The sequence below is a fragment of the Candoia aspera genome, chromosome 5 (assembly GCF_035149785.1).
Source record: "Candoia aspera isolate rCanAsp1 chromosome 5, rCanAsp1.hap2, whole genome shotgun sequence".
Lineage (NCBI taxonomy): Eukaryota > Metazoa > Chordata > Lepidosauria > Squamata > Boidae > Candoia > Candoia aspera.
The window spans coordinates 71367831-71656188 of NC_086157.1; positions in this window are offsets into that span (position 1 = coordinate 71367831).

A 288358-nucleotide genomic window follows, 5' to 3' on the forward strand; every position below is an offset into this window, starting at 1 on the left:
AGATTTGCCAAGTACATGGGCAGAATGGTGGAGCTTGTATGATTATATAACAAAGGCATTAATAAACATTATTAAAAATTGTATAAGGACCTGAGGTGCATTAGTCTGATACTGCACATCATTACATTAGACTGTCTTAAGACTGAGACAAAAACTATCTATTTTATGCTTTCCATAAAATCCCATTTTTTAAAAAAATCATCAACAGTGAGTCCGTGTCCAAAAGTGCGGTAGGACTGGGGAAAGGGAAATGATCCTTCTAGACTGGAATCATGGCATTGGGTAGAACTTGGTTTTGATTATCATTCCCATGTTGATAATTTTCATTACAGGAAAAACTCCTGTGCTCTATTTTTTACTGTAATATCACAATGGAGAAAAGTAGAGTTCTTACCTATAGTAAAGATTTATGACCTCCAGATGACTTCTGTGATGCAGATTTATCTGTTCTATTTTCACTTCACCATATTTGATAAATAGGAGTGAACCAACTTTTATTTATGAAGAATTAGATGAATTATTATGTAAGAGATAGGCTGCTTCTGTGATAGTGCAGCTTACACGTTAAAAATAAAGTTTTATTTTTCAAAGAAAGATTGATTGGCTTTATAACAATATACAAAATGCTATGGCAACAATAACTAAAAGTAGTAATATTACAAGAGAGAAATTTAAAAAGGATCCAAAATGAGATAACGGAGCTACTAAAATGTCAGTTCACTCATACTTGCAACATCAATTTAGAATAGTGTGAAGAAAATTCTAAGAATGTTTGTCTTAATAAAGACAAAGGGGACTGTTGTCACCATCATTTTTAATATTCCACTTCTGGTAAGTTTTCTGTCATTGATTAATTGATTATAGAATTTCACATTACATTAAAAATGTCTCAAGTGATAGCTTCAGGCAATGAGGTTTGCAGAAATTGGAAAAAAAAACTTTCTCAGATTTTGTTAATGTCTTACTGAGAAAAGTGTAGTAGTGGACCATATATAGAACTGGGGTATATTTATGGCTGCCATCTGGATTATAAAAATCCAGATGATAGCAAAGGGCATCATATCTCTCTGTGTGTGTTTTCTTTTATCTAGTGGTCATTTGGATTTCTGTGACCCTGATCTAGCAGCACTAACTATAATGAAGCATTTATGTCTACAATCCTATACTTACTTATCAGAATTCATTTTTCTGTAAACTCAGGGGACTTACTTTTCAGTAGATACACACAAGGTTGTGCTGTCATTCAAACTTTTTATAAAAGGAGATTTAATGAAGATAAGCTTCGGTAATAGCTCTGAAATAAGCAGAAAGTCCCATGAACAAACTTACTTATCTGTTCTATTTTATAGCAGCCCATCTCACAACAGTGTTTTGTTTGTTTGTTTATTTAATAAATTTATTCACTGCCCATCTCTCCTGTGCAGGGGGATTCTGGGTGGCTTACAATAAAACAGGATTAAGATATAAAATCATAACATTACAAAATAAAGTAAAAATACAAATATAATAAAATCTACATGGAGAAAAGATCTTAATCAGTCCTTGAGTGTAATAGGCCCCTCAGAATCACTTTACGGCACTAGCCATCCCCAGGTGTAATTATTCCCCCTGCAGGCAAAACCAGGTCTTTAATCTTTTGCGAAAGTCTAGGAACGAGGGGGCTTGTCTCACCCCTGGGGGAAGGATGTTCCAAAGAGCGGGAGCTACAGCAGAGAAGGCACGCTTCCAAGACCCCGCTAGATGGAATTCTCTTACAGACAGGGTCCGTAACATGCCCTCCCTGCATGACTGGATGGTGTGGGTCGATGTAATAGGGATGAGACGGTCCCTCAGATATCGTGGTCCCATGCCATGTAGGGCTTTAAAATGATGACCGACACCTTGAATTGGACCCAGAAGCAAACTGGGACCCAGTGCATCTCATGCAGCAAAGGTGTTATGTGTGCAAATCTTGGGGCACCCAAGATTGTCCATGCAGCTGCATTCTGGACCAGCTGTAGCTTCCGGATATTCTTCAAGGGTAGCCCCATGTAGAGCACATTACAGTAGTCTATATGGGAGATGACCAGGGCATGAGTGACCATTCATCTCCCATATAGGGCATAACTGGCGCACAACATGAAGTTGTGCAAAGGCCCTCCTGGCCACGACTTCAGGCAGGAGTCTTGAGTCCAAGAGGATCCCCAAGTTACGCACGGGTTCTGAATGGGGCAGTGCAACCCCATCCAGCACTAAAGATGACAAGTTCCTGGCACACAACGTGCCATTAATCCACAGCCACTCCATCTTACTAGGGTTCAGTCGAAGCCTGTTGTTCCCCATCCAGGCCCCCACAGTGCCCAGACATTCAGAAACAGTGGTCACAGCATCACTTACTTCACCCGGGATGGAGATATACAATTGAGTATCATCAGCATACTGATGATACCTCATCCCATGGTGATGGATGATCTCACCCTGTCATGAGCACTGATGGTGAGCAGGAGGGGGGCCCTATCCAGGGGGGAAAACGCATGCGTAGTAGTGAGGAGTTGAGCAGCCATTCAAGGAGACACAGAACAGACCCGCCTTGACTTTTGGGGTTTATCTATCTGGATTTTCCCACGCTTCTTCAGTTTGTTAGGATTTTCTGTCTAATGTAGCAGTAATAAACACTGGAGACCTATTCCTCGTCTCAGTGTGGTTCCTGACTGTTAGGACACACCCAGTGGTTTCATGTAGATGTTTCAAGGAGAGGGGAGAGTACTGATCCCTGCAGCACCCCACAAAGAAGGGACCATGGGGCCGATCTCTCCTCCCCTATCAACACCGATTGGGACCAGCCCTGGAGGAAGGAGGTGAACCAGCGCAAGACTACGCCACCCATCCCCAACTCCCTGAGCTGACCCAAAAGGATACCATGGTTGATGGTATCGAAAGCTGCTGAGAGGTCAGGAAGAGCCAGGATGGATGCACTCCCTCCATCCCACTCCCACCAGAGATCATCCATAAGTGCAACCAGTGCTGTTTCCATCCCATAGCCGGGCCTGAAACCTGACTGAAAGGGGTCTAGGTAATCCATTTCATCCAGGATCCTCTGAAGCTGCAGCACCATCACTTTCTCAACCACTTTTCCCAAAAAGGGGAGGTGGGAGACTGGGTGAAAATTGTCCAGTATGCTGGGATCCAGCAATGGTTTCTTGAGGAGGGGGTGCACCAGCGCCTCTTTGAAGGCTGCCGGAAATACCCCCTCTCTCAAGGATGCATTTACCATTCCCTGGACCCAACCACATGTCCCCTCCCGAGCTGCCTTTACCAGCATGGATCTAATTGGCAAGTGGTGGTGTTTACAATCCAGAGGATCCTGTCCACTTCCTCAGGCTCAACAGGATCAAACTGTTCCCAAATAACAGAGTAAGAACATTTACTGGGCATCTCCACAGATACTGCCTCATGCTCAGAGTCTACATGGGAGTGAATCTGAGCGATTTAGGTGGTAAATTGTAAACACAATTTACAAATAACAACAACAACAATAACATATGCCTGAAATGTAAAAATAATTCCATTTCCAACCAATAATAAAAAAGACATAAACAGATCAACCAACAAGGTTTGTTTATCCTTCTAGCCCAAATGTTTGAAGGAATATCCAGGTCTTCAATGCCTTGTGAAAGGCCAACAAGGTTGGGGCCATTCGGATCTCTGGGGAGATGCTGTTCCATAGGACTGGTGCTGCCACAGATAAGACATGGGTCCTAGGTCCCATAAAAAAAACAACTGCCTAATGGATGATAGCTGGAACACTGCAACCCTACTGATTCTGGTAGATACAATCAGGGACAGGTGGTTCTCCTTATTAGATACCATGAAGAAGATTAAAATATATTTATTTGCCCATGGTATTTTAATGGTATTATTTTTAATTTTGGTTTTATAGTTAAGTTTTAAGTACTGTTTTTATGGATATTAAGAACCATTAAGAGAGTATTAGCTTAACAAATAAATAAAAATTAAGCTTAAGTGTTACTTTGGAGGGAGCTCATTGCAAGACAGGAAATATCTAACTAATAGTTGGTTCCCAGATTCAGGAGATTATTAGGTAAACAGACAGCTGCAAGTTTATTTGTTATCAGGAAAGAGGCCTACCTAACCATTGTTGTTTATTTGTTTAGTCGCTTCCGACTCTACATGACTTCATGGACCAGCCCACGCCAGAGCTTCCTGTCGGTCGTCAACACCCCCAGCTCCCCCAGGGACGAGTCCATCACCTCTAGAATATAATCCATCCACCTTGCCCTTGGTCGTCCCCTCTTCCTTTTGCCCGCCACTCTCCCTAGCATCAGCATCTTCTCCAGGGTGTCCTGGCTTCTCATTATGTGGCCAAAGTATTTCAGTTTTGCCTTTAATATCATTCCCTCAAGTGAGCAGTCTGGCTTAATTTCCTGGAATATGGACTGGTTTGATCTTCTTGCAGTCCAAGGCACTCTCAGAATTTTCCTCCAACACCACAGTTCAAAAGCATCAATCTTCCTTCTCTCAGCCTTCCTTATGGTCCAGCTCTCGCAGCCATATGTTACTACAGGAAACACCATTGCTTTAACTATGCAGACCTTTGTTGTCAGTGTGATGTCTTTGCTCTTAACTATTTTATCGAGATTTGTCATTGCTCTTCTCCCAAGGATTAAATGTCTTCTGATTTCCTGACTGCAGTCAGCATCTGCCATAATCTTCGCACCTAGAAATACAAAGTCTTTCACTGCTTCACCTAACCATTGGATTATAGGAAATAAAGAAGATCATAAACTTAACGTACCCAGCAATAAACTGATTCTAAATGGAAAGTTACATTTTCTTGTAACTCCATCCCATTCATCTCATTAAATGTTGTTAAGGAGAACTCAAGAATTGTGCTTGTAAAAGATTCAATTTTAGGTAGCTTTCAAAGAGCTTGGCATTAATTCCAGCAACTCTTCATTCCCTCTAGGAGGCAGGCAACCTTACTTTCAGTTCTTAGAACTGGTCCTCTGACTTCCCTTGAATACCTTGACCTCTGAACAAATTACTAATGCTGGTAAAGACAGTTCGGGAGGTGACGTGTGGTTGAACCCAGTCAATGGTAAATGCATCCTTGTGGGAAGGAGTGTTTCCAGTGGCCTTTAAGGAGGTGCTGCCCTCCTCAAGAAACCATCACTTTACCCTACTGTACTGGATAATTTTTGTCCAGTCTTCCACCTTCCCTTTATGTGAAGGTGGTTGAGAAGGTAGTGGAACTGCAACTCCAGAGGATCCTGGATGAAGCGGATTATCTAGACCCCTTTCAGTCAGGTTTCAGGCCCAGATATGGAACAGAAACAGCATTGGTTGCACTTATCGATGATCTCTGGTGGGAGCAGGATGGTGGCAGTGCATCCATCTTAGCTTTCCTTGACCTCTCAGCAGCTTTCGATACCATTGACCTTTTGGGTTGGCTCAGGGAGTTGGGGGTGGGCAGCATAGTTTTGCGCTGGTTCACCGCCTTTCTCCAGGGCCGATCCCAGTTGGTGTTAATAGGGGAGTAGAGATTGGGCTCACGGCCCCTCCTTTGTGGGGTGCCGCAGGGTTTAGTACTCTCTCCTCTCCTTTTTAATATCTACATGAAACCACTGGGTGAAATCATCCCTCTCCATGGAATGAGGTATCATCAATATGCTGATGATACTCAGCTATACATCTCCATTGCGGGGGAAGTATGTGATGCTGTGGCTGCCCTTTCCAGGCTCCTGGAGGCTTTTGTGGTCTGGATGGGGAACAATAGGCTTCAGCTCAACCCTGGTAAAACAGAGTGGCTGTGGGTTACTGGCCCCTTGGCTCCCAGGAATTTGCCATCTCTAATTCTGGATGGGGTTGCACTGCCCCAGACAGACCTGGTGCATAACTTGGGGGTCCTCTTGGACTCATGACTCCTGCTCGAAGAGCAGGTGGCACTTGTGGCCAGAAGGGCCTTTCTGCGACTTTATGTTGTGTGCCAGTTACTCCCCTTCCTGGAGCAAGAGGCCCTTTGAATGGTCACTTATGCCCTGGTCATCTTCCATATAGATTACTGCAATGCACTCTACATGGGCCTACCCTTGAATAGTATCTGGAAGCTACAGCTGGTCCAAAATGCTGCTGGGGGGATGATTTTAGGTGCTTCATGATCAGCATATATAACTCCTCTGCTCCACGAGCTGCATTGGGTGCCAGTTTGCTTCCAGGTCCAATTCAAGGTGTTGGCTATAACCTTTAAAGTCCTACATGGCATGGAGTCAGGTCGCCTAAGGGACCATCTCATCCCCGTTACATCAATCTATCCCACCCGGTCATGCAGAGAGAGATTGCTACAAACCCTGTCTGTAAGATAATTCCATCTGGTGGTGTCCAGGAAGTGGGTCATCTCTGCAGCAGCTCCTGCCCCTTGGAACATCCTTCCCACAGAAGTGAGGTTAGCCTCCTCCCTCCTGGACTTCAGAAAACAGTTGAAGACCTGGTTGTACAACCTGGCTTGGAGTGGGAAGAGGAAGAGCCATTCCTGGGTCTGGTTGGTTCCCTAGCCCTGCTGGGACCAGTCTTACCCCTTTATGGGCTGAATTTGATCTGCCCTTACTTGGATTTTATTTTATTTTATATTTATTGATTATTGGTATTATTTATAATTTTATTGAATTTTAAATTGTTTTTATTGTGAACCTTCCAGGGTCCCCCACTTGGGGGAGATGGGCAGTGAAAAAAATATGATTGATAAATAAATAAATAAACAAATAAACAAATAAATAAAGCCTTGTCCCAATACAAGACCCAGGTGGACCTGCATCTGAACCACACCGGTACACAGATAAATCAATTGGCCCAAACAACTACCAGGGAATGCAGCAGTTAGGACAGGTAGAGAAACCAGTTATTGCCACTGTTGCAGTCATTCCTGCTCCTCTGATATAGAAAAAACAATCTATTTCCTTGTGACTTGATTTAGACTTCTATAAAAGAAACTATGATTTTTTAAATGAGAAGCTCTTGGCAATAAAAATACTTTTAATGTTAAAATGCTTTTCTATAATCATTGTTTTCTTATTTTAATCTTTAAACAACTGCACATAAATAGTAAGTGTGCACTCAAATTTGGAGAAATATATTGTTTTTAACTTTGTTCACTGTAGAGTTTGGGTCAGCTTCTGTCCATTTAAAGTTCATTGAAACATACATTTTGTCTAGGAATGTCTTAACTGTTATATGCCATTGTATAATTAGTAGGACAAATGGTCAGACATGTATCATCAGCAATAGATTTAATGTGATTTTACAGTACCATCTATATATCTGTCTGTCTGTCTGTCTGTCTTCTTCTATCTGGAAGTTTATATGAACTCCATTTAATAAAGTTAGTTAAATTGTTTTATGTTTCAGTAGCAGTACCAGAAATGTCTAATTCTTTTGTATGGCAAAGAAACTTCACTGAGAATTATTTTGAAAAACCTATTGGAAAAGGACGAAGCTTCTGCATTTTTTAAGTGTATGAAGTGGCTAAGAGAACTTGTTCTCTTATTCAGAGATAGCAGGAATTTATTGTAGGAGTACAAATATGTATCTAATGAGATTCACGTAGCTGTCAGCACACCTGCAACTTCTAAGAACATCTTATACTTGCATGATTTCTTCCCAATTTCAGTACAGATTCTGTTAATTTTTGTTTACTTCCCATCTAGTTTACTGACCATTTCATTTAAATTGTTTTAAACTGTTCTGCTAGCCTTGTTTTATTGTCACTTCTTTTCAGCTGTGTCACGTTTTTTATTGATTCTTTAGAACATTCAAGTTCCTTTGGAAGGGAAAAAAAGTATATAAATAAAAAAAAAAATGCAAGAATTGCTAAAAATGGAAAGAAGTGTTCAGTCTAGTATTGTTCCCTAAGCTCTTTTCTAGGATTAATTACATAGCAAGTTTTTTTTTTCCCATTCATAATTTTGTACTAGCAGCAACAGACAGCAGTGGTAAAAGCCAAGCAAGCAGGGAAGTCTACCCTACCCTTCCCTTCCCTTCCCTTCCCTTCCCTTCCCTTCCCTTCCCTTCCCTTCCCTTCCCTTCCCTTCCCATGCTCCGTTCTATAAAGACACTTATTAAGGACAAAACAGAGCAAGATCTAGCTTGTCCAATGTCACATAAACCAAATGAATAATGCAATCTGATTTACCAAGTCAGCAGATGTCATACTCAGGGATTATTTATGGAGCCAAGAAAATTCAAGAAGATATCAACTTGTTTACAGTGGATGTGCCTCCAAAGCACTGATGGCTTGTAGAATAATTTCAAATTCTGCCAAGCTTCTATTTAATTGAGCATTATGCCTCATATCCAGAACTTATAAGAACCTTCATTCTCTAGGACCTAAAAAAAAATCAGAAGATCATCATTTGTTATTCACGAGAAAGCAATCTATTAAGTCACAATTCCAATAAAAAAGAACAGTAATTCTGCTTTGAATTTATTAGAATTCCCTTAGCAGCAACTTGGATGGAAATACTACTGCTTGGAGATCTGCTTCCAGACCAAGTTACTTCATATATGGAATGGATTTATTTGCTGTTTTATTCAATTTTAATACTGCCCAATTTCTACTAGCCTTGATCTACCATTCTTCTTCCCCTTCAGATGAGTGTCCTCCAGGAAAGGAATGACAAATTTTATTTTTTCTGTGGTACCTTATGAATAAACAACAACTAACATCTGATAAAGGGATCTAAAGAAAAACACAAGCTTTTAAATATTTGAGGTAAGCAATAACCTGAATCAAAAATGTGAATGAGGCCATAGTGGTGTGATTTGGTTCATCAATGGTTTCACTAACCTAACCTGTTTTTCAGTAACCTGTTTTCCTCTTAAAAGACTTTGAAGAGATCTGACATAGGGTAAGAATTCTGTCTGGACTTCTTCATATATTCTTCTAGCATTATCTTAGAATGTTTAAATAAGTTCAACTAGGAGATGGTGTCATGTTCCCCGTTGCAAGGCATATGTGCATCACAACGGGGAACATGCACATTAGGTAAGAGGAAGGGATAAGCATAATCCCTAAATCACTCAAGCACCCATAATCCAGAAGGGAACCCCCAACACAATAGATAAGCCCTTCAGACCAAACTTAGCACCCATCAAAAGGCAAGGGGAACGCCTTCCCATTTCCCCCGGGGATGCATTCACACCTCCATCAGGCACGCATATCCACAGAGTAATGCCCAACATAATGGGGGCACCCATCAGGCAGTAATTAACGCCTATCAGAAGATTGGGGAAACACCTTCAGGGGATGCACCCGGTCCAGACGAAGACAGGGAGACAAAGGAGATCGCCGGGATCGCCCATCAGCTGACGCATCGAGGTCTCAAGCACCCATCCGGTCCTGGCCCAAGGGTGGAGAAGCACAACGTCTGCCAGCAAAGTATAAACAGGGCACCCTGTCACCACATAAGGATTCCCGTCTTTCTCTTTGCACTCACACCATTCAAATAAAACCAGAAATCCTTAGACCTTCTAAGTGAGTCTGAGTCTTATTCTGAGCGTGGCTGCCCTGACAGATGGCAATAAAAATAATAATTTAAACAAGTTTAAAGAATATTCCATTATTATGAACAAAACAGACATGATTTTTTTTGTGTGTGTGATTTTTATTATATAGCCAAAAACCTTGTCCATACTAATTTCCTAAGACAAGTTTAAAGGTTAGTCTTACCAATATATATCACTTGTATTATATAATAAGCTAGTGGTACATGCTAACTAAAACTTAATGCCATATACTACCTTCTGTCACTTGGCACTGTCTACAAATGTGATTTAAATTCCCAGTTCAAACCATTTCCAGGGGTGATAACAGCAACTTTCTCTAACCAGGGTGCCCTCCAAATGTGTAGACTTCAACTAGTAGTAATTGTTATGCAGGCTAAAAAATCTGGGTATTGAAGGCTACATATATGGAAGGATGTTAGGTTAAGGAAGGCTGCATTACAAAACCATAGTCATAAATATTAATAAATGTGAACAATAATTAATGAAATAACAAGGTTCAGCAGACATGAGGTTCAGTTGGAAATGGTTGAATTGTTTGCTTAGAACTTTAATGGCCATTATCTAGTATCACATAGTTTTATCTACCCTATGACCCAGTCTTCTTTAGTTTCAGCAAGATTCTATTGTTCTGTGCACAGTAGATACTGTTTTATATAGCTTGATTTCTTGTTGCTAGGACACCAAACTGCACCTGGAGGAATGATATATTCCAAGGAAGCAACTCTAAGCACATGGGAGTGAATCTTTTTTAGCAAAAATGTCCAAAATTAAAGCTTGTTTTATTCAGTTGCAGAAGAAAAATATACACGGTCCTATAGTTATTGTAAGTCACAAGAAATGACCTCAAAAGTGCAATAGTTTAGTGGGCCAAATAAGGCATTATGAAAAAAATGTTTCCTAAATATTCAGTATATATTTTAGTTATTTAAAGGATTGCATGTATTACATAAACATTCTTCTTTCATGCTTCTTGTGTTTACATATTCATAGATGTTACAACTCAGTGGGAAATAAAAAAAGAGAGAGAGAGAAATTGGTAAGACCCTAATATCAAAATAGTTAAAAATAAAATGAACACTTTGATAGATGTTTGCTTAGTCACTCACACACACACACCCTTCTTATTGTGCCTTCCTCAACCCTGGACTTCTACCAGAGGCCTGGGAGTTTGAGGGTTCTGCACAGTACCTTAGCTGTTCCTAGCACAGAGGACCTCTAATGTTGTTCCTGGGATCTATTAAAGCCATTCTCCCAGCTTAGGAGTCATGGCCCTGTGTGCTCTTACCACCACTGGGACCACTTTGGCCTCCACTTTTCACATCCTCTCCAGTTTCTCTTTCAGGCCCTGGTACTTCACCAACTTTTCATACTCCTTCTTTCTGATGTTGCTGTCACTTGGCACCACTACACCTATCACTACTGCTGTCTTCTGGTCCTTGTCTAGTACCACAACATCTAGTTAATTGGCCAGTATCTGCCTGTCTGTCTGGATCTGGAAGTCCCACAGGATCTTAGCTTGTTACTCTCCATGACCTTCTGTGGAATTTCCCATCTGGACTTAGGAGGGTCTAGCGCATACACTGTGCAGTTGTTACTGTACACAGTGCCAGCTACTTTGTTCTACTATTGTAGTAGCATTCTATCAATTCCAGGTTCTCTTGTCTTGTCCATGTATGGTTTGTTCCAGTAGCCCACTTATTATCAGACTGTCCTAGTTCCCCAACATCTGACACAGACCTTGTTAATCCAGGTGATGTCTGAGCCAACATGACTCTCTTAGTTTGTGTCACTCTCATATACGAGATAGGGAGGTGAGGTGTTAGGGGGTCTTAGCCCAAGGACCCCTACTGGTAAGGTACCAGCTGGGATTGAGACCCCAGTCTCCTATGTCAAAGGGCCATGCTCTAACCACTACACTATCCAGCTGAGATAGATAGATAGATAGATAGATAGATAGATAGATAGATAGATAGATAGATAGATAGATAGATAGATACTGTAGATACATATGCAATTTGAATTATAAAGAGAGAGAGAGAATACTTTTCAAGTCAAGCATTTGCTATGTTAATATTTAAGATATGCTGAGAAATCCATTTCTTTCCTTAAGTTGCATGTTTGTTAGAAAGCTATGGCAGGCCATGGATTCAGAAAAAAATATCTTATAGGTAATTTTATTTATATTCAGCCTAAGATCCATTACTTTGTGGTGCTCATAGAAATCTTCAGAGAAAGAAGTAATTTAAAATTATGAGATATTAGGACAATACAGACATTTAAACAAGAAAAATAATGATCATCAGGCTCGATTTGAACTTGATTGATTGATTGATTGATTGATTGCCTGAATCAATCCACTACAGGATTGTAGCTTCTTCATTGAAATTTGACCATAATTGGCCATGCTGATCCCTTGTGCGTTGGTGGATATATTTTCAACTTCCTAATCTAGGTCTAAGAAAGATTGACTGTGTTTTGGGCTAAAGTTGGCTAAGGGAGGACTAGAATGTGGCCTGTACCTTCATTGTCCAGCATCTTAACCAGTACATCATAATGGCCAACTATCATTTATTTACAAATATTTAATCATTCTGATTCTAAAAATCCAAAAGCAGTTACAAGCACCAATATAGCATGGAAATTAAGGTATTGAACTTAGACTATGGAGACTGAGATTCTGGTATCAGCTCCACTGTGGACCTCATTGTATGATTTGGAGATAGTTTCTCTCTGTTGATCTAACCTTTCCTATGGAATTCTTGTAGTGGATATCAAATGAGGGATGACCCCAAATAAACTTTCTTGAGGTCCCAAGACGAAGGCAGCATATAAATATAATAAATTATATATTATAAAACATAAAACTGTCCATTAGAAAGATAAATATTTGTTGCTGGAGTAGGGCTGCTAAACAGGGAATGCCATCATAAATGTCCTAACAGTCAGGAACCACGCTGAGACAAGGAATAGGTCTCTAGTGTTTTATTACTGCTACATTAGACAGAAAATCCTAACAAACTGAAGAAGTGTGGGAAAAACCCAGACAGATAAACCCCAAAAGTCAAGGCAGATCTGATCTGTGTCTCTTTGAATGACTGCTTAACTCCTCAGTACTACACATGCGTTTTCCCCCCTGGATAGGGGTCCCCTCCTGCTCACCTTCAGTACTCATGACAATAAAAAGATATATATGTATATTCAAAATTTGCCTCAAACATGCTAACATGATTTCTTACATATCACAAAGGGGAGTTTTAAACACTCAGATTTCCAGACAATATCCCTTTCTTAGCAGAAAGTAAAATGATAGAATATTTCATTTTGAAAGTAAAAATGGAAAGTGAAAAATCCAGTTTAATCTAAAACATTAAGAAAACGAAGGTAATAGCCTACATGCTTTTTGAACTCACAGTGAAGAAGTAACAATAAAAATAATTTTACTTTCTTGGTCTCAAGAAAATAAAGATGGACTATATGCTAGAGAAGTAAAAAGGGAACTAATTTAAGGGACAGAGAGAATAAAAATTAAGACAAGATCATGGAGAATAAAGACATGTCAATGATAACAAGGATAAGAATAGTTAACACATTGGCCTTTCCAGGGATTATGTATAGTATAGTTCATACCAGTGCAGACAATCAGTCAAAGTCAGACTCCATAAAACCTGATGGTTTTCTTAATGCAAAAATCACCTAGCAGGAACTCATATGTTTTGGGTATGTGATATAAGTGAATAATGAACAACAACAACAAAAAAATGATAATGATTGGCAGGGTTAGGAGAAAGAAGAAAAAGCAGGATAATGTGGATCAAATGATTTAAAACATTACTGGAATGTTCTTTAAAGAGCTATGAGTTATTACTGAAGAAGGGCAAAATGGTGAGCCTTTATTCAAATAGTAGTTTTGATGGCATCTGCCAAAAAATAAATACACACTGTTATTAAGGTACTTTAACTGCCAGGTTTCTTGTTGTTGTTGTTGCTTCCATCTTACACCAAGCTTAGTTTATTTAAATTCCACAGAACCAGAGTGTATAAGATCATGGTCACAAATTTACAGCTTTTATTTACAAAACTGAATATGCTTTATTACACAGGTTTGATTCTCAAGGCTTTTGGCTTGTAGTAAAAAGGTGTAACATTTTGATGTAACTAAGAAAATCAGGATTTATTGTTTAAGACAATATATGCATCACTGATACCAAAGCTATGTCCTTCAGCAATTTACCTTTCTGAAGAAACATAACAGTGTAGATTCATTAAGACTTTTCTTATGTGAGTGGTTTGATGTGCTTATGAAAGTATGTGCTGTGCATATTAAAAGCCTAGATTAAAAGGAATTGCTTGCAGGCTAAGACCTTATTTGCCAAAACCCAGACTGCCACTGTTTTATAGCCAAGATATATATCTCTGGGTATGCATAGCTATAATTTGTTATGACATTTTGCAATCAGTGAATCGTAGGCTACAGATTAGAGTTTAGTGTCTCCAATCAGTAGAATCACACTGCATTGGCTAAAACGTCAGCTGAAAACCAGGGAAACTGACCTTTATTTCCAAATTCTCTTGACTGATAATGGAACTTTTGAATGTGTATGGAATGAATAATCATGATAAATTCTAGAAATAATGGCAACAATAATAATAACTTAAGACCATTCTGTAGTTTGATATATTTTCATATTTTTGAATATTGTGAGGTAAAGAAGTGTTTGCTTGCAAGGGATTAGAGAAAAAAAATAAACCTATCAAGATTTACCAAGTTGGAGCAAGCTAATACAATCAGCAGTATAAAAGCTAAAAATACTGGGTATATTTTTCACTATTGAATATTTATGCTTTTGTAATTTCCATATGATAGTTTCCTATATTTCCTAAACCCAGAATATCCTTAATAAATCTCTGTCACAGTGTACAAATTCCAAAGCATGTTACTCTAATGTCAGATCAATCATTTAATGTTCTGTCATCATAGCCTGGTGCTCTTGACTTTTAAAAAAAAGAATCAACATGTGTAAGGGAATGTATTGTTGTTTATGATATACTTTGGCAGTAATATACACATACATTATACATAATCTTAATTAAACTAGCAGAACAATGTCATTTTCTTATCATAATCTGAATTTTAATAATATTCTGACACTTTGACTGCAATAATAAAATGACAATGAATACATTCCTAGAGATAGGCAAAAGATTCATGGGACTGTGCCCTGGAGGCCTGTGTTATCTTACCATAACACAGACCGTTTATCTGTCTTAATATTTAACAGCAGCACTATACCTTTGAAATATACCATATACTATATATTTGTAAGTAAGATTGGCAAGATTTTTAATTTTAAGAGCAGAATGATTCTATAAATAAATTATTTGGATATACATAATTAAATACATGTATATACATTTATTTACTGGGTCTTCATAAAACAAATGCATGCTGTGGGTGGCCTCAGATTGTAATATTGGTGTAATTATGACTATGATTGATTATTATTCCAGTGTTGGGCTTATTATAGTGGCTGGACAGCATAGTGGTTAGAATACTGCTGTTTGACATGGGAGATCTGGGTTTGAATCCTGGCTGGTACCTACCTCACCAGTAGGGGTCCTTGGGAAATACCCCCTAACAGTTCACCTGCCTACTCTGGATATGAAAGTGACACAAAATAAGAGAGTCATGCCAGGTCAGACGCCCAGATTAACAAGATCTGTGCCAGATGTTGGGGAACCAGGACAATCTGACGATAAGTGTTACTGGAACAAACCATACATGGACAAGACAAGAGAATCTGGAATTAATGGGATTCTACTACAACAGTAGACCTAATGAAAGGGGATATATGAAATGTATGAGGGAACTATGGATGCACAGAAGACCTACATCCGCACTAACTGAGAAACAGCTGGTTACCCAACATGTCAACATATTGAAGAGAAAGCTGTTGTCACAACTTGAGATAGACCAACTACATGTTACATCCCAGACCCAAGAAGACCCAGAAGAACAACTGGATATGCAGCCAACACCTGAAACTAGAACTTCACTGCCACCTACTCCATTAAAGAGCACAGCAACAGATATGAAGTATAAGATCATGGATAAACTAGCTACAGCCAACCCTTGGTTTATAAAAGCTCAGTCAATCCTTGGATTATAAAAGCTCAGTGGAGAAGTACCATCAGATAGTATGCTAGTAGAAGATGCCAATAGAACCCTCACAACAATCCCTACTACCACCATAACTCAAACCAATGAACTGGTAAACGCTACAGCCACTGTAATCCTGGAGATACTTGGCTACACAATCAAGAAGAACAGCAATACATCCCCTCTCTCCAAGAAAATGAGGTTGGAGACCACGATCAAGGCAACTTGGAGAGATGTTAGTCAGCTGATGGAACTACAGAAGGGTGTGGAGATTAAGGATAAGACGTGGTTACTGAAAAAATACAAGGGCCTGACCCCATCTGAAGGCCTAGAGACTGCTAAACAAATGCTTGCAACACTTGCTACCAAGCTCAGGAGATACACTAGAGAAGTGGAGGCCAAACAGATAAATGCCTTGTTCTCCAAAGAACCATCCAAGGTATACTCCCAACTGCAGTGCAACAACACAGGAACAGCAGAGCCACCAACAGCAGAAACTGAACAGTACTGGAAAAACATATGTGAGAAAGAGAAGACACATAACACCAGTGCAAAGAGGCTGCAGGAGAGCAGACCACAATAATCTTCCAGAACAGGAGCCGGTCACCATCACAGTAGCAGACATTCAACAGCGGGTAAAGAACATAAAGAGCTGGACAGCATTTGGCCTAGATATGATCCACACCTATTGACTGAAGAAACTAATAGCAGTGCATGAACTCCTAGCAGCACATGTGAATCAGCTGCTAGCAGCAGGCTCCCACCCAAACTGGCTAACACAAGGAAGGACATGCTGATTATGAAAGAGCCCCACAATAACTTGCTTCCCACAACATGGAAAATCCCCTCAGGCATCACAGCCACCAAGTTACAGGACCCCCACAAGAGAAGAGCACTGGCCAACTACCGGCCATAACCTGCCTCCCCACAAGATGGAAAGTTGTATCAAGCATCATAGCTGCCAAGCTACAGGACCATATGGACCAGTACCTGAGCCCAGCTCAGAAGGGCATTGGAAACAAAACTAGAGTTGAAACATGTATTAATTAAACAGTATAGCCCAGATGCACTAGCAGTCTCTGAAGTACTACAATTTTAGGATCCTTAAGAGATGCAAAACCAACAATTTAATTTTATAAGGTAAAATAGGGTAATTTGGGCTTTATACACACATACATACATAAATACAGTCAAATTAAGAATTGGAATAGTAACTTTGGAGAATTAATAGGTCCATGTGTTAAGAACTGTGAAATATATTTCTTATGATTTAAAAATGAAAGTAATTTATTTAAAAAATAATAATACTTTATTGATTAGCCATGAGGCCATATCAGAATATAAAACACAAGACATCATATATAACAAAATAGAATAAAAGGCAGAACTAAAAGAAAGTACAGTTCACATTTCTATATCATTTCTATAATTTACCCGCAGATCCACATACTGTATGCAGTTTTCAATTATACTGTACTGTTTTATTCAGGATATTTTTATATTTTGACCATACATAAAATACATTGTTTTAATGTATGGATCCCAATGGGCCATTTGTCTAATGTGTGCACTAAGATATTGACCTCTTTCTTTACTATACAGCTGGCATTGACATGCTACATGTTCTGTGCCCGATATCTCTTGAGGTTCACTAATATGTGTACAATCATGGTAAGAAATTTGATTAAACCTTCCATATTTAACCATTGTGTGTGGTTGCTCAAATCAAAGTCAAGTAAATACTATTTTGTATTTAGGCATGTTCCAATTTTATAGTGGCTTACCCATTTCAATGTGCAAACTTTATTGAAAGTAGAAATATCTCTATGACCTTCTATATCCAGAATTCTTTGTGCAGCAGTCTTTTTAACTTTTTGTCCAAGGATAGTTGGGCAAGAAACAGTGAGGCCACAATTCCTAATATACTTTGTAATCTGTACAATCCAAGAGATCTCTAAGTCAGACTTGTGTGTTCTATCACACACAATTTTGGAAGTCTGTCAGTTTCTACAGACATTCTCCACTAGTAATTATACACTCTTAATTTTGCCAGAGTGTATATTTTCCCAGTTTGGCTGTAACTGCTGAAGCCGGGGTCACATCCAAAATATACCTCAGATGCTGTGGTTTTCAGCTCCAAACTTCAGTTTCATGTAAGATCATAGGGTAACTTGGACTTTATACACCTTAATAATTCGGGCTAATGAACCCTGATAATAGTGATTTACTAATTTTAACTATGAATTCGTATAGTACATATCCTTGCTCTGAGCAAGCTGCTTTGATTATGAAAGAGCCAAGACCCATTCTCAGAGGAAACTATTCCTAAATAAGGAAAGGTCTCTTGCTCTGTTAACTCACCATGTAATAACCATCTGTGGCTGTGATGTTTTTTCCGCAAACTACAACCTTTGATTTGATTTATTAATAATCAGACAATTATCATGGCAGTAGGTGCCAAGTATTCTTAACAACCTACGCAATCCAACATGCTAATACGATAAGAGAATCATATTGTCAGCATATAGAAAATTGTTTCAGTGAGTGTTGAGTACCTTTGCCATATGTACTTCAGGATCTTTCATCAGTCCTAGTGAGTCATTGATATATAGATGAAACAGTAGTGGTACAAGTGTGCACCTTTGTCTTATTCCTTTCTAAGTATGGATCCTACTTGTCTTGGCTCCACTGAGTCTGAACCACACTTCCAAGCAGGTATTTGTGTAAAGAGCTTTGATCAGTGCAAGCAGTCTGGGTTCCATACTGAGGATAGTCAATTTTCTCCATAATATTTCTGTGTGAACTATGTCAAACACTGCACTAAGGTCTATAAAGGCAGCAACAAATTGGCATCCTTTCTGACAGTGTGCCACTTTCATTTGTCTTTAGCTCTGAAGGATATATGCAGTCAGTAATAGAGCACATACTATGCATTCAAAAACTCTCAGTCCTATAATATTTGTCTAGAAGATCTACCAATATTCAGTGTACACAACACTGAGCTGTTGTAAATGGATCCAATATTTGATACAATATAAAACAGGATTCCTAATATTCTCCAATTATGGGTATTATGAATTGCTGTTTAAGAATAGAACAAGGCAAATTCAAGAGATGGCCACATAGTATGTATTTGTTTTTTTGCACTGGGGCATGCAGTGGATGTAAAGCAGGATTGTGCTAGCACTAATTCTTTCTATGTATTGTTTCTTCCCTGACTTCCAATATTGTACTAAAAGGAATGTCTCAGGAAATGATAGAACTAAATATAAGGATTTGAGTTAAACTAGAATTTGAAAAAAAAAAGAAAACATACTTAAGGCAATGACAAGTCATATCTATACTACAAGGATCTGTTCATATAGTTACAAGATAGAGTTCAGCTCAACCACATCTTTCCTTTTACATTTACATTTTACCAAAGGGAATAATGAGATTTACAGTAGTACTACTATAGACTGTTTCACAGTGTCAGGATCTTTGTAAAAGGGCTTGTGTGCATGCTTGCGTGCACGTGTGTGTGTATGTAACCACTATATAAAAGTATAAATTCAGAGATAATTCTGAGTTTCTAAACCATGATACACAACAATAGGAGATAGTTGCCCTGTTTAATCATATACTATATTTTGCCTACAAATTTAAAATCAGTATCATTAAATAATTTAGATAGAATAGTAAGCCTCTTTTTATCCCAGAGATATTTCTTTCATTTGGTCCTAAATATTTATGATTTAAAGTAAGCAGGGCTGTGGACTGCAGATACACTTGATAATATTCAACTCATATTACAGTCAACACTTCTCAAAGTGCACTTCAGAAATATTTATAATTCTAAATTAACTTAAGTTCAGATCCTTTTTTTAAGTTCCTCCTGAAAGTTTGATAAATGGTTCAATTCACAGAGCTATTTTACACACCAGTTATCCAGCCTTATTTGCTCTTTAGAAGAATAATTACCATTAATATTAGCCTAACCTTCATTGTTCATGACACAAGCTTTTAAAAAAGTGGTAGTATTTGCTGTATTTTGCTTTAGCCATAAAAAACACATAATTTTCTCCTCTAATGCTCTCATATATCCATCTAAGATTTTGTTTTCCTTGTTGACTTTTTGCACTTCTTTTTATTTATAGAGCTGGAGAGATTAATATTTTATCCATTTCCTCTACGTACTCTAATACATATATGCATCTCATCCAGGTCTTCTTCTGGTATTATGCTATTAAACAGTGACAAATAGCTGAAGCTGGCTGGCATCTGATGTTTTCATGAGATCTATTGTGAAACAAGAAACAATCAGTGGCTTGCTACATTATTCATCTAGTTGGAGTTAATTAAATGTATTCTTCTGAATATGAAATGCATTTCCTACTGTACTATAAAATCTTACACCATTAAAGGGACTCCACTTGATATTAGATGAGTATTTTAATTTAAGAATGAAAAGGCAAATAATATACTTGCTTGTGCAAACATTTAAAAAATGTAGAATGCTATAAATCTGGAATATTTCCCTCTGGAGATTTTTAGTTGTAAACATTAAATCAAATGCATGTCTAAATCCTATTCATTGTATACTTAGCAGTTGCTCCAATATTTCATATATTTACATATTTTGTTCTCCTGGATGATCTATATTTAAAGAGCAGAACCACAATTTTTATGTTGCAACGTTCTGAATATATATTCATATTAACTTTATGTTTTATTCTTTCTTGTACCTTGCATAGTTTATGAACATATGTCTTTTTGGTGACCATAGTAGGAATGTTTTGTGGGTGTAATTTCCTGGAGAAAATATCTGTACTTCTCTGTCATGGCACCCGCCTTCTGGGATGACATTCTCCCAAAGATCATATGGCTCCCACCCTAATGATATTCCATAAGGTATGAAAAAACTATTTTTTATAGGTCTTGGGACAGTGTGGTAGGTGGTGGCTTGTTCTGGTTCTGTTTTATATGATCTTTATGGAAGTGCATTGTTTGTTCCTTTCCTTTTCAGTGTTCCATTTTTTTGTGAATACTATAATATATTCAGAGAAGGTACGAAAATCAGTATAATCCCTTTCCTCAAACAATATAAAAAGTCATATTGTTGATATTTCATTTAGCTAGTCAGGAATAAGCAGTTTAAGTACTGTTATCAAATACCTTTCTCTGTGCCTGAGTGCAGAATATTATTCTGAAAACTTAGCATTCATGATTACACAGGAAAAACTGTATTTAACTATATATACTAAAATAAAAATAATTGGTATTGCCAAATGTCTACTCAGAAATAACATATTGATAAAAAAAATATGTATGTTGATAGGATTGAATCTTTGGAACCATATAAACTGAATGTCCTGTAGATAATACATTATTCATATATATGACATTGTATAGGATATCAGAAATGTCAGGATAATTTGCACTCCTTCAATTCTTCTAAATCCCCATTGTGAAAAAGCTAAACTGAGGCAGAAGGATATTAATTTACTAAAGGACTTCTGTGAATCCTTTTTTGAAAGGAAATGTAAAATATAGAAATTACTGCGCCTAGTACTGTGAAACTAGAATTGAAACTATCCAACCACCTGAAAGTTTGGAAGCATGTTGAAATACTGAAATGCATTGTTCTAGTTTGGATTAAGGGGAATGGAGCTCTCCACAAACAAATCAAATAAAAATGCATAGAGATGGGTCCTGTTACAGTAATTTCATATTTAGTAAACTTTATATTGTTTTACTTTTTATAATCATAACTGTTTGCCCTCCATAGCCAAGCTCTGCTTTTTAGTCAATAATGTTGGCAGAATGCTGGGAAAGCCTTTAGCCCAGGAGAGATCAGAAAAGTCACACACACCAGGCATATCTATAAAAATAATTTATTTACAGAAAGCAAAACATATTTAAAGGACTTAGCTCTCATTGAGAGCTACCTGGCTTACTACATATCGGCAGAGAGAAAAAAGAGGAAGTAAGAAACAAGTCTGGGCAGGATCCTCCCCCCAGGTGATTTGCATGAAGCACGTGAAAGGAGACAATCAAATACAACCTCTTCACCCGGCCAAAATGATTAGGTACAATAGCAGTCTTAATCGTTAGTAGGAAAACCTCAACAAATAAATCTCCCTCAGTTTTCTTGTCATTCTTCAGCCTGAATTATATATACCATTGTTCTACCTTATCCCCATTGCAGTGGGCACGCCAACCTATGGACCAATTTTGCCCATTATTACTATGGAAGTAATTAATGCAGTAGATAGCATGAAAAACATGAATGCCCTAGGACTTGATGATCTACCTGCAGATTTCTGGAAATTGGCTGACCAAGTTCTTTAATGCCATAACGAGTAATGGCTATGTACTGACTGATTGGTCAATGAGTATTACAGTCCCCATATTTAAAAACAAGGGTGACCCAGCCAACTGTGCCAATTACTTCCCAATTTGCCTTTTGTCTCATACTATGAAGATCCAGGAAAAAAAATTGGATCAGCGCATTCACAACATCAACCAACTCACAACCAATCAATGTGGCTTCGTCAAAGGATTTGGGACTACCAATGCCATTTTTGCAACTCGCCAGCTTATAGAGAAACACTGAGAAAAGACCCAACCATTGCACATGGCATTCCTAGACTTGGAAAAGACTTTTGACCGTGTTCCACACCAAATGATTTGGTATACCCTTCGTGATCACGGGATGCCTGAATTATTCATCAGCTGGGTCAAAATGCTATACAAGAACACTAGTAGCTGTGTGCGATGCTCAGCTAGCCTGACAGTTTTCCGGAGATGGTTGGAGAACACCAAGGCTCCGCGCTGTCACTGCTCCTATTTATATTAGTCATGGATATGATCACATGAGACCTGCAGTGAAATGCACCCTAGACCATACTGTACACTGATGATGTCATGCTTGCTTCTATTACTAGGAATGAACTGCAGTGGCAAGTACAGGCATGTAATGACTGCCTCAGTTATTTTGGACTCCACCTGAACATAAAGAAAACTGAATACCTAGAGACTGTAACCACCCATGGGACACTCCAAATAAATGGAGAAAACTTAAAGAAGGTGGATATCTTTAAGTACCTTGGCTCCCATCTCCAAGGCGACAGTTCCATCAGTGATTATGTGCAAGCGAGGGTGAATGCAGCCTGGTTACGCTGGTGAAAACTCTCCAGTGTGCTTTGTGACAAACAAATACCAACCCATCTCAAATCTAAGATCTATAAGATGACTGTTTGCCCTGTGGCATTATATGGAACCGAGTGTTGGGCAGCAACAAAGAGTATAGAAGCCGCCTCCATGTTATGGAAATGCATATGCTCCATTGGATATCAGGCATCTCCCTGCTTGATCACGTTAGAAATGATGCCCTCTGACAAGAACTAGGTGTGTCATTAATTACAGAGAAGATGAGAGAAAGCTGCCTTCGTTGGTATGGACGTGTCCTTAGAGAGGAAGCTTCCACTGTCACCAAAATAGTTTACCATATTAAAATTGATGGCCGGCAGCCACTGGGGAAGTAAAACAGAGATGGCAAGACACCATCAATAAGGGCATGCAAATTGAAGAACAGTGTTATTTATTTATTTAATTAATTAATTAATTAATTAATTTTTACTATTATGATTCATTTTGATATTATGTTACATTATTACTGTATTAGTGTACTATTTTTGTTAATTAGTTTGGTACAATAAAATAAAACACAAAGTGTGAATAGGGGATATGCCATATTAGTATGTCTGTATCCCAGAGTTGTGTACTGGATACAGTTGTTGAGTGTGGAAGAGAGTGGAAGAGACTTTACTGAAATCCTTTGTCAACATTTAATTCAGTTCTCTTTTGGAAGAATAGTATTGTGTGGCTTTCTATATAGATTGAGCAACCCTGTGATTAGGGCTTTCCTGGCTGTGGCAGCTTTAGACAGAGGCAATCAGTAAAAGATTTGGGCCTTCCCATTATATAATTTTCAACTATTCTTGCAATAACTATCAGTTTGTTTTTTGGTCAATTGTCATAGATTTTCACTGTCATTTTTGAAGTAGTTTTTTTAATATCTTTATCATAGTAGGGTGTTGTAGAAAATACAGTTGGTATATGTTCAATAATCCTGAAGTACTGCTCTCATTTAAAGACACAAAATTTTACAAAATCATAAGACTTCCTAGGTCTTTCTGTCTAAGGGAAATAAAAAAAAAAGGGGGGGGGGCTGGGAGTGGAGAGCTAAATCACCCCTGTCTTACAAGAATCCATTCCCTACCAGAGAACTGTCAGAATGAGGTAAGGAAGCAGTACCATATAGCTGCTTACTTTTTGTGTGTCATGATATAGAATTTGACTGATTTATTTAATGTGGTGGTTCTGTTAGTTCTGATTTGTTATTAGTGATTTTAAAAGTTATTTCTTCATTTGTTCTAGTTCACAGAATTCTTAATTATCTTTAATTAGCAGCATTTGCCTAAAACCAGTGAATTATTTATTTTTCCTCACAATTTTGGCATAAGGAAAAAATCTTCCAAGAATAACACCGATAAATGGAAGCATGGAAGCCCAAGTCAGCTGATATGTGAGAGAATAGTGCACTTATAATATGAAAATGGCTTTTGGAGCCATATTGCTATCTGAAGTAATAAAGATACACCCAGAATTGGTGTTTATGACTACTATCTGTAGTTACTTTTCACCTTAACCCATCAGGTCATATCTTTTAAGTTGACACTACTTGTATGTTGGAGATGTATACAAGACATGTGTTTTTGCTGCAGCCTCTGAATACCATTTTTTTTTTTTTTTGGTCTCAGCTTTTTATTATTCTTTTTTGGGACAAGATTCTTCATTATATCCTTTTCTCTGATCTTAATATGGCTTAAAAGAGTGTTGGTAAAGTCTAACTATACAAACTCATTCTTTCACTCTTTTAGCAAAGGTTTAAAATTCACAAATGCCTGCAGCTTTCAACCTATCCAGAACCTGCTACTGAAACATTCCTGTCTCGCTTTGTTCGCTGATCACAAAACTACATATTTAGGTTTAATTAAAAGGCTTACCCACCACTACTCTCTTAATGCCTCCAAATGCTTTGCATCCATAAAACCAATATTAAAATGTGATAATTGTAAAAAAATAAAAAACAAAGCTCTAGTGTATGCTGGCTATTATAGGAAAAACAAAAACCAAATTATTCATGTCAATTGTAGCCATGTTGGATGTATTAGAAATTGATGATCAACAACAATATATAACACTGATTTTCCTTACTTCTCAGCCTTATGGAAGTTGGTAATTATCCTTTTTTGAATGCATCTTTTTCAAACTTCTTCAATCAGTCTTAGGTAGCTGTAATTTTAAAAGATGATAAAGACTATGCTGTTTGTGCAAACTGTCACCCAATCTCTCATTGATGCCAATATCTAAATATCCACCTGGCACATACTGTAGACCACAGATATTATCTCTGATTACCCATCATGCCAGTCCAATTTTATAAAAGGCGAACAAACCTCAGACAATGTTAGATTTTTTTTTTTGGGGGGGGTGTCTTCTACTCTGTTTTTGACTTCTGGTGACTGCCTGGACAACTCCCTGCAGTTTTGACATGATTTCAAATGAGGTTTGCCATTGCCTGCTTCCTAGGGCTGAGAGAGATTGACTGGCCCAAGGTTGGCTTTGTGCCACAGTCTCCTGGTTTCTAGCCTGATGCCTTAACCACTACATCAAACTGGCTCTCTTAATGTTAGATTACTATTTTTTTTAAAAAAAAATATTGAAAATTAAAAAATAAAACAATAAAAGACATACAAACTAACTAAGAAAGGAAAAATAAAAATAAAGGAAGAGAGAATAGAAAGTGCAAGAGAAAAGGGAAAACAATGAGAAAGGAAAAAATGAGAAATAGAGAAAATAAATGTTTAAAGAAGTGACTTCAATCTTCATCACAACAAACAAACTTAGTAGTTCTTCACCCCCTATAAAGTTACATGCAAGTATCTCTTCTTCCCATATCCCCCCCTTCCCCATCCAGGCACAAATCCATAAATCATTAAAATTTCAGTCCTGGGGTCAGCAGAATTCCATAAAGTTTCCCAGAATTTTATGGAAACGTGTATTAGTTTAATCTTGGTCAAACAAAGCAACCTTGTACTCCTTCCTTTTGCTTATAACAATCTTGATCTTTAATTCATTCAGCTGGTGTTGTAGGATTTGATCTCTCTTCAGTTTTTCTTTTTCCTATCTCAAAAGTTTCTTTGAGGCTTTAGCAAATCTCTTTTGTAAATTCAGTAAGTGGTCATTATTCAGGTCCTTATCTTGGATTGCCATTTGTATTTCCACTTTAACTGTCATATCTGTCTTATAATCCACATTTATTTTTTTTTCCAGTAATTCAACAAACTTTTTATATTCTAATGTTTCTGCATCAGATGAGGTTTGTTTCAGCAGAGAAAGATGGGGATTCATATTTCAGATGTTGCAGGACATGCTGCTGGAGAGGACATCACCTGGTTAACATGGAGTAGAGAGGAGTAATGATCTAGGCTACCAAGTCCAGAGATTCAGCCTTAGGACATGGTGGAAAACCAGAAGAAAAAGCCTGGAGCCGCTTGTGAGAGTGTAAAAAGATCAGGTGGATGGACTATATTGTAGGCATTAGCTAGTGGAACTTTGGGAATTAAAGGTTTTGTTTGGCCACAAGACAGCCAGAAGAAAACTGACATACATTCCAGTATCAGTAACTGAAACATGGAAAGCTCAAAGAAGTCCTAATAAATTACATGTGGAAAGTGAAGGAAAAGAGTCTTGATAGGGAGGAAATTAAGCAGGTTAACTTTATTTTTTTTAACTTAAAAGAATATTTCTTTATTATATTTATTATTTATCATTATAATTTTATATTTGTTATATAATCTTATATTTCTTACCTTATTCTGTACATACAGAAAAAAAAACATATTGGTTTTGTAAATAATACTTTTATATATTGTATATTTAGATCACACTTCTTCATTAGTATAGGTATACTCTCCAGAATAAAATCCTCAATTCTTTAACTAATCTCTGTGTGGGTGTGCGTGTGCGTGCATTTGTCTGTAACAGCTCATATACTGATCCACCCTCCAACATATTATATGTTTTTTCATCATTTCATTTCATTTCATTTCGATCTGAGATTTTCTGCTTATTTCAGGGTGACTACTGAAGTTTATCCACACTCATTCACACTATACAAAATGTTTGAATAGTTTGTACATTTCCACTAAAAAAAGGAAGAAACAATGAGTTTCTGATAAATAAGTAGAGGACTGTAGCCATTAAGATTTCACTACCTTCTGGTCTGCCTTTAGATCTAATTACCTTTAGATCTAGGCTGCAAAAAATTGGAATAACTTCAGTTGCTATCTAGTGGTAATCTGGATTTTTGCAGTCCATACCTGTAGTACCATTTTTTTTTTGATGGAGAGATCATTAATATGGTTTTATAAGATATACAGTACCTAATTTTCTGAACTTAGAGGAAAAAAAATAATTATAATAACCATTAGCTTGATAAAACTTTATTCACTAAATTGAATCTGTATTTTAGTATCCTTATTACTAAATGCTTTGCAATGCTATTCTTTCTGAGAAAGAATCTTTCTTCTTGTATATTTAACATTAGTAAATGCATAAATAGATTTTAAAATATGAGAGCTATGTAAATATCAATATTCCATAATTCTCAAATGGAATGATTAGCATAACTTGGAATGGGTCCCTATCTCTTTAATCAATTATGCATTTATCTCCATGTTGCATTATTTAATATTCTGTAACAAGCACTCCCATAATCACATTTTGCTCAGTTGCATTTACTGCCTCTTTGTGCATTAACTTACCTTTCCAATATAACAGACATCAAAAGCAAAAACTGTACCTATTAATTCACTTAATTAATGAACTCTAGCCAATTTTATGATTTTTTTAAGAGCCTGTTCTGGAGACTGATTCTGTCTGCTGCAGTTCATTGCAGTGATGTAACTTCGCCCTGTTTCTAATTCTGATTCTAATTACAACCTCCTAATCATGTCACTGTCAATGAGTGGAAGAACAGAAGACTGAACAGTGAAAGAGGGCTAGGTTGCAAAGCTAGGTTCTCTAGGAATAGAATGCAGATAAACTTTGGGAGTCAGATTCACTCAGGAAAGTCAGAGCAGCATCTATGTATGGGAATGGTTTCCTACTGGGATCTTCTAAACATTATCAGAGGCTAAAGCAGTTGCTGAAAGCAATATTTATTTCCTTCTCATGTTGAACTCTCAGAACCTTGCTTTCTTGTACACCTAGATTCCTGTCTGTATGCCTTTAGCTAAACCACTTTTAGTTATGGTCCCTATTTCTTGGCTTTTGACTTATGAATAGAAATTAGACTATTGTTGTGAGACTGTGTGCGAAGTATTAAATTTGAATGTCCTTACGCTCTCTTACTCTATCTTTAGGCTGGAAAGAACATTTTAAAACCCACAAATACTTCCATTGCACCATAACAACATATAAATGATAGTAATATACATATCTGATTAGTCTACAAATTAGATGTCTGATGCAGTATTCTCAATTGTTTGTTCACTGTTGTCACAATATTCATTTATGCAAGTACTGCCATTCAGTTACTTTTCTAGAATTCATCATGTGTATATTTATATGTACACATGTAAACAATGCAATATTTTTGCCTAATAATATTGTATATGTTTTCCAGAATTAAACTTTGCATTTTACCCTAAAGTTGTATTAAATGGCAAATGCAGCTATATAATTGATCTACATCTTAAAAGTTGAAATAATCTGTATTTCAGTTTATCCTGAAATTAAAATTGGATTAGGCTAAAAGGAAGATTGACTAAATGTGAAGCCTCATGAACAAAAAGGAAGAAGAAGAGAGTACAAGTGGTTAAACTAAGGAATATTGGATTGATTATTTATTTAGAGAAGCAATCTAGATGATCATAATGATATGTTTTTTTTCAATATAGTTTTTTGATAAAAGATCATGATGGGAGGGAAGATGTGTATATTTCAAAAATGAATAAGAACAGTGCTTCGGAGTTTAAGCAACTGCAGCACATGCATGTATCCTTTAAAGCAGTGTTGGAATTTGGGACAAAATTTATTCCTGTGTAAGGCTTACCAAATATAATTTGAACAGTTACACTTTAACAAAATGAATAATTGCTTATTGAGTCTTACTAGAAAATTTAAGTCTTACTAAAATAAGGAAATCAACATGTAATTTAGGATGCTGAGATTAATTTTAGATTTAGAATGTTATGTTTGTACAACTAAGAGTTTGATTAATGTAATGTTTGAATTACAGGCTTTCAAAAGGTCTTTCAGGTACAATTATTAATAGTTTAATATTTTGTATATTTTTTGCAGGTTTTGCCCCCTCCTAAGGAACAAACAAACTGCGGCAAGTTCTTAGTGGTATGGGGATACCAAGTCATCTTGTCTGCCTCCTGAAGAATCTGTATAACGACCAAGTAGCAACAGTAAGAACAGACCATGGAACAACGGACTGGTTTAAGATTGGGAAAGGAGTACGGCAGGGCTGTATACTCTCACCCTACCTATTCAACTTGTATGCAGAACACATCATGCAACATGCTGGGCTTGAGGAATCCAAGGCTGGAGTTAAAATCGCTGGAAGAAACATTAACAATCTCAGATATGCAGATGATGCCACTTTGATGGCTGAAAGCAAAGAGGAACTGAGGAGCCTTATGATGAAGGTGAAAGAAGAAAGTGCAAAAGCTGGCTTAAAGCTAAACCTCAAAAAAACCAAGATTATGGCAACCAGCTTGATTGATAACTGGCAAATAGAGGGAGAAAATGTAGAAGCAGTGAAAGACTTTGTATTTCTAGGTGCAAAGATTACTGCAGATGCTGACTGCAGTCAGGAAATCAGAAGACGCTTAATCCTTGCGAGAAGAGCAATGACAAATCTTGATAAGATAGTTAAGAGCAGAGACATCACACTGACAACAAAGGTCCGCATAGTTAAAGCAATGGTGTTCCCCGTAGTAACATATGTCTGCGACAGCTGGACCATAAGGAAGGCTGAGAGAAGGAAGATCGATGCTTTGGAACTGTGGTGTTGGAGGAAAATTCTGAGAGTGCCTTGGACTGCAAGAAGATCAAACCAGTCCATCCTACAGGAAATAAAGCCAGACTGCTCACTTGAGGAAATGATATTAAAGGCAAAACTGAAATACTTTGGCCACATAATGAGCAGACAGGACACCCTGGAGAAGATGCTGATGCTAGGGAGAGTGGAGGGCAAAAGGAAGAGGGGCCGACCAAGGGCAAGGTGGATGGATGATATTCTAGAGGTGATGGACTCGTCCCTGGGGGAGCTGGGGGTGTTGACGACCGACAGGAAGCTCTGGCGTGGGCTGGTCCATGAAGTCATGAAGAGTCGGAAGTGACTAAATGAATAAACAACAAGGAAAATGTATGAATTGCTATTGAATTGTATGACCCCTCATTATTGATTGTAATTCCTGGTTTATGGTTTATCACTATTAATGCACTCATTAATCATTATTGAATAGTCTGTGGTTAAATAAACCAAATGCGTCTGATGTGAGAATCTCAGAACTGCATTAAAATTTGGAGAAAAACCCTTTGGACTGGACAGGGGGAAAATAAGGAAAAACAAGTATTTTCTTTAAAATCTCCCTCTCTCACACAGTTATTTCCATGTGTAGGTCCTTATTTCCCATAAAAATTACTCAAAAAATGTTGATGTGTTTTTCTGCCTTTAGTCTCATCCTCCTATCACTATTTTTCAGGGGTGAAGCATTCCCGAGGCTGCCTACATACCTTTATGAAGATGATAAAACAGCAGGTCAGTAAAACATTTTAAAACCAATACAGCAACAGTTTAACTAGTGTTTCTCAACTTTGGTGACTTTAAGAGGGGTGGACTTCAATTCCCAGCATTCCCCAGCTGGGGAATGCTGGGAGTTGAAGTCCACCCCTCTTAAAGTCACCAAAGTTAAGAAACACTGGTACAGTATAAGCAACAATTTTCTCAGGAAACTTTTTCACAGTCTAGAAATTGTGGCATCTCTATACACAGAGCCACACATGACACACACACATATAGGAGTCAAATGCTTTCTTTCATTAATCCTTGAAATGTACTGTAAGAGTGTCTTTTGTCCCAGCTTGGTACCAGATAAGTTGATACATTCATATGTTGTATATTAGTTCTAAATTTCAGTCGTCAGCAGTGAATTGCATTGAAAAATGTTTCAAAAAACATATTTCTCTTCAATTAAAGCTCAACTCTTCTGCCTCTTTACCCCTTTCTAAGGAAGTTAAAGTTAGTAATTTATAATAATTTAGATAATTAGTTTAAAGAAAGAAAGAAAGAATTAAACTATTTTTCTTGGATGCTTTTCAAAAGCATCTCATCTCAAATCTCAGAGATAAATTGTTTCAAAAGAACATATCAGACATGGAATATAAATCTATGGTATCTTCTTTGAATAAAATATTTCTTGTAAAATGCCATCAATAAGATACACAAAAAAGCTTAATAAATACAGCTTGTGCAGAATGACTTAATGACCACTGTGTTGTAGATATAATTATTCTTGAACTGATATTTACAAATTATCCCTACTTCCCCACTCTTTATCTATATCAGAGTGATATCTTTCTTATAATGCTATTTTCCTCCTTATGATTAGATTAGCAGCATTTTTCAATCACTTTTTAACTTTCTCTTGGATCAGTCACAGTCTTGAGCCTAAAAGCAGAATTCTGGCTTGAGTAGACTATTGCAATATATGAACCTTGTATCATCGACCCCAAAGATATTTCATTAATTCCTGATATACAGCTGGAAATATGTTAGCATTTGGTTGGCTGGATAGAGCTCTTGAAGTCCCTTCAATGAGAAAACCAATGGAAAAGTAGAAAAATGCAGTCAGATACTTAATGACTTTAAGATGCTTTTTCCTGTTACTCTGATCTTGAACAGAAGTATATTTGGCTTCCTGTGAAGCAGGATATTGATTTTTAAACCTAGCATCTGCAAACTAAGCACTGTGTGGCTCAGGTCCAAGCTTTTAGAAAGACTTTTCTAAAAAAGGAAAATTCCTACACAATCTATTTATTTTTCAGAAAATCCTCTACTCCCCTAATCTTTATGGTTACTTCCTGGGTTGATGTTCTCTTTTTTATCTTCACATCTCTTTCCTTTTTCAGATGGACTCCAAGTAAGAACTGTTATGTTCCCATTTATGCTGAAGTAGATATATTAGGGAATAAAGCCATTCCCATTTGGGGTGATAAACATTCATGAACATGAATAGATGATTCATCATTTTAATTTTCATGCCATTAAGCAACTACTTCTCTGGGAAGATTGGCTGCACTAATGGATTTGTTAGGAAACATGGGACATCCATTTGTTTAGAGGCACACAAGAAAGCTTCCAACATTTGAAGTGTGCAAAAATTTCAAATGTATGGGTAATGTACTGTATTCTTGAAGTATTGCTAACCTTGAGGATGAATTGATTTTCAAGCAAACATAATTAATAGATGATGATATTGCCCTAATATTGAGAATAACAGATTTGCTTTGCAAAATTGCATCTACAAAGATTAGTAGTTCTTGCCCCTTTTCTCATCCCTCTTTTAGTAGGGCAGACAGCAGTGGTAGGGCTTCCTGCTTATTTTTTTCTTTATACAATGATCTCTCAATTTTCCAACTGTATTTCTAGTTTTTATCTGGCTGCCCTCAATCTTTTATTTCCCAGTTCAGTTAGATCTTATCTATACTTGCCAACCCACTAGCAACCCATGAATCTGGTAGGAAATATAATCTATTATAGATTTGCTAGTTCTTTAGATGACAGAAAATTCTTGTAGGTTTTGTTTGTTTGTTTGTTTTGCAACTATCATGGATGGAACTTTTCATAACATATTAAATCTTTATATCATAAACATCTTCATTTTATTGCTAGGTTAAAATGGCTATTGCTTATTTTGTCATTTGCTGTTGTTACTAAAAGGCAACTAACCATTTTTATAACCAGAATTTTTCAAGATTGAATCTACTGTTGCTCTGACAGAAGCTTCTGAGTTAAAAACATAATGCTTGACCAGTCTTTGAAAGTTTTCTTGAGCAAGTTATTCAAATTACTAATTACTACAATATTTAATTAAGAAACAGCAATGTAGAGGATTGGTATAGAAGAAGGGGAAGTGGAAAAACCTTAATAATCACTTATCAGTCTGCTTTCAATATCTTGAATATTTTTAGCATAGGAATCCCTCTAAAATGTCTTTAAGATTAACAATAGAACATGAGATGGCTAGGGCGTGGTCTTACATGTTTATATGGAGTTTGATCCTGTGATGCCTGAGGAAGTGGCAAGTCCCCTGAAACTGGGAGTTCTATCACCTATTTATTAAGTCCATGTCCTTCCTGGGTTGTGAAGAAGGCTTAGGATGTGACCTGTAGTTGCATCCATGCAATGACATCAGCCTCTCTAAGGCCTGAAGGAGCTGGTGGTATGCTCTTTCCTCAAGAGACAGTCACTGGACCCAACCCCTCTGGACAGTTATTGTCCAATATTCAATCTTCCATTTGGGTTTCAGGCCAGGGTATAGTACAGAGATAGCATTGATGACATCTGGTAGGGCTGGAATGGGATTAGTGCATTCCTTACATCTTAGCAGCTTTTGATACCATTGACCACAGTTCCTTCTGGTTCAACATGCAGGGACTGAGAATGGGAGGTACCATATTACAGTGGTTCTCCTCCTTCCTCTGTAGTCAATTCCAATCAGTGTTAATGAGGATGGAGAGGTCATGTTCAATTGTGAGATGCCCCAGATATCCATACTCTTGTCTCTTCTGTTTAACATCTACATGAAACTATTGGGTGAGGTCATTTGTCAGTTTGTGGTCTGGTATCATTGGTATACTGATAATGTCCAGTTAATGCTCCCTAGATGCCCAGCTGATGCTGTCAGTGTCTTGATCCAGTGGACCCTGTTCAGGTCTGGATGAGGAGGAACAGACTCAGGCTTAATCCTGCCAAGACCAAGTATCTCTGGCTGTTCAGAGCCCCGGGATCTGGAATTTTTTTCATATTTGGTCTTAGATGGGATGGAACTTCCCCATTTGAGACTAGTCCACAACTTGGGGGTCCTCTTGGACTCACAGCTACTGGTGGAAGAGCAAGTGGCAGCTGTTGCTAGAGGGAGTCTTGCACAGGTCCATCTTGTGTGCCAGTTGTGCCCATTCCTAGAACAGGAAGCCTTTGAGAAGATTCCCCATGATCTACTCACCTCACAACTGGACTATTGCAATTTGCTCTACATGGGATGAAGACCATGCAGAAGCTATAGTTCATCCTAAATACAGTGACACTGTGGTGGAATGTCTCCCTGAGAAGGGGGATGATGAAATGGAGATTGGAATGGAGGGAGAAGAGAGCACATTCCAGGCTAGCAAACATTCTCACAGTTTGCTTTCCTTGGAGAAGGGGGAAGGACTGAGGAAGAAAGTTAGACTTGTTGGCAGATTGCTGGGAAAGCCTTTGGCACAGGAGAGATCAGAAAAGTCACACACCAGGCATTTCTATAAAAATAATTTCATTTACAGAAAGCAAAACATCTTTAAAGGCTTCTGCATTCATTACAGGCTCTGAGTGAGAGCTGCTACATGCCTGCACAGAAAAGAAACAGAAACTAAAAAACAAGTCCAGGCACATTCTTCTCCCCCCAGGTGCAAAAATTAACATTCGAAAAGGGGGCAGTTGAATTCAACCTCTGCACCCGGCCAAAATGATTAGTTACCATACTAACCCCAATCTGTAGTAGAAAACAATATATTAACACTCCCCTTTTTATACTACAGAACAAGATGCAAACCAATTTGCTTTGACAACTCTGCCTTTCCATTTACATTATTTTAACATTATCTCCCCTTTGGTTTAACAGAAAGCTACCATCCTTCTTCCTGTGTATTTCTAAACCTAGGTTGTTATAATTCCAAGGCTTTTTAATGTGAAATGGCTTTTCATGCAGGCTTCAAAATCAAGCCTTTGTTTTTCTGTTGGTGTGAACAGCAGCAAATCATCAACATAAATGCACAGATACATACAGCCTTGTTTGTCTTTCTTCATATATACACATGGATCTGCTTTTCCTTTTTCAAAACCAAAATTCTGCAGTTTTGCATCTAATTTTTGGTTTCAGGATCTAGCAGCTTGTTTTAACCCATAGATTGACTTCTGCAGTTCACAGACTAGATTCAGCCCTTTTTCAGAACCAGGGGGTTGCTGCATATATAATTTGTGGTCTAAATCACCATAGAGAAATGCAGTTTCAATGTCATAGTGGTGAACTGACATTCCTTTGAGTGCAGCAATTTTTAACAGTAATCTAATTGATTCACCTTTAGTAATTGGGGCAAAAGTCTTGTCAAAGTCTAAATCTTTCCTTTGAGTGAACCCTTTTGCAACTAACCTTGCTTTATATTTTTCGATTTTGCCATCAGCATCACTTTTCAGTTTGAAAAAACCCACCTGCAACCTAGACAGTGTTCATTGGGAGGTAGATTTACCAGTTTCCATGTTTTATTTTCTTTCAAGGATGCTAACTCCTGTTGCATGGCAGAATGCCAATTTTGTGCAATCTCAGGTGGTAAAGCATTCACTTGTTCTAAAGACTCAGGTTCTGTGAATATGTGAAATGCCTTTACTGTTTCAGCCTGAAAACATGATGGAGGAACACCTTTATTACTTCTCTGAGATCTGCGAGGTAATACAGGGCTTAAATTTTGACTCCTATCACTTTCCTGAGAAGCATCTGTCTCATCAGACAGATCTTCAGTTTGCTTTTCTGGTTTAATGTCCTCATCAGGCAAAAGATCACCATCAGCAAGTCCTTGCTGTTTTCTTGTGGTGGTCAGATCAACTGGAGAGCTAGAGTTCAGTCTTGTTCAGCAAAAGAAGCACTTTTGCTAATTATCAATTTCTCTCCCATTATGAACCTGTAGCTCCTTTGGCTTTGTTCATAGCCAACAAAGATGGCTTTCTTTGTTGTGGGGCCACCTTTCCTTCTCTGTTGTTTTGGAATATGAACCCAAGCAGTGCTACCAAACAATATATTAACAAGAGTCGCCCCACCTTAGATTCACAAGAGGATTTTTCCCTGCAACTCAGTTAAGGGACCTTTAGTATGGCAAGATTCTGTGCATGGTAGAGAATAATAAAGAAACTAGAGTCTGAATCTGACTCAGCATGGTTCTCTTTGCCATTTTTCCTGACAGACACAGGCAGTGATGGATGTTGATACACCTTGATACACTTTGTGTTATTGATGCTCCATAAGCTGCATTGGTTGCCAGTTTGTTTCCTGATGCAATTCAAGGTACTGGTCATCACCTAAAAAGCTCTTCATGGCATAGGGACTGATTATTTGAGGCACAACTTGTCTACAATGGTTTCTGTCCATCCAGTAAGCAGAGTGGGAGCACTCTTGGTCCATTCTATGAAGCCATGTCATCTAGTGGGACCCTGGAAGGGCACCTTTTCTGTCAAAGTGCCTGCTGTCTTGAGTAGAATTCCCCCAAAGATTTACACAGTTCCACAAGTCTTTGAAAACATGGCTGTGGTCCCAGGCCCAGGACTAGCTTGATTATTGAGCCCCTGGTCGTTTTTTTGTCATCTAATAAGTCTTTTGTTTCTTTTTAATTGCTTTCATTTCATTTAATTATGTAAGCTATCCAGAGTTATCTGGGAGTTTAGAGGGTGGTCCTCTAAATCTAAATAAAGCAAACAAACCTCATTACCATTCATTGATCTAGTGGACATTAAATGAATGGAATGTATCGTTATGGCAGAGATACATACAGTTCTATGGGGTGGGAAAAGTGAATAAAAAACACGAAGGGAGTGGTGAGAATGATTATGTGTAAGGTCAGACTAATCTCAGAACAATCTTGGGGAGCTGTCTGGTTGCAGCATTTACAGCAGATCAGTTAGTCTCTGCCCTTTCCTAGTAATAATGGATTTGTTTATGCTAAATAATGTTATTTTTCCTCTCATTGCAATTCCCCTCTTCTTCCTCAGCTTTCAGTTGATTCTGAACACATAGAAAGATGTTTGGACCCTTTTTATGACTGTTCATATGCTTGTCATATGATTTGCCTTCTCCCCTTTTCAACAGCATGCAATTCTTGTCTTTTTCTTTTTTTTTCCTTTGGCTTCCCTTAGGAGGACAGCTGTATTGCTTGACTTTTCAACTCACCATTAGCTGGTAGCTGTATATCAGCTACAAAGCTCACTTCATACCCTGGAACACATTATTTCATGTACATCCATCAACCAAAAAAACCTTAAGGGAACATCTGTTGTTTAATGAAACTTTGACAACAACTGAAAAGCCTTAAATGGTACATTATTTTATATTACTTGAAGTCTAGAAAATACATGTCTTAATGAATTTTCAACATTTAAATATACTGTATCCAATTCAGATTTAGACATATAGAGAGTAAACTAAGAAGTCCCATTGATCTCACTGTGTCTACTCTAAAAATAAATGTATATGTAGCATAGGTTTTTGTTTTTAAATCTGCATGCTTTTTAATAGCCTATTAGTTGCTATTACTTTACTTATTTTGTTGTTATTTGTTCAGTCCCTTCCAACTCTTCATTACTTCATGGACCAGCCCACGCCAGAGCTTCCTGTTGGTTGTCAACACCCCCAGCTCCCCCAGGGACGAGTCCGTCACCTCTAGAATATCATCCATCCACCTTGCCCTTGGTCGGCCCCTCTTCCTTTTGCCTTCCACTCTCCCTAGCATCAGCATCTTCTCCAGGGTGTCCTGTCTGCTCATTATGTGGCCAAAGTATTTCAGTTTTGCCTTTAATATCATTCCCTCAAGTGAGCAGTCTGGCTTAATTTCCTGGAATATGGACTGGTTTGATCTTCTTGCAGTCCAAGGCACTCTCAGAATTTTCCTCCAACACCACAGTTCAAAAGCATTGATCTTCCTTTGCTCAGCCTTCCTTATGGTCCAGCTCTCGCAGCCATATGTTACTACGGGGAACACCATTGCTTTAACTATGCGGGCCTTTGTTGTCAGTGTGATGTCTCTGCTCTTAACTATTTTATCGAGATTTGTCATTGCTCTTCTCCCAAGGATTAAGCGTCTTGTGATTTCCTGACTGCAGTCAGCATCGGCAGTAATCTTCGCACCTAGAAATACAAAGTCTTTCACTGCTTCTACATTTTCTCCCTCTATTTGCCAGTTATCAATCAAGCTGGTTGCCATAATCTTGGTTTTTCTGAGGTTTAGCTGCAAGCCAGCTTTTGCACTTTCTTCTTTCACCTTCATCATAAGGCTCCTCAGTTCCTCTTCGCTTTCAGCCATCAAAGTGGTATCATCTGCATATCTGAGATTGTTAATGTTTCTTCCAGTGATTTTAACTCCAGCCTTGGATTCCTCAAGCCCAGCATGTTGCATGATGAAATTTGCCAGTCTCAGAAACAAGAATTCTAACATAAAGCCTTCAGTGGAGTAGGATGACCAGGTGAAAAAGAAGACTGGCTTCTGAATTTTAAATGAAATAATGCCAACAATTATATTCAATTTTGTGCACTTTCTATCTTCTACAATTTGTTTATACCACTTTTAGTATATGACCCATTTGCTTCACTGCTTTAGTATGAGAGTGGTTCTGGGTAAGAGACAGAATTAAGTTTTGTTGACTTTTTAATTTAAAATCAATCAATCAATCAATCTCTCTTTCTTTTCTCTTCTTTTTGTTTCTTTTCTTTCTACAATTTGTAAGACTGTCATCTCCCAAACTACAGCTTAACAAACACCAAACACCTCAGGCCATAACACAATCCAGCTCATAAAGAATAACATTAACCAACATTAACCAGAAGACCTCACCTAACTACACAGGCCAAATGCCTAGGGGAACAGCCAGGTCTTTAATACATTATGAAAGGCTAACAGAGTCAGGCCCATCCTGATCTCCAAGGGATGCTATTCTATAGGGCGGTGCTACCACAGAAAAGACATGACTCTTGGATCCAACCAAATGATATTGTTTGATGGAAAGGATTCAGAGCCCTCCCTACTAGAACCGGTGGGGTGAGCAAAGACAATTGGAGATAGGCAATCCCACAAATAGCTTGGCACTATGGCCTGTAGAGCTTTATAGGTGACAACCACAAACTTGGATCACACCTGGAAGCCCACTGGGGTTCAGTGCGGCTGCCCCTTCTCAAAGTTCTTCAAGAGAAGCCCTATGTAGAGTAATCCAAATAGAGGTGAATAAGGCATGAGTCATCATGCACAAGGTCCCTGGTCCAGAAAGGTGCACAAGAAGAACCTGTGTGAAGATCTCTCTTGCCACGTCTATTCCAACAGGAGTAATGAGTCCAGGAGGATCCCCAAGTTGAACACCAACTGTGATTGGGGAAGTATACCCCGGGCAGAGTTAAAGATACAAAATCTCTGGATGCTTAAAACCCACAACCACTCAGCTGAGCTGATGCCTTTTCCCCCATCCAGTGCTAGTTCACTGAAATCACTACAGAGTTTACAACTGATATTGAAATAGCTGGATTAATTCCTTAGCTTTCTAATAAAGCATAATGTTTGCATAGACATATTAAGAAAAAATATTACACTGGCTATCCTTTTTAATATTCTGTACAAGAAGAGATCTTAGAACTATATTAGCCAATGGCCAAGGATGATGGGAACTATAGCCCAACAATATCAGGAGACATAGCAATCAACCATCCTTGAACTATGTGATTAATGACAAACCTTTCTTCTTCTTAAAAATAATTTTTAAAACAATGTTTCTATTTTCTGTGTTTCATCACTGCATTTTCTCTATTTTCCTAAAATTCCTTGTTATGTACCCAAAATCTCATTTCATTTTATTCCAGCCTCATTTTTGCCTGTTTGCAAACTGCTTCCAGAATTTATTAACCTAATGACTAGTTTTTTTTTCTTTTTTTTTTCATGCATTTGTATTTCAGACATCACTCATCACCTGATCTGATTCTCTGTCACATTTTGTACTATCTTTCAAAACAAGCTACAGTATATCCTGCTAGACAACATGGATAGCAACATTGAAGCAATCCTAGCATAATTTTAGATGCAATCCCAGCATGCCATTTTCTCATGCATAGTTATGTGTCACAACATTCTAGATACACTGATGATTATATGACTCTCTCTGTGGTGCCGTTCCATTTCTATGGCAACATTGCCTCTGTACCATTTTAGCCTGATGAAACTCATTGCACACTAGTGGTAACTGAATAGCTTCATTATATCAAAGAAATAGTAACATACAGTATACTCAAAAGAAATTATATAGCAGAACTTAGATATTGGTATTACTGCAAATGTTGTATTTTTTGTTTACTGTGCTTATTACTAGGTAAAGGTAAAGGTTTCCCTTGACATTAAGTCCAGTCATGTCCGACTCTAGGGGGCAGTGCTCATCTCCGTTTCAAAGCCGAAGAGCCGGCATTTGTCCGTAGACACTTCCGTGGTCATGTGGCCGGCAAGACTACATGGAAGTGTAGTACCTATTAATCTACTCACATTTGCATGTTTTCGAACTGCTAGGTTGGCAGGAGCTGGGTCTAGCAACGGGAACTCACCCCGTCACACGGATTCGAACCGCCGACCTTCTGAACGGCAAGCTCAGCAGCTCAGAGGTTTAACCTGCAGCACCACTGCGTTTTTACTAGCCATATTAAAATATAGCCATAAGATTTTTATTCATAGCAGTGTGTAACCAAACCAATAATGCTAGTGGAATACCCTAATCACCAATGATAATAAATAATTCTTTCTGCTTAAGAGTATGGCCACCATCACCATAGAACATCTCACTTATATGATCATGGGTGATTAGACTACTATACTCGCATTACTGTGTGAGTGGATAGGATTGAAAGACTTTGGATGTTAACCTTTATATCATAAGAGTTTAGTTGTTTTATTTCCTTTTCATATCAGTAAAGCAAGTTTTATTTTTTTCCCCAGTGAAATTTACCTTAAATTTTAGTTTATTTGAAACCTTGTTTATATTTCTTCAAAAATACCCTTTTTAGGCAGGGAAATTAACATGAGGCACACAATGCACAGTTAGATTAGAGAGAGAGAATTCTTCTAATAGACAGTAACACAAAACTGCTGTACAGTCAAGCTTATATAGTAATGCATTTTACTTTGACAAAATAGAAGCTTTCTGATATTAAGCTACTTTACCTGCAGAGATGCAATGAAAATATGAAAAAAAGATCAAACTATTAGTAGTAATTGATGGGAATAGAAGCCCAACTTCCAGTGAATTCACAGCATGGTTATTTTGATGTATGTCCTATTGAAATTAGTATTATTTATTTCTAATAGATTTTTAGAGTCTCAGTCACATTCTTCAGGGGAAACAATTCAGTTTTTTGAAGCATTTCATACACAAATATACATACACTGTAGCTAAGTACTTGGAATCAAAGTTTTCTTGCTATTTGTTCTTTATTTGTTCAGTTGCTTCTGACTCTTCATGACTTCATGGACCAGCCCACACCAGAGCTTCCCGTCAGTTGTCAACACCCCCAGCTCCGTCACCTCTAGAATATCATCCATCCACCTTGCCCTTGGTCAGCCCCTCTTCCTTTTGCCTTCCACTCTCCCTAGCATCAGCATCTTCTCCAGGGTGTCCTGTCTTCTCATTATGTGGCCAAAGTATTTCAGTTTTGCCTTTAATATCATTCCCTCAAGTGAGCAGTCTGGCTTTATTTCTTGGAGTATAGACTGGTTTGATCTTCTTGCAGTCCAAGGCACTCTCAGAATTTTCCTCCAACACCACAGTTCCAAAGCATCGATCTTCCTTCTCTCAGCCTTTCTTATGGTCCAGCTCTCACAGCCATATGTTACTATGGGTAATACCATTGCTTTAACTATTTCTTGCTATACAGTATGGAAAATAGGCATGGAAAAAGTAATAAATTACCATAACTGGAGACAAGGGAAAAGTACAGCTTCCTGTAGAGCTCTTCTTCACATGTTGCAGTGATGGAAATCTGGACTGAGAATCGGAAGTCAGCTACAATTGCATTGCCAAAGTCCTTAACTAGCCAGCAAGTGAGTTCTCATACGAACAGTTGGATAATGCATAATGCACAAGTCAAATGTGTATAGAAGTGTTGTTCAAAACTCAAAAACAAAAAAGGAACACCAAAAACAACCATGTTCCCTAATGTTTGTGAAAGAGAAGATGATTTATGTGTTCTTATTTATTGGGATATGAATGAAGGCTAAATAGCTGCCATGGAGATACAGTCTTTGTGAGTTTTAAAATGGTTTTTTCCACATTTGTGCAATGAACATTTGTTTTCTGCCTCTCTGATTATTCTGTCACAGCTAAATCACATTTTTAAGGTCTTTAGGTTTTTGTTTTAAAAAAATAATTGGTCACAATTCCCTTACTTAATGTTTTATCCTTTCCTTGCCAACAGTTTAGTGTCCTACAAGGCTTCTAAGGACTGAGAACATAATCCAAATATTTAGGAAAATTTAGGAAAACTGTTGGGCATTAGCACAGCACAGAACTGTAACCAATAAACAAACAAACAAATAAAATCTCTACATTAGGGGTTGGTATTCTTGACTCTGTATGGTCACTAAGATGGCATAATCAATCAACTTGATGGCATATAATCAATCAATCAATCAATCAATTCCTGACTAGGTTTTTAAAAAGAAAATTCTATTAAACCAATGTAAGAGTTGCTTAGATTTTGACATTTACAATATGGCTTAAATATCCTTTTTTTACCTATATGTAGTGCAGCGTTCTTGCATGACAGGCTCATTTGATCATGCAAAGCTTTAAACTACCTGAATATTTCAGACTATACTTATGAAGCAGAAATCTCTGTGAACTTGAAGACCTTTTAGCCACCTCATGAACAGCTTAAGTATAAAGTACATGCACCTGCCTTCAGTGGCTTTTTTTTTTTTTACTGGAAAAATGGCAAATACTAGCCAGACTCACTTGATGCTAGTGTCTATCCTACTTCATAACCTAGTACAAAGAGAAAATCTAAATTTTCCTCTACCAAGAGCTTGCAATTAAATTGTTTTATTTATCTTCCCTCACATATTTGTTTGCTAGTAGAATGTAACCATACTAAATATTTAAAAACTCTTAAAATTATCCTTCTCCTCCTCTTTATTTTCTCCTCTTTGTCCTCCTTCTCCTGGCTGTGGTTGTGAAACAGCCCTTCATTACATATCTAAAGTGGTACCTTCAAAGTAATTTGCTCAGGAAATAAAGGTTTTAAAATACTGACTCAGCTACAAACAAGAGGTTTTGGCTTGGCCATGAATTTCATGCCCATTAAAACAACCAGCCTTCCAAAGCCGGAACATTGCTGAGCTATAATTTTCTGGCTGTCTTGTTCATAGTACAACTTTCTAAAGATTAACAGCCCTTTCCAACACTGGGTTAAGTGAAGCTATGCTTTTCACAGAAACCTTAACTAATTTACAAATAATAGATACTGAGCTAGTGATGTATAGTTCAGTCAGACATTACCCCAATAAAGTACATGAGGGTGAAAATCAGAACACTCAAGCTTGTTTCTAATGGAATTCCTGAGAAGCTATATGAAACTCTATATAAATATGCCAATTTTAGTGATGACCATAATAATCACAGTAGGAATAAATATAAAGCATATAGCTGAGGGAAAAAAAAAAAATAATGTTACTAGTGTTATTCTTCCCCTTGACAATGGAAAAAAAATAAACTGAAATTCTTTTAGAGGTATAGATTGTATTCTAAATTTATAATTAATTTATATTAAACTCATTAATGTACCTTTCTTGGCACAAGAATGCAGTACAATGCTCTTGGTATGTAAGCCTTTTTATAGTGACCAAGGGTAAACCAGGATATATGTTTTCTTAAAGTAATTAAGAAACAGCATTAGAGAACTTGCCAAATTCTCTTTCTGCTGCACAAGTTAAACTGATCTTCAGTGTTCTTCACTTCACACTTGAATGCTTGAGTTTTTCCTTTTTAAGAAAAAGGAAATCTGAAAAAAAAAGATTTTGTTTCTGACAAATATGGAAATATTTTGTTTCCACCTTCCTAAGTGTTACGAAGTCTGAGAAGAGTCTAAAAGTAACCTTAGGTATTTTTGACTACTGTTTTGAAACCTAATTTTGAGGAATATTATAAACCCAATTTAGAGTTAGAAATGGCATCAAGTCTAACCACCTTCTCAGTGAAAGAATCTAAGTTAAAGCATTACTGACAAACGGTTGTCTAGCATCCACTTGACTATGAAAGAGAGAACGATACTTCTCTGGGTAATTGGTTCCAGTCAAACTTACCTTGAGTAGAGATTTTTTTTTGTTGACCATTCAGTTAAATTCTGCCTTCTTATAATTGTAATCTATTATTTTATGCTTTAGAAAACACTGCAACAGTGAAAACTTTAGGATACCTTCCATTTTCTGGTAGAAGTTCATCAAATGAACTTGAAACAAGATAAGTCAATTTGAAACATTATGTTGCAATATTATGAGTTGTCTGTATTCTGACAGAGCAAAACTGAAAACATTTTCAACATTCTGGCCATAGAAAACAGTGGAAACCTTCACTGGTACAAGCCCAGCAAAAAACAATACTTATGTCTATATTTTGTGGCTGCAAAAGAGAAAAAAGAAAAGAAAACATCTATTCTACAAAAAGAAGAAGAAAATTAACACTTGCATGAATATTAACATAACTTTTTTCAATATTCAATATTAACATTACAGTCACAGTCCTAAGTTCCACAAAGCTTCCAAACCTTCACTGGAATGTTCTCTGAACCAAAGCGTAAGAGCTTGCAGAAATGCACAAACCTCAAAAATCCAACCCACTCTACCTCTTCATAGTTCTAGTGGTAGTCATGGTATTTAGTTAGTTTTTCATTAGTGTTTTTGTTTTAATATAATTCTGTTTTTGTTTCTTTAGTTTTTTTTTCCTTTTCCTTCTTTGAACAGACAAACATTAAACTCTTTGGCTGTGAATGTACATAACACTGTATATATTCCCTTCATTTTGGCATATTGTTCATTTTCTTTTCTTTTCTTTTAGCATATGACAATGATCCTGTGATATTTAAATTGGGAATTGACTACATGTACTCCATACTAGAGTTCAAAAGGAAATCAGCATGTGATATTACTGCATTATTGGGAGATAAGGCAAACCTTCCTAAAACCTTGTGATAAACAAGAATAGCTTTCTTTAATGTTGAGAAAACTTGAATTAAGATCTCTGGGGATGTAATGTAAGAAGCAGCAATATCAACCTTGGTTAGTAAAGCTTATTAGGCAGGTAGTATCATGCATGAAAAACAGTGATCAAGCTTAGAGAAAGAAGGCCCAATCTTCTTATTGTGATAATTAGAAAGGAAAGAGCCTCAGAGGAACAGAAAGGTTGTAAAATACATCATCACAGCTAGGGAGCCAGTGAACATGATAATATGAATCCAAGAGAGGTCAGAGTACCACAGCATAAACAAAGGACTATGAAATGAAAAGTCAGAACTTTAAAAATATTTGATGTCACTCTTCAGGAGTTAATTTTGCCTTCTGTATGTTTGATCAATAAGATGCTGGTTTAGTTGGCTTTTTATTTTAAATATAAACTGATATCCAAACATATTTTAGTGGAATACTACAACCATTAAAATAAATATAATAAATAATAAATAAATAACTATATCATCCTAAAATACATCATTAGTGGCAAAGAAAAAAAAAGTGAATAAAATGATGTACTACCAATGCAAGTAAATAACACGAGAAAACCCTGCTGAAGTATGGAATTAAATGTAGTCATCTTTAGATGTGGGTAGTCGAGATACCCCCTTTCCCTCTGATAAGTTTCTCTTGCAGAGAGTGATGTCTACCAACGTAGGTGTCTCCAGAATAGAAACCTTCACATTGTATGTACATCGGCTTTCACATAATTCAGGACTCAGTTAATTTGGCTCTTGGTTCATATGGAACCCTTCATATATCCATTCACAAAAAGGCTTTCCTCCTAGAAGCATTTATGCATGTTGAATGAGCAGCTGATCGTATGATACTAACATAATTTAATGCTATTATCAAGAAATAGAGCTTATTGTTATCCTTAATTCTACTATATATAGTAGAAAGAATGGCTAAAAATGGCTTATGTTATTGGCACATTCAACTATTGGTCTGTCTGTCTGTCTGTCTGTTTTTCTAGGGGCAAATAAAATCTGTTTTAAGTCAAAACTAAAAATAATAATAATAATAATAATAATAATAATAATAATAATAATATCCCACCTTTTAAAATATAGAACTCAAGATGGCAAAATACCTAACAGTCCTGCCTCCTATTTTCTCCACAAAAACCCTGTGAAGTAGGTTGAGCTGAAGGAATGACTGGCCCAAAGTTACCCAGCTGACTTTCATGCCTAAGGGAGGCCTAGAATTCACAGTCTCCTGGTTCTAGGCCAGCACCTTAACCACTACATCAAACTGGCTTTCTAGATTTATGATTGGATATAATTGGATAATATTTATAAATTTTAATTATAATAAATTTAGATATAAATATATAGAGGTATGTAGATATAAATATAATTTATAATTGTCTAAATTTTATAATTATTTCTTACTATTCATAAACAATTGTTAGATTAAAATTGTAAAAAACAACAACAACTAAGATTATGATTCAACCAATGTTACATAATTTCCTGTCCCATTACAGCAGAAATTTAATCATGTATTTTATTATTCCAGTGAGGAAAAAAGTCTCTTCTAAAATGGCTGGAATAAATTCTGTATCATTGGGGATCCCCAGTGTTAATGTCCTTATTAAAAGAAATAGTTGTATTACATAATTTAATACTTACAAGAAAGCGCTGAATAGTTTTGAAAGAATCAAATGTAAACTTTTGGAAACAATCCAGTTTCAAACCAGGATATTAATTTGTTTCTGATATGAACACATCAATTTAGCTTACTGCTTTGATTTTAAATCTGCTCAAAGATTTTATAGGACATACAGCTGCTGATCTTGTGAAATATTCCTGGGTAGTTTGAAAATACTTATATCTAATTTTTTACCTTAAGTATTAAAATCCCAACTTTGACTCAAGTGCAGCTTGAATAGCCTGTAATTGGTGTATAATATGCCACTGCATTTATTAAGTATGTCTTGTACTTAATAGATTCAGTGAAATTCATTAGTTTAACACTGTAAATACTCTGTATTATTAATCACCTGAAATAATGCATATTGTTCCATTGCTAAGTGGTACTATCATTTCATAATGAAGCTATAAAGCATAAAACAATGATAAAACTGGCTAATAGAACATTTGATTTGTTTCAGAATTATTGCTATTTGCTGTATGAATGCAAGAGAAAGTCAATAATTTAGCATCATCTCTAAACAACATGAATGTAACTACAGAAAGACCAGTGAGAAACTATGCAAGTACCTTTACTGTCTTCTGTATAAGCATACTCCTGAAAGTGTTGGGAAACTGTTCCCAAGTTTTCTTAATAGTCTCAAAATCTACAACTTGTTATTTCCCCAATGTTAGGATATACATGTGAAGAATGAGTTACCAGGAGCCAGGAGCTAAATTCTTTCACTTTTCTACTGTGCATTCCCCAATGCTTCCATGTTTTCATCTTGCAATTCAAGGAAACCACAATATACATACATACATACTGTTTTCCCAAAGTTATTACAATGAAAAGTTGCTGATGTAGGCAGAATCACCTAAAGTTGAGATTATCACCAATACTGAACAACACAGATGTTTTAAAATAATTGAACCAATTCAAAATATGCTTCTCAGTAATAGTTGCTAAGAAGCACAAATGGGAGAATCCTAATGAGGGTATCCAAAATGCTTCACAAAGTGTGTTGGTGTACTTATGTACTTGCTTCACATTGAAAGAAAAAGACAGTTGTGTCTTCACAAAGATTGTATGGCTGCTTTGAGGGCCTTTCTTGGTTATCTTCTTGGGTATGTCAGTGCTCAGCTGCTTCACTTAAGTGGAAAGCCTACGTATATAGGTATGTATGCACCCACCAGATTAATTTGATTAGAACCATGCATATGTTGCATATACGTGGAAAACCTTAAATGTCCCTTGAAGAAGCTGCACAAAGAAATCTAACCCATTTGAACAAATGACTTCCTTAACTTTTCAAGGAATGGTGGTTAAAATGCTCTTTTAAATGCTTTACATATTCTAGATGTTATTGCACCTAAGTCATACTGATGGGTTTTGAAAAGCATCTGGTTTGCCATTCTGGAAAAATAACACTGGATTTGATCTGATGCATCACTGCTCTCTTTATGTTCTCAGATGCAACAGACTTGAGTTTTCTAGAACTCCACTTGGAGCTGTCCTGGGTCCTGTAGACACTAAATTTGAACTAGACTGTTGCTCATACTTGGTTGTAGGTTTAAGCTGATATCCAGCTCTGCTTTGGATATTACTAGGCAAGAATGCAGCCATTCTTGTCCTACAATTCTCCTAATGTGTCTGTATTTTCAGTGTTAATGTATGAAGTTTATTTTACTGGGTTAAATTTTATTTCAAATTAGCACTGTATTTTGTCTAGTCGATGTGTGAACTTTGCAGTGCTTTCTGCTACTTAAACTTTGACTTCTAATAACCAGTAATCCATGGCAGAAACATTAAATCCCCCTTTAACCCTCTATGATCTACCTTTTATCCTTTTAGTTCCTTTGGCTAATGGCCTCAAATATTTTGCCTGTTTATTATTATTTTTTATTTACATTCAAATATTTAATTAAATATTGTTATTATTTAAAATATTACCTTACCTTACCTAACTTATACTCAAAGCAGATTGATGTAAATAAACAAGTAAAAGCAAATGATTTATAAAATAATGTCAAACAGTTATTAATATTTTTAAATTTATCATAAAGAGTAATAAGTAAAGCTAGACATGTATAATAGCAACCTGACTATGCCAGCTTGTTCACTAAAAAAGTGTAGTCTGAAAATATATCAAGCACAGATTAACCTTGAATCTTAATGGAAATAATCATGTCTATCATGTAGTTCCTTGATTTGCATAAATCACTATCATTTGGACTCTATTTTAGAATTTTCTCCATTATTTTTAATTGAAACTTTCATCAGCCACTGCACAATTAATTAGTAGTCTATAATGTCTCCTTCCTCTGGCTCTCCTATGAAATAATTAGAATTCATTTTCATTCCAGTACATGTCAATGTATTTGTACAGTGTAGATTTTTCTTGTTTCATATACCTGATATGACTCCTACATTTCATTTCAGAAACTACTAAAATTTTAAATTTATGATTCTTGTCCCTTTGACTATGACTACTTTTATTCTTTGTACTAATATATTATTGCAGTCATAGGTCTGCCAATTAAAAATTTATCAAAGTTCAGATATTTGCCTTTTCCATTCTCTTTGTTCAGAACCATCCTCTGGCTAGCATATACAAACTTGCCCGTAAATTTAAATTCCTATACATTACAACCCCAACCCCCAACTTTTCAAATCCATCATGCTGTTTTTGTATTTAGTTGTCTTTGCCATCTGTTCACTCTGAGGAGATAGATTTTCAAAGTGTTTCTCAACAGATTTGCTCTTTCATATCATTATTTGTTCCTATGATTTATACTAGTGCTCTAGAGAATTCTCTTGCTGTGCTCTGAAAATTTCCCTTCCATTTTCTGTAAGTTTGCAGGTACACTTATTAATTCATTTACTGAAATCTGACATGATACTACTGAAGCCTTCATGATTAGTGATTATACTTTACTCTATGAACTGAACATTTGCCATTTGCATTGCCTACTACTAAATAACCCATAATTTGTCAGCATACCACTTGTTTCCTATTATTAGGATCTATATATAAAGAAAAGGGATTCAACACACTTATTATTCTAAGATGCAAGTTACCTACCTGATATAATTAGTTACAAGAATATGGTAGTTCAACATATACAAATTATGAAATTAGTCATTCCTTAGGTTGCAAAAGTTGTTTATGTGGTAGACAGGTCTGAAATAATGGAACAAAACTGACAACTTCAACAACTGTGGGATATAAGCTCTATTTTAATAGACAGTGTTAAATAAAAGTAATTCTTAGACATAAACATCATGTTTTTATTTGCTTGATCTACATATGACATTTGCATGGATTAGGATTAGGCAAGATCAGGTTCTAGTCCATCTTTAGCTAGGGGTACTCAGTGGGTGATTTTTGACCAGTTACTCTCTTTCAGCCCAGCCTATCACACAGGTTTAAAATGGAGGGAGAATCTCATGTAAGTTGCTTGAGTTCATAGAGAAAAGGCAAGATGTAAATATTGTAAACAATAGTGGCAATAATTCCTTAAGTGTAGTATCCCTGCCCCTCCCCCCTTTTTTTGCATTGTTACTGGTTAAGTAGTTAAAATAACCTGCACATGATTTTTACTAATGTTTATTACACATATGGAATGGGCAATCAGACTGCATCTTTTGACTCCACTCCCAACATCATTCACTGCATAATCCTCATTTATGATGATATCAGAGTATTTGAACATAATGTGTATAAAGTTCATATGGTTATATAAACCTGTATTTGTATAAGTATTCTATATGTGATTACCTTACTGTTTGATACATTGTACTGGGACAAGCAACATAGTACCACTCTATCCCTTCTGCCTATGCTTATTTGATGCATTAGGAAAAAAAAAAGTGAAGAGTGAAGTGGCTGTGCATACATGTGCATGTGGAGACAGCTGGGAGTATAATTTTGAAAGCAGGGACAGACAGAATGCAGTTTAAGAAAAACTACACACAACAGCCTCCTCTAAGTCTATATGTTAAGAATGTTGGGAATCAGCAACACATAAAGTAAAAAAAATAAGTAACAAAAGAGTGGTTTTTATCCCAGTGACAAAAACATTGAAACAGAAGATCAGTAATGCCTTAGAAATTTCAAACAATTGAGGAAGAGTGAACTTCTAGTAGTCACTAACTCTAAACCTTTGTAACAAAAGATTTATCTGCATTTGTTGTATGTTGCTCAGACAACAGTATATTTGAATAGGATATGGAAAAATAGATATTTTCAACCTTGGGGGCATACTGTTTAGTCCAATTGTACCATATTGATTTTGCTTTTCTTTTTTTTTTCCCCTTGTGGCCTTTAATACATATAACAATTAAATGTTGCAGTTACAACAGGGGCACCTGGCATAAAATAATTAGATTGGTTACTAATATCATAAAACACATTTGGACTGATTAGCAGATATTTCTCCTGTAAGATGCACATTCTTTAAGATATTATAATACAGAAAAATGATGTGCTTATGAATTTTATTGCTTATGTATTTTTGAAATTCTGAATTGCATTGATTAAGAACCATAGGAACTATGGAATGGACCTAAAGAAGTTATTGTGGCAGAGTGCTGGAAAGCATTTGGCCTGAGAGATCAGGAAAAAAAAAAAAAAAACATACCAGGCATTTCTATAAAAATAAATGTATTTACAGAAAGCATAAAACATATTTACAAGTTCTCATATCCATAAATCATGGATAGGCACAAAAGCTTTACAAGCTCATACATGCACATGTGCAGAGCTGGGAGAATGAGCTGCTGCTGGGCTAAAATGAAACTAAAAAACTTTTCTGGTGGCAAGCTTCCCCTTAGGCAATGAGCAGCTTTAGCTTATTTGGTCATTCTTTTCACACCCAAACCTGAGGATACTGAAGTTTGACCTTCTTACCCTGCCAGAGTGATTTGATAGTAACTTAGTGGCTTGCTTCTTGCAAACAACCAAATACCAACAGTTATTATGGATGAAAACAGACTGCCAAAGATGAAGAAACAGAATCAAACTGGATGGCAGAACAAACCATGGAAATTGCCAAGAATAGAAGAAAGCCAAAACTAAGAAAGATAAAAAAAAAAAAAAAAAATTCAGAAAGGAACTTAACAAAGAGTTGAGAGAGTTGATAGAAGGGACAAGAAGTAGTATTGCAATATCTGTAAAGACACTGAAAATGGAAGCAGACATGGAAAAATAAGGAAATTTTCCCCCAAGTCCTCTGAATACAGAAGGAGGTTCCAACTAAAGGACTACCAAAGGAGAAATAATAACTGATTCAAAGAAGATCAAGGAAATATGAAAGTAGTACACTGAAATACTGTACAGAAGCATCAATCTTGTAAGATAGTTCACACAAGAAGCACACCCAAAAATACTAGCTATATTTTTATTGTAAAGTTATATTAACAGAATCTTGCAAGTCTGGAAGTGCATCTCTGGCTTTTTGCCTTTACAATCCAAGAAACTAGGGAGGGTCCCTTCTGTTGCATTTCCTATATCCCCATTTCTTTTGTGGGCTCAGCTGCCTCTTATATGAATTTTGCCTAGCCTGAAGTTCTTCCTCCTGTCCCCCAAGGTCATCCTCACATGCCATTACATCAAGACATGCAGTATCAATATCCAAGGCACCTAAGAAAATGTTCTGTATTTACAAGAACCTCTAGTACTAGAAGATGAAGTTATATCAGCCCTTACAAGTACATGGTTGCTAAGAATTAATACCAACTTGGTGGCACCTAATCAAATCTATGAATGAATATATCAGTATAAAATAGAAGTGTCTTTCACACATGCATAATAATATCAGCACTAGCAAAATGTATGACAAATAAATATACACTTTGAAGTAACATGCATATTATGATGAATTCTCATGAGTGTTCTTATTAAATGAAGTCATTTATTATTAATGAATACATAAATTTGAGAAGATCATAGTATATGAAGCATCTGTTAAAAGTCCAGACTAAATACAGTGTATTTTAATCTGTTCTGGTTTGTTTGTATAACTGTGTGTGCACATGTGCATGTGTCTGTACTTGTGTTGCTGTATATGTTTATGTGTATATATGTGTATATGTTTATGTGTATATATGTGTATATGTTTATGTGTATATATGTGCTTGAGCAGTGAGCCAAAATGGATAGTATGGAATTTAATGGGAAATGTACAAAGTTCTCCATCTGAGTAGAAAACTACTGAGTAGACCACTTCCAACTCCATGATTCTATAACTCTCAGGAAGATCCAATAATAAAAACCTCCAAATTTTTGTGTGAAAATGGTCCTGCCTAAAATGAGCATAATGTATTGTGAGGAAGGTAGCATGGTTTTCATAACAAATGCAAGTCCCAGATGTCGTATGTTTCTCATGTATAGAAGACAGTATTCTCAAAACAAACATCTATCTTAATTAATGCCAGGTTTTTGAAAATACAATTACCAGCTCATGGACCAGCAAAGATAGTCAATCAGAAGCCCAAGAGTTAGAATGGATAAAGAGGGATCTTCTTACCAATAAGCTGAAGGATGAATCACATCCTTCTTAGCTGAAAATTATAAATGAGATAGCTGAAGATATCCATACTGGAGAGCTGAATAATCCAAGGAGAAGAAGACTGTATGACAATTTGTGTCTAATCCTATCTTCTTCATGCTGGTCACCTTCAGTTTTCAATCAATCAAACTTTATTTATAGTCCAAGAACAAATATATCTTTAGTTTTAGCTAATTATTCAAAGTGTAGTGATGTAAGAAACAAATGAATTAATTAATGTGGACTTGTTACCATTTAAGATTTTCCATACAGTATTTTCTGTCATCCACTTTGTAATAAAATTATTCTGCATCAAATTGGGTGTTGCTTTAATATTTGGATTTGTTCAATATCCCTCTCTTATCAGTTCTTAGAAAAGATTTGATTTTCTTGCTAATAAAATCAGTTAAATTGTGTATATTTCTTACTGTATCTATAATATTATTTGTCCAATTCTCAACATACATAGAAGTGTATATGTCTTATATAGAATCGATTTGGGAAGCAAAATGAGATGCGACCTATTCATAGCGTAACACTCAGTTTGTAGAATAAAAAAGAAGAAAGTTCTATTTACTTTGCTATTACACTGTATCTCTTAATGATGTGCTGCTCTCAATGTCATGCATCTTCCCTGTGGTGAGAATCCAATAACAGCCCTCAAAGGCTTGAAGAAGATGACCTTATTGTTTGAATAGTGATTAGAAAAGACTTTGAGGAATTAACCTACAAAGCAAACACATGCTTTATATGTTTAAAATGATAATATATGTATTACTTAATACATGTTTTTTCTCTCTGATTTATGTGTACACAGAATATTCTTTTTTGTTATTGGGTTACTGAATATCTTTTTGTACTGCTGCATTAATACTTGATTTTTGACTCAAATGTCATGAAATATTAATAGGCAGATAGGGAGAGATTAGTTCATTAACTATAAATTAAAACAAAACATCCATTATTTAGTAAGGTAGTTCAGGCTTCCAGTTGATACCATTTATATTGCTTTAATTATTACTCTGCTTTGCTAGTTGTATGATAGAGGTCAACTGAGAAGAAATGCAATTGGGGAAAGTTTAATATCTTAGTTTATTTTATAAGGGATGAACAATTACATGATGGTTGATCATTTGGGGAAGGGAGGGAGGGAAGAAAAATTGTGAGCATGGCCAGATTTACTTTGCCATGGAATGGCACACCAGTCAAAACTCCTACAAACCAATTTGAGTTATAGCTATAGCTACCCTACAAACATTCAATAACACAACCTAATTAAAAGGCTGCCCCAGTCTGCCAGTTTCCATGGTACAAATAAATGTACAGTGCATCTTTGTAACACATCTCGACTGTTTATGGGATTACTATACAAAGTATTGCAATTAGCAGTACTAAGGTGCAAAAAATTGCAGAGAAAGATATGATCTGAAGGTAACTGCCATCCAGTGGAGACTAGATATAGAAAGGCAGACTTGGTATAGAATTAATACATGCCTGTTGTCACAATGACTATAGCAACAGTTAGGTAAAATTATAACTGACCTTTTAAAGAATTTCTGTTTGTTAGTAATGCATGACATACGTCAGTTTGGAATTAATAGAAAATGTAGCTGTTCTGATTTCTTCAGAAAGTCCCAGAGAAGCCTTTTTCACCAGAAATAATTTATTCTATTGCTGGGACTGCCAAGGTAAAATTTAGATTTTGGAATGTAAAACATTCTGCAAATATATGTAGAAATGGTTATGGACACTAAAATGTTCATCCATCTTTTTCTTTCAATATTCCAAGGAACTCAGTTTTTCTCTAGAGAAAAGAGAAGGATCTCTTATAAGACCTTCAGTCCTTGGAAGGTGAACAGATATCATCTTACACTATGTTTCTAGGTGGAAGGGGTTTTCAAATGTATGATTCACTCTGAACAAGCCTACCAGGCAGGAAATTACAGATGCAATGAGGACAGAGAAGAACAGACATTAATAGCTCAGTGGCAACAACCCTGTAGTACCTGATATACTAAGCATATTAAACAGTGCTTTTCATTGGATTTACACCATCATTACTTCAGACATTTTTTAAAGATTTGCTTGAACTCTCAGAGCTCCTTGGTAAACCAGGGAACTGGCTGAGATTGGAAACTGGCAGAGGCTTGATAAGAACAGTCTTGTCCAACATTTTGTTCATCTCCATATTTCAGTGACTGAGCAGATGCAAGCCAGAACTCTCCTCCACCTTTTTTTTCCTCTTTCAGGAAAATCTCTAATCGCCTACAGGAAATTAAGCCATTCTATCAGGTGCCTTAAGTAGACTATGTTAATAGGTTCTCCACCATAGCAGAAGTTTGATTTGCCAATAATTCAGTTTAATTAGAAAGTGATCAAAGCATGAAAATGGCAAATACCAATGCTGTCCACATGCTGAAGTGAAAACCAGATTAAGTATGTGCCCTAATAGATGAGTCAGGACTATCACTACTTGCAACAAGCCCATGACCACCACGGAGAAAATAAACTCACAAGCCAACTCAAACTACCAGGCACAGACTCTTGGAAATGCCAACACAGCCTTGAGATGGCCTCTAGCAGTTCATGAAGGCCTACTACTGGGCAGCTCTGTGGTTGGGATGCCAGCAGAACCTCTAGTTTGTCTCTGAAGGCCAACTTCACAGACAAACACCTACAATTGATTATCTCAAGGGCAGTGCTACTGGTCACTGCAATTCTATCTTATATGATTGTGCCTACCCAACCATGGCACTACAGCTGTTGTAGTACCTGAAACATAGACGGGCAGATTTTCAACAGGATCAGAATCCTATTACCACTCAACCAGGCCTCACTAAAGTGTGACATGTTTGCACATTTATCCACCATAATATCATGGATGAATGTGGTTTTCTTACACATAGATGGCCCTTACCTACAGCATCCTGAGTCCAGGGTGCTTGACAGTTTGGCTAACTGAGCCAAGTTATTAAGCCAAAACAGGAATCTCTGTGTGGGGTGTGGGGGTGTATATGTGAAAGTAAAAGGACAGATAATGTCATGAGTGAGGATGGCGAGCAGGGGGCTCCCATCCAGGCTGTAAAGTGCACGCGTAGTACTGAGGAATTAGGTGGCCATTCAAAGAGACACAGATCGGGCCCTCCTTAGTCTTTGGGGTTTATATGTCTGGGTTTTTCCCTCACTTCTTCAGTTTGTTAGGATTCTCTGTTATGTAGCAGTAATAAAACACTAGAGACCTATTCCTTGTCTCAGCGTGGTTCCTGGCTGTTAGGACATCAATCCTAACAAACTCCTACTCCCATCGAAAGAGGGAGGAACAAAGAATTTAAAGGGGAGACATTTGGAAATGTCTTCAGAAAACCAAGAAATGCGGCTCGCCATCCAACAATTGGCAGCAGCCCTGCAACAACACCAACAACAGGTGGATCTACAGGTCAACACATTACAAGCTGCCATGCTACAGCAGTTACAACAACCAGCTCCGATTAACCCACAACCGGTGCCAGCAGCAGCAGCAGCAGCTCTGCCAGTAGTCTTGAGATCCCAGGGCAGCCTACCAGAGAAGTTTGGAGGAGAAGCAGGACAGTTGAGAACCTTCCTCACACAGTGCATTATGTTTTTCGACAGCAGACCAGCAGAGTTTCCCACAGACAGAACCAGAGTCACCTTCATCCTAAGTCTGCTAAAGGGACCAGCAGCCAAATGGGCTATTCCCATGGTGGAGAACAACGACCCGATTCTCAACGACTACCAGAACTTTTTGGCAAGTTTCCAAGCACACTTTGACGACCCGATCAGAGAGGTCACTGCCAGCCGGGAAATTTGGAAGCTCAAGCAAGGTAACAAGAGGGTGGGAATCTACATTGCTGATTTCAAGTTGTTAGCAGAAGATCTGGACTGGAATGAGAGTGCATTAAAAGACCAATTCAAACAGGGGCTGGATGAAGAAATTAAGAATGAATTAATGCACCAGGGAACACCAGCTAACCTAGAAGCCTTATATCAGTTGTCTGTGGTCATAGATGCCAGGCTAGAAGAGCTCAGACAGATGCAGCTGGGGAGAAACAGGGCCCACAGAGCGCTTCCAGGGTTTCCAGCTCTCTCCGTGGCATCCACTCACTCAGGACCAGAGGAGCCAATGCAGATCGGAGGCTTATTTCTGAGGCTGAGAGGCAGAGAAGGAGAGAGAGAGCCCTCTGTTTCTACTGTGGAGCCCAGGGGCACATGGTGAGAGCTTGCCCAGTGAGAAGCGAAGCAACTTCAGTAAGACCCCCAGGGCAAGCAGCTGAAACAAGAGCCATCTCCGCCTCTGCTTCCAACCAGGGAAACTCCATCGGTCTCCCTCCACAGAGCTCACCAGGGAGACCATCAATCAATTAAGGAGGGCTCATTCCGAGGATTCCAGGCAATCCTTTTACTACTTACCAGTAATAATGCACGTCAACCCAGAGCACCAGGTCAAGCTAGAGGCCCTCATGGATTCCGGAGCTTCAACCAATTTTATTGATGTGCAGACCGTACAAGACTTCAACATCCCGACCAGAGAATTGCCATGTCCCATAGAAGTGGAGACCATTGATGGCCAGGCCCTCAAGGCAGGGCCGATTAGAAGGCTCACAGAACTGGTGCAACTGACAACGGGAGACCAACAAACAAAAAAAGAAACGTATCCATTGCCTTTAATCTCTGACCTGCTGGATTGTTTACAGAAAGCACACATTTTTACCAGGTTGGATCTCAGGAATGTGTACAATCTGATCCGGATGAAAGAGGGGCATGAATATCTAACTGGCTTCGACACCAGGTTTGGTAAATTTGAGTACCTTGTTTTGCCCTTTGGCTTGTCTAATGCAGGAGCCATATTTTCCAGATTTATGAATCAAATTTTCTCTGATTTACTAGATAAGTATCTGGTCATTTATCTAGATGACATATTAATTTTCTCTGAGGATGCTACAACTCATGTAACCTATGTACGTAATGTCTTACAATGACTGAGAGAGAACAAGCTGTTCGCCAAGCTAGAGAAGTGTGCCTTTGATTTAACTGAATTACATTTCCTGGGCTATAAAGTATCGACAGAAGGCATATCCATGGATCCTTCTAAGGTCCAGGCAATTCTCTCTTGGCCACCTCCCCGAAATGTTAAAGAAGTACAAAGATATCTAGGATTTTGCAATTTCTACAGGCGGTTCATTAAAAACTTTAGTGACAGGGCTAGACACCTCACACAGCTTTTGAAGAAAGGATCAAAATTCATTTGGGGGGAGAGAGAGCAAGCAGCCTTCCAAGAATTTAAGCAACGCTTTGCATCCCAGCCGCTGTTAAGACACCCTGATCCCACGAAGCAATTCATAATGCATTCAGATGCTTCTGATATTTTGGGGCAGTGTTATTGCAATATACAAACAAAACCGAGAATACATTGCTTCCGTGTGCCTTTTTTTCACGCATGCTATCACCAGCAGAGAGAAACTATGATGTTTTTAACAAGGAGTTGCTGGCAATTAAAGCAGCATTCCAAGAGTACTGGCTAGAAGGTGCAGCCTTTCCTGTGAAAGTTTGCACCGATCACAAGAATTTACAGCTTCTACAAAACACCAGATCCCTCACCCCATGCCAAATCAGATGGAGCCAGTTTTTCTCCCATTTCAATTTTGTTATTTCTTATGTGGCCGGGGCACAAAACTGCTTGGCAGATGTCCTGTCTCGATCCTTTCAGGCAACCCCCGCCACTCACCAGGAGGTACAGGCTACTATATTACAACCTCACAACTTTGATCAGTCTATGAGGGGGAACCAAACAGAGATTTTAGCAGCAGGCAGACAAGCAGAGGACCTATTTAGAAGAGTCAGAGCTCAGCAGCAACAGGACCCATATGCCAGGGCCAGGATGGATGACCTCCAGAGGGCCCCACAAGACACTGCCCCCCCATTCAATGCGGAGGCAGGAATCCTCTGGCATAGTGGGCGATTATATATTCCCCCTTCATTGAGGGAAGAAGTACTGAGACTTTGCCATGACCATCAAACAGCAGGCCACGGAGGTGTTTTCAAAACTCTCCATAGAGCTCTGAGAGACTACTGGTGGCCTAAGATGACTGCAGACATAAAGGGTTACGTTGCTTCTTGTCACACCTGCAGATGAGCCAAGCCTCTACCAGGGAAGCCCACAGGACTCTTGCAACCCCTACCCAACCCCAGTAGGCCTTGGATACAATCTCCATGGATTTCATCACTGATTTACCCCCGGTCCAGGGGCTGACTTCCATACCAGTGGTGGTGAACCTTTTCACAAAAATGGCACATTTTATTCCTTGCAAGGGACTCCCATCTGCACCAGCCACAGCGCAGTTGTTCATGGACCACGTTTTTAGGTATAGAGGCATGGTGAATCACTTGGTGAGTGACAGAGGCCCACAGTTCACTTCCATGTTCTGGAGGGCCCTTTTCCAGTCATTAGGGGTCCAGATCCACCTGTCATCATCACATCATCCTGCTAGTAACGGGCAAGCCGAGAAAATTAACCAATGGTTACAGCAGTATCTCAGGTGTTACACCACTTATCAGCAAGACAATTGGCCAGCCCTTCTCCCCATGGTAGAATTTACTTATAACAACTCTGTGCAATCCTCGACCAAGATGTCCCCTTTCCAGGCACTCTACGGGGTTAACCCTCGGGTGTTGCCCACCTCCTCCCAGCAGGGAACTGTTCCAGCTGCAGCTGATTTTCTTAAAGAGCAACAAGCCGCACAGGAGTTGTTAAAGGAGCAGCTGAACAGGGCAAAGAGTGCTTACAAGAGAGCTGCAGATGCTCACAGACAAGAGGGGCCAGCGATTGCAGTAGGAGACAGAGTGTGGCTCTCTACCAAGTTTTTGAACTCTACCAGACCCTCCAAAAAATTGGACTCTAAGTTTGTCGGCCCTTTCACTGTGGTACAGCAGATAAATCCAGTGGCTTATCGTTTACAGCTACCAGCATCCATGAAAGTCCATCCAGTGTTTCACAGATCATTGCTAGCCAAAGACCCTCCCCCAAGTGCCTTACGATCGCAACTGCCCCCCCACCTCCAGTAATTGTGGAGGGGGAGGAGGAATATGAAGTTGAGGAAATTCTGGACTCTATGAGGAGGGGAAGGGGCATCCAATATTTCATACACTGGAAAAGGTACCCTGAGGAAGAGCGCACGTGGGAAAATGCCAGAGATGTGCATGCTCCAGCACTGGTTCATTGATTCCATCAGCTTTTCCCTCACAAACCCAAGCCTCGCACTCTACCAGAGATTCCTCACTTGGATGAACAGGCAGAGGAATTCGTAAGTTTGCACCTTCTACCCCCGCCTGAAGCCTTGACTCACAGTTACAGAGGAGGGGGGGTGCAGCCCTCCACCTCAGGCGTGCATTTCCCAGGGGGGAGGGGGGACGACTCTTCTAATTATCTAGCTATTTTCCAGCAGCGGCCACCTGGGCCAGAAACGTTATCAGACCTGGAGAGCAGCACTGATTCGTCCTTGGAGGAGTTTTCCTTTGAAGACTTTCCATCATTGCCCAGTTCCCATGGGACCTTAGAAGGAGACGTCGAATCTTATCCAGCCTCTGGAAGGGAGGGGGCTGAAATGGAATGTGAGTCGGGAGGGGAGGGTAATGTCATGAGTGAGGATGGCGAGCAGGGGGCTCCCATCCAGGCTGTAAAGCGCATGCGTAGTACTGAGGAATTAGGTGGCCATTCAAAGAGACACAGATCGGGTCCGCCTTAGTCTTTGGGGTTTATATGTCTGGGTTTTTCCCACGCTTCTTCAGTTTGTTAGGATTCTCTGTTATGTAGCAGTAATAAAACACTAGAGACCTATTCCTTGTCTCAGCGTGGTTCCTGGCTGTCAGGACAGATACATTTTTAAGACAATGTTTCAAAAATATTTCAGTGTTTCTGTTTCTTAAACATTTTCAAAAAACAAATTATTAATTTATTTAAAAAAATTAAAAAAAATAAAAATGAGACAATCAGTAATTTTAGTGTTTATATTAGTCATGTCCCACTGGTTTTGCTAAATCCAATCACTTCTATGAAACCCTTTCTTTAGGATTATCATTGACAGTGTCTTATCTGTCAGCAATGATTATGGTAAAGCATCTCATCTTCTTTTTCCTATTTCCTGGCCTAGAAAGGAGGAGGAGAAAAAAAACTTCCTTCTGTTTATCCCTTTTGTTTTCATCAAGAGGAAAGAGTGGAATTACTGTCCCCACGATAAACTCTTTTCTCCTACCGTTTTTATCTCTGTCCCCTTTGTTTTATTCAACAGGCCTAAGACAGTTTTATCACATATAAGCCAGCAGGCAAGAACAGGTAACTGTTTTTCTATTTGATCTAGAAACTAAGTAGGTATTTCTCTGTACGTTTTTAAATTTTAAAAATTGTCATTAATTTAACTTCTGCAAAAACCCTTTCCTTCTCTTAAGCTTGATTTACCCACTTCTTGTTCTGTTTTTCAGTCTATGGAAAAACAGTCTCTTCAGTCATTCAGTCTATGGCACTGAACACTGTAGCTGAAGATTTCTGTGTTGACCTTCATGCTGCTTAGCTGATTACAAACTTTGAGTTAGCTTGGAGATTGTTAAAGATCTCTGTGTTTGGCTATGTTAGCCTAAAAACATAGCATTAGCCTCAAATATCATTTAATTGTACTTATTGATTATTAATTGTAGTTTATTTTTTGACTTCCTGAATAGATGGTTCGTAACCTACAGTCTCAGTCCTGACAGAATTGGCATTGTGGGAGCTCCAGTTCATCATACCCCATTGGGAGTATTATGTGGTCACTTCAACTTGAAAAGGATATTGTAGAGGTGCAAAAAAAAGGGGGGTAATTAAATTATTAGAGAGCTGGAGCAGCTACCCATGACTATTGGTTTAGCGTAGAATAAAGGAGGGCAGGAAAACATGATAGAGGTTTATAAAATCATGCATGACATAAATAGAGTGGAGAGGATAGAAAACATTTTTTTTTCTCTTTCACAATGTTAGCAGTTGAGATTATTGCTAAATCTATGTTCTGATATCTGGGAAACAACAATTGAAGGTTGCTACAAGTCCAGGCTTGTGAGGTTCTCAAATGTATCCAAGTACCCTCTGTGTGACATAGAATGCAGCACCAGGTGAGCTGCAGCAGCCTTTTCTTATGTTCTTACTTTAGGGTGAGGGCCCTAAATGTGCTCATCCTGAAGCAATCAAACACAATTATCACATTAAATAAAAAGAAGATAAATAAAACATACCTATTCTTTTCTTCAAATTAGAAGGATTCTCATAGGAGCTGGAGCATAATATGTACTGGAATATGCTAGTGCAGCAGTGGCTCTAAATATCAACATTTCTCTTTTATTTTATGCTAATTACATTTTATCCAGCTTTATTTAAAAAAAAAAAAAAGCCCTATCAGCAGAGGCAGCATTGCTCATCCATGACCACCTAATTTTTCCTGCATCAGCAGGTAGACTTTGAAATATCCTAGACCACAAAAGGTTAGAATCACTGTTGTTGTATTTGCTGGTAGAAGTACATGTCATATATTTGGGTCATGCTACTTGTTCTGGATATAATTATCCGTCTAATCTGTTAATGTGGATTTGTAAATAACAGCATATTAGATTTCAGTTGCTGCTACTTTCATAACAAAAAACATTTCTAAAACCCAGTGCATAGATTATCAATACAGTATTCTCTCATTAATTTTTATTTATTAATGTATTTATCAAATTTGTCACCGCCCATCTCCTCCAACCAGAGGGACTGTGGGTGGTTGACAACACAGAATAAATGTCATGAGTAAGGATGGCGAGCAGGGGGCTCCCATCCAGACTGTCAAGTGCATGTGTAGCACTGAGGAATTGGTCAGCCATTCAAAGAGACACAGATCGGGACCGCCTTAACCTTTGGGGTTTATATATCTGGGTTTTCCCACGCTTCTTCAGTTTGTTAGGATTCCTATTAAGTACTAGCAATACATATTAGAGACCAGTTCCTTGTCTCAGCGTGTTTCCTGGCTGTTAGGACAATAAATATACAATAAAAACTCAAATAAAAACACAGTAAAATTCCAATAAAATCCCATTAAAAACCAAAACAATTTCTTAACTTAATTAATGTTTTAGTAGCTTTGTCTACCTTTTCTATAAATCATAAACTTTCAATTACTAGTTCGTTATTGGTTACTGACTAATGAAGCTAATTAGATAACACACATATAAGGTATAGCCCTTTCACCTTAATTTATGAAAATAAAATACATATCTCTATCTATTTTTATAATACTTGATGGGAAAATGATGTTTCCTAGTTAGCTTTTAGAACCAGCCTCAAGTAGCTGTATAACTTAAATAAACAATTAACTTGTTTGCTGGTATTTAAAAAACAGATCTTTAGCTGCAAGTAGGTTTTCTAATGTGATCACAGTAGAACTTAGAAGCTGTCATGGAGGAATCTGTTTAAAACTATTTCTCATTGTTGGTTTCAAGGTCAGTTTCTTCTCAAAAGTCTGTCTGACTGATTCCACTGCAATTAAATTAGATAATTATGAGAGCAGTGATGATCTATATTTAATTTACATTAAATATGCTGAGGGTGTCAATAGTTCCGCCCCACCCCACACCTGGGTAGGATATGGGCAACAGCATGTGGTTTGTAAAGTAATTTCTAGATTAGAGATTCTAGCTTGCACTGTAGAGTGTGAGCATACTTGGGGTAAAACTAGGGTTTTGTTGCACTTATGGCATGCTGGCTAAACTGTGCCCAAACTGATCAGCATTTTGTCTATACATGCATTTGCTGGGAATGCATGTATAGGGAATGCATATATAGATATTACCATGCTGTGTGAAGGAGATTTAACAAAATTATAAATCTTAGTGAGTGATGTGGAGGTAATTTCATGAACCCACACGAAAATAATGGACAGTGAAAAAAAGTAACTTGGCCAGAAGATAATGATAATAATTTAATTCATCTTTTTTTTAAAAAGTACCTTACTGCTGCAGCTACATTCAGAGTTAGCCATGCTTGATTTCGCAATATGTTGACAAGTATTAACATGAGTCTCAAGGTGATTCTTATGGATGTTTTGACTGAGTTTATGTAGCTAAAGACTCATTCATAATGGCATGTGTGAAGGCACTCTCAGTAAAAGGAAAGAAAGCTTTTCCACCTTTCTAACCATTCTTCTTCCTTGATTTAAACAGGAGACATGAAGAATTGATGATGTCACAACCACAACAGTCTGAGATGAAAAGTGCTCTGACTACACCATCTTCACAGTTTAAAATATATTGCATGACAAACATTTCTGAGTCAATATACTTTTTACATGTTCTTCAAAGTTCTTGAACTTCTTGAAGTGGGCATTTTTGGTAGTAGGTTTCTAAATAAGTCTTTTTCAGAAAACTGACTTTGAAGGCCTTTTCAACTCTGTTTGCATATTCAGTGAATGTTACTTTCACTTGAGCAACCTCCAGCTCTGCCAATAATAATGTCCTTCCTTAATTCCCTAAGCATCTCTATGATTTTGGCACTCAAGACAGACAATTGGTTGGAAATACAAAGTTTGAAGTGAAAAATCTTAATTTAAAAATCTCTTCAAAAGATTTTAAAATGACCTTGCAATATGGGCTGTGAAGATCACAGTTCACTGCGCAAATTCATTCCTGTGAGAAGTAGCAAAATCTAAGTCATGCAACGAGTCTCTCCCACAGTTGGAAATGACTAATTTAGCATCTGCAGCCATTAAGGCTTGGTGATGGCTCATTCAATGCTGAATGAATAAATTATCATAGTGATATTTAAATCTCTCTGAAACATTTTCATGGGCAGCTTCCATTACAGGCTCCTGGTGTGATATGAATCTCACAATTTTCTCCACTGGGTATTCGTTTGTTTGCTTGTTTTTCAGAAATAACTATGGCAGCCACCATATTTTTTGGCATTACAACTTTTAAATTTAAAAACTCCATTGAATTTCACCAGTATCAATATTCACAAAACAAAGACAAAAATAGCCTTGACACTATGGTTAGAACTCCAACTGCACATTAATTTAACAAACTGAGCATTTCCTACTGCTTTAATTATGTGTCTATTCTAAAGTTGCTACTTACATTTTATTATTTGTCATGTTTCTAGCACTAAAAAGCATTATTTCAAAGATAAGTTATTTTTTAATAAAAATTCTTTAAAGATGACATCTACTATACATTGAAATTTGGCTTTTGCTGAATGGTAAGCAAGGCAAAGTTCATTCTAGGAATCTTGACATCCCACTCATGTCAATTAAACACAAGGGCATCAATAGCAAACCATGCTATTTCCAGTATATTGACATGGCAGTGATGTCATCACACAAATGCTGTGATTATGTACTTGCATTTGATGCAAATACATGTCACAACATTTGTGTAATGGTGCCATCATGCATGTGCCATAACTTGCTTTCCTCAGCCTTTGACTCTGAATTTATGTAGTTTACTCTGTTTGCTTCGGTCTCAATAAATTTCTATGTAAGCCATGTTTAAAGTCTTGGACATATTTTGCATGACCTCTCAGAATGGTTGTGAGATGTAGTTGGTTTTAACTATTTGATTACTTGATCATATGTTGCACATTTCAGAGAACCATCAACGTGTCTTTCAGACACAAAGTATTCCCTTTTCCAAGCAATATGGAATTCAGTATTTTCTATGAATCATTCAGTGCCATATTGTTTGCATTTTTCAAAAATTATGAACTCTCTGTGTCACACACTAGGACAATGACTAAAATACCTTCCATGTGTCTTCCTATCACTTGTTAGGGCCCAGTTTATTTATTTATTTATCATATTTTTATCACCACCCATCTCCCCCACATGGGGACCCTGGGTGGTTCACAATAAAAACAATTTAAAATTCCATAAAATCGTAAATAATACCAATAATGAATAAATATAAAATGTAATGAAATCCAAGTAACAGCAAATCTAATTCAACCATAAGGCAATAAAACCAAGAATGCCTCTTCCTCTCGCCACTCCAGGCAAGGTGGCAAAACCAGGTCTTCAGCTGTTTTCTGAAGTTCAGGAGGGACGGGGCTAACCTCACTTCTGGAAGCAGGATGTTTCAAAGGGCACGAGCTGCTGCAGAGAAAGCCCACCTCCTGGACCCCACCAGATGGAATTCTTTTATGGATGGGGTCCTTAGCATGCACTCTCTGCATGATCGGGTGGGGCGGGTTTAAGGAGAAGAAGAAAGCCGAGCTTCATCCTGCCTCTCTCTGCTGCAGTAGTCTGGTCACTTCCTTCCACTTATGGATAATAAATAACAAGCAACCAAACATATCCCCTCTGGTCCCAACAGGCTGACATTTCCCCTATTAAAGACTACATGAGCTCTGCTAGCTTGGCAAGGAAGCATCTTTTAAAATTGTTAATGTTATCTTTCTATTTTTAGTAGAGGAAGGCCAACACCTATTCTTACTTAAAGTTCATCTTTACCACAAGATGGTGTTTCTCTGTCTATTTTTCTTTTATCATCCTTTTGGGAAATGAACATACTTTTATTGTTTGTTGTGTTTACTATAATAAAAAAAATATGTAAAAATAATTCCAATAAATAATAATTTACAATTCCCCTTGTGACATGGTACATCAAAATTCACTGTTCCTATATAGTTTCTCTCCCATCCTACAGCCTAATTATAATTATAACCATTGGGGACTTTATGGTGGGGGGTTAGATTATTTTTATTGCATACACATTGAGATACCTGATGGATGTTTTTCTTTCAATGTTTGATTTTGAAATTGTATTCCATATTTGCTTTTACTCCATCCTGCCCAGAGTCATCATAGAGTTGGACAGCCTTATGCATTTCTAAAATAAATAAATAAATAAGTAGTGTAAAAAAGAAAAACTTTGAACTTAAACTAAGAGATAAGGCATAATGAAATAAGTTCAAAATATGTCCAAGACTTTAAACATGGCTAACATAGAAATTTATTGAGGCCAAAGCAAACAGAGTAAACTATATAAATTCAGAGTCAAAGGCTGAGGAAGGTGATTGCTGTTTGTTTACCTTACCTTTCTATTTAAAAATAGAAATCTCCCCTTTCTTTTCTAAGCTTCTGCAGCATTCATCTTCAATCTCCTTTTCTTTCTCTTATCAGATCCACAGATTTCTCCAGCCCTGCACTTAATATCTCTAGGAAGGTATTAAAGAGTTTGTAAGTTCTTTTCCCGCTGAAAAACACTTATGTCTTTCAGTCTTCAAGAAGGCTCTTTGGTGCTGCTATTTAAAATGCAGCTGCTGTGTGATGAAGTTCAACTTCAAACACATTGCCTTTCAACCTTTGGTGAGAATCCAGGCAAGCCTTAGCAAGCTTCCAATGAATTTTCCTGCATTAAGAGTTATAGGCGAGGAGTTGTGGAGCACAGATAGTCCCACTCTGGTATGCAAAGGGGGACAAACTGAATTGTGACCCCTACAGGAATGGTGAATGTGACATGCTAGGCTGCTAACACTATCTATGTTTTTTTTATCTACTAACATGGTTAATATAAATTCTGTGTTTGATTAAGAACAATATTTATTGACATATCTCTTGAAAACCTTGCATGTGAAAGATTATAGATGGTGAGAGGTAAGGAGGTAAAAGAAGCACATGGTAATAAGTATAAATTGAATGTTTAATAAATTGTTGAATACTGAACAGAGACTAAAACAAGGTTGGTTAATATATTTATGGATTAATATATAGCCAATGATGTTGGATGTTGTTAAAGGTGTGCTGCTCAGGGACATGTATGTATGTATGTATTACAACTTCCCCTGTAATAAATGCAAAGCAAACTCAACTCTTGTCCCAGATCTATACCACTAAACAACACAGCAATTCCTCTCAGCTCACACACACAGACTGCCTGATTTGCCTTGAAGGAGATGGTCTTGTAGGTTACAAGAACCCAATCCATGCAGGGGTTTATAGCTTGTAAGTTTATAAGACCTTGACCTGATTTTTTTTAAAAAAATAAACTAAAATCTGACCGAACCCATGAATATTGTTGCATAACACTTGCATGAAAAAAATGAATAACTGTCTTTAAAAAAATCATTATCCCTAAATAGAACTGCAATGTAAAATATATTATGGTTTTCATTTATGCTGCAGTATATGCTGTATTCTCAGTTTCTGCTATTGCAGATTAATTTCAAAATATTTATTATCATTTCTCCTTTCTCCTTTGAATACTATTTTGAAATGCTAGCACATTAAAATAACAATTATGATGAATATTAATAAAAACTTGTGGATGAACACTAATGTAACTTATTCTGGAACAAAATTAATAATAAAGCTATTATTTCCATAATCATTACATCATAATGTTTAGGTTTTCAGATGTTTGTAATTAATGAATAGATTATTATTATTTTATCATTATTTTTTTTCTCTTTTTTATCCTATTTTCTCTATTTGAAATTATTTATCATTGTACAGTATTATGATGATTCTAGGGAATAACAACAATTACTGTTATAATGTTTATAACCCAAGTAGGTCTGTCAGAATGCCTTAAAGGTCTATCACTTCACTGCTCCACAAAATAGCTTGAAAAAATTATATCAATTACCTACTATTTTTTTAGAATCACACTGATTTTATGTAAATCTTCCCTGATCTGGATGCTCAATAGTTGGAAGAACAGTCTTCAAGATATACATCAACATGGCTATTAATTTCTTTGCATTCACTTGTATATATCCATTCCTTGCCTAAGGCAAAGTATATTTGTCTCATTTAAATCAAATTGCAGGAATTTATGCCATGAGCTAAACTGAGAAGGGCCACCCAAGATGGGAAGGTCATGAAAGAAAGGTCAGACTAAATGTGATCCCTGGGGAAGGTAATGGCAACCCACCCCAGTATTCTTGCTATGAAAACTAAATGGATCAGTACAACCAGAGATATGTTGGTATACCATCAGAAGATGAGACTCCCAGGTTGGAAGATGGTCAAAATGCTACTGGGGAGGAACAGAGGATGAGTTCAACTAGCCCCAGACGTGATGAGGCAGCTAGCTCAAAGCCGAAAGGATGGCTAGCAGCCGACAGTGCTGGTGGTGAACGGTGAATCCTCTATTCTAAGGATCAACACACCATTGGAACCTGGACCGTAAGATCTATGAGCCAGGGCAAATTGGATGTGGTTATTGGTGAGATGTAAGGTTAAAGATAGACATTTTGGGTGTCAGTGAACTGAAATGGACTGGAATGGGCCACTTCACATCATATGACCACCAGATCTACTACTGTGGACAAGAGGACCACAGAAGAAATGGAGTAGCCTTCATAATGAATAGTAAAGTGGCTAAAGCAGTGCTTGGATACAATCCAAAAAATGATAGAATGATCTCAGTTCAAATTCAGGGCAAGCCATCTAACATCACAGTGATCCAAATATATGCCCCAACCACAGATGATGAAGAAGCTGAAGTGGATCAGTTCTATGAGGATCTGCAGCATCTACAGGACAATAAGCCGAAAAGAGACATTGTTCTCATCACAGGAGACTGGATTGCTAAAGTGGGCAGTCAGATGACACCTGGAATTACAGGTAAGCATGGCCTGGGAGAACAAAACCGGACATAGGCTGATAGAATTTTGCCATGACAACTCGCACTGCATAACAAACACTCTCTTCCAACAACCTAAGAGATGGCTTTATACATGGACTTCACCAGATGGACAACACTGAAATCAGATTGACTACATCCTTAGCAGCCAAAGGTGGTGGACATCTACACAGTCAGAAAAAACAAGACCTGGAGCTGACTGTAGTTCAGATCACGAACTCCTTCTTGCACAATTTAGGATCAGACTAAAGAGATTAGGGAAGACCTACAGATCAGCTAGATATGAGCTCACTAATATTCCTAAGGAATATGCAGTGGAGGTGAAGAATAGATTTAAGAGACTGGACTTAGTAGATAGAGTGCCAGAAGAACTATGGACAGAAGTTCGCAACATTGTTCAGGAGGTGGCAACAAAATGCATCCCAAAGAAAGAGAAAACAAAGAAGGCAAAATGGCTGTCTGCTGAGACTCTAGAACTAGCCCAAGAAAGAAGGAAAGCAAAAGGCAACAGCGATAGGGAGAGATATGCCCAATTAAATGCAAAATTCCAGAGGTTAGCCAGAAGAGAGAATTATTTTTAAACAAGCAATGCATGGAAGTGGAAGAAGACAATAGAATAGGAAGGACAAGAGACCTCTTCCAGAAAATTAGAAACATTGGAGGTAAATTCCAGGCAAAAATGGGTATGATCAAAAACAAAGATGGCAAGAACCTAACAGAAGAAGAAGAGATCAAGAAAAGGTGGCAAGAATATATGGAAGACCTGTATTGGAAGGATAACAATATCGGGGATAGCTTTGACAGTGTGGTCGGTGAGCTAGAGCCAGATATCCTGAAGACTAAGGTTGAATGGGCCTTAAGAATCATTGCTAATAACAAGGTAGCAGGAGATGATGGTATCCCAGCTGAATTGTTCAAAATCTTGTGAGGTGATGCTGTCAAGGTAATGCATGCTATATGGCAGCAAATTTGGAAAACACAAGAATGGCCATCAGATTGGAAAAAATCAAGTTCTACCCCATACAAAAAAAGGGAAACACTAAAGAATGTTCAAACTATTGAACAGTGGCACTGATTTCACATGCCAGTAAGGTAATGCTCAAGATCCTGCAAGGTAGACTTCAGCAATTAATGGAGTGAGAATTGCCAGATGGACAAGCTGGATTTAGAAAAGACAGAGAAACTATGGACCAAATTGCCAATATCCGCTGGATAATGGAAAAAGCCAGGGAGTTTCAGGAAAACATCTATTTTATTGACTATTCTAAAGCCTTTGACTGTGTGGACCATAACAAATTGTGGCAAGTTCTTAGTGGTATGGGGATACCAAGTCATCTTGTATGCCTCCTGATGAATCTGTATAACCATCACGTAGCAACAGTCCATGGAACAACTGACTGGTTTAAGATTGGGAAAGGAGTATGGCAGGGTTGTATGCTCTCATCCTACCTATTCAACCTGTATGCAGAACACATCATGCAATGTGCTGGGCTTGAGCGATCCAAGGCTGGAGTTAAAATTGCTGGAGGAAACATTAGCAATCTCAGATATGCAGATCATACCACTTTGATGGCTGAATGTGAAGAGGAACTGAGGAACCTTATGATGAAGGTGAAAGAAGAAAGTGCAAAAGCTGGCTTGCAGTTAAACCTCAAAAAAACTAAGATTATGGCAACCAGCTTGATTGATAACTGGCAAACAGAGGGAGAAAATGTAGAAGCAGTGAAAGACTTTGTATTTCTAGGTGCGAAGATTACTGCAGATGCTGACTGCAGTCAGGAAATCAGAAGACGCTTAATCCTTGGGAGAAGAGCAATGACAAATCTCGATAAAATAGTTAAGAGCCGAGACATCACACTGACAACAGAGGTCCGCATAGTTAAAGCTGTAGTAACATATGGCTGTGAGCGCTGGACCATAAGGAAGGCTGAGAGAAGGAAGATCGATGCTTTTGAACTGTGGTGTTGGAGGAAAATTCTGAGAGTGCCTTGGACTGCAAGAAGATCAAACCAGTCCATATTCCAGGAAATAAATCCAGACTGCTCACTTGAGGGAATGATATTAAAGGCAAAACTGAAATACTTTGGCCACATAATGAGAAGCCAGGACACCCTGGAGAAGATGCTGATGCTAGGGAGAGTGGAAGGCAAAAGGAAGAGGGGCTGACCAAGGGCAAGATGGATAGATGATATTCTAGAGGTGATGGACTCGTCCCTGGGGCAGCTGGGGGTGCTGACAACCAACAGGAACCAGCTCTGGCGTGGGCTGGTCCATGAAGTCACGAAGAGTCGGAAGTGACTGAATGAATAAACAACAACCTGAAAAAACCTTGGCATACACTTTCAATAGAATAGGATATAAGAACCTAATAGATTATTGGTTGTTAGAGGAACTAGAAGAAGGGGCAGGCCAAGAATATGCTGGTTTCACATCATCAAAACAGATACCAAGATGAACATCCAGCAATTAAAAGAAGCCATGATTGATAGGGCTGCATGGAGAGCTCTTGTCCATAAAGTCACCAAGAGCCAGACATGACTGAATGGTTAAGATGAATGAAGATTATTGGTACCAATCCACCAGAAATCCTTCAGACTCTGGAGCCTTTTATACACAAACACACACACACACACACTGTATACTGTAATCTTTTATAATCTCCCAAACAGAAATAAGTAAAGTTAGTAACTTGGTCCTGTGATAGCTATAGAAAGTCATATTCTGTTTAAAGTATACAGATCATTTTTGATGATTGGAGTTATACATTTTGGAGTAAAATTTAAATTAAAAAAAACTGTTAATTCATTGCTCTAGAATCAGTATAGTTTCCAAATACAGTATACCATACAAAGAAGGTGCACTCTTATATTGCTTAATTTCCTGACTTCTAAAAATCAGTGGGTTATTAGACTTCTATTCTGCTTCTCAGTACTGCTGAGTGGTACAATGTACCAACAAATCTGTTTCAGCAGCACACAACATGTTAAAATTCATATTTAGCAAAGACCAAACATCTATTATTCAGTATAGGAATGAGATGCAAGAAATAACAATAATCTTTACCTGTTTCCTTGTAGACTTTGTTTTAATTATGATTTCTTCTTTTTAAAAGATGTATATGCAAAAGCCTAGTGTGGTGCAGAGTAGTAGGCAGCAGTATTGCAAATGAAACTCTCCCCACAACCTGAGTTTGATCCCAGCAGAAGGTGGATTCTCGGCCATCTGGCTCAGGTGGACTCAGCCTTCCATCCTTCCAAGGTCGGTAAAATGAGTATCCAGCTTGCTGGGGAAGGTGACAACTGGGGACGGCAATGGCAAACCACCCCGCTATAGTCTGCCAAGAAAACATCATGAAAGCGGTGTCTCCAAAGGGTCAGACATGACTCGGTGCTTGCACAGGGGACCTTTCACTTTTACATATGCAATGTACTTTTAATACATGTTTTTCCTATATCCCATTCCAGAAATAGTGATCCCATTCCACAAATTGAATTCCTATTGATATGGGGAAAAAAATCTACCATCTTATTTTCCCTCTGTTTAAAAAACCATTACTATTCAACTTGAGAGCTACCAGTATTAAGATGGCCATATATGCTGAAAGAGTATAGAGTGAAGATACTTCAGATAATGTGGTTTCATTTTCTGATGAAAAATAAAATTTCATAGAGTATATTTTTCAAGGATTGTCAGATAAAGTTATATTAATTCTGTTACTTCTTTTTCTTCTTTATATTTCTTTCTGATTGACAAATTAATTACTAACAATACACAGCCACTGGCTTAAATCTCAAATTAGCATTTATGCTGTTAACTAGCAGTTATGATTAAATTCAATAGAATGAAGTTATGTTAATAAAATATTATTTGAAGTATAAACTAAATCAGCTTTCTGACTTTTTGTTGTCTGCCAGCTTGTCTTCTATCAAATTTGAATAAAAGCTGACTATGTTGAAATGGTCCATTATGTGCTTTAATCTGCAACAAAGTCTTTAATCAGCAAAATACCTTAAATGATTGTGCCTTAGAAAGAAAGTTGCTCCTAAAAGTGATCAGAGGAGAGATAATTTTAATGTTAATTCTAAGTAATGTTATCTGATGCAAGATATAATCCTACAACATACAATATAGACATATTTGATTAGAGAAGAGGACACTTCTAAAAAAAATAAGTGGACTGGAAAAAAGAGTCAAGAGGACTAAATTACATCATAATGCCTGAACAGTATTTAAAATTATAATCACTGTCTCAGATAAAATAAATTCCAGATTATAAGATAGAGTCTGCCAAGTATAAGAACAGGTTAGCATGGCATTCTGAAGAAAAGTACTGGAATATTATTTCTTTATGTACCAAAATATGTAATTTGTCCATCAGATTGGGATTTATTTATTTATTTATTTATTTGTTTATTTATTATTTAAATTTATATCACTGCCCATCTCCCCCAATGGGGGACTCTAGATGAATGAAGGTAGCTTCGTTTTATCCAGCATGGCTATTGTTATGTTCTTATGTTCATGACTTATGTTCATACCACTGAAATAATGAAATTGTATTCTCTTAAAACAAAGTGGCAGTTCTGTTTCATTATTTATTTATTTATTTATAAATTTATTCACCGCCCATCTCTCCCCAACAGGGGGACTCTGGGCAGCTTACAATAAAACAAGATTAAAATATAAAACCAGCACAATTAAAATACAATTAAAATATAAATATAATAATCATTACCTGATTAAAGTTACTGAACACATCATATTCTTTGGCTGTTGTGAAAAAAGCAAGCTTTAATTGCTTCTTTAATGTACTTTGCCAGTTTTCTAGCAGAATAAATGGTCAGGTTTTATTTGATCTGTGTTTTGAAGTAATTTACTGAATTTTGTATTAAAAATGATTAGATCACAAAATATGGTTGTCCATGGATATTTCTGCCATTATTTTAAACAACATTGTATAATAGAAGAATTAAAATGCTTACATTTTTAGTAGATAATAGTATAAGCTACTGTTGGAGATGAAAAAAGAAGAAAGGAATATGAAATTATATTAACATTGCATCAAAACTGTGTTACTTCTACAACTGAAAAAAAAAATATGAATCTGATAATACAAATTCTACCAAACTAAAAATGTATTAAATCTACCTCAGGTTTGACTTCAATTTTTGTGTAGCTCAAAGCAAACATTTGCCTGCTTATATTGGATTTTCAGTTCATATAAATCTCAATGGTGTAGGGAAGGCCTGGATGGGACGATTTCCCTTTTACTCAACATTTTTTCTCATAGCTGATTAAATCAGCCTGGGTGAGACTCACCGTAAGGTTAAAGGAGTTCATCAGTGTCTCTTTGCTGGAGAATGGGTTCCTCTGTGCCTGAACTATCAAATTATAAGACCCCTGTTGAAGAAATCCTCCTTTAAGCTGTAGAATGTATGCACTTAAAAGGCAGTTTCAATTGTTCCATTCTAGCGAAAAGTAACGGAGAAGACAGTGGTATTACAATTCCAGATATATTTGAATGATTCTAATTTATCAGACTGCTTTAAATTAAACTTTATTTGAGATATGGTACTGCATTTGGTTTAGTCACCTGTGTGACTAGTGCTAAAAGCTGAATAGTGTTATCCTGCTAATCCTCTTCAACCTCTCAGAGGCTTTTGATGCATGAACCATGGGGTGGGAGCAGGAGGTTGGGTATGGGTTTTTTTGCAATGGTGCTAGGCCATGTCCAAAAAAAGGTCCGGAGAATTTCTGTTTGACATCTGGGCCATTGTCCTTTGATCTCCCAAAGGGATTGATCTTGTCTTTCATTTATCTAGTATATACTACCAGAAGAGATCATTCAGAGTTTTGGAATGGGATGCTATCATTTTTGCTCCTTACTACTTAACTCCTTGTAAGGAACTGAAACTCTTGAATGCTATCCAAGTTAGAAAATGGTTCTTTGAGGGAAGACAATCCAAATTTAAATCCAGACAAAATGAAAGAGCTATTGATCAATAGGAAAGTAGAATTTAGGAATGAAGTTTTACCTGTTTTGAATGGGCTTGCACCCCCCTTGAAAGAGTAGGTCCATCATCTAACTGTGTTCCATGGCTGAAATCTTAAGCCCTTCTTCAAGAACTGCCTTACTTAGAAGAAGGTTTGCAGGTACAACAAAAGATTTGTTTCTTTATTACAGACAAGAATTTTTTTAAAAATATATGCAAAGTATGTCTGCCTATTTTCCTCACCTTCATTCACCCACTTTTATCTTGAGTGAGGCGATCTTGTGAAGTTAAGGCCATACATTCAGACAATCCATCTTCTTCCATTCATGAGCCATTCGGGATAATAAAATGCCTCTGAGCTGCTAATGGCTTCACTCATTATTCCAAGTTTCATTTCACAGTAAGGTGTCAACCTCTGCAAAGTAAAAGAGTCACATGATACCTCCACTGCAAATTCAGTACTATTTGAAAACTGCCAACTGGGCACAATTTAAACCCACAATGGCTTAGAACCAATCATCTAGTGGGCTGGATGAACCTGTGTAATTATTAAGCTCTGTAGGAGTGTCCATTCTGAAGTCCTCCACAGTCCAAGTCTCATTTTTCTGCATGATGGGAACGGGCCTTCTACATTGCTCCCATGGTATGGCATGCATTATTTCTCTGGAGTTCATTTGCCACAACTCTCTTGATCTTTAGAAAATAGAGTAAAGATGTATTTCATTCAGAGGATTTTGTTAACTTAGTTTTACTTCTATTTTTTTAAAAAACACTTATTTTATCATATTATATCTTGTTAGCTGCCTTAAGCAGTTGTGAAAGTAAAAAGGATGAGAAAAATTGACATTAAAATAATCAAATAAGTGATTTTAAAATTCAAGAGTACACAGTATATGATTTCAATTTGAATATTATCAAATGGACTCTTCCCCAAACAGTATATAGACATTTATATAAAGTAAATATACAGTATATAACAATGGCACATTAATATTTTAATTGGAACATCTGTGGGAATTAGTCCTATACCTAGTGACTAACATGTAAAATGTTATCCTGTTTCTAGCATTTCAGGCAGTCCTGCTCATTGCCAGCAATGCACCTGGATATCTTTTGGAGAAAATCTAATGTTACACTCATTTTAAATTTGGCCCGAATGTTTTTTTAATGTAATGAGTGGCAAGCAGATATGCTTAAAAATGCCATCTAACATTGTTGCACAATATAAGAAGATAAATTATATGATTGTATGTGTGCATTTTATTGATTGATTGATTTATCTATCAAATTTTTATCACCACCCATCTTCCCCACACAGGGGACCCTGGGTGGTTCACAATAAAAACATTTTATTGTGTACAATTACACTGTGAAGATAGTAAAAATTACAAGTCAATTACATATTAAGGTCATGATTATAAAACTTTTGAATATTAATTTACCTAAGACATCTGTGGGACTGAAGGATTATCTTTAGCTTTCACTGCAGTTTTGTCTCCAGTTAGACCAATTTTTATGTGAATTGCTGAGTTCCGTACTGATACTCAATTACATGTTTATTGTGTTTGCTTCATGCATGAGCATATTTTTTTTTATGATTTCAACATCAACATAGAATCACAACAGTGGGAAATTAAGAATTGACTCTTCTAGCAGAGCTTGGAGTACGGTTTTTAAAAGAACCAAGTATACTATTCAGAAGGTTGACAAATTGGTTTCATGGTTTAAGATTGCAAGCTAATTTTATACAGCAAAAGGCACCCTGGTTGTCTGGCTGAACCCCAGTTCCCCAATCTACTTGAAGTTTTGACTGGGTACAGTGATTTAAATTCCTTTGCCAAAAATGCTCGTTGAATTTTCCATTATATAATATCATGCAGTCTGGAACAAGATAGAGCAAATCTTGACTTTCCATCTGACATGCTTTCAGGTATTAAAAGGGTGCTATCATATTCTCCTTTAGTCTTCCTAAGCATTCATAGTTCATTAATCTTATCTTCATAGAATTGAATTCCTACTTCTCTTATAGTCCTCAGTGACCTTTAAATCAGATCTTCTCTAAATGTATTATGACTACTGTTAAATGCACAAGCATCCATAGATGGGAAAGGATAGCACTTGATGTATCATGCCATCATACAGTATTTATATGCTTGTATCAGATGTTATGATGCAAGTGCAGTAGGTAAGAACAGAATTTGCATCATGATGCCAACATGCACGTGTTGTCATTGAGTTTTTTTGTGAAAACTCAGTTGTCTGTGAACACCTAGGAATAAATGTATCAAGTTATTTTGTGGGAAGCAATTAAGTTTGGATAGATGACTAATCTTAGCAGGGTAAAGCATTTTAAACAGCAATATTTACGTTGCCAGACTCTGTGTTCTATATGCAGCCAAAGCAATGGTTCATCAAGATTGTTTTGCTGCTCAGTGTCATGTTCACTGTTTCAATGTGCACTTACATCGTAACCTTTCACATGCCATGGTGCTGACGCGCGTTTATGGTGGGAGGGAGCTGCTGTTAAACATTGTGCCAACATCTGTGGAATGTGTTTGGCTTATTTGGTCTACTCAAGGACTTTTCCCGCGGACCATCAGGAGCCGTTAGGAGCACCTGGGATTGTGAGCCTGGGAAGATTCTACGGGGGGAGGGATCTCGTTTGTACCGAGGGTTTTTTTAGTTTGCATTTGGCACACTTTTTCCATTCTCAGCTTTCTTTGTGATCCTGCATACTATTCTTTAATAAATCAGATATATTTATGAACCTGTTCATGAGTCTGATGGTGTTTTAGGACAGGCAATCATTACACTCAGTTCTTCCCATTTAGTTTAAGAATTCTGACTTGTCTGTTGTTGTTTTTTTCTCTACAGTTATTATCTTTCCTTTTTTAACCTACTGTGAAATCAGAATCTAATCCAATTTTGCAAGCATTTCTGAGGTACTTGCAAGGTACAAGATGACTTGTTTGTTCATGCAATATTGAAAACAGTGCTTTTTGTACTAATCAACAACTCAGGATTGATTTTTGCAGTTAGAGTTTAAATGTTTCTGTTCAGAAATTTTAGAAGTATAATTTTAAAAAAATGATAGGCTTAATATAATATAAACATTCCAAATGAACCATGGAAAATCAATAAATAGAGCCTGGGCTGGTTGTGAGTGACTATTAGAGTGAGTGACCATTACACAAAGACGTTAACAGAACCCAGGCCCTGGCAAGCAGTGTGACTTCTAAAGGACTCGGGAGAACCTGAAGAAAGGGCACAATAGGTTCATAGAAGAAATCTCTGTAGGTTACCAATAATATTACCTGATTATGGAGTTAGATCCATTCAGTTTGTATGTTCAAGCCTGTCATGTTCACTGATTCAATGTAGTTTATACATTGTAACGTTTCACATGCCATGGCGCTGACACGCATTTCTGTTTGGGAGGGAGCTGCTGTGAGACCTTGTACCAAGCTCTGTATGTGAAATCAGTACAATGGAATGTGTTTGGGTTATGTTATCTGTTTCCCGCAGACCATCAGAAACCATTAGGAGCACCTGGGATTGTGGACTTGAGAAGATTCTACAGGGGGAGGGATTTCATTTGCACCGAGGGTTTTTAGTTTGAATTTGGCGCACTTTCATCATTCTCAGCTTTCTCTGTGATCCTGCATACTATTCTTTAATAAATCAGATATCTTTGAATTCATACTCATGAGTCTGATGGTGTTTTAGAATAGGCAACCATTACAAAGCCATTCAGTCAAGAACCTCTTATGGAAAGGTGGGATATAACACAAAGCACAGATTACGATCATTCATACAATTAATATTGCATTTTGTATAATCATTACTCTCTTTAGTATATATGAGAAACAATTTAAAAGCAATGAACTGATACTCTTATTCTATTATCCTCAAATGCCAATCAATCAATCAATCAATCAATCAAATGAATGCAATCCATGGGGACCAGTGGAGACCACCATACTCTTTTAGTTGTATGCTTTGGATGTCTGGATGCATACATAGTATATTGTTTTCTTTGATTTTAGAATTGAAGCCAAAATCTGGGCAATATGCCATTCCAAAGGTTTTTGTTTGATTTACATTAACAGTACTGCGACAAAATTATCTATAACATTAATAAAAATTAAAGTGAAAATAAACCACCAATCGGTCTCAGAAACTATTACATTTATTTATTTATGTTCTGTTTCACACTGATATTTTTGAACAAAATTATTGATGTTTAAATGTTTGAAAAATGCTTAATTAATAATCAGAGGGAATTTATTTTATTTTTAAGGATATTACAGAGGTTGTACAGGAAGGATTGAAACAAAATAACAGTGTAGAGAGTTATGTAGAAAAGATTCCAGAGGGAGCAAAAACTGCTGCAAGCAATATTTAGCATGATCATTCAAGGAAGACTTACAAAAGGATATTTTAACTACCTGGGAGACCACTGCCTAGGGCCATTTTGGCAGGCAAAGGAGGAAAGAAAGACTGTAATACAATAATACTTTAGTATGAGGACTTGATCATAGAGAAATATTTAGAAAGAAGGAAATGGGAGGAAATAGCTGAAATTCAATGAATCAGTGACGATACCTTCCCATAAGTGTCTCTTGCTTGCACAATTTCTGTGTTTCATTAAATGTGGAGATGGATTTATAGATGCAATCTAAATAAGTTTAACTCTTATAATCATTATTCACTTGCCAGTTTATATCTTTTCTTCTTCTATATTTATCTATCTATCTATCTATCTATCTATCTATCTATCATCTATCTATCAAATTTGTCACCACCCATATCCTCCAACCAGAGGGACTCTAGGCGGTTTACAATATAAAACAATAAATATATAATAAAATTCCAATAAAATCCCTCTAAAACTATTTCTCAACTACCCCATCTAATAAAATCCAGATGGCTGTGATCTCCTTCAATCATTATGTAGGAGGGGCACTTCAGGGCACTAGCCAACCCCAAGTATGGCAAATCTCCTCCCTACCCCAAGCTTGGTGGCAGAGCCAGGTCTTCAACTTCCTCCAGAAGGCTAGAAGCAATGGGACTAATCTCACATCTGGGGGCAAGATGTTCCAAAAGGCGGGCACTACTGCAGAGAAGGCCCGTCTCCTGGACCCTGCCAAATGGAATTCTCTTATTGACAGGATCCATAGCATGCCCTCTCTGCATGATTGGGTGGGACAGTGATCTGATGATGTGGGGAAGAGGCAGTCCGTCAGGTAACCTGGCACCATGCCATGTAGGGCTTTAAAGGTGATAACCAAAACCTTGAATTGGACCCAGAAGCAAACTCGTATCCAATGCAGCTCACGTAGCAAAGCTTTGTGCACCCTTCTAGGGGCACCATAAATAGCCCACATGGCCACATTCTGGACCAGCTGAAGCTTCCGGATACCCTTCAAGGGTAGCCCCATGTAAAGCACATTGCAGTAGTCTGTATGGGAGATAACAAGGGCATGAGTGACTGTCTGAAGGGCTTCCCGATCTAGGAAAGGGTGCAACTGGTGCACAACATGAAGCTGTGCAAAGGCCCTTCCAGCCACGGCTGCCACCTGCTCTTTGAGCAGGAGCCATGAGTCCATGAGGACCCCCAGGTTACACACCAGGTCTGTCTGGGGCAGTGCAACACCATCCAGAACTAAAGATGACAAAGTCCCAGATACAGAGGAACCCTGGGGGTTCCTTTAACCCACAGCCACTCCATCTTACCAAGGTTCAACCAAAGCCTGTTGTTCCCCATCCAGACCCCTACAGCCCCCAGGCACCAGGAGATGGCAGTCACAGCATCACTTACATCACCTGGGATGGAGTCGCATCAGCATATTGATGATACCTCACCCTGTGGTTACAGATGATCTCACCCAGCAGTTTCATGTAGATGTTGAAAAGGAGAGGAGAGAGAACCAAAGCTTGCGGCACCCCACAAAGGAGGGGTCAAGGGTCAGATCTCTCACTCCCTATCACCACTGATTGTGACCTACCCTGGAGGAAGGAGGTGAACCAGCACAGAACTATGCCTCCCACCCCCAACTCCCTGAGCTGATGCAAAAGGATACCATGGTTGATGGTATCGAAAGCTGCTGAGAGGTCAAGAAGAGCAAGGATAGATGCACTACCCCCATCCCGCTCCCACCAGAGATCATCTATAAGTGTGACCAATGCCATTTCTGTCCCATATCTGGGCCTGAAACCTGACTGAAAGGGGTCTAGATAATCCATTCCCTCCAGAATCCTCTGGAGTTGTAATGCCACCACTTTCTCAACCACTTTCCCCAAAAGGGTAGGTGGGAGACTGGACAAAAATTATCCAGTACAGTAGGGTCCAGTGATGGTTTCTTGAGGAGGGATTGTACCAGCACCTCCTTAAAGGCAGTGGGAAACACCCCCTCCCTCAAATATCTATTAACCATCACCTGGACCCATCCACACGTCACCTCCCGAGCTACTTTCACTGTCCAGGAGGGACATGGGTCTAGATGACAAGTGGTGGCATTTACTGTCCAGAGGATCCTGTCCACTTCCTCGGATCCAACAGGATCAAACTGTTCCCAGATAACATGGTAAGTATGCTCCCTTGGTATCTCCACAGACCTTGCCTCATGCTTGGAATCGAACGTGGAGCAGATCCAAGCGATTTTGTCTTGCAGATGCTCCGAAAACTCCTCTGCACAGCCTTGTAGGTGGGTCACTGTACCCACCTTCCCCAAAAGGAACTGAGTGATTTTAAACGGGGTCGTTGGGCAGCATTTTGCAGATGCAATAAGAGAGGAGAAGTATTGATGTTTCACCACTCTTATCGCCACCAAGTAGGCCTTAATAGAGGGTCTAACTAGTGTTCAGTCGGATTCGGTCTTTTTCTTCCTCTAGTGGCACTCTAGATGTCTCTTAATACTGTTCATGGTGCTCAGCTCCTCTGTAAACCACAGGGAGCATCGAGTATGATGAGGCAAGATGGGTCGCACAGGTACGATCCTGTCCATGGCCCCAGCTGCATCCCTATTCCACGTGGAGGCCAGGGCCTCCACTGGACCATGCAGCAGATCCCCGGGTATAACCCCCAGCTCCCTCTGAAACCCTGCCAGGTCCATCAGTCTCCAGGGGCAGACCAATCAAATGGATCCTGCCTCCCTGCAGAGGGGGGTGCCATAAGAGAATCTCAGTGCCACCAGGGCATGTTCTGACCATGTCATTGGGGATAGCTGTAACTCTCCCCGCAGGTCACATTGCCACTGCTCTGACAAGAAAACTAAGTCCAAGGTGAGGCCACTGTCTCGAGTTGGGTCCCAAATAACCTGAATCAGGCCCATGGCTGCCATGGTAGCCATGAACTCCCAAGCTGCCTCAGAGACCCACTCCAGGGATGGCAAGTTGAAGTCCCCCAGAACCATAAGTCTGGGGAACTCTACTGCCAACCCTGAGATGGCCTTCAGCAGCTCAGGCAGGGAGGTAGCCATGCAGCAGGGAGGCTGGTATAGTAGCAACACTCCCAACTGCTCTCGGGCACCCAACCTGAAAAACAGGGTCTCACAGCCAACCACTTGTGGGGCAGGGCCCCTGAAGGCCACCAGAGACTCCTGGATGACAACTGCCATCCCTCCCCCCCTGTCCTGGTGTCTCAGCTGGTGCCATACCGTAAACCCGGCCGGGCACATTTCTGAAAGGGGCAGCCCCCCTTCAGGGCCCAGCCAGGTTGCAGTAATACATGCCAGGTCTGCCCCCTTCTCAGTGATCGAGTCACTTGTGATGGGGGCTTTGTTGTTAACAGACCTGGCATTGAGTAGTAGCAGCTGCAGACCAGGGCCCCTATGGATCTGCTGACCAGGGCCTGGGTCTGAGCACAGAGGGCCGGAACATGCCACTGGTAACAAACACTGGGGGTGTCTTCCCGGAAGATGGCCCACCCTCCAGCTCCTGCCATAATGTCCCCTACCCATCATCACCTCAATAGTATGACCTGCACTGCAGCCCCCAGAGACTCCAAATCTAGCCCCACTCCAGCAGTTCCGGAGTCTCCTTCTTGGAGTAGAGGTCCCTCCATCCACTCACACACCCTCACACATACATAGTTATCCACAGGGCAATGGCAAGTGCTCTGGCGCACCAGCTCACAGTCTCAGCACCATCTGGGCCCAGCCATCACCCACCCATTCACTCTTCAGTCCCAATGCTCCCTGTTTGGCCTCTCTCACTGGTAGGCCAGGGGCATCTCATTCATTCCCCCTCACCTTCTGCCTCTCACTCAGGAGGTGAGTACTCTCCCACACTGTCAGACATTCCCTGACTCCCCCCTCATCTCTCACCCCAGGAGGGAGTCCGCATTCACACTGGAGGAGCCCCAATAGCTCTCTACTGCTTCCAGGCAGGTAGGGAGGGGATGACCCAGATCCCCATGCCCAGCTTCCTCCCCATCCCCAGGCCTGCCACACCAAGGCCTATAGCCCTGGGTCTATCCCGCGCTCTATCTGGTCGGTCTGTCAGTTCGCTGTCTCGCTGGTAGTTGACCTGCTCCACCAAACTGGGCCTCCAAGTTCATTCCGCTGGCTCACTGTGCTGCTGGTCTACTACGCCACTCACCTGCTCTGCCAGGCTGGACCTCCAAGGAGGGTCAGCAGGTCTGTCTTGCCGCTGGTCTGCTGCACTGCCAAACCACTCCACTAGACTGGCCCTCCAAAGTCGGGCCATCATGCTGCCAAGCCATCTGTCTGCCATGCCACTAAACTGCCCCACCAGGCTTGTCCACTGAGGCTGGTCCTCCGGTCTGCCAGACTGCTCCTCTGTGCCTCCAAGCCACCAGGCTGCTGCAGGCCACCATCCAGCATCCCCAGGGGTTACACCACCAATGCTCCCCTTGCCACTCGAATCCCCCCGAGTCCAATGCACCGCCAATCTGCTGTGCTGCCAAGCCTTTGGGACTCGCCGTGCTGCACCACACTGCTGGGGCTCACCCAAGTCCGTCGCCCCTTGCCACTCCATTCAGGGGGCTCTGTCCAACCCCGACCCATCCGGTATGAGTGCCAGGGATCCCAGAAGTCCCCCTCCAAACCCCAATCAAATATGAGAGTTGGGGGGGAGGGAAGAAGTGAGACCCAGGAGTCTCCCCTCAGAGCAGCGGTCAGTGTCGGCATCTGCTCCCGGTCACCATCCTATTTCTGATTTCTGATTAAACTTGCCTTTGTTGTTGTTTATTCGTTTAGTCGCTTCCGACTCTTCGTGACTTCATGGACCAGCCCACGCCAGAGCTTCCTGTCGGTCGTCAACACCCCCAGCTCCCCCAGGGACGAGTCCGTCACCTCTAGAATATCATCCATCCATCTTGCCCTTGGTCGGCCCCTCTTCCTTTTGCCTTCCATTCTCCCTAGCATCAGCATCTTCTCCAGGGTGTCCTGTCTTCTCATTATGTGGCCAAAGTATTTCAGTTTTGCCTTTAATATCATTCCCTCAAGTGAGCAGTCTGGCTTTATTTCCTGGAGGATGGACTGGTTGGATCTTCTTGCAGTCCAAGGCACTCTCAGAATTTTCCTCCAACACCACAGTTGTTGCCTAGGATTGCATATAAATGAAGTGAAATAATTTATTCTTTCTTTTTTTTTTTTAAATCCTAAACTGTTGTGTTCAAGCTATACTGTGAAGATCCATTCTTTGGATCCTACAGGCTATAGTATAGAAATATATCTTATTTGATTATTATTGTTAGCAGAAATACTTTCTTTGCTCCAGATGATATGTACCATTTTATGCAGAGATTATTAGGCCTTGTCATTAAAAAAAAAAAAAAAACCTTCCCTTTACAGTTATTCTCCCTCTTTTTCCTTGTACCTATTCACAGTGTTCTTTCCTGCGTGTGTGTGTGTGTGTGCGCACACACACATGCATACACACACAGAGTGTACTTTTAAATGAAATCTACTTGACAAAAATTTATCAGAGAGTGCCTGCATTGTTACCATGCTATAAATCACCAGAAGCCACCGAAAGCTAAATAGCACACACAGAAATCCAATGTGAGCATTTTTTTAAAAAAATCCATTTCTATTTCAGAGAAGTAGGGGGAAATACAGGCCCTTCTTCATTATCTCTAAATGGACAGGTCACACATAAAGAAACCAAGGTAATAAATAAGTATGCATGTCAGGATATTCTAGGTTGAAGAAGTGACCAGTCAGCACTTCAAAAGACCATCTAGGGAACAAAGTGCCCTTGTATGTGCAAAAAATGTATAGTGTAACCATATGATGCAAAAACATGCACCAACCCAATGAGAAATGGTCACATTGTATCATGCGTATTCATAAGTATTATAACTATCCCAAAGCTTGTATCTGCTGCCGCCGAGCAGATCCAACAATCGTTGTTGAATAAACTTTTTTATTTACATGCTTGCCTTTCTACTTATTCGGCACAGAATCATTATTCCACAACAGGTTCAATTACCACTGACAAGTGTGTGAAAATATAGCTGTTATACTGGAGCTTATTCCTTTTGGCTTCGGCCTTCTTCAAACAAACAAACAAACAAAAAACCACACCCACACAAAACACAGCCATTATATAAGGAGCTTTTTCCATAATTACAGACATATGTTAGTGTTTAGAACTGCACATTAAGTTGAATGGATACTTTGATTAAAGTGAATGCAGATTTCACAGAAAAGTAGTCAACATACACAATACAGTGATGAAATAAATCAGGCACCCAGTGCAAGAGCTAAGCAAACAGGACAGTTTTTACCTGCTGAAGTGCAATGTGAGGGCAGACATTACACATTTAGGATGTCACAAAAGAAATAGTCTGTCCCTTAGTGTGTCACATAATGCTTTGAAATAGTTGGAAATGAGCATTCTCTGCATAAAATGGCACTTATTTAAATATTGGCTTTCAAGCCAGTTAGGGCTTGATAGATAAGCACTTGAGCTTGGGAAATTTGTTGATTTCAGACCTTTGTTGATTTATTGAAAATTTGTTGATTTCACCCTTTCAGACCCAGTGTGATATGGTTCCATCGGGGTCCACTGGTTAAAATTTAGAAAAAAGAATTCTATGCTACCAGATGCTTCAGGTTATTTTGAAGGGTTGCCCCATATATAGTGCAGTAGAGTAGCCTGATTTGTTTAACACATAATTCCTGCCCAGGAATTGTAAGAACTGTTAAACTTAGGTGGACGTGTGATTAATACCGCTTTGGGTTTAAGTGACAAAGGAGTACCTCCAAGTACAAATCTATTATTTCACTGGGAATACATTGCACACACAATTCTAAGATATGTATCATCTATTCCTAGTGTTCTTGTATAGTTGGGCTCCAGTTTATTGAACTTTGTGCAGCCTCTTACCAAATTCAAACCCTAACTCAGCACGTGCACAGCTTTACCTTAACTCCATAGATATACATCTGTCCAAAACCTCTGATGATTTCACCTATCAGGTTCTTTTTTTATAAGAATTTTATTGTATTATATCTCAAAATACACTTAAAAATACAAAGAGTATATAAACAAAGAGTACCGTAAAGATAGAAGATAGAACAAAAAGAACAAAAACTATAAAAGTGAAAATAGATATAAAACAGAAGGTGGCTTCCAACTACTTCCAATACAGATATAGGCACAATTAAAACGGATATTCTCTTACCATTAATTAATCCATATTAACATTATTTCTATCAAAACAAACCATCTAATCATCAAAACCCGCAATCAAAACTTATTCTTTTTCTGACACAAGCACGTAATATAAAAAAGGTTGCCATAAAGAGACAAATCTAAAAACAGTATCATCTCTTATTAAAGCTGTTAACTTCATCATTTGAGCCAAGTCCATTAATTTAATAATCCATTCTTCCACTGTAGGTATTTGTGGATCTTTCCATCATTGTGCATATAATAATCTAGCAGCAGTGATCACATACAAAAACAATGTTCCATGTTGTTTCTCCAATTCTTTTTCCATCAAACCCAATAAGAACAGTTCTGGCTTGTTTGTTTGTTTGTTTGTTTGTTATATTCAGTTTAAGAATCTTTTGAATGGTAATACATATCTGATCCCAAATTTTTTTAGCCTTTTCACAGGTCCACCAAAGATGATAAAAAGTTCCTTCACCCTGTAAACATTTCCAACAAACATTCATTATACCATTAAACATTTCTGACAACTTATCAGGAGTTAGATACCAATGATACATCATTTTATAAAAAAATCCCTTTAAGTTATAATTCAACATAAATGTCAAACCTTTAGTTAACATATTTTCCCATTGCTCCAATGTAATATTGTATCCAAAGTTTCTAACCCATTTAATCATACATTCCTTGACTTGTTCATCTTCCAAATTCATCTGTAACAACATCTTCTACATCTTAGTAATAACAGGTTCATCATTTGTACAAAGTTGAATCTCAAAATAAGTTGTTTCATTAACAAATCTATAATTCTTTTTATCCAACTTAAAACGTTCTAACAATTGCATATAGATAAACCAATGACATGTAAATTCTTCCAACTCGAACTTTTCTCTTGTTTTAAAGTTTGGTTCACTCTCCTCAAAATTTAACAAATCTTTATACTTTAACCACTTTATTTCTCCCACATTTTCTCTTCTAAAATATGCTTGCTGAGGAGATAGCCACAAGGTACTTTAGGAGACAATCTTACCTTTTATTTATTCCAGATCCACAATATGGCATTCCCGATATAATGGTCTTTAAAATCCTTATTAACTTTAACTTTGTCATACCACAAGTAGGCATGCCACCCAAATCTTAATTCATGACCTTCAAGTTGTAATAATGTTTTTATTCTCCAAAGTTATCAATTCCTTCATCCAAAGCAAACAACAGGCATCAAAATACAATTTTAAATTAGCCAGATGCAGACCCTCCTTGTTCCTTGACATCTTGTAACAATTTATATTTAATTCTTGTTTTTTTGCCTTGCCAAATGAAATTTGAAATATGTCTCTGCCATTGTTTAAATGGCAAATCTGTTGACAAAATCAGTATATTCTGAAAAAGAAACAGCGTACTAGGCAAAACATTCATGTTAATCACAGAAATTCTCCCCATAAGAAACAATTGTAATTTTTCCCATCTTACCAAATCTTTTTTTACCTCATTCCAGATTTTACCATAGTTTTTCTGAAACATCATACTATTTTTAGCTGATAAAATCACCCCCAGATATCTATCAGATTCTTACTGTCTTTACTTTCTGTCAGCATAATCTGATAACATAATGTATTACTGAGCATACTTTGTCCCACCCCAATGGATTTTCCCCCAAATATGTTCTATTGCATTTAACAGAGTTATTTACTCTGCTAAATTTATCAAATGTGGTTTCTGATAATTTATCAAGGTGCTTTGTTGTGATGCCACTAAAGTCATTTGGGCTGTTATTAAAATAGTATCGATCTTTGACAGAAAAAGTGTTATATTGTTATGGTTATGCAGCAGAATTGAAAGTGGGTAACTGCAACTTTTCTTTTGTCAACCAAGGAAATGAAGACAGGAATTTGCATTCTTTTTTTTTTCTTTTTGGTTCTTTTAAAATTGAAAAAAAATAGTCTTCTTGTATATATAATTGGGCTGTACAGAACTCTGGATTCAAAGGTAAAATTGTGCTTTGTAGGATGTATGTTGAACTTATTTGGAAATGCACATTTCCCTGGATTCATATTGCAGTTAAAGAGAGCAACCATGTGATTCCAGGAAAAGATGCAGCTGCTTTAAGGAGTCACTTTCAAAGGTACTCTACGAAAGCCCTTTTCTTTTTCAAACCCAAAGTGCTTCAAAGCCCTAATATGTCATATGTGTGTACATATATATGTATGTATATGTTTTGTGTATGTACACACATACAAACACACATGCACACACAAAATATGAAATAATATTTATTACAGAACCAAGCAGTAGTTGGTAGAATCCACTCTTTTCATCTTTCTTTCATTTTTGAGGTACTTCTTGACTTTAATTCTAAAATGTCCTTGGTTTATTGTTTGAACTGCATATTTATTCAGGTAAATAGTGCTGATATCTTATCATTCTGATTTAAAGTTAAGAAAGGTAGGTTTTTTTTTCCCTCTAAATTACCACAAAACAATGGGTCCTTCATTTTTTTCTCTGAACTTTTTCTCTGAACTTTTTATCAATTATAATTCTTGAGCTGAGTTACTTTACTCAGTGTTTTAAGTGTCTACACTAATTAGGTTTCTAGCTTAGCTTTTACCATAGATTGCTCAAAGATTTATAACTCTGAGGATCAGAAGGTTGAATCAAGGATTTAATAAACTCTGTTGGACACAGAAGTTGTGTAGCTGTTCAGAATAATAAGGATTCATTTAAGCTTTGCTGATGTAGACATAATAATTGCTACTCATCTACTAAATTGATTTGTTTAGCTTACTTAAACATCTGCTTAACTAAACAGACTTAAAGTATTGATGGCAAATATCTTCAATACAGATACAGTATTAATAAATATTTAAAGAATAATCTTACTAAAAGATAATCATTACATGGAAGCCACCTCTAAAAAAACATTGTGTTTCTTTCTCAACAGAAGATTAGGGACACTTTTTTCTCCCTTAGTATTAATTTAGCATCTTGCAGTCCATTGATGTGAAAGAATTACGGGACCTTGGTTAAAATTGGACTAGGAAAGATGATAAGAAAGACAGGACCTTAAAATAACTGACTGTATTCAGTGCTAGGCTGAACTAGGGCCCTAACATTTGTGAAAGTCATTTAATATTACCATTTTTCCCCCTTCTGATAAAATAAATACTGTGTGCTTTGAAGTGGAATGAACACTCCCCCCCTTTTTTTTTCCTTTGTAAAAAAAAATGACTAGGTTGTTTTAAACAGAGATGTGCTAGGTGGACAATTCTTGACCTACACATACGGGGGGTTATAATAAAGAAAAAGGAAGAAGATAATTGACTCACCATCATCCCTGCCCACCTGTGCTGCCCTCCCCCCCCTCCATTCTTCTGTTTGGAATTACATGTCTATGCTCTTTCTGTTTGTTCCACTTCAAAGTCATCCCTTCCATCTTCATGAACTGGATTAATTTAAAGTAGACTGCATGTCAGCTCACCAATAATTGTATTTCCAGTCTACAAAAATCCATGTTTCCTGAAGTGATGTAGAGGAAAATGTGAGCAGTTTAATGGACTAGGAAATGACTATTCACTTAAAAAAGAAAGAGGGAAAAGAAAGGAAGCAAAGAAAGAGGGAAGAAAAAACATAGATAAATATACTTATGAAAATAAAAATACATAGAGAGAGTGGAATCCATCATAATAGTTATCAACATATGACTGATGAGTCTATCCCAGATGCCTCTGTCTATATAGTCCTGGGATGAGATCTCAGTGTCTATCATCCCTGGCTGTGAAGTTACTGGTAATCAAATGCTACATGAAGCTGAAGGTTGCTCTTCTCTTTTCAGTTGTTTTCTCAAGTTTGTTCATTTTATTTACAATGTTGTCCTTCCAAACTCCAGGATCTTAACATACATACATACATACATACATATTTTACCCAGAATAATTTCATGGAGACATTTCAATAACTATGTTTTTATTGGAAAGAAATGTTCTCAGTGATGATTTTGAATGATACTAAAATGATATTACAATATATCTTCTTTGATCTATTCTAATTGCATCTATGGGATATGTGATTATTAATATGTAAGAAGCTTGGAAAAAGTAATAAACATGGGTAAAAGTAATATACATGGGTATTATCATGGGTAAAGACATATTATCATGGGTAAAGACCATAGGTTCTAAAACACTGTGCCTCTGAATATTAATTCTTGCTGAAGATTTCCAGGATAAACTCTGGTTGGATATTATAGGCAACATAATATTCAATCTTCCTCTTATTTTATTATTTTATTATTTTATTTTATTATTTTATTGTCTGATAATCATTTTACTATTTTTATATTCTAGTGGAGATTTCTCTCTCTCTCAAGAAAAATGAGATAGTTTTAGATCATAGTTGGACTATCATTGGAATATCATTCAGACAAAACCAGTTTGGAAGAATGTAATCAAAACAGGCTTCAGCAAAGGATCATTACCTTGTCGTGGGGCTGGAGCTTGAGCACCTCAATGATGCCATGAGCTAAACCGTGAAGGGCCACCCAAGACGGGAAGGTCATGACAGAGAGGTCAGACTAAATGCGATCCCTGGGGAAGGTAATGGTAACCCACCCCAGTATTCTTGCCGTGGAAACTAAATGGATGAGTACAACCAGAGATATGGCGGGATACCATTGGAAGATGATACCCCCAAGTTGGAAGATAGTCAAAATGCTACTGGGGAGGAACAGAGGATGAGTTCAACTAGCCCCAGACGTGATGACGCAGCTAGCTCAAAGCCGAAAGGATGGCTAGCAGCTGACGGTGCTGGTGGTGAACGGCAAATCCGATGTTCTAAGGAACAACACACTATTGGAACCTGGAATGTAATATCTATGAGCCAGGGCAAATTGGATGTGGTTATTGGTGAGATGTCAAGATTAAAGATAGACATTTTGGGCGTCAGTGAACTGAGATGGACTGGAATGGGCCACTTCACATCAAATGACCACCAGATCTACTACTGTGGACAAGAGGACCACAGAAGAAATGGAGTAGCCTTCATAATTAATAGTAAATTGGCTAAAGCAGTGCTTGGATACAATCCAAAAAAATGATAGAATGATCTCAATTCGAATTCAGGGCAAGCCATCTAACATCACAGTGATTCAAATATACGCCCCAACCACAGATGCTGAAGAAGCTGAAGTAGAGCAGTTCTGTGAGGATCTGCAGCACCTACTGGACAACACACCTAAAAGAGATTGCATTTTCATCACAGGAGACTGGAATGCTAAGGTGGGCAGTCAAATGACACCTGGAATTATAGGTAAGCATGGCCTGGGAGAACAAAATGAAGCAGGACACAGGCTGATAGAATTTTGCCAAGACAAGTCAATGTGCATAACAAACACCCTCTGCCAGCAACCTAAGAGACAACTTTATACATGGACTTCACCAGATGGACAACACCAAAATCAGATTGACTACATCCTTTGCAGCCAAAGGTGGCAGACATCTATACAGTCAGTAAAAACAAGACCTGGAGCTGACTGTAGTTCTGATCACGAACGTCTTCTTGCACAATTTAGGATCAGACTAAAGAGATTAGGGAAGACCCACAGATCAGCTAGATATGAGCTCACTAATATTCCTAAGGAATATGCAGTGGAGGTGAAGAATAGATTTAAGGGATTGGATTTAGTAGATATGGTCCCGGAAGAACTATGGACAGAAGTCCGCAACATTGTTCAGGAGGCGGCAACAAAATACATCCCAAAGAAAGAAAACCAAGAAGGCAAAATGGCTGTCTGCTGAGACACTAGAAGTAGCCCAAGAAAGAAGGAAAGCAAAAGGCAACAGTGATAGAGGGAGATATGCCCAATTAAATGCACAGAAGGTTAGCCAGAAGAGATAAGGAATTATTTTTAAACAAGCAATGTGCAGAAGTGGAAGAAGACAATAGAATAGGAAGGACAAGAGACCTCTTCCAGAAAATTAGAAACATTGGAGGTAAATTCCAGGCAAAAATGGGTATGATCAAAAACAATGATGGCAAGGACCTAACAGAAGAAGAAGAGATCAAGAAAAGGTGGCAAGAATATACGGAAGACCTCTATAGGAAGGATAACAATATCGGGGATAGCTTTGACGGTGTGGTCAGTGAGCTAGAGCCAGACATCATGAAGAGTGAGGTTGAGTGGGCCTTAAGAAGCATTGCTAATAACAAGGCAGCAGGAGACGAGGGCATCCCAGCTGAACTGTTCAAAATCTTGCAAGATAATGCTGTCAAGGTAATGTATGCTCTATGCCAGCAAATTTGGAAAACACAAGAATGGCCATCAGACTGGAAAACATCAACTTCTATCCCCATAACAAAAAAGGGAAAGACGAAAGAATGTTCAAACTATCAAACAGTGGCACTCATTTCACATGCCAGTAAGATAATGCTCAAGATCCTACAAGGTAGACTTCAGCAATTAATGGAACGAGAATTGCCAGATGGACAAGCTGGGTTTAGAAAAGACAGAGGAACTATGGATCAAATTGCCAATATCCGCTGGATAATGGAAAAAGCCAGGGAGTTTCAGGAAAACATCTATTTCTGTTTTATTGACTATTCTAAAGCCTTTGACTGTGTGGACCATAACAAATTGTGGCAAGTTCTTAGTGGTATGGGGATACCAAGTTATCTTGTATGCCTCCTGAAGAATCTGTATAACGACCAAGCAGCAACAGTAAGAACAGACCATGGAACAACGGACTGGTTTAACATTGGGAAAGGAGTATGGCAGGGCTGTATACTCTCACCCTACCTATTCAACTTGTAGGCAGAACACATCATGCAACATGCTGGGCTGGAGGAATCCAAGGCTGGAGTTAAAATCGCTGGAAGAAACATTAACAATCTCAGATATGCAGATGATACCACTTTGATGGCTGAAAGCGAAGAGGAACTGAGGAGCCTTATGATGAAGGTGAAAGAAGAAAGTGCAAAAGCTGGCTTGCAGCTAAACCTCAGAAAAACCAAGATTATGGCAACCAGCTTGATTGATAACTGGCAAATAGAGGGAGAAAATGTAGAAGCAGTGAAAGACTTTGTATTTCTAGGTGTGAAGATTACTGCCGATGCTGACTGCAGTCAGGAAATCACAAGACGCTTAATCCTTGGGAGAAGAGCAATGACAAATCTCGATAAAATAGTTAAGAGCAGAGACATCACACTGACAACAAAGGTCCGCATAGTTAAAGCAATGGTGTTCCCCGTAGTAACCTATGGCTGTGAGAGCTGGACCATAAGGAAGGCTGAGCGAAGGAAGATCAATGCTTTTGAACTGTGGTGTTGGAGGAAAATTCTGAGAGTGCCTTGGACTGCAAGAAGATCAAACCAGTCCATCCTCCAGGAAATTAAGCCAGACTGCTCACTTGAGGGAATGATATTAAAGGCCAAACTGAAATACTTTGGCCACATAATGAGAAGACAGGACACCCTGGAGAAGATGCTGATGCTAGGGAGAGTGGAGGGCAAAAGGAAGAGGGGCCGACCAAGGGCAAGGTGGATGGATGATATTCTAGAGGTGACGGACACGTCCCTGGAGGAGCTGGGGGTGTTGACAACTGACAGGAAGCTCTGTTGTGAGCTGGTCCATGAAGTCACGAAGAGTCGGAAGTGACTGAACGAATAAAGAAAAAAAATCAAAACAGGAGTTGGGATATGTGAAGATTATAAAAAAACTGTTGTCAAGTAGACAAGTAGAGGACCATTTGTTATTCACCTTTATATTGTAAATATAAGTATTATATTAAAATATGTTAATATACCTCTTCTTTCCAAAGGACTTTTCCTATATATAGCACTTGTCTTATTGATTGCTATGTTCATGTCTGTTGTTCCATTGTTTAATTGCTTCTGATTATTCATTACCTGGTAGGTATTTTACCACAATTGCCACCATTAATAGCTTGCTTTGGTTCTTGTATACTTCTGCTTGTGTTTGGTTAGCCTTTTTTATTCGGTTGCCATCAATTTTCCCCAGCATCCAATGACTCTTGTCTTGCATTATATTTCCAAATATTTAAGCTTTACCTCCATTATTAGTTCTTCTAGTAAGTAGTCTATTTTTAGTTCATTTTGTATTGATTGGTTTGTTTTTCTTGTGATCCAAATAAATTTTCTCTGGCACCAGACTTCAAAGGCATCAATTTTACTTAGTTTAGCTTTTTCAAATAGTCCAGCTTTCACAGTCAAATGGTACAACTGGGAAAACTATGGCTTTAACGATTTGTCCACAATATCTTCTAATATCTTATCTGCATCTAAATATAAAAGTCAAATATTAATAAACCCCACTGAAGACAAGCCCTTCTGTTTAGATCCAAATAATGAATAATGCTACTTTTTTTAAGAAAAAAAATATGAGTAATTCTAAAGAAAATTATTTAGTTTGAAACAGTGTAAATAAAGAACACATTTTAAAACATTGGAAAAGGCAATGGGAGAATCATAAGTAAATTCAATAAATGTATATTATAGTCATCTGGCTTCTGCAGGATGGGACAATAATTACCTGAAATATTGCTGTCTGTACACTTAAATGTAATATTGATTTGTTTTTCTTTTTTATAATGCTTGTACTCAAAACAATGGTATGATAGTAGCAATGGCTCGATAAATTTCTATTATCAGAAAGAAGAAAATCTTTTCATATTGTGAAAGGCTAGTAGAAATGTGGCTTTCATGGCTCACTGCAGCCTGTAGCTGAGGTCAATAGAGTCATGCTAACAGGGTGTCTGCTATGTGGAATACTTCAGCTGCTCTATTTAGATTCTATTTAGATAGAAAGTCAGTCAAGATGATAGTGATAACTGCCACAGCATATGTAGAGACAAATCAGTTCATTTTTTTCCTATTTGTAGTAGACAAACTAATCATAGCCAGGCTCTCTATGTCTTGTTAAAGCTGAGTCTAACCTAGAGATAGACAAAAGAGTTTATCTCTTATCCATTTCACTTTCCTATCTCTTTATTAAACCTTTCCCACCTATTTCTTTATTGGCAATTTAAAAAATATCATTTATATTACTAAATAGGTTTTGCTAATATAGTTCATTTCAAAATACGTTTGTTTGCTTGCTTGCTTAATGCCAGTTCTTTTTCTGAAAGGTCCAAGGCAGTTACTCTGTATTTTGTATCCTCTTGAAGATTGAGGTCTAAGCCACTTAGGGATTTATAGACCCTCGGGTGAGCACCTTGAATTTGGTGCAGCTGATGCAACACTCTAAGGATAGGTGTTATGATCACATTAACCATCACTTACCATTATGGGAGTTGCATAGTGTATGAACTGCAGCTTTAAGACTATCCTATAGTAGCCTTATGTACAGCATAAGTTCATGAGTACATCACATTAATCCAATTGTGATGTTACTAACATCTGAACAATTGAAACTGGGTTACCATAATCAAGGAAGAGCCATAGCAGTTGCACCAACTGAAGCTGGTCATAGATCCTCATTTATACATGTGTGTGTTTATATGTGTATGCACAAACACACACACTTGCACACACATGCACACCCATACTTACATACACAACACACATATATAGTCACGCATATAAATAAAAGACAATTGAAAATTTATCACTAAAATACTAATTAATATTCAAGTCATCAAGCATACTATTTGTGAACTTTTTCCCCCAAATAAAGTTTTTTTTCATATAGAAACAGAAAAGGACAATATGGTGCTTCTAATAGCCTTGTAACAAGTAAAAGAAGACTTTTCAACAGATCCTTGTCAATAGTCTGAACACAGCATTCTGGACAAACTGCAAAAATATAGTATCTGAATTTATATTTCTAAATATAATGTTTATGTTTTGGGTTTTTTTAAAAGAAATAGTCATAGAAGAGCAAAAGCTGATGCTCATTAGCCTGATAGCAATGAGTCACCAATTTATATAGCAATATTCAAAAAAATCTGATTTTTAAAGTATCTCTAAACTAACCTCCCAAAAGAAGAAAACAAAAATCAAAAACAAAATATTTTCAGTTTTCCAAATACAAAGTAAAAAAGACTGCTGAGCACTGCTTAAGAATTAGTCTCTTTGTAAATCATTCTCTATCCCTTTTGTTCTGTATAATAAACCCTGAATCTATCAAAGAGGGGGGGAGGAAGAAGCAGACACTTCAACCTTTTTTTCCCTCAGTTAGCTAACTTGGCAGCCTGCCCACTTTCTTAACAAACAAGCAGAAGTACTAATGGAACTTCTATGTCAGTGCCTGAAGATAAGGATATTTAGGGGCATGATTTTTAAACCAGTAGGTATCTCTCTACAAGATATCTACTAAATGCAGAAAAGCAGTTTTAAATAAAGCAGATGCAGAATCCATGATGTGATCCTACATGTATAACTGTTTACTTCCCCAGCCAATCTTTACTAGATAAGAAAAGTATGCATGCCCACATTTTGCTATGTTAATAATACGGCTATTTTATAAAGTTGAAAGACTGATGCTTTGTTTTATCCCTACAGAAGGTTAACTCAAAAAATGAAACATGTGAATCATTCTGTTGCCTGGGTTATTCTTCACATGCTGTTGCACATCAATACTGTATCTCTGTATCAGAGTAGTATTTTCAATACTGAAAGTATTTCACTAAGATAGTTTTACTGTCACAAGTATATCATATCTTCTGATAGTAGACTTTGGCACTTGGACATTACAAAAAGAGGGGTCTATAGGAGTTGTCCCTCCTATCCCAAAAACTAGATAGCCACAATTTGTACAAATGAGCCAGAGAAGATTAACTAAGGTAATAGAAGTTGGTCAACGAGATGTCTTTCCTTAAAAAAAACTTTAATAAAACCACAATGACCTGTTTGGAACATCAGGAACCTACTATTAAACAAATATTGGATTATACTCTGATTATAAACCTCAGGCATGCTGCAATTTTGTCAGTTATTCACATATCAGAACTCTAGAGGATTGTATGTTAGGATAACAGGAAAATATGCCTTGAAGCATATAAACATGACAGTCCTGTATTTTTAGTGATGCTTTTATATTCTATTTATTTGAAGCCACTATAGTTTCATCTAAAATATTTCATTTTAAATAGTCTTTTAGGAGGTAATTTCTACTGTACATACATTTCTACTGTATGACAAAGTTTATATTTTGTTCTTTTTTGTTTCTGTTCTCATATGGAATACAGATAGTTTTAGAAACTTGAAAAGCTAAATTATAAACAATAAAGCTTGAAATTATACCACCTGAATTAGTGATATATCATAATAAAAGTGTATTTTCTTTGAGACACATATAGACACACAGAGACACCAAGACACGCACTGGCACAAGTGCAGGTGCAGGTGCACACACACACACACATATTGTATTACAAACTCTAGAAAACTGCACATTTTGAATTTTGAATTATAATTATGTCTTGTAATTTAAAATAAGGTCAGCATTCAGAGAAAAGACAAACTAAATAAATTTATCCATACTTTAATTTTATATTGGAATATTTAATTGATTACTGAAACATATGTAAAATATAAATCAGTGAAAAGTAAATACAGGTATTTACCAGTTGTTTTAAATCAGTGCAAAACCAGACTTTAGGGCATGCCAATACCAGAATATAGACATTAAAAATAAACAATAGACAGTTGCAAGTTATATTTTGCTGTTAATTAAGGGGGGAAAAAAGTAATGTTGGGCAGAAATAAAAGAGAAGTGAGAAAGGAGGTAGATATCTGTCTTTTTTTACAAAAACCCTCAAGCAAAACAGTAATTCATTGATGGTAAAGGCCATTAAAAGCATTGGGCCTACAATTTTCTTAGGCTGACAAGGTTAAGGAGATGGTTCCAGGCTTGCTGCATCCTATAATTACATTCCAGTATTGAATTATAAAGCCCCACAGGAAACTATAAGATCAAAACCATTCAATGCCTGCTTAAATGTTTTGACACATAGAAGCTGTGGAAATATATGATATAAAAAATATTTTGAAAGAATAGGGTTCAATTAAAATATTCAGGTTGTTGTTTATGATGCCATTCTTATAAACATGACTGTAGACTACATTGAAGACTGCTTTTAACCAAAGAAACAAGAGTGCATCTACCGTAAAATGGTAAAAATTTTAGATATATTCATCATTCAGAAGTAGAATAAATTACAGAGAACAATAATCATTCTGATAAATGGTCATTTATCTGATACCTAATACATAAATAGCCTCAGGTCTTATATGCTGTCACTGAAAAATCTTACTTTTTTCCATTCATCTATATCATAAATCAGACTTTGTACAAATTCCTTGGCAAACATTTTCACAGCAAAATAGTTAAGAAAATAACATGGACCTCAATGATATTTGTACCAACATAACACTAAAACCATTGCCAAGCAGGCAATACAGTCAAGGAAACAAGGTCTTGATGAGAATGGATGACCTTCACTTACCTATAACCTCATTTTTATTCCAAAGGCAACAAGACCTGTAGTATTTTTGAAGCACAAGTTAACGTTTCCATTCACAATCTAAGTTGTAGGATTTAAGAGAACATAGAAAGAACTCTTCAATTTAGTGGACTAGAAAAATGCCAGTGGTCTCTTTAAACAAAGCTTCTTCAAAAAACTAAAATAAATAGAGACATACTAGATTTACTTCAGTCATATACAGAATTCCCAGTAATAATCTAGCCACAGCTTCAAAAGTTATCTCTTTTCCAAGGCACAATTTCATTCATCCCAATAAACATTTGTGTGTATATGTCTGTGTGTGTGTGTGTGTGTATAATGTCCAGATAGGCTGTCATCTGTACAAAAACAGATGCTCAGTACTATCTGTTGTTTTAAAAGCAAAAGGTAAATGTCTTACTGTTGTGTATAACATCTAAATTTTTCACACTGGAATGTACAGATCTGCATGTACTGAACTATTTCAGTGCCCAGATCAATTTATCACACTTCTTTTGCAGCATGCTTTGCAACACATAATATGCACATGTAATAATGAGGGTACTTCAAAAGTTTCTCTGTAGAACAAATACAGTGGGTATAGACATCGTGAAATTGCATAATTCTCTTGCCTGCTGATAAACTGCTGGTTATTTATCATGGGCCAATGTATACTACTTCTGTCAAGGATACAGTACCCACCAGTGTTTTCTTCATTTTGAGGCAGCTGTAGTGTGTGGGCATTGGGAACCTACAACTGTTTATGCATTCTCATATAGAATGAATGCAAGCTGTTATCCATTGGGAACATATGAAGATGAATTACATTGAGATCCTATTTTCCATGAACTATAAGTAAAGGTTGTTTTGAGAAGGACTACTTCCATTAGAATTCCTAGGTAAGAGCACCTAGCTAACTTTGGCAAATCTTGATAAACCTGAGCTAGGCTGAACTTGATTAGTACTTGAATGGAAAACAGCCAGGAAATTCCAAGGCTGTAGAGTAGGTTGTAAAGTTGAAAATATATCCAAGAAAAGGCATTACCAAGAGAACTACACAATTTTTCTCAAATATACTTGGATGTGACCTGAGAACTTGGCCTGTTTAACCCAAGAAAGTCTTTATCTCTACAATTACATCAGTAGAAGGCAAATGCTTCCCTTATGCAATTGAGAAAGTAACTGTTCTTCAAGTGCACCTTCCAGCATTGTTTTCAGGCAGCAGGCTCTGATTTTAGAAAGATCCTATTGTGATTTGATTTCAGAATACAGTCTTTAATCAATCAAGAATGGGTCTCTTACACACAATATATTATACAACAAGGCAAGCTATGGCATTTAGATTACGGCTTTTGAAGAAAATAAATTGATTAAAAACAACTGAACAAAATGATTTGAATAGATATAAGCAATAATCATTAAAGTTTAAAGTAAAGTATAAGTATCTAAGTGGTACTTAGTGGTTGGGAAAAGAAAATGAAAAGAAGGGGAAAGTGCACTACAGTACTGAACACTTCTTTTTCCAATTTATTATTGTACTATACTATATTTTACTTCCTTGCTTTCTCTATATGCATCACTATTTTTGATCTTTTACTTTTGTACAATGCAATAATATTTTTTTTAAAAAAAAAGAAGACTGAGAAAGTTTTGATAATTAGCCTCAAATTAAAAAAAAAATATTTTATAACTTCACTTAAATTTTGGTATAAGTAATAGGAAAACCTGCAACACAGAGAGAAATACTCATTAATATTTCTGTTGAAACCCTAATATTCTGAGCTGCAGAAGGAACATAGCTCAGGATATAGCTCTTTTCCTTGGTCTTTTCCCTTGCTAGTTTTTAAATTATTATTTTTGTTATTTTTGTGACCAATATCCTACTACAGAACAATGGGGGCTGTGGGACAGGCTATCTGATCGAGGTGGTGATGGGCCAGGGATGTTATGACAGGACCTGGAGGACAGGCTATCTTCGGGGAGCTTTTGATACCATAGACCATGGTATCCTTTTGGGGCAGCTCAGGGGGTTAGGGGTGGACAGTTTAGTTTTGCACTGGTTCACCTCCTTCCTCCAGGGCAGTTCCCAATCAGTGGTGATAGGAGAGGAGATGACCCTTGTCATCTCCCACATAGACTATTGCAATGTGCTCCACAAGGGCCTACCCTTGAAGAGTATCTGGAAGCTTCAGCTAGTCCAGAATGCGGTGGCATGGACAATTATTGATGCTGTAAAATCGGCACACGTGACACCACTGTTATGCGAACTGCATTGGGTACCAGTTTGCTTCCGGGTCCCATTCAAGGTGTTGGTTATCACCTTTAAAGCCTTACATGGCATGGGACCAGGCTACCTGAGGGACCGTCTCATCCCATAACATCAACCCACCCCACCCGGTCAGGCAGGTAGGGCATCTACAGACCGCATAAGCAAAGGAATTTCATCTACCAGGGTCCAGGAGGTGGGCCTTCTCTGCAGTGGTGCCCGCCCTTTGGAATATCTTGCTTCCGGAGTTGAGATGAGTTTCTTCACTCCTGGCCTTCTGGAAGAAATTGAAGATCTGGTTCTGCCGCCTTGCTTGGGATGGGGAGGGTAACAGTTCCACCTGGGGGTGGTGGCCGCATAGCACCCCCTATTGATTGTGATTCCATCTCCTCTTGGATTTTATATTTATTATCTTATTTATGTTTTTAGACTATGACTGAGGTTTATGTTTTTATTATTGTTTTTATTGTAAACTGCCCAGAGTCCCCCATTGGGGGAGATGGGTGGTGATATTTATTTAAATAATAAATAAATAATAAATAAAAGTTCCAAATATCTGTGGTAAGAATTGCAACTTGTTACATTATATATAATTAAGTTAAGATAGTTGGACCCTATCTAAAGCACTAGAAAGCAATTTTCTGCAGAACAGCTAAAAAAAATCCATAATGATCAGTACTAAGCAGTAAAAATTTATTGTAGTGTTGTCAGTTGCTTTATTCCAAATCAATACAAGCATTACCCAAAGCTTCTTAAATGCAGTAAGAGACTAGAAAGATGTTTTTGTCACAGATTAGTGTTAAAACAAAGGCTCCAAAGAAAAACTGTATTCAGGCCAGAATGTGTATTGTTGGTTCTGACCATGAGTTCCTCAGTACGGAAAACATCTTTATTCAGTGACGTAGAGTCTACATTGCATCTCATATGTAATGCAAATGACTCTGGACTTTGGTGCTAAGGATGAGTCATTTTTGCTAGGTTTCTGTAGACAGAAGATAAAAGAAAAAGCAGCAATTAAAGGGAAAAATTATATGTATAATTATAGATATACACACCGAAACATTTTCAGTTCCAATCTAATGTCCTAGTGAATAAGAATATAATCACAGATTAAATCTTGTGAGTATAATTTCAGTCACAGAATCTACTATAGTAAATTTGAGGCATTTGCTTCACACCAGTATGAAAAATAATTGTTCATTCTGTGCTCTTTTTAGAATTATTTCACTTAGCTGCAATCTAATGTATATTGTACAATATGAGGCAAGTACCTAAAGTAGGAAAATCTAATCTGAAGCTACAACATAAACCAAACAGAAGTTTTTAGATCTTTGACATCAGTGATATTTTATGAATCCTGATTCTGCTAGAATTCAATAAACTTGGTAGCTTTTATACGTTAATTTATATAAATGTGTTCATGGATATTTCATGTTCTGATGGTCACTTTAATAGCTTTCTAATTACTAGGAGGTCATATAAACACATAAACCTTCATAAATATCAAATAAATTTGGTATGACAAGCATTCAGAAAATTTATGTTCCCACCAAAGCTTAAGAAAATGAATCTTTGAAAATAATGACATTATATTGTCAGTGAAATCTTGAAATAAGTACATTTAATTATCCACTCCTTTTTATGTATAATGAACTCAGAACATCTAAACATCCATGTAAATTAGTAAACTTCTAACAGAATAATGGTTATAGAAACCTTTTCATAAATTATCTTCAGCTTTCTGAAAATGTCCTATGTTGTTGTTCAGTCATTAAGTTGCGTCTGACTCTTCGTGGCCTCATGGACCATAGCATGCCAGGCCTTCCTGCATTTTACTTTTAACCTTTATTTAATTTACTGCATTTAAAATGTCCTATGCCTGTGGTGAAAAAAAAAAAAATTGTGGAGATCACCAGCTATGTAATATTCAAGTATGAACACATTGTGAAATAGACGGGAAAGAGGAGATACTTTTGACTAGGTTCTTTTGTATATATAATTTAAATATCACCTTTCAAGGAGCCAAAGTTTACCATATGTGCTTCTCTAATTTTGTTCTAACTGTGTATTCATGGATATACAGAGGAGGGGGTCAGAAGGAAGAGATATTATCTTATCATGATGCAAATGATATGAACTATACATCAACATTATTTGCATACTGATATCATGATGTATGTGATGTTAGTTTAAAATAAAATGTATTGTGACATCTTGATTTGGTCTGTTTGTAATTCTATATCAAGAATCCTTTGTCAGAGAACTAAATTGCCTTGTCCCAGGGACATCAGCATATTTCATAGACAAATGGACAAACATATATGATTGCTAATCTCATAATTAAATAACAAATGAAATGTGTTAAGTAATTATTAAATAATTTCATTTGAATGTTTCTATCTATACCACAAAATTCATAACAATTGCCTTTTCTTTCAATAGTACCACTTGATTAGTCTGGATATTAATAATTAATTTTCACTTAAGGAATATCAAAACTTTAGATTAATGTTTTTGAGTTGGATTGCATTTTGAGTGAGTGAGTTAATGCCATCAATTTGATGTTGGCTGTTAACGACCACATGGATAGATGTGGAATCTAGAATGATCTGTCTTTAACTTGACCAACATTCATTGATGTTGTAATGAAATCCATCTACTTTGTTGCTGGTGTCCCTTAATCCTTTCCCTTCAACTTTTCCAAGCAGTATGGACTTCTTAAGGCAACTGGGTCTCCATGTCATGGCCAAAAGATGATAGTTGGAACCAGGTCATTAATTCTTTCAGTAATAATTCCAGCATCATGTATTCCATGATCCCTTTGTTTGTTTTCCTGGCTGTTCATGGTATCTAAAAATGTTTTCTCCAACATCAGCATTCAAATGTGTTTACAGTTTCTCTATCCTGCTTTGTCTGGGTAAAAATTTCACATCCACAGGGTGGCACAGGAAAAACATTGCCTGAATAATTCCAGTACCTTTTGTTATAGACATACCACGGCAATTGAATATCCTTTCCTAGGCTTTCACTGCAGCTCCACTGAGCCTGCAGAGTATTTTTCAACTGCTAGGTATTTTGCTGATTGAGTCTAAAAGGCAGAAGCTATCTACCACTCCAGTGTCTGTATTATCAGTTACATGGCTGATTTCTATATCTGTGGTCATTAGTTTAGCTTTCTTTATGTTCAGTTGTAGTCCCATTTTTTTCAATGAGCTTTTTTTTTACTTTGCATAGACATTCATATTTGTTTTAAATTGAATGAATAAATAAATGCACTGTTGAAATTAGTGTCCATAAAAATCTTTGAATGTGAATTATTGAATATGAGTTTGCTTATCCAATCACATCAAAACAATTGGCCCTTGCTTGAAGAATGATTGATCATTTTTAATGGTTTTCTCCCACTGCCTCATGGATTTCAATAGTTCTTCTTGGGTGATTGGGAGAATTTCCCAATTCTCTTATATTTCATTATAAAGGGCAAATTACTTCTGCCTTTGACACAATCACTTCCACGTACCCTTGGAGTAGTTATAGTAGTTATCAGTGGTGCTTTGTTATTCCAAGGAGATATATTTCATAAAATAGCTTATACCCCAAAGAAGGAAAGTGGTATAAATAAATCATGAGGAGCATGATGAAAGAGAAAATGACAGGCTGAGTATGCACTGTGATCTCAAAAAATACAGTAGGTTTTACTTCTCTGCTACTACTGCATATAGATTTTTTTTTCAACTAGTGAAAAAAAAATTCTCTACTGGATTAGGGAATTATATAGAACTTTCTAATTTTCTTCGTGGTTTGCAGACAAAATTGCTCATATTCATTCCAGCATGGATGATATCATTTTGACAAACTTTGAAGCAGATATTGCCACTATTCCACCCAAATTCAGAATCTAAAGTAATTCAGTATGGTACTGAAAGAAGTTTGGGATAAAAATGGTTACTTGAATTACTTGAATCCATTATACTCTAGATTTTAGCTTCACTCTGGGACAGAAACTGTCTTGCTCACTCTGAAAAATGATTAATGCTGAGGAGTGGAAGTTGGGAGTACAGCCTGTTTGTTTTCTTGAGTCTGTAGCTTCATATAGTGTTGCCCATCTATCTTTCTGGGTCACTCAGTCATGTCAGTAATTTGATGCTTCGTAATATAGGAGGGCAAGCTAAGAAAGTGATGCTACAGTGTTCCTGTTCTACTTCATGTTCACTGTCCTTGGCAATGCTCATGAGTTTAAAAATGTTATGAAGTCACTGGAAGAAAATGTCTGGGCCTGTGTTCATCAACATGCAAATTACCTGCAATTCAATCTTCATCAGCAGATAACTGCTAGAATTCTAAATAGCTGTATGGGAGCTTTTGAGAATCTGTTAGGCCAAAAATATTTATTTATTTATTTGTCTGTCTGTCTGTCTATCAGATTTATAACCTTCCACAATCATAAATACATTCTTGGAAGCTCACATAAGAGAAAAATAACATAATAATAGAAGATAAAAAATGTAGTACTTACAAACCCAAAGCCAGTAACTGGCTTCAATCCCCAAATGCTCTCTGGAAAATCTCTGCTTTCAGCGGTTTCTGGAAGGCAGACAACATCGGACCCAATAAAACCTCCCACAGGAGACCATTCCAAAGCTGGTCCTATTAAGGAAAAACAACTTCTCCAGGCTTCAGCTTCTCTAACTACCAGAAAATGGGGGATCATCAGCTGCTTCTCTCAACACAATTGAAGTGGTTGGGACAACTCCAGTAGAGTGATGCAGTCTGCAGGTAACCTGTTACCAAGCCAATGCAGGCCCCACAGAATAATTGTAACATGTCCCCAGCAAACAAGCACCTGTGAACACCCGGGTTGCTGCAATTTGTACCAACCAAAACTTCCAGGTGGTCATTAAGGGCAGCCACACATAGAGAGTAATGCAATAGCATAGATGAGTGGTGATGAAAGCACCAGACACCAAAATCAGGTTTCCCTACCCCAAGTAAGGCAGGAACTGATGCTCAGCCAAAGCTGGGCAAAGGCCCCCTCAATCACAGCCTCTACCTGCTTATATATCAAGAACTTGCTGAAGGAATCACGAGTCACAGACCTGTTCCTGGTCAGTGCCCATCCAGAAACAACACAAGAGGTATAGAGGAACCCCAATGAACAAATAATAGTTATGTTTTACAAGGTTCAGTTTTACTGCCTTCTATCTCATCCAGACCCTAGTGATCTCCAGGTACTGGGAGAAGACACCATCTCCAGTACAATCCAAGGTTGTAATATATACTTAATACAGTATTTATTAGCATACTGATGGTATTAAACTCAAACCTCTGGAAGACGTTCCTCAGTGGCTTCATATAGATGTTAAATAACATGAGGGAGAAAACTGACATTCTGCAACATTCTATAAAGAAGCAACCACCATCATGATCTCTCCTCCCTCATCATCACTGACTGGGACTCTTGTATTAATAATACAAGAGATGTAAGAATACTATGAAATGAAGAAACATGTTCATCTGAATAAAAGCGTGAAACTATTGGTGTACAGAGATACATGTCATTAAAAAAAAAGATCAATAGCTTTCTCTTATAGTCAGTGCAAAAACACACATGGTATCAATTGCCAAAAATGTTTTTTATCTTAAGTTTATTCACTATTTATGTTCCTTAAGATGACTGGAAAAAAATGACTTAATTGAAGTCCATCATGCCCTGGATAGATCCAGACTCAGTTACTGCGATGTGTTCAAGCTGTGTTTTCTTTTAAAGATGTTTTATAACATCATCCAGTGCAGATTGGTGGCTTTCTCATTTTTTTTCATTACTGAAAAAAAATTGAAAACTATTTCCTCCCTCCCTCCCTCCCTCCCTCCCTCCCTCCCTCCCTCCCTCCCTCCCTCCCTCCCTCCCTCCCTCCCTTCCTCCTTCCTTCCTTCCTTCCTTCCTTCCTTCCTTCCTTCCTTCCTTCCTTCCTTCCTTCCTTCCTTCCTTCCTTCCTTCCTTCCTTCCTTCCTTCCTAAAACTTGATTAAAATAATTCAGAATATTCAAAACAACGCTACTCTAGACCTGGCATTTGAATATAAATCACTAAGTTTAAAAAATATTGTTGCCTGGAGATGTGCAACAAAATATGCTGTTAGCTATCAATACATCAATTTGTATAGCTGTAAGATGATACAATTTATGTAAACACTTATTTAAACTCCACACAATTGGCATTTATAATCCTCTTTCACTTTTTGTTGCCTATTTAAAATACTACAACTGTAGATGTATTTTTCCCCCTACAGGTGTCATATATACACAATTATGTTGTTTGGTTATTTCGGTTTGTTTAAGATGGAATTTTTGCAAAAGGCATGCAAATTACATTTACAATGGTTTGACAGTGTAGAAACTGTTCTAGCAAAATTAATTCTACCTTTCTATTTTAAATCAGACCTATGTTATAATTCAAACAAACACAAGAACATATTCCAGCAATAAACAACAATAAACTTTCACCACTGACACAGCACCAACTCTGTTCCTGTTATAATGCTAACATTACCAAGAACCTTTTCCAAATAGATGAAGTCTCCCTTTATTAGCTTTCTGATCTCACAGACAAAGTGTAGCCAGTAAAGGTGTCATTCTTGTTCTTTAAAAAGAAGCAGATTAGTCAATTTCCTCATTGGGACTTACAAAGTCCTTCAATAGACGTGACTAGAAGAAGAAGAGACTGAAGATAGAGGCCTTAGGGAATAAACTGCTGACTTGATAAATCTTTAGGTCTTAAGAGGTCATCTCTTGATGCCGGGAAGAAAGATTGACTTACTAGCAAACATGAACAAGAGCTTCTGCTACTGTATGCATTTAAAAGTGAAAGATAAAAGTTAGTAACAGCAAACCAAAAAGAACAAAGAACCTCTCCTATCCATCATAATCAACATAATAGTGAAATAAAGAAGCACTGTTTGCTTGCCATCATGTTAAGTCACATAATGCACTCAGCATTCTGAATTCATTTTTAAGGAGGTGTGCACTGGAAAATTTTCTGTAGATTGTTCCTAAAACTTTTAAAATCACTTGCTCATAATTCTGTGGAAATGTATTCTAACTTGAGGTTTAATATGGAGTCAGAATAATTCTACAGCACACATTTTGAAAAAAAAAAAATCTGATATTCAGTATACTGAAAATATTGCTGCATTATTTTTTCATGCCTTTATGGATTCTTTTTCAATTAAATTGCATTAAGTTCCTTTACCTGGAGTGGAAAATTAAATAAGAAACTTGGATCTAAAAAGCATTAAATTACATGCTTGATCCTTATGGGAAAGCAGAGTGTCAAGCACATCCTTGGTGTGATATACTATAACCAGTAACATCTATAGTATGTCTTGTCTGGAATGTGCTCTAGGTTGATAGTGATATATTCCTAGCAACTATTTCCTATTTTCTGTCTTGAAACAAGCACTGTTCATAGCATTCAACCATCCATTCCCCAGCATGAATAGTCTGACAAAGGGGGCATCACAGTCCATCCTTATTCATAGAAAAAAACATACGTTGTTATTGGGACTACAGGGATTAGGCAAACACATATTAAAATTATAGCTGCAGGGCAAGTTTCATGAGGCAGATGATGGCGAGACACAAATGTTAATCCAAATAGGTCAGACATTTACAACAAACTTTCTGGGAAATGAGACTCTTATTTATCCTTCCAGAAGACCTGATCTTGCATAAGCCCAGATATATTAAGAATTCCCCAGCTGTAAGAGGTTGAACATTCAAATAAGTTGAATTCGCCTGCTCAGCATACTACAGAACCACACAATGGTTCTTAGGGTACAACTCCAAACTTGCTTCTGAAAATGTACTCATTTGGGATCCTTCTGCTCTTGAGTCTTGAGGGTGGATTGTTGCTTTTGTTTTTTGGATATATGTTTTAATTTTTTGGCTCCATGCTCTGTCCTGGGTGCCACCTCTGAAGAAGGCATAGAGTTTCCCAAAGATGCTTGTCATTGTTTTGCTGATGGACAATGCAACTGTTTTTATCTTGACAGATGTGCTATTTCATTGCCATTTATACAATAAAACAATATTTAAGAGAAGAGAAAAACACATTTCATCCTATTTCATTCACTTTATCAAATTAACTTACTTATGTTGGCTCTTGTGCTTTTACAGATTTTAACAAACCTGTTCCTGGAGCTGTCTGCTGACCTTCTGACCTTAGGCATAGGAAACTACTGCAAGTTTAAATGGTGGATTACAAAATCAAAGACACTGTGTTTTTGGCATGATGATTACTAGCTGCTTGAAGATCATCCAGAAACTACAACTTCTGGACTTGAATGCAGCAGTGTGGTAGTTAGGAGCACACAGAGGTTACCCATCTAACTTCATTACTTTGCTAGTTGCACTGATTCCTATAGGCTTTTGTGTTGAATTCAAGAAACTGGTAATCGCCTATAATGTCCTTCATCATGCAGATACATTCAGTCAGTCAATCAATTTATCAGTATAAACATATCTTGGAGAGTGGCTGATCACAGAAGCTAAGCAGGACTGGCTCTGGATAGTTCTTGGATGTGATAATCATCTGGAAATTCCAGAGCTGTTGGTTAGGCTGGAAAAAAATGTTTTCCAGAAGAAAGCAATGGCAAATAACTTCCATTACACTGTCAGAAAAACTGCACAGCTGTAATCACCAAGAATAGAACTTGATAATTGTCTTTAGTGTTGTAAAGCAATGAAGAATTATACTATGTATTTTATATTATTCCTAAATTGGTTGTTCTGTTATCATAGAGAAAATCTATCTATGTGATTGCTAAGAGTTAACACTGACTTGATGGCACATAATCGATCAATCAGTTAACAAGTTCGTTTTCTATAGATCATAAACCCCACAAGTCTCAGAAGCCAGATAGTTCAGACTAGCCAGGGCAAGTGATATCAGGAGTACCTTCTCAGGAGTTCAGGAGCACCAACATCAAATGTCAGGAATAAAACCTGAGGAAAATCAGAAGGTTGTGCAATGACAGACTATTTAAGTATAGCTGATTTAATCTGAAGAAGACTTGCTCATGAGCAGCCATTTCTCCAGTGAACTACCAACAGAGACTAACATCTGAGTGGAGCCATACTGTTTTTCTAGTATATGCTAAAATGACATTACTTAATCAGCATAGTTTGAGTGGGTGACATCTCTGGCTTGGCATTTTGGATTACTAATACACAATGTCTCTGGATTTTGCCTTATATTTTGACCTAATTAGTTTTCTTTGTATTTTACTAGGTTTACTGTTCTCTGATCCTTGGACAGTCTTTTTTTCTTATTGCATTAGACTATCACAACAACCCGTGGTCATGTGATCACAATTTGTGTGCTTTGCAACTGGCTTACAACAAGCAGAGTTAATAGAGAAGGTGGAAGTAAAATTCAAAGTCACAGTATCTGGTGTTTCACTTAGCGGCCATGGCACTTAGTGACAGAGTTGCCTGTTCCAATTGTGATCACTAAGCGAGGACTACCTGTATCACAATTATAACAAAAATGTATATTCAGTTTATTAGACCCCTAAATAAGTAAAATGGAAGGAGCAACTATTGACCTTTCTCCAAGTAAAAAGTTAATAAATTTACATTTTCACTAGTAGATAGGAAATTACTTCCATAATGTATATTATCATTAAAATACAATTTCATAAAATTAAAAAGAATAAGCATGTATAGGTTCAAATGGTGACTAAGGTAAGTCCACATTGAGACATTTTTGAATAAAAATTAATTATAAATGAATTTTGCTTTCTACAAATAAATAGCATTTTTCTTTTTATAAATTCCCCAATCCAATTTGCATCTGAATATCTTTAGTTTAAAGTTAATTGTCTATTATTTCAACATGCAGGAGAAATAAACATGTAAGATGGCAGTTGCATACTGATTTGCAGAAATAACAGCTGTAAAGATTGGAGTCAGTGAGCGGAAGCCTGACAACTAATCAATGTGCACATTTTCAAGCAGAAAAGATGAAATGGACTCAGAAAGAAGCTGTGCTAAAGCCATGAATTTGCACACTTATGTACAATCTTTTATTTTATCAGGTCTTCTAACTGATATCCATTTAATGTTTATTGATACCTAATAGACCTTATACAAATATCTCAGTTAAAGGATTATGCATAAGCCACAATAGCTGTGAAAATTATTTAATGCTAGTATTATTGCTATAATAATTGGTAGCAGTCGCTATATACATCTAACTTCCCAACTTCTTTTGTCCACAATTTTTATTTTGTATCCTGCTTCTTTAATTATTCTTTATTACTGACTGTCATTTATATGGGTGTTCAAAATTATTATGTCCAAATGTCATTTAATTAATAAGTTCATATAGTATTTATTGTTTTCAGCTTCCTGCCACAATATCACTTGTGGGAAATAGGTAAGAAGAAATTCTGCCTCAGTTGCCATTTTGCTCTAGTGCTTAAGACAACGGGCTAGAAACCTGGAGTCTGAATTCTAGTCCCACCTTAGTCATGAAAGCCGGCTGGGTGACCTTGGGGCAGTCAGCCCAACTCTCTCTCAGCCCAACTCAGCTCACAGGGTTGTTGTTGCGGGGAAAATAGGGGGAGCAGTATTAGGTATGTTCACCGCCTTGAGTTGTTTATAAAATAATAATAATAATAATAATAATAATAATAATAATAATAATAATGGTGGGATAGAAAATAAAATAAATAAATTTTGAGAACAAGCATGCAATTATCCTTTGATTTTTACAGTTCTCCAAACTTTGGAGGGCAGCTACTGCCTGTTAAAAAATTACATTTAAAGATGATTTTATTTAGGAAAAATACAAAATAACATTCTAAAGAAGACACTGTGAAAATTACATATAAAAATACATATATTAGAGGAAATTTTGAACAAATATGGGTATCATAGGAAAAATGAGTAATCATAAATAGATAACAAAAGTATTTTCCCAAATACTTTTTAAAAAATGACATGAAAACAGAATGGAGTGAACTTATGGATGACAAAAATGGAATAGCTAAGATTATACAACTCTATTCATAAATGTTGATTTTTATATTTTATTTTGAAACAATATAATTAAAAAATGTAGCTATAGTTGTCTGAAGGGTAAGTGAGAAAGTTTCAAGAATTGTGTTAAAGGTGAAAGGTCCCCTGTGCAAGCACCGAGTCATGTCTGACCCTTGGGAGGATGCCGCTTTTGCGATGTTTTCTTGGCAGACTATGTTGGGGTGGTTTGCCATTGCCTTCCCCAGTTGTCACCTTCCCCAGCAAGCTGGTACTCGTTTACTGACCTCAGAAGGATGGAAGGCTGAGTTGACCTGAGCTGGCTACCCAAGAATCCAGCTTCCGCTGGGATTGAATTCCGGTTCTGGGGAGAGTTTCAGCTACAATATTGCTGCCTACCACTCTGCACCACACAAGGCTCTTCAAGAATTGTACATACAGTATATTTGAAAGAAAGAGACCTCTGAGATATGGCAAAGGTAGTGTGGGTAGTACACTGTATGCAATAGTTAGACATAGCCAATTCTACTGGTACTAAATTATGACATAAGAGAACACTAAATAATATATTATTTCTAAATGACTGAACAGGTTCTCTTTTTCAGAAACTGGAAGACTTGGAAGAACTACCCATCAAGATGGAAAATGGAAATGAAGCAGTACTGTTTCAATGAATACCTCTTTAGTTCTGGGAATTATATCCTTTCCCCTCATATCCCATTGTGATTAATTTAGATTATAGACACTTCGACAATAAAAGCAAAGCATGGGGGAGTAAAATGCTTCATTTCAGTTATATCCTACAGTCAGTTTAATGGTCTCTCTTTACAACAAGATGATGTCTGCATTTACTATCCATGTTGATAAAGACATTATTGGCTGTGTGTAGAGAAAGAAAGGATTTTTTTCCCCTTTAATTATAATACATATAATTCCTACACCAAAAAAAGACTGGCCCAATGATCTGAAACAATTGTCTTAACAAGATGAATAAAACACTGTTTTGTTATAATGCAGAATAGGGTCACCTATTCAGGATCACTAGCATCTTTATGAAAATGTGATATTAAGTGACTTCTGGTGGGGACATATCAGTCTGAACAGCTGTGCCCATGGGTTCTGCAGGCAGAACTCACAATGCAGCAGTTTTTTTAGGCCCAGGCAGATTTTTCCTGAAGCCCAGGAGCATTTTCTCAGACAAAGAAAACACTCAGAATGATCCCATCTGTACTCTGGAATGGTGACTTACAGCCAGAGGATCACAAGCAGTGTTCACATTGATCTGGTAAGAGCCTCTGGAAGGCTGGGATGTCACCATTTCCAAGCTGTGCTGTAGCCTTAAAGGGACATTAAGACCAGCCATCCCATTTCTAAATCACCCAATTTATATATATATATTAAGTGTATGTACCTTTTTACAACAAGATGAAGCAGAGTCTCTTGATGCTTATCATTATTTTTGCGGTTAACTTTTAAAAATTCTTTTTAAGTCTTGGCTTATTTCCCATTTAAATATTAAGGAGGATTGTGAGTAAATAATTGTCCCCTGTTAATACTTTTGTACTGGATTTGAAGAAATTACTATTCTCCTACATGTTGAATTGGCTGATCAGAACCTTCAGTTTCCTGTTCACTTTCTCTTGGGAACTGACTGCATATCTCACTTTTGCTTGTGTAAACACATTACAGAATTCTTTTAGATCTTCGACTTTTGCTGCTTAAGCTCCTAGGGGGCGCCATAATCTACTGTGTGAGACATGGAGGAGTTTTAGCAGACCTACTCTGACTTCCACCAAAATTTTAAACAGATTTTTCTGATTCCTACCAAGTTTTTATGAAAGGCATTCAGGACATTGTGGAAAATATGTGTCCTGACTTAAGCAAAAGACGATGCTAAGATGAGGAGATTTTCTCTAGTGTTTATTAACTGTTATAGTAGACAGAAAATCTTACCAAACTGAAGGAGTGTGGGAAACCCAGACATATAAACCCCAAAACTCAAGGTGGGTCTGCTCTGAGTTTCTTTGAATGACAGTTCAAAGCCTCTAAACTACACATGTGTTTTCCCCTCTGGATAGGGCCCCCCTCCTGCTCACTATCCATACTCATAACAATATGAGGTCTAAAATATGTCATCTGGTTGGGGAATGCCATGGATGAAACTGAGGAATTTAACAGTGACAGGAATGTTTCTTTGACTTCTGTTGTGATACTGGATGAAGATTGGATAATTGAATGGAAGATATTAAAGGGAGGGATCAATCTGCAAGCCATAAGTGAAATAGATTTATTGATGGAGTACCTTGGAAAAGAAGGGGTTAATATGTATGTGAGTTCTCTTGAAGAGAGGTCAGAGTTTTTGAGGGGGCAGTTGGACTGTTTTATTTTTTTAAGAAAAAAGCTCTATGTGTAATGTAAATGCTATGGTTTATTTTGAAGTGAGAGGAGGGTTTAAGAGTTTTTATCTGGATTGCTTTGGCTGACTTCATTTATCTTTAATGATTTGGATTAAGATTATTAAGGTATAATAACAAAAGAAAAAAAAAGAAAAAAATGATGTTTGCTTTGGGGTCTGACATGATTGAGATTGTTAAAACTGCTGTATTATCAAGTATAATGGTAGACAATTCATAAGTTTTCTAGTTTGATCCTTATTATAGTAGACAGGAATGTATAGAATAGTAGTAGGAAGGAAATAATTAAATAAATGTACTCTTTGGGGTGGAAGTTGATTAGAAGGTAAATAAGAGGAAGGAGCAAAAGTATTTAGTGATTTTTATAATGTACCAATGTAATGATTTATAGAAATAATGTGATTTGGTTTAATATAGAGTAAGGGATTGATTCTTCAGCAAAGGATCATTACCTTGTCATTGTGCTGGAGCTTGAGCACCTCAGTGATGCCATGAGCTAATCCGTGAAGGGCCACCCAAGACGGGAAGGTCATGACAGAGAGGTCATACTAAATGCGATCCCTGGGGAAGGTAATGACAATGCACCCCAGTATTCTTGCCGTGAAAACTAAATGGATCAGTACAACCAGAGATATGTTGGTATACCATCGGAAGATGAGACCCCCAGGTCGGAAGATGGTCAAAATGCTACTGGGGAGGAACAGAGGATGAGCTCAACTAGCCCCAGACGTGATGACGCAGCTAGCTCAAAACCAAAAGGACGGCTAGCAGCCGACGGTGCTGGTGGTGAACGGCGAATGCGATGTTCTAAGGATCAACACACCATTGGAACCTGGAATGTAAGATCTATGAGCCAGGGCAAATTGGATGTGGTTATTGGTGAGATGTCAAGATTAAAGATAGACATTTTGGGTTTCAGTGAACTGAAATAGACTGGAATGGGCCACTTCACATCAAATGACCAACAGATATACTACTGTGGACAAGAGGACCACAGAAGAAATGGAGTAGCCTTCATAATTAATAGCAAAGTGGCTAAAGCAGTGCTTGGATACAATCCAAAAAACAATAGAATGATCTCAATTCAAATTCAGGGCAAGCCATCTAACATCACAGTGATCCAAATATACGCCCCAACCACAGATGCTGAAGAAGCTGAAGTAGAGCAGTTCTATGAGGAACTGCAGCATCTACTGGACAACACGCCTAAAAGAGATGTTATTTTCATCACAGGAGACTGGAATGCTAAGGTGGGCAGTCAAATGACACCTGGAATTACAGGTAAGCATGGCCTGGGAGAACAAAACGAAGCAGGACATAGGCTGATAGAATTTTGCCAAGACAACTCAATGTGCATAACAAACACTCTCTTCCAACAACCTAAGAGACGGCTTTATACATGGACTTCACCAGATGGACAACACCAAAATCAGATTGACTACATCCTTTGCAGCCAAAGGTGGCAGATATCTATACAGTCGGTAAAAACAAGACCTGGAGCTGACTGTAGTTCTGATCATGAACTTCTTCTTGCACAATTTAGGATCAGACAAAAGAGATTAGGGAAGACCCACAGATCAGCTAGATATGAGCTCACTAATATTCCTAAGGAATATGCAGTGGAGGTGAAGAATAGATTTAAGGGATTGGATTTAGTAGATAGGGTCCCAGAAGAACTATGGACAGAAGTCCGCAACATTGTTCAGGAGGTGGCAACAAAATACATCCCAAAGAAAGAGAAAACCAAGAAGGCAAAATGGCTGTCTGCTGAGACGCTAGAAGTAGCCCAAGAAAGAAGGAAAGCAAAAGGCAACAGTGATAGGGGGAGATATGCCCAATTAAATGCACAGTTCCAGAGGTTAGCTAGAAGAGATAAGGAATTATTTTTAGCCAGAAGAGATAAGGAATTATTTTTAAACAAGCAATGCATGGAAGTGGAAGAAGACAATAAGATTGGAAGGACAAGAGACCTCTTCCAGAAAATTAGAAACATTGGAGGTAAATTCCAGGCCAAAATGGGTATGATCAAAAACAAAGATGGCAAGGACCTAACAGAAGAAGAAGAGATTAAGAAAAGGTGGCAAGAATATATGGAAGACCTGTATAGGAAGGATAACAATATCGGGAATAGCTTTGATGGTGTGGTCAGTGAGCTAGAGCCAGACATCCTGAAGAGTGAGGTTGAATGGGCCTTAAGAAGCATTGCTAATAACAAGGCAGCAGGAGATGACGGCATCCCAGCTGAACTGTTCAAAATCTTGCGAGATGATGCTGTCAAGGTAATGCATGCTATATGCCAGCAAATTTGGAAAACACAAGAATGGCCATCAGATTGGAAAAATTCAACTTATATCCCCATAACAAAAAAGGGAAACACGAAAGAATGTTCAAACTTTTGAACAGTGGCACTCATTTCACAAGATCCTGCAAGGTAGACTTCAGCAATTCATGGAGCGAGAATTGCCAGATGTACAAGCTGGGTTTAGAAAAGGCAGAGGAACTAGGGACCAAATTGCCAATATCCGCTGGATAATGGAAAAAGCCAGGGAGTTTCAGAAAAACATCTATTTCTGTTTTATTGCTATTCTAAAGCCTTTGACTATGTGGACCATAACAAATTGTGGCAAGTTCTTAGTGGTATGGGGTTAACAAAGTCATCTTGTCTGCCTCTTGAAGAATCTGTATAACGACCGGGTAGCAACATTAAGAACAGACCACGGAACAATGGACTGGTTTAAGATTGGGAAAGGAGTCCGGCAGGGCTGTATAGTCTCACCCTACCTATTCAACTTGTACGCAGAACACATCATGCAACATGCTGGGCTTGAGGAATCCAAGGCTCGAGTTAAAATCGCTGGAAGAAACAATAACAATCTCAGATATGCAGATGATACCACTTTGATGGCTGAAAGTGAAGAGGAACTGAGGAGCCTTATGATGAAGGTGAAAGAAGAAAGTGCAAAAGCTGGCTTGCAGCTAAACCTCAAAAAAAACCAAGATTATGGCAACCAGCTTGATTGATAACTGGCAAATAGAGGGAGAAAATGTAGAAGCAGTGAAAGACTTTGTATTTCTAGGTGCGAAGATTACTGCTGATGCTGACTGCAGTCAGGAAATCAGAAGACGCTTAATCCTTGGGAGAAGAGCAATGACAAATCTTGATAAAATATTTAAGAGCAGAGACATCACACTGACAACAAAGGTCCGCATAGTTAAAGCAATGGTGTTTCCCATAGTAAGATATGGCTGCGAGAGCTGGACCATAAGGAAGGCTGAGGGAAGGAAGATCAATGCTTTTGAACTGTGGTGTTGGAGGAAAATTCTGAGAGTGCCTTGGACTGCAAGATCAAACCAGTCCATCCTCCAGGAAATTAAGCCAGACGCTCACTTGAGGGAATGATATTAAAGGCAAAACTGAAATACTTTGGCCACATAATGAGAAGCCAGGACACCCTGGAGAAGATGCTGATGCTAGGGAGAGTGGAAGGCAAAAGGAAGAGAGGCCAACCAAGGGCAAGGTGGATGGATGATATTCTAGAGGTGACGGACTCATCCCTGGGGGAGCTGGGGGTGTTGATGACCGACAGGAAGCTCTGGCGTGGGCTGGTCCATGAAGTCACGAAGAGTCGGAAGCAACTAAACGAATAAACAACAACAAAGGGATTGATTATGGAAAATGGTTGTATATCCTTGCTGTTAAAAGTAGGAAGTCACCTTTCTTTGCAACTTAAAAACAAAAACAAAAAACTCTTCTGTGTTTTCACACTTTTTTTGGTTTTTTTGATAGTTTTTTTTTTCTGTAGCTTTTATCTTTGAACTTTAATAGAATTCTTATTAAAAAAAAGAAAATGTGATATTAAATAACACTTATTTCAATTTAAATGACTAATGGAAAATATATCTTTCTTCTCCCTATATTAATACCAAAAGGCAGCTACCTTAGTCCTGAAAGTGCAGCTCTAACCACTGATAATGCAACTATTCAGTTGTTGCAGAAATTGCACTGCCTAAATTTAATTACATTTACACAGTCAGTACACCAGACTGCACATACATCCATTGACCAAAAGCAGCTTAACAAATACATGTCCTTTTCTTACTGCCCTGTTCTTTCTAAAGTCTTTTAGAGCTATACTTGCAGTGAATTTGGAAGAGCACAGTTGATACATATTTACCTTTACAAGGTTTGCCGGTTTAAAACCCAACAGGAATGTGCTTGTTTATTTATTCATTTTGTAAATTGTTGTTTTTCTTTTTCTGTCTTTCTGACAAGCCCAGTTCTCCAAGCTATGATCCTAAGAATCCTAAAGACTTCAATAATTTTAATGTAAAAATTAGGGGAAAGGTACAAAATCTTGGAAACTGTAATACAAACTTCTAACACTCTTTTATTAGTGAAATAATTAAGATATTAATAAACATTCAATAATTTTTGAATGTTTTAAATCTCTTATCCATGGGTTTTTTGCAGCTCAGACTGAACTGCCATTTGAAATAGCTACAAAGAATTCTTCCATCTGTTGATAGTTTATTTCTAGCAATATCCCCAGAACGTTTTTCTCCTGTATTCTGTAAGTTTAAGTTGGTGCACAATTGGGACTTCAAGGGTTAGAGTGAGTTCCTTAGAACAAGGGGTGGAGTAGGGGATTGGATTAAATGGTACAGATAATGCAGTATTTATATCTTGTTCTAGAGTAGGATTTCATATATTGGTCTGGCTCCCAATAATAGTGTATGTCAGAACAAAAACTCTATGACATAAATTATTTTGAATCTTGTCCTAAACCATATATCTTCTTAAAATATTTGGTTAAAAAAATAAATAAGGCTGCAAAAACTGTGAATGATATAGAAAGCTGAAACCATTCACCTATCCATAAATACACATATTCTTGATCAAAGATGGTAAAACAAATCTAGTAAACCTTTTTATTGAGTTTCCTCATTTATTTTTCCAGGACGATCCATTTCGAAACAGTCTTCTGTACATTGGTCTAGGTGGCCATTTTAATATGCATTGGTTCTAAATTCTGTGAGGTAGTTTGTTCTATGCAAGCATTTATTCTAAATGCAGTTTGATGTTGGGACTGCAATAACTGACTAAATGAAATAAAGAGGTTATTATATACATTGTTGGGCACTCTGTAACTGTGACACCCTTGCCCACCCACCCACCCACCCCCCAAAAAAGTTAAGGCAGGTTACTTACTTCTATTTGGCTTCGTTCCTACAGGAACCTCAAATTTCTGCAAATTAGCATAATGTTACCAGAGATTGTGTGTGTGTGTGTGTTTAAATCTGATTGCCAAAACTTAGTATCTTGGACCAAGTTTTGGAAAGTGGTTATACTGAGGTTGTGGGTGCATACAATTCTAAATTTGGTCATGTGGAATGACGACATAAATATTTCATGTGAAATCATCTAGTACACAAATAACCCACTACAAAAACTTGGAGGAGGTTGGTTTTAGCCTCAAATAATCTCTCTTGCTACCAGAGATCCAGTTTGGTGTAGTGGCTAAGACATCAGGCTACAAACCAGGAGTGAGTTCTAGTCCCACCTTAGGCATGAAGCTAGCTACTTTAGGTGATCTTTGGCCAGTCACTCTCTCTCAGCCTTAGGAAAGAAATAATGGCAAACCACTTCTGAAATTTTGCCAAGAAAACTGCAGGGACTGATCAAGGCAGTTGCCAGGAGTCAACATTGACTTGAAGGAACCTCCACCCCCAAAAGTGTCTTGATTCTCTTCAATCCAGAAATTGAAACAACATCCAGAGATTGAAGGCCCCATGAAAACAGAACCTCTCTTGAAACTTCTATCATTTTCTCATCAGTAATTTTCAGCCCTACAAACAAACCAAAGAATAAAAAAAGGAGCATAAAATTGTGGGGGTATGTAGGGTACCCATGGTATTTTTGATCCAAGTTGATGACTGAATTTGTCATCTTTCTGGTGCAAAAATAAATGTAAAAAGAAGGCAGTAAAGAGAGTGATATATACCTTTAACCTCTTTTGTAGCAGAAAAAGGCTATTGCACACAAAAATTAGTTCTGACATGCAAAGGTGACTGGGGAAGAGACAGTGAATTATTTGTGTCATAGACACAAGGCCTAATATATTTCTAGAGATCAGATGAAAGCTACTTTGAAGGACAGACTTATACTTATATACACATACATACTCTACATACATACATACATACACACACACACATAGAAGTGCAAAAAATGCCAGTTGGTTTGGGACATAAGATATCAGCAGAACATCTTGTCACTGATATAAAATATTATTAATAATGAATGAATATTTGGTATTGTTCTCAATTATTTGATCATTTTCATTTTAAATATTTATTTATTTATTAAATTTAGCCACCACCCATCTCCCCCCAAAAGGGGGACTCTGGACAGTTTACAACAAAGAAAAAACAAACATTTAAATACCATAAATAAATATACATACAAATACAATATTGAATGTAAATACAATATAAAATCCAGATGACAATAAGAGCTGGAATATCACTCACATGTATCTAAAGGGGCCATTTTAGGGTGCTAACCATCTCCAGGGGAGATTACCTCCTTTCCCACCACAAGCGAGGTGGCAAAACCAGCTCTTTAGTTGTTTTTGGAAGGCCTCAAGAGATGAAATCTGTCTTATCTCTGGAGGAAGGATGTTCCAGAGAGTGGGAGCCATTGTAGAGAAGGCCCACCTACTGGACCCCACAAGATGGAATTCTCTTACAGACGGGGTCCATAACATGCCCTCTCTGCATGATCGGATGGGATGGGTCAATGTAATGGGGATGAGACGGGCCTCCCGGTCCAGGAAAGTGTGTAACTGGCACACAACATGAAGTTGTGCAAAATATTAAATTCACTTTGCATAAATACATCCCCATTGTTTTCAGATACAGATCATGGAATAAAATTAGCAGATACTGATTCCCATTAATTTTGTTAAAGCTGAAGTTAATTATAACTGAATTAATTCAGTATAGAATTTTGACATTAAAAGCATTTTTTAAAAAAAAAACCCTGATCCATAATCTATTTTAGCTCTCAATTAGACTTCTTTTTAGCAATTAAGTGCTAAATTATAATGTCATTACAGAAATGTGGCCATCTTTTATTACACAACTTTAAGTAGTTAAATTTTACTAATGGTACAATTTTCTTCCAATTCATCTTTTGATAGCACATCATTGTTTAAATAATGTTTTAGTTTGTATATGAAAAGAGGCATTGTTTGCTCCCCTTCCCTCCCACAAAAATAATTCAGGTTGCAAGATGATTTAGAACACATGCATACAACAAGTAGTGATAAACATATATTATATAACATTTTAATATGTGCATTTCAATTCTTATTGGCTTTTTTGTTGATAATTAATAAATAAAATTAAAATAAGCATAACTGTGTTGATTGGACATTATGGAGTACTCTCGAAAATAAGCGTCCTTTAAATACATGACGTTTGTAGAAATTTTTCTAAGGTAGAGCAGAAAGTGTGGGAATTGTCAGCTGACATTTGAAGGTCCCATCCCCCACTGAGGTGTTTGTGCTCATGACAATTTATCACACTTTGTGTGCCTGAGGGGCAGAAAACAGAGGTAAAATAATAATAATAATAATAATTATTATTATTATTAAAACAATAATAATACCAAAAAACTAACAGGTTCTTTGGCCTGATAAAGTTTGAAAAGCCCTGCTCTTGTGTCTGCAGTCAGATTATCTCCTTTTAGTAACAAGACCTTTCCAAAAATAAATTAACAGCAACTGCAGTATTGTTTCCCTGAAAGGGGCAAGCAAGTTGGAAAAAAAGTCAGGGCAGGTTGAAGAATCTATGTCAGCTGCATCAGGGGTCTTAAAGAACTCCATATGTTTCAAAGAAATGTCAGGAAATGCACACAACAGAGAGAGAGAGAGAGAGAGAGAGATTTTACATATATAGGACCCAAATGGGAAGCTGGAATGAAGGCAATTTCTTATACATTATATCAGTAGTGTATTAATCTTCAGTTTAGTTTTGTTTTTGTTATACAGTGTAATAATTGAAGTCCTAACTATGTATATATGTGAATATAATATAATATAATATAATATAATATAATATAATATAATATAATATAGCATAATATAGCATAATATAGCATAATATAATATAATGGAAATTAAAAGAAACATCCAAATGGATGTCCATGTCCATCTCCACTGCTGTCCACTATCATACCAAATTGACAAAACATCTGTTATGATGTGACAACACAAACGCTTTCATACTTGCACCTCAGTGTCACACAAAAATATGTAACACAGAGAGTTTGTGTTCTGATAGTCTCAAAATACTTTTCATCATTTGTCCTCCCATCTACCCCAATGGACACCAGTGGGTATCAACTTCATTCTGCTGTGAGAAAGCAATAAATCTTACAGTACATTAAACCGCAGCATGTTTATTATCCCTACATTTGGATGACTTACAGTGTCAGGTTCTGTGATGAGCCACCTGATAAACAAACTCTTTGTCACATCATGGATTGATAGCTTTGCTGTAAGAAATAGATAAACACAGTATGAAAGCAAAGCAGAAACAACAACAACAATAACAACAAATTGGGTCATTTTTTTTTTTAAATGTATCCCTACAGTTACGTAGCAATACAATACAATGAAATAAACACTGCCTAACAAAACAACAAGAAATTATTAGCCTTCCACTCTACCAATTTATCAGACATGCAACATAGATATAAGAGGTATGAGATCATAACATCATTAGGTCCATTGTTAGAATTCAATTTAATGTTTCACTGCATGGTTACTTCACAGCTGCAGCTCAAAGATTTATTTGTTAGAGTAATTTTTAGAATTACTAAATATCAGAAAGAACTTTATTTGTCCCTATGTTAGACTTTCGCATTCTGAGTTATTAATGTGTAAGCTCCAATGAATTAGAGCACCTGTGTGTGCACACACACAAACACAGATTCTGTCATTCAGTTCTTAAACAGATCTATGCATCACTGAGTAATACAGTCTGTTGGGATCTTGATGTTCCCATATCATGATGTCAGTCAAAATCAATGTAGCAGAATCTAAATTAGCTTTGAATACCACAGTGGGAGTAGTGTCTGCTACTTCACAGGCTTTGTTCCTGAAAGGCAGTATGGATAGCAGATTATTCTAAGTTCATGCTGCATTTTCTGTCAATAATAGCAGGAATAAAAGTTACTTTATCAAGATAACATTAAAAATGGTTAAGTCGATATGTAGAAGACCCCTCGGGCATACTTGAATACATTTGTTAATCAGTGTTGCAAGTGTCAATGTATGTCATACTGACAAAATGTTCCTTTACTTTTATTTTCTTGTAAGAGAAATTATGTGTGCAATTGGAAGTATCTCTTTTATTATTAAAATAAACTCCAAGATGGCTAGAAGACTTCAATTGATTTATTTTTATATAGAATTTCTTAAATACCAGTTTGGTACAATTTTGAAAAATAAGGAATCTGCTGAGTTGGTGTCCATGGGATCAAACATGTTCTTTAAAATACTGAAAGCAGCATCATGACACAAGCTCTGTCCCTTTCATGTGTATGAGTGACATCACAACGTATAAAAGTTGCAGAGCTTGCACTGTGTCACCATGATGTTGCTTTCCTCATTCCCATTACCACCACCCTATGGATACCTCTGTGCTAATATTTATTTTATTTTGATACCTTTGAGTCAGTTTTGACTCCTGGAAACTGCATGGAGAAACCCCTGCATTTTCTTGGCATCGTTTTTGTAAGTGTTTGCTGTTGCCTTCTTCCTAGGGCTGAGAGAGAAAGTGACAGGCCCAACATCACCCACCTGACTTCTGCCTAAGACAGGACTAGAACTAAGAGTCTAACAGTTTCTAGCCTGGTACTTTAAACACTACATCAAACTGGCTGTCCTGTATTTACTTTATTTAATCACATTTTAGACTTTTGTGATCATGGCTTCCAATGACTGGCAGCAGCTGTTAATGAGTCCAGTCCAAAGTCTTCCCTAACTCCTTTGCAAAGCATTCTATCATTCAGCCTGGCTCTTCCTCAATTTTACTGTGACAGTCATGAAGTCTACTGAAGTACTGGACCTTTTTGAACTTCACAATAGAAGTATCTGCAGAACTGACATTTTCATCAAATTGAGTGTCGGGATGTTGTGATTCAAGCTCCATCCCATAGGTACATGCATGTGATACCATGATGTATGTATCAAAGGGATGGAGTTTGCATCCCCATGCTAATTTCAATTTTTTTCACTTGTCCCACATGCTTCACTAACATATTCACTTCTACAGTTGCTCCAGAGACCATAGATACATTTCTATAAATCATACCAGTGCAGATCTGGTACATGCACAAATACTTCCAATAGAAGCCAAATCCAACTATTGTTTGGTCAATGTCAGTTGACTAGCAATATCTAATAACTGTTTGTCACAAGAACAGTAAGTATCGGTTATTATACCCCACAGAAATGAGAATTTTTTTCCCCATTTCAACCATGTAGAAATCCCAATCCATAAAATACACAATATTTCATCAGTTAGAACAGTCTGCAGAACCTTTTTTATTTTATTTATTTATTATTCAAATTTAATTACCGCCCATCTTCCCCAAGGGAGAATCTTAAGATTTCTGTTGACTGGTTAGAAGTCCAAAAGGGTCCAGGAACTAGATGTATTTCTATATAAATGTCTGCCCTGAAGTGTAAAAGGACAGTTTTGGAAGTGTAAAAAGCCAGTTCTAGCACTGCTCTTGTTTCTGTTGCTCTATGAGAACTCTTGCACTCACAAGCTGGTCCAGCCACCTCTTGACAAAAGAAAAAAGAAAAAGATATTGTGAGCAATATATATATATATATATATATATATATATATATATATATATACATATATATATATATATATATATATATATATATATATATATAAATTAAATTTCAAAATAATATTTTGCAGCATAAATATTAATTTTAGTAGTTCATACAACCCTCAACAAAAAAGGGCCAAGTAGAAACCTAATATATATGCTTGAAATCTGAGTATAATATGTCAGACAATTAAAAAAATCTGTCCCTCCCCAGCCCCTGTAATGCCATAAGGCATTGAAAATAGGAACTATATTGCAGACCAAACAAATATACTAAGAGGTAAAGAAGGATAAGGGGAAAGGGTTATGGATTTGGGGAAAGGCAGTGGACAACATAAGAAAGACCAAACCAGGTCAAAATATTATTTTTCTCTGACTTCAACCAAACATACCTAACACATTATCACAGAAGAGTCCTACACAAACTGCAGAACAGCGATTATCAGACATTGTGATAAGCAGGCTTTGTGAATATGGTAAAACTTATTCATTAGTAATAATCTCCTTTTCCCTTTCCTTCCATCTCCCTGTCCCTCTCTCTCTCACTCAAATCAAACCGTACTCATCACATTTTCAGAGTTCACTGAAAAGTTTACATTGGAGATAGATCTTAGAGGGTTCCTGCTTGGATGTTTTAGGTAGTTCCTGCTTGTTGCTTGTCCAGATTCTTGTACATTGTTTTTGTGCCTTTGAATCAGCTTTGGTAATAGTCTGGACAAGTCCCTGCAGGTTTCTTGACAACATTTTCAGATGTAGTTTTCCATTGCTTTCTTTCTAGGACTAAGAAAGAATGAGTGGCCCAATGCCTCCCAGCTGGCTTTGTGCCTAAGGGAGGACTAGAACTCATGGTCTCCCAGTTTCTTTAACCCTTACACCAATCTGAGTCTCTTCTTGAACATTACTCTGGATTTTAGAATTTAGAGGGTAAGTGAAGGCCAGTCTCTGTGTGTAGAGACTGACTACTGCTTTGCCTATCAAAGAAAGTGCTCCATCTGTAATGTTCTGGCTTTAGCTATCAGATCAGAAATTATTTAGTCACTTAATCCAATCTCCTAATGATCCACCTATGGAATTGTAAAGGCACAGCACAATTTTCACTAGTTCACTTAGTTACATGCATACTGTAATGTATACATGGGACTATATGGAAAAAGATTCTTAAAGAAGTTCAATTCCATTTATTCAGGCCTATTAGCATGGACTCAGCTCACTCTTTGCTATATCACAATTAGGTAATTGTCACACCCTGCCAACCTGCCACTAATTTAGCATATTCTGTGTTAAAAATCCCAGTGCTGTCTAAAGGTAACAATCTGCTTTCCATTTACATGAGAAATGTTAAAGTAGCTATATTTCAGTTTTATGCAATGATTGGAGAATTTGATATATTGACTAACTTTTTGAGATTTTACTGAATTCAGCAAAGAAAGGACGGTGTGTATCACTATGGAAAACAGTGTGTTAATCAAGGAGCCATAATGGTTCATTTCATAGTTAGGCTAAACTAGCTCCCTGTCATCATTTTTTGTATTGTAGCTCTGCTGTTGCCTTCCTCAGTTAAACTAGTACCTTTTCAGCTCTGTTTCTTTTTTAAATCATTTTTCTTGTAGAGGTGATAAATCATAAAGGAAAGACACCTTCTTTGGTTTCTTAAGCCGATCATAAGATGAAATTGTGGCTTGAGGTGCTGCTACTTGAACATTCACTTGTTATTTCAAACTTTTAAAAGACTTATGCCCTTATGTGCATGAAAAGTCAATGTAATAACCTCCTTCATTTATCACTCATGGCTTGCCACTTTGTCTTTGCCATTTTTTAAAAATATTCTACTCTATTCAGTCACCCTGTTGAATAAATGCTATGCTTAGGATAGAAAGGCACTTGAAATGACCTCCAACAATAAAACAAATGAGCAAAAAAAAAGCAAAAAAAAAACTGAATTCAAATTACCACTTACCTAAGGAGACAGCTCAATGACCATTATTTAAACATTTTAGTTATCTTATGTTCCTTACTGCGGATGTATACTTTCATAGGAATGGCAATCTTAATAATAAGATAAAAATAAAATAAAAATACCAATAGTCATGTTGGTATCTATTTATGTATTGGCTCTTCCTTGAAGACTCAAGTACTTTTTAACAGCACTTTAGACCATCCTAATAAATACAAAGTGACTAGATATTACAATACAGGTTAACATTTTTTTACTTCCTGATTGCTGATTCAGCCCAGAAGTAGCTAGATTAAAAAAAAAAAATCTAAATTAGGCCTGAAAAACAGAATTAACCTTTCCAATCACATTTGAGGTGAAATTGCTTAACTACAATACACAGTGTCATGCTGCAGATAATCTATGTCCTTGATTAATGCTTTTATAATCAATTGCTGTCTCCAAGTGACTCTTTCCCATCACCGTCTTTGCAAAAAGAGCAGATGGTATTTAAAAGGTTATGGCAAGAGGGCATTCCAGAGGTCAAATAGAACATCAATCAAGTGGGCAGAAAAATTGCTTTTTTCTTTCCTTTTCCTCTTATCCTCAGAATCCATAGGGGAACATGGCATATGAATTATAGCTTGATCTATATACTTCAAGCTCTAAAATGTTTTCTTGTTTCAAATTTCTGGGTTGTTTTGGCTAATCAACCTGGAAATTGGATCCCTTTTTTTGCCAGTAAAAATTGTGTCAATACCACCATCTCTGCAGAATAATTTTTAGATCCTAAGAGGTTTTCTTGTCTTGCTTGCCTTATCCTCTACAGTGGATACTGCAACTTTATACTATATTAAAAACTAGACTTTAAGTTAATTTTAACAATACTAATTGCTATATTATTATTTTTTTTAAAAAAATGGAATGCTGTTGATCTTTCTTGCATGTAAATAAAAATGACACTAGAAGATATATTTGTCTGCCTTGCCCATAAGTAGTATTCTTTAAAAAATGAAATAAATATTCATCTCAGCCCTGGGAAGGAGCCAATGGCAAACCACTTCCAAAAAACCTTGCCAAGAAAACAGCAGGGACTTATCCAGGCAGTCACCAGGAGTCAAAAACTGACTCAAACACACACACACACACTTGGTTCATATGCTGAAAAATGAGTTATCATTATTAGGGTTTAGTTCAGGTTTCAACCAAAGACTTGCTGTCTTGAAAGTAATCGGAACTTATTCCTATCTAGAAACTTCTGTTCATATATAGAAATAAGTTAGGCTGCATGAGTAAAAAATGAGCTGTCCATTAATACATAATAATTATAATTAATAATCTCACTGTTACTAGTACAATTTATCATTCATCCATGATTTAGAAATGAATATGTTAGAAAGATCCCTAAGATGGTACACTGTAAATATTATGGATTATGAATCCAGTAAAGCTGGATGACATGCAAGTAAGCCATTAAAGGGATGTAACTTAATGATATGGGATAAAATTAGATTATTTTACTGTCCTATAAATTATGTAAGGAAAGAAACAGACAAACCTTTTCTGAAACTTTTTTTTTGCATAGTCCCCAGGCCAGATGTGTCCAATTTTCAAAGTCACTAGTTCTTTTATGGGTTTCTCCCACACCAAATTGGTCCTGTTCTGTAAATGTTTGGAGAGTTTTCCTTCTGATGGATAGGCAGATACACAAAATCTTGACCCCTCCCTCATATAATTGTTTTCTAACATTCTTTTTGGATGGATGGAAAGAATAGAACATTTAATGGGGGAGAAAGTAAAATGGACAGTTCATCTTCCTTTGCAACCATTATAAAACTGTTCACATCCTGTTGTACTCCTGAATATGTAAAATTTAGGTATAATTTATCTTTTGGAAGCTGAAATTTGACATTAACAATTTTAGACAGCAACGGCACAGTCAGGAGAAAAGCTTACACTGGCCTGATGTATACTTTTCTTCTCAGTATAGAAGGCATTTATGTAGAAAACACCTAGCCTAGTTGTTTCACTGCAGCTTTCAATAATTTCCTTTCAAAACACCTTCTTTCTATCACTGTTGTTGAATAGAATTGTAGCTGAGATATTTAATTCACTGCAGTTCAAGCTGTTCAGTGTATGATTATTCATAAATTCTGCTATGCTCTTATTGATTATTATTTTGTGCTGCTTTAGATAGGATAGAGAAAACTATCTTCAACAAAACCCAGGGAAAAATCAGGTTTCCATTCTATTTTATTATTGTATGCACTTTATTTATGTGTTGTTCTGCAGTAATATAAAAACCCCAAATGCAGGTGGTTAAGATGAAATAAATTGTGAAAGACACTCAAAGACAAGCATTTTACATTCAGCTTTAAGCATCTTTAGGTACCACATAGAAAAAAGATTTTAAAAAATCATTTTCAGATTTGTTTTTAAAAAATAAAAGATTCTCTCTTTCCCTTCATAATGCATTAAATACCATTCTGAGCTAAATAATGTTCTGAACCTCTTTTTTCCCCATGAAATATATTTTAGATTTTCAAAGGACAGTGAAAATAGCTTCTAGAAGTGGAGGGAGTCAGGGCAAAATAAGAGTGCCATTTACCATCAATCAACATATGAGAGCAGAAAACACCGAGAACATTAAAGAAGTCTTCCAACTATCAGTCTGCAGCTGAACCTATTACAATCCAGCACTCTCCCTTCCATCATTTTATCTCCACTCTTGTCACTTGCTTAGCCATATTTCATTGTTATCTTTCATTACCTTTCATAACCGTTCACAATCACCCCCACTCTTATTTCTGCCTCACTGCATAGTGCAGGCAGACTTCTCAGTCTTGACAGCTTAGGTTCCTGTTGTTCTTAGACACTGTATCAATCATAAGCTCTATTTGCCAGGTGATCATTCTTCTACACCCTGAGAGTATTTCCTTAGCCCAATTATATTCTTGGTTTAGCTGTCTGTCTGTTTCTCAGAAATCTGTGACAGCCAGTATCCATTGGGGAAAAGAGCGCCCGAGGCTGCTTGGTTGTGTTGTATTACAAAGTTTACATTGATACTAACCTCATAAATGTAACACTAAAATGAATCTATAGCAACAATGTATACATGACTATTAACAGGTGCAACATTCTTCAATCAATAACTCATATGAAAACAGCACATTATGTTCAACACTAAACAAATGTTGTTATTTGCAACATAGCTAGTTACTTTTGTTCAGGGATCCTAATACACAGCTAGCAAGCACTGTATATGTATACAGCCACTGCTGCTAACAGTAGTAATTGCAGAAAGCCAATGGAATTATCTCCAAATACATTCATAGACATTTTCCAGAACTAGAAGTTCTATTTTCATTTATATAACATAATTAACAAATATTAAAATAATCTGATTTTTATTAGGGTGAAAAGAAATGGTCATAATCAAACAGAGTTAGAAACTGCAATCCAGAAATGCAACAGAGAAGCAAATTAAATAAACCCATAGAATATATAAATAAATGGCAATTACTTACACAGCATTAGCAGATCAAACAAGTTAAAAATCTAGCAGAGTAAAATATGTGATCTGAAAAAAATCTAAGAAAAAACCCCAGTAAACACAAAAGTATTTTCATCTCAGAAACATGTGAAGGAGCCTTGCCCAACCTAGTTTCCCTGGCTGGTATTACAACTCTTTTCCAAACAACATAGTTCTGGTCATTCTGCTGAGGAATTCCAAGTGTTCTAGACTAAATATATTCTGATACCCATAGCACTGTAGCATGAGACAATGGACACATTAAAGGTTTACTTTTTATACTTTAAAAACTTATTTAAGACAAATTGTTATGTTGGGTTACCCAAACTGAATAAATGTATCTGAAGTAGAAAATGATGGGAAAATGATGGGCCAATTTTATTCATTCATTCATTCATTCATTTGAAAAAGATCATAGATAAAAAATTAGGTAAGTATACCATATACTTCTCATTGAAGGAAAGCAACAAATACTTCTGATTCTAGCTGGATTGAGGTCAATATGCTCTTGAAATACAGATTCTTCTCTATGTGATTTAGCAAGTAAAAGTTGTCAAGGCAACTTGGAATTCTCTGCTCTTTCTGCTAAGTAATACCCTAGATTTCTGCTCCATAAATGGCATCACTTATTTTAACTGTATTAAAAGGGAGAATTCCCATTTTTGCAAGTCCAGAGTGTTCTTTTTTGAGTTACTGAGTTACAGTTACCACTTAGACAACTACCACATAATGTTGACAAATTAAGATAATTGCCTTTCAATAAATAAGTCTAGGTATCTGTACACTTTTACTGAATGGATGTATTTAAACATACAAAACCATGTTCTGACTATGGTTTGTGGAATAAATATGAACATAGTGGATTAGTCTGTACTGAATACTAAAACTGTAGTAGTTGGAGTCATGAATCATGCTAAGTCAAAACCAAGCAAACCACCATTTTACTTATCATTAGATGTTAGTTTACACAACATGCTTAGCTGTGTTATGGTTTGTTTTACTGTAATATTGAAATTGAGATCATAGAAATAAACTGTAATTAAAATAGAATGCCTTAGCCACTGTTTCAGTGCTAATGGATTGTTGTAATAATAACAATAAGAATAATAATAAACAGGAAGTGCTAGATGCCCAAGTTTCTGTCTTTAGTTTTCTGTGTTGTTGAGAAGCAATCACTGAACGAGATTCAATGGCAGCTTCGGTGTCCATTCCTAAACACAATGATGTACAATTGGCACCTTGTTTGTGGCTGTGTTTCAATTATCTAATGGCCAGAGTTTGCATTGCAAGATCATAATGTATGTTTCATCACTTGCCCCATGCCTAAGGATGCCTTTGAATGGCAGCTTGTCTTAGCATGTCATAAAAACTAATTCTGGATGTAACCCAGCCATTGTTTCCTGAATACATGTTTGTGCAATGAAGAATATCCAGATCCTCTGAGGAGACTAGAGTTTAGTAACTTTTAATATGGTACTACTGTATATGTCCTCTGTCAATAGCTGTTTATCACCCTAAATCTCAGAGCCCATAGATTCATCTATATCATATAAAATCTTGATCTTGACTTTCTTTCTTTTTTTAAGTCCATGAGTTGATTTTATACTTTTTACTAGTCAAGATTGCCCAGACATGTGGCTTTGACTATGCTTGAACAGAAAGCTTTCTTAGTCTATTTCTGTTGTTTTAGACAAAACATTTTTTTCACTACTGCTTCTACATTTTTTCCCCAAATAAACCTTTCAGCAATGACATCTGATTTTTATCCTATTTAAATGAAGGCGGGGGGGAGGCAATAACTGCCATGTCAGCTAATAGAGTATTGGCTGTTCTCACCACTGGAGTCACATGTAATGCATATAAGAGTTTGGCAATATTCTTTCAAGAAGAGCTTTTGATGTTACTGGTTTATGTTATCTATGCAGCATGTTGCTATTCTGCAATCCTCTTTGCAATTGTTTGTCAACACATTAAAAGGCAGCCAAGGGATATTAAAATACAGCACAGGTGAACCTTCATTTAGCCTTATTAATACTTTAATGAAGTGAGACTACAAAAATATAGGGATTCCAGTGGCTTGTGGCTACTAACACTGAATATTTTGTGTAAAGATTAGTGAATATAATATTTTATATCTTACAACTAATCAGACTCTTAGAAGTTCTTGTACGGAAGTTTCATTTAAGTGACTGACTAGCCTTCAGACAAATATATAAAATTGTGAAGTGTAAAGATAAGAACTTTTTCAATTTCCACTCATCTTGTTGGATCTTATAACTTCCTTGGTGTCATATGGTGAAATCTCTCAACCCGTTGTCATATCACTAAAACTCATTATCTTATCACACCTAAGTTTCCACAAGGAATAAAAAAACACATCTGTGACTAACTTCCCTTTGATTAACACTCTATCATTCCTAAGATAAAAATATGTTTCTTCTGAGCTTAGTGGTCTGCCGTACATTAACATTGTAGATGCATTTTGTAATATGGTTTGCAATGTTCTAAAGCTGCCACAGATTTTTATTTTTTTTTAATTTGGATTGTATTTGCTTGAATTGGTCTCAGGTGTTGCAATAAGTATTGACCCCTGGGGGTAGTAACATCTTCCTGCTTCACCTTTATTGCTATTTCCATCACAGCATTCTATCAATGCCCATATTGACTGGGCAGTTATATCCCCTAAGGTGTAAAGCTCTTAGCCTACCAACCAATAGTGTGTAGTTTACTGAGCTCTTAATTAGGCCTCCAAATCTTATTGCCCCAAACCAAATTTAAACCAGAGGTTTTAAATGCATCTCAGATCCTATCATAAATTGCTATTGGATATTCTTGACATGAAAACATTATTGTAACGAGAGAGGTCATTTTGGATCTATATGTCTTACAATGACATTGCTTTATTCATTTGTTATTAAACTTTTTAAAGGCCTTTTGGTGAGATTATTTCATTTGTTTCATAAATCATGGGTGAAAAAAACCCCAGAGGCTCATAAATATTTTGAGGACATCTATCTTATGTTCTAATTTTATAACAAATTAGATATATTGTTTGGGGCATAAAGGTATACTTTTACTGTACATTAGATAAGTATGTAAGAATGTGATTTTCATGCTTACCTAAAGGTAATCAGGATTGAAATCAGCAAATATTTTTGCCAATAAATAAGTTTAATCTTGACCACATTCAAATCCTGTTGAGGTGTTAAGTGCAAAATCCTTATTTTCCTTGTCAGTGCCTAGTTCCATTTTTCTTCAAGGACTGTCAGAAGTAACACAGACTGAACATCTTCAGCATGCTGCCTTTCTCCCATATTTTCTTCATATTTTCATGGAAACCTGAAATAAACAAACCACACATACACACACACAACAAACAAAACTTTGGCGTGAGGGATATTATTCCTAAAAGGGACTCCAGTCTTCTACCAGGAATCTAAATGCAGCTTATTACCTGCATTTAGGTGACTGGCATAATGAATTTCAAATTCTCTATTAGCAGATATATGAAATGATCTTATTAACAATGTAACATAGATGGATTTTTTTCCCAATTAATTTTCTGGTTGTTTTTAATAAACTGCCAAGACATCGGCATATACAGTATGTGCTGATTGTTTTTGATACTGCCAAGACAGCGAGAATTTAAATTTATTTTTTTAAAGGAAAAATCAGATAATGTAATTATATATCCCTTTGACAATAGAACAATAGAGATTGCAACTGTATTGTCTCTTAAATACTAGCTCAACAAATATCCAATTACAGGAATTTCAATAGAGGAAGTGAATGAAGTTGCTTTGCAAAGATAGCTTCAAGTAAAGTCTTAATTGTAAAATGAATTGATAGAAACTATAATTTCATAATATAAAGTTATATCATATTATATGTTACTTGATAATGTGAAGTACCTGATAGTATTTTACCTCATATTGCACACATGTGGTTATGGAATGCTGCCTCTTGACATTTTCCAAGAACAACCATCAACCTGTGCTTTTCTTTTGTGCATCAGCACATAATAGCAGGTCATAAATTGTGATTAAAATTCACAAGATGTTCCTATGAATAAAATGGATGGCAGCATATGCTACCAAAGTGATCATTTGGACATGATATATAGCAGAAGATCCCATGAGAGCAATGGTTGCAGAGCATAATCTCATGCATGCTGATCGGAAATGCAAGGCTGGTTGATGTCATTGGACTGAATGATACAGAAGTTTGGTTAAACCAGTAAATTACGATAGAGATGTTCTTTTGTTTTTCTGCTAAAGTATGTCTGTAATTTGGATTATTTTGAATTCTTAATCTTAGTTAGGTTAAGAAATTAAGAAAAATAGCAAGCCAACCTTTCGGTGAGAAAATGATGAGTCCATTAGGATTCACCCATAATTACAATCTCAAAAAGGAAAATGTATATTTACTTCAGGTGTGGGCAAGGTTTGCAAAATATGGAATTTTAGAATATTTCAATCATATATACAGTGTGTGTGTGTGTGGGTGGGTGGGTGTTGGTGTGTGGGTGTGTGGGTGTGTGGGTGTGTGTGTGTGCGCATATATGTGTGTGTGTGTGTATTCTTATGCCTGTTTATCTAATAGTGATACCCAACTTATTGAGACGTTCTTCTGAATAGATAGGTATTACATTGTACTGCACTATTGTACATGGAAGAAGCCTTAGCCTTGCACATTCTCCGCTCAGTATTCTTATAAATATATTATAATTATTATTTTAGGCAAAATAGGTGTTTTATTTGCTAATACATTAGTAACTAAAGTTCTAGCAAATAAAACACCTATTTTGCCTAAAATAATAATTATAATACTGTACTGAATATATTTATCACTGAACTGATAAATATTAGCAGTGAATAGTAACTTGAAGGCATCACCTAATATATCATGGTATCAGAACAAGCTGACCATCTCTAACTAAAAACAGCATCTTTATGAATTATATTCTAGCCATGTATTTTCCCCAGTTCGATGGCATTTTTGGAGTAACCTCAGAGTTAAAATGAAGCCAAATACACACACACACACACACGCACACACAGATACACACACACACATACATACATACATACATACACACAGATACACACACAAACTAATAATTAATAGGACAATTGTATGCATTTTGTAGTTGTGCACTACTTGCCCAGTCATCTCTCCCCCACCTACAAAGCCCTATACACTAAAGATAAAATAAGCATGTCCTTCCTTCTTTTTGCCTAATGTCCACTCTACACTGATATAGTGAGAAAGAGCTCAGAATAAAATAGACTGATGTCTTTGCTATATATGCAAGGTTTACAAAAGACTAGGATTTGTTTCTTACTAGTTCAAGATGTTATCATGTAGTCAGATATTCATTGTATTCCATTCCTCACTGTCTTTGGAAAAGATGGATGGATAACTTGTAAGCATAATTATGCTTGCTTTGTTGTTGTTTATTCGTTTAGTCGCTTCCGACTCTTCGTGACTTCATGGACCAGCCCACGCCAGAGCTTCCTGTCGGTCGTCAACACCCCCAGCTCCCCCAGGGACGAGTCCGTCACCTCTAGAATATCATCCATCCATCTTGCCCTTGGTCGGCCCCTCTTCCTTTTGCCTTCCACTCTCCCTAGCATCAGCATCTTCTCCAGGGTGTCCTGTCTTCTCATTATGTGGCCAAAGTATTTCAGTTTTGCCTTTAATATCATTCCCTCAAGTGAGCAGTCTGGCTTTATTTCCTGGAGGATGGACTGGTTTGATCTTCTTGCAGTCCAAGGCACTCTCAGAATTTTCCTCCAACACCACAGTTCAAAAGCATCGATCTTCCTTCGCTCAGCCTTCCTTATGGTCCAGCTCTCGCAGCCATATGTTACTACAGGGAACACCATTGCTTTAACTATGCGGGCCTTTGTTGTCAGTGTGATGTCTCTGCTCTTAACTATTTTATCGAGATTTGTCATTGCTCTTCTTCCAAGGATTAAGCGTCTTCTGATTTCCTGACTGCAGTCAGCATCTGCAGTAATCTTTGCACCTAGGAATACAAAGTCTTTCACTGCTTCTACATTTTCTCCCTCTATTTGCCAGTTATCAATCAAGCTGGTTGCCATAATCTTGGTTTTTTTGAGGTTTAGCTGCAAACCAGCTTTTGCACTTTCTTCTTTCACCTTCATCATAAGGCTCCTCAGTTCCTCTTCACTTTCATGCTTGCTTACAGGTCTAATTAAAAGAGTTGGAGAAAGTGCATACAAAGGCTTTGCAGAAGAGTGTCTCTAATTGGCTACTATTAATCTAATGGTGAAAGGCGGGCATGATAGAGTGCCTGAAATAGTCATTGTCTGGTAATCATTTGTGATAGACGATAAAACGTTGGGATACCTTAGTTTTCAAAACAAAAGGAATATACAGTACTCAAGATAACTGGATAGCAAGTTTCTCAGTTTTTCCATGTTTCTGACTTCCTTCTTGCTGCTGCCTGTGTTAGATGGAAACAACATTGGTGAAACTTATATTCAACAACCTTTTCTAAAAAGTCACTATATTGTCAAGTCCTTAGAATGTATGTTCTCCACAAAAAGGACATAAATTGTCTATTAACATGTCAGAAAAATGGTCATAAAATTGTAACGTACTGTCATGAGCACTCATTGTGAACAGGAGGGGGGCCCTATCCAGGGGGAAAAATGCATGTGTAGTTTAGAGGCTTTGAACTTTCCTTCAAGGAAACTCAGAGCAGGCCCACCTTGAGTTTTGGGTTTATCTGTGTGGGTTTCCCACAGTCTTTCAGTTTGGCAGGATTTTCTGTCTGCTAGAGTAATTCAATAAACAGTAGAGACCAAGATACCGTCTCAGTGTGGCTCTTCACTCTAAGATAGGACATCAATCCTTCCAAACTGAAAGACCATTGGAAACCCACATAGATAAACCCAAAACTCAAGGCAGGTCTGCTCTGAGTTTCTTTGAAGGAAAGTTCAAAGCCTCTAAACTATGCATGGGTTTTTCCCCCTTGAAATTATTCAACCCCCATTGCAAATCTGGCTGATTGTCAAAATGTACAGACTTTCAGCTGTTTGCAATGAACAAATCAAACAAAAGCAATTGAAATAGCTCAACACAATGAATGCTTCAAGTGGTGTCCCCAGATTCAACTGAAAATGCAATTTATAATGACTTATCCTGTCTCAAAATTATTCAACCCCTTGAATAGAATCTGTCACAACAGCATGCATACAGTATGCAAACAAGTGTTGTCTCAAGCACACCTGATGCAACTAATCAAGGGCTTCATTAGTTGCACGAGGTGTGCTTGAGTTGGAACACATGAAATACCTGAACTGGCTACGGGTTTGTTAGACTTCATGTTAGTAATACAGTATGGCTAAGTCAAAATAATGGTCCAAAAAGGTAAGAGAAGAGATCATGACCCTTCACAAACAAGGAACAGGATACAAAAAGATAGCGAAGGCACTGGATGTCCCTAGAGACACCATTGGAAGCATAGTTCACAAGTTCAGAGTTGAAGGAACAGTGGTTACACTACCTGGATGGGACAGAAAAAGGAAGCTGTCAGTGGCTGCAACCAGATTTCTGAGAAGGCAGGTTGAGAGAAACCCTCGAGTGACTGCAAAAGACCTGCAGCAAGACTTGTGTCAGAACCAAGCCTCCCTCTGACTCTGAAAGTGAAACTCTTTTTGAGTCAGATGAGGAATTGGAAACTTACCAGGCTAAAACGGGGAAAATGAAACTCCAGGATGAGTTAGCAGTGCGAGAAGAACCCAAGGCACTGATTGGCCAAGATGTGGAGGAGGAATTGAACACTCCAATCAGCGCATGCTGATGAGCTGAAAAGCATGTGCAGGAGAAAGCAGCCTGATTGGCTACTGAAGGGTCCAAGCGTGCCAAAGATTGGAATGAAAGGAAGCTGCTGGAGACCAGCAATCCTCCAAGCCTGCAGCTTCAGAAGAAGAGTCCTTACCTGCATCGGAGACAGAATCTGTTGCCGAAGAGGAATCAGCACCGTCACTCCACTCCGAGGAGGGATTGAAATCCGCATCTGCTGCCACCGAGGAATCTGCATCAGCTGCGCCCAGCAGCCTTCACCTTTCATCTAGCCTTGACACTCCACAAGTTCCCCAGCAGTGTAGCCATGCCTTGAAACTCCAGTGCTGCCATTCATTTTCCATCCTGTGCAACCGCGCCTCACACGCTCAATCGTGTTCGGGAATTTCACACCTATCTTGTTCAGGATCTGGTGTCCAGCCTAGTCTGGGGCTTCCAACTGAGTCCAGCCTTGTTCCAAGTTCCAAGCCTTGCCCCAAGTCTCCAGTCCAGAGAATCCTGCCCAGTCCAGGACCTTCAGCTGAGTCTAGCCTTGCTCTGAGTTCTAGTTCTGATTTGAGTCTTCAGCCCAGTCCACAGCTCTAGTCAAGCTCAGCCTTGTTCATTGTTCACAGTCCTGCTCCAAGGTTCCAGTCACCACTTCCAGTCCAAAGCAAGTCTCCAGATATCCAGCGATTCAGTGCCAGAACAGTTCCAGTTCCAGTACCGTTCCAGTTTCAGATCTGCTGTCTCCAGCACACAGTGTTCCAGTCATATCCAGCTCATAGTTTCAGTGAGAAGTCCTGTCCTGCTGCCTCGCTGTGGCCCAGTTGGGATCTTTGGACTCAGTTTTTGTTTAATAAGGACTCAATTATTGTAAATAGTTGTTGAATAAAGAGTATTTTTGGTAAGATCTTGCCTGTTTGCCTAGTCTGAACAGGACAACTTGGTGGCAACAGGCACTGAGATCTCAGTGAGCACAGTAAGGCACGTACTAAATACAGAAGGTTTCCATACCAGAACTCCAAGAGGTACACCATTACTGACCCCAAAGCACAAGAAAAGTTGGCTGTAATATGCTCAAAATCATATAAATAAGCCACAGAAGTTTTGGGATTCTGTCCTGTGGAGTGATGAAACAAAATTGGAACTTTTCGGCCCAATGGATAGGCTGTCCGGAGGAAGAAGAATGAAGCATATGCTGAAAAGAACACTCTGCCTACAGTTAAGCATGATGGTGGCTTGGTGATGCTCTGGGGCTGCTTCCTCTGGCACTGGAAACCTGCAGTGTGTGGATGGCAAGATGGATTCATTGAAGTATCAGGAAATCCTAGGAGAAAACATCATGCCATCTGCAAGGAAGCTGAAGCTTCAGTGTCGTTGGACCTTCCAACAGGACAATGATCTCAAGCATACCTCAAATTCCACTAAGGCTTGTATGCAGAAGAGGTCCTGGAAGATTCTATAGTGGCCATCACAATCACCTGACTTGAACCCCGTAGAAAATCTCTGGTGGGATTTGAAGAAGGTGGTTGCAGCACGCAAACCCAAGAATATTACTGAACTGTAGGCCATTGCTCATGAGGGATGAGCTAAGATTCCTCAGGAGCACTGCCAGAAGTTGGTGTCTGGCTATGCATCTCCTTTGCAGCAGGTCATAACAGCAAAAGTACTACTAAGTACTGAAGATGCTTGCCATGAACGGGTTGAATAATTTTGAGACTGGAGAAGTCATTATAAGTTGCATTTTCAGTTGACTTTGGGGACACTACTTGAAGCATTCGTTGTGTTGAGATATTTCAATTGCTTTTGTTTGATTTGTTCATTGAAAACAGCTGAAAGTCTGTACATTTTGACAATCAGCCAGATTTGCAATGGGGGTTGAATAATTCCGATTACAACTGTAATGAAACTGTGAAAAACATGTACAATTTTATTTAACTGATTTTATTCTGAAAACAAAGTAGGGTGATCAATGCATGCTGAGGAATCATCAGGAAAGGATATTGATCCTATTCAGATTTCACGTGCACCAGGTATACTCTATTATTATTATAGAATAGAGAGAAAATATGAAATATTACTTAGCATGAATGCAATATTGACATTCCCTTTTCATAGTTGTAAGATGAATCTACTAACATGCTTATACCCAGGATGGCTTTTGGAGAAAAAGGAATCAGAGCATTTTTCTGTTTTTTAGCAGCTTTGAATATTGTCTTGTTTGCTGCTTACTGTTTACTGTAAAAAAATCACCATTTTACTCTGGCCTTATTAGTTGCATTGCTGGCAGGATGCTGTGATCTGCTGTTATTGCGGATAACATAGTTATCTGGTATTATTATCTCTTATCACTATATTTTGATATATTCCACCATTCAGTCATCATCTTGCCTTTCCATAGTGTAGCATTTTATCCAAAGAGATAACAGGCAGAGCTGCTTCTACTTCCCATTACTAATCCACTTAGAATTTACATGACTATTGATATTCTGGACCATTTGTTTCTTATTTCTTGTCCACGATCCTGATCTCTGTGCTTTTTTTTTTCCCCAAGTGCTATAGTTAGTATAAATGACTTATTTCCCCAACAAAGTGAATTAAGAATGCCAGAATATACTGTAAATTATTTCAGTATGTTTTCTGAAAAGGAAGTTGCACACATGTCTATCAAATTATAATCTTCAATTTTGTATAACACATTTTGGTCAGTTTTACAGACAATGCAAACTCTAACTCATATGAACAGCAGATTAGTCTACACACCAGCAGGACCCACCAGCATTGTTTTATATCCTGTCGAATGGATCCATCCCCTATGATGAATGATGTCATCATGAATCAGATCCCCTGTACCTTACTTGGTGATTCTACACCAATCATCTGTGATTGGTATCAGGTGATTATAATCTTAATGTCCCATGATGCAATTCCTAATATACCCAACATATAGGAAGAAACTGGTGGTGTCAGATAAGGCTGAAGGATGAGCTTCAGGCTGATTGGTAGCAATGTCATGAGGGCATCAATAACACTGTGCTGCACATCAGTTCAAGCTTTGTGCAGATTCTGCTGTTATAAAAATGGGGTAAGACAGATATAAGGCCTGTGTTTTAAGTATGTACATACTGAGAATGCTGCAAAATGATCCAGTATATTTTCTGTATTTATTTTGTTGTCCCACTTGTCAGCCTTTTCCCCCAACATTTATGTCTCCTCATACCATTTCATTATTTCTTTTCATTGCAGTTCTGCACCAATACTCTCACTGCTCACAGTTCTTGTTTACTAAGGTAGGATTATAGATTTATATCATTTGTACTATGGAAGGCAAGGCAGAATGTAGGGGGAAAAAAAAGAAGACAATTATGGCAACTGCACCCACCATGCACAATAGAACTACTAAACTGCCTGGTTTAAAACAAAAACCTATCACAAAAGCAATTTCTAGGTCTTTGCAGGAACCATCATGACTTATGTGAAAACAGAGTAATTATAATTAACCACTTATGAAACAACTAGGACACAGCTTTTTTTAAAAAAAAAAGTCCCCCCCTTTAGTATTTGGTAAATGTAAATCTATTGATTCCACAATTTTGCAATTAATTTGTATCTTTCATAATGAATTTTATTATTTATTCAGGCTACATGGGTTACACTTGTGATAGTTTAATGGTTTAATGTAACCATCTGAATATCATATACTATATTTAGACTGAATAGTTCTTGGGGTTATGCCTGGTTCTTGAAATGTTAATGCAGAGGAGTTGGTCTATATAAGTTATGCCTATAATAGCAGGCAGCCTTCTGTGATATCAGATTCATAGTTTGTAAGAGAAAATAAATGAATCATATCAGTCAAAAAATAAAAGCAAGATAGAAAATAATGTACAAAAAACACAAGAACTATTTTGGGATATTCCCCTTGCAAATCCAGTGAAAAAAATTAAAGATATGTCTGCATTTTTGAGCTTACGCAATGCAAGACACTTCCCTACCTTTCCAGTGTATGCTATAGCACAATGCTAGAAAACATGGAATTGTTCCTATGTTGCCTAGGCAACCAGCTGACTCTCCTGATCATTGTGCTCTGTGCTGCATCAAATATCGAAAGACAGAATGCATCTCTGCATTGCCTAGACAATTTGGCAACCTTCTGATTTTCCTGGTACTCTTCTATAGCACAGAAGAGGAAGATGGGGACAAAGGGAATTCAATTGATGAAGGCATTTGTGGAGAAGGAAATTCTCAGACAGACGTTGAAATGACCAATTCTAGCTGACAGAGGTTTGGAGGATTAGAGTTAGTTCCTCCTGATAAAATGCTTTCCAAACAACACAAGTTTTGAGATATGGAAATGATTTCATTCTTTCCTATCCTATCCTTCCCTGGAGGAAGAAAAACCACCGCAACACTGTTCTTCTTACTCTCAGCACCCTGAACCTGACAAGAAGGATACCATGATCAGTGGTGTCAAAGGTTTCTGAGAGATTGAAGACCAAGATGGATGTACTTCCCCATCCTGAATATGCTATAGACCACCATCAGTACTGTATAAATAATATATCCAGGTATGAATCAAGATCAGAAGGGTTCCAAATAATCCATTTCCTCCAGGCCTTTTGGAATTACAAGCTGATTACCCTCTCAAAACCTTCCCTGAAAAGGAATTGTTGAAAACAGGGTGAAAACTGCCCAATTTTGTCAGATGCAGCAATGACTTATTGAAGAGTGGGTACACTATGGCCTCCTTAAGAACTGGTAGGGCTTTTAAGCTCTTAAGAATGAATTTACCACTGCATAGATCCAACTACGTGTTACCTCCCTGGAGGCCTTAACTAGGAGGATGTACATCTAATATTTAATTTTCTTAGGACTAAGAGGCTCAAAGTCATCCCTGATAACTAAGCAAGATTGAAGGTGCTGGTTATGACCTATAAAAGCCTACATAGTATAGTGCCTGGCTATTTGAGGGACTGTTTTAAATAGTGTCATCTTTTGTGACCCAGGGTTTTCAAAAAATGCCACTGAGCCTTTTTTATTACAATGTTTGCCCTTTGGAATGAACTTCCCCTTGAGATATGGGTGTCTCCAACCTTGATAGCATTCTGGAGGACCTTAAAGACCTGGCTGTTGTCCTAGGCATTGGACTAGGGTGGTCTTGTGTATTTTTGTTGATACGAGTTCCTTGTTTTGTTCGCCAGATTCACCACATTGTTTTCTATCTTGTTCTTATCCTGTTTATTTTTGTTGTCTCTGCTTTTTTTAATTTTTTAATTTTTATTTTATTCTCTTTGTCCTATTTTGAGCTGCCCAGTGTCATTATGGATTTGGCTGGTGCCTAAATTGAATAAATTAAATTAAATTACTCTATGTCCATTCCTGTTCAAGATCTATATGAAACTATTTGGTTTTGTCATTCATCAGCAAAGGATGATACTCAATTGTATATCTCTACCCCTGGCTGACAAGTGAATCATCAAGATCCTTTCCTAATGTCTGGAGGCTATCAGGATTTGGATGGAGAAGATCATGCTTCAAGTCAACTCTAGTAAAGCTGTGAGTCTGGGGCCCCTTTGAACCTCAATCTGGAGATTTTACACTATTGTTTCTGAAGTGGTGCATAGTTTGGGAATCCTCCTGCATTCATAGCTCCTGCTCAAGGGGCCAGGAAGACCTTTGCAGAACTACATCTTCTGCACCAAGTGCTTCTAGATTGAGATGCTCTGCTTATACTCACTCATGTCTTAGTCACTTTCCAGTTGGACTATTGCAATACATTTTTCATGAGTCTAGAAGGGGCTTTGCACAGCTTTGTGTTGTGCACCAGTTGCACCCATTCCTGAATCAGGTTGCTCTGCTCATGATCACACATTGTCTGGTCATCTCACAGGTAAACTACTGTGTTGTGCTCTATATGGAGCTGCCCTTGAAGTACCCAGAAGCTTCAGCTGATACAGAATGCAGTAGTGTGGGCAGTTATGTGTGCCCCTATAGTGGGACATGTTACATCTCTACTCTGTGAGCTGAATTTGCTGGCACTTTGCTTTGGGATATAATTCAAGGTGCTGTTTTTGACCTTTAAAGCCCTTTATGGCATGGGGCCAGGTTATTTGAGGGACCACCTCTCCCTGATTACATTTGCCCATCCCATCAGGTCCAGCAGAAGAGGTATGTTCATGTGCCATCTGCTAAGGAGTTACTTCTGGAAGGACCCAGGAGACAGGCCTTTTGTGTCATGGTACCCACAGGTGGAACATCATATCCCTTGAGGTGAGATTGGCCCCATCTCTGCTGACCTTATGGTAGTCCTTCAAAATATGGTTGTGTCAACAGGCCCGGGGGTCGCAAGGGAATAGTGATCTGTTGAGATGGCTCCATTGTTCATAATATCTGATACTTTCTCCTTGCCTTTTAATAATAATATTAATTTTTGTACTTTTATTTTTTTATGGTTTGATTGTACACCACCCAAAATCACATTTTGTGAGATGTGTGGCCATGTAAATGTGATAAATAAATAAAGTAAACAGGTCTGCCCTTAAAGACCATCAAGCGATGTAGTTGGTTCAAAATTCAGCAACATGGGTAGAGATGGGCCCACCACAGTACATCCATGCAATACCACTATTTTCCCAAATGCACTGGCTCCTAATAGGCTTCTGGGTGAGATTCAAGATGCAGGTTACCATCTACAAAGTTCTACATGGCACAGGACTTAGTTATTTTCCAGTCTGCTTATTTCTAACTATTTCTGCCTATTCTACATGGTCTCACAGGATGAACATGTGCTAGGTCTCCTCCATGAGACAATGTCATCTAATGGGACATAGGAGGTATGCCTTTTCTGATGCCCCTGACCTTCAATTGGTGCAAAATGCAGATACCTGTGTTACCAGTTTTTTTTCCCAAGTGCAATTCAAATTGCTGGTTATATCATGTAAAGCTCTATATGGTTTGTGCCTACAGACTGCCTATCCCAAGTCTATTCTGCTGAAAGTCCATTCCTATAAGAAGATACAACATGAGGGAGTATGGCAATGGGGATTCTTGGTGGTTCTTATCCTACTTTGGATCACCTACTCCCTGAAACAAAAATGGCCCCCATCTCTATGGCTTTTTGGAGAATAGTTAAAACCTGGTTGTTTTATTGTCTGTTATTGATGACAATTTTATTGTTTTTGTTATGTTTTATATTGTGTTTCATTTTGTATAGAGCCTCTCATTCTAGAGTCTCTAGATTCTCTGATTTATAAATTTTATAAACAAAGAAGTAAATAAAGGGTTCTCTTTGGAGGGCAAAAAAGTGTGACTGTTGCTTCTTCTTGATCCCTCAGCATCTTTCAGTACCATCAATGCTATTGTCAGCCCTTCAGTGTAAGCCAGATCAGGAAACAGACTTGATAAGTTTAACTGGAACTTTATTAATATAGACTATAATAATAAAACATTTGAAGCTTGTGTTTTCCCTTCCCTTCTCTTATATCCCAGTGAATTAGGCCTGGGCTTTTCTTAGCTTCTTTCTCACACTTTCTGTTTCCCAAACTTAATACACACTTTTGTTTTCATGATTGTTTCTGCATATTTTCTCCAAGGTTAACTCTGTAACTCTCCAAATATCACCTTTTTGGATTACCTGGGAAAATTGGAATTACGTTATACTGCTTTGCAGTGGTTCCATTCCTTTGATTGTATCATCTGGAGATAGTTCTCTTCAAAATTCTATTTATTATATTATGTCCCTCAGGAATCTGTTTGGCATTTAATAATTACATCTCTTCTGAAGTTGATATTTACATGGAACCATGGGGGGGTGTGATTATCAGAATGGTATCAGATGGGTATTATGCTGATAACACCAAAATCTATTTCTCTGAAACATTACCTGATAATGGCTTGAAATTTAATCCATACAAGATGCTCATTATAGGAAGCCATTATTCCATATAAATAATAGATCTTTCAGTTATTGGTTGCACTATATTTCTTAGAAGAATCTGTACACAGTTTTGGCAGATCTCTCTTGAGTGTCCCAAAGTGAGATAACAGGACCACCTTTTATTTTATCAATAGAACTTGAAATCCAAGTGCACTTTCTCAGTATTTGTTTGTTTTGAGGGGAAATATAATATATATATATCACTACCTTAACCATCAGTTTTTTCTGCTTTCATTTTGTTAGACTCCTCAGTTCTTCAACATTCTAAACTTTAATCAGATTCTATTGGGAAACAATGATGGTTCCTTATCTTCCCCACTTTGGTCCACAGATGGTTCATGAGTTCTTTCTCAATATCGTAAATGACCAACAATTTTCTCTAAATCCAGCGGAGAAAGGGATTGGGTATCTGCCTTTTTTTGTACATGGAATAGAACATTTCTCATTCAAAGGAAAGCAAAATGTGAATGTCTTCATTCTTGGGGGGATAGGACTGGCAACTGACCTGGTAGCTGACAGTACAAATATATATTAACATTTGTATTCACAAAAATAGATAGGGAAATATTAAAATCCAATCATTTGATCATTAAAAATGCTTAGCCATATTTTGAAGGAGCACCCTCTACCTTTTGGGCCTGAGTTAATTGTTCACACTGGTACTTCTCTCTAACAAGATAAAAGGTTATAGAGGCTATAGTCTGAATGTTCAGAAGCACTCTTACAATGAGACTGGGTTTAAAAAGAGACTATATAAAATGAATAAAGGGTAGCATTAACATTGTGGAAACATTTATGTTCCAAGGACATATATTTCACTGAGGTCAAATAATGGAAAAGGATCTTGCTCTCTTTCACTAGTTGTAAGAATTAAGTAAATTGTAAATAGTCAAGGATACATGGACTCCTAGGGCCTTTCCTTACTTGCATCTAACCATGCACAACCATACTTTAGCTGTATTTTATGCCAAGCCCATGAGTTATCAGGCTTAGTCAATCTTAACTGTATCCGGGTTAAAATAGTGTTTTCTCCCTTGTTCCAATAATATCATAGTGCAGTTCAAGGAGTGTTTTCCCTTGGAGGGATGTATGTGACTGATAGTGTCTGAAAAGAGACACAATAGAGGCAAGATTAGGAATGTCAATGGGGAGACAGCAGATTTTTGCTAACTTAAGGATTGATAGAATTTTAACTTAGCTGTTGGGAAACGCCTATAAAATGCAACCTTGCTTGTGCTAGAGCAAACTGCAGCAAAGAGCACTTGGCTGAGCTTGTCTGAAATTGAAAGTTAAGTGGGTTGAGACCTGATTAATGCTTGAATAGGAGACCTCCAGAAAGCACCATAATTGCAGGCTTGACTGGGAAATTAAAAACAAACAAACAAACAAAACTCCTAGAAAATTCAATGACGAATCAATTCTCTATTGTTGTCAAGAAAAATGCATGAATGTATCAATTTTATTTAGTCATTCATTCATTCATTCATTCATTCAATTTGCATAGCTGCCCATCTCACCTAAGTGACTAAGGGTGGCTCACAACAGTTAAAAGGCACCAACCAAATAGAAACATGTTAAGACAACAGAGGGAAAAGGAGAGAACAAAACAAAACAATAACAATAACAATAATCAGTGGCAAAATCCATCAGTATGTCATATTCAACACAACCATTATAGAAGTTCTCAACTACCACCAGACCCCCAAGTCTTTTGGCAAAGCCATGTCTACAAGGCCTTCCTAAAGGTCAGCAGGATCGGGGCCAATCTAAGGTCTGGGGGAATGATGCTCCAAAGGGTGAGTACCATGGCAGAAAAATCATCAGTGGTCAAGCTTGACTTTATTTCTTTTTGTAAGTTTTATTGAACTCAGTGGGGCTTTATTCTGAGAATATATAGTTAGAATTAATCAAGATTTGCTCCAAAAGTGTTTTTGATGAGCTCTCAGTTCTCTTCCCATTTATTATTGACTCATCAAGACACATCTTGGCATAACTATTTAGCTAAATAGATTTAAATATGTAACTATTCCAAAACCATTTTTGTATGTTGTGCAGTTATCTTAATAATAAAATTTGTTGTACAGTTTTCAAAATATTGATTTTCAGATGGGCTTATAAAAACTCTGATTTAAATAAAAGTAACATGTTAAAGTAATGGTGGCTTGAGCAAGATTCACAATTTTGTAAGCTGATATTATGGAAGCCGCCTTAACTCTTATACACTGAATAGAAATGGCAGAGTAAAAGATAAGCACAGTTCCTTCATCATTTCTTCCTTCCCAATGGGTTTTTGTACAGAGTTTAGCATTTAAAATTCATAAATATCTTTGTATATCTCTGTTAAAACAATCTGCTGAAGAAAAAAAAAACTCCATATGAAAAAATAAATGATAGATTTTGGTATAAATTCTAGACATTTGGTCTATACTGAAAAAAATGATGACAGTAATTATATCATAAGTTTAATTTAACAACCTAATTTCCAGCATCATTCTTCCATGTATTTTAACAGGAATCATTATGAATTCACACATTCACTTAATAACTTTAAGTTCTTACCAACTCAGACTGTTGTGTGCTGATAAATTTGATCAATGAAAGTTATGCAGAGTGAAATAAAAATCCTAGCTTTGTTACTTTTTTTTTTTTTAATCTGTTCAATCGTGTCCAATTCTTGGAGACTGTCTGGACAAATCCCTGCAGTTTTCGTGGCAAGGTTTTTCAGAAGTGGTTTGTCATTACCTCCTTCCAAGGGCTGAGAGAAAGTGACTGGCCCAGGGTGACCCAGCTGGCCTTTACTTTGTTCCAATTTTACATAGATTTGGGGTTTGTTTGTTCACTTGGTTGGTTCCAGTAGCTTATATCTTGAATTTCTTATAAAGATAAAACAATTACCTGAACAAAAAGTTCAGATTATTAAGCCAATTTTTATCCACTATACTATATTTAACTGCAATCCTACACATTTATAGTAAGCTTTCAGTGACACTTATTCCTTTGCAAGTGTTGATATGATTGTAGCATAAATATCTTTTTTTTTTCCTTAATGTTCCTGATCTCTAGCCTATCATTTTTTGTCAGAAAATAATGGGTAATATATTACGTAATACTGTACACATGAGTTGTGATCAGTGGAAAAAAAATCATATAACATTTTATATTACAATAGTTACTTCAGGCAGGGCCAAAGAGAATAATTGTTCTCAATTGTGAGTCCAATAATTACAGACTAGAACTAACTATAAAGCTTCTGTGATCACCCAAATAGATTCAGTGGCTACCTGTTGTTTTTGATAGAAATCAGTGTGAGTCATACCAGGTTATCTGAAAGTTGATATTATCCTTACAGCATTGTTCTACTTTCAAGCAAAAGACTCTTTTGTCCATCCAACTTCTGAAGTACAGGTGTTTGGTACTTCATGTTGGCTGCTGTCAAACTCTGGAATTTCCTGCTTTCTCTTATATCTTCTATGACAGGTATCCACATTTTAATTAATATGTTATGCTTAATTTATATTTAACAATTTGTTTAATTGACTGATCCAACTAAGTGTATGGAAGTTTCACTTCCCTGTTCTGTGTTTTCGATTACTATTTTATACTTGAATTTTACTGCTGATTGTTACCATAACAACCATTTGGTGGCATGGTAAGATATATACTTAACAAAGTTAATGTTCATCTTGCTAACTTTCAATTCAGTCTGTTAGGTAAATTGTCCAGGGTAGTTGATTGTTATAATTGAATGCTGATAGTCAGGGGCAGCCACAGCAAGCCAAAGTTTCATCAAAGTGGTGTAATATATGTGGTGATGTCATATAAGCTCTAGTCCTTAGCTACTAGTAGGCCGCACTGCAACAAAACATGTTTGTCAATTGCCCCCCAACCATTGTGTTTTTGAATGAGATATCTAACAGAGCTCGTAAAAAAAAAAAAAAAGAATTGGCAGTATTTTAGATACAGAGGAAGAAAAAATAATAGTATAATGTTTAGCCAGGATTAGCTAAGAATGGAAATCTTGTTTGAAAAGTTATCTCCTGGCTATAAGGATTTCTTTTTTTTTTTGTCTTCAAATACGATCCACAAACAAACTATAAATGTTCATGTTAGAATATTCCTCAATCTGGCAGTGCTCTTATAGGGAAATCAAACTAGGAACTTCTGCCCTAGGAACTTCTCACCAAATAATGTAGTTCCTTCACTTTTCTCATCATTATACTTTATCTCTCATTTAAAAAAAAAAAAATACTCAGTTACCACATGCTGAGTTCTTGACATTGAGAATCCAGACCTGCTATTAGTACTGAAATTAATAAAAAAAAAATGTGACTCAACATGTTTAGGCTTTTGCTTCTGTTGTTTCTACTGCCATCGCTATGACTAATGCTGATAATTGTGGAATCTTTTGAAGCCAGCCATTTCATAAAAAGATATTCTTTCTCTTTAAAAAAAAAGAAAGAAAAACCTTACACAATTGGTGCTCTGTTTGAAGACAATAGCTCTCCTATGCAATCTCATCTGCATATCTTAACATATAATGTGCCTCCCTGATTGGCATTCCCATTAATCTTGACATTATAAAAGACTGACTGTTAAACAAGGTAAACAGTGCTTAATGTAACTGCTATTGATACTAGAGCTTGAAAGGACAGAATATTTAATGGCTGCTACTTATTGGAGAGGAACTCAGGAAATGAAGTGTGTCTACAGGGGTTGGATTCTTAAACTGAAATAGCACTTCTGTAGCAATTCTAAAGACTGATTGTGAAGCTATGCAAAAGCACAAGATAATGATTCAAATTAAGAAAGCATGCAGATTTTTTAAGAAAGTGTTTTCATTAAAGATGTATTCAAATCGTCTTCCTCCTTCCACCTCCCATTCTAAGATTTTAGACTAGCAACATAGATGGTTTGTTTCTAAAGAGGAACAAATATATAAGGTATCCTCCATTACTGACTTTGTATCTTTAAATTCCATTCAAAGCATTGCTAGCATAGTTTGATGGCAACTTTCAGTTCCCTTCATACATTAGTATCCAGTACAGATGTGTGCACTGCTAGAACACTGCAAATAAAAACAATTTTGATTTGATTGAGTTACAGTTGTGTTCTCACTCTCTGTGTTATAGAGTTTCGCACAACACATTACTCTGCAGTAGAACTCTAACAAGAAAAAAATATTGAGACAATTAATCCAACACCTAGGCTTTTAGCAAAGTCTTCTAAATTATTGCATTCAACAGTTCTGGACACTATGCAGGTCAGGTGGTGGTGGATGTCAAAATAGTTAATGAGGAATATATATTTAACTTCATGACAATAGTAACTTCCTATTTCCTTTTATGTTTTTTAAAACAGTTTAAAGAACTCAGCAATGTTTCTTTTATTACACAGTTCAGATCTTTCAATAAAATGTTTAAAAGAGCTCAACAGTACAGCTGCAGGGAAAATCTGGCTGCCACAATTTTCTTCCCGTACCCTCCAAACAAGATTTATTTTCAAAGTATGCTTCATCAAGTGAGAGGATCTTCTTTGGATCATAAAGTTCTTATGTTCAAATAATAATTTTAATTCTGCCAAGTGTCACAGGTGGTGTGACATAGTGGATGGAGGGAAATCACAAGCTCTGTGTAGAGATGTCAGTGAAGAGTAGCATGGTACTTTTTAAGCTACTACTAATTCTGTACATTTAAGCTGGTTAACTAGTTGTATGCTAAAGTGAAAAAAAGCTACCGCTAAAAAGGATTCTTGCATTTGAATTATTTCATCTCATCACATCTCTCTCTCTTTCTTTGTCAGGAATTTTGAATTTAACAAGTAAATGTTCAATGACTTCAAGATGTTTCAGGAACAAAACCAATCCAAACTCATTTGTTTTTGGATGGGGAATCACAAGCAGTGCCTAAGTCCCCTTCTGCCCTCTCTGATCATGACTGATCATTAAGTGTTCAGGCTTGCTCACAGAAACTATTCTCTATATAGGAGAATACAAATATTTTTTTGCAATAACATTATTAATATGGTTCATTCCACTCCAATGAACAGCATTTTTTATCCTCTACCAAGTCTATGAATGTGTTCTCTAGACAGAGTTGATTTTTTTCTTGTAAACTCAGATGTCTATGCATGTTCAATCTTACTTACAAGCTAATACATGACCAACATATATTATGCAAAGTAGTTGATATTATAGCACCATTACTTATGGCACTGGAGTTCAGGGTCAGTTGTTTTCATTATAAAACCTATTTTTAGAATCAATAATTTGGTGACCTTTAAATCATATGCAGCTGAAATTGGCACATCTCTTGACAGGACAAATAAACAAAATTACTTGGTCATTTCATAAAAAAAAGTATAATTGTATAATTTAAAATAGATATAATATTAGCAAGAGTTCCACAATTACTTTCAGAAGAAAAATGTAGACTTGAAGACATTTTCAACATAATCCAGTTGATATATCTGGGATGATTTATTCCAAATGCATATCACTTTTGAAACGCACACACAAAAACAAGTAATGATGAATTAATGTCAATGGCAATCATGCAAACAAACAGATTTATTATAATATCATCAGCTAAGGGTGCAGATCTTCACTATCTTAACCAGGGAAATAAAATACTCAAAACAATTGGACTTACTTCTGATTGAGTGGACAAGTCTAGACTTTTGCTATAAAGTTATCTGGCAATCTGAAAGAAAATTGCACCTTTAGTTTCATTCTTCTCCTTGCTGGGGCTGTTGGAACCAACTTCTTTGGTGAAAGAAAAGATGAAAGCCCCAATGAATGATCTTTTCACCATAATAGAATAACTTTTTTTTTTTGGCATCATACAGATCTGATCTATGCTTTATTAAAATCAAAGTTGATCTCTTTATTTATACTTTGCTTTTTATATATTTGTACTGAAAAATATCCTGTAAAATCTTATTCTTATTGTCCCATTCTCAGGTAGTGTGAATGATATTTGTTGGGGAGGGGGGTTGGTAGAGGGGAAAAAATACAAATGTAGATCATGTTGGGATAATAACATAATTCCCAGGTGTGTGAGTTCAAGTCAGTTGTTGACTCCTGGAGACTGGAGGTTTTTCAGAAGTGGTTTGCCATGGCCTCCTTCATAGGGCTGAGAGAAAGTGGCTGGCCCAAGGTCACCCAGCTGGCTTCATGCCTAAAGCAGGACTAGAAGTCATGATCTCCCAATTTATAGCCTGAAGCTTTAATTGCTACATCACACTGACTCTCAATTCCCAGGTAGATTATAATAGATAAATGTTTTTGTCACTTCCTGTAGGTGTCAGACAACTGTTTTCTGTTAGTCCTGGTGCTGATCATATGGGGGGGGGGGAATGGAAAGCCTTTTCTTTGTATCTATCTTTCCCTTTCCTCTTAAAACTGTTAAGTGTTAATTAAGAAATTATACTTCAATATTTAGTTTAGTAAACTAATCATAGTATTTGCATGGCTATCAAGAGCATGTTGCCGTTTGTTCCCATGCCATAGATATGCCTTTGGTAGGCATATAATTGGCTTTAGTTGCATTTGTGGCATATAGGCAAAAATATGTCAAAACTGACTAGTACTGTTATACGTGGCTCATGCATATAAAAAAGTAATTATACAATTAAGGTTAGTAAAGTAATCTACAAAGATAAGAATAGTCCAAGCAATGGTATTCCCTGTGATACTCTGTGGAAGCAAAAGTTGGAATTTGAAGAAGCAGGATAGGAAGAATATTAATGCTTTTGAATTTTGGTGTTGGAGAAGACTCCTGAGAATGTTGTGGACAGCCAAGAAAACAAACAAATGGGTCATCAAACAAATCAACCCATAATGGTCCAAGGTCACCCAGCTGGCTTTCATGCCTAAGGCTGGACTAGAACTCTCAGTCTCCTGGTTTCTTACTAATTAATACTAATGTCCATAACAACTGAAAATAAGCTTTTACTCTGATGGAACAACTTCTTATTCATTCACAATAAATGGTTAGGATTATATTTGGACCCAGTTAAGAATCGGTGAAATAAGGATTTTGAGATGAGCCACCTGGGAGAGGTATCTTTTGCATATATGATAAATGCATGATTATAAAGACAAATTATATGAGCAGCAATAATTCCAGAGTAATGTGATCATTAAAAGCCATTACAACAGCAATACATCAATATTAATTGGGAACAGATGATCACTGTAGTGACATGTTCAAGTCATTATATTTTTCACTATGCCATAAATATCTGAAAAATTCTAATGTGATTCTTTTTTCCACTGGGTCTTTTCCTTTTGTAGTCCTAATTCTAGTGTTTATTTAAAAATCAGACTATACAGCTTAGTCATCAGATATTCAAAAATATGTAAACTATTTCATACATCTAAACTAAGAGCTAAGCCTTCTTGATTGTGATGATTACTTTTAGTATATTATTCAGTATATATTAGATTATTTGCAATCACATTGTAGTTGGCTTTTTCTCTAAACTATTATTTCTTTCTTAACTTTATATGTGTCCATATCTTGTGACTTTGGGCACAAAATTAACCTATAAAATGTCCATGATAAATTGGGTAAATTAAAATCAAAATCTTATTTAAAAAACAGCCATTTGTGTCTATTAGGAGATGCAAGGGTGATTAGAGAGATGAAAGGAGTATCATGGTTTCTGAGAATCCACAGACATCCAGAACACAACCCAAAAGACATCAGAATTCACCTCCAAATCATCCAGAATAACATAATTTTAACTAGCTTCTGGAAGATTATTTTCAATGAAGGATTTTATTTAAAGGTGTAGGATGCTGAGTTGTACTGAGTCAGACTACTGTCTCACCTAGAACAGTATTGTCCATATTGACCAGTAACAACTTGCAGTCTTTTCCAGCCTCACTGGGATATGCCAGGAATCAAACAGGCCATTCTACATGCAAAGCAGATGTTTTACTTCCTTTTCACTTGTGATAATAATTCTGTCTACATTGTTGAAGAAAAAGTTTATTATACTATAGATGTTTCTTGTTGATGTTAAATATGCCACAAAATATTGGGATTTTGATTTTGGACCATAGCTTATATTAAAACATCAAAACCTAAAACTCTTCTAGTGTAAAACTTATAAATGTTACATTATTTTCCAAATACAAGGTTGCAAGTACATTTTTTTTTGAAGTCAATGCTAGAATGTTGTTGACATTGATATTAGGTTTGTATGATGTTTTTAAGTATAAATGGGACCTTTATTGAGAAGTAGCACTGAATTACCATAGATCAGTATGATATCAGTACGATATTTATATAAATATCAGAATCTGTAGCATAACCATTGATTACTGCAGAAATATATTGTCTAATGTACAATTATAGAATACTTCTGATGGGGAACTACACTTCAATGGAGATTAGCTTTGTAGGGACTCTGGTTAAAGAGTAGGAGCTAAAATTTAAGATGTTGGCAGAGCAAGCTTTGAAAAACAACTTATCAAGGATGATAGATGAATGTCCATTAGTATTTCACTGTTGGCACATTCTACATCTATAGTAATCCTTCGAACAAAGTGAAGAGCAATTCTGTGATGGTATTAGAGTTAGGGTTCATACATAATGACCACAAGTATAATGCAACTATAGCATAAATCTGATAAATTGGGAACTACTTTCTTTCATCATGATATTACTAATTTAATTTAGATTATGTTGCAGGTATAGTTGTAAGAAACCAGTGACAGGAGAGTAGCTACATTGCTGATATCTACTGAATACAGATGTGAAAAACAAATTTCATCTGGATGCCCATGTGTACTACATCTAACAAAGGGGAAAAATCATCTGTAAAATGTATTCTGTAAAATATACTGTACCTTCAGGAATATTGGGAGTACAACTCACAAAATGCTCAGCAAGCTGCATTTCTGCCATAATAGCTAGGAATTCTGGAAGATAGATGCATTGCATAATGTAAAGGGGTGGACAGTTAAGCTTAAATTTCTTTTAAGATTTATTTTCTATACTAAGTACTATTCAAAATGAATTTATGAGAGAAGTTCATTGGTGGGGAATCCATGTATTTTCTTTATGTAAATTAATTCATCAAATGAATACTACCAAATCCTAAATATATATATGGTTAATTTATGTTGAATATATGCATTTACAAGTTCATTCATAAAGAACTCAATCATCTCCACATCTTATCCTTTAAGAACAATGACTCCTTGTCCTCACATTAAAATGCTTGCTGAACAAGTGTTTTTGTCATGAGTAAGGTTGGCGAGCAGGGGGCTCCCATCCAGAGTGTTAAGCGCATGCATAGCACAGAGGAATTAGGTAGCCATTCAAAGAGACACAGATTGGGACCGCCTTAACCTTTGGGGTTTATATGGCTGGGTTTTTCCCACGCTTCTTCCGTTTGTTAGGATTCCTGTTATGTACAAGCAATAAAACATTAGAGACCAGTTCCTTGTCTCAGCATGTTTCCTGGCAGTTAGGACATCAATCCTAACAAACTCCTACTCCCATCGAAAGAGGGAGGAACAAGAAATTAAGGAGAGACATTTGGAAATGTCTTCAGAAAACCAAGAAATGTGGCTCGCCATCCAACAATTGGCAGCAGCCCTGCGGCAACACCAACAACAGGTAGATCTACAGGTTAACACATTACAAGCTGCCATACTACAGCAGTTACAACAACCAGTTCTGCCTAACCCACAACCGGCGCCAGCAGCAGCAGCAGCATGCCCGCCAGTAGTCTTGAGATCCCAGGGCAGCCTACCAGAGAAGTTTGGAGGAGAAGCAGGACAGTTGAGAACCTTTCTCACACAGTGCACTATGTTCTTCGACAGCAGACCAGCAGAGTTTCCCACAGACAGAACCAGGGTCACCTTCATCCTAAGCCTGCTAAAGGGACCAGCAGCCAAATGGGCTATTTCCATGGTGGAGAACAACGACCAGATTCTCAACGACTACCAGAACTTTTTGGCAGGGTTCCGAGCACACTTTGACGACCCGATCAGAGAGGCCACTGCCAGCCGGGAAATTCGGAAGCTCAAGTAAGGTAACAAGGGGGTGGGAATCTACATTGCTGATTTCAAGTTGTTAGCAGGAGATCTGGACTGGAATGAGAGTGTGGACCAATTCAAACAGGGGCTGGATGAGGAAATTAAGAATGAATTAGTGTGCCAGGGAACACCAGCTACCCTAGAAGCCTTATATCAGTTATCGGTGGTCATAGATGCCAGACTAGAGGAGCTCAGGCAGATGCAGCCGGGGAGAAACAGGACCCTCAGAGCGTTTCCAGGATTTCCAGCTCTCTCCGTAGCATCCACTCAATCAGCACAAGAGGAACCAATGCAGATTGGGGTGAGCAGGAGACTGATTTCTGAGGCTGAGAGGCAGAGAAGGAGAGAGAGAGCCCTTTGTTTCTACTGGGGAGCCCAGGGGCACATGGTGAGAGCTTGCCCAGTGAGAGGCCAAGCAACTTCAGTAAGACCCCCAAGGCAAACAGCTGAAACAGGAACCATCTCCGCCTCTGCTTCCAACCAGGGAAACTCCATCGGTCTCCCTCCACATTGCTCAGCAGGGAGACCATCAATCAATTAAGGAGGGCTCATTCCGAGGATTCCAGGCAAGCCTTTTACTACTTACCCATAATCATGCACATCAGCCCAGAGCACCAGGTCAAGCTAGAGGCCATCGTGGATTCCGGAGCTTCAACAAATTTTATTGATGTGCAGACCGTACAAGACTTCAACATCCTGACTAGATAATTGCCATGCCCCATAGAAGTGGAGACCATTGATGGCCAGCCCTTCAAGGCAGGGCCGATTAGAAGATTCACAGAACCGGTGCAACTGACAACTGGAGACCACACTGAGTGGATCCAGCTTTATGTTACTGCATCGCTTAATGTGCCGGTAATCCTAGGCATGCCTTGACTGAGGATCCACAACCCGTTGCTGAACTGGACTACAGGAGCAATCTCCTTCTCAGCTAAGGAATGCCAGCAGCACAAGATTCAAACCGTTCCATGCTCTCCAGCAACCAACACAGTCACAGAAGCAGGGGGGGTCCAGTTGCCAGCCAAGCATGCAGATTTTGCAGACGTTTTCAGCGAACAAGTGGCCACAGCACTACCCCCACCCCCATGGGGACTGTGATTGCACCATTGAGTTGATACCAGGAGCCAAGATTCCAGCAAGGAAACAATATCCCATGTCCCCCAAAGAACTAGCCACCTTAAAGGATTACTTGGACTCCAATCTCCAAAAGGGATTTATCCAACCATCTACTTCCCCAGCGTCTGCTCCTACCTTCTTTGTACCAAAGAAGCCTGACCGGTTGGCAACTGCAACTCAGGAGACACCCATGAGAGTGGTCCACAACTTCAGTTTTTTAAATAAACAAACAAAAAGAGAATCCTATCCTCTGCCCTCAATCTCGGATCTGCTAGATCGCTTACAGAAGGCACGCATTTTTACCAGGTTGGATCTCAGGAGTGCGTACAATCTGATCTGGGTGAAAGAGGGGCACGAATATCTGACTGCCTTGGTAAATTTGAGTACCTTGTTATGCCCTTTGGCTTGTCTAATGCAGGAGCCATATTTTCCAGATTTATGAATCAAGTTTTCTCTGATTTACTAGATAAGTATCTGGTCATTTATCTAGATGACATATTAATTTTCTCTGAGGATGCTACAACTCATGTAACCCATGTATGTAATGTCTTGCAAAGACTGAGAGAGAACAAGCTGTTCGCCAAGCTAGAGAAGTGTGCCTTTGATTTAACTGAAGTACATTTCCTGGGCTATATAGTATCCACAGAAGGCATATCCATGGATCCTGCTAAGGTCCAGGCAATTCTCTCTTGGCCACCTCCCTGAAATATTAAAGATGTACAAAGAATTATAGGATTTTCCAATTTCTATAGGCATTTTATAAAGAATTTCAGTGACAGAGCTAGACCCTTCACACAGCTTTTGAAGAAAGGATCAAAATTCATCTGGGGGGAAAGACAGCAAGCAGCCTTCCAGGAATTTAAGCAGCTCTTTGCATCCCAGCCGCTCTTAAGGCACCCTGATCCCACAAAGCAATTCATAATGTATTCAGATGCTTCAGATATTGCCATTGGGGCAGTGTTATTGCAATATACAAACAAAGCCGAGAATACATTGCTGCCTTGTGCCTTTTTTTCACGTCTGCTCTTACCAGCAGAGAGAAACTATGATGTTTTCAACAAGGAGTTGCTGGCAATTAAAGCAGCATTCCAAGAGTGGAGGCACTGGCTCGAAGGGGCGACCTTTCCTGTGAAAGTTTGTACTGATCACAAAAATTTACAGGTTCTACAAAACACCAGATCTCTCAACCCACGCCAAATTAGATGGAACCAGTTTTTCTCCCGTTTCAATTTTGTTATTTCTTATGTGCTCGGGGCACAAAACTGCTTGGCAGACGCCCTGTCTCGATCCTTTCAGGCAACCCCCGCCACTCACCAGGAGGTACAGGCTACTATATTACAACCTCACAACTTTGATCAGTGTATGAGGGGGAGCCAAACAGAGATTTTAACAACAGGCAGACAAGCAGAGGACCTATCTACAAGAGTCAGAGCTCAGCAGCAACAAGACCTGTATGCCAGGGCCAGGATGGATGACCTCCAGACGGCCCCGCAAGACACTGCCTCACCATTCAATGTGGAGGCAGGAATTCTCTGGCATAGTGGGCGATTATATATTCCCCCTTCATTGACGGAAGAAGTACTGAGACTTTGCCATGACCACCAAACAGCAGGCCACGGAGGTGTTTTCAAAACTCTCCATAGAGCTCTGAGAGACTACTGGTGGCCTAAGATGGCTGCAGACATAAAGGGTTACGTTGCTTCTTGTCACACCTGCAGACAAGCCAAGCCTCTCCCAGGGAAGCCCACAGGACTCTTGCAACCCCTAACCACCCTCAGTAGGCCTTGGGATACAATCTCCATGGATTTCATCACTGATTTACCCCCGGTCCAGGGGCTGACTTCCATACTGGTGGTGGTGGACCTTTTCACAAAGATGGTGCATTTTATTCCTTGCAAGGGCCTCCCACCTGCACCAGCCACAGTGCAGTTGTTCATGAACCACGTTTTTAGGTATAGAGGCATGGTGAATCATTTGGTGAGTGACAGAGGCCCACAGTTCACTTCCATGTTCTGGAGGGCCCTTTTCCAGTCATTAGGGGTCCAGATCCACCTGTCATCAGTGCATCGTCCTGCCAGTAATGGGCAAGCCGAGAAAATTAACCAATGGTTACAGCAGTATCTCAGGTGTTACACCACTTATCGGCAAGACAATTGGCCAGCCCTGCTACCCATGGCAGAATTTACTTATAACAACTCTGTGAAATCCTCGACCAAGATGTCCCCTTTCCAGGCACCCTACAGGGTTAACCCTCAGGTGTTGCCCACCTCCTCCCAGCAGGGAACTGTTCCAGCCGCGGCTGATTTTCTTAAAGAACAACAAGCCACACAGGAGTTGTTAAAGCAGCAGCTGAACAGGGCAAAGCGTGCTTACAAGAGGGCCGCAGATGCTCACAGACAGGAAGGGCCAGCGATTGTGGTAGGGGACAAGGTGTGGCTCTCTACCAAGTTTTTGAACTCTACCAGACCCTCCAAGAAATTGGACTCTAAGTTTGTGGGCCCTTTCACTGTGGCGCAGCAGATAAATCCAGTGGCTTATCGTTTACAGCTCCCAGCAACCATGAAAGTCCACCCAGTGTTTCACAGAGCCTTGCTAGCCAAAGACCCTCCCCCAAGTGCCTTGCAATCGCAACTGCCCCCCCCCCCACCTCCAGTAATTGTGGAGGGGGAGGAGGAATATGAAGTTGAGGACATTCTGGACTCTAGGAGGAGGGGAAGGGACATCCAATATTTCATACACTGGAAAGGGTACCCTGAGGAAGAGCGCACGTGGGAGAATGCCAGGGATGTACATGCTCCAGCACTGGTTCATCGTTTCCATCAGCTTTTTCCTTCACAAACCCAAGCCTCGCACTCTACCCAAGATTCCTCTTTTGGCTGAGCAGGCCGAAGAATCCCAAGCAGAAAAGTTCGTGAGTTCGCACTTCCCCCCCCCCCGCCTGAAGCCTTGACTCCAGTTACAGAGTAGGTGGGGGAACCGCAGCCCTCCACCTCAGGCTTACATTTTCCAGGGGGGAGGGGAGATGACTTTTCTAATTATCTAGCTATTTTCCAGCAGCAGCCACCTGGGCCAGAAGCGTTATCAGACCTGGAGAGCAGCACTGAGTCGTCCTTGGAGGAGTTTTCCTTTGAAGACTTTCCATCGTTTCCCAGTTCCCATGGGACCTTAGAAGCAGACGGCCAATCTTATCAAGACTCTGGAGGGGAGGGGGCTGAAATGGAATGTGAATCTGGAGGGGAGGGTGATGTCATGAATAAGGATGGCGAGCAGGGGGCTCCTATCCAGACTGTTAAGCGCATGCGTAGCACTGAGGAATTAGGTAGCCATTCAAAGAGACACAGATCGGGACCGCCTTAACCTTTGGGGTTTATATGGCTGGGTTTTTCCCACGCTTCTTCAGTTTGTTAGGATTCCTGTTATGTACAAGCAATAAAACATTAGAGACCAGTTCCTTGTCTCAGCGTGTTTCCTGGCAGTTAGGACAGTTTTCATTGCTATCCCTAATCATGTTCATAATATTTTGTCTGGAATCTTTGTTTGGCAGGAAGTAATTATTTTGTTTTATTAAGCAATGGAAACATCTCAAACTTCTTGTTTTGGATTTCCTTAAGAACACTTTATATTTCTGTGAAATTTATTTTCTTTTCTATACAGAACAATCTTTTCTGCCAACTTCCATACAGAAACAGTTTCTTTTACAACATTTTCAAATGAATAACCTAGCCTTAAAAAAAAAAAAAAAAAATCATTTACATCCTAATTCAGAATGATGGAAGTGCTATCCTTCCAATTTCTATGCTCCACAGTTTTGTGTAATAAATGTTCAGCAGGGTACGACCTAATCATTGTTTTTTGCTTTATTTATTCAAAATGATTCACCCTTGAATCACTAGTCTGACTCCTGATAACTGTAGTTACAGCATTTTGGCATCAAATACTAAATTGGCCCAATCTTGGTTAGTTTTATTTAAAATAGGTCAAAGTCATATAGGCTAGTGACAACTGGGGATGTCTGATACTACGAGTTTTATTTTATAATGATATTTCTCATTCATTTCTTATTGCTAGTCATTGTTTCCATATATATTTAGTACATTTCTGTGCTAAAATGTGAATCTGGGTGAATGAACTGAAGATTCAACCAGGATTAAGATAAAATATCCTTGACTTGAGCTTGATTCCTGACACTCTTTCAGTAACATTTTCTTGGGAAAAGGTATGGAACTCATTTACTGTTGCTTCCCTTTAAAAAAAAAAAAAATGTTTGAATCTAGTTTATAGTCATTTGATATCCTGGTAGTCTTCTATCCAACCACTAACTAGCTCTGTTCTTGTTAGCTTTTTCTAGATCAGCAGAGATCAGCAAGGAGCTGCTAACAGAGTTACCTTAACATTTTATCCAAATCCTAAACCTATATAGATTAAAAGCTTAAGAAAGTCTTTGTCAGACATAGATGAACATAATGGCTTTTAAATTGCAAATGGATATTAGATCATTAATATGCATACCTGTTTTGGTCTAATTTTCCAATATATAATATATTTTCTGGCACCCTTGAAAATCATTATGACAGTCAATTTTTTATTTAACCTCAAGGGAAGAATAAACTGTAAGATGCAAGTAACTCATTATTTTAATTCTATGCTTTCTCCAATTGATCATACATTATAATATGATATAAGTCTTATTTTTAGAAAGTATATTGAGTGATATTTGAAAGATGGAAGCCCTTTTTATGTTGTACATCCCCATGTACAATCCAACATGCAAGGAATGATTAGAAACCCCTTCTTTTTCCAAGTCAGGTTGGAAACATCACTTATTATCCCAGTTCCATGGGGATAGTGCAACTGTCTTCAGTAGGAACTATTTGCGTACCTGCAAAGACTTCCACCTGAACTGACCCATCCTGTTCAATGAAGAAATATGTTACTTCAGCATCCCCAGCAGATAGCCATTCAGGAAGAAAAGTTTATGACCTCATGAAGTAAAATGTTGAATAGATCTCTTCAGATTTTTTTTTGTTTTATAAATAAATTATATTTATTCATATAAGCAGAGTATTTTTGTAAGCAGAGTATTACATTTCTTTGTAATTTAAATCTTCTTCGTGGTTTAAATGCATTGCCTCTTGTTCTTCTTTTCTGGAACAACTGAATGATTCTGTTTCATCTTCTATATAACAGCCATTAAGATACTTGAAGATAGTTATCATGTTTCAGTGCAGCATTCTCTTCTCCAGGCTAAACATACCAAGTACCTCTACCAGTTCATCATAAGCTTTTCCTTCCAGACTCCTTATCATGTTGGTTATTCTCCTTTTGATACACACCAGTTTCTTAAAGTGTGGATACAATATTCCATGTGCAATTTGACCAACACAGAATACAGAGGAACAATGACTTAACCTGAGCTTGACTCTATATTTCTGTTGACACAGCATCCTTTGCTCCTTTGACCTGATAGAATCCTTTAGAGTACTTCTCTAAGATTGTTGAAATTGGTTCACCTGAAATCTAAAGTGGAGACTAAGAGAAAGCGAAGGAAGATAAATTATGTTCATATAACATGATTTTATTTTATTTCCCCAGTTGTCTTGAACTCTCTAGTTTGGGTAAGTTAGAAAGCTTCTCTCTACACAGAATCTTTAAAATACTGCATTTTTTTTTCAATTCCCTAACCATGACTCTTTCAAAAGTGATATTTTTAGCATTGTAAAATGAAAGATAATTTAGTAGATTGGTAAGCAGAGTATTCAATTAATATTGACCTTAATATTATAAACTTAAAAAGTGTAGATGTATCATTAAGATATAGCCTGGACAACAGAGAGTCAAATGTAAGACATAAGCTTAGTTAATGCAAAAGTGAACTAAAAGATAAGAAACACTGGGAAAATAGAAACAGGAAAAAAAATTCTCAAATCTCAAAGAAAAAAAGGTTCAAGTGGTTTTCAGAGCAAGATGTTAAGTTAGCTTGGGAAAGACAGATAATGAAAACCTTGAGCAATAAGAACTTACAAAGCCTGAATATAGGTTTTCAACATCATTCAGGTACAAAGAAAGATAGTTCAATCAAGAGTGCTAACAAAAAACATGAAAATTAGATACATTTTTAAGAAGAACATCCATATCACAGGAAATTGTATGCCTAAAGTAGGAATAATTGTGAATAATCATGAAGAGAACTGGAAGAAGCGAATAAGGTTAAAGGCATATGAAAAGATTAAATTGAAACCCTTTATAAATAAGAGTATAGAATGACAGAAACATTTATAGGGATATATATAGATATAGATATAGGAACCAAGTATACTAGAAAGTAAGGCATTACAGGAAATAGTCCTGCTGTCAAATAGAAAAGTACCAGGTGCAGATGAAATACCTTTGAACTGTTTAAAGCTACAGAGTAGAAAGTGAAAATGGTAACAGTGTCAACAAGTATAGAACAAAATAGTATGATTTAGAGATGAGAAAAGTGTGTCATAGAGATCTATACTGAAAAAGAGATTTAAGAATGGTTACCAATCAGTGTATTATTTCCTTACAAAAATTTTGTTTAATATATTAAAAAGAAAAAAAAAACCCTATATAAAGAAATAAATACCTGAGGAACAGGTAGGTATTAGAAAAGTTAGAAGAACTTAACAGATTAACATAACAAATACAGCAAAATAATACAAGAAGAGGTTTACCTCATCTTCATCAACCACTGCAAGGCTTTTGACAATGCACATAATGACAGTTTACGGAAAGTATTTAGAGAAATGGGTGGTCCTGAACACCTCATTATTTTTCTGAGGAAGCAACAGATTTGGAGAAAAGTAGGGGTTCAGAATAGAGATGGAAATGAGACAAGGAAGTATTGGGTTCTCATATCTGGTTAGTTTATGGAGTAAATATATTGGGAGATTGGAAGAAATGGCAGCTGGAATTCTATTTTTATTGAACATATAGTTGAAGACAAATAAATAAAGATATTACATAGCTTTGTTTTATTAGTTCAAGAAAGTCTATTAGAAAAAAAAAGAAGTGACTAATAATAGTGAGGAAGGCAGTGATAGATAAGATCATGAGAGATAAGAACATTACAAGAACAGTAGTCAAAGGAATCACCTTTCTGGGGGCAATGTATGACTGTTAAATGGGATACTGAGAAGGAATTAAAGAAAACATGATACACCTTAGAATTATGTATTTAGGGATGGTAGGAGTACTATGGAATATTAGAACAATCAAATTCTGGATCAAATAAAGGCTCGTTGCTCCCTTGAGATGACAGCATTTGTGGATAATGGACTAGGAAAAAGTTATTACGGTTGGAAGGCTGAGGGAAATAAAAGGGGAAGGCAAAAGATAATACATATGATAAAAAATGATAACTGGGATGTCCTTTAAAACAACTGAAGGTTTGTATGCAAATAAGAACAGTCTTAATTTTAGGAAATCAATTCTTTCCTTTTGCAATGGCTTCTGACAGCTGTGTGAGGAAAGTTGTTGAATATGGAGTACATTTTTTGAGGGTATAATCCCAGATTCCAGATGTATCATATTATTTATTTTACTTTATTTTATTTATTATTTTATTTTATTATCCCGCCTTTATTATTTTTATAAATAACTCAAGGCGGTGAACATACCTAATACTCCTTCCTCCTCCTATTTTCCCCACAACAGCAACCCTGTGAGGTGAGTTGGGCTGAGAGAGAGTGACTTTTAAACTTTTCAAAATGGTCATCACTTCTAGGAGAGTGCAAAATACCCTGTCAATTTTTAAAAGAATCTTAAGAACCTGGAACATCTATAGACTTCTTACAAGCTTTTCTCAGATTGATTTCTTAATCTCTTGTATTCTAAGTATACAGAAAAAGTTTATAAATACCTTACCATCCCTGCCCAACTTTTATTTTTGGACCCAAATACTAAGAACTTGCCCACCCACTGAAATCCTTAGACCTGGCAAAGAGATTTCTCCCTTAGCTGAACAAACCATACTCAGTAAGAACAGGGGCCTTAGGTGCAAGCTAGGATGAAGGAACCATCAGAGAACTGATTCTTGAGAGAAGGGAAAGAGAAATAAAATATGGTATGACCAAGGAGAAAGGCACAAAACCTGTACCACTTGAAAGAGAGAGAATTCTGGAGTCTTGCCAACTCCAGCCAAAGAAGAAATGAAGATAGACGAGAAAGCACCCTTCCTACTCTTCAGGATGAGGATGGAGGGAGGAAATTCTGGTTCTTCCAGATGAATAGTGAGGGCAGAGATATAGCATAGAGAAAAGAGAGATGTGTGAGTTAAATCAGGAGCCATCAATTCCCAGGGCAGAAAAATCAATTACATGAATAATCAAAACAGCTGCTCAACTTCAAGGCAATGAAGCACACAGCAAACAGTCCACTGAAACACAGCAGGAAGAAAAGGCAATAATATTGACAGGGCACAAGAACAAATTTTCATCCTCACTCTGATAGACGACATGGTAATCAACTGTTCTACATAGCTCCATACTCATATTCAAGAAAGATTTTTCTCTAGTTATGCTGTATCATGGTTTCAGGATGAAAAAAATCTGATAAGGTTTTGCTGGAAAGTCTCACATTTATACAGTAACAACTTTAAAATAACTACAGAATATGCTGAAAGTTTGCTCACATTTGAAGGAAACTGATATGATATTTATCCCTCTTATTTTCATCCAGTTTACAGGATGAACACTATGCAGAGTTTCTTCCATTCATGGAAGGCCTCTGTTTTAGTGAAAACTTTGGAAAATTAAGATCTTGTATTGTGTGGAGAGCCACCATGGACAAACTGAAGATATTTATCTTCTTCACATGGAAAGCAAGGCACATTTGCCACTGTTTCCTCTTGAATGGTGTAGTATGTAGCTGGATTTTATAATAAATGAACAGCGCTTTTTTCCCCTCTAAACAAAACAGAGGACAGATATAGGACATGCATGATTCTACTCCTATATCATTAAGTGGAGTGCCCCCTAGTGAATAAATAATATGAAAAGTATTATAAAATTAGAGTTAGAATGGATGACTGAAATAGGTGAGAATTAATATCTTACTCTATAGAGAACATTAAGTCTTTTACCCTTACTAGCAGCAAGCAAATCAAGTTCTTTTTTATTTCATTTTTTAATCATTGTTCATATTTGACTACACCCCCTGAAATATCTTTTGTTTTCATGATATCATATACTGCGTGTATGTGATTTTTGTGATGAGACTCAATCTCTGTGTATTCTAGTAAAGAGAGAGGCCTATTTTTGTTTCACTTGCTATTTAACAGAAATAAAAATGCATATAGTTTTATAAACTGTACTATGGTGACAATACTCTAATGAATCAGATGTTAGCTATAACGTAATTTTATTAAGTATAGCCCACATATACTGTAAAAATTTGCAGCAGCCTGTTTGGTAGATTTATATATGTTTTAGCATAATGGAGACTAATATTGCCTTAATTAAACAACATTCATGACAGATTAATGGAGATCAATTATTCTTTTCTTTAAAATATGGGCATTGTTAATGTCAATTTTTATGGGCATCACCACTTTCTATCTACAAATTAATATGGTAAAACTAATACAAACAATGATTAAAACAGGGCTCCCTATGCTTTTTGAAGAGTTTAATAGCCCCCTTTGGAGATGCTAATTGGCAAATTCTGTATCTCTAGGCTTTTGAGGTATAGTTGTCATGGAAAAAGTGCTTTGAAGTTGGCAGTTGTGACTATTTGACTACAGATTTTTCTAGTCTAAGTATGGATGAAAAGCACAGTATTATGTCCCATGGGTCAAGAAAATCCAGGAAACTTGAAAATGATAACCCATTATATTGAGCAAAACCAAGGTATAAAGAAAACAGCAGGCTATTCAAGGGTGTGTGTGTCTGTATGCTTGTAACTCTCTCTCTCTCTCTCTGCCTTTGATGTGAATCAAATGAAGAAAAATGCATATGAAGAAAAATATTATTTAGTATAAACGCAGATAAAGAACTGCTCCTTCTTATATTTTTGATGCACTGATATTTCACTGAGATCTCAGTTTCTCTTTATGAAGACAGAGTAGAAAGAAAGAAAGAGATTCCTATCAGTGAAGCATAAATGGAGTTCCCAGTTGGTCTCTCATTGCAGACACGCTTGCTCCATGCAATAGTTACATTATGTGTCCTCATTTTAAACAATACTGATAAATGAGCATGAAATTATTGCCCAAAATTATCTTTATGTATCTACACAGCCAACCATTTCTGTATTTAGAGACAAAGCAAACGGTTTGTATCTGAGTGTAGCATGGTGAGACAAAAGTCTTCATTCAAATTAGAAAACAAAACCTCTTTAAGAAGTTATTAATATATTTTACAAAGAATTAAAATTCTATTGACATGATTCTAAATGACATAATCTTTGAAAATAAAAAGAAGAGCAACATTACCCTTATGAGATAGAAATCATTATTCAGGACAGTATGATAATGGAATGAATCTTTAGACAAGAGACTTCAAGGATGGCTCTGCATACCATAGGAAAATCTTTGAAAAGGAATCCATAATTATTGAAATAAGATTAAAGAGTGAATCTAACATAATAATTGACTTGTTTCAGAATAGTACATCTTAGAATTACTGGGGGGTGGGGAGATAAAAAAGTAAAAATGGAAGTTGTGACTGTCATCTTGTCTTTTTTAATCCTTCTGGCATACCTCTGCTTAGAATTATAGAATTGATAGGATAGATTTAGGCCACTGAATCCAACATCCTTCTGAGTGCAGGATCTAGATTCCCCAACAGATTGCTATCTGGATTCCATCTGAATTCTTCCAGTGAAGGAAATGTTCTTTCCCATTCAATCAGAATACGTATTCCTGCAACTAAAATCCACAATTCCATGTCCTACACTCTAGAATAAATCCCCTGGGCAACACCTTTAAGATATTTGAGAGTGCTATCCTAACCCACCAATACTCTCTTATCAAGAATAAACAAAACCAGTTTATTCAAGCTCCAGGATTTCTTAAAGATCATGGATAGAGGTTTGGCTGGACTAATAGCAAGTTCCTTTCATTTGATTATGAAATATAAACTCTTGAAAAGAAAGCAGGTATTCATAGGCTATATTTTATATAATCTCAAGTTTCATCCCGCCCCTTCATTGTCACAAAGCCTTGTGGAAGATGGGTATCAAGATCAAACTCTAGCATGCAAAACTTTCTTATAAACGTCTCCCCCTTTTTTTTATTCATAGCAATGCAAGACAAGATATATTGTTATTCTTTCAGCTGTGCAAAGCTACTCATGTAACCAGCATTTTAGCTCAAGTAGATACTCAGATCTTTTCCAAACATCCTCTTACAGCTGTGGCCATTAAAGAGACTGGTATGCAGTAAAAACAGTGGTTTATTTCTATTGCTCTGGTGTTTGTAGATAAAAAAGACAAGATGACAGTCACAACTTCCATTTTTCCTTTTTTATCACACACCCCGCCCCCAGTAATTCTAAGATGTACTATTCTGGAACAAGTCAATTATTATGTTAGATTCACTCTTTAATATTATTTCAATAATTATGGATTCCTTTTCAAAGATTTTCCCATGGTACTCAGTAAGCAGAATTATTTCCTGTTCTTCTGATAGAGTTGTATCTAAATATATATGTAGCTATCCCTAAGTCCTCCTTTGTCCTTAATCAAGGGTTTTATTTACAGTTAGCTGGCAGTCTACTGAGGTTAGTAACATGTCAATCTTCCTGGGTTTTATTTGGATTGCCTTCTTCCTCTCTAGTCAGGAAGGCATGATCCCTTGAAATCTGGTCCTTTTCCTTCTTCAGTGATTCTACCATTATCAATATTTCAGTGGTGTTGAAACCTCTGGAACTAGCCACTCTTCAATACTCAACAGTGTCTATGCTTATTATTATTATTATTTTTTTTGCTTGTTCCTCTCCAAAATTTCAGCTCCAACCCACTATTGCTAACAACTCAACCCATTTTTTCTTTATTTCTCCCCCATTTTGAGAAAGTGTGTGTCCCTGTGAAATTGCTTATCTGTTTCTGTCCATATTACTTCTTAGGTCTCAGATTCTGTAGAGAAAATGTGGAATGGCCTTGAAGGATAGGGCCACTATCAAGGCAACAGTCAGATAAATGAGGCTGAGCCAGTTCCAATAAATTTCTCAGACAGGCTCTCCCTAGGTCACACAAAAATAAAATGAGGAAGGGGAGAAATATAGCTCATTTGTGGGATCACATGACAAGATTCTTTGCTCCACTGTTCTTTCACATTCATTCTGTACTTAAAATTGTTGGTAGAATACAATGCTTATTCTTTTATCAAAGAAGTTTGTACAAAAATAGGACTTGATGAAGTCCACATTATTTCTTAGCATTACATTGAGCAGGTGGTATAATTCATTATATTATTGAAAGAAACAGCAACAACAATAACATTTTAAACAGTTCTTTTAGCATCTTAGCTTACTCAGAGCTTTAGCCTTACTGGTTACATCTTTATGGATAGTTACTTAGGATCTTTTGTACTCTTACATGTACATGTACTCTTTTCCCTTTTCTTCACTCTCTTATGTTCCCATCTTCTCCAGAATCTCTGCAATTTATTGCAGAGGAAAAGTGGACTACCTGATTTTGTTCTAATTATAGAAATGTTACTCTTGGCAAAAGATATTAATCAGATATAACCTTGAAGCTAGAATGGCATTACTGAGAATTCAACAAGAATAAGAGGAAGAGAAAATGTTGTTACTGTAATTTCTTTCCATTCTTATGTCCAAATCCACTAATAAAAGAGATCAAACAACACTCCATCAGAAACTTTAATTACCAGGAATATTCCAAATACACTTTATATGAAATATAGCCTACATCTGAAAAATGACACAAACCCATCAGGTACATACTGAGGTTATGAATATTACCACAGTGAATTTATTTTACTGGTAGAATGATCATCTTTACTTCATGGTGCTTCAACTGTAATTTAAGGCACAGCATAATGGATCAATTTGAAATTAGTATGTAGGAGATACAGGGTTGCAAAATAACATAAGACCTATTGATTTTCTTGAGTGCTATATCTTTTAAGTTAATTCAATAAAGATGCATTCTTTCTGAATGGAAGAGAATTTTGCTGTTGTCAATTTAGCTGAACATTGAAAAACAGAAAGTGACCAGGAAAAGTGGACAAATTAGAGGGACCTTGAGTTTAATAAAAGTGAAGGTGAATTTCTACAGAAACACTTTGCCACCTGTGGAAAGTTATAATAGCTATTCAGCGTCATTCTGGTGGAGCATCATATGCCTAGGACATTATCAACTCTTATCATTACAAGTAACAAAGAGATGTTAAAATAGCTTGCAAATAATGTTAAGCTCCAATAATTCACCAACACTATAGATGCGGCCAGATCGCCAATCATGTCCATAACCTCAAACCATAACCTCAGACAAATGCATGGCAAGAACATCATATATGACTGTTCAGAAATATTGTCACAGAATCCAGTAATCAGCAGAAGCTTTTAAATACTTTGCTGTTTCTTTCCTGGCAGAACACTATGTGAGGCATTCAGCATAGCATTTACCCCCCCCCCCCCAAAAAAATCTTCCTAATAGTGGGTTCATTACGTTTTCCAAAATAAACTTTCAAGAGATATATTATCAGCTGATACAGTGTTATTTTCTGTTGATGGGGAAAAGGATTCAATGGGATTCAAAATATTTCTAGTTATCCACCAATTGTTACTGCTTTCAGCCTAAAAATTAAAGAACAACTTTATTTTACTACTTGTATGGGACAATACATATATACAAGCAGATTTATTTGTTTGTTTGTTTGTTTATTTATTTATTATTTACTTATTAAATTTCTTTGCCACCCAGCTCTTTGCACAATGACTCTGGGCAGTTTACAGATAATAAAAATGGTAGCAATTCAATATAAATACATAGAATTACAAATAGAAGTACAATATATAAAATATAAAATTCAAGATGGGAAGATCTTAACGTTGGCACCCTCATGGGGTCAACCACCCCCATGAGTAGCTGTCCCCTCTCCCATCCCAGGCCAGATGGCATAGCCATGTTTTTACTTCCTTCCGAAAGGCCAGGAGAGTGGGGGCCTGTCTTACACCTGGGGGTAGCTTGTTCCAAAGAGAAGGCCCTCTTTCTGGACCCTGCCAATTGGCAATCCTTCATGGACAGGGCCCATAACATGCCCTCTCTGCCAAACTGGGTGGGATAGATTGATTTACACAGTTACATAACTGGTCTGGACACTCAGTTCCTGAAGACATGCTTAAAGGAGCAATATATTTTCAAACACATAGAATAAATACAACACAGCCCAGTTTTCCCCTTGGAAAGAATGCTCAGCCAAAGCTGCCTTGCTAAAAAGTCTCACTTTTGGTGACTTGAACTGTGCTGGACCTCCTGTCTTTGAATCAAGCCTACCTGCTTCAAGCAGAGTCCCTAGCCTTTCCTTTTGTCTCTTTGTCAAGTCCATTGCACTGCCCAACTTTCTAGTGTTCTAACTTTTCCAAACTTTTGCTTCTTCGCTGCATCTTTTCACAATGATATCTTTCCTCTATTTTGGAAGGGTCCTAATTTAATGCTTTTCTTGCAAGTTGCACTTTGTCTTCTAAGAAGCCCTTATTGCATCCTGTAATCTAATCACCTTATTTCCTCTTTACCTTTATATCTGAGGTCTTTTCTCTATATCCTACTAGTTAGCAGTTCTGGGCACCAGATTCCTAGCATTCATTTACTTCCTTGTATTTCATGGCAGACCTCTAACTCCCTGGGTCACAATACCATATATCTGATATCAAAGAAAGACATATCAAGAAAAGTAAACCTTTAGGACAAAATCCTGCAACAGTATCTTTTACTACAGCATTTTATATACAGTGGAGAGGGACGGAGGGAAGGAGGGACAGAGGGAGGGAGGGAGGGAGAGAAATACATACTTTTTACTTAAATTTGAAAATAGTTGAAAAAAATAGTTGAAAAAATAGTTGAAAAAAATTAACGGACAATTTTATACTTTCAAATTACCGGATCCTTTGTTTCAACATATTTATATTTGGAATGAAAATTTGTTAGAATAGTCCAGAATTTCCTAGGATGTTGGTTTATTGTGAATGAGCAAGCATGTGGGTGTATGCAATTCAATTGTGCCTGTGAGGTATTTCATAGCAGCAGGACATTTAAATTGTTCAAAACAATTTAAATTGTTGCTTCTTCTTAGGATTTATTGGTCATGATGAACTAATTTAGGAACCCTGACTTCTCTCCAGCTTACAAACTGGGAGCCAAGAATAAAGTATGGTTGTTGGCTATTAGGCAATGAACATGTCTGTCTTTCATATTAGTATGTCATGATAACTAAACTATAGAAGGAATTTTTATAATTGTTTGCACATTCCTACTGGCAGGAAATGCTGAATAGAAACAATGAAGCAGCGTGCTTGCATGTTCATCATAAGCCAGAAATCTTGGAACCATTTACAGTGACATATACATGGAGCTAGTGATGGGCAGCAGTTCAGTGGGCTTTCAGAAAGTGTTCCCATTTGGAGATGGGAAGAATTGAAAACTGACCCTTTTGCATGCAAAACATGTTTTTTATTGAGCGATCACGAAAGAAGTAGCAACAAAAGACCTACATCTGTCAATGACTCCCTTACTGCTACACAAGGCAGCAGGGCTAATTGTACATGATGTGAAAAAGTGATTCATGCTGAAATGACTGCTAATCACTGTCAAAGAGTGATGCCAAGATGACTAAAGGTAAAAACATTTTATTCATTAATTCATTATTTCATTCTATAGTACTTAAATTTCTGAAGCCTTGTAATGTTACTCCTTAGTCAAATGCATACATATTCTAACCCCTTAACTTGGATTCCTTTGGTTTCCCCTTTTTTGCATCTTAATTCTACTAAAGAATTCACCATGAATTCAGTGCATATTGAACTAGAAGTTACTGTCTGAATACATGTCTCCTTAAAATTATATTAATACTGAATCTCATTTGTAATTTGTTGCTCAGTGACCAAGACTCTTTTGCAGCCTGTATTGTTTTTCATCAATTACAGTTAAATTACCTAGAGACATGTTAAAATAGCCACTCAGCAACAAGCACACTTTAAAGAAATTTCTTAACATATATCATTTATTCAGAACCATCAAAAGTATTCATGTGCCATCAAGCCACTTTCCTTAAAAATAAATTACCTATGGAACAAAAACTTAATGTGGCCTTATAAAGTGACATTCCATCCTTTGAAGATGCAAGACAAAGCCTTTTGAAACTATGGAAATGTCATGTATGCTATTATGATTGGTTTCTTTCGTTGAGTACCACAAGAGATAATGAAATTACATCTATTTTTTTTTATCATTTGCATAATGTTAAACAGTATGCTTACACTGCCATTGCTTTTTATATACACTACCGTATCTTTCCTTATGAAATTTTATCATAAAAGAATAATGGACATATTAATACTAGCAAAATAAAAATTAATAGTTCCCATAATATCTCATGTTGCTATCTGAACAACTCTGTGTTTTAAAATTCATTTCCCATACACTTGTGTCTGCTTGGATTTTGTTTTGGTTTTACATTCTTGTCTACTTCTCTTTCTCCAGTCTAATTCCATTAAAATATGCTAACTAAGATAAATGCAGGAGATGAAAAAGTTGACTTTTTTAACAAGAAAGGTTACAATCTGTGGGATTTTTTTTTCCAGCTTTAGGCAGGCTTGACATAATTAATTGTAGCACTGGAGTAACTAAAGAATAAAGAACCCTCTGATTCTGAATGTTTTAATAGGAGAATTGTGACCTTTACAATATGGTAGCTTTTGATTTGGCAGATCATCCCAGTGTAGTCATTTGGGGAGCATCAGGTTTTTCTTCAGCTGGAAATAACAGGGCCAAAGAGCTTCATAGTGATTACATACTGTATATATATATATATATATATATATATATATATATATATATATATGTATGTTGAGGATGGAGTGGGGTTAATACCATATATATAAATATAAATATAAACATTTTGAAGGAAAAAATAGTTAACAATATTTATAACATATTCAAATAATATGTTGTTTAAGTTACATAGATATTCCATCCATCCATCCAATTAGTTCTATGGGTAAATTACAGTGAATTTATCACATCAGAGTAGAATATTGTTTCGCCATTTATTTATTTATCTAGGTAAGAAAACAGGATGATGGTGGGGAGGAGGAAGAGGAGGTCAAACAAGGGAAAAATATGATGTTTCAGGACAAGGGGGTTAAATGTGCCAACTTAAAGTGTTGTTGCTTTTAATTGTTTTTAAAACTCTAGGGAGTCTTTCAGTAGATAGTTAATGGATGGTTGTTGGGGAGAGTGGATAGAATTAAAAGATTGATGAGAAAGAAGTATGGAGTGAAAGACAAAGGGAAAAAAATGGAGGTTGGAACAAATAGGCAATGAAAGATCTGAACTTCAGAACTGGTTAATGGAATCACTGGAAAGGAGGCAGTCTATCACCATAGAATCACACCACATTGCAGGCCCACAACTAGGGTCCGTGTCACCTGGGGCAAACATGGATTTCACACCCATTTTGGTGCCCCCCCAGCACTCATTTTGGCATCCCCCCAGTGTGGCACCCAGGGCACAGGCCCCACTTGCCCCCCCTAGCTGTGGCCCTGCCACATTGGAGAAATGGTGGCAGAGTCAATGGTGATATGGGCCCAAGGCAATGGCTGCTGCACCTCTGCATGACATTGCCATAAGATGTATTCATGGAATTTGCTATCTGGAATCTAGTTGCTGGGCAAAACTGGAAGCAAAAGAGAAGTGCATCCACTATTGGAATGGAAATGACTTTGTGGAAGAAGGAAAGTTTGGTGAAAGAGGCTGGTGGCAGATGGGGGCACTTAGTTAGAAAGCCTGGATTTGGGGTATAACTCTGTGAGGCTGACTGATAGCTAGGTGACTAAGAATGGGGAAATGTGATAGAATGTGTCTCTGAGGAGGGGGGGTGATGTGATGGAGACTGGAGCAGGGGGAGAAGAGAGCACATTCCAGACTGATAAGCATTCTAACAGTTTGCACTCCTTGGAGAGTGTAGAGGGGCTGAGGAAGAAAGTTAGACTAGCCTGCCCTAGATTTTCAAGAGTTTTTTTCCCCCTTTAGCTCAGTTAAGGAACCTTTAGTCTGGCAAGATTCTGTATATGATAAAAAACAATAAAGGACTAGAGTTGCATCTGACTCAGCATAGTTTTCTTCACCGATTACCTTGACATGAGACTCCCATTGTAGAAGTAGTGATTGAAGTGAGACACTAGGTATCTCAGGCAGTCCTGTCAGATTTCAGCAACTGGTTGCCTCCATTCAGCCATACACGTGAATATTTGATAGCTACAAATAATGGACTTTTGGTAGGGCGTGCCATTCCATGGATGATGGATAGAGTGGAGAGGGTCTTCCTGGCATGAAAGTCCCAGGAAGGCAAATTCAATCTTAGGCTCTAGTAAAAATGGGGTTCACAGGCTGGGTGGGGATATTCCTGTCTAAAATAATTCCTTCCCTGTTTCAGATGCAAAGACAGATGTTACAACAGTGTTAGGGGAGAGGTAGTGATAATCCTCTGATGACATTGATAATTACCAGATGCTTTGCTCTGCTTGTTACTGGATTTGAGGCTTTATTTTTGAAGCTGGGTTCAAGGGATAAGTTGTGAGCATTGCTGTGGCAGCACCCATACTACTGCTTGGGAACATCACTTCCTCAACTGCTTGATTGCACCACCAGGTTCACTAAAAATGTTCGGGGGGGAGAGAAGGGAGTTGCAGCTGGCTTGGGATTTCATGATCTCCATGATCTCCATATATTATCTCAGGTTATGATGGGTTGTACTCATATGGAGGAGACACTCTTGATCTGGCATTTACCTCACAGCAGTTGAGATGTGTGTACAACAGGCTGGAACCAATTAGGCAAGGTCACAAGAATCCAAGACAAGTAATCTTTATGGAAATAATGGTAGGAAACCATAACACAATTATTCTGGTGATTGTTCTGTTTCAAAAGCAATACCTATATAGAGAAACAATATTCAAATTATTTTGCATTGCTTTCTATTCCACCTCTATATAGTGGGTTGCTTGGCCCCCTCTTTTGTGCAGGAGGGCTAGTCTCCATATGCCTCTTTTTCTTGCAATAATCAGATTTGTTATCATGTTGGTTTTTACTGACAGTGTGAGAACGAACTCTCACATTATGATCTGGTGCAAAAAGACATTATCTGATTCCATTGTTATGAACAGATCACCTATAGGTGACACTGAAACTTGTTAACATCACCCAGTTTTTGCAAGAGGGAGGGATACTTTAAAATGATCCACTGTATGTGCCTTATTGATTATTGATTATTATTATAGTATATTAATATTATAATCTTTATTATAATAATTATAATATAATAAAGATTATAATATTGATTATTATTATTATTATTGATTGGTCCACTGTATGTGCCTTACTGATTATTGATTATTATTACAGCCTCATGTGGCACAGAGTGGTAGGCGGCAGTATTGTGACCGAAATTCTCCCCACAACCCGAGTTCAGTCCCAGCGGAAGCTGGATTCTCGGGTAGTCAGCTCAGGTCAACTCAGCCTTCCATCCTTCCGAGGTTGGTAAAATGAGCACCCAGCTTGCTGGGGAAGGTGACAACTGGGGAAGGCAATGGCAACCCCCCCGATATAATCTGCCAAGAAAACGTCGCGAAAGTGGTGTCCCCCCAAAGGGTCAGATATGACTCGCTACTTGCACAGGGGACCTTTCACCTTTCACTTTTTCATGTGCCTTATTAATCTGTTTTTCATGAGGCTTTTTCCCAACAATTAGGCAATTAATTATGCATCTAATGAGCTTCTGGAATATGGAAACAATGCATGGGATAGAATCCCCTCATTTGTCTATCAAGGGACTTCCTTTATTTGTTGAGTATCTCTAGGAAATGAAAGGACACAGCAATATAGTGATGTTGGTGGAAGATGAAGAATTCAGGTCTGTGATAGTAAGAGCAATGCAGCATTGGTATATCTCCATTTTTTACTGCACTCAAGGAGTGTCATAAGGTACTGCTGTTTAAGATGATCTACACCCTAGTGGGTAATGCTGGATTAGAAGAATTGCCAGCTGGCTGAAGTGTGCTTTTTACTAAGCATTTTATGGACAAAGTCACATGTATTCTATGTGTGGCTGGGTAAAGTCCATGGAGTTGACAAGGGTGGTATCGTGCAATGTCATCTGGGATTTGTTTGAGCCTGTGGATTTTGACAATAAGTATGGGACAATAGTTCAATTATATTGCACAGTTAGGAGTAAGTTATAAGTAAGATGAATTAATTCTGGATAGAAATGCATTAACTTCAAAGACATGATAATGGATATAAAATGAAGAAGGGGCCGGAATGTCCCTTGTTTTCACGATGTATTTTGGCCTGACATCACATTAACAGAATAAGTGCAAATAAATTGAATTAAAGCAGCACCAATTGAGCTGGTGAATGCATTAATTTCTGAAAGGAAAATGAGCAAAATGAGAGTATGAAATATAAATCACATTGCCTAAGGCCCTCCTTCTTCCCTGAGGATTTTGCTTTTATTTACTTTCTGATGTAACAGACATTGAAAAATGTCATTTGCTTATTGGAAAGAGTAGAGTAAATCAATTTAGGGTTTAATGAATGGTGTTTTTTTTTCAGATTTAAATAGAAATACGTGTATTTACTAACTAATGCCTTTTTAATTTGTATGCTACACTAAAGCAATGTATTCATGTTAACATTTCATTTTTGTCCATATTGTTTCTCATGGAATACCATGAGGGGAACTCCTATTGGCCACCATAACATTCAGAGTGCCTGAAATGTGATTTTATAAGATTTACTATGGTTTATTTATTTTCTTAAGCATAATGTTTATGGTACCTCCACTAACAAAATTGCTTCAGAATTAAATACCATAGCTGTGTAATAAAATGTAAGATTTTCAAAATTATACAGTTATGGTAATCATTTTGATATTACCTGTTCTTTTGTTATTTTGATAAAATTTTCTGTACTACATACACTCAGAAAGTCTAAACACATTCACACATAAATTAATATTTTAATTCAGACATAACTGACTTTCAAGAAAAAAAGAGGTTTCAAACAGTAGCCATAGTGAGATTTAGATTAGGCTAAAGTAATTTCATTAAATTTTTGAACTGACCTTGTTTCAACTCAATTCTCATATATTACACATTTAAATAAAACAATGCCTTTCTTTTCCCTTCTAACACACTACAATTCTTTAACTGTACTTCTTATGGATATGAATGGTTCAACTCCTATTTGATACTACTACTAATTTATTGTATATAAAATTATTAGTTTTATTTTATATATATACACACACACACGCACACATGCACACATGCACAGACACATGCACACATGCACAAATAAAGAAATAAATAAAGAGTGAGAGAGAGAGACAGTGTTGCATCTTCATGTTTGTCTACAGGCTGTCAAATATATAATGTTCAGCTTAACCTTGAAGCAAGATGGCCTGATACAACCTTGAAGGTGAAAGGTAAGTCAACGATGGTTTAAAAGTAGTGCAAATAAGTGGAGGAAGGCAGCTGGCTGAAAGGAAGACCTGATTAAAAGCTAGACAGTGGGAGGATACAATTGATAGGAAGTGAGCAGAATAACTGTCCTAACAGTCAGGAACCACGCTGAGACGAGGAATAGGACTCTAGTGTTTTATTACTGCTACATTAGACAGAAAATCCTAACAAACTGAAGAAGCGTGGGAAAAACCCAGACAGATAAACCGCAAAAGTTAAGGCATGTCTGTTCTGTGTCTCTCTGAATGGCTGCTCAACTCATCACTACTACGCATGCGTTTTCCACCCTGGATAGGGCCCCCCTCCTGCTCACCATCAGTGCTCATGACAATAACATTTGTTAGAAAAATAAGAAGATACTTATAGACAAGCATTTTATTGACTGTAATGTCATACATTATATATACTGTGTTTATTAGTATCACCGGAATTGCTATATAAACCAGGTTCTCATGATCTCTTCTTTTTATTCTTGGTTGATATAATATGTACTGTAGCTATTATGGAACAGTATTTGCTCCATGAAGGAGAAAAGAAGAAGAATTTAAATATACACTACTTCATTCAACTTTCCTTGATTCTTTCGTCACTCTATACTTTTTGTATGCCCTTTATTGTTTTATTTATTAATCAACCTCTTTTACAAGCAAATACAGATGTAATAGCGTCCCAATATATGTGGTGCATCAGGTTGGACAAGGCAGCTGTCTTTAAAGGTGTGGTATTGTATAATTCTTGTAAATGTACTTTGAGCATGCTTGTAGACTCAGGGCCTCAGCTCATGTAAAGTTGTGCTTTTTAAAACAAGTGGTAGACTGAAACCTTGTGATTGCCAGGCAAACAAATAATTCTTACCTATATTTGGTTATATTTTTAGTGCAGCTACTCTCAGGTACAGACACACACACACACACACACACACACACACACTTATAGTGGGTCACAAAATTAGTCCCTTCTGACAAAGTTTTTGACTTGAACATGGTATACATATGAAATAAATTGATATGCTGTACCTCGTCTGATTGGGCTTATAAGGAGTTATGACAGTATTAAAAATGTGCTGGTTTTGATAATGCTTTCATATATGTAAATTAGTTTGGGAGGAATTTTACTCTCAAAGAAACACTATACATAAATATTTCCTGAGTTATTATTTTTAAATAAAACATGTTTATTTAAAAAATAATATGAGCACTCTGATAGCTCAGCCTGTCTTTGTAAAGTTCTGAAGAATTGATTATATTTGCACATTTATAATACATTTGCATGAGTCTGTCTATATCTGAGAGTTCTTTACATTCATATTCATTTCCAGTTTTATGCTTATGATATTTAATATGTTATGTGGTATATTACATGTCTTAAAAAATAAACAAAAGGGTAGTAGAACAAATCCACCCAGAGTTCTCATTCGAGGCAGAAATGATCAGGCTCAAATTATCCTACATTGAATTCATTATGCAAAGACCTAACTCTCTGGAGAAAGCTTTAATGCTGGGACAAATGGAAGAAAAGATAAGAAGACAACGACCAGTACCAAGGTGGATGGACTCACTAACACTGGTGAAGACTCTACTGTGGAAGACCTGAAGGACCAGGTTAGGAAGAAATCATCATGGAAAATATCTATCTCTCTGGTTGCTAAGAGTTGACACTGACTTGATGGCAGGTAATCAATCAAAAGCATGTCAAAAGCATAAACAATATTCTGTAACAAGATTATAATGGATATTAGACTCACAAATTATATTTGTAGATATTACATTTAATATATTATTAATGTATTATTGCATTTAACCTAGGTTTTAAACTTTCATTTGGTCCAGTTTCTATTACTATTACTATTATTGCAGAGTCACTTGTCTGAAATGGGCAGCCAATGAATGAATGAATGAATGAATGAATGAATGAATGAATGAATACACAACATGAAATCACTGCTGCCAGTTCTTTAGCTGGTGTTGTCATGGCCAGCTCAGAATTTGATGAGGAAATCAACAGAGAGCAGCCAGAATTACCAGATAAACTGCTGCCTGAGCAACTGCTGGCAGAGGCAGCTGTGCTGCCTGGTAACCAGAGTCACAGCTGCAGCTGGTCTCAGAAGATGAGGAGTCTGAGCTGCCCCCTCCCATTGCATGGGCTGGCTGTGTGGAGAGGAGAGCAAAGGTGCTCTGCATGGCTCCTTGCAAGAAAGGAACCTTGCCCTTCCAAATGAGCAATACCAGGGTTGCTTCTATTTAAGAAGAGCAGTGAGCTCAAGGCCCTACAGGCTGTATGCCTTGCCTTTCAACTTGAAACCTTGTGCCCATGACTCTGAACCTGGATAGGCTGACAACCCTGCTATGATGTTTGGACCCTTGGACTTTGTCTGAGTGCTCTTGTGCCTGCTATTTTGGATTTGGACTCTCTTTCAAGGCAAGCTAAAGTTTGCAAACCTCTCTCTGTGTGAGTGTGTGGCTCAACATAGGACAGGTGTTGGCCTTCATTTGCATCGAGTTCTTCCCAAGAACCCTCAGAAATAAAAAGATAGCACAGGTCAGAGGGTAAAGCAGTGGTTGGATTACCTGACAGCTGATAGCATATATGAAGCCCAATCAATACAAGAGAAACTACTAATTCTGCCACTCCTTGTCCGGTGTTATAGTAATAAGTAAAAACTGTGCTAATCAGTATTGGTAAATGCTCTTGAGCAAAATTAAACACCTTTAGTGCACTTAACTGAATTCATTTGGAGCTTACTGACTGGCCAGCAGCTTTTTTATTAGTAAAATTCTTAATTTTTTAACTACATGTAACATTTGAAAGAATCTATTAGATTAAGCAAAATTGTTTTAATAAGGTATAATATGTGGCATACAGTAAATCCATTGTGTTTGATCATATTTACTCCCAGGTTAATGTGCACCTACTTTCTTAAGTTACTACTACAGAATATGTTTGTGCTGATCATTTGATGACAGGCTTTTCTCAAAAGTGAATTGACCCTCTGATTACTTCTTGAAGCACAACACAGCCACACCACAGCCACTTGAAGGCTACTATGGCATATGAATGTTCACAATTATAACATGTATAATTTATATTCGTTCCATTCATCAGCAGAATAATTTTAACTTTAAAAAAAAAAAATGAAAGTTTTGAACTTTTATATAATGTACGAACACAACTGAAAGGCTAAGGTGTGATTATTTCCAGTTTTGTTGAATTCTATAAATAAAACAGTAACCTGATTTGGTTTAGAAAATTAATGTGTTAGAACTATTAATTTTCAACTAGTTTTAAATTGATTTTGCATAAACTGTAAAGTATCTGCTTATCTTTCTAATCTCTTAAAATCTTCATTCCTTACTGATTGTTTTTCAATTCAGTTTTAAGAGACTGCAGATAAGTTAATGCATGCAATAAATGACTAAAGACTAATTAGTGTGCTCAGAGCTATATTGGCACAATGCATAAGCAGACACGATATTAAGTATAATGTAAACAGTCACAGTTTTGATCTCCTGATCCACACTAATCTTGCTGGGATGCCAAATACAAAGTGTAAACATAGGCTTTTTCAACTATTCCATGCAGGCAATTTTTCAGAGAACATGTGGAAAATCATAGCTCATAGCTATATCCAGTCCTCTGCTTGTTATATTTTCAGAGCTCTAGGGAGCCAGTTCTCTTTTTTCTATCAGCTGGGCAACAGGAAACAAATCTCTCTTTCACCATATTGTGATCTATATGGATCTCTGGTGAGGAGATCAAATACCCTTTCTCTATTCCCAGTGACTCTGAAAATGATAACTGATTTTCTGTGAAAAGCAGCATCCAAACATCAGGGTTTAAGCAAGACTCATTAAAAAAACTGGGCCAATACCTCAAATAGTTTTAATGCTGCTGAGATATGCTACTCCTCTGACAAGCTAAGAAGGATATAATTATAGCTAAAGACCTCTCGTCAAAAGGAGTCTGGTAGCAACTATTTAGACTAATAAATTTTAATAAAAAGAATAAGGTTTTGTGAACTATACAGATAGGCTTTGATTAATGACCACAATTGGGACCAGCAACTCCATCACTAATCAATGTGGTCATTAAGGGAGACATGTGACTGTGACAGTCTCACGACCTCACTTCTGCCGCAGTCACTAACTGAATTACCCACACTTGTTAAGTGAGATATCACGTGACTGTGGCTTGTGATTTTACTGCAGGATTCTCGATTGACTTTGTCTGTCAGAAGCTGGCTGTGAAGGGTGCAAATGATGATCATGTGACCAGGGGATCCTGCGATGTTCATAAATGCCTGCCAGTTGCAAAGCACCCAAATTTCAATCTCATGACGTCAGCAATGCTGCCATGGTTGAAATTGTGAGGACTGGTTGTAAAGTTACTTTTTCAGTGCTGATGTAACTTTGAACAGTCAGTAAACAGATCAGTCATTAAGTGAGGTCTACCTATAGCTCACTTCACCAGATACAAGACTTTGGGTATTAAAAGTGAGTAGAGAAATTTAGGGCTTGAGAACTGGATTAAAAAATCCAGATACTTAAAGCAGCTGATCTACTCAATACAATATCTGGTCTAGGGCAACTTTTTTTGTGCCTTCGCAAAACAAATCTTTTTCAAAACTGATTTGTAAAGCATAGTTTCTATTGAAAGGGTCAAAGATTTCATAGCTTTCCTTAGTCAACTAAGGTCCTCATCTCCTAGTCATTCTGTGAGTTTCCAATAGAGGTATCTGATGTACATCTTGCTGATTGTACTACAGAGAGTCTCTGAACAGTAATTGGCTGTATCTTCTTTCTTTTCATTTTTTAAAAATAGGAATAATTATAGCCATACCTCATTCACTGGGAATATGGGCTTATCTGTTAATATAAGTGAAAAGAGGTTAGAATTGCTACCCAACAATTAGATTGGCTATTTATAAGTTCAGGAGGGATTAAATATCCTCCTGAAGTTTTTCTGAGGTTCAGTTGTTTAACTAAACTATCTACCTATCTGAAGCTGAGACTGAAGGCCATTCAGGCAGTGGACCAATTCCTATATATAACTCAGAATAATGGGGAATATCTTCTGCATAAAACTATTGATAATATGCCTTCCAATGTGCTATTGGGCTATGATATTCTCACCATGACAAGACTCCCAAATTTAGCTAAATCCTTCTCTCTTGTAGCAGTGATTATCAGCTCTTGCCAGGCTGGCTATTAAATTCCTTATTTAAAATGATTTTGTGTTATTTATTCATTCAGTCGCTTCCAACTCTTTGTGACTTCATGGATCAGCCCATGCCAGGGGCTTCCTGTCAGTTGTCACCACACCTAGCTCTCCAAGGTCGAATCCGTCACCTCTAAAATGTCATCCATCCATCTTGTCCTTGGTCAGCCCCTCTTCCTTTTGCCTTCCACTCTCCCTATCATCAGCATCTTCTCCAGGGTATCCTGTCTTCTCATTATGTGGCCAAAGTGAGATGAAAATGATTTTACCAAAATGATTTAGTAGAGATTGAATTTATTTTCCTTTAAGATTTTCTTTGAATAAATGGTTTGATTGGGTCTTGGCTATAGGCTTTATAAGTAGTAATTTTCCTGCTCTCCTACGGTCCAAATCAAGCTACTGTTATGATGTGCAAGCTTATTTTGTGGATTTTTATCTGGGCAAAAAGAAGTGTCTTTTCAAAGGCTTGAATTAAATTCTCATAATGGCTGTTTTTTTGTTTTGTTTTGTTTTTCAACTAGGTGGATTTATAATAATTTTAGAATGAGCCTAAGATAGGTATTCAGAGTTTAGAAACTTGGTCAGAGATTGGCTTACTTATGACAAGAACCAGTATATTTGTCACCACATCAGAAAATGGTGTCAAATATATTCAGTGAAACTAAGGGGTTGGGGAACTGTTTTATATTTGAGCATAGAAAATGCATAAATACAACAAGGGATGCATTTCAACTTCTGTGAATGTCTACATATAAACATTTTGAATTCTCCTGAACTATTCTGATTTCCCACTTGCTTTTGCCAAATATTAATATCTTACTCTATATTTGTATAGTGCATTTTCAATATCAAAAGAAAGATGGGTGTTTTAATACACACAAAAGAGACTGTAGAGGATAGGATGCTGCCATGTTTTTTTGCTTTTATATTATTTTTCCCATAAAAATAGCACTTGATAAATATTTGAACTCTATAAATAATAGAGTACGAATAAAGTTATAATCAGTACAATGCAAGCAAAGTTTATATATTCCTAGATCTCTCCCTGGCTAGAGTCATACTAACATTCTTGCTTATCTGATTTTGTTTCCAACTGCATTCCCAGATTCTTAATACCAGTTCCTCATTGGCCTTAGCATGATGCCCTATTGGGCATATTTGAATGGGAAAGTGCAACCTTGTTCATTGACTATGGTTTTCATTTGGTACTGACAGTCTGACAGGAATAATTATAAAGCATTGTGTTGCGTTATCTCTGTTCCCATTCTTCCCTTACTCAGGACAAAGGAAATATTGAATAAGAGCAATAGCCCTTGCACAGAGTTCCATCTTGCTTTTAAACCTATTTAATAAATATGTGAATCACTATAATAAATTAGACAAATCCTTGTCTGCAGCATCTACCCTGAAGATTCAGCTCTATCTGTCAGTTAAGAATCATAGTGAGTCAGTGGAGACTCTGTCATTTATACTTTTAATAATTCCAGACTAGATTACTGTAACAAAGGATGCAACATAAAAGCATTTAGAATTTTTAATCAGTAGAAATACTGACAAGGCCCAGATATTGCTACCTTGTTACTGACTGAGCCCAAGTGCTATGCATACCATGTTAAAATTATTTTTTTGTACAATAGACAGAAGTTGCTGCTTTGTTTCTGAATCAAATTCAAGATGCTTATTTTCAATGTAAAAACCCTAAAGAGACTGAAACTGTGTGTCACATAGACAACTACCTTCTTTCATATAAAAAACATAGATCTGCTGATTCATGAAAAAAAATATCCAAAAATAGTTGGATAATCCAAAATATTGATATAAACCAAAATGTAACTCTGTTTGACATCTGATATTGGGCCATCTTCCAGAGGGGAGATTATTATTTTTAGCCTTTGCTATGTAGTGATATAAACATTCTGAAAAAAGTTAAATATTACTATAATGAGTTAACACACGTATTGCTATGCGATATTACCACACTGACTTTAGAAGTTCTGATTCTGAAGGGTAAATTTAGATTGCAAGCCTGTAGCTATTATAACACATGGTTTTATGGCCATTACTGTATATACGTCTCTCTGACTGAAGCATAGATTAGCTTTGTTGGGATGTATATCTGTGCTGCAAAAATCTGGACAAGATAGCATCAGAGAACTACTGTAGTATTTTCTGGTGTGTCTACCACCACCTGGTGTTTGCCCAGATTTTGTAGCCTGGATCTCATAGTCACTTTGCTTGTCTTTATCACTGATCAATAAACAATGGAACTTTAATATATAATTCTGTATAGAAATTTTCCTAACTGAATATAAGTAATTTTATTTTGGCAATTAATTATTGTATTTTACAAATAATTTAAAAAATAGCCCCATCTAGGCAGACACATTCTTTGAAAATTATATTGGCATGCTACACATACAAGTAATGCTGTGCAATATATATATATATATATATATATATATATATAATTATTATTATTATTATTATTATTATTATTATTATTATTATTATTACTACATGTTGTCTCCTACCATGAAGGAATTATGAATAGGTTTGTATTTTTCAGTAGGATTTGATGGAAAAGCCCATTGTCCCTGTGGAACTCCTAAGAAGTATTTTCACTGGTGCAGCTTATATCTGTTACATCTGATGATGATTGATGCTCTGAAACAAGGAACACAGGGCAACAGTGAGCCTACTAATGTCTGAACTGAACAAAGCATTAACTAGTTTCATGTTTTAAGGGTGCAGGTCCATATTTTATTATGCTTTAAATGAATGGATCATTTTACATCAAGTTTTCACTGTTTTTCTCTTATATTAGCAGTTTGTATTTTATCCAAATAAATCAGTGTTTCTCAACCTTGGCAACTTTAAGATATATGGACTTCAACTCCCAGAATTCCCCAGCCACATTGCACTAAACAAATATTTCTTCTCTACTGATGGAATGGTGGGTGATAGGTGCCAGCCTTTCAGTAATCAATGACTTAGTTTGCACCAACATAGTAAGGAAGGAAATGTCTTTTGGGGATGGCTGTGATGCTTACCAGTGATTTTGAAGCTCCACAACCACTACTGATAAAGTATGCAATCAAACTTGAAATAGCTTCATACATATGATAATTCATGAGTCATTAAGAGAGTTATTTTTGGGTCTTTGTTACGATGTTTTCTTCTTTATGCACTCTACTGTACTTCAGTTTTTCCTTTTGTAAAGCCATAAAAGTACTTTGATATTTCACAGAATATAGGAGAATGAATCTCCTAATGAAAGTTGCATACCCACCCACCCACACACACAAGAAAAGAAAAAAAAGAAAAAACCTGCAGCACTTATTTTAAACAAATTATCCCCTCCATTTTAGATCATAATAAAATATCAGAATACATTTTACTGAATATATGTTGCATTTTGTTTTTCTTAAAAATAACTCCATATATAAAGATACTGCAAAAATGTCTACATTAAGTAGAACTGGATTATCAAAATCTGATCTGGGAAATTTCAAGGAGTTATATATTAGGAGCCTAAGTGGATAATTTATTGGCATAGCAAATTTAGATATTTATTCATATCTTAGTTATAAATCAAATATTAATTATCTAGAGTGAACTGCTACCAGTATCTCAAGATAAATTATAAAAGGAATGTGACTCTGTTGAAACAGTTGAACAATTGCATCACTTGCTTTAAAATCAAAAGCAATGCCAATGATTGTTAAATATAAGATGGGAAAATGTTAAGATAAATTATCTGGCCTTTTTTCAGTTCCTTCTTACATAAATATTATTTAAAATGCATGTCCAACTTTAAACAAAAAATTATCAGAATATTAGAAAAATATTAGAAAAATAATAAAGGGAAAACTGTAATACTGTCAGGACAAATACATTCATCCTGTTGCAAATCTCTAGATGGAAATTATATCCACTTCTATTCAACAAAACAGAATAAGCTATAGAAATTATAAATGGATGCATCCATTTCCTTTTGTCACTGTTGCTTGCTCCATCAAATACAATTAAAGGTAGTCCTCAGCTTATGTCCATTTGTTCAGCAACTGTGGTGCTGAAAAAGTTACTGTGGTGCTGAAAAAAAAAAAGGAATTATGACCAGTCTTTGAAGTTCTGGCTGTTGCAGCATGCCTTCAGTCATGTGTTCATGATCTGGGCCTTGGGTGCCCAGCTCATGATTATGACATTGTAGCAACCACATCATACGATCACCATTTGTGACCTTCCCTGCTGGATTCCCACAAGCAAAGTCAATAGGGAAGCTGGCAGGGAAGGTTGCAAGTTGCTCCAGTAAGTTGTTCCTGCTGATTTTCCGCCCAAGGAGCCTGCCTGCACACCATAGCACATACCCACAGCGACCCCTACTTGCCCTCCCATGGCCTTTACCAACCTGCATGTAACCTCCGCCATCCCTCCTCTGTGCTTCATAGTGCCTACCCATAGCATATCCCCATTCCTCCATGCACCTTACCTGTGACTCTTCCTACTTAGCGACCCAGACAGTCTTAGGGTTAGGATGGCCACCAGGACTCCCAGGATTGCCATTGCTTAGTGATGCAGTCATGTGACATCACACTTTATGACTGCATTGCTTAGCAACAGCAATCCCAACCCCAATTGCTGTCATAACCCAAGGACTACCTGTATGTTGATTTCCCTATATTTACAACTAAAACCACATTAGAATTCATATCCTCAGCTTTTGGAGAAGTATCTATCTTGGAATATATGGCTCAATGATGGGGAGATCTCTCTCTCTCTCTCTCTCTTTCTCTCAGACATACAGTCCTGCTGCTATGAGTGAAACTTTCTCCATCAGGACCATTATAGTTTCTTTTGCCATAGGTTTTATACACCAGTCTATACAACATAAGATATCAGACTTAACTGCAACTTCACTTTATTCAATAAATGAAATTATGCTTCAGCAACTTATGGATATCCTACAAGATGATATTTCAGAGATTGCAGAAAGTATACAATTTGCATTATATCTAGTTGATCAGAATTTCAGGCAGAAGATTGGACTATCAATTCTTTTCCAAATTTATTATTTATTTACTACTTTGGTTTATAAGCCACTCCATTTCTGAAAACTCTGCTTACAAATAACAAACAACCACAAAAAACCCACATAAAATTTAATAATATAAAAAGCTACTTGGGCAGCAGCTGGGCTAGGAACCCAATATTATGTGCTGCCACTGAGCTGTAATCACTTTGGAAGTCCCTCTTCACATCATGTTTATATGTATCAAAGTCACATACTTTGCTCAGGCTGGGTAATGTTTGCCAAGTTCCTCACAAAGAAGTAGCAAATAGATTGTGAATAATATTCTGTTCCCTGCCTCAAAATCATTATTTTTATACTGAAAATGTTCAAATAAAGATATTTACACATCGTAGGTAATATTAATCAAGAAACAAACGCATCACAATTTTAAAAATATCAATTTAACGGTTAAATATTAATATAACCTGTGAAAGGTATATTAACACTCAACAGTTATAAAATTCAGTTGCCTCAGAAAATATAGGGGTTTTTGTTCTAATTCTGTATCATGATTTAATAGATTCACACATAATATCAGGAAGATAGCAATACATTCAAATGAGGTATTAGTTCAAAAGTGATGTGAATTTTAATATTTCAGGTTTTTTTGAAGCAAACAATAGCATTTCAGTATTTTTTTTCTTTGCCAGGCAGAAGCCATTCTCTTTTTTTGTTGTTGTTCAAAGATATTACTTACAAAAAGGCATCATGTTCTTGCATTTTCTTTCAGCACATTTGGAAAGCACATTTGTTAAACTTCCATTGTTAGGAAAGAATGGATGAGTGATGATACTTAATGAAATTGGAAATAAAGTGGTCATGGATTAGGAATGTGGATATATGTCTAAATTTAGTTATGTTTCAGGCTGAAAGCACTGGTATATTATTCGATTCCCTCAAATTTTCTGACATTTCTAAAGCTGGAAATATTATTATCATCATTACCTTCTATTTTTTTCTAATACATATACTTACTACCTTTTTAAAATGCAGCTATGATATAAAATTCTCAAAATGCAGCTACTCTCCTTCAGAAGTAGTAACCTTCCCAATTATATATTCTGTTTATAAGATGAAGTGACTGTGTAGATGTAGAAGCAACTGGACCAGTTTATGAAGCAGCCACACAAACTCTGTAAAAAGTCACAGCTGCTTTAAATTTTCAAAAACAGGTGCTTTGTATGACCTCCTAAATATTCTGAAGCCCCTTTTCCAAAGGATGTTCAAGCCCTACCCAGCATATGTTTATTAGATTCTGCAACACCTCCGTGCATTTAAAGATCCTATTTCCTTTACTGGATCAGCCAACTTTATCCTTAATAATAAGATAAGAATGGCTGAAGATGCAGAAAGATGTGTTCACAGTTTCATAAACCCAAATGTTGGTTGTTGTTTAAATAAAGAATAGATTATCATCACCTGCATGAATTCAGCATGTTATAATAGGTCTGTAAATATCAACTGCTGAAAAGTATACTTAACAGGAGCTGAATTTACTTAAAAGAACTTTGCTTCTTGATGCTTTAAATATGACTATAATTTATACCTGCTCCTACTATGGGCCTTCTAGACAGCAGCACTAAAGTGTTATTTTTCAGTGAGAGAACTGGTAAAAAAATTATGCTTCAAGAAGTGCTGCCCATATTTCCAACCATGATTCAGCCTCAGCAAGCAGAATTGTGGTCTTGTCCAAAAATATAAGTGAGGGGAGGGAAGGCAGAGAAGGAGGAGGAGGGAATGTTTCCAGGTGTCAGTTACTGTGGGTCTTTATCTGCCAGTTTTCTGATCCATCAGAGTGATGTTTCTGTGGGATGATATGACTGACGCCAAAGGAGCCATTCAGCTGCTTCTGATTCCCTTCTTCCATGGCAAGAGAGGCAGGATAAAAAAGATCAATTCCCATTTTTTGTCCTCCCACTTCTCTGCCACCCATGTCAAGACAAACTGGGGTAAGAAGGATGGGAAACAGGTCTTCTGTCAATTCTCCGATTCCTCAGAGAGGGATTCCATGGAGTCAAACAATGACCACTAAAGAGCTATTCTCCCCTGAAGATTTCCAGAAGGCCACTGGGCATCAGTTTAATATGTTCCTTATCCCAAGTTGTTTCTGCAACTAAGCCACCAGGAAGTGAGTAGCTGTACTGCAGGCGTACAGTCTAAAAAGCTGCTTATATCCCATTTCCCTTTGCTTGTGCAAAGAGAAATGTGAAAACAGGTGCTTCAACCACCAAATGGTTGTCAAGAGTAGTGGGGAAGATGGCTTTTTGGCACAGTGGGAGAGACCTGACTCCTGCTGCCAAAGGCAAATGAGCCTGAAATATAGTGGCCAATTGGAGCAGGGTGGTTCTCTAGTCTTAAATTTACTTCTGAATGATTTGCCACAGACTTTACTGCTTGCATGTCTAGTTGTGGCACAAACTGAAAAATGCTTTTGAAGTGGAGCAAGAAAATACATGTGAAAGCTGCTTTCATTGTCAGCTGAGGCCAAGCTGAAGATGAAGTCATGCCCACATTAAACTGACATCCTGCAGATGAGCCCTAACTTAGCCTACCTCAGTATTAAAATAGTCCCCTGCCAGTTGCTCAATGCTCCCCCACAAGTTCTCCTCCAGCACAGATAAAATAGATCCTGATCAGAGAAGAATTTGTTTGTTTATTAGATTTATATGGTCACCCAACTTGCAAAAGTGTGACTCTGGGCAGTATATAATAACATTGAATCACAGTATTACAGTAGAAACAACAGGCAACTAAAAAAAAAATAATAACAACCAGATACAGAATCAGGGCACATAGGAAGAGCTTATCTAACATCTTGTCCCCAATGCCCAAGAGAACAGCCAGGTCTTCAAATTCGTCTTGAAGGCGAAAGGGTCAGAACCAGTGGAATCCTAGTGGGGAGGTCATTCCACAGGGCAGGAACCATCAAAGGGAAGGCACATCTCCTATGTCCGAGCAGATATCCCATCAGATCAAAACATGCCTACATTGTTGGACTGTATGGGATGGGCAAGAACCACTGAGACAGGCAGTCCCACAAATAACCAGTTCTTGTGACATGTAGGTAATGACCTACTTTATAGATGATGACCATAAATTCCTCAGAACTTTAGAGAAGAAAGGCATGCTTTTGGGGCACTGTCTGCCAGGAAATTTTTATGTAACCAGCAAATCTTGTTTTACTTTCTCAGAGCCCCTCAGGGATGGCAGAGTAGTATCTTCAAAGCTTATGCATTTGTATGTTTATAATATCACTGAATTCAATTTTAAAATGAATGTTTGCTTTTCCATGCCTGGAGTGACTTTACCAAATTCCATGTATAATAAAGAAGGAAAGACTAAACCTCAAAAGTCAGTTATGTATTAAATAACTGAACTGTAAAAAAAAAATCAGAAATAAAGTGAAATGCTCTGGAAGGATTCTTGGTGCTTAAAGATGATAAAGTAGTGGTAATTTTTTGATGGTTAAAAAAAAACAAAACAATATTTTTAGTGAAAAAAATTGCATCACTGTGTTTGTGGCTACAAGGTTTTTGTACTTTGAAGATGCTGCATAATACTTTTTTTTTTTTTAATCCATTCAATTGTGTCCGATTCTCAGAGACTGCCTGGACAAGTCCCTGCAGTTTTCTTGGCAAGGTTTTTCAGAAGTGGTTTACCATTGCCTCCTTCCTAAAGTTTCACTTGCCATGGCGCTGACATGCATTTCTGTTTGGGAGGGAGCTGCTGTGAAACCTTGTGCCAAGCTCTGTATCTGTGTTTGTTTCAGTGGAATGTGTTTGGGTTATGTGCTCTGCTCAAGGACTTTTCCCGTGGACCATCAAAAGCCATTAGGAGCACCTGGAATTGTGAGCTTGGGAAGATTCTACCGGGGGGAGGGATCTCATTTGTACTGAAGGTTTTTAGTTTGCATTTGGCACACTTTTTCCATTCTCAGCTTTCTTTGTGATCCTGCATAATATTCTTTAATAAATAAGATATCTTGTGATCCTGCTTATGAGTCTGATGGTGTTTTAGAATAGGCAATCTTTACATAAAGCTGAGAATCACCAAAGTTGTACCATTAGCTCCTACCAAGATTAGTTTCTTGTGAGGGAAAACAGTTAACGATGGCCGAATCCAAGCTCAAGATGGGGAGACTTGAGGAGCTGACTGGCTTGATGCCTGAGTCAATGGTCAGGAGCAGAGAACTGAGCCTCACCCCAGAACCTTCAGGTTTCTGGCAGGATTTGAGTTCCAGCCCTGAGGTAGAGGAATCCGACAATGGGAGAGCACCAGAGCAACCGGCACCCAGCGAATTGCCTGCAGAGTTGATCACCTGGGATGATGTGGGAGAACCCCAGCCAGGGACGTCCCAGGCATCCTGGAAGTATCAGTTCCCTCTGACCCCAAATGTAGAATCTACCACGGCATCAACAGGGAGACAGCCTAACATGCGAGGGAGGGAGGGAGGAATCTCAAACCCCTGAAAGGCTAAGAGTGGTAAAGGCCAAAATAGAATCAATGGAGTACATGCTAAAAAACCTGTCTCTGTCATGGGGGCAGGGGGCAGCCAAGGCAGAAAGGAGATTCCAGCTCCATGCAATCATCCTCCATCCCCTCACCCGGACTGCCAGCAGAGCGGGGCCGGAGATGGCGCCAGGATGAATCTCCACCCCGCAGAGTTCGACCATCAGTGTCCCCAACCCGAGGAGGGAGAACTACTGTAACCTGGGGCCCAACCACTCAAGCAACCACTGATTCAGCTCCAACAGGAGTGGGGGTGAAAGACTTTTCTGTCAAGTTTAATGGGGATCCAACTAAGTTGTCTTTCTTTCTCACTAATGCTAAAAGTTACATGAGGCAGTTTGGACCATACTTCTCTTCCGAAGAGGCTAAAATAACTGCCATTGCCACCAAGCTGAAGGCTCGAGTGGCTGACTGGTATGTTCAATTAAGTGAGGCTGACTCCCCTGAGCTTGAAGATTTTGAGGAATTAATGTGGGCATTAAAGCTGCATTTTGAGGATCCTCTAGCCAAGGCAAGGGCTAAAAAGGCACTGAAGTATCTTACCCAGGGCCAGCTGTCTGTAGCTGAGTACACCCTGGAGTTTAAGGCTTTAGCTGGGAAAATCCCCGACTGGTCTCAGTCAACCTTAATAGAACGGTTTAAAGAGCAACTCAACAGGGACGTCCTGTGGTGGGCGTTGTGTAGAGACAACCCAGAGATATTGTACAAATGGATCTGTCTGGCCGGCAAAGCTGAGCACACCCAGCATACCTACATGCAAACCAAATGACCTGAAAAACAACCAGCCACCATGAGGGGACCCCGAAGTGCCGCAACTGCTACCCAGCCAGGCTATAGACCCTGGGAAGAGGAGAGAGATCGGCGCTATGTGAGGGATCAGTGTCTCTGATGCGGAAAGGAAGGGCATTGAGCAGTTGATTGCCCAAAAGCCAAGCGGGTAGATTGAGTGGGCAAGCTGCCGGCCAAATCACCACCCCCCTCGTGGTGGATGACAGCATCCAAGGGGACAGCGAATGCTGAGGAAGTACTCTACTTCTCAGGAGAGGCAGAAGACGACTCTAAGGAGCCGGCGGGAAATGCCAGCCACCTGCCATGAAGAGCACCTGCAGGCAGGTGGAGGAGGATGGGTGCGAGGATGCTATGGTGAGTGCTGACTGTCCCACTTTAGCAGTAAAAGTGAAATTGGGCTCCCGCACAAAGGCTACAGAGGTCTGGGCTTTAGTTGACTCTGGGTGTTCCAGGTGTCTGATTCACCCTGATCTGGTTGCTGCTTTGGACCTGCCTAGCTTTCCCCTCCAGCAGCCTTTCATCTTCACACAGTTGGATGGTTCAACAGCAGGGGGGGGGGGGCAACCCATTTCACTGGAACTGTCGCAATGCAAATGGGCAGCCACAGTGAGACTTTAAAATTTATAGTGGCACCTGTTGGCAACCCCTTGGTAATTCTGGGGATTCCCTGGTTGACCTATCGAAGCCCACATATAAATTGGGAACTCAGAACTTTGACTTTTAAGGATGGGTTTTACCAAGCCCCTACCCCAGAGAGGGCTTCAAGTGCGGGGGTTGGAAGGGCTGCAATTGCCACCCTAGTTTGGCATGTTTAGAAGGCTTGCCCGATTGATACCAAGATTTTGCAGACGTCTTTGGAGAAATGGAAGCAGATCGGCAACCTTTACACTGAGGAGTTTGATGTGACATACATAGCATCACCTGTTCCAATTTTCTGCATAATAAATCTGTCGGCTAGGTTTGGAGCAGGGGCAGTGAGGGTGAGGCCAGTGATTGTCCCAATGTTTCCTAGTGAGCTTTCATGTTCTTCAGCCTGGATCCTACTCCCTTACAGTATAATATACTAGGCTACTACAGTATTCTACACTTGCATATAATTCTTCCTTATATTCAGATTAAGTTACAGAAGAACTTTATGCAACTTTATATAATGGTAGGACTTTACTGATTTACAAGGTGCTATCTCCCATCAGTAGGTAATTCTATCCAGTATGGGTTTGATTAAACTAGTACAACGATCTAATTATGTCTGTGTTTGTATAAATATATAAATACTATAAAGTTGATTTTTGTTCTCTTTTCTGCTAGCAAAGGATTCTGTGCATTTCATATAGGATAAAAGTAAAGTTACCATATGCAGTTGGTATTTCCAGAAATGTCACATTGAAAATCAATGTTTATTTCTCCCAGCAACTTTCTGACAAACTTGTGCAACCTAACAATTACCTGCATCCAATACAATCCAATTTCTGTATCTTGTAGCCTTCCTCAACCAGTTAAGTATGCCATCTAAAAATAAGATTGTTCTACAGCCACACTATTCTCCTCTTCCCTTTCTTGGCTTTTGATCATGTAGTTTAATTAAGTTACTAGAAACTCAAAAGCTTACAACTATTTGGTAAAACATTTATTGGCCTATAAATATGTAATCTATTACATGATCATTCCACAGAGTGCTGGGAAAAAGGGGGAAAGCATTTACTGTATATAAGCATTAGCTACCTTATTAATTTTAAAAAGTAAGGGCAACCCTATCTTTACCCACTCCTGACTTTGTTTCCCATGGAAGAATGAATACTAATCAGACTTCATGCAGGCCAATATTCATACCAGCATGTATTCATTCTGTAATATACCCAAAATTCATTTTTAACAGAATTAATAGTGGGATTCATTTTAATCTCGATTTGTTGTTGATATTTCCTTTAAGTATTAAGACAGAAAAGCCACCTTTGTAAATAAAAACTCAGTTTAAATCCTGAGCAATCTTGGGAAGCATAGTTGCTTTCATGGAATTTTGTACTTTGTTAGAGTGTATACATTTTCAAAAAAAAAAAAAAAAACAAGAAACAAGAAACACAACTAAAGTCATCTTAGCTTCTATTTATAGTCCTGATAATTATTTCTAAAACATTGAAAATAAAAATATCACATCAAGTGAAAAAACAATATTTATGCAACAATGTGCCAAAGTATTCTGGCCTACATTACCTCTGCCTTTCCAATATAGTGCCTTTCTTTTAATTAAACTGCCACTCATTGCAAATTAGATACTAAAGTCAAAGTAAAACTGTATTTCATTTTTGATCTAATTAGAGTTTGAATGTGAATGTCTGTTGGTGGAACACTAATGCATTAACTCATTTAGAGTCTTGTACCAGTCCGTCAATAAATATTCTTTATATCGGCAAGGTTCCCACTGACCTATTTAAAAATTAGATCTGAGTTATATATCCAATTCTCACCTCTATTAACCCATGCTAGGGAAAAGCTGACACCAATACACAGGGAGATGGTTAATGTTCATGGACTCTGATAATGTGAAAAAACTCTTACTTATATTTTAGACATATTTATAAGTGCTCAGACAATTTTATTAGCAATACATTTTTTATCTGTTTAAGGAAGACATTGCATTATTGGCAACATACATGTGTAGTAGTTGAACACAGTAGTGCCATTATAGAGTGCCTAAAATTCTCAACTTGTATATCACTAAGAATAAAATTTAAGAGTTTTCAGGAAAAAGTAAAAATAAATAAATGAATGAATGAATGAATGAATAAATACATGTGCTATATTGATAAAAAACTAAAGTATGATTCTAACATTGATTTTGATGTTATTGATGCTATTTAATTAAGATAATGTAAAAATACTTCTTCAGCAAAGGATTGTTACCTTGCCGTGGTGTTGGAGCTTCAGCAACTCAATGATGCCATGAGCTAAACCATGAAGGGTCACCCAAGATGGGAAGGTCATGACAGAGAGGTCAGACTAAATGCGATCCCTGGGGAAGGTAATGGCAACCCACCCCAGTATTCTTGCCATGAAAACTAAATGGATCAGTACAACCAGAGATAGGTCGGTATACCATCGGAAAATGAGATGCCCAGGTCGGAAGATGGTCAAAATGCTACTGGGGATGAACAGAGGATGAGTTCAACCAGCCCCAGATGTGATGAGGCAGCTAGCTCAAAGCCGAAAGGACGCCTAGCGGCTGATGGTCCTGGTGGTGAACGGTGAATCCGATGTTCTAAGGATCAACACACCATTGGAACCTGGAATGTAAGATCTATGAGCCAGGGCAAATTGGATGTGGTTATTGGTGAGATGTCAAGATTATAGATAGACATTTTGGGCGTCAGTGAACTGAGATGGACTGGAATGGGCCACTTCACATCAAATGACCACCGGATCTACTACTGTGGACAAGAGGACCACAGACGAAATGGAGTAGCCTTCATAATGAATAGTAAAGTGGCTAAAGCAGTGCTTGGATACAATCCAAAAAATGATAGAATGATCTCAGTTCGAATTCAGGGCAAGCCATCTAACATCACAGTCATCCAAATATACGCCCCAACCACAGATGCTGAAGAAGCTGAAGTAGAGGAGTTCTATGAGGATCTGCAGCACCTACTCAACAACACACATAAACAGATGTTACTTTCATCACAGGAGACTGGAATGCTAAGGTGGGCAGTCAAATGACACCTGGAATTACAGGTAAGCATGGCCTGGGTGAACAAAATGAAGCAGGACATAGGCTGATAGAATTTTGCCAAGACAACTCACTCTGCATAACAAACACTCTCTTCCAACAAGCTAAGAGACCGCTTTATACATGGACTTCACCAGATAGACAACACCGAAATCAGATTGACTACATAATTTGCAGCCAAAGGTGGTGGACATCTATACAGTCAGTAAAAACAAGACCTGGAGCTGATTGTAGTTCAGATCATGAACTTCTTATCGCACAATTTAGGATCAGACTAAAGAGATTAGGGAAGACCCACAGATCAGTTAGATATGAGCTCACTAATATTCCTAAGGAATATGCAGTGGAGGTGAAGAATAGATTTAAGGGGCTGGACTTAATAGATAGGGTCCCAGAAGAACTATGGACAGAAGTCCGCAACATTGTTCAGGAGGCAGCAACAAAATACATCCCAAAGAAAGAGAAAACCAATTTCACATGTCAGTAAGGTAATGCTCAAGATCCTGCAAGGTAGACTTCAGCAATTCATGGAGCAAGAATTGCCAGATGAACAAGCTGGGTTTAGAAAAGGCAGAGGAACTATGGACCAAATTGCCAATATCCGATGGATAATGGAAAAAGCCAGGGAGTTTCAGAAAAACATCTATTTCTGTTTTATTGACTATTCTAAAGCCTTTGACTGTGTGGAACATAACAAATTGTGGCAAGTTCTTAGTGGTATGGGGATACCAAGTCATCTTGTCTGCCTCCTGAAGAATCTGTATAACGACCAAGTAGCAACAGTAAGAACAGACCACGGAACAACAGACTGGTTTAAGATTGGGAAAGGAGTATGGTAGGGCTGTATCCTCTCACCCTACCTATTCAGCTTGTATGCAGAACACATCATGTGACATGCTGGTCTTGAGGAATCCAAGGCTGGAGTTAAAATTGCTGGAAGAAACATTAACAATCTCAGATATGCAGATGATACCACTTTGATGGTTGAAAGCAAAGAGGAACTGAGGAGCCTTACAATGAAGGTGAAAGAAGAAAGTGCAAAAGCTGGCTTGCAGCTAAACCTCAAAAAAACCAAGATTATGGCAACCAGCTTGATTGATAACTGGCAAATAGAGGGAGAAAATGTAGAAGCAGTGAAAGACTTTGGATTTCTAGGTGCGAAGATTACTGCAGATGCTGACTGCAGTCAGGAAATCATAAGACACTTAATCCTTGGGAGAAGAGCAATGACAAATCTCGATAAAATAGTTAAGAGCAGAGACATCATACTGACAACAAAGGCCTGCATAGTTAAAGCAATGGTGTTCCCCATAGTAACATATGGCTGCGAGAGCTGGACCATAAGGAAAGCTGGGAGAAGGAAGATAGATGCTTTTGAACTGTGGTGTTGGAGGAAAATTCTGAGAGTGCCTCGGACTGCAAGAAGATCAAACCAGTCCATCCTCCAGGAAATAAAGCCAGACTGCTCACTTGAGGGAATGATATTAAAGGCAAAACTGAAGTACTTTGGCCACATAATGAGAAGACAGGACACCCTGGAGAAGATACTGATGCTAGGGAGAGTGGAGGGCAAAAGGAAGAGGGTCCGCACAAGGGCAAGATGGATAGATGATATTCTAGAGGTGACAGACCCGTCCCTGGGGGAGCTGGGGGTGTTGACGACCGACAGGAAGCTCTGGCGTGGGCTCGTCCATGAAGTCATGAAGAGTCGGAAGCGACTCAATGAATAAACAAACAAAAATACTTATTTAGATATCCAGAATCATTAATGAAGTAAAATATTTACTTTTAAGTTAATACAAGAATTCAAAGTTAAACCATTATATTAAAAAAAAAATCAATTTGCAATCCATACTCAGTGCTTAATAATAACAACAACAATCCAAATTCAGAGCATACAGTGAGTGTTTGTACAATCCATATGCATGTATACAGAGTGAGAAAAAAACAGATTATGTCAGCACAGTAAAGGTTGTGTCAAGGAAGAATACAATGTCCATGATACTCCAATGAAATGAAAGCTCCTTGTGATATGAGAAACTGAGCTTATTGATTTTTCCTACATCAAAAATGAAAGACAGATTTGTATTCAGGTATGCCATCCTTTGAAGTTCTTCCAAACTATCGATATAAATGTTCACTGTCTTAATGCAATTTCCTTATAACTAATCTGTCTATCGTATGTTGCTATTCTGTATTAAAAAAAAATAGTTAATGATAGAAAAGGAGGAAGAACTTATTGCCTTTTCAAAAATGGAGCTAAAATGAAACAAATAGGTGCATTCTATTTAGATTTTTATATGGATGAAATTTCCTAATGTTTTCAAAAATTCTTTGAGCAATATGACAGATTTCCAATCGTTCCATTCCTTTCACTCACCAAATATAACCTGATTAAGGGACGGTGATCTTAAGAAGAAGCTAACAATGACTAAGTTTTGCACTTGGCCAGTTAGCATAATATTAGTACAATATTTAAGCCACCGTTAACAGTTAAACACTGCTACTCTTAATGGAGAATATTCAGAACAATTCTACCTATTTAAATACTATTACTTTTAACATCATATTCATTACATTAAATTTAGTTCTTAATTTTTTGAAATCAACAGGACACAATGGATTGAAAAAGGAATGCTTTAAGGATAAATAGTGGTGCTAATTTAACACTTCACTTGGAAGAATTAAATCCTTATGTGTGTGTATCTGCTTAAGAATTATAATTTATTCTCAATTTCATGAGATCATTAAGGTTACTCATCATCTAGAATTGATGTCAGTGTTGATAATATCCAAAATCATTCCAACAGGAATAGTTCAGAACTCATTAATATACAGTATACCTTTCTGCTTTGTTGTAATTGAGCCCTGGCTGTTATAGTACATATAAAGATGTGGATCATTAATACTTTCTGTCCCTGCAATATGCTAATTTCTCATATCTTTCTATCAAGTCATACTATATTATTGGTTTTTTCCCCTAGTTTTTAGTATTTGAGAGTAAATTAAACTAACTGAATTGATAAATCAATAAAATAATTGCTTATAGTAAATCATTACTTGGAATAGTCAAGGTAACTGAATAGGATAGAAATGAAAATAGAGATACACATTCCTTTGCTTGATCCTATTAAAACATCATCTGAAGAAATCCTGCACTAATTTGGAAACATCTGAAAAATGTTAAAGAAATCAATTTTCAACATTTGTTTTAACATCAAATTTTAATATTAGTAGTGAATTGGGATTTCAGCCAGCCTGACCAGCAATTTTTTTTTTAAATTGCTGGTCAGCTTATTATCAGCTTACATTTTTTGTCTGTGAATGTTTTTGTTTTCTTCCTTTCTGCTTGTTTGGACAAGACTTTCTATTCTGAAGTCTACTGTATTTACTGTAAATACGGTAGATTGTATATTCTTCTACTGTAATGGCGATCTCCTGAAAATATTAGTAGCTTTATTGTTCTACAGAATACATTATAGTTGAAGTTTTGGCCATCTTCTTTTCACAAGCATTCTTCATGACTTTATTTTTCAACTTCTGATAGTATTCCAGGAGGCCTTGAAAAACTGGCTGTTTTCCCAGCTCTTGGAGTAGGGTGGATGCAAACCCCTTATTAGATGTGTTTTTGTATATGTAGGGTGTTGTCCAGACAGATGCTGATCTTGTATTTTGTATACTGTTATTCTGTTTTAAATTATGAGCCACCTGGAGTCATCTTGGAGTTCGGCAGCACTTAAATCTAATAAAAACAAACCAATCAATAATAAATATCTTCTATTTTACTTTATAGGCAATGATATACAAGAGGGGGTTTAGGAATTATGTGGTTCCAGATTGTCCCAATAGAGCACAACATGCTGACAATTTTTGGAATAAAATCTTCCAAGTTGAGATGTTTAGTCTGTCCATCCAAAATATGGATAGCTAAAATGAATTCCATTCTCACAATTAAGTTTTGGGCTTGTTCTTCATTAATGGCAGCATCCTTTACTGTATAGCTTTTATTTTAAAAAATGTAATATAGAATAGTAATTGTCTGCAAAGAAGTGATTGTACAGATGGCAATTTTATCATAAAAATATAATGGAATAATATTTCTTAAGATACCTTTACTTGGGTTGAATACAGACATAGTGTTAAGGAAACTATTGATGTCAATTGAACATAAATTAAAAATGACTAACTTACATTGCCTTTATATCATTGTGGTTCTTCTGACTAAATCTGGATTAAACCTATTTGTTTATGAAATCCTAACATATAAACATGCATGAGGGAAAAAAATAAAAAAAAATAGTTGTTTTGTTTTGTAAAATACTATAATAGTTTACAAGAGAATATTTCAATCCAAGCCATTTTAAAGGCTACAGTTAAATATCTATTAAAACAAACAATATTTTACTTACAGTAAAATTCTCAAATGACATGTAAGTAAAAGTATTTTTTGCTGTTACTTTTGTTGTGCATAAAAGAATCATATCAAAGTTTGAGTGAAACAGGTCCTGGGTTATATAAACAATCTGTTGAATGACAGCCTTAAATCTGATTTGAACCTCCAAAGGTTTTCAGTAACAATCATACTAATAAGACTTCATAAATGGCCAGTTGATAACATGTTCTTAATCTGATTTTAGTCACAAAGGACCTGAGGTTGAAAGTCATTGAATGGTCAAGGACCCAGGTTATTTGTGTCAAAATTAAGATTAAACCAAATGAAGGCATCTGGACCTAGAGTGTTTTAGAAACATAGCTTAACCCACTTTTTTTGAATGTATGTCTGGTCACAGCTTAGATCTTGCATATTTTTAATATATTATTTTCAGAACAAATAACATTATAATTATGATTAACCATGGAATTGATAATTATGTTCAGCAACTTTTAAAACCCACATTATCAAACTTAAGGGATAATAGAGATGTTTTAAGAACAGCTTATATGACACTTATTTGTATTGGGTGGGATACAGGATAACCAAGAAGTAAATTGTCTGTATCACATTTGCTTTGAGAAAATATAGCTTATTCCTTCTAAAATACATAGGAACGAAATCCCAATCTTTTGTCATTTCCTTGTATTTTAAGGGGAATAGTTGCTTTTTTGTTGTTGTTGTAACTGTGCAAGTTATTCATGTATTACACACACACATACACATATAGATATAGATACAGATACAGATATAGATGATATATAGATATAGATATAGATATGTATATATATGAAATACCCAACCCTTACTAGTATTCTCATTCTAATAAGGAATATTTAACAACTATCACAATCAATTTTGAGCAAGAAATAATAAGAAGTATATCTATAATTGGACAAACCTTTGCATTAGTTCTATGTTTGCATAAATCTGCTAATGACTATTTTGGATTTTCTGTAAGTGAGCAGCCAGAAGAAATGAATAGTTTCATGCAGCAGAGAATGTAGCTGGCTGCTTGTGTGTTTTATAAAATCTTCTAATTATGCTGAAGCCATATATTTGTAAATAATTTTATAAGGATACAATAAATCCCCAGTAATATGACTTGTACATCCCATTGTAGATATTATGATTTAAGGTGGGAAACTACAAGAAAAGAAAACAATAGAGGAAATCTTGTTTAAAAACATACTTACTTTTAATTTTAGTGCCATACATTGTGATTTCAATTTTGAGCACGCTCAAATATTATATTGCATGTATTTCTGGTATTAAATACACTTGAAGCTACAGAAAAGTATACTTTCAATGCCTATACGTATAACAATAAATATGGTGTGCTATACATAGATAACTGTAATTTCATTCACACAGCTACCTTCTATACCTAAATTTCCTCATATGCACAATGTTATGAATTCAAAGCAAATGTTTATATGCATTATTGTTGTTAACTTTTAGATTATTAATGAAATAGTTTTCAGAAAAATCTATATTTTCAAGAATTTCAGCAAATATTTATCTTGGTTCCATTTGTAATTTTGCATTGTATGTGTGTATTTCTCATTTTGTACATAATATAACAGAAGAATTGACAAGTTCCATTTCCCTTTGTTGCTATGAAAACTTAGAGTGATATTATTTGCAACTGGTATCTTGAAATGAGAATTTAAAACTGGTTGACTGAATAACATAGTTATGATTTTTCATGACTAGTTGTTAAGCCTAGATTCCTGGAGAACCAAAAGCTACTGGTAAAGTGTTAGAGCAAGAAATTATACTAAAAGCTAACATTGTCCTAAAGTATTTTATAGAGGGTTGTTGTTGTTTTTTTTGGCCTCGGTCAACTGGATTGTTTCCTTTGGTTTTAAAAGGGAAAACACTTCATTATCAGGGACTTTAATGTTTATGTCCTTTGGCTAGAAAACTTTTAATATTTCATACATTTCATGTGTACATTATGAAACTAATTATATGACATAAACTGGGGAAGTCAAAAGATGCCCTGTGGTAGCAATTACGACAGGTCAGACTTAGAAAAAAAAAAAAAAAGGCATTTCTGGCAGCTATCACAGTGCAGGAAAGCAAAAGCTGAAGAAAACAAGCAAAACATGCTCCAGAACCCAAAGTACCATGAAGACAGATCCAAGATTCAGGAATCAGAGCTGAGTATAGGCTTTTCCAAAGGGAATCAGAAACAGCAGATATTCAGGAAGTCAGGTCCAAGGTTGGAAAGTTGTTTGCAAACAGAAGTCAGATTCCCAAGTCCTCTTTCATAGCACTGAGTCATGCCTATTTTCCTGTGTCATTCTGCTTTCTTTTGAGAATCTCACTGAATGTCTCTCTTCTACTTACTTGGCCTTCTGGCCTACATAAGGGCTGACACTTTTTCCTCCGGGTTTTAATTTTCCCGCTCAGACTATAGGTCAAGTGAATTAGCATGTTGCTGTGCTTCTGGGGCAGGTGGCCTAATACCTGAGTTCTCCAGACTTGTGATATACATACATACATACATACATACATACATACATACATACATGCGTTTGTGTGTATTCCCTTCTCACCCTTATGGGTGGTATGTGTCTTCCTCAGCCTCGGGTCCTCTACCGTTGGCCTGGGAGTTTGAGGGTTCTACACAGTATCTTAGCTGTTCCTAGCACTATACTCTTCTCGTTAGAGAGCTCTGATGTTGCTCCTGGGATCTGGTGGAGCCACTCTCGCAGCTTAGTACATGAACAAGACAAGAGAACCTGGAATAAATAAAAAAATGCAGACACACATGTTCTGTACAACATATGCTTTCTGTTAATGAATATTGACAGTATATAAAGTTATTTCTTTACCAGTCTTATAGCACTCCAGGTGTATGGCTTGATAAAACACACAAGAACTGTATGGATCAGGACAAAGCCCTCCTCCTGCCCAGCCAAACATTCCTGCCCAGTCAAATATTCTCACAGTGCCTTGGGAAATTCAGTCTGGCAATAATGCAATAATATGAAGTAGCTAGTCTCAAAACATACTAAGGGTAGACATAGCCATCATGACTAGTAGCTACTGACAACCCAGTTATCCAGGCCATTAATCCCTTTCAGATGCCCACAAATTAAGGCCATCTGTACCATCTAGTGCTTGCAGATTTATTTATTTATTTTTATTTATCATATTTTTATCACCGCCCTTCTCCCCCACAAGGGGGGACCCTGGGCAGTTCACAGTAAAAACAATTTAAAATTCAATAAAAATAATAAATAATACCAATAATCAATAAATATATAAAATATAGTCAAATCCAAGTAATGGCAGATCTAATTCAACCCATAAGCCGGTAGGGCTGGTCCCGGGCAGGACTAGGGAACCAGCCAGCCCCACAGCAGGAAACAATGTCATCTATGAAGAAGAAATTGTTTCTATAATTTACTTCCTGAACTCATTTACTCAGATAATCATATATTTGTAAGTAACTGAAGATGTAAAGTGCTCATTCAGCTCCTTGCTTCTCCTTACCTTTTTTTAAATTTTCTTGTCATCCAGTTATCAAACCTTGTTTCTAATTCTGCTTACTAATGAACCTCATTTATTTATTGCATGCTAGGATTGAACAGTTTGATTTCTGCTAGTATATGAAAAAAATCCTACATTTTCAATGACCAGAAAAGGAGCTTACAGCTATATTGATATAACAAGTATATTCCAGTGATACTAGAACATAACGGTGCACATCAAACCAAGTGAAGAAATATCCTGTTTTTTTTTTAGCAAAACAGATTTGTTTGTCTGTTCCTATTGTCTCTGAGCCTGTAATGATTTTCTCTCACTTCTGCAAACTTTCAATTCCTCCATGTATTATATGTCTAAAATCAATTGAAGTGAATACATAAATTACAAATAGATTGTAAGTCAATCTTCTTATCTGGAACTCCCTGGTAACTTCATGAATGTTTCCTTTATATTATAATCACATACTGAATTATAAAACAGAAGGATTTATCTTTAGCTTCAAAACAAAAGTGTAGATACACAACATGCATTTAACACTGGTTTCCTACATTAAAAAAATGCTATGTTTATGTGGATCTTTAAGTGGAATAATCCATCAGTTCATAATTTAGGGGAAAATCATTTTGCATCTGATGTAAAACAAAAACAAAACAAAATACTTTTTTTCACATTTGTAAAAAACTTCAGTGAGCCTCCTGAGATGGATTAAATGCTTCAGTCTATTAAGTAAAATGGATTTAGAATGATGGATTCCAAATGGGACCAGACCAATCAGATACACAAAAGAAAACTACAAACCCATCTCTCAAAGTATTGATATACCTACAGTTGCATGAATCATTATAAATCTAACTCAAACATTGTCATGAGTGAAATTCATTTAGTCAATGAAGCAATGCTATCAATTTACAATAGTGGATTCAAGCGATAAAAGAAAATTATTCATTAAATACCAGAGGTTGTAATCTTCCCTATCACTGCACAAACCACCCATATATGGTAGGACTCAAGAGTTATGACTCACACCAGCAGCATTCCTGCTAGATCTATTTGTACCCAAATAGATTATACAAGATGTACATGCACAAAGCTACAGTACAAACTATACTGTAGGTATGAAATATGCAAAAATAAGTTTAGTCTCATGGCCTAAAATCTGGCTACTTTGCTCAGGGTATGGATTTAGCTTTTGTCTAAATATAATCTTTAAATATTGTACTTCTTGGGGGGCGGGGGAGGGATAAAGACCAGTGTAACTGCCATATCCATTTGATAATGAATAAGCACAAAAGTGTTTTGTTTTGTTTTGTTTTTTAAAGTGAGGATAGGTTAACAAAATTATCTTAAGTGTTTGACTTAAAATTACAGTATATAAGAGGGAGATGTAGTTGGGTCCACCACTAAATAGTTTCTAAATTCAAAAATAATATTAATCAGAAGGTAATTCAGAATAAGCAGACATACACTTTCAGTGGCATCTGTAGGTTCTCTCTGCTTTAGTCAAAATGGCAAAAGCAGTGCTGAGGTGCAAATGCCACCCCCTTCAGTGATGTGTGCAGCATGATGCAACATACATGTAGCAAGGGAAGGAGGCTGAATCAAAACACCATGATGCTGATTTGTCTGTTTCATCTCCCTTGCCTTCCCCATCCCTTATTTGTCTGTTTCATCTCCCTGGCCTCCCCATTCCCTATTTGTCTGTTTCATCTCCCTTGCCTCCCCATCCCCTCACACTTTTGCTTTCAGATGTACAGGTTTATAATTGCAAAAAAACTGTCTTGTATGTGCATGGACATGTATTATGCAAACAAACTGCTTGAGTGCAAATATTTTCTTCATTACATTCTGGTAGTGAATTGGTTAGCCTTTTTTAAGAGTCTGATAAAAAAATAATAACATCTGACTGCTCATTGTTTTGCTATACTGTTACACTGAATCAAGCATATTTATAATTTATTAAAAAAAAAAGATTGTTAACTGATGATTTTTTTTTTACCAGCATTCTCCTCTCACTGCATCTTTTCAGGTTGATATCTAACCCTGTATGCCTGAGTGCTAATATTTAAATCTCTTTCTAGTTCAGAAGGTCCAACCTGCCTGATCATTTCTCAGATTGTCTGGTTCCTTTAGACTCTATCTCTGCTCTTTTGTTCTAAGTCAGCAGGACTCTGATATGTTAGTAAGACTGGAATGCCGTCATAAGGAGACAACATTTTTCTCTTGATAAATACCTTTTCTCACATCCATTCAATACATTTGCAGACTGAATAGGTTCCAATCATTCCCTGTCCTATATTCCATCATGACTTATATTTTCCATTAAAAACAATCCCTTGAAGCTGTGCTTTGGACCAGATATGACTGGCAAGGGAACACTTAATGGTGCTTCTTTTATTTTAGCAGACAATCCATAAAGTCCAGGTTTAAGTTATGTGGCAAGTATAAAATTTAGTGCTGGACATCATGGAATATAGATGTTGTCTAGTAGTTTGATAGTAGTTAGCCATGGATAAAGGAAACTGCAGACTCAAATTTCCCTTCAACCATCACGCTTACCAAATGGCATGTTCATACATTTGTGCACATGAATATAACTCAAATGGGGTGGGGGGGCACATGGGAGCCCATGTCTCCACATGTATTGCTATCTTCTATTCTGCCAAAGATTGAGAAAGGATTCTGTGCAAAACTCCAACAGCATTGCTGTAATTGGAAGTCTTCCGTATCAGCATATGGAAGTTTACATTTTCAGATATGCAGAAAGTTACTTAAAGGCCCATGTCCATGAAACAATTTTAACTGTATTTATAATACACAAGCACAAACATTTATTTATTTATAACAGTTATATAGTTGCCATCTTAAAATTAAACCCTGGGTGTCTAACAAGCAATAAAAACAATATATGCAACTAAAGAAACAAAAAGGCAATACAATCAAGAAAATAATAATAATAATAATATTATGCCACAACTACACTTCCCTGACACAACCCACAACATTATCATCCTTCTATGACTTCATCTTATCCCAATATTTGGGGGAAGAGCCAGGTTTTAAGAGCTCTCTGGAAGGTTAAAAGGGTGTGGGCCTATCAGATCAAGACTGTGGGTGTTTGGATGGGGAGCAACAGGCTTAGGGTCAACCATAGCAAGACTGAGTGGCTTTGTGTTCCAGGACCTGAGAACTTAGCGTCCTTGGTGCTGGATGGGGTGTCACTGCCCCAAACAGACCATGTGGAATCTGGGGGTCCTTCTGGATTCACAACTCCTGCTTGAGGAGCAGCTGGCAGTCATGATTAGGAGGGCCTTTGCACAACTTTTGGTTGTGTGCCAGTTGTGCCTGTTTCTGGATCAGGAGGCTCTGCTCTCTGTCATTCATGCCCCGGTCACCACCTGGATGAATTACCATAGCACACTATGCATGGGGCTGCCATTGAAGAGCATCTGGAAGCTACACCCAGTGCAAAATGCAGTGGCACAGGTAGTTATGTGTATGCCTAGATCATTGTATGTCACACCTCTGCTCAGTGAGCTGCATTGGTTGCCAGTTTGCTTCTGGGTTTAATTTAAGGTGCTGATTATGGCCTATAAAGCCTTATATAGCATGGGGCCAAGTTATTTGAGGGATCACCTCTTCTTCGTTACATCTACCCATCCCACCAGATCTCACCAAAGGGGCATGTTACAGGTTCCATATATGAAGGAGTACCATCTAATGGGACCTGGGGGAGAGCCTTTTCTGCTGTGGCACCCACCCTCTGGAACATCATTCCCATTGAAATTGGATTGCCCTAACCTTGTTGGCCTTTAGGGAGTCCATGAAGATGTGGCTGTGTCATCAGGCCTGGGATCCTGTGGAAGTGGAGATCCTGCAAGATAGCTGCATTGATTGTAAGCTGTATGTTGGCACTCTGCGACAGTTTTTACATTTCTGGATAAATGTTTAAACTCTTTTAATTGTTTTTAATTTTATTTAGATAACTTTGTTTTCTTTATTTTAATGTGTGAGCTGCACAGTGTCACATATGTGAGATAGGCAGCTATATAAATTCAAATCAATTAATTAAATACATAAATAAATAACATTCTTCTTTATAGGACTTTAAATGGATACTGATCTTTTTTTTTTTTCCTTCATGGACAGTCTTCCAGTCTGAATCTTCCTAGGATTCAGTTTTAGTTTGTTTTCTCCATTCAGTCCCTCACAGGCTCACTGTGTAAGGATCTCCACTGCCTCTCCAGTTTGGCCCAGGAACCTGAGACATACCTGGAGAAGTATCATTAGTATATAGCTCACCCCAATCTATGGATCACAATGGTTTCATATAGATTCAAAATAGCAAGGGATAGAGAACTGATTCTGTGGTATTCCATAGTGATTTTAATTACTGTATTACTCAGCCATAACTGTTGATTGGATATGCCAAAACCATAGCATGATGTCCTCCCCCCACCAACCCTCATAGTATTAAAGGATAATATGGTTGATAGCATCGAACACCACTATGAGAGAGTCATGATTTTTCAGGTCTTAAGTAAGGTCATGAATGAAAAAAAAAATGAATGAATGTAGTTTCCATACTATCCCCAGGTCTGAAATGAGACTGAAAGGATCCAAATGATCTACTGTATCTAGGATTAATTGTATTGGTACCCTGCCACTTCCTTGGAAATCTTCCTAAGAAAATGAAGATTGGGGATTGGGGAGAAGTTATTCAATATGGTTCGACTTGAAAGATGGCTTCTTCAGGAACAGTTGCAGCACTGCCTCTTTCAAGGTGGTTGGTACCATCCCTCTCTCAAAGAGGTATTAATCACCTGTCAGATACAACTGTACAGATACACAGACACACAAATACCTAGCTAACCAAAGGAACCAGGTGTAACATGCGTCCAGCCTGCAGGTGACAGAGCTCATGTTTTTGAGAACCTTATCCAATTCCTTAGACTCCACAAGTCACACAAATTCCAGATGAACTCATTAGAGTGGCATCCAAGATGGAGTGAATGTGAAAGATTTTATCTGCAAAATATCTAGCAAACATTTTATTGGTGAACAATAACATGCCTTAACAGGGTTTATCTATCTACCATAAAGAATTGCTCTAAATATAAAATGCATAACACCTTGATGTCTTTGGATAAATGGTGGAATACAAGTGCATTTACTGAACAATCACTCTATGAATATTATGAGCTCCTTAAATGTTCAACATAGTTGTAATTTTTCTGATTGGATTGAGTCCAAGCCTGATGCTCAAAAAACTGTGGCCACAATTCTGCCAGCACCTTTGACTTCCTATTAGCTAAGCTAATGGTTGAAACAGCTACAGGGTATTATGCCCAGAATTCTCTTTCTCCCCCAATACAAATGTCCTAGAAACTCAACAAAATGCCAGTCTAAACTATGAAAAAAGTAAGTCTCAGTTCCTTTATTATTACACAACAGTACTACTGTTGTGTTGGCAAAGTAAGTGAATTGTTAATACAGAAATTCACCTGAACATTTAAATATATAGAAATGGAATCTAGATAATATGCCTTGATTATTTCTAGTTGTAGTTCATTATACATAATTCTGCCATAATTCTTTACAATCTGTATTATGGGTTCCTTGGAATATCAATCAGATAAGCTATGTTTGAAAACTTTATGGCATCAACCACCTTTTGAAGTGGTGTTGGCTTGAGTAGTAAGGTACTTAGTTTAATTAGAAGAGTCTGGCATTGCTGAAACTGCTGAGCAGACTTTTTTTTTTCTAGTGGAGCCAGGGTAAATCAAATTTATTAAGTCTTTAAAACTCTGTTGCATTATTGTCCTTATGCATTCTGTCTTTCTCAGCAAGTGCAGCAGAAAGTGCAGCATTTTGAATATAAATTCCAATTTACATTGAAAAGCGCTATTTCATTTTCTAACCTGCACATACTGTATTATTCATATCTGTAGATCTCTCTCTCTCATTCTCATATTTGTTTTTACCTGTGTTTTGCTGCAGGGAAATTGTATGGATTGTATTATTCTTCTATTGCATTACAATATACTTTTCTACCTGTGGAACCTATATCAGAAGATAGTACATAGAAGCCTCATCACATTGTGTTTTCATTAACTGTAGAATATGCCCTGCAGAGTTAAAATTCTGCAGTACTTCCTTGTATGGAGAATAATACATCAAAGCTTCTATTTCATTAAAAATAAAGTAAGGTTTTTTTTTGTTAATTTCCATTGTTACCTTTCCCTTGCCTCCTTTCATTGCTAGTTCCAGAATATCTGACTTACAGTGATCAGGGTAGTAACCAAGCACCCAACAAAGAACCTGCAGCATAATGCAGTTTTTTAAGTTAATTGTGCTTATATTCTCCTGGTTCAACATGAAGGCTCAAAGTTTCCAATGATTGGGTTGGATTAATCTTAGACTAGATTCATCTTAGAACAGACCAAAATATATAGGATGTAAGTTAGCTACGAATTATGTCCCATTGTTTTCAGTGAAAGTCTGGAAACATATTCTTTAATGTTGTTTAACAAACATAATGACACAACTAAATTTCTTGGAATGTGCCCTACAAATGAAAAATAATTTGGAGCAATGGAGAACAGCTTTACAGGAATCAATCACTGCCATATGTATTCAAGAAGATTATTATAGGAACATTAAATTTAATTATTAATTATAAGTAACCCAGTGAAGCAACTGGCTACACAAATCCCCAAGCCTTTAAACCTGGAGCTTCTGTGTTGCCAAGCAATCATTTAAAGGGATAGAGTCTAGAGCAGATTTGAATCTTCCCACATCTGTTGATACTGCACTCCAATCCCTGTTTCTAATCCACATCTTTGAGCCTTAAATGGTACCACCCTCAAATGAAGGAAGACAGGGCTGAACAGTGAATAAGTGCTAAACCAAAGGCTAGTTTTCCTGGGATGATTCAGAGACAATAGTAAGCACCAACTATATCTGGTAAGGACTACTGAGATTTCTAGGCGGCAATATCAGAGATAATCATTTCAGTTCATTAGAGGAGTATTCTAATGTTCTGAATCTTGCTTATAAATTCTTATTCGAGAACCTACTTGTTGTCTGCACTAGAACTACACCTTTAGCCTAACTGTTCTGTATACAGTACTGTGTTTCTTGACTTTTGACCTATGGACTGGAATTAGATCATTCTTTGGAAACTGAAGCTCTGTGTAACCGTCTTACTTGTTACCAACTGTGATTGGGTGACTATTGTTGCACATTCCTTTTGGTTGTATCAGGCCGCTTAGAAGTTAAGTTCTCTATCTATACCATGATTTTTGCTTGTGTTTGGAGGCTTGTCTCATCCCTGACCTGCCCGTTATATTGTGTGTATTCAGTTGATTGTGAACTTTTGGGGCTTTGCTACCTTGCTTATAGACCTCTGCAAGGGCAAGGGGAGCCAAGTGGCAAAAGCTTTCAGTACATAAGTTATATACCTTTGTTGGAGATGCAATTTTATCCATAAAATACTTCCTAATATTTAGAAGTCAATTTCTTACAGATTTCCAATGCACACAGTTTTCTTCTACATATACAGGGCAATAAAACAGGCTGAAGAGACAAAGCTACCATTTTTTACTTCTTCCTAATATAATCACATCCAGGCTCTATATCATTAATAGGGCCTATAAGAGGCCCTATTAAATTAAGCAGTAGATCTTCTTCCATTTGTTAAGGTTCACTTTTGTCTACATGCATGACATACTATGGCAGCTTCATTAATAAATAAAGCTAATGCATGAAAGGGTTCAGGAAACCCGGTGTTCATCACATGAGGCCATTTGGTTCAAACAGTATTCTTTCCATGACATGCTTATCTTCTTCTATTATTATCTTCCAAATACAGCAAAACATATTCTACCAGCACAGCATGAAGTGATCAGGGGAAAAGCTTGTTACAGATAATCTTATTTACTTTACTGCCTCTCTGCAGAATAATCCTGTCATGCTTTTCCCAAGAGATTATCACCTTGAATCCCTCATGAGCCACAGTGTAGAGGTAGGTGAAAATTTAAATGCATAACTATTAATTGGGTAAACAATAGTATAGCTTCAACAGTTAATATTTCATTTTAAAAAATGGCAACAGAAAGAGGTATTTGTTTACCCAGACGGCCATTGCCATTATAAATTACACATTTTTATTATTAAGACAATACCAATGTTAGAAGTTTATTTTTGTAAATAAATTCTTCCATGCAGTGCAAAAATTAACTTAGATATTATAAATTAGGGAGAATGTGGTAGAGGAATGCATAAAATCATGAGCCATGTTCCCTCTCTTTGCTCTCCAGAGCACTTGCATAGTATTCTTAGGATAAAGGACAAAACCCTAGATTCTAGTATGCTATCATTCAATATAACTGGATAATATAGTAATGCAGGAAAAAATACAATTTCCTTCCTTTTTTTCCTTGGGCTTATGTGAGGGAGTACTTCTCAACTCATTTCCTTCATACATTCATTCATTAACCCACAATGTTAATCACAAGCAGCCAAACTGGCATTCCAGCTGCCTGTGATAATTAAGCCACATCCCAGCATTTTCAAGGATGTCTAGAGGAAGCCTCACCCCACCCAGGCCTTTACCTTAAAAAACAAATGCTAAGACAGAGTAGAAAGGTGTGTGTAGGAGAAAAGGTGACAAGCAAATGACATACAGACGTCTTCAGAGGGAGGTGACGTCTGAAGATTGGCAGGTATTACAAGCGGACAAGAGGGCTAATATTCAACTGCCAGGACCACAAGTTATGGTGACAGCATATCCTGGTGGGAGTCCTGCCTGGAGCTGGGAGCTTTGCTGGGAGCTGAGGAGCAACCACATCAAGATAGCACCTCATCCCAACTACAGTAGTGAAAGAACTTTTGGAAAAAAGCAAAGGTTGTATGTTACTTCACAGACTTTCAGACTTTTCTTTGAACTAATATAAAGGACTGAGTATTAAAGATGATTTTTTGTGGCAACAGCAGCTTGCAAGTGGAGTTGATCCAGAGTTAAAGCCTGTTGTTGGGGAAGATGTGTGCAGGGCCGCAATTAGGGGGGGGGGCAACCAGGGCATGTGCCCCGGGCACCGTGCTGGTGGGGTGCCAAAATGAGTGCTGGGGGGCACCAAAATGGGTGTGGAATTCATGTTTGCCCTGGGTGACACAGACCCTAGTTGCAGCCCTGGATGTGTGCTGCAATAAAGCATTGTGTACAGATTTGCAACACTGTGGTGTGTGCAGTCCTTGGAAAACAAAAAAAAAAACAGCCCTCACAACATATACTGTACCACTTGTACTGCTCTCATTGCTATTTGATATATGAGGAGACAGAAGAGATTTGAAGATAAATGGCTGTGGCAAATAACTTTTGGATAAAGTAGTATTTAACAGAAACACTGCAGGTAGTGGACATTCTCTTCTGAATCAGTCTGTTGTCTGAATTTGCTTCAAGAAGAATATTAGTGACATACACTTATTTACAAGGTGGAGATAATAAACTCTTTTGGTGTGCCAGATCTTAGAGCCATCTTGTAATGTCTTCTGAATGTTTTAAATTATTTTAGACTAGTGCTACTATTTATAATTTGAGCTACAACGTAAAAGCATTTATACTGTTTGTGAAAGATTTCCTAACTTTTGGCCAGATATAAAGTACTCACAATAATTGCCAGTTGTTATTGACTGATTTTATATTCAATACACTTTCTGTTATTTATTAGGTAAAAACAATGATAGAAAAGTTGGTTTGTAAATTATCATTATGATAGTATTGTACATTGACATTGTATTAGTCACTTATACCATCAATCCTGTTCACATCTGCTAATACGAGTATGTCGAAACTGACTTCCTAGCTTTGGACAATTCTTTTCCCTCAAAAAATTGAATTAAATTAAAAATTAAAAAAATGACATTTTGATTGATTTGGATGCCTTTAGCAGGGGAACTGAACTGTGCTATTTAACTTAAAGAAATGAAATGTTCATGCTTTAACTAGTTAAAAGGTGCTAAATGCATAACTATTAATTTTATTGTTACTCCACTAGGTATTCCAAGAAGATGGCAGTTAAATAATGTTGCCTAAAAGCCAATCATATTTATAAATCAGGAAAAAAAATCCTTTTAATTAAAAAAAAATGCAGCTTTAGGTGTCCCCAAGACAGACTCCCTACTCTCTTTCCTGGCGGTTTCTCTGGAATGTTATGGCCTGCAGCAGTTGGACTGGCTGCTCCCAAGGAATTAAACATACAGACACACTTTCATAGCAGATCAATTTGTCAGTGGAACCAATTACCCAACTAATTGGTGAGCATCTCTTCATTGGATGTGTTCATATGGAGATTAGACAGCAGAACTGCATAGCACTTTAGGTCTGCAGGTGATTCAGAATATACAGGAGAGAGACTTAGCATCTATCTAAAACAGCTCATTGATCCCTTCATCGACCTCCGAACATTTATTATATGAAAATAATTTAATACTACTTTAATTAATAGTACTATTAATAATAAACATTAATAATAATTTCATAAAATAGGTAATATTTAAAATATGAAAAATATAAGATTTGACAAAACTTTTTTATTGAAACTGTTGATATCATTAATGAGAAGGATACATCTGATGAGCCTCAAGAAGGCACTGATATTTGGTTGGCAATTGGTGAGGTGGGGAGTATGTACCACGTATACAAATATCCTTCCTGAAACAGGGGAGATGAGAGAGACGAGGAGGAGGATGAAAGGTCACACACTCCCAACAGAAAGCATGCTGGTAAAGAATGTCAGTAACAACACACAGATGATAGAGACAAATCAAGGCCTCTCTTGGTGGTTGACCATCCAACCCTTGGTAACACTGTTTTGCCACTAGCTACCTCACCTTCAGGTCTAGGGACTGGTGTAGAGCTCTGCAGAGACCTCAAAAGATTAATTGACCTTTTATCATTTATTGACCACCATTAAATCTTAAATTATTAACATGAGTTTCTAGTGGCTAAAACTCAAACTAAGAATATTAAGGTTAATTTTAAATCTAAGCTTTGTTATGACCAAGACTGTGTAGAAACCAAGACTAAACTAACTGTACAGAGCTTATGGAAACAGCAATAGACATCATTGTACTGGGGGGGGGGGGGGACATACAAACTTTGTTGTAAAGGAAAACAAAAACCAAACCAAACAGAAAGCTAGTAGACAAAAAACATGGTAAGAATGGCATGGCACTCTGGCACTTTTTAATTTATTCCTTTACACAGGATAATTCTAGGGCAGAACAATGAATTCTAAGGAAGGTTAAACATTTCTACATCTCTTTTAGCAACTGCCCAAGTAATCAGATTCCTTGATTGAAGTTCAGAATGTATCCTAAACTGGCCCTCTGAATCCCTCTCCAAGGGATATGTAACATGTTTGGTGTGGATATACTGTATACATAACAGAAAAACATGTACTGTATATATGGGGTAGGAAGGAAACATGTATGATGAATTAAAAAGTTGAGACGGTATGTATGTTTTTGGCTCTCGCAAAACTAGTTGAAGATCATATGGTTGTGGCCTGACAGCTTCCCATGCCATGCATGCAAGGAACCTCCACCATGCCCAACACACACATACACACACACCATTTCTGTGTTAAAAGAGAAAGTGAGCAGTCCAAATGACCCAGTAGTTTCATTCCTGGGCAATAATTTGAAATCTGGTCCCTTAATATCCTAAAACTGGAAATTTAGCAAGAATATCATATGCTACAGTTGAAAGATGTGACTAAGTCCTGAACAACTTGAAATCTGAATATTCCAGAATCTTAATGTTAGTCTGAAAGGAAAGACAAAAAAGATTTCCCATTTAATAAATATTTTATTTAGGGTTGACAGTGACAAAAAGGAAGAGTTTAAACCACAGATTCTGTGTCTCCATTTGTCTTTGTTGATCAAACAAGCAATGTCAGAAGCCAGGAAGGTCAAGCTCATGGCAAATTTAATGTGACTGCTTATCTGTGTGTTGAATATGTTTGCCCACAGTGATAAATGCAGACATTACAATGACTTTCTCCAGTTTAATAGGTAAAAAAGAAGGAGGAAAAATGCCTCCTCCTATAATTCTGTGATTCCAGCTCTAATAATGTGTGGGGGGTGGGGGGAATAAAATTCTCTTCCTTACATTATAGTTTTAAAACATCTTTTTTTTAAAAAAGTGGCAGTATTGAGAACTCTAATACTACATTAGCAGACTTTCCTTCATGAAGTGAGTTTTTACCTTTATCTGAATCTCCTCTCCTTGCACTTCTCAGAAAAATCATAGCAAGTATACAAGCAATCTGGTGCACAGAAAATCAGATTCCACTCTAGCAACCCACCAGGATTTCATCATAGATCTGCTATAGAAATTCTCCATTCTCCTGAGCAGAAGGTTACTCACTATTTCCAGTAGACATTGTGAGAAGAGAGCAGTATTAATCTATGGGAGCCAAAAATCAGAAGGAGTTTGGTAACGTTCCTTCTGATGGTTTTTTTTGTTTTTTTTTCTAATTTTAATAAAATCTGTTACTTGGAAAAGGTGCTGCCAGGCTATCTGATTTTTGATACATCCAGTAGAAGCCATTTTGCTGGTGGATGATCATAACCTTAAATTATGCAATGCACACAATATAGTAATATACACTGTTATTTTAGCATTAAAACAGTTTGTTATAATTATAGCCAAAGCACTAACCTCTGCTGGTTAAATGGTTTCAAGTTTTGATGAAGATTTATTGAGTATGGATAAAAGTTTGTTTATTTCTTATATTTGTATCCTGAGTTTTTGCTCAAGGTGGCATATATAGTGCTTTCTCCTCCTATTTTTTCCTCCTATTTTTTCCATAGCAGTAACCCTGTGCAGTAGGGTGGCCTTATAGAGAGTGACTGGCCCAAAGTCACCAGATGAGCTTCTTTAGTTAATGAACCTAAAGATTCTAGATAACTTAAATTTCTAGAATCCAGTCTCAGGCTGTGGAAGAAATTGAAGGTTGAAGGTTATTCAAATTCCAAAGGAGAGATGGAAGGACAAGAATGACATAGTATGAAATCTGTCCATCCAGCATAGATTTCCAGAGGGAAAAAGAAGATGCAAAGACACAGAAAATTATATCAAGATTAAACTAGCCATGAGAGATTCCTGGATAAGTTTTAATTGAAATCATTGATTAACTCTTTGGGGAATTTAGTAATAACTACACTTTAAGGTCAGCATTTTTAATGAAATGCTACTGTTTATCTCAGAATGATAGAGCAAATAAGCCATAAAGCATTTTATCTATCTATCTATCTATCTATCTATCTATCTATCTATCTATCTATCTATCTATCTATCATTCAAATTTAATTACCACTCATCTCCCCCAAAAGAGGAACTCTGGTATTTGCTACATTCTAGACTCCTTTGAGGACAGGAAGTGGAGAACTGAAGCTTTCTTTATATGCACTAGCTTGATGCTATTTGCTTAATTGTCTAGCAGCTAAAAGAATCAGAGAAAAAATGCCTTTCTATGCTTTATCATGCTACAACGAAAGAGAGGGGGAAAAATGACTTGGTTCACAAAATGGCATACTATGCTGTATCTTGTCTAGTCAGTCCTCAGAACTCATTACAAAACTCTTAAATAAAACAACAATTATTAATACAAACAATAAAAAGGAACAGAAGTGTAGTGGCACAGTTCTGCCCATAGGGTGAAAGAAGTGGAGGTTTCAAACTCCTTTCTAAGAAGGCCACTATCTACATATCCTGACCCCACCTCCTGTTCTGGTATGGATAAATTTACTGCAGTGAACACCTCTCTTATAGGGGGTGCCTCATTAATGATCTCCACCTAACTCCAGTGTGTAATAGGAACAGAGCTGCCAGACCCTGTGTTGCCTTACGAGCTATTAAAAATGGAAAACATGAAACAATGTTTATAATACAACTTCCTGGCCACACAGCACTGAACCACTGAAGCAGAGGTTTTAGCCCTTTTTCTTCACCTTGGGAAATAGACCAATAATTTCAAACAGAATCAAACCTTATGTATAAATAAGAAAAGGTACAATATGAAACCCTCTTTTTAATTTTAAATATTAAAATTCAAATAGTCATTGACAAATGGCAGAGTAGTTCCATTGAGAGGCAACATGTAAAAGAGAATTACAAAAGCCAAAAGCAATGCTTCATCCAGGTTACAAAATGGTGCTTGTCTATTACAGTTAGAGAGTCTAGATAATCTCAGAGAACTGAGATTACTTCCAAATTGTATTTCAACACACAAGAAGTTAATAAAGAGAAAAGTGTGTTCTTTTGGACACAGTCTTGGATGAGAATTAAAAAGAAATAGCTGTGATTACACTAAACAAAAACAAAAACACCACCACTGACATTGATTCATCAGAGACATAGAAACAACTGCCACACAGAGTGATTCATCAGAGACATAGAAACAACTGCCACACAGAGAACAGAAATTAAATTTTATCCCAGTTATTATGGGGAATAGGAGCCCTTGAAACTAATACTACCTTTTTTTCCCCAAATGTTATTTAGATTTTTTTCCCCCTTTCTGGAAATTCTACTTAAATCCGTGCCTGGGAAAGAATGAATTTGGCTTTCTCCTTTCCTCACTCAGCATACAGTTCCTTGCTCCATTCCTCTGAAGTTCTATCTTTTTCAATAAAATCCAGTAACAAGGGAGAAGTTAAGGTATCTCTCTTTGTAACTATGTGAAAAAGAAGAATATTTCTTTTTCATGACTATTATTGAATCTCTTGCATTAGCCGGCTACCAGCTGGCTATCAGTAAGTGTCAAGTTTTAAAAAGCAGTCAAGGTGCTCAAGGACTAAAACCTATATAATGTTAACCAAAATAGTTAGCAGACAGGAAACAAACCCAGGGCACAGCTAAAACAAACCAAATTTGGAGCAAAGAGCAAAACAACAACAACTTCTTTACATGGCTAATCTGAATCTGTATGGAAAAACACCATCTGAATTAGAATCGCTGCTCAATGCTGTCTGAATATACAGCCAAAATATTGCAACGGAGTTTGGACTGGTCATATGTGCCACCCTTACCATCAACAGGATAAAAATAGTGAAAACTGAAGGAATCAAGATGCCTTATGGAAATAAAATCAAGAGTTTGGATGAAGAAGGTAACTACAAATAACTGGGCATCCTCAGGCTGACAACATCAAGAACACTGAAATCAAGAAGAAGGTTAGTAGTGAATACATCAGAAGAGAGAAGAAGATCTTAAAGTCCAAGCTCAGTGGTGGAAATACTATCAAGGTGATTAACACTTGGACAATCATTAGATATACAGCTGGCATAGTAGACTGGACTCAAGCTGAACTAGAAGCCCTGGATAGGAAGACGACATCAACATCAACATCATCATCATCATCATCATCATCATCATCAATCATCACGTTTATTACAGCCATAATGCCAGATACAATCAGAATATCTAGTAATAGCAATATTACATTCTTCTCTCTCTCTCTCTAAAAATAATTAAGAATAAAAGTACTAAAGTACATAAAAATAAAATACTGTTTTAAGAAATTCTAAACCTAAGTAATGGGGCGGCATATTGTACAGATGGTAGCACAAAACTGAACAACTTGGGAGAATATTTTCGAGCCCTTGTTTGAAAGAAGTAGCATTAAGTAGAAATCACACTCCCTACCTGGAAATTTCTTCAAAATCAGATATATAAGTGTTTGTCTAGAGTCCTTATATAGGGAACAGTATAATAACATCTAGCTTAGAATTTCTATTGAGCCACCAGCACACGGACATAACCAAAGGTGCATAGGGCTACCCTTAAAATGTCAGAAAAGGACTGCTGAGGGCAGAGCATTCAGCTGGGCTAAGGTGAAGGTCTTTTGAAATTTCAAAATTGTAGTGGATGATAAATAGGAGGCTGGAATGAATGATTTTGGAAGAAAATGATAAATATTGGGGTGTAGCAGCTTAGTCAAATTTGTTTGGAGATCTATATTCTAGATTTGTTCTTTAAGGAAGGTCCTAGCATTATCAAAACCTTGTTAGTTGGACACGGAATGCTGCAAGTACACCAGACAGTCAAAGAAAAAAGGGCATTGGAAGAATACCTGAAAGACAGTGAAGAAGATGCACTGAAGTTAGTACACCATGAAGGCTTACTGAATACCAAAGAGACCAAACTGGCCTATAAGAATGACCAAATGAAGAATAGAAAAGAAACATGGCAAGGCAAAATATTATATGGCCTTACATTAAAACAAACAACAACAACAACAAAAAAACCTGGCAGGCGAAGGAGATAACATCAAGACCTGGCAGTGCCTAAGAGCAAGGAGTTGAGGAAAGAGGCAGAGGGACTAATTCTGGCTGTGCGAGACCAAGCCTTAAGAACAGATACATATAAATCCAGAACTGAGAAGACAGTAACAGACAGCAAATGCTGTCTATGCAAAGAAGCTGAAGAAACGGGACTGCCTAGTTAGCTCCTGAAAGAAGATCACACAGACTGATTACAAACAGCAGCATGACAAAGTAGCAACAATGGTGCACTGGAATATCTGCAAGAAATATCACTTGCCTGCAACTCGTGGGACCACAAAATAGACAAAGTAATAGAAAATGAAGATGCTAAAGTGCTTTGGGACTTTAGAATTCAAACAGACACTTAGAGGAAAAGCCATCAACCAATCCAGACACTCAACTCTGATATAGATGATGATATAAATGACAATATAGATATAGTTGATGATATATATATGTATGTATGTATGTATATATGTATGTATGTGTGTGAATATATATATATATATATATATCTTCTATAATCTCATCTTTTGAAATGTATTATTCATTAATTATTGCTTTCATAATCTTAGTTTTATAAAGACAGTCTTTCTCTATCCTTCAAATATTCCTTATCTCTTTGACTTTGCTTTGTCTCTGCCCTTTTCATCCTTCCTTACAACAAGAAGTACTTAAGGAGTAAAAATTGAAATACTATCCGAAACTAGTTGTGTCGGCCAAGTAGTAATCATAATTTTCTAGATTAAATAGAAATAGTTTTGGTGAAAAACACTTCCTTGCTGATTAACTTGACTTTTTGTATTGTATTTTGTATTGTAGCCTACAGTGGTACTGTTTGGCCATGCAAGGATAGAAAGAGGTGTGAGAAGTTTGCCCTGCTGCATATTGTTTTTGTGATGGGGTATTGGTACAAAACTTTTTGTTACAAAACTTCAGGCAAGTCATTCTAAAACCACATATATGAGCTTCTACAAGCTTGTTCCTACCCCATTAATTTTTTTTTTAACGCATCCAATCTTCTGATTAATACTTGGAAATTTGAGACAAAACTTAAGGGCAAAACATAGTCACTGAGTAAGATCTGTGATTATTAAAAGCTTCCTATTAAAGCCCAAAGGGAAAGATAGTTTATACTATTTATAAAGACATATCTCTTAATTTTATGGTGTTGGAGGTCCTGTGGCTTTTGCTAAGTCCAATCACTTCAATTTAGGTTAGCCCTTGGCAATATTCTGTCTATTATTAATTATTATTCTAAAGAAGTCTCTCTTTCCCTGAGAAGTTTCTCTCAGTCCAGGAAAGAGAACATTTTTTTTTTTTCTGTCTGATAACTTTTTGACAATTTCCAAAATCCTGAAATTAGAATTTGGTTTGATTTCTTTTAATTTGTTAACCTTATGTATAAAAATAGCCCTGAACCAGCTAGAGAACATGGAAACCATCAATTCTTTCTTTTTTCTTTTAATCTTCCTTTGTTTATACAAGCCAGCAGACAATGACAGGCTATTCCATGGAAGTTCTATTAATTTCTGTACCTCCTTTTTTAACACCCCTCCCCATACACACATCAACCTTCACAAAATGTTCCTCTACCTTCTGTCTGTTAGACTTTCTTTAACCACTTATTAACTACTTTTCCTACAGTCAGTATAGGTTATTGACACTCGTAGCCCTAGATCTCTGCATTACCCTTTAGACTGTTAGATCTTTACAGACTGTGGGTTAATCTTCATGATACAAACTATTTAAGATCTCTGTGTTACTTTTTAGATTGTGAACTGCTTAAGACCTGCAAACTGTTAATTGGAACTACTGAATACTGAGTGGTTATTTGATTACCCTGTGTTCTATTAGGCTCAAATGTTATTTAATTAACAGTAATGCATTGTTACTAATTATAGTTTTATTTTTATTTTTCCAGAACACATAAGCGTCTAATAACCAAGAGTGTTTATATCCCAACAAAACTGGCACTTAGAGGCTTCAGTTCATTAAAGTTTAGTGAGTTAAATAATTTGTCCTGTTCACTACAACACCTTGAACCATAAACCCAATATAGCTGCTAAGTTCACAAAACATAATGTGCAAAACCAACCCTTTTCAGTAAAAACCTCCTTTGAGCAAGCATGTTTGTATGGATTCCCTGCTTTGTTTTTGTCAACTATTATCATTAAAATGATGCACATTTAATTGCACTTGGAAATTTCTCCTTTGAGGTATATCCAGGATGTAATAAATGTAATTCAGGAAGCAAGACACATGTTAATTCCTGTACAATGAAAAGATCAATATTAAATTCAGAACTTCTGTGCTGTAAAGACTGTGCTGCAGTGATAGCATAACAGTGACTTACCATTTTTAGCCAGGAGCACAAAAAGACAGGCATTTCAACTTTAATTAGTATGTGCATAACGTAGCTGCAGCTCAACCTGACTGGTTTCCAAAGCATTTCTAAAACTTTGTTAAGCAGCAACCTTGATTTGAACTTTGGGAGAGTATTAAATTAAACCTCAAGTTCCTTGTGGCCTAGCTTTATCTTCTGTCTAAAGAACATATTTCCCTTTTATGATGATATCTAAATAAGAAATACTACTATAACCAAGATGAGGCAGCAGTGCCTGGAACCATGTCAAAGGCTTTTAGAGGTAAGAAAATTGAAGCGGTTAGATGGCTGAATTTCTGCAGTTAGGTAATTTTAGCCTCTGAGCTTAATGGCCTTGAAAGGCAGGGTGGGATAGGGAAATGATTTAAATGATAGTATGTACTATTTTACTAACTTTGAAAATGTGGTAAAACAGTTCTACTGCATCTTCAAAACTTTCTGCTGAGTGGATCTCTCAGCAGACCTGCCTTTATGGTATATTGGACAGCTGTGGTTAGCACTTCTCTGAATTCTGTTTTGCCTCATTTTTACTTACATGCCTTTTAATTATTAACAGTGCCTATATTTATTTCTCTCTCAAAGCTCATCACATATAATCCTATGCATGCCTGAAGCCAATATTAATGCTTGAATTACAAGGAGTGGAATAAGGTCTGGCCTTATTTTTGAGAAGACAACTACTTTTTTAAAGGTCATCAGGAATCCATGCTTTAGCAAAAAAAAAAAAAAAAGATTGTAATAAATCTAACTTTAGTTTGGTGCTTCTGAATGGCATAAAGCAGTCTGTTATACTTCACTGACAAATATCTGATGTTTGAGGTGATATACAGTGGTAACCATAGCACAGGGTGTGTCCTCATATTAGCCATTTCCTTTAGTAGAAAATTCTCGGAGGGGGGGCGGGTAAGGAAATATTGTGTTCTGCAGGAGAACAGAAGTTTATTTACTAGTGGTTTGCACAGTGCTTTTTAAGCTGTTGCCCTCAGTTTCAGTAAAGTATGCTGCCAAAGTTGAAGTAAGATTAAACTGCAGTTTCTGTTGATGGAATATGGGCAGTGGAGAAAGCTTAGATTGCCTTTACTTCTAGCAGAAACAGTTTCATTTTGGACCAGGCAGCTTAAAACACAAAATACTAGACGTTGATTGATACAGGCTTTCCCTCTTCATTCGCTAGACCATTCTTTTTAAGACACCTTTGCCCAGTGTTGTAATTCTGCTAAGGTGGTTATCAAGCATATACAGTATAGGTAGTATTACAAATCTCATGATCTGGACAGTTTATTGGCAGGTTGGTTATTTGTCTATAGCAGAATTCCTTCCCTCAACTGCCTTTTGAAGCCTAAGACTAAACTACCTAACTCTCCTGCCCTGATTAACTATGCATGTCCCTAGAGTTCCTCTATTAACCATTAGGCTCTGAACATGTCTAAAAATGAATTGAGGCCAGCTAAGCCTACAAGACTTGGTGAAAGCTCCATCCTGGGGTTCCTCCCACTATGGCCTATCATCTCACACTACCTTCTCCCAGGAAGCCCTGACTGGTCTTAGCATATCCAGCAATGAACAACCACTTTTTGCTGCCTGACTTTTTGGGTGGGTCATTACCATTATGGTCTGTTAGGCCATATGATACCCACACTGTTCTGATAGTACTGCACAGTTTACCATTGTATGGCCATTTCTGTGGCCTACCCCTGTTGAGTCTTTTTTGGATTTACTTAATGAATCAAATAAATGAATCAAAGGCTTGTTCCTGGTGGACCATCCTAGGGGTCACTGTTCTCCTTGGCTTTGATATTGCCTCACTTTTTAAGCTGCAGCTGCAGATAAGGTCAGCCAGGATGCTACTTTCCTTCTGACATTTAGTTCTTCAGCTTGTCTCTTCAGTGAGCTCCGGTCCTGGGGGAAAAAAAAAAAAACCTTCTCCCCCACCTCTTTCTGATGGGATTTAAATTCCTTCTTTTATCTTTCCAGAAATATCAGTATACTGTAAGTAGGAGACCTTCAGCAAAGGATCGTTACCTTGTCGTGGTGCTGGAGCTTGAGCACCTCAGTGATGCCATGAGCTAAACCGTGAAGGGCCACCCAAGACGGGAAGGTCATGACAGTTAGGTCAGACTAAATGTGATCCCTGGGGAAGGTAATGGCAACCCACCCCAGTATTCTTGCCATGAAAGCTAAATGGATCAGTACAATCAGAGATATGTCAGTATACCATTGGAAGATGAGAGTCCCAGGTTGGAAGATGGTCAAAATGATACTGGGGAGAAACAGAGGATGAGTTCAACTAGCCCCAGACATGATGACGCAGCTAGCTCAAAGCCGAAAGGATGGCTAGCGGCCGACGGTGCTGGTGGTGAACTGCGAATACGATGTTCTAAGGATCAAGACACCATTGGAACCTGGAATGTATGATCTATGAGCCAGGGCAAATGGGATGTGGTTATTGGTGAGGTGTCAAGGTTAAAGATAGACATTTTGGGCATCAGTGAACTGAAATGGACAGGAATAGGCCACTTCACATCAAATGACCACCAGATCTACTACTGTGGACAAGAGGACCACAGAATAAATGAAGTAGCCTTCATAATTAATAGTAAAGTGGCTGAAGCAGTGCTTGGATACAATCCAAAAAATGATAGAATGATCTCAATTCAAATTCAGGGCAAGCCATCTAACATCACAGTGATCCAAATATACACCCCAACCACAGATGCTGAAGAAGCTGAACTAGAGCAGTTCTATGAGGATCTGCAGCACCTACTGGACAACACGCCTAAAAGATATGTTATTTTCATCATGGGAGACTGGAATGCTAAGGTGGGCAGTCAAATGACACCTGGAATCACAGGTAAGCATAGCCTGGGAGAAAAAAATGAAGCAGGACATAGGCTAATAGAATTTTGCCAAGACAACTCACTCTGCATAACAAACAGTCTCTTCCAAAAACCTAAGAGATGGCTTTATACATGGACTTCACCAGATGGACAACACCGAAATCAGATTGACTACATCCTTTGCAGCCAAAGGTGGCGGACATCTATACAGTCAGTAAAAACAAGACCTGGAGTTGACTGTAGTTCAGATCACGAACTTCTTATTGCACAATTTAGGATCAGACTAAAGAGATTAGGGAAGACCCACAGATCAGCTATGTCGCGTCGCGCGACCAGTCCTTCGCCCTTCGGTCTATGGGATTCCCTGGGGGGGAATGAGCCAACGATTCCCTCGCAAGGGTGAGGTCGAAAAAACAACGGTAGGTACAGGATTCTTTTGTGGTGAGAGACGCTACATCTCAGGAGGACGCTGGTGCTGCCTCCCGCGTGCCACGCCCCCACCTCCTTTTATTCAGCAGTTCTATCAGGGCGGGGGAGTGAGTACAAAGAGAATAGGGAAATACAAGTCATGCCCTTATAAGGGAATATACAGCATTCTGAGGCTACGTGAGAGACGTGCAATCTAGCTGTGCAGTAATGGAGTCAGGTTCGTCACATTTCTACCTTTTTTATTTAATTTAGTCCTCCCCCCAGAGGGTCTGAGTCGGGGAGCCAGGGACTCTTCAGTCCAAGGAGACCCATCCCAGCTTCCTCTTCCGGGGGGTAGTGTGACTGCGGGTCCTTGTCCATTTCCGATTCACTATCAGAGGACCATCCCAAGAGTGGTGTTTTCTCCATACCTACAGCAGTGACCAGGTGTTGAACAGCAATCTTTGTCTCGGATACCTCTGAGTCCAATGTATGAAGTCTCTGCTTTAAGAAGCGGAGAACGCGACCCAGCACACAGGGGCCTATGGTGCATACGAGAATCAGTAAAAGGAGGGGCCCCAACAGAGTGGACAGCAGTGTGGTTAGCCACGGAGAAATGCTAAACATATTTTGATACCATGACATGGATTGTTGGCGCTCCGATTCCCTTGTTTTTAAACGGGAATCTAGCTCTTTCATAGAGTCCAATACTACTCCTGAGTTGTCGGCATAAAAACAGCAGTCTTCCTTTAGAGCAACACACAGTCCCCCTTGTTTGAGGAACAGAAGGTCGAGACCCCTACGATTTTGCAAAACCACTTCGGATAGAGAGGTAAGGGAATCTTGTAGCGCCACAATAGATTGTTCGATAGCGCGAAGGTCAGCGTCAATGGTAGCACTAAGGTGACGCAGGTTCTGATCATTGACAACAAGGGCTGACACACCGGTGGCGGCTCCGGCCGCACCTAAGCCCAGTAGGACTGATAAAGTTACAGCAGTCACTACTTCGCGCTTAGCCTTGAGGGGGTAATGAGGGGGCTCTAGGATGGAGATAAGTTCGTCAGGGGAATAGATGGAGATTTTGGGGAGTAGGAGCACCTGAATACAAAAGGCGTTAGTTCGTAACAAGGTATCACCATATACACATGCGGTGAGGCCAGAAGAACATGCCCAAACAGAGTTGTTCCCAGGGATGAAGTATTGCCCTGTCAATCGGGCAGAGAGATTACCAGAGGCAGTGTAGAGTACACCGTAGCCACCATGGCCGGTGTAACCGTTGATGTTCAAGCGATTTTTTGGGAGATAGAGGGCACAGTGATCATGAGAAGAATTAAGGCAATATTGAGTATAGTTAGCAGGAACACGGCCAAGGCAGCAGCCCTGCCCTATTATAGAGGTGATAGTCAACGTGGTGTTTTGCCAGCGGCAGGAGGAGGCTGAGGTAGAGTTTCGGATAGGGTCAGGAGAACCGACTGCTTCATAGAATGGTGGAGAGGAAGACAAGCAAAGCCAACATTGAGATGTGTTAGAAGCGGTGTGAACGAGGGAAAAGGAGGAGTTAAGAAGAGAGACAAGGGGGTTTATTTGTTTGTTGAGGGGTTTAAGAAAGGTGGAGTGAATGTCGTCGGCATTGGGCCCAACAGGTGGGGACTGAGGGAGAGTGACCTGTCGTTGAATGTAGAATATGTTGCCACGATGAAACCCGGGCCATCTGGCATACATACGACCTCCCCATTTTACACCTGAGTCCCAGGCATTCCCCAGAGCTTTCCCTGCAGCAGTGAATTGTACAATAACCGGATTACATCTATTCCAACCCCCCTGTCCTGCCGCACCCTTTCTGGTTGCGGTGCACCTAATGTCCTCTCTCAACCGAGTGAGAGTGATGTAATCAGTCTTATATGGAGGGGTCCAGTCGATGTGGCCGGTGGAAACGCAGGACCAAGACTTGCAAAAATAATCTGCTAAGCCTCCGCAGTCGTGCACGTGATCAGGGCGGGTGTCATGTCCTGGACACACATACAGGGGATACCTTTTAACGATGGAGTGGCTGGGCGCTGGGGTGCCGTCCAGCCTCCTATAGGCTGTCACTCCTAGAAGCATTTCTGCAAAGTCAAAATACAGGGTAGGGAAACAAGATGCAATTGGGCTATAACAGGAGGAGGTATTCAGGACCTGACCCAAGGCATCGCGGATTGTCCAGGTGATACTGTAAGGGCGATGCGATTCCTGGGCGTCGGATGCCAGCAGGCGTCGTCCCTGCCAACGGGCGGGCTCAGGAAGGGAGAGTTGAAACAAGGTGAGCGTAAGGCGAGATGAGGTGGCGAACCCCTTAATTAACTTTGTTATTTCACAGTGGTATTGTCCTAGATCGGTCAACTGTACGTTGGTGACAGCAAGGGTAGTTTGGCGGAAGTGATAAGTGATGGAGTAGGAATCGCCATCTTGGAGAAGGGTGTTGTTGCGGAACCAGCGCCAGAAGGTGCCTTTGCTTTTGATGGGAGAGCGTTGAAGACATTCCATGGCGTTGGATGCTGAGCTGCGGCCGATGATGGCAGGGTAGCGTAAACGATGGGTTCGAATGAGAGAGGTTGTTTTAGGGTTCGTTGTGAGGGGAGCAGAGATGGAAGAGAGATAACAGAGAAGGAGGATCAAGGAGGTGCTTGTCAGGAGGCTGCCCATGATATGGCCAGATACAGCGAGCAGGAACCCAGAGCACTCGATCAGGAAGTTGCACAGCAGCGTAGCCTTTTCCCCAGGTGACGAGTTGCGCAGGGCCTTTCCACTCAGGGCTGGGCAGTTGCCTAAAATAAACAAGGGGACGGGAAGAGGGAACTACTGGCTTAGAGAAGTGTCGAGATGCGGCCGTAGCAGAGGGGGTACCGGTAAGATTAAGGAAATTTAAGGTAAACAAGGTGAGATAAAGGAGATTTTGTAACATCGGGAGGTTCGGGGGGCCTAAGGCCTTTTTCCCCGTTTGCCGATCAAGGGCATTCTTTAGAGTCTGGTTAGCCCTTTCCACAATAGCCTGACCTTGGCTGTTGAATGGTATACCGAATCTGTGGGTAATGGACCACTTACGGCAAAACTCAGCAAAGGGAGTGCTGACGTAAGCAGGGCCATTGTCAGTTTTCAAAGTTTTGGGACATCCCGATGTGATGAAAGTGCGAATACAATGATTGATTACGTTTTTCGTGGCTTCTCCTCTTTGCAAAGTTGCCAGGATGAATCCCGAATAAGTATCCACAGATACATGGATGTACTTCCAAGGTGCAAAGGAGGGATAATGAGTGACATCCATCTGCCATGTGTCACAAGCTTGGACACCCCTGGGATTAACACCCTCAGGGATGCACTTTGCCTGCAAACTGCAGGTTGGACATTGTTGAAGAATGGCGGTAGCTTCTTGATATGTAATGCCAAATTGGCGCACCAAGGCCTTTCTATTTTGGTGGAAATAAGCATGGCTGTCCCCTGCTAAAAGCTGCGGAGGAAGAGGGGAAGAGGCCATAATTTTGCAAGCCTCATCTGCCATGTGGTTGCCTTCGGACAGGAAACCGGGTAGCTGTTGGTGGCTTCTAATATGCGCTACAAACAAAGGGGATGTTCTGTCCTTCAGGAAAGTTTGAAGCTGCAAAAAAAGCGTCATGAGAGGGGGGGGGTAACAGGGGAAATATATGCATCAAACATGGCCACAGCCATTTGAGTGACATACATACTATCTAATATAACATTCAAAGGCTGTTCTGGGAAAAGAGACAAGGCTAACAGAAAAGCGGCTAATTCAGCCTGTTGGGCGGATGCTTGTGGGGCTGTTAGGCGTTTTTGCCATTTGCGATTATTTTGCCATATGCAAGCCCCTATGGTTTTGGAGCCGTCTGTAAAAACAGTGAGGGCTTCCTTGAGTGGCTGCTGAACGAACGGCGAGGTTAGTGTGAAGGGTACTGTTCGCAACAGTTGCAATCGAGGATCAGGGGGAAGATGGCATGACACCTGGCCACACCAGTCCTCCAAGGCATCCTGCAATGCAGTGGAGTTTTGTAGGAGGGGTTCCCATTGAGTAACCTTAAGGGGAATGTACAGGGTGGAAACATCCAGTCCCATTAGGGCTCTAATCCTCTTCCGGCCTTTCTCAACAAGAGAGGCCATTTGTGCTGCTCTGGTGATGATGGATGTCTTAGGTGTGTGTGGCAAGTGTAGCCATTCTAAAATATGTAGATGTTTTTTATCAGACGTTTGGACAATGATGGCAGTCAGTAATTGATGTGTTGAAAGAATGGCAAGAGAGGGTGGTTTGTCAGTGAGCGCACGGTCCACCCATTGGGTCGTAAGGGCGGCATTAACCTGTTGTAGGGCATGCAATTGTTGTTCTGTAAGGTACACCTTGTCAGCTGGATTTGTCAAACCCACTAACGCTTGGAATAAAGGTGATAACATGGGTGTAGTTAAAGCGAGGTATGCGCGGGCCCAGTTAATGACCCCCAGACATTGTTGTAATTGGACCAAAGTGGTCGGCTGGGGAAGCGTGAGCATAGGTAGAAGTGGGGCAGCCGTGGAGGCTAAAACTTTGTGGCCTAGATATTGCATTGGGTAACGAGACTGGACCTTTTCTGGTGCAACGTGTAACCCTGCCGTTGCTAGGGTGGCTAAAAGAGTAGGAAAAGTTTTTTGAACTGTCCCTTTCGGGCCCTCAGCAGCGACTAAAATGTCATCCATATAATGATACACAAGAAAATGCGGAAATTGGGATCTATAGGGTTGCAATGCTTTATCAACAAAAAATTGGCACATTGTGGGTGAGTTCAACATGCCTTGTGGGAGGACCTTCCACTGGTACTGAGCAGTAGGCTTTGAATTGTTGAGCTCCGGTACTGTAAATGCAAAAATAATTCTGTCCTTTTGTGCCAAAGGTATGGAAAAAAAACAATCCTTGAGGTCTATTACAATGAGGTCGTGCCCTTCCGGAATCAAGTTGGGGTTGGGAAGTCCACACTGCAGAGGTCCCATGGGCTGAAGGATGGTGTTGATAGCCCTAAGATCCTGTAGGAGGCGCCATTTGCCAGACTTCTTTTTGATGACAAATACCGGAGTATTGTATGGGCTGGTGGAGGTTTCGATATGGCCTTCAATTAACTGCTGCTGGACCAGGATATGTAAGGCGTCCAGTTTCTCTTTGGTGAGTGGCCATTGATCAACCCATACCGGCACAGAGGTTTTGAGAGAGAGAGAGAGAGACCCTAAAGGGTCCTGCAAAGCCATTAGGGAAGTTGAATAAAAGCGTGGAACTGTGAAAGCAAGTCACGGCCCCATAGGTTGCAGTGCAAAGGCAGGATATAAGGCTTTAGATAAGCTGTAATATTAGAATGAGCAGTCGCAGCAGAAAGCCAATGAGAGCTGACCTTAGCGGCCTGTGCTCCGCCTACTCCTTGCACCGAGGAGGCTTCGGCGAGAGGCCAGGAGGAGGGCCATTCAGCGGAACGAATGACAGAGACGTCGGCGCCGGTGTCAATCAAGCCTTCGAAAGAGCGACCATTTAGTGTGACAAGGAGGGTGGGTTTAGAGGTTTGGACTGGTTGCTGCAAGGCAAACAATGATGGCGTATCAGGAGAAGGGAGAAGTATGAGCGTGGCGACAACTGTTCCTTTATCTAAGGAAAAGCACCTATCTCCCACTCCTGCCAGAGCAATTCGTGTCAGATCTGACGAGTCATACAAGTAGGGAGCAGCAACCATTCCCTCAAGCGTGAGCGAGGAGTTGGGAATGAGCAAAGCAGGGGTAAGAGGAGGAAGGGGTTTATTCAGCGTGACAACGAGAGGAAGGGAAAGGACAGCCCCCGGATCGTCATACAAAAGATCCTCTGCCAACTCCACAGGGAAGCTGGTGATGGGTAATTCAGCCTTTGGGGCGGGGTTAGCTGACAACCCCCGATCTAGTTTCCCGAAGGCTGGTGAAGGGAGGAGTTGTTGCGACATTGCGAGGCCCAATGGTAGCCTTTGCGGCACCGGGGACAAGGAGTTTTAGGTTTGGAAGGGGGGGGCGGCCCCCTTTGAGTGGAAGGGGGCGCACCACCTCCCCCGGGTGCACGGCATTGATTCTTAAAGTGGCCCGGCTTCCCACAATTGAAGCAATTTCCATGACGAGTGACTGCGAGGGCTTCCGGGGAATGGAGCTGAGGGGAGGGGTTAGTAGAAGGCAGTGAGGTGGTAATGGCGGCAGCGAGAGCACTCACTTTGTGAGAGGTGGTACCAATGATTCTGCAAAGTTGCAGGAAGTCTGCAAGTTTTACACCCGGTTGATTGACTGCGGGTTGCAGAATGGTCTGGCAGTCATGATTAGCGTTAGAGAAAGCAAGTTTCATTAGCAGCTCTTGTTTAGCCGTGGCATTATCAATTTGTCGGTCTAAAGCAATCTGAAGGCGACTTATGAAGGAAGCGTATGGTTCCTTTGGTTCTTGCATAATTTTCAGAAACGTTTGGGTGGATTGAGAGTCGGAATCATCCACTCTTTTAAGAGCATTCATGGCGCACATGTGAATGATAGCAAAACTACGACGGGGGGAGTTCTGTTGCTGGACTAAGGTTGCGAATTGTCCCTTTCCTAATAATTGATCTGCGGTCACCCCTGCGGGAAGACCTCTTCTAATTTCTACTTCCACCCCTTTGTCGTATTCAGATTGCCACACAACGTATTGCGCCGGGGTCATAAGCATAGAAAAAAGCATTTTCCAATCATACAATAACATAACAGTGTTAGCAGTAACTAAAGAGTCTAAAACTCCCCTAGTAAAAGGAGAGTGCAAGCCGTAGGTGGTTACAGCATCTTTGATTTGTTTCAAAACCTTAAGTTCAATATTGTTATACAAATTTCCTCCCGCCGCCCCTAGGCCGATGGTCATGGGAAAGGCAGAGGGACTCTCCATTTCCAATGAGAGGGGGGAGGAGAGGAGTTCAGTGATGGCGCCTCCGAGGGGGTGGTGTTGAGGGGAGTCGGGCGTTGGAGCTGAAGGGGGAGAAGGAACGGCTGGGTATGGAGGGGGTGGTGGTGAGACAGCATCGAGATGGGCGGCAAGAGGGGGTGGGATTTTTGGGTCGGGAGGAGAAGGGCAAGTCTCCGGGGAAGACGGGGGAGGGTAAAGAGTGTTGATGGCCGCCATGACAGCCTTCCAGGCAGTCAGAATAGGCACGGGTGCTCGTGGGGTATCATGAAAATATTTTCCTATCCTTTCCCAAGTGGATGCTTTGAGCGACCCCTCTGAAGGATAGACAGGGCAGTGTCTCTCCATGTACAGTAGGAGTTGAGTCACCGATTTTTTTGAAATGGGAAAGATGGTCGTACCGTTAGCCTTTTGACAAGAGTTAGCCTTCTTCACTAAATCATAAAGTTCGTCCCTATGAACTGACGAAACTTTGGAGAGTGGGGAGCCCATTACTTACGATTGCAGAGCCTTTTCCAGGTGCGTAGTAACGAGAGTGAAGGCAGTGCACCTCTAGACAGAGATCACACCGTGAGACCGAAGGGATCCCGGACGAGCCCCCAGTTGTCGCGTCGTGCGACCAGTCCTTCGCCCTTCGGTCTATGGGATTCCCTGGGGGGGAATGAGCCAACGATTCCCTCGCAAGGGTGAGGTCGAAAAAACAACGGTAGGTACAGGATTCTTTTGTGGTGAGAGACGCTAAATCTCAGGAGGACGCTGGTGCTGCCTCCCGCGTGCCACGCCCCCACCTCCTTTTATTCAGCAGTTCTATCAGGGCGGGGGAGTGAGTACAAAGAGAATAGGGAAATACAAGTCATGCCCTTATAAGGGAATATACAGCATTCTGAGGCTACGTGAGAGACGTGCAATCTAGCTGTGCAGTAATGGAGTCAGGTTCGTCACACAGCTAGATAGTAGCTCACTAATATTCCTAAGGAATATGCAGTGGAGGTGAAGAATAGATTTAATGGACTGGACTTAGTAGTTAGGGTCCCGGAAGAACTATGGACAGAAGTTTGCAACATTGTTCAGGAGGTGGTAACAAAATACATCCCAAAGAAAGAGAAAACCAAGAAGGCAAAATGGCTGTGTGCTGAGACACTAAAAGTAGCCCAAGAAAGAAGGAAAGCAAAAGGCAACAGTGATAGGGAGAGATATGCCCAATTAAATGCAAAATTCCAGAGGCTAGCCAGAAGAGATAAGGAATTATTTTTAAACAAGCAATGCGTGGAAGTGGAAGAAGACAATAGAATAGGAAGGACAAGAGACCTCTTTCAGAAAATTAGAAACATTGGAGGAAAATTCCAGGCAAAAATGGGTATGATCAAAAACAATGATGGCAAGGACCTAACAGAAGAAGAAGAGATCAAGAAAAGTTGGCAAGAATATATGGAAGACCTGTATAGGAAGGATAACAATATCAGGGATAGCTTTGACAGTGTGGTCAAAGAGCTAGAGCCAGACATCCTGAAGAGTGAGGTTGAGTGGGCTTTAAGAAGCATTGCTAATAACAAGGGAGTAGGAGACAACAGCATCCCAGCTGAACTGTTCAAAATCTTGCAAGATGATGCTGTCAGGGTAATGCATGCTATATGCCAGCAAATTTGGAAAACACAAGAATGGCCATCAGATTGGAAAAAAATCAACTTATATCCCCATACAAAAAAAGGGAAACACTAAAGAATGTTCAAACTATCGAACAGTGGCACTCATTTCACATGCCAGTAAGGTAATGCTCAAGATCCTGCAAGGTAGACTTCAGCAATTCATGGAGCGAGAATTGCCAGATGTACAAGCTGGATTTAGAAAAGGCAGAGGAACTAGGGACCAAATTGCCAATATCCTCTGGATAATGGAAAAAGCCAGGGAGTTTCAGAAAAACATCTATTTCTGTTTTATTTACTATTCTAAAGCCCTTGACTGTGTGGACCATAACAAATTGTGGCAAGTTCTTAGCAGTATGGGGATACCAAGTCATCTTGTATGCCTCCTGATGAATCTGTACAACGACCAAGTAGCAACAGTAAGAACAGACCACAGAACAACGAAATGGTTTAAGATTGGGAAAGGAGTATGGCAGGGCTGTATACTCTCACCCTACCTATTCAACTTGTATGTAGTACACATCATGCGATGTGCTGGGCTTGAGGAATCCAAGGCTGGAGTTAAAATTGCTGAAAGAAACTTTAACAACCTCAGATATGCAGATGATACCACTTTGATGGCTGAAAGTGAAGAGGAACTGAGGAGCCTTATGATGAAGGTAAAAGAAGAATGTGCAAAAGCTGGCTTGCAGCTAAACCTGAAAAAAAACACGATTATGGCAATCAGCTTGATTGATAACTGGCAAATAGTGGGAGAAAATGTAGAGGCAGTGAAAGAGTTTGTATTTCTAGGTGCAAAGATTACTGCAGATGCTGACTGCAGTCAGGAAATCAGAAGACGTTTAATCCTTGGGAGAAGAGCAATGACAAATCTCAATAAAATAGTTAAGAGCAGAGACATCACACTGACCACAAAAGTCCGCATAGTTAAAGCAATGGTGTTCCCCATAGTAACATATGGCTGCGAGAGCTGGACCATAAGGAAGGCTGAGAGAAGGAAGATAGATGCTTTTGAACTGTGGTGTTGGAGGAAAATCTGAGAGTGCCTTGGACTGCAAGAAGATCAAACCAGTCCATACTCCAGGAAATAAAGCCAGACTGCTCACTTGAGGGAATGATATTAAAGGCAAAACTGAAGTACTTTGGCCATATCATGAGAAGACAGGACACCCTGGAGAAGATGCTGATGGTTGTGTGAGTGGAAGGCAGAAGGAAGAGGGGCTGACCAAGGGCAAGATGGATAGATGATATTCTAGAGGTGATGGACTTGTCCCTGGGGGAGCTGGTGGTGTTGATGACTGACTGGAATCTCTGGCATGGGCTGGTCCATGAAGTCACGAAGAGTCGGAAGTGACTGAATGAATAAACAACAAAAGAAGTAGGAGAGCTGTTTAAAAGGAACAAAGGAAAGCATTTCCTTCAGCATCCTAGCATGTTCAGAACAAAATCTGAATCCATGTCTCAGACTCATTTCCCTTTGACTTAGCCTCGTGTTAAATAGGTACTGTAGGAATCACTGAGGACACACCTAATCAATTATCCAAAGTATTTAATGATGAGTTTGTATTCTTCTTGGAGGCTACTCCGCCTCCTTTGGAAAGTCTGTAAATTTGGTTTATCTTCAGGGAACTAGTGGTGAACAAAGCACCTTGTCAAGACCCAAGGAACTGTTCTGTAGCTAAATCAAAGATAGTGCTCCTAGTAAGCTTTATCTAGAGACAGGGATGCTTCAAACATGATTCAGAACACACTGGAAATCATGTGTGCAACACTTCTTGTTATTTATAAGAGCTGCTTTGCTTTTGTCAGGCTTCCATGTGAGCCTAAAATGATACTTTGCTTTAACAGTTGCATTGTTAAATTTTTTGGGTGCATTGGTTAAAGTAGCATATCATTGTTTCAGACTTTTATGGAAGTTGAAAAAAGTTGAACTGTGTAAATAAATAGTGGAAAGATGCATGCTTGTGCAAGGTCCAAAGCACGTTTTTCAAATCATTTTTGAAGCATGAAATTGCTTACTCAGCAAAGTGCATGTTATTTTAAATTGAAACTAACCATTTCTAACTCTTCTCTGCTGAATTCTTAAATAAATGCATTGAATTGGAAATTGGCATTGATTTAGTCCTTTTTCTCTAGCCTGGTGAGTGTTCTTCCCTATGTGTCAGCCTTTATATATTCTTTAGTTCTTTATTTGGACTAATAGATCTTAGTAATCCTTTATATGAAATCATGGAACTGATGGCGGTGTAGCTACCTCTGAAATACTGTATATATTATTTATATAAGATATACTGTAATGATGAGAATTTGGCAGCCTATTCTATGTCATGGGGTTGGAGATACAGATGACCTCATGTTATCACAAAGATTCTCTCAGCCTTAACCAACACTCTGTATACTGTAAACAGGGCGCCCAAATAAGTCTGCCCGCCTGCCTACTCCTCGTCCTCTTTTTTTTTAAGGAATAAGGAAACAATGTCCTTACATTTGATTCCAAAAGCAGCTTTCAGCTGAACTGTTTTCATTTTCATTCTTTTACCTGAAATGTGTTCTTTTTTAAAATGCTGTCATTAACAATTGTTCAGTATATCATGTATCATATTTTTGAGTGCAGGGTGGTTTGGATGTGTTGCATATTGAACATGAAGTGAAACAAATTTTGTATATTCTTAATATGCTTTATTCCAATAAAAGATAATCTAGAAAATGTCATACTTCTAAAGGACATTTAGGAATTTGCGACATTTGTTAGTATTTAAAGCCTCCCAAGAAAATGTGTATCCACATGTGGCATGCACAAACAGGTATATGTGTGTGCATATATCTATATCTACAGTATATCTCTTCAGCAAAGGATCATTACCTTGTCGTGGTGCTGGAGCTTGAGCACCTCAATGATGCCATGAGCTAAACCGTGAAGGGCCACCCAAGACGGGAAGGTCATGACAGAGAGGTCAGACTAAATGCGATCCCTGGGGAAGGTAATGGCAACCCACCCCAGTATTCTTGCCGTGAAAACTAAATGGATCAGTACAACCAGAGATATGTCGGTATACCATCGGAAGGTGAGACCCCCAGGTCGGAAGATGGTCAAAATGCTACTGGGGAGGAACAGAGGATGAGCTCAACTAGCCCCAGACGTGATGACGCAGCTAGCTCAAAGCCGAAAGGACGGCTAGCGGCCGACGGTGCTGGTGGTGAACGGCGAATCCGATGTTCTAAGGATCAACACACCATTGGAACCTGGAATGTAAGATCTATGAGCCAGGGCAAATTGGATGTGGTTATTGGTGAGATGTCAAGATTAAAGATAGACATTCTGGGCGTCAGTGAACTGAAATGGACTGGAATGGGCCACTTCACCTCAAATGACCACCAGATCTACTACTGTGGACAAGAGGACCACAGAAGAAATGGAGTAGCCTTCATAATTAATAGTAAAGTGGCTAAAGCAGTGCTTGGATACAACCCAAAAAACGACAGAATGATCTCAATTCGAATTCAGGGCAAGCCATCTAACATCACAGTGATCCAAATATACGCCTCAACCACAAATGCTGAAGAAGCTGAAGTAGAGCAGTTCTATGAGGATCTGCAGCACCTACTGGACAACACGCCTAAAAGAGATGTTATTTTCATCACAGGAGACTGGAATGCTAAGGTGGGCAGTCAAATGACACCTCGAATTACAGGTAAGTATGGCCTGGGAGAACAAAATGAAGCAGGACATAGGCTGATAGAATTTTGCCAAGACAATTCACTCTGCATAACAAACACTCTCTTCCAACAACCTAAGAGACGGCTTTATACATGGACTTCACCAGATGGACAACACCGAAATCAGATTGACTACATCCTTTGCAGCCAAAGGTGGCGGACATCTGTACAGTCGGTAAAAACAAGGCCTGGAGCTGACTGTAGTTCAGATCACGAACTTCTTCTTGCACAATTTAGGATCAGACTAAAGAGATTAGGGAAGACCCACAGATCAGCTAGATATGAGCTCACTAATATTCCTAAGGAATATGCAGTGGAGGTGAAGAATAGATTTAAGGGACTGGACTTAGTAGATAGGGTCCCGGAAGAACTCTGGACAGAAGTTGGCAGCATTGTTCAGGAGGCAGCAACAAAATACATCCCAAAGAAAGAGAAAACCAAGAAGGCAAAATGGCTGTCTGCTGAGACACTAGAAGTAGCCCAAGAAAGAAGGAAAGCAAAAGGCAACAGTGATAGGGGGAGATATGCCCAATTAAATGCAAAATTCCAGAGGTTAGCCAGAAGAGATAAGGAATTATTTTTAAACAAGCAATGCGCGGAAGTGGAAGAAGACAACAGAATAGGAAGGACAAGAGACCTCTTCCAGAAAATTAGAAACATTGGAGGTAAATTCCAGGCCAAAATGGGTATGATCAAAAACAAAGATGGCAAGGACCTAACAGAAGAAGAAGAGATCAAGAAAAGGTGGCAAGAATATACGGAAGATCTGTATAGGAAGGATAACAATATCGGGGATAGCTTTGACGGTGTGGTCAGTGAGCTAGAGCCAGACATCCTGAAGAGTGAGGTTGAGTGGGCCTTAAGAAGCATTGCTAATAACAAGGCAGCAGGAGACGACGGCATCCCAGCGGAACTGTTCAAAATCTTGCAAGATGATGCTGTCAAGGTAATGCATGCTATATGCCAGCAAATTTGGAAAACACAAGAATGGCCATCAGATTGGAAAAAATCAACTTATATCCCCATACCAAAAAAGGGAAACACTAAAGAATGTTCAAACTATCGAACAGTGGCACTCATTTCGCATGCCAGTAAGGTAATGCTCAAGATCCTGCAAGGTAGACTTCAGCAGTTCATGGAGCGAGAATTGCCAGATGTACAAGCTGGGTTTAGAAAAGGCAGAGGAACTAGAGACCAAATTGCCAATATCCGCTGGATAATGGAAAAAGCCAGGGAGTTTCAGAAAAACATCTATTTCTGTTTTATTGACTATTCTAAAGCCTTTGACTGTGTGGACCATAACAAATTGTGGCAAGTTCTTAGCGGTATGGGGATACCAAGTCATCTTGTCTGCCTCCTGAAGAATCTGTATAACGACCAAGTAGCAACAGTAAGAACAGACCACGGAACAACTGACTGGTTTAGGATTGGGAAAGGAGTATGGCAGGGCTGTATACTCTCACCCTACCTATTCAACTTGTATGCAGAACACATCATGCGACAAGCTGGGCTTGAGGAATCCAAGGTTGGAGTTAAAATCTCTGGAAGAAACATTAACAATCTCAGATATGCAGATGATACCACTTTGATGGCTGAAAGCGAAGAGGAACTGAGGAGCCTTATGATGAAGGTGAAAGAAGAAAGTGCAAAAGCTGGTTTGCAGCTAAACCTCAAAAAAACCAAGATTATGGCAACCAGCTTGATTGATAACTGGCAAATAGAGGGAGAAAATGTAGAAGCAGTGAAAGACTTTGTATTTCTAGGTGCAAAGATTACTGCAGATGCTGACTGCAGTCAGGAAATCAGAAGACGCTTAATCCTTGGGAGAAGAGCAATGACAAATCTCGATAAAATAGTTAAGAGCAGAGACATCACACTGACAACAAAGGTCCGCATAGTTAAAGCAATGGTGTTCCCCGTAGTAACATATGGCTGCGAGAGCTGGACCATAAGGAAGGCTGAGCGAAGGAAGATCGATGCTTTTGAACTGTGGTGTTGGAGGAAAATTCTGAGAGTGCCTTGGACTGCAAGAAGATCAAACCAGTCCATCCTCCAGGAAATAAAGCCAGACTGCTCACTTGAGGGAACAATATTAAAGGCCAAACTGAAATACTTTGGCCACATAATGAGAAGACAGGACACCCTGGAGAAGATGCTGATGCTAGGGAGAGTGGAAGGCAAAAGGAAGAGGGGCCGACCAAGGGCAAGGTGGATGGATGATATTCTAGAGGTGACGGACTCGTCCCTGGGGGAGCTGGGGGTGTTGACGACCGACAGGAAGCTCTGGCGTGGGCTGGTCCATGAAGTCACGAAGAGTCGGAAGCGACTAAACGAATAAACAACAACAGTATATCTATATCTATATCTATATATACTCTCTCTCTCTGTGTATGTGTGTGTGTGTTTGTGTGTGTGTATGTGTGTGTGTATGTGTATGTATGTGTGTGTGTGTGTGTGTGTGTGTGTGTGTGTATATATATATATATATATATATATATATATATATATATCAGAAGCCCCAAATATTGATATGTAACATTTGAAATATATATAAAAAAGAGTACAGAAATATTTTATGAATTCAGTAAGAGTTAAGAATATGGAGGAAGGAGCCATACCTGACTTGGATATGAAACATTCTAGTTCTGGAAAATGGTAATGCAGACATCGCATTCAGATGTTTGCTGTCACTATAGCAGATGATTGATAAAAAGGATCCTGGGTGCAGGCAGATATTGTATCAAAAAAAAAAAATGTGGATGGCAGGACCTCTTTTAGACTGACCTTTAACTGATAAATTGATGTTGTCCTCATTAACAGCAACCCCACTGCTTGCCCTCGATAAAAGATAATGTCCTGCTGTTAACACTATTCCCATTTCTGTGATTTAATACTACTATTACAGCACAGATTCTATTTAAATAGATTAAGGTTTAAATTAAGATAAAATATTATTGTGGCCATGTTTGTCTTCAGAACCAATGTTTCTCTTCTATTGTACACATTCACTAACAGGGAGGTACAGTGACATCTATCAGCTGACAGAAAAGGGGAACTGTACTAATGCATACTGTCCACAGTAACGAAGCACTTTTAATTCTGAAATATAGCATCGGATAAGCTGTTAAATTTTCATAGTTTGTTGTAGCATAAAGCAAGGAGCATTGTCTTGTTCTTCATGGGGGAAAATGGGGTAATTTTGAAATGATGCATGTTAGACCATTATGTATCATCATGTTTATAAGGAAGGAAATTAGAAGAGCAAAATAGCTTTTATACTTTGCACAACCTACATCACAAGCTTCTTATGGCTATTTAAATAGTGTAAAATCTATATATTTTAAATTTATTTTTCTCTTAAATGTTCCTGCACATTTATAAATGATTTTCATTACTGTATGAGGGTGTCCATTTATGTGTGTTTCTCATTAAAAAGAACATAATAAAATTATTCTTCCAACAGAAATCAATAGTAAATAGAAGTTATTAATAACATAATGATCTCAAATCTATAACTGTGCATTGAGCCTTTGCTCTGATGGAAATCAAACCAACATTACACTGCCTTGGCAGTTATTGCAATGATAAATTAGGAATGTTATTGTTTCTCCCCATTCTGCTTTAAAGCTACAGTATTTTTTCTCTACAGAATATTCCCTTTGGAAGAATAACCTGAGCTCCCTAAACTAAAATACCATGAAAAACATGATCCAAGAATCCATGAGACTGATCTAGAACCTAATCCCTCAAGAGAGACCCTCTGTGAAAATGTGGAAAAATCATCATTTAATTGTGAGATAGAATATAAACACCAGACACTACCAAGAAATACAGCCACTGTTGCAAACTAAGTTGGACCCAATCCCTATGCAAGAAGCTAAAAGGCAATCTCCTTATGAGCAAAGGAACATTGTACATAAAGTAATCCAGGAATGTTGGTACTTTCCAAAGATATTTCAGAAGACCTGGAGCTGAGTATTAGGCATAGCTACATTTTAAAATCCAGAGCAATCAGTGCACTGGGGAACTTAGCTTCTCTGCAGTAACAATTCATAGAAACTTAAGTATAGACCAATTCTGACAATTTCATGTGACCTTTTAAAACTTCTTCTAAATTGTGCCTTGAGTATTTTCCAATCTCCAGTGTGCTTAAATTGTTTTACCTGCAGGATTGCTTCTCTTTCCATTAATTTGTCAGTCTGGTTCAAGCTATTAATAGTGCTTTCTTGGGGAGTACTTGGCAGGAAGTGCTTAGGTAGTCAGAGGCTGAATGCCAGAGAGGAAGAACTGAAAAAAATATGTATTTTGTTTCCCATGACCTTGTTATTTTATAAATTTTGTTATTTTATATGTTACTTTAATCAAACTGGAATTGAAATGAGCTTTGTTAGTAATGAAGACGTTTTTGTTCAGATTTTTTTTTCCTTTTCTATTCATGTTTTATGTTAATTTGTGATCAGCATAAGCAAAGCTCATCAGTTGGATACTTATGCTGTACTTTGAGTACTGTATTTGGATGACTGTACAATCCAAATCCAGTTTAAAGATCTGTCATTCATAATCATTATTCTACCCAGTATGTACTAATAAATATGTACACATTTTAGCAAATCTGTATCATTTTTGTCTTCTATTTGGCGGTGTTTTTCCTCTTTTTGGGGAAGTATGTATAATTAGCCACTCTATTTTGCAGGATTAACTGTGCATTAATCCTGTTTCATACAATGGAACATTCGGTTAAAGCTATATAGTACCTCTGCAGTTCTGCTAAAGGTATTAGGAGTGTGGTTTTAACCATTATATATGTTTTGATTGGCTGGCAAATCCCAGGAAATCACAAGTGGTCACTTTCTTAGATTTGTCAAAACAATGATCAGTTTCCCCAAAGAGACAGACTTCATAGACATCACTCTAGAAAGCCGAAGATATTGCTCAAGAACCAAAAAGAAAAAGGTGGAAGAATTAGAAAGGCTAAGAACATGGAAGGAGGCCCAGATGATCTCTCCCTAACTATTATATCTACAAGAAGTACAGCTTGGCTGGTGACAATGTATCATAAGTATCTTTAGAAGGAGGACTCTACAGGTGACATTTTTAAATTGCAGCTCTTTCCTGATTTAAATAAGAGGTCACAAGATTTAAATCTTAATAAAATGGCCTGTAATATTAAAAGCAACACAGTTCACATACGATCAGGGAAAAGTATATACCTTGTCTAAGAACATCTCCTAAGGGAAACTTGATTATTTCATATTGCTCTAATAATAGTTTGCCAGAGTTAAATTAATGACTTCCTTGGAGAAAAAAGTAATAACATTTTCTCTGATTAACCAACTAGCTGCAGTATAGTACTGCTCAGTACATTGACAAAATCTTGAAGTGGTGATTTTTAAGTCAGAGCTAAGGGGAAAGATGACAACAGCTGATGTTCTATAGGTTGTATAATTAACTATGATTAAAAATTGATTTATTTTCATAAGATTTAGCAAAGATATAAAAAACAGTGGTATGGTATAAATCTTTAGGATAATATTTTGTCACTATTAAAATCAGTAAGAGTTTATAATTTAATATATTGAGTTTAATGAGGAAAGTTCTGTCCTAGATTTTTATATAAAATTATTAACTCTATATTGTCTTAATGAAACAAATATTCTTTTAATATATACAAACCAATTACGTTATTCTCTTTCTTTGTTTTACTGTTTATTTATTACTAATTTAATTTCAAGGAAAAAAGGAAAAAAATGTGATACAAATACAGATTTAAAAGAATATAGAGAATATATAGAAAAGGGAAAAAAAAAACAATAAAACATAGGTGGCTGATGTTCAAGTTTTGAATAAAGATCAAATCTAAAGAATCATATGGCTAATATTTTCTAATTCACCAAGTGATAAAGATTGTCCCCTTTATATGTCACTTCCCTTCCCTTTTCTTTCCAGAGGATTTAATCATGATGGTTGGATTTCAATTTCTTATTCAGCTGGTCAATAAGATTTCCCCCTCTAAAGTCCCTTCTAACCCCTTTCTCATGACAACAGTTTCTATCACTTCAATTTTTTTTGTCAGGAATTGCACAGATATCTCCCTTTGCTTCTCCAAATAATGTCATCCCTATCCTTCGAGTCAGTATTGCTGGTACTGTTGAAGATAGAATGTGTAGCCAGGAATTGGTTTGTGGCTGTGTGAATATTACTGATAGAATTGTTGAAGATGACAGGGGCTGTCTACTGACAGCTACGGGCAACTGCTGTTTGCCATGTCATTCCATAAATTATATATTCCTGTCCTAACAGCCAGGAACCACACTGAGACAAGGAATAGGTCTCTAGTACTTTATTACTGCTACCTTAGACAGAAAATCCTAACAAACTGAAGAAGCGTGGGAAAAACCCAGACAGATAAACCCCAAAGGTTAAGGCAGGTCTGATCTGTGTCTCTTTGAATGGCTGCTTAACTCCTCAGTACAACGCATGTGTTTTCCCCCCTGGATAGAGGCCCCCTCCTGCTCACCATCAGTACTCATGACATTCCTGTTCAGAATAGAAATGGTTAGAAATGTCAGAAAAAAGGCTAGAAGTACTCCAACAAATTTGACATCCAGCTTTTTAGACAGTCACATGACAGAGAGAAATGTGACAGAAACACTAGTCTCCAGCAACAGTGGGGGACCTTCCTAGTGATGATGGAGTGTTTGTATGAGACCTTGACACGTTCTAGTTGATACTTGATGAAGTGGTAAATGGCTTGAAATTCCTGAAGAAAATGGGAAAACTTTGGATTGGGGAAAACAGGGAAGTATTTAGCAGCAGAAATAGGTGGCAAGTGTAGATAGTCCAAAATAGTTATATTTGAGTAGAGGGCATGGCCTCTTAATCATAAGTGAACTCTGCCATAGCTAAAAGTTCAGGCCAATTGCTTTCCTGATTGTTTATACAACAGTGAAGGTTTTGTTCAATGTAATATTTGTTCTATCATTTTTCCATATGACTGCATTTGACAGGCAGAGGATACTTGGTACTTAATATTCAGTAGAGGAAAAAAACAGATTGTTTAAAATGTACAGTGAATTGTGTCTCCATGTTAAAAAATGAGTTTTTATGGAATCCATAATTCTGGAAAATGTGTTAGATAATGACTTGTGTTAAGAACATTGCAGAGGCCATATAAGGGAATGAATGGACCATTTTAGAAAAGCAGCTAATTACCACAAATACTGATCTCATTACTGCCATGTTTTCACATTTATTTACTATGCTTATATACCACTGAATCTAAGTATCTCATATAAGTTTCGAGTGTAACAATTAAAAACATAAAAAGATTATTTTAAAAAACAGAACAAATCCCTATAAAGTATAAAGTTCTGGTTGCGATCTTTAAAATCTTACATCGCTCAGCAACTGGTATCTTTGGGACCATCTGTTCCCAGTTATATCTGCCCATCCAATAAGATCTGGTAGTAAGGAAGCAACATCAAGGGAAGATATTTAGGTTTTCATTGTAATTGTGGCTCAGTCCTCCTTTAGCAACTGCCTTGTTTAGCAACCATTCAGTTACAATGGTGATGAAAAAGTAACTTTACAACCAGTCCTTGCATTTATGACTTTCAGAGGTCTGTAAAGCAAAGGAAAGTTGAAGGAAGTTCATAAGCACAGTCATGGTTTCCACCACTTTGCTTAACAACTGAGTTGCTGGTCCCAATTATAAATGGGGACTTCCTGTAGCTGAAGAATGTGGTCAATTTCAATTTTAAAATTTGATCAACTTAGAGTGAGTATTTGTACTTGAGAATGATGGGGACTGAGGTTCTACACATCTGGAAGGCAACAGGCTTCAGGAGATTAAACTTCTTGAAAGGTGGAACTGGCCTTGTTATTAGTAGTTCTTAGTCTTGAAGCATCGAAGAATGTAGTAGTGTTAAAATTGTTAAAATATATATGTTATATTTGTCTATTATTTGTTGTTGGATTTTATTATAATAATTATTTTATTTTATGTTATTTTCAATATGTCCTATAATATTTATTACTGATTCATAACTAAATACAGAAATAAATAACAAATATGAATATGAATATAGATGATAGTTAAGTTAAATGTTTGCTTGGGGTTGGCTTGATCAAAGAAGTAGATTAAGGGTATATGAGATGTTCTGTAATGATTGCCTATTCCAATAAAAGGAGTCTCATCAGTAATTACTAGAGAAAACTAATTTATTGAATGAATAGTATGCAAAGTACGAAGAAAGCTGAGAATGAGCAAAAGCGCGCCAAATACAAACTTAAAAAGCCTTGCTCCCATTGCGAACCCTCCCCTCAGGCTAGCATAGCAACCACCCCCCCAGATGCTAGCAACCGTTAGAATCGGCCTGAGAAAGTAACCTTGAACAGCAGAGATAACCCAAACATACATTCCAGAAGATCAGAAGTCAGCACAAAGGAAATTTACCAGCGTGGCCAGGCAGGCACGCAACTGCAGATATGACATGTGAAACGTTACGAGGAACCATAAACATCGGAACGGGAACATGACATACTGCCCCCCCACAAAGAAAAAAAACTTAATTGTTAAGGCGCGGGTTTATCAGGGTAAGCAGCGTGAAACTGAGCAACCAAGTGGGGAGAGCGCACACGTTGTGCAGGGACCCACTCTGGATGAGAGAAATGCTTCCAGCGAATCAGATATTGCAGGGTGGAATGGAAACGTCTAGAGTCTAATATTTCCTTGACTTCAAAATGTTGTTGACCATCAATCATTATGGGGGGAGGTGCAGGCGGCTCAGGATGCCAATGGGTAGACTCCACGAATGGTTTAAGCAAACTGCAATAAAAAACAGGGTGTAAGCGCTTGAGATTGTGAGGTAAGTCCAACTTAAAGGTAACAGGATTAATCTGAGCAACAATAGGAAATGGACCTATGAACTTGGGCGCCAGTTTTTTGGATGGTTGAGGGGATTTGATGTATTTGGTGGAAAGGTATACTCTATCCCCTATTTGAAAAAGAGGTTGTGGTGCCCTTTTTTCGTTGGCATGTCGTTGATAAGTGGCTTGAGCATCGGCTAAAGCTTGCTGTATTTTTGGCCAGGAATCTGCCAGTTGTGAGGCCCAATCGGTCGGGGAGGTGGGCGAGGTAGACGGTGGAGGCAATTCAGGAATAGGGACAAAGTCATGGCCGAATACAGTACGAAAGGGCACCGCCCCAGTACTTTGATGCACAGCATTATTGTAAGCAACTTCAGCAAACGGCAGGAGGTCTACCCAGTTGTCTTGTTGATAATTAACAAAAGCAAGTAAATATTGCTCCAACGTGGCATTAACCGCCTCAATATTTCCATCTGTCTGAGGATGAAAAGCCGTGGATAGCGCCTGTTTAGTGCCCAATAGTTTCATAAATTCCCGCCAAAAGCGTGAAGTAAATTGTGTTCCTCTGTCGGTCACCAAGCGGGCGGGGCTACCGTGTAATCTGTACACGTGAACTAGAAAGAGGCATACCAGCTGTTGTGCAGATGGTAGAGACGCACAAGGGACGAAATGAGCTTGCTTCGAGAAAAAATCCTTAACAACCCAAATGACAGTCTTTCTCTGGCTAGGAGGTAGATCCACAATAAAATCCATAGAGATTTCCTCCCAGGGGTGGGAGGGATTGGCCACTGGCTGCACAAAGCCCTGAGGTTTCCCCCCTTTTCGTTTTGCAGTAGCACAGACAGGGCAAGACTTGACATAGGCTTTTACATCTCGCCACAGGGTTGGCCACCAGAACTGTCGGCGCACTAGATGAATAGTTTTTGTAAAGCCAAAATGCCCAGCTGTTTTATCGTCATGAGACCTGAATAGCATGGTTTTGCGCAAGGTTACAGGCACATAGAGGTGATCATCTTTCCATGCCAAACCTTGCTTCAAAGTAACCTTGCTCTGATTGTTTTGCAACCAAGTATACGATTTCAACTCTGCCAGAAACCTTTGTTGCAAATCTGCAGGAACGGATACATGTATCGCACTAGGACCGGCAGGAGTGTCAGGTTGCTGCGCTCGCGTCTGACTGCGAGTGACTGCTGCTAGTGCCATTTGGGAATCTGTCCAGAGGGTTCCCACCACATCTGGGGCTGTTCCCGAATCCTGGGGTTGGCGCGACAGTGCATCAGCTAAAAAGTTTTTCTTTCCCGGAATGAATCTGAGTTTAAAATCAAAGCGGCTGAAGTACTGAGCCCATCGCACTTGCTTAGGGCTGAGCTTGCGAGAGGCAGTAAGGGACTCCAAGTTTTTATGATCAGTTCACACTTCAAAAGGGTGTGCTGCCCCCTCCAATAGATGCCTCCAATTCTCCAAAGCGGCTTTCACCACAAAAGCCTCCTTTTCCCAAACATGCCAGTGTCTCTCTGTCTCAGAGAATTTACGTGACAGATAAGCACAAGGCTTTAATTGTCCTTGCTCATCGCCTTGCAATAAGAGGGCACCAATAGAAAAGTCTGAGGCATTGACTTGCACCACAAATGGTCTGTCAGGATCAGGGTGTTGCAAGATTGGTTCAGAGGTAAACAGTCGCTTGAGTTGGTCAAACGCCTGTTGACAAGCAGGCGTCCATTTTAGGAGTGCCCCTGGATTCTTTGATTTGCGGGTGTCTCCTACACCCTTTGTTTTGAGTAATTCAGTCAGGGGTAAGGCAATCTCAGCAAATTTTTCTAAAAATGGACGATAGAAATTCGCAAATCCGAGGAAAGATTGTAGTTGTTTGCGTGTGCGTGGGGGCTCCCATACTAAAATAGCCTCAATTTTGGCAGGATCCATTTCAATGCCTTTATCTGAAATCCTATACCCCAAATAATCAATTTGTGTTTGATGAAAGGCACATTTGGATAGCTTGGCATACAATTCAGCATTTCTCAATTTGGTTAACACTTGCCTAACCAATTGCACATGTTCCCTCATGGTTTTTGAATATATTAACACATCATCTAAATAAACCAAAACCCCATTGAACAAGTGGTCATGCAAGACCTCATTTATCAATTGCATAAAAACCCCAGGTGCCCCAGCCAATCCAAATGGTAACACTTTATACTGAAAAGCCCCAAATGCACAATTAAAAGCTGTTTTCCATTCATCCCCCTCCCGAATGCGAATGCGATAATACGCCTCCCTTAAGTCCAATTTAGAGAAGATTTTCCCCCCCGCCAAGTGGGCTAACATTTCCTTGATGACCGGGAGGGGAGATTTGTTTAATAGGGAGACTGCGTTTAACCCACGGAAATCCATGCAGAGTCTTAAAGTTGCATCTTTCTTTGATCTAAAGAGTACTGGAGCACCCACTGGTGAATTGGCTGGTTCTATGAAGCCCCGCTGTAAGTTTTTGTCTATGAATTCACGAAGAGTAGCCAATTCCTTTGGGGTCATTGCATATACCTTTGGTCTGGGCAACTTGGCATTGGGAAGAATTTCAATGGCACAGTCAGTTTTCCGATGAGGCGGCAGCCGATCTGCCTCTTTCTCCCCAAACACATCGGCAAAGTCCTGGTATTGGTCCGGTAGCCCTTCCAACGGTACAGCGAGGGTATGCAGCGTTGACACTGCTGCCCTCCCCACATTGCTATCCTCCTCATCATCCCCAGGAGGAGCTTTATAGAACCCATCTGCAAAAGTAACAGTTCGGTGTACCCAGTTTATACTAGGGTTCTGTTGAACAAACCAAGGCATCCCCAGAATGACCAAGGGACCACCCACCGGTGCCACCACAAAGGGCAACTTTTCCCAGTGGCTACCCAGTTGCAAAGCCACTAACGCTGTAGACTGGGTGACCGGTTTTCCCCCCGATATAGATCCATCCAATTGGGTGAAAATCATGGGACGTTTCAACGGGAAGGTGGGTAACTCCAAAGCAGCTACTACATCAGGATGCATTAAGGAACGTGAGCATCCCGAATCAATCATAGCCCATAGTTCCACAGTTTTTGTACGTGAACCGAGCTTAAGTCTCACGGTCAACGTTGGGAAATTTCCACTCACTGAGACATGATCGCACCCCTCTTCTTCCACCTGCTCCTTGGCGCTTTTTAGAGCAGGTGGCTGGAGTTTTCCGCCGGTTGGGAGGCTTCTTTTTCGTCTTGTCCCCCATAAAACAAGTCCACATCCTCCACCAGCTCTGCTACCATCGCTTTCAGCTTCCTCGGTGCCACTGGTGATTTCCCCGCCAATCTGTCTCTCTGTTCCTCTGGTTTCCTGCGGGGGCATGCAGCTGCCAGGTGCCCCTCCTTTCCACACCGCAGGCACAATCCTTTGGCAAAACGGCTTTCTTTTTCCTCTTGCCATGACCGTCTCACTGGTTTGCTAGCAGTAGCTGCTGGCCTTGTAGGTTTCCCCATCGCTTGTTGTTTGGGACCTCTTTTAGTTTGAGTATACTTAGCTTGGGCTTGCTCAACCTTCGCAGCCAATTGTATCCACTCATACAGCGTGGCTGGGTCGCGCCGTACAACTGCCCATCGTAGTATATCTGGTCTTAGTCCATCTTTGAACATCTCTACAAGGGTGGTGGCAGACCAATCCTCTACTTTGCCAGAGAGTGCTTGAAACTCCAGCGCATAATCCGACACTGATCTGGAGCCTTGAACCAACTCCCTTAGAGCTACCTTTGCTTTTTCCTCAGCTAGAGGATCACCAAAATGCATTTTCATTGCCCACATGAAATCATCAAAGCAATCCAACTCCAAAGCGTCCATGTCAACCAGTCGCACGAACCAGTCTGCTGCCCTCTCCTCTAGTTGGGTCGCGACAGCATTAATCTTAGCCCACTCAGAACGAAACACACTCCCAAACTCTTCCATATAGCTGTGTGCATTCGTCAAAAAAAATGACAGCTTTGTGGGATCCCCATTAAACTTCACATTAAAGTCTCGATATCGGACCCGGGTTGGGCTATCGTGTCTCTTTTTGTGCTTAGCCTTTCGTGGCTGTGGTGGCTTTTCCTCCTGCACCTCTGGCGCTATTTCTTGAGCCTCTGCCAGTCGAACTTTCACACGTCTCCCCCCCTCCCGGCTCTGTCCTCTCTCCTTCTGCTCCCTACTTGGGGAAGGTAAAGAGGCTTTCTTTGGAGGCCTGCTCGGCGGGGGCCCTCCCCCCAATATTTCCGTTACTTTCCCTGTTTGTCTACTGGGGGAGGGGGGTTGGGGACGCAGAGGTGTCAGAGTCACTACCTTCTTCACCTCCCGTCTTTTCCTTTTTCTGAGTGTCCCTGGTAAAGGTTAACTTTGCCAACAAATCCTCTATGGATTTCATCCTCGCCTCCAGCTGCTGGGATTTCTCCGTCTCCATCTCCGTTGGTGTCACTGCTCTCGTCCTTTTGGTGATCTGCACGGTCGGAAACAGCGAGGAGTACACCGGCTTGGCTGGGGCTGATGGCGACCCATACAAGGGCCCCTCCGTCTTCTTGACTGCCACTGACTTCACTGCCTTCTCCATCTCGCAGCTGGAATCCATTGCCTCGGAGAGGTCATCCGACCCTGGCGTGGGAGTCCCCTCTCTCCGCGGTCCCATGGGCTCTTTCTCCCCACCTCTGGAGAGCTGACTTTCCCCCGAGCCGGTGGTTGAGGTTGGGGCAGTTTCAGTCATCGCTAATTAAACTCCTCACAGGAAACTGGATGGATGCTAGCGGACTGATATTAAAGATTCTCAGATTTATGTAATGATTGCCTATTCCAATAAAAGGAGTCTCATCAGTAGTTACTAGAGAAAACTAATTTATTGAATGAATAGTATGCAAAGTACGAAGAAAGCTGAGAATGAGCAAAAGCGCGCCAAATGCAAACTTAAAAAGCCTTGCTCCCGTTGCGAACCCTCCCCTCAGGCTAGCATAGCAACCACCCCCCCAGATGCTAGCAACCATTAGAATCGGCCTGAGAAAGTAACCTTGAACAGCAGAGATAACCCAAACATACATTCCAGAAGATCACAAGTCAGCACAAAGGAAATTTACCAGCGTGGCCAGGCAGGCACGCAACTGCAGATATGACATGTGAAACGTTACGAGGAACCATAAACATTGGAACGGGAACATGACATGTTCATTTAATACAAGGCACAAGCTAAATGATATGCATTTATATATTTATCTTTAAAGTGTGAAAGTTCACATGTGACAAATAGCAGCTTTACATAGGAAACTAAATAATGGCCAAGGAAATATACAATAAATATTTGCTTATTTTGATCAGGGCTTTCATTCTTAGCCCACCTAAAGGTGAATGTAAAGTAAATGGTGAATTAAATGAGTATTAGTAAATGGTGAATTAAGTATTTTTTTTTCAATTGTCCTTTCTTTTGTTTAAAATAACTAAAATGTCTAAAAGAGAATCCCTCTCCCTCCCTCCCTCTCTCCCTCCCTCCCTCTCTCTAAATAAATAAATAAATCCAGGGCTTTGATTCCTGCTTGTTAGATGGTAAGTGTGGGAAATAAAATCTATGTCATCTTCTTTCAGTCACAGAAAAGTTGTTTAGAAAGATAGGAATTTGTCCTTGAATATCTCTCATCTTATATACTTCCAGACCTTTCTTGTTTCATCTGCTTGACCTGCTGGCCTGGAGCTCTTCTTGCAGTTGAACTTAAGCTTCTGCTTATAGTTTGATTTTCTTTTATAGTGACAGTTCTTCCATTGCTTCTGAAATTTATGAAGTAAGCACTGAACTTAATAAAGGAGTGGATACCACATTCTAAGAATACTGTATCAAAAGGTCAGAAGAAAGGTTAGTCTGGTGTGATCTTCTGGCTTGAGAAGCGTAAAGTTGGTGTGTTTCTCATTCTGTCCTTTCCCACCTCTTTCTTGATTTCAGATAATGGTTTGAAATCATGGGCTTTTCACACTGCAGCCTTAATTTTCAGGATTTCTTTTTGTAAACTGACTGAAAATGAAGCTGACTTAAGTTCCTTTCCACATTTCAACTCTTTTTTTTTTGCTTTGGCCTGATGTTTGGTCTGGACCACATTTACTACAACACCTGTTTGGGGGAATTCCTTTCCTTCTTTAAATCTTCTGGACAGGAAAGCAGACAGGCAGGCTGGCTGGCTCGCTGGCTGGCCCACAGGCCACAGTTTACAATTTTTCTTCTTACTTGGCTAGTGGCAGGACTCTTGTCAATTTCACCTTGGATAGAAAATAAAAGGATTATCTGTACATGTGTGTGGTGTGTGTTTACAGGTGTGTCTCTGTGTGTGTCGAGATAGAGACAGAGACAGAGACAGAGACAGACAGAGAGTTTTAAAGAAAACCAGAAACTTTGGAAATAAAATAGCCCTACCCATAAAAAAAAAGTAGTCAGAAAAAAGAAATCTATAAATACAAACAAAATTCCTATGCAAACCTATCCAATTTAGGGTTGCCAATTCTAACTACAATTAATGCTAGAAATTCCCTCCTAAATTGAAATGTATTGAACACATTTGATTATGTCCGTGCATATTGTATGTCTCTCTATATTAGGACTATGCAGTGCTTTGAATGTAAAACGTAAAATATTTTTTGGAGCAAGATATTTTCTTCTTTTGCAAAACAATAATAGAAGCTCTAAAAAGTATAACATTAAAAATATACCAATTTCTCCTCCTCCTCCTCCTTCTCTTGCTGTTACTAGTTGCAGAACAAAAAGACAAATTGTAAAAAAAAAACTACAGTATTAATAAAAACCAATAAGGGAAGGGAAAGGTATATGTTTCTGCATATGTGATACAATTTCTCATGCTTAGGAGAAGCATTTTAAGCATCCAGATACATTATTTCTGTTCAGAATGACATTTGCTAACAAGTTAAAAAATCAATAACATAATGCAACTGCCAAGAAGTTAAAAAAATAAACATAAACTAAAATCCAAACATGTCAAAGTTTGAGTAGTAAATATTCAAGTCACTTCACTATCAAACAGAACTTGAGGCAGTGGGAAATAGTTTAATGCATATACATTATAGGAATTAAAATAGGAACATGTATTTCCTACCACAGACATTGCAACATGCTGCAAATGATACATTGTACTGTGAACCCACCATTTATAACAAAGTAAAGTTGAAGATGAAATCAGAATCTGCACCAAACAAAATGAATTTTAAGAAGCCAGTCCAAATGCTATTGCATGCATTTGATAGAAGTTATTATTCTACCCAACAAATTTGCAGGAAAAACTAAATGGAATGGTAGACATGACTAAGTCTTTAATTTATTGACTTTTATAACCAGTATGATAATTCTTTGGTTCCAATTCTAACTGGATAGTTCATTTCTTATTTATTCTAAAAAAAAAAAAAAGTTGCATTTCTCTGTGACAGAATCGTATTGAATCAAAAGAAAAAAAAATAATAGTGAGTGTAAAAAAAATATGGTTTATTACTAATGGTGTCTGGAATGCAAACCAAGAGTTTAAAACAAATATGGGAATGGGAAATTGTATATACTGAATATACAAATTAAATTCATTGTCAGAACAGAAACTGCTAAGATCTGTTTCTGGTAGTATTAGCAAAAAATCGTTGAAATTAATTTATCACTGGTATTAACCCCAATCAGATAACAAGAAATATAGATATCAGGATGTTTAGAAAAGACATTATAATGTTGGAATATACATAAATGTTTTATGGTTTTATCCAAAAATCCAATACTTTTGGAAGGCAGATTTAGGAACCTAACGGTGATATTGCTTCACCAGTTTTAATGACACCAGTAATACAGTATGCCACTTTTTCTGTAAAACTTTTCTGTCTTCCTGTCTGATTGTTTGTTTTTTTGTTTGTTTTTTTGTATTGCATATATTTGGCTTCATGCTTAAAAATAAAATGATCTAGGAATGGGAGACGAAAGGTAAGGAAATGAAAATGTGTTCTTGTTCTGAACTGAGTTTTAAGTATGAATTTGTAGTAGAAGATACTATTTTTTTACTGTCAGAGGAATAGAAGTTCTATACTAGATAGAGAATCGAATACTAATTCAGTTTGTATCTACTGAACATTATTTGACTTCCTATTATAAAGATCAATTGCTGTATTTGAATTCATTATAATAATGTTTCTAATTTGATATGCTTAAACATACTATATTTTTTGTTTATACTATACAACATGCTAATTCAAACTTTTTATAGTAAGATGTAAATTAAAAAAAAAATTGTGAAAGTCCATACCACAAAAGAGAACATTATTTTTAAAGGGACATCACTTACCATTCTACAGTAAAGGCGTAAGACTGCATCCAGTATTACAGATATGGACCAGAAGTGTGTCCAGTATGTTTACTTATTATATAAAATAAACCACAGTATGTTTACTTATTATATAAAATAAAACTGTAGCATCATCAAAGTATTTTATTCAAGAAGGTTAGATAATGGAAGTTTGGTTTTGTGGAGATCTGCAATTGATACAAAACATTTGATTTACTTTTCACACTAGAGAAACTTGCTGGCAAATAAATGAAATAATGACACGTGCAGGTCAGATTATCTGTTCTCTTATGAACTAACAAAATACCAGAGATACAACTTTTGATTATGGTACCTGGTTGTAAAATGGTTCTTTACATGGCTTAAAAAAATACTGCTGCTTTTACCTTTTCTTAGTTTTTGTAAACAAAAAAGTGCCAGAAGTCTAAAAGGTTCTATTACAAATGAAGAAACAAATAAATAATTATGGATAAATAAAAAGCTATTAAAATATTGTAACTGTTGGCATTTCTTTGTTTTTGCACGGACTAAGCTACTAGGTTACCATGGTAATTGAGTACATTCTTAAGTATCGGCAGGGTGAAGAGGTCAAAATTAATTGTCCTCAGTTTGGGTGTTAAAAAAATACTACATTGCCTGGGGGAGGAACTTGCCTGGACTTGTTTTAGTTTCGCTTTTGTAGCTTTCCAGTACAGCCTCTCTTTCCAGTCCTCTCTGAGCACGTGTGAATGCACAGCTTGAAAATATGTTTTTGTGCTTTCTGTAAAAAAAATATATTTTTATAGAAATGTCTGGTGTGTGATTTTTTCTGATCTCTCAGGCCAAACGCTTTCTAGCACTCTGAGAGTAACTGTGCATGTCTACTCAGAAGTGAGTCTTATTAGGTTCAGTGGGATTCAGAACGATTTTAAAACTCTTACAATAATCTAGTATGCTTGTATAAAAAGGCATATATAAAATTATGTATTTACAACTTTGCAGCTAGACAGCATGAATAATAATAATAAAAAAAAATACTCCAGAAACACTGTTTGTTCTGTAGCCACCAGTGTAATGAGACTACAACTCTCATCATAATTATAAAGTATATTACTATGCAAAGTAGTTGATGAATCCTGCACCAGTGATCCATAACAATGCAAAGAAGATTTAAATATTTATGCATACTATGGTAAATAAATAATGTTGGTTACTATGCCTTTATAAATATATATTAAATGAACCAAAACAAATTATTGATATATACCACCAACTTCTAGGGCACAATTAGCATTTAATTTGTTGGCCATGGAAAAAAATACATAATTATTATGTTAAGAATATCTAGCTGCCAAAGTGTACAAAGCGTATCTCAAAAGTAATTCTAGATTAATTGGTAGCTGATAAAATTGAGATCAGCTACTCCCTGGAGTGGGAAAAAAAAAGGCTTTTTATCATTAGATTGTTCTTTTTTTCCCTCCGTTGTGATTAATTTTAAGCATATTGAGGAGACAGTACAAAGCATCAAATTATGATCAGTATGCACATTTAAATCTTTACAGGGCTGCATTTGGTTATTTACACAAAAGAAATGCCTGTCAGGGAAATGTAAGTATACTATTCTGTCCTGTATTTGGAAGATATTTATTTTTCTTTTCACAATTTAGATAAAAAATAACCAACTCCAATAATTTGGTTTCAATAGTATTACAGTTTGTTTAGATTTATTTGGAATGAATTTATTTATCTTCCATTTCTATCCCAAAAACTTTTCTATGGAAGTCTTACTGGATTCCATGGATTTTCCTGCTACAAAATGCAGGGTCCATGGGCTACAATATATGGTTCATGGGTTAACTTTTGAGCAGTGCATAAAGGTACCTTGGCCTGCTCTCCCTCTCTACAAGTTAAACAGCCTCATCAGCAGACACGGGGAAGGGAATGAAATTATTAATTTGCCATATCATTGGCAGCATAAACCAGACTATTGTTTTCCCCTGAAAGGCATCTGATCAGCTGGCTAATAGAGAGAAAAAAAGATCACATTGAATCAGGATGAATTGTTGCTTCTCTCTTTCTTCTAGGTACTTTGTCATTAGAATGTACATGTATATGCATGCACCTATTTCAGCATGCACATAGATGAGATGTTTGCAACTAGCTGGTTAACCAAACCAAGAGGCTGTAAAAGTAAAGATCAAAATAATGAACCTAGTCATTAATATCTACCATATCTCTCTTTCTTTCCAAGCCACCTACATGGTCACGAGACAGCAGTGCTTACAATCCGGAATTTGCTTTCTAGTACCATTACTGTATTTCATTAATATCTAGGTTTATATACTGCATCTAGTGATCTAGGAGGAACCAATGTTTGATGCGGAATATAAAAGCCACACTTCAGCATCTTCTGTGTGCAGCTTTATTATTTGGATCCAGATTTGGAAGCAATTGTTATTATTTGGTCTTGGAACTGGCCAGAGAGGTGGCAATCCTAGATTAAATCCTAAGTGATCATCATGATATGGCATGAGTATTATGGAACCAATAGGAACCAATGATCATAATACTATTTTGCATAATGCTAATAGGAATGTCCCAGAAGGATCCAATATACTTATATTTGACTATAAAAAGGGAAACTTATTAAAAGTTAGGTACTGGTGAAAAAAGAGATTTACATAACCTATTCCTTATGTCTGGAGGTTATTTAAAACAACAAGGATTAAAGAATTGCATTATCAAGTTAAGGAAGAATCCAGCTTAGCTTTCTTGTTTAGTTTGATTTGTTTTGGTTCCTAGAAAACCTGAAAAAGCTTCCTTCAGGAAGATTTTATTGATCTAGAACATACATGTTGGCATAAATAGGATAAGATGATAATCAGGAGGAGGACAACAGGGGTAAGGAAATGGCAAGAAAACATTAAGAAAAATAATTAGAACATCTCTAAATATATTTTAAGAAGAAGAGAAGAAGTTGAGCCATTAGACCAAAAAAAAAAGGGGGGGGGGAAGTGATATCTGGGCCATTAGGTTAATGTTTCTCTCAGGCAAACTGGTGGAAAAGATAATCAAACAAAAATTAAGAATAAAGAGAAATAAGCTTGCTGGAGAGGGGGGGAGGAGGGAGGGAGAAAAGCAAATCCTGCTACATCAACTCTCTAAAGATTTTTGTCAATGACAGAATGTTATGGGAATATGTATTTAGTTGGAGTATGAACTCAGGTTGAATTTAAGTTGTAACCATGCTTTTACAAGTACAGTATTCCTATTAATTCTTTAAGCTCATAGATGTCAATCCCTGCATTTCTCAGGGTATTTCTTTAGGACTGAATTTTATTATTGTACCAAGCTGTACTTGATAATGACAAACTGATAATAGAGTGCATGCCTTGAAGACAAATTTATCAAAGGAGGAAAGGAAGAATCTGTATTGGGACTTCAATTGTTTTAGCTTACATAAATTAATTTGGTGTTTGGTGTGAGGTGGCCAAGTTTGTGATAATATTAAACTATTATCTAGATAGATAAATAATATATTAAACAATTATCTATCTGGAGCTCAAGAAGAATCTTTTAAAACTACATCGTTGGTGAACCAAATGGTGAATATGGTTCGACTGAAGTAAGTATGAAGGTCTAATCCCACCTTAGGTACAAAGCCAGCTGCATGACCTTGGGCCAGTCACTCTCTCAAAGGGACCAAAGTTTTGCTTTATTATTATAGTTGGACTGACCATCTTCCAGAAAAAATCACAACTGCTTTGTTCTTCATTGTGCCTTTCTTTCTATAATTCTTACTAGTTTTTAATGCCAAGAAGGAAAGAAAAAAAAAATGTTCTCATCTCTCATCAAATCTAATAGGGATTCTGTCACTGATCTTAATAAAAAGCACAATTTTAGTGAAAGTGGCAAAGATGTATAAAAGACTGATAAGCTCATTTAATTCCAAATAAAGGTTTTAAAGGTTTTAAAGAATCAGGGGATTATATTCAAACAATTGAGTTTTTGAGAAAGGTAAGGTAATGGCTTTAAGTAATTTAGCATGAATATATTCTGTAAGAAAAGAATAGTAATAAGTTCAAGTTACATCTTTTCAGAGCAAGATCACTGCACATGAAAGTAGAATCCAAGCCAGTTTTCTAATGAGATGCTTACAACATTGCTCTCTCTCTCTCTCTCTCTCCCTCTCTCTGTGTGTGTGTGTGTGTGTGTGTGTGTTTAATCAGTGGAATAGACAGGAGCTAGTTTACTTCCTGGGCTTTCTAGATTGAAGAGCCTTCTGTTAAACTAAATTGCACTATTCTGGAATGAGTACAAATTAAAGAGGTGTTATGCTCCTTTATTCTTTATTGGCAAGTAACAGATGTATGAATAAACATGGTTCCAAAAGCATGCACATATGCAAACACAGAACGTGAATATTTTAACACCCACTGGTGCAAATTATGAGGGGAAGCACCTGCCTCTGACGGCATAAGGCAAGATTATTTTTCTATAACTGGAACTCTTAAATCCCCAACAAGGTAAGATCTATCTAGCAAGTGCACCCAAAGAAATTAATTAACTATACACTTTCTGTGAAAGAAAGTTGGCAGAATTCTTTAAACTTACTTTGAAACTAATGCAGTTGAATTCTTGAGTCTTTCCTTATGGTTATTTTATAGCAATAAAGTCAGTATTGTCTGAAATACAGATATGAAATGGCAAAGAATACAGAATAACCGCATTCACTTTTTTTTTCTCTTTTATAAAACAGCAGCACCTAAGGAGAACAGATTGTTCATTAAAACATTCAATTTATGTGCTTTAATGTTTGCTTAAAAAGTAGGGAGTCACCCCAACAAGCTTCATGGCCAGCACACCTGTACATTGCCTTCAAATAGATGGTCATGCCAATGCTTTAAACTCACTTCAGTTCTTGATTTTGGCACTGTCAAAGCTAACTCCATTATTAATTATTGCTGTTGTTGATATCAATCAAAACTGTATTATAGTCTTATACCAGCACAGTTGTTGATATGATCACCATTATCTATTACAATATTACAAAATAAATCTGCATCAGTGCCTGTAATCTACTGTAAACTCCTATTCTAAATTTAGGTATAATTACAAGACGTATTATGGCTTAACATGAAAGCTTTGTTTGTATAACAGGATGACTGCTGAGTTCACATAACATGTCCAATTTCACTTTAGTCACTTAACACCTTCCTGGTATATTCAAGACGTAAGCTGATGTTCAGTTCTTACCATACACTGCACAGTTCTTAATATTTTCTTACTAAGTTCAGGTTGAAGAGGCTACTGGGGAAAGCAGGAACCAGCAGGTTGGTTCATCTGCAAGGTGAAGTGCAGAACCCTGTTGCTCCTCATTCTGTAGAAGGGATGAGGGAACCCTTCTTAAAAACTTAGGATACAACTCACCCCAGACCATCCATCCAACTGATTCTTTACCCCATTTATCCATATATGAGACCACTTTGTTCCCAACATCTTTATATGTGTCAGCATTATGTACCAAATTAATTGTTTGTGATTAGCTACTGCCTGTCTTACTGTAGTGTTTTGTATAATTGAAGCTGCAGAATATGAAGGGTACATAAAAGTCAAAGGGACTGGATTCTTATCCTGAAGCAAAACAAACTTCAAGCTTACGACATAGCTTTTATAGCAAAACAGAACTTCTTGGCATATCACAGCTTCCTAGCGTATCACAAATACGAGCTCTAATACAAACACTCTTTTTTGGTTAGAAAATTGTTTAATAATTAGTGCATTATTGATGCACTATTGATTCCTATTCATTCATGTGTGTTTACATCACACATTCAATGTATACAATGGACAAGGGAAAGAGAAACAGGAGAAATGGACATTAATTAGTAGTTAAAATTAATATTTAATCAGCAATGATGTTGTACATTATAGCAGTGCCCAGTAACAGCTTTTCTCCTTTTTTTATTATGAATTTTATTAAGTTTGAAAATAAAGATAAAAACTATGAAGAAACAAAAAACTACAAAAAAGAGAAGAAAAACTAAACAGGTGTGAAAACACAAAAGGAAAAAAAAATTGTTACAGAAAGATGTGACTTCCACCTTTTAACAGCAAGGATATACAAAAGTTTTCCATAATCAATCTCTGAGTCTATATTAAACCAAAGTCACATTATTTCTATAAATCATTCCCCTTTAGCACATTATAAAAATCACTAAGTACAGTTACTCCCTCCCCTTATATTAAAATAAATAAATAAAAATCATAGTGACCCCCTAAACAACTTCTCCCCCCAAATAACACTTACTTAATTATTCCCTTCCTACTACTATTCTATACATTTCTGCCTACTATAATAAAAATCAAACTAAAAAGCATATAAATTGTATGCCATTATACTAAATAATACAACAATTTTAATAATCTTAATCTTAATAAACCCCAAAAAGAAAAGCAATTTGAAACAATGACCTTAAATCAAATTCTTAAAACCATCCAAATAAATATTTTATACCCTATAAACTTAATCCATATCCTTAAAAACAAATAACATCAGTCAAACCCTAAAAGCGATCCAGATAAACTTTCTTTAACCCTTATCCCACGTCAAAATAAACCAAAGCATTTACATATCACCACAATGTGCACAGAGCTTTTCTCTTGAAAAGAAATCAAACAACCCAACTGCCCTCCCTCAAAAATTCCAACTTCTCTTCAGAAAACCTCCCATACATAATGACCCCTTCTTTTTCATCACATTTCACCAGAAAGTCAATTTCACTTATTGCTTGCAGATCCCTCTCTCTGTTAAATTTCTCCAACTCCACTATCCAGTCTTCATCCAGCATCTCTACAGAAATCCCAATCTCATTCTTAGAAGAAACATTTCTGTCACTGTCAAATTGTTCAATTTCATCCACTACATCCCCAACCAGATGACATATTTTAGAGCTCATATTTTCCACAATGTCCTGAATGTGTTGTATAAAAACTTGATAGAAGTCGGAAAAGATCTGTTTAAAATCTTGAAGGAAGTCAGAAAAAATCTGTTTAAAATCCTCCATTTTTCAAGCAGTAGATTATGGTGTCCCATAGGAACTTAACCAGTGAAAGTTGAAGACAGTGGAAAAGTTCCGAAGTATGTTTAGACAAAGTGAAAGTGAGATAAGCAGACAGTTCCCAGGGGAAAGTATAAACAGAAAGCTGAAGGTTTAAATCAGCCAATTCAATGTGTATGAAAATGCTAATATCTTCAAATTTAATACCAAAATAATAACAGGAAGACAATTGTTTACTCTCCATCCTCCTTTATATTTGGAAGGAAAACAAATTCCAAAACTTAAAAAAGAATATTTTTGAAAAGTAATCCCCAAAATAACAATAAGTACCAAGAGAGCCAGCTTCTCCTTGATGTAGAAAGCCTCTTTTAAGGTGTGTGTTTGTGTATGTGTATGTGTATGTGTATGTGTATGTGTATGTGTATGTATATATATATATATATATATATTTGTGTGTGTGTGTGTGTGTGTATGTATGTATGTGTGTATGTATATGTGTGTGTGTGTTTGTATGTATATATATATATGTGTCTGTGTGTGTATGTATATATATACACATATATATATGTGTTTGTGTGTGTGTGTGTGTGTGTGTATTTGGTGATTTAGAAATGGGGTTGCCAGTCTTAGTGTTCCTTTAAGGCTACAGCATGGCTTGGAACATTATGACGTCCCAGCCTTCCAGCTAGGTCTTACCAGTCAAACGCTCCTGGGATTCAGGAAAACCTGTCTGAGCCCCCCCCCCCCAAAAAAAATGCTGCATTGTCTGTGGGCCCAGCTGCTCAGTCTGCCATGTCACCACCAGAAGTCCCAGTAACAGGTTTTCTCCTCATGGTAGTTGTCATGAGTAAGGATGGCGAGCAGGGGGCTCCCATCCAGACTGTTAAGCGCATGCGTAGCACTGAGGAATTAGGTAGCCATTCAAAGAGACACAGATTGGGCCCGCCTTAACCTTTGGGGTTTATATGTCTGGGTTTTTCCCATGCTTCTTCAGTTTGTTAGGATTCCTGTTATGTACAAGCAATAAAACATTAGAGACCAGTTCCTTGTCTCAGCGTGTTTCCTGGCAGTTAGGACAGTAGTAGAGGTAAAACACTTTCCCTGTTTTGTTCAACTGCACTAAACTTGGTGACCCCTCCTGATATTTCTGTTGTAAGGTCAGCTAATAGGAATATTATATCTACCTCATCCAAAGTGCCTAGATGATTAGCTAGGAGATAGGATATTATATCAAGGTGTGAAGCTTGAGAAAACTGACACTAGAATAAGATATGAGAACCTTGTATTTTTGTGAAAGAATTGTAAAGAATTATTTAGCCCTGGCACAAAGAAAGTGAAATAAACAAAGGATTTTCCATTTGGATGTTCTGTTTTGTTGGACTTTTGAAAAAGAAAATTGCATTAGAACTTGTGAAACAAATTATATGCTGGGACAGGAAGAGGAATGGAAACAAGTGTTATGTGATGTGCTATGCAGGGCAGACTCAAATGATCCTAACCCTATGTTTGATTTTGAAATGCTGGTATTTCTCTACCTAGAAACATTTTTGGGGGGGTCATTCATTATCTCTTGAAAGCTTTCTCACTTCATTTTAATGTATCTATTCAGACTGAGAAAATATTCAGTAGCTGATAGAATGTTTGTTCTACAAGAAATGACAATTCTGTGTAGGTCATTTGCTCAACAAATAACGTATCAAAGAATCCATTATATTTTCAGCATCTGTAAGATTGAAAATAATTTTCTTTTCTCTACAGTAACTATAGCAGTTTCTGTGATAACTTATTTGCTGAAGAGAGAAGAAAATTATTTGTCTTTTTAAATATTTTTTTTTAAAATATAATTAAGATACAAAAAGGAAGTATAGAATAGATAGAAAACAGAACTAAATATTTAAAAAAAAAAACTATAAAAGTGTCAATAGAGAGAGAACATAAATGGAAATTGACTTCTGACTTTCTCCAATACCGATATAAATTTACAGATCTAGTCTCTTACCATTAATTAAACTATCATAACATTATTTCTATTAAAACAAGCCATTCAATAATTAAAACCCAAAGTCAAAACTTCATTTTTTTCTATTAGAAGGAAGTACTCTAAAAGTGGTCGCCAAGTAGATATAAACCCAGAAACAGAGTGTTATCTTATTAGTGCTGTTAATTTAGACACTTGAGCCAAGTCCATTAATTTAACAATCCAATGTTCAACCATAGGTATTTGTGGATCTTTCCATCACTGTGCATATAGAAGTCTTGCAGCTGTAATCATGTATAACAGCAAAACTCTGTATTGTTTCTTTAACTCCTTTTCCATCAACCCCAGAAGAAACAGTTCTGTGTGTGTGTGTGTGTGTGTGTGTGTGTTTGTATATTTACTTTAAGCATCTTTTGAATAGTAATACATTTTTGGTCCCAGAGCTTTTTAGCCTTCTCACAAGTCCACCAAAGATGATAAAATGTTCCTTCACCCTGTACACATTTCCAGCAGATGTTAGTTACACCATTATACATTTTTGACAACTTATCAGGAGTTAAATACCAATGGTAGTAAAGGTAAAGGTTTCCCTTGACATTAAGTCCAGTCGTGTCCGATTCTAGGAGGCGGTGCTTATCTCCGTTTCAAAGCCAAACAGCCGGCGTTTGTCCGTAGACACTTCCATGGTCATGTGGCCGGCATGACTAAATGGGACACCGTTACCTGCCCACCGAAGTGGTACCTATTAATCTACTGACATTTGCATGTTTTCGAACTGCTAGGTTGGCAGGAGCTGGGACTAGAAATGGGAGCTCACCCCATCACACTGATTCGAACCACTGACCTTCCTGTTGGCAAGCTCAGCAGTTCAGCGGTTTAACCCGCAGCACCACCACATCCCAAAATACCAATGGCACATCATCTTATAATTTTTTTCTTTCAGGTTATAATTCAGTGTAAATTTTAAACCTTTAGTCCACTTATTTTCCCATTGGTCCAGCATGATATTATATCCAAAATTCTTAGCCCATTTAATCATACAGTCCTTGACATGTTCATCTTCCATATTCATCTGTAACAACATCTTATACATCTTAGTAACAACATGATCATCATTTATACAAAGATCCATTTGAAACAGTTATTTCATTAACAAATTTGTTAAATCTCTTTTGAGGGAGATGGGCAGTAATTAAATTTGAATAATAAATAAAAATAAATAAATAGATAAATCTAGTTTAAAATGTTCTGCCAGTTGTATATAGGTGAACCAATGACATGTAAAACCTTCCAACTCTAACATTTCCCTTGTTTTAATTTTTGGTTCACCCTCTTTAAAATTGAACAAATCTTTATATTTTAACCAGCTTATCCCACCCACATTTTCTCTTCTAACAAATGGTTCTTGAGGTGACAACCATAAAGATACAGGAGAAAATTATTTGTGATCTTACCAATGTTACCTTCCCTAAAAGACAAAAAAACAACAACAACAATGTGTGTTGATTTAATCAACTTATGTTTACATATTTTGCTGTTATTTATCAATCAACAAAGTTGTAGAGGTTAAAGGCAAACCCATGTGCACTTTTACCAAGTAAAACAATTCATGTGTGCATCTAGTAACCAAGCTTAACTTGAAAATCAACATGAGAGCATCCTTACTACGTGGTGCAACTCAAATATCAGTTGGTTAGAGTGATGCATATAAGCAACAGATCTGTGCTTGGTGTCTTTCAGATATTTAGACATCAGGTCCAATCAGCACCAGCTAGCAACAACAGTGGCCCAAGATTCTGAGAATTACCTTCTCCTGAACTGGTAGATGTGAATTCATAGGTTAACAAACTGTCATAGCTATATGTATTTATATGCACTGAAATAAAGAAATTGAGAGGATTACACTAAATAATTACTATTCTTACAGCTTTACAGGATAAAATTATATTTTTTTAAAAAAATATGCACAACTCTCATATAATACATTTATGCATAGTTAACAACTGATTATTTTTAGCAGGAATATATCTGATACTCAGTTTAAATACATTAACTGGAAAAAAACCATGTGAAACAAGCCAATTGAAAGAAATAAAACCACAATGTTAAAATTCACAACACGCAATGGTGGACACAGCCTAAATATTCATAAGTTCTTAGATTCATACATACTGCTAAAAATATTTTTTTAAGAAAAATTCAATACTATTATTTATTTTCTAGTAATGGGCATATTTTATTTTGGAGTATACTGAATCAGAATTTTCATTGGTAGTCACTGTTTATGGAAGAAATTGCATTACAAGTCAGAACAAACTTTTAGACTTCTAGAATTCCTGGATATTTTAGCAGCACTGTGTAAAATAATTAAAAAGATCTTATATCAATATACCTTATTGACTCAATATACTGTAAATAATAACTAGAAAATTGAATGTAGGTCTATAGTCCTCACAATGTATGGAGGTTTCCACTCCACGTCCAACACCCAGAGATGTGCAGCAGCTGGAAAGGGGTCTGGTGAGTCAAAACCACTGTCCTGGAAGAAACCCAGGACAACATCCAGGAGTATATCAGTAAGATGGCACCCAAATATGAGCTGCTGAGAGAATGCCTGAGGCAGCAGCAGACATGGAAGGAAGATCAAGCAGAAGAAGTGCCAGGGCAAGACATGACAATGCATGGGATGTACCATCAGCAGAGAGCGGAGTGACTGACACTGGAAAATCCTACCAGTGGCTGGAAAGAGCTGGACTAAAAGACAGCACTGAGGCACTGATCATAGCAGCACAAGAACAGGAACTAAGCACCAGATCAACAAGAACAGATCCTGTGGGACTTCCAGATCCAGACAGATAGGCAGGCAGATATTGGCCACTCAACCAGACATTATGGTAGTAGACAAGGACCAGAAGACAGCGGTGGTGATGGATGGAGCAGTGCCAAGTGACAGCAACCTCAGGCAGAAGGATTACGAGGAGCTGGAGAAGTACCAGGGCCTGAAGGAAAAACTGGAGAGGATGTGGAAAGTGAAGGCCAAAGTGGTTCCGGTGGTGGTAGGAGCACTTGGGGCTGTGACTCTTAAGCTGGGAAAGTGACTCCAACAGATCCCAGGAACAACATCAGAGCTCTCTGTCCAGAAGAGTGCAATGCTAAGAACAGCTATGATACTGTGCAGAACTCTCACATTCCCTGGCCTTTAGAGGACCTGAGGTTGAGGAAGACATATACCGCCCATGGGGAAGGGAGAAGGGATTTTTTATATATATATCCCAAAGCAAGGAAATTGAAGAAAATGTGACAATTACGGAGCCATTTATTTCTTTCCTCCCACAAGCAAAGTTTTGGTTTAAAAGCTTAAAAAGAAAAATAGAATCAGACATGCATAAGAACTGCCAGATGTAAAGACAGGTCCTGAACAGGAAAAGGATACAAGTTCAGAGAGCTAACAAAAGATCATAATGGAGAAATTTTAAGCAGGAAGGTTAGTTTTGTTTTACTGACCACAGCAAGGCCTTTCCATGGATCACCAGAATGTAAAGGCTAATAGGCATGGCAGAACACCTGATTATTCTTTGAAGAAATACTGTATGTATAATTGCTGTAATAAGAAGCTACTGTAAAAATGAGTTGTATAAACAAAAGTGTCATAGGGTAGGAAAGAGAGTAAGCAAGGATGTATGTCGACCCTATATTTATTTAACTTGTATTGCAAACATGGAAATGGCAGGAGATGACAAAACAAGAGAGTGAAAACACTAACAATCTGAGCTATAGAGACAGCTCCACTTTCTTAAATGAAAGCAAAGAACACTCAGAACAGCTTTTGAATATTTTAAATATCAAGACAACATATCTAACAAATTCACACTTGACTCTGAGGAAGTGAAAATAATGGATAACTTTATTTCCTTGAATAGATAAATAGTACATTAGAGATCTAAAAAAGGAGATTAATGCTAGGGAGGAAAGTAAACTTAAATAACTTTATGAAGGATAAGAATATTTCTATTACAACAGAGATCAGAGTAATTAGAGGTATAGTTTTTTTTCTAGCAATATCATTAAGAGCAAAAGAATAAAGATGCTATGTTTAAATTATGGATATGGAAAGAGTTACTGAACAAGAGGAATCAATCAATAAGTGCTGAAAGAAATAAAAATGAACTATTCTCTTGAGGTGAGAATATTAATTAAATTAATTAAATAATATCCAATGCAAAACTCACATACTTATATCATATGATGTGAGCAGGTTATGGACTAGAAAAGTACTATATTTGGCAAGTTAAAGAACAGTAGAATAGGAGGAAGATAATGCTGTATTAATACTAGTAATAGTACTGGAATATCACTGGAAGAGCTGTTCCTAGTGAAAGATTGACAGAGAAGGAATTGATCCATATAATCAGCAGGAGCTGATGGTAGCTAAGCAAGTAATGCTTTTATTTCAGGAGTTTTTTTAATGGAGACTAATTAGGTTGATTTTATTTTCATTTTTTGCTATGTTATCCTCTTTTATTATTTTAGAGGGTTTTAAAGCTATTGTTTTTAAAATGTTATTAAGAATGTATTACATTATGATGAGCAAGATTGGAAGGGTTCTTATGAGTTTGATAAATAGTACATACATATTTCTATAAAGAAATAACCTAAGTTTTTAGAAACTACTATAGGCCAAATGATATCAGTGAGCTTGAATATACTCCTGTCCCTCGTTAATTAAATGGTAGTGGGGAAGGAAACTCGATCTTTTCAACCATCTATACTTTTATGTACGTAAGGATGGCATATCCTGACCTGGATTTTTCTCAGAACATGTAGATAAGCCTCTTGGATCAGGCTCATAGTTTAGAGGTCTTTCACTGACTAAATTAAAGCAATTAATAACATTGTTAACTGTTAAAGCAATGTTATGTTTTTTGAAGTTGCTTCAAACCAATTTCCATATAAGGAAAGGAGACAGCTTTACAATGTTTTCTTTTAAAACAAATAGATGGAAATAAGATACCGTATGTCAAGAATAATATTGATAATAATTATACTTAGCTGGACTGGAAAGGGAGGCTATTTTCTTCCCTCATACCAAAATTTGGGGTCTCTTAACAGATGAAATTTTCTGATAGTCAGGATAAAGTCTCTTTGTCAAACAGTGAATAGTTGCTTTATAGAATTCACTGCAACATTATGTGATGATTGTCTCTAACTTAAATTCCTTTTTAAAAAAATGAAAAAGAATGATGGAGAAATTGCTTATTAACAGTGCTTAATCAGTGTGTGTGTGTGTGTGTGCATGCTTCAGAAATGCCTACTGACAAAACAGCATCCACCAAAATAGGTTCAGCCTCCCTCTCATATTTCTTTATGACTTCATTTAAATTCCAAAAGATAAGGATATCTGAAACAAAAATCATGCACACAAGGGGGTGAACAGAAAAAGCTTGCAATGTGAAATCCCGGGAACATGTATTTATTTCATTTCTTCGAGCTTTCATTCAAAGAGGCATACATAGCATTCCTTTCTCCCATTCCTCCACCCCTGTGCCCCCCCCCCACTACCTCATCAAGTAGATATGTATATCCTGATTACTAAAGGTGCTTGGTTAAATGCCTTAAAACCCTGACTGTCCATTGCTGCAGAGGGTAGTGTTTTATCCATTCTCTGTCTAAGGTCTTCTCAGACCATGGGAACTAGAATACTTGTCTTGATCTTTGGTCAGGTCAAGCATGAGTCTTATGATTTAAATATATATATGTTGCACATGAGTTCCTTAAAATTAATATCATTTCTTGGGTGGATGGAGAGGTTGAATTTTATGTGTCTAATTTGAACTTATATTAACCTAAAGTTTAACATGGGGGGGGGGGAGGGATAATGCTTACCCTTTATGACAAACCTTTCTTTCATTACTCACCTTTTGCAGGTAAGTACCTAGAATAATACATGCTAACAAGATAGAAGCTGTTGTGCTACAATTACTTTTTAGTCAATTTCAAAGAAGCAATATTTTAATATGAGGCTTTAATGAGCAAATACTTTCATTCTGTTAATTTAGATTATCTGATTGGTATCAAAAAACAATGCTTTGTTTGTTTCAGATCTCTGATACTTGAGGATTGTCATATAAAAATACTCTGCAATTATATTTTAAAAATAATGCTAAACCTTTATCATTGTCCTTTAGAAATATATGAGGAATACATTTTGAAAGCATAGAATGATAGAAATCATATTCCAAAAGGAATATGCAGAGAAATTATCCAATTTTTTCAGCCTTATCTTCATTTTAAAAGTATCTTTTAACACTGTAATCTTGTATTATTCCTGGAATATTTACATAGAAACTGAAGTTTGTTCTGCATTGTAGGACATGGGTGCCCTCTGCAGCCTACTTTTGTCATTCCTTTTTATTTGCGTGATAAAAAAAAAAAAAACATCTCCCCACATCATTGTGTGTGATCTGCAATATATAATGCAACATCCAATTTCTATTAGCATCTGAACAATAAACATGAAATTTAATTAATTTATAATCATTTGGCATGTATTTATGTAATCATTCTATATATTTAAACATTGCAAGTTCTTTTTTTCTTACTGCATCTTCTTCCTTGTCATGAAATTTACAGTAATTTTTATCTTCAAGAGTTTTTGGCACCTTGTCTGTGAATGCTAAATCAGGATTATCATATCCTGGTTCAAAGCATTTTTTCAAGATTTTTCATGGTAGTATCTTGGACACAGATGAGCAGAATGAAATTTTGTGAAAGTGAAAATGCATTGACAAGATTATGTAGTGGGATAAGACAGGAAGTTGAACTGAGTATGTTTTTATTAGATTTATTTTTATCTCAGCTTCCAAATTAAAATAATATTTTTAAAAAAATGAAGTGCAATAGACAGGATAGGATCCAAGCTCAAAGAATGAACAATGACATGAATAAAAGAAGGCCCTTTCCTATGTATTAAGGAGAAGCTATTCAAGCTGAAATGGGCCTGAGTAACACCAAGATCATTTATTTTTCTCTTTTGGTGAAGAGGGTGAATCCATGCCTTTAGGCATATAGTAGCTTAAACCAGGCTAAAATCACAGAATAAAATGTGAAAGCAATTAAAACATATGATAACACAGCAATAAAAATTCTTAAACATTCTTGGGAATGACACCATTCCTAAATGGATCTGCCCAGTTATTTATAACAATAGGAGAGGCCCTTTTTAAGATGCTCTGTTGCCAGAAGCTTGGCTGGTGGTATGTGGGAGGTTGTCTTTTCCTGCACGGGTTACAGTTTAGGGAATGCCCTCCTTAGGAGGTTTTTAATGTCTTCATATTGAAGAAAATTGCAAAAAATAGGTCTATTTTACTAAGCTTTTAACTGCGAATCTGATTGTAATTATCTTCACTTTAATTTCGATTTAACTCCTATTTATTGTCATATTTAATGTTTTATATTTTGTTTATTGTTTGGTAATACCAGAATAAGTATGTGTGTGTGTGTGTGTGTGTGTGTGTGTATAGGTATAACAACATTTAATTATAGCAATATTAACAGCAACAACAAAAGCAGAAGTCGAGATAAACATTTTTAAACAACAATGTGTTTAAAATGAATACATTATTTATTTAAAATTATAAAAATGCTATGGTGAAGTAAAATATTTTTTGCTGTGCAAAGACAGTAGAGACATGTTCCTCACTAGGAAGACCATTCCAGAGATAGGAAAGATACCATGGCAAAGGCCTGCTGTTGGACTGTACTGCATCTAAAATTGTATCTCCAAGATTTCTAAGAAATAACCATTTAGGGTTAGTAAAAAAAGTTTTCAATTCACTTCAAACATTTATTGAAAGTCACATCTAGAAAAGATTTGCTGGCATCCTTTCCTATTTTGCCCAAGCGTACCACAATGGGGCATCAGAAAAATATTTCCACTCTTCCCTTTACTTATGAGTTAGCAGACATAATGAATGAAGAGTGAAAATAATGAAAGACAAAATGTGTTAATGAATGATCTAATTCAACAGTTCTGTTTCAATATTCTGTGAAATACATTCATTGTCAACATTCTATTTTCTGATAACTTTTACCTTCCCAAAGAATTACTTTCCCCTTTAAAGTAATATGCATTTTTGTGCTAAGACTGAATGTAAGTTTTGTATTAGCTACCTCTAGGACCCTAGCTCTGCTTGTTATGTTTAATTATTATAAATAGTTTTTTAAATGTATTTGTTTTCCATTCATGTTATTTGAATTCTTCCTGATAAACAATTGATAGATATCATTATTGTCATTGTTGTCATGTCATCACCTTCGTTGTCATCATCCTAAACTTGGCTAGTAAATGTTTTCCAACTCCATTTTAAACTGCTGTTATCATTAAGTACCTCATGAAAAATTTGCAACTTGTATAAAAGTCTGTTTTTAAAAATGCAATTCTCTTCCAATCCAATCTGCCAAACACACTGGCCATTTTTAATCCCTCATTTTTCGGAACTCTAATTTTTCACTAAGAAACCAGCACATAATCTAATGGAAAGCATATATGACACACAAAAAAAGTTCTATATTTTCACCGAAACCTACCAAAGCTTCTATAATGTTAAACTGAATCTCTTATCTTTCTTTCCTTTTTCACCAACACAACATGCAAAAAATGTTGTGACCGATTCTATATATTTTTGCTTCACTGAAGTTAATTTTCAAAATTAGTTTTACCAATATTTCTTTTTCATATATAAGGACAGAATAGCACTGAATACTGTTTCTGAGGAATATCTTCACAGAAATGTATATTTTCAAATTTCATGTATTTGTTGACAGCATGAGGTTCTCCAATGGAGTAATAACACTAATGGTATACTGTAAATTTGTCCTTTATATGTGAAAAGAAAAGATAAATGGCTGTATGTGATTTTCTTGCTATTGAACCATATTGTCTCAATATGTCAAATTAAAGGGATACACTATACTTCTTAATAAGTTATATCACTGAGTGAAGCAAGGTAATGAAAATAAAGCTACCTTTTACTATTGATTCTTTCAGACCATTTCACCCTGACTTTTCATTTACAAGCCACAGCATTTCTTAATGCTCTACTTGTTTTCATCACACACATATTGAATTCTGCAAGGCATCCTATTTTTATATATTTATATTATACAGGTATCTCAAAGTCATTTCTCTTGCTTTGTTCATAATGTAAAGCATATTACAATGGAGAGTGTCTCTTTTGCTCAAAGAAATATATCAACACAAATTATGCTCTGGTCTTCTAGACAGAAAACATTTTATTCCCCTGTTTTCATCTGAAGAACAGAATTCTAGACAAATATAATAGATGCAGTAACCATGCTAAATAGCCAACCTTGTCTATAAAAAAAAAACTAACTTACATTTTTTGTCATACTCAAAGGCATATGAAATTTACTATCTGGAGTACATTGAAAGCAGGAATTGTTTTGTTATACTATATTGCCAACTTTTGTACCTTCAAATACAAATTCAGAACAAGCATGCAGACTCTTTTTTTCATGTTTAACTAAAAATTACCTAGTTATGGAGGATACCCAATATTTCGTCCTCACCCTGGAAAGATATTTTTTTTAATCTTATTTTGCATATTCTTGAAAGGTATATGGGTATATATTATGATATACATTAACCAAGAAAAACGTTTCCAAAGCACAAGGTCCCTTAGAGTTGGGAATAAATTCTCATCATTCCCACTGTACAATGAGCTTTAATGTCTATGCTTCCAGTAACCACATACCTCAGAAAGGAGAAAGCCAGCTGCACCATTAATATCCAATAGAGATAAACTGGGATTACAGGAAGCAATAGAAAGGGTACATTGTGTTTAATAGAAGTTTGGGAAAATAGAAACAAGATAAATGCCCATGGAGATATGGGGGCCATGCAGTAATTTTATATGGCATATTTCAATACCTCTGGCAAACAAAGTTGCTTTCATTTTTAAAGACTCAGCTGGATGATGTAGAATTAAGATCCTGAGAAAGCATCTATACTTAATCGTTTGGGATATAATGAGTTGCAAATCAAAGCAGATTATTATTTTTTCTTCGATGTGGCTTTTAAATATACCAGAGGCTATTAGATCTTGCACTGAATAAGTTGGGAGAAGTAGAGAGAATATGAAACTGGGCATTAGTTATCTGGAAAATAAAGAACTATAGGAAGATATATTTTCTTTTATAATTATTGAAACACATGCTGTGTCTTTTTTCTACTTATTCTTGGAAAGTGCAATGCTGTCACATAGTACTTATTCTACATTAACCAATACAGGGAAGTTGGTATTCAAATATCCAAACTATCCAAAACTAAATTGACATTATCAGGATAATTAGGAAAAGTACATACATACAAAGAATTTTGGCTAAAAGACAATATTAAATCAAAATATGCTAAGGGGCTTGCTGAGACTACACATATGCAACAAGAAAAAAAGAGATTAAAATTAGCAATCTGGGTAATATAAACTTTGAAATAGCAATATACAATACAAATACAATGCACAGATATGTGCACACGCACACACACACATGAATATTTGTAAATAAAACAAAGTTATCCAAAAGGATTTAAGAATTACACACTTCTCTTACAGACCCCTGGCAAATTTAGATTTTTTATCTTGCCTTTATTATTTTTATAAATAATTCAAGGCAAGGAACATACTCCTTCCTCCTCCTCCACAACAACAACCCTGTGAGGTGAGTTAGGCTGAGAAAGAATGACTGGCCCAAGGTCACCCAGCCGGCTTTCATGCCTAAGGCGGGACTAGAACTCACAGCCTCCTGGTTTCTAGCCTGACTTCTAAACTGACTTAACCACCAGTCCAAACAGATTATGAGAATTACATCTGAAATTAGTTTTTGGGTCAACATTTATTCAATCCAAATTCATCATCAGTTGTTTAATATATCTTTTGGGGGTGAAGATAGATTTTTTTTTTTCTTTTTAAAGATGACTAGTACAAAACTATAAATATTTTACCTTTGAGTCTCTTCAGCGTTTTAAGGTTTAAAGAAGAAAATTAAAGCTGGTATTTATTAGAACTGTTTAATAACAATACACTGAAAGGGTAGAAAACATGATTTTAATTCCCATATTATTAATTACTAAATAATATATTTTTTCTTCTTTCCTTCATCGTACTTTCAAATATTTGTTAAAATAAGATATGGAAAATATTTTTTTACAGTAGTGCTAGAAAGGAAGAAAAGAGGAAAGGAAATATTTAATATACATTTTAACAAAATGCATCTGCATATTTGTGATATATTTGAAAGCAATAAAATGATACTATGTAACTATAATTCATTATGGAAAAATACTTCACTGGTTGCATCAGGACCATAATTGAAATAGTTTATTACAATGTGTTTCTAACTTTTCCATATTGTCTTGTTATGCTTCCTTATACACTACTGAAATGAGAGAAATTATACTTAAATCCATTGTAAGCTAGCAATTTCCACGTATCATGAATAAGAAAAAAATCTTTATGTATTAATAAAATAAGTTATTAAGCACATACAAGTGACCCTCATTGGAAACGTATTAATGTTTCAAATATTAATCCCATTCTATTGCTTTTATTATTTATTTATTTGTTTATTTATTTCCTCATATCATTAGGTAGTCAATTACAGGATATCTGTTGGAAAAAATAAAATAAAATAAAGCCTGTTCTTTAAATAGTTTGAAATTAACTACCAATTCAACCAACTACCAAGTCATGATCATCATAAAAAAAAAAAAAAAGACAAGATACAGTATCAGCACATTAGAAAGTATTACATATTGTCTTTCTTTTTTGCACATTCTGTTTGAAGCTTCTTGAATTCGTTGTCTTCCCTGTTGTAGTCTGAAGAGACTGTTGTGGCCAAAAGCTGGCTCACCTATAGCAACCATACCACTCTGAAGGTGCAATATAATTTTATTTGAATGCATACAATCAACAATGTGGTATATACTGGACCCCCAGCAAAGCTTGATACTTTGCTGAGTGGCCATGAGCAAAAGCAGAACCAGAGCTTATGTATCTTTGGCCCACTATGTTGCAAAGGCAAGAAGAAAAATGCAGACACAGTGGGAATTACATCATGAGGTCGCAATATTTTAGATACACCCATCCACGTGGCCTTATTATTATTTATCCCTTCCTGCTAGGTCAGCAGGCTAGCCATACTATCTCTGAGATATGGTCAGTGAATAGAAACAATTTGTTTTAGTGGGCCACAGGTTCCTGACTGAGTCTTCTCCCTGTTGCCACTCAGGGTCACTTCAGCTTGCAGTGAATGTTTTCTTTCAAGGGCACTTTAAGTAGTTCATACGTATTGTGGGGGGAGGCATCCCATAGGTTTGGTAGTGAATGCAGTTTTACATGTATACAGGAGGAGGTACCTTTTACCACCACAAGACAATATTTTGAAAGGATTGGACATACACTATTAACAGACAATAGAACTGTACAGTGCTTCACATCTGAAGGCCCAAATAATGCTGTAGAACACATGGGAACATGAACACAGAATTGGTTTGAAACTTTTAAAGAAACTTCATCTTTTCCCAGGTCTGTGCAACTGCCTTCCAGATTTTTCTCATAGTCCTGGGAAAAGAAGGATTTGCTTTAAGGAGTTGCAGACAGATATATGAGTGTCATGAGTGAGGATGGCGAGCGGGGGGCTCCTATCCAGGCTGTAAAGCGCATGCGTAGCACTGAGGAATTAGGTGGCCATTCAAAGAGACACAGATCGGGCCCGCCTTAGTCTTTGGGGTTTATATGTCTGGGTTTTCCCACGCTTCTTCAGTTTGTTAGGATTCTCTGTTATGTAGCAGTAATAAAACACTAGAGACCTACTCCTTGTCTCAGCGTGGTTCCTGGCTGTTAGGACAGATACTACATTTGCACTCCTACATATCACACCTTTTGCTTTCTAATAGAAATTGCTGCATAGCTGTAATATAAATAGGATGGAAACAGGCAGCATCTAATGCAGACTAACAGTGGGTCACAGCAGGAAGTTATAAAAAATGCAGATATTATTCAAACAAACACTATGTGTCAAAATGGTGTTTTACATCAGACTAGTTTAGGTATTTGTGTGATTCCACCAAATGTGTAACCAAATGGGTTACTACTCCTTGGAAGTGAATTGCTAGAGCTACAGTATATCACTAGTAAAATGGATATGATTATCTGCCATTGAGTTGGTGTTGACTCTTAGTGATCACATTAATATGAATGTAAGTCCCCCTTTCAAATAACAAATCAAAATCGTTTCCATGAAATACCAACTTTTGAAAGAAAAGTAACTTGTTTTTGTATTTTAATCTATATAGACTTCAAATTTTAAAACTATCACTGTTATTTTTGTTCAAAGTTGTAATAATAGAGAAACTTATTTACTAGGGACACATACTGAGAAAATCAGTAACTAAGTTTATCTTTCAGTTAATGGCCCTAGAAATGTACTTCTGTGAGCAATTTAAAAGCAATTGTTATTATATACTTTTGTTTTTCATTAACGAAAAGATCTGGAAATCTGCTTATGTCATTTTGGCACTTTTATATCTATTATAAACCCTTTAAGAAGCATTTTGGCCTGCTTATTGCCTAAGAAAGTAGGTAGCAATGAAGATAGGAATTTAACAGATGTTAATTTTGTCCACAAACTTTACAGGTAGTCCTCGCTAAACAATGGTCCAAAGTTACAATGGCCTTAGAAAAGGTGCTTTACGACCTGTATTCGCACTTATGACCATCATGAACCATCATACCATCCTGAAGTCACATGATCACAATTTGGGCACTTGGCAGCCAGCTGCAGCATCCTGCGGTATCATGATCATGATTTGCAACCTTTTTTGCAAGTTTCTGGCAAAAAATGTCCATTGGGGAAGCTGGATTGCTTAACGGCCATCATAAAAATGGTCATAAAATCAGGTCCAGTCACATGGTGACTCACTTAATGACCACACTGCTTAACAACCAATTTTATGGTCCCTATTGTGGTTGTTAAGTAAGGACTATCTGTACTTCTAGATGGATTATTACCTATCCTTCTGCATTAGAGGAGCTATGTCCACTGAAAGCAAGCCTAAGTATTGATAATCATACTGTGGCCATCATCTTCAAAAGACAGCATTAAAAACATAGTAAGTATCCTGGAATACTGCTCTTAGAAATTTGGACTGGACAAAGGGGCAATGTTAGATTAGGACCAACTGGCTCTTGTAAAGAAAGTGTCATTAGCATAGTTTCAAATAATTTAAGCCCGCTGATACAGTAACATCCATAAAATCTCTCCTCCACCAAAAAAAAAAAAAAAAGAATAGAATGGTAGCAACTTCTGTACCCATTTTTGGGCAAGGTAGTTGCTATAAGTCTCATTTACTCTGACTCTATCCAACCATCTTTTGTGTACTTCTTTCATATAGCTTTCTTACTTTTGTATTCAATCCACATTTACTCATCACATTCAGTCTTGATCCTATTCCATACATATTTCTTAAATTCCCTGTTCCCATGCTCTAGTCTGCCACAAAAACGATGCGAAAGTGGCGTCCCCAAAAGGGGCAGACATGACTTGGTGCTTGCACAGGGGACCTTTCACTTTCACCTTTTCACTACATCCAGCCTAATTTTATGATTCTCCTGACCTACCTAACTCTCATTTCCATATAATCGATGTGGACAGAAGCAAACTCTTATATATAGCAGTTTTCACTGTTATATATATAACAGTTTTCACAACTGTTTTTTTACAAACTTTCATTCTTCTTAATGGGACCCACACTGCTCACTATTTTTTTTTTTTACCAACATTTATGCATCATAAAATTTCTCCATCCATTTTCTCAACTTTAAGGGAAAAGTTGCTCTAGTTCCCCCCCCCCCCCCCATTTGTGTATAATTTGGAATTGTTCACTCCATTTTATTGTTTATTTATTGGTCAAATTTATATAGCCACCCATCTCAAAGGAAGTGACTCTGATTGGTGTACAATAATCAAATAAAAATAGTACATATATAAAAACAAGCATTAAAAATACAAACATCCACATTATAACTTAATTTAAAATATATATATATAAACCACAGGCAGAGGGAGAATGAGTATATCCACTTCAACCGTGGAGCCATCTCAACAGATCTCCTGTTCCCTTGGAACACAACTAACCTTAACTTTTGGACCCTGACAACTGGGAGAGTGCCATTATTTTTCACCCATACGTTCTTATTGCATTCTACAATTATATAACTTTCACTGTAAATCATGCCGGTTTACAGCAAACAATGTAACAACAGCTGCATACCAAAGTACACATATACTCATATCTTGAACCATTGCACAAGTATTGTGTGTGTGTGTGTGTGTGTGTGTGTGCGCGCATGTGCACATATTCATTAAATAACCAAGGAAATATCACGCATTCACTCAGCATTCCACTGATTTTCACATATATTTACTATACTTCTATTATAAACTCTTGTATTCTTTAGCTATCATTCAACATATTTGTGCAAAATGTTCTTAATTCAGTCTTATTCACTTGTTCACATACTTTCTATAAATCCAGAATATCCTTTCCATCTCAGATTCCTACATGCCTCCATAAATCTGTGATGAGCAAAGACCCACATTGCACTACCTAATGGTTGCTCATTATCACTTTTTCTATTCTTTCAATCAGAATTTTGCAGAACAGTTTCCCAGATATGCTTAACAAACCAATCGTCTTGCAGTTTTTTTAATGTTTAAAATTAATTAATTGAATTAAATTTTTCGTTATTTTTAATTACTCCTGTTACATTTCCCTTTGTATGGTGAAAAATAATGGCACTTTCCCAATTGTCAGGCACAGATACAGTCTTCACATAAATAAGTAAACCATATTTTAACATTTATCAGGTTATACCACACTCATCTGGAGACTTACCATTTTTTAAAATTTTCCTACAGCACCTGTAATTTACTTTTCATTATTTGTTTTCTTGAACACAAACATCTCCAGTACTCATTCTGTGACAGAAAAGAGAAATAATGGAAAAGTTACAAAATTACTGCTTTCCTGTCACATGATACAGGCTGCACCTGGAGATGGTAAGCTCACCAAACCATCGCTATTGTTATTCATTCTCAGCTTTCTGAATGACCATATCATTTTTTCTGTACACCTCTTGTCTCTAATGCACCTTATTGATTCATCTGATCTAATAGAATCATTTTTCCATTATCATATTCCTTCAGAATGTTGCGCAGTATTTCCAAAAAGTCATCTGGGATTCTTTCATTAACATCATTTATGGGATCATAAGATACAACTATCATCAACCTGACTGATTATGGACCATCATGCTAGTGTCAACTCTTAGCAATCACATAGATAGATTTTCTCCAGGGCAATCTGTCCTCAATTTGGTCCTTCAGATTTGGGATCTATGATACCCTTTCTCTTCCTCTTGGTTTCACACATGCAAAACATGCATATTTCATTTCATTTCATTTCATTTCATTTCATTTCATTTCATTAATTAATGGTTTCCAAATGGAAAATTTCCATATGCCATTATTATGATAAGTTGGACCAATAAATATTGACCTCTGCTGCTTTTGTTATTTTGATCAATTGTGGCTTTTGCATAATTTTAGTACTTCATCTTTTTAGTAAGCTGAAGAAAGTGTTTACTATGTTTGTCTGTGCCATTTGTATAATTTTCTGCTAACTGTAAGGACAATACTAGTCGGTTTTGTCACATTCTGGCTAGTATGCCACAAGGACAACAAAAACCCAATTTTATCTTAAACATACCTGTTCAATCTTCAGCAAAGGATTATTACCTTGTCATGGTGCTGGAGCTTGAGCACCTCAATGATGCCATGAACTAAACCGTGAAGGGCCACCCAAGATGGGAAGGTCGTGACAGAGAGGTCAGACTAAATGCGATCCCTGGGGAAAGTAATGGGAACCGACCCCAGTATTCTTGCCATGAAAACTAAATGGATCAGTACAACCAGATATATGTTGGTATACCATCGGAAGATGAGACTCCCAGGTGGGAAGATGGTCAAAATGCTACTGGGGAGGAACAGAGGATGAGTTCAACTAGCCCCAGACGTGATGACACAGCTAGCTCAAAGCCGAAAGGATGGCTAGTGGCCGACAGTGCTGGTGGTGAACGGCGAATCCAATGTTCTAAGGATCAACAGACCATTGGAACCGGGAATGTAAGATCTATGAGCCAGGGCAAATTGGATGTGGTTATTGGTGAGATGTCAAGATTAAAGATAGACATTCTGGGTGTCAGAGAACTGAAATGGACAGGAATGGGCCACTTCACATCAAATGACCACCAGATCTACAACTGTGGACAAGAGGACCACAGAAGAAATGGAGTAGCCTTCATAATTAATAATAAAGTGGCTAAAGCAGTGCTTGGATGCAATCCAAAAAATGATAGAATGATCTCAATTCGAATTCAGGGCAAGCCATCTAACATCACAGTGATTCAAATATACGCCCCAACCACAGATGCTGAAGAAGCTGAAGTAGAGCAGTTCTATGAGGATCTGCAGCACCTACTGGACAACATGCCTAAAACAGATGTTATTTTCATCATGGAAGACTGGAATGCTAAGGTGGGCAGTCAAATGACACCTGGAATTACAGGTAAGCATGGCCTGGGCGAAAAAAACAAAGCAGGACATAGGCTGATAGAATTTTGCCAAGACAACTCACTCTGCATAACAAACACTCTCTTCCAACAACCTAAGAGATGGCTTTATACATGGACTTCACCAGATGGACAACACCAAAATCAGATTGACTACATCCTTTGCAGCCAAAGGTGGCGGACATCTATACAGTCGGTAAAAACAAGACCTGGAACTGACTGTAGTTCCGATCACGAACTTCTTATTGCACAATTTAGGATCAGACTAAAGAGATTAGGGAAGACCCACAGATCAGCTAGATGTGAGCTCACTAATATCCCTAAGGAATACGCAGTGGAGGTGAAGAATAGATTTAAGGGACTGGACTTAGTAGATAGGGTCCTGGAAGAACTATGGACAGAAGTCCGCAACATTGTTTAGGAGGCAGCAACAAAATACATCCCAAAGAAAGAGAAAACCAAGAAGGCAAAATGGCTGTCTGCTGAGACACTAGAAGTAGCCCAAGAAAGAAGGAAAGCAAAAGGAAACAGAGATAGGGGGAGATATGCCCAATTAAATGCACAGTTCCAGAGGTTAGCCAGAAGAGATAAGGAATTATTTTTAAACAAGCAATGTGTGGAATTGGAAGAAGACAATAGAACAGGAAGGACAAGAGACCTGTTCCAGAAAATTAGAAACATCGGAGGTAAATTCCAGGCCAAAATGGTTATGATCAAAAACGAAGATGGCAAGGCCCTAACAGAAGAAGAAGAGATCAAGAAAAGGTGGCAAGAATATACATAAGACCTGTATAGGAAGGATAACAATATCGGGGATAGCTTTGATGTTGTGGTCAGTGAGCTAGAGCCAGATATCCTGAAGAGTGAGGTTGAATGGGCCTGAAGAAGCCTTACTAATAACAAGGCAGCAGGAGATGATGGCATCCCAGCTGAACTGTTCAAAATCTTGCAAGATGATGCTGTCAAGGTAATGCATGCTATCTGCCAGCAGATTTGGAAAACACAAGAATGGCCATCAGACTGGAAAAAATCAACCAAAAAAGGGAAACACTAAAGAATGTTCAAACTATCAAACAGTGGCACTCATTTCACATGCCAGTAAGGTAATGCTCAAGATCCTGCAAGGTAGACTTCAGCAATTCATGGAG